Here is a 288,358-nt window from a genome sequence, read left to right on the forward strand (position 1 = left end):
GACCCTGGGTCACTCCCCTCAGCCGAGGCAGAGGAGAGACCCTGGGTCACTCCCCTCAGCCGAGGCAGAGGAGAGAGACCCTGGGTCACTCCCCTCAGCCGAGGCAGAGGAGAGAGACCCTGGGTCACTCCCCTCAGCCGAGGCAGAGGAGAGAGACCCTGGGTCACTCCCCTCAGCCGAGGCAGAGGAGAGAGACCCTGGGTCACTCCCCTCAGCCGAGGCAGAGGAGAGAGACCCTGGGTCACTCCCCTCAGCCGAGGCAGAGGAGAGACCCTGGGTCACTCCCCTCAGCCGAGGCAGAGGAGAGAGACCCTGGGTCACTCCCCTCAGCCGAGGCAGAGGAGAGAGACCCTGGGTCACTCCCCTCAGCCGAGGCAGAGGAGAGAGACCCTGGGTCACTCCCCTCAGCCTAACCCTACAGCAGCATATTTATGTTGTTTACCTACTCCTGACTCCCCCTAGTGGTCTGGAGCTTTTTGGACTTGATAAAACCCAGTGAACCAGATAAAATGGCAGCATACATCATCACCGACTGTGGAAACTTTATACTGGACTTCAATGAATAAAATATGTTGGTGCCCCTCCTGGACACAGGAGCCCAGAGCAGCACTCTGGCTCTTTATCGTAGAAATGGTTGTTTTGGGACAAATTTGACCCGAATAATCCGGGTCTTGAGTTAGACACACATTTGAGTGAATGGAGGAATACAATTTTGAGTTTTCATTAGCTATAATCCAGAGTAAAACATAATTTACCACAAAGCTATTATGGCCACACTAAGACGTTAATAAAAGTAAACTTACAGGATTAAAGTCATGATATTATGGGAATAACGTCATAATATTAACGACTTTGTTCTCATATAATAATCTTGTATTATTTTAACTTTATACTATGATTTTATTCTCCTGCAACTTTACAATCTTATTTAAATTTTTTCCTTTTTTTACTTATTGCTTTAATAGCCACAGTAGGAAATTTATTACTCGGTAGTTAAACTATGTAATATTCACTTTTGAAACTAATTTACTGAGATAAATCAACCTTTTTGTTACTGAGATCTACCTAAATGTGTTTTGGAGTTTTAGAAACTTCTCCATCTTGTTTCCCTTTCCCCCATTCTGGTGGTTGCTCTGTGAAGTAACCAATACCTCCTAGAACCAAAGGTCAAAGGTCCCAGCAGGAGTTAAAAATACTCCGATCAGTCAGCGGCCCCTCTGTGCGTGCGTTTCTGTAACTCTGGGTCTCATTGCATGCGGCCCACAGCTGTGCACGCCTGATCCCAAACATGGTTCATGGGGCTGATGCAACATACCAGACACGCAACAGCAGCCCGACCTTTCACACACTAATCCACTGGTTTCTGTAGAACACGTCCATCGCTCTGTGGAGACACATGTGTGTCCATTTGCGTGAGGGAACATGCTGTGTTGCTGTAATCTGTGCAGCCCTCCCATCATGAATCACAGGCATTTCAGGAATGTTTCAGGACGTTTTATGAACAGGAGACCGACTCCACCGGCGTTTGGTTTATAAACTCTGAGATAAGCTGTAGAATCACTTCACATTTCATCAGTCAGTGTCACCCAGAGCTGTGATAGAGAAGCCATCTGTGTTTGTGTTATAAATATTTTATCTTTAAATGTAGGCCTAAATAATTCTCTATCTACATTTGAACTTTGACACAGAAACATTAAACCGAGATCCATGGGAAGTTGGGTCATCGCTTGTGAAACCAAATCTGGAACATTCTGGTTTCATTTTGTTTTCTGCTTATGTTATGATTTGCATACATTTATAATATTCTGCTGTCAGTTTTTAATCATTTTAATTTATTTCTGCTTATAAATGTTTGCACCAATATGCCAAAGAAAACAAATCTGACACCTTTTTCCTTGTATGGCAATAATTAAGGCGACGTTCACAAAGCATGCCAAGTTTTTGCTGAAATCAGATTGTTTATATACCACTGAATTTTTGTACCCTTTGTGGTCCAATAAAGGATATTTTTCTATTCTATTCAAATTATGAGACTGCAATCAGACTTCTGTGTTATTTTACAAAGTGACCAGGGTACGCAGAAGAACATTGACGTCACAAAGCAGCGCATTGTTTACAAAAGCAATAATGGATGCTGTAATCTATGCATCAAGTTTACTCAACGATGGCAGATGACAATGTTACAAAATTGTAACAAGGTGAAGGAAACTAATAAAAAGCAGCGTTTCGTGGAGCATTGACTCAAAGTGTTGGGATTGTGAAGTGTTTCTCTTCATTCTTAATCATTTTTTCTTAATTTTTTTCAGCCATTGTTTACATCCAATCCGGCTTCTTCTGGTGCAGAATTATGACCAATGTCTCACATTAATCACATAAAAGTTGAATAAAATGTAGCATCATCATTCAGATCTGAAAAATCACATTTTTTAATTTTTTGGGGGGTGAACAGATCAGAATTGGCCGTTCAGACTGCCATAAAACGTGGGATATATGTCACATACGGACCAAAGAATATAACTTTGTCGCATTTGCCTGATGTGAGTGTAGTCGTAGTTGTTTTGAGCTTAAAAACTGATAAACTGATAAATTATGACACAATAAATCACATGAAATTTGAAATACAACCAAACAGAGGCTGAAAACTCAAAGTGGTGACCTGAGAAAACTGAAACTTCCTCCTGTGGAAAGGAGGAAATGAGTCACTCAGTGTTTTAACAGACAGACGTGGTCCATTGTTTACAACGAGCAGTGCATGTTCTGCAGGCACCTGTCCGGATCTAGTAATCCTGGAGTGTGTGTGTGTGTGTATGCGTGTCGCTCTGCACGTCAGATCCAATCTACTAAGCACAACGTTGCCCATTAATAAACAGATCTGAGGTTTAGTTGTTCAGTGCTTTGGAGAAGTATTTGTCGCACCCTTAATGTTTCAGATAATCACATTTTCATTGGGACAAAGATAAGCAGAGTAAATATACAAGATAAGTTTCCAAATGACTTCATAGATCTACTGAAAAACACTATCTGAAAGAACCTGACAGCCTTTAAATAAAAGTCATCATTCGTCTTGTTAAATTAAGAGATAACCGATCAATAGGGCGTGGTGATACGGCTAAAAAACGTATCACAGGATCAAGGTTTCACATCAGTCAATATCAATAATTATTGATTTTTTGTTTTAAATATCTGAAATACTGCCAACTTGAACTGTTTATCCCCAGTTTTCACTGCACGCTGTTTATTTTTTATTTTTAAGCAGTTATGAGGCACTGTAGCAAAACCTTAAACTGCTGCAACCTAGCAACAAGCTGAAGTTACTCGTCAGCTTGTTGCTAGGTGACCACAAGTTACTCAACAGGCCGTTGCTAGGTAACCAAAGAGCGGGTGAATTTTGCTGCATTCCAGTTGTACTCAGAGCTGGGAAATCCCAACTTCCCAAATCAACTGGAATGGCCTCCGAAGTCAAATTTCCCACTGGGAAACTGGGAGCAACTCTGACTGAACCCAGTTAGGACTTTGCGTTTCAATATGGCCGCTCCTCGCATCAACAGCAGTAAAATGAGGTGAAAACATGTTTATTTTACATGACAGACATAAGAGTGCATCTAAAAATCAATGTTACATGTTGCGCCTGCAACTCTAAACTGAACAAATTAAAAGTGGTGTTTGCTTATGGAAAGTATGTGTGTGCAAGAGCTAGGTAAGAGCCATGTTGAAATTCTGACTTCTTAACTAGAGCGCTATTACTTAGGGTCTGACGTCAAACCCAGAACTTTAAAAAACCGATCAGAAACAAACAGCTTTGGGACAGTGGTAAACGCTCCTGGAAGTGGGTGGTGGACTAAAATCACTCCAAGAGCGACTGGACGGCGTATCCAGAACAAAATCTGAAGCTCTCCTGGCTTCAATCATCCCAGATGAGGAAAATGTTCATGACTGCATCCATGAAATGCAGCATTTCAGTAAAACATACTTACAGTAAAACATGGTGGTGGTAGAATGACGGATTTGCTGCAACTTTCCATAATATACTGAACTGTCAATAAAATTGTTTGAAGTATGTAAAACATTTAAATATTCTAATCAAAGTCCTCAATGTTTTCTGTCCAGTCAGAATAAATTTGATTTATTTGGCAAAGGTAAAAGGAGAAAAGGTCTATTTTGGTGCAAATATAATCAAAAACATGTTAGCTTTGCAATAGTTTTTTGTAACAAGTCTGAAACAAGAGAATCCGCTTCAGCTTTCCTAATCAGCCAACATTTTATTTTCCTGGCAAAGTTTCTCTCAACCATTTATTTGAAGTTTCCACATAAAGCCAACCAGATGCCTGGCGATGATGAGCTAAAAAAAAAGGTTAAAGATCCACACGTTTAACTCCGGACAAAAAGAAAATAAACAACAACAAAAAAACCTTTATATAACCATAGACGACTTTACAGCATCCAGGTTTGGTTTAATGATTTTCAGACGCTCTGTTGGCCAGAGGCAGAACCAGGGCAGAAAGTCCAGTCCTGCTGATTCCTCCACATCCCCAGCGGTACCGCAGCCCTGGCAGGAAACAGCTGCTGCAGCTGAGCCCAGGCTCCAAACTCAGCCTGGTAATGCGAGTCGAACATTGTGTCCTGACGCAGCTGGGATAGAAAAAGTGATTCCTGCTCAGACTGGACCCATTTGGAGCGCTGCCTGACGGGGGCAGCAGGTTCGAGGACGTACGTGCGGGACTGCAGCACGCAGCGCTACGTGCTCTGGAACACCGGCAAAGTTTTCCCAACGTGAAAACAAAACCTTCCTCCACCCTGCAAACCAAGACTCTGACACCTTCGTAAAATTCATCACCGAAAATATGACTTAGCTTGTAGGTACAATAAAGAAACAATTAAATAACAGGCGTCTCCCGCCGTATTTTTGTTTTATCAGATTAGATTTAAAACTACAGTCCTGTGCCAATGTCATGAGTCATCATTCTTTTGTTTCAGTTTTGCTTTAAAGAGTTTCAAATCAATTGTTCTTAACGTTTTTACACTAGTTTTCTTTCCAGCATTCAGCATCTATGTATCACAAATCTGGAAGAAACTGCTAGGAAACTGCAAGGCCGCAGAAACACTGAGTTCCAGTACAAAATACTGAAACCTACAGGTGGGAGTTAGTGGTCAGTAAACCCAATGTTTTTGACCATTTTTGCGGAAAATTTGCAATAAACAGTTATAAATTAGCAGGAAAGAACGTGGGATCTGTTGATTTTATGTGAATTTCCACAATCATAAAACTGGATGGACCAATTGGTGTAATTTAGAGTCTGGAGTCTTGAGGGCCACACAAAAAGCTCTGGTGGGCCAGATTTGGACCAGAGCCTTGAGTTTGACATGTGTTCAAGACAAATGAACTAGAGTTTGACTAAAGCAGACCAAACTGTATTTTTACATTGCATTTACACCAATCCTGACGGTCAACAATGGTAAATAATTTTAAAAAAACAACCAATTCAAAATATTCAAAACTGAAAGTGGAGAGATCTCTGGTGTACGGTTGGCCATGTTGGGGTACCCACTCTTCCTGACTTGACTTAGAAATAAGCAACAGAAAACCTTTTCTGACTACAAGTGACTTCACTTTAATTTAAATTTCTAAATTGAGATTTTAAGAAGGATGTTTTGGAACATAATATGCTTCATGAAAGTCACATTTTAGCATGAAACTGTTAACCACTGGGATTCTAATTTCGTAAAACTGAAACTTTCATAAAACTCAAACTCTAATTTCGTAAAACTCTAATCAGAGGATCAAATGATCCTCTGATTTGATACAAACATCTTGTGAAATTCAGATCAGCCTTTGTGTCCCTTTAAGGTAGATTTAGTTCTGGTGATCATCTTTAAACTCAGATATTGACTTGCTAAAGCTACGCTGGTTTAATCTTGTCAATTGAGCGTTCAGTCATGGTGAGTAAAGACGTAGTCCAGTTACGACTTGCCAGAACACAAAGCATGCATGCCTCAGCATTTTCTGTCAGTCGGGACTGACAGAAACCAGTGAGTAAAAATGCCTCAGGGTTGAACTTTCCCCTACTTCTCACACAAACTGGAAAATGTTCCACTGCTTTTCTCGCTCCGCGCCGTTTCCACTCTGCAGAGTCTGATGGATGTTAACGCGAGTGCCTAAGAAAGTCAGATGCATGAAATATAGGCTAAAGGTTAAAGGTCAGTTGGTGATCTCCATAATTTATAATTTAGCAGCCTTGTGTTGGAAGTTAAAACAACGAATTTAGTAATTGATTAATTGTTAAGTAGAGGAAATGACTCAAATGCTAAATGTAGATATTTTAAACATTTTCAACAAAATGTCTTTTAAGATTAAAAAAAATCCTCAAATGTAAAAGTTTGTTTCACCAGGTTAAAATTCTGTAAAACAATATTATTCAGTTAATAATTAAAAACAGAAAAACATAATAAGCCAACTGTAATGATGGCTAAGCCATCTGTTAGGGCTGCTCAGTGGCGCAGTTGGTAGCACTGTTGCCTTGCAGCAAGAAGGTCCTGGGTTCGATTCCCGGCCCGGGGTCTTTCTGCATGGAGTTTGCATGTTCTCCCTGTGCATGCGTGGGTGGGTCCGTGGGTTCTCTCCGGGTACTCCGGCTTCCTCCCACAGTCCAAAAACATGACTGTTAGGGAGAATTTAGATAGACCAATTAACCTAGGTGTGTGTGTGTGTGTGTATGCTTGTTTGTCCTGTATGTCTTTGTGTTGCCCTGCGACAGACTGGCAACCTGTCCAGGGTGTACCCCGCCTCCCGCCCGGAACGTAGCTGGAGATAGGCACCAGCAACCCTCCCGACCCCATTAGGGACAAGGGTGAACAGAAGATGGATGGATGTAATGATGTTATATTTAGCTGCAGATGCTTCGTTTGCTATAAGCTAAATTAATGCTATTTTATTGGATTTAGGGAAGAAATTGCTCATTTTTAATTATTGAATTTAATTATTTCTTTGCATCTTTTAATAGATTTCTAATATTGTATAAACAACTTAAATAAAATTAAATTACTCATTTTTTTAAAATCCCATTAATTGTCAGAATAAACGATACCTAAAATTACCATTGCACCTCAAAACACAAAATCTTGTATTTTTGGTCAATTATCTCCTGGCTAACATGTTAGTTCACTTGAAATAAGACAATAAATTAGCATTTAATTGATTTTTGAGTCAAATATTTCCTAATGCTGATTAAAACGTGCCAGATAATTTCACTTATTGATACAATATTTCAACATGTTATAAGTGGAACTATTACTTTTTGTCATATCAGGGAAAAATTTATTTAAAACTAGCCCTATATCCTGCTGCAAAGTTACTGTTAAGTTAATTTTGTCTTATTTTTGGTCTATAGCAAATATCTTGGTAAGATTTTGTGTTTTTGCAGCCCTGAAACTCACATACTACCTTTTGAAAGAATAAGGAAAACTGTTCTGCATTCATAGAGGCTAAACTATGTAGTGTTACATTTCACTAAGTACTAAGTAATGTATTCACCTGAAAAGCATAAAAATAACCAAAGTTTGGTCTACATCGCAACTGGAAATTCTAATTTCAGGACATTTCATCCCAGCGCTGCGTGTCCCGAGGCCGAAACATCATCAGTGACCCCTCACACCCCCACCATGGACTGTTCTCCCTGCTGCCCTCTGGAAAGAGGTTCCGCAGCATCCGGTGCAGGTCCACCAGGTTCCGAAACAGTTTTTTCCCACTTGCCATCAGACTGCTGAACTCTTAACTGGACTGCACTTAAAATCTGGTCTCCACTTTATACCTTGCACATGTACAGAGCTAAATAACTTCTATTTTACTGTCAGTCCTGCACTTTATATATTCTATATTTATATTTATATTCATATTTTATACTGTATTTTATTTTATTCTGGAGTAACCTCAACATTGGAAGCTCAAAACACTGACTTTATTGTCATTTTGCATGCACAGGGTGTATACAGAACGAAATTTCGTTGCATACGGCTCAGGACAATCTAAGTCTAAGTCTAATGTTTATTTGCATCATAGCCGAGCTCCGCACTATGAATGTTTTTCCCCTCCTCCGTCCTTCCTGCGTCTCCTCCTCCTCCACCGCCTCCAAGCAGCCAATCAGGCGCGCCGCCTGCTCCAGCTCAGAGCTATAAAAACCTCATGAAGCCATGCACCAGCAGACGACTGAAGAGACTCGAGCCCGACGCAAAGAAGCGCTGATTTCAAAACAACCCAAAGACCAGAATCATGAAGATGCCCCAGGTCACCGTCCTCCTCCTGAGCGTCCTGGTCCACGCCGGCGCCGGCTTCCCGTCGGACAGAACCCGCCGGGAGAAGCACGCCTCCTGGGATGACGTTAACGTCGTGGCCCACGGCCTCCTGCAGCTCGGCCAGGGCCTGAAGGAGCATGTGGACAAGACCAAGGCTCAGATGAGAGACGTGAACGGCCGGCTGAGGGCCGTCAACGGCACGCTGGCGGAGCTGGAGAGGAGGCAGGAGCAGCAGGGCGAGGCGCTGATGACCCAGAGCAAGGAGGCGCAGGGGACGTACAGGCTGCTCTCCCAACTGGGAGAGGAGGTGAAGCTGGAGGTCGGCGAGGTGAAGAGGCAGGCGGAGGTCATGACGTCCAGGATGGACCGACTGGAGGAGGTTCTGACGGAGCCGACGAAGGACGGCAACGACAGCGAACACGAGAGAGTTTCATTCATCCAGGTGAGTTGGATTAAAGCTTCAACGCTTTAAAAGTTGATTTTTGTAAAGCAGTTTGAAGCTGAGCGTTTTTTCCCCTCGTCCAGAGGCTGATGGTGGCTCAGAACCGACGAATCGATCAGCTGGTGGAGAAAATCAGGCAGCAACAAGACAAGCTGGAGAAACAGAGTCTGCACCTGCAGGCCCTGCAGAACAAGGTGAGACGCCTGGAAGCAAACCTGCGACTTTGTGACGTCAAACAAACACCGGAATGTTTTTTAATCTTTCACTGATTGTTCTTCTGAAGGTTGCGCATAAGAGAGTGAAATCCCACAGACGACGAGACGAAGAGAGAGCGCTGAAAGGCGAGGCAGAGCTCAACCAAGCAGGTAACTTTTTACAGATTCAGCTCGTTAAAAAAAAAACATTAGTGAAAACTTACTCCTCCTGGAAAAACAAACAAAACAATACAGTAAATCTAACGAGCAGATTTTAATTAAATCACACCAAAAAAAACAAAGTATTACCAAGTATTTTGGTTTAGTTCCTAATGCAAACAAGTTGATACACCTGAAATAAAACCAACTTATAAACAAGCCTTAAATCTTGCTGAAGCGTTATTTATAATTCCACTCATAACAAAATGTCTTGTTATAAGTGAAATAATCTTCCACTTAATCAATATCAAGGAATTATTTGATCTAAACTAGCTCCTATATGCTGCTGCAATGTTGTGATTTATTTTCATTTGAAACAAGATCAAAAATGCTTAAGATTTTGTGTTTTTGCAGTGGAACAGCTATTAATGGATTGTAAAAAGACATAACCAAACAGTTCACCTTTGCACTTTAAGTTATGATGTTTGACTCGCAGTCGTTCAGAAACAGAGCAAAGTTCAGAAGAAAGGGCAGCAACGTTAAACAGAAAAACAAAAACAAGGCTGTTAAATGTGTATTTTAACTCCATTTTGTCCGTAAGTCAAAGTCTGATTCATGTGTTTTGTTTGCAGGGTTGGCCAGAGATTGTCAGGATCTGTTTGCACAGGGACAGACAGTCAGCGGCGTCTACATGATTCAGCCCGACAACTCAAAACCCTTCAACGTTCTCTGTCAAATGACTCCAGGTGAGTTTCTTCACTCCCATTTCTGAGATTTATCAGAAGATATTTTCACAAATTAAAAAAAGGAGGGGAAAAACTGATTTGTTTTCTGGTTTTTTTCTGCAGATGGCGGCTGGACAGTAATCCAGAAACGCCAGGATGGATCTCAGAACTTCAACCAGCTTTGGGAGAGCTACAGGAAAGGATTCGGCGACCTCAACAGTGAGTTTTGGAAAGTTTAATGTAAAGAAAGGTCAGAATTTTCCAAAATTCAAAAATTAAACGTAATTTTAAATTTTTGATCTCCCAGGAGAGTTCTGGCTCGGTTTGGACCACATCCACTCCATTTCCAAGCAAGGCCAGTACGTCCTTCACGTCGAGCTCTCTGACGAGGCCGGGCGGCGCCAGGCGGCTCGCTACCAGTTCCAGGTCGACGGAGAGGAGAGGCAGTTCGCTCTGCACCTTGACCTTGACCCTTCGTCTGGCGTTCAGGAGGGAATCGAGTCCACCGGAGCGTCCGGACTTCCCTTCTCCACAGCTGACAGGGACAACGACCTCGCTGCGGACGCCAACTGCGCCGAGCTGCTCTCAGGTACAAAACCGTCTCAGAATCCAGATTAAAAGTCGCTCCAATAGGCCCAACGATTTAAGCTAAACACGATTGTCCATCTGTGTTTTTCCCCAGGCGGTTGGTGGTTTAGCAGCTGCGGAGAGTCAAATCTCAACGGGAAGTTCCCTCAGCGCCACGGGGGAAGACGGGCCACGTTTCAGGGACGACTGGGCCCGCTCAGCTCCACTCTCCTGAAAATCGCTCCGGTTTCGAAGACGCAATAAGACTAAAGTCACTTCAACCCAGAGAACATCTGGGTCTTTAACTACTGACGGCCTGAAAAGACGCTGACAACACACATTACTAATGTCTGCTGATGCACTGAGCGCCTGGTATTTCTATGCAATGCATACGAGGAAAATGAGTCTGAGCTGAAACGTTCAGTCATGTTGACTGGGACTTTATTCCCCTTTGTGAGGGAACTTTTTATTATACGTTATCTATTTCCTTTAATTACGTTTTGCTTATTTAATACATTGTTTTTTACTCATTTGATTACAGTTTCAAATGCTTTTTTATTTCTATGAATAAAAATGAACATGGAAAATAAAAGCCAGAAGTTATTTTCTGAGTCATTCATGATGTACACAAAAAAAACAACAGGTGATTTAACTTAAATATATTCTGTTAACTGGTCACAAGGGATTTTATTAAGTCTGACAAACTTTAATTTAATTACATGTGACAAATAAACCCATTTCCCCCATTTTCTTTTTTCAGTGCATTTATAAGATGTTCTATAAATAATGCTGGAAAGTTTAAACTCTTTTACTGCAATGTTTTAACGTAAAATAGTTTTTGTTAAATAAGGTGCATTCCAATAGAAACACTAGACTTTTTAATATTTAATCCAAACCAAACAGGCTGAAATTCAGAATAGAACCCAGACAGAAAACAAAAAGAAAACTATGGTTTGGTTTTCTAAAAGGTTTGGCAGCAGAAAACAAAGCAAATGCTTTATTTATGTGTTAACGTTTGTTCAGGTGTTTATTTTTTTTGTAGAGTAAAGACTTTAATGTTAGAAGCCACTGGATTTAATTCAATACAAATTTAATTCCCTATATTTTTACTGCAAAAACACAAAAGTATTTTTTTGTTAATTTCTTCTGTAAACATCTTATTATACCTGAAATAAGACTAAACTTACAAGTAACTTTTCAGCAATTTATAGAAGCTTGTTTTAAGTCAATATTTCCCTCTTACAGATAAAAATACTAGTTTCACTTCCAGATTATTTCACTTATAACGTGTGAAAAATGTTTGAGTGAAATAAAAACTACTAGTTTCAGTGCCAGATTATCTTATCAATATTAAGAAATTGTTTACTTAAAGGTCGTATCTTGCAGAAAAGTTACTAAGTAAATAAAAAAGAAAGTTGCAATCTTAAACAACTCAAAACCTGACCAGGTTGGTTTGATTCAGTGTCAGAAGGGAATAAAAAGTTACATATTTTTTATAGTGTATGTGACTATCTGGGTTCAATTATACTCATATTTATTAAAAGTTCATGTTGAGGTTTTCAAGTCACACAAACGACACTCTGCCTACTGCTCTATGATGGCCTGTTTTTCAGATTTTAAATGACACTGATGTTAAAGGCAGTTATTACAGGGTCCATTACAACATGTGAATATAATATAACGAATACAAAAGCTATTGGGAAGGTGTGAAGATGTGTGCAGTTTAATCTTTTAGCAATGGATACAAACTGAAAGCTTACAAAAACATAAAATAAAGACCACTTTCCAGGATTTGGGGGGAAAGAAAAAAGATTGTTCACTTCAGTTTATTTCTTCAATAACAGAGTACATTTATAACGATTAAGGTCAGCAGATGATAACAAGGCGTTGAGTCTTCTGACTGATTCCCTGATTTATTTTCAATGTGAGCAGGTGCTCCTAAACTCTTGCAAGGCACCTCAGTTGTCTCAAACATCATCGTTCAGGTCAGCGTCTTGGCACAAAGGTAAATATAATGTATTGTGCAAAAAGTCCTCAGCAGCAGGAGAAAGGAAAGCTCTTCAGGAAGTTAAAGCAAGCGATCATGAACAGGTCCCAGGTAACTCCCAACATTTCTAAAAGATTTTTTTAAATAATACTACCTAAGAAAAATGTGGAATTTATATATTTTTTCTGGAATAACTGCATAAAAAACAACCTGTAACAGGCATAAGACACAAATCTCATAGCAAAACACAATAAAGTGTGCAACCGCGGGTGTTGAAATCACACCAGTTTGTATTCAGAGACAGAAAAGTGAGTTTTGATTCACAGAAATGAGTTGCTTAATTAAATGGCACCAAAAACCCCAATAAATCAAAACATTGTTGTAAATGGTCCACATGTATATTTTGTTGCATTGCTAATGAAAGTACATAAGGCAGCATTTTAAACATCAAAATTTACTCCTGTTGCTGGATTTCAACACAAAGAAAATAAAAAGGCTTTGTTTCATGATCTGGGTGAACAGCGACCTCTGCTGGCGCCAGAGATTAACACAACCGTTCACTTTACTGCTGAATTAAACATGAAAGGCAACAAAACATCTGATATCCCAGCAATATTTTGATGCTGAAAATGCTGCTGGGACTTTAAGACTGGTGAACAGCTCTGCAGGTGTGATGAGGTTCGAAGCAGATTGCATTCAGCTGATCATAAAGTCAAGTAAAGTGGAGAAGCAGGTTTGGATAAATGCTGAGCGTGAGAAAAGAGAGGCAGGAAGGAAGGGAAGGTTAGTGCGTGTGGAAAGGCTTATTAGAGGTTCTGCTGCAGGAAGTGCAGCAGACTAATCTCGTAGTGCTCTCCGGACTCCGGACACCTGATGCTGTGGCGTTCGTTGGGATAAATCTGGAGAAACAGGAAAAAAAATACATTAAATGATGCGTTTGATGCACAAGGAGAAAACGAGTATTTCCGAAATATCTGGCAGCCATTTTGGACATTCTAGCTCAACAAGATTGTAATCAATCAATTAATGATCTCAAGTTATTTTGTACCATTTTTGTTTTGTTATTTTTGTTTATTTGAAAAATCTGAATAAAACGTTTTTTTTTTAGTTTTTTTTTTAAATGTGTTCCTTCATCTGACCGTACTGCACAGGCCAAGTTTAACAACCAAAACAAATTCAAGACCAACTCTATCAAAATGAAACGTTAAAATATAAAATGTAAAAGTTAAAATGTGGCCCAGAAATCTTTTTGGACTTCTTAGCGTTCTAAAACAAAATCTGTGCAACGCTAAAAAAGCAACTAAATACTGATAAATAATGAGTCTCTACACAACAAGGACAAAAATCTACTAAATTCAAAACTCAAATTATTCATGTTTGCTACAAATTTACATTGGATATTTTGTTAAAATCAGGCTCCCAACGTCAAACTGGTAAAAAACAAACTGGATAAATAGATGAACAGATGGATGGATGAATGGATGAACAGATGAATGGATGGAAAAATAGATGAACAGATGGATGGATAAACAGATGGATGGATGGATGAATGGATGAACAGATGGATGCAACATTTAGACAACAGGTCAATGAATCCAAATGTATTTCCAGAATCTTTTCCTTTTCCAAAAACATCCAGGCCTGAAGAATCCAATCATCAGATTCCAGATGTTGCAGATGAACTGATCAGTTCAGTTCTGATCTGTCACCTTCCTGGTTAAAAATCTTTTTTCCAGCCAAACATCAGCGCAGGTTTCATCAACGTACCTGAAGGCTGTACGGCTTTCCTGCTCGGATGAGCTGAGACACCAGGAAGTTGGTGTGGAAAAAGTGAACATTCTCGTCTAGAAACCCGTGAAGGATCAGCAGTCGGTTCGGCCTGCGAGACGCACAGAGATACGTGTCGGCCATTTTTATTTATTTACATTCACAGACTTATTAGCAGCAGCGGTTGCCACTTAGTTGAATGCTGGTAATATAAAACAAACATCAGATTCATTTAATTGTCAAGCCAACCTCACGAAAACTTGCAAAATAAAATATTTTCTGTGAAAAGTGAATGAACAGACTAATTGAAATCTAAAAAGAAATCTCTTTATGCATTCAAAATGGCTAAATCTATGTTAGTAAGTTTTGGTCGATTCCTGAAGCGATTAATCTGATTAATTGGGATTAATTGTCTATTAAAATAATCACCAACTAATTTAGTCATTGATTAATCATTAACTGGAGCAAACAGACTCAAACAAGTCTGTTTAACAGAATAAAAACATATTGAAACAATAAATACAGATTATATTTAACATAAAAAGCCTTCCTGGTCTGTAAATATGTTCTACCCAGAAACTAGTGACATAGTTTTAGCTTCACCTCATTCAAAGTCTGTAAAAAAATCTCCTATTAGGTTCCTTTTGCTGTCCAATTATTAGTCAGATAATCAAAAAATAAATCAACAATCAGCCGTATTGATAAGTTTGTAGCTTTTCACATGTTGAGTATTTTTTTTAGCTGCAGACGCATCATTTGCTACAAATAATCAAATGTTCACTTGAGGAATATTATGACATTGCAGGCAATGAAATGTTAATTTTCTTATTTAAAATAGGAACTGAGCTGTTTATTTGGATCTTTTAATGTATTTTCAAAATTTTATAGAAATGTTTAATCAGTTAATGAAAGACCTACAGAATGTGCAACCAATAAACAGTTCATTCAAGATTCATCAGTTTTGAGGGCAAAAATGCTCCCTGGTTGAGGCTTAGGCATCAATATAATCTGTTTTTGTCAGGTAAAAGATGTTTACGAAAGCGTGAATTGTTCTTTTATTCGGAGGTCTCACTCGTTGGGAAGTTTGTCGACATGCAGAGCGACGGAGCACGCTTCATATCCCTTCTGGTTTTTTTCCGGCGTGTCCAGATATCGCTCTGTGTAGCCGGTGTCGTACGCCATCCACAGCGTCACAGGCGCTCCGGCGACGGCGACCTGATCGACACACAAAATGAACCTGAAATTATGTCCGATTGATCCTGGGTCAATTAGAGAAACGCAAGTTACAATGACACATCTGACAGTAGAGGCTAAGCGTTTCTGATTTTCTGCAGTCACCTTAAATATGTCTGGTCGGTGGATGAGGCCCATGAGGGAGAGAAATCCTCCGTACGACCAGCCGTGGATGGCGACGCGGCTCAGGTCCACAAACTTATACTTGTCAGCAATGTAGTGCAAACCCTCCACCTGGTCGTCAATCTCCACCAGACCCTGGATAAAGAAGAACCGATTATCCTCACCATTCTCGTTCAAATCTAATTTTCTACACAGAACACTGGGAACAGATTAACTGGTGTAATTTTTTAAAAACAAATCTCTAAATTTGATGTTAAGTAATGATTTACTAGGGCTGAAACGATTAATCAGATTAATCGTCAACAAAATTAGTGATCAGAATGACCAAAAAAAATGCCATTTGCTGAAAGAATAACACAGTGATTATGCCAAACTGTATAAATATATACATATATATATATACATACAATCTACATTTAACATAAAAAACATTATTTTTCTGTAAATATGTTTTACCCAGAACTCCTCAAGTGGCATAGTTTTAGTTTCACCTGGCTCATATTTTGTAAAAAAATCCCTATTAAGTACCATTTGAAATCCAATTATTGATTGGTTAATAAAAAAAAGTGTACAACACTATATATATTTATCATTTAAGATTTTTAAAAAACATCCTTTGTTTGTAAATATGTTCTTCCCAGAACTCTTTACGCAAGTTATTTTTTGCTTCATCTGGTTCAAATTCTGTAAAACAAACAAAAAAAAAATCCATTTTGGTATTCATTTATTAATTGGCTAATCCAAAAGATAATCCACAGATTAGCCCTACAATGCATAGATTTTAGGTCAAGCAGAAAAGACTAAGATTTTCAAATTTCTTGGTTACAAATTATCAAGTACACAGGAAGTGTTGAAGTTTATGCACTAAAATGTTTTTTTTCTTATTTAAAAAAGGAACAGAATTACTTATTTCCATATTTCAATTTCAATAAAAAGACTTAAATGATTAACTTTATCTGATTAATCGTTAAAATAATCAATTAATCAATTACTAAAATAATCATTAGTTGCGGTTTCTGAAGGCACCATTTTGTCCTTCACAGCTCCTTCAAACTTGAGTCCTCGCTGGCAGGATCCCCGCCCGTCGATGACCAGCACCACGTAACCCAGGCAAGCTAGCGTGCTTAGCCGCAGGTACTTCACTGCTTTATAGGAGTTATTCACCAGCTGCACCTGGAGGGAGAGCAAAGGGTTAATTCTACGACATATTTTAACTTGGCTTTAATCAGCGTCGCTTTACTAAACTGTGCTGCACAAACAGTTGAAAGTCATCTGACAGGAATAATCTAGTATTAATTTGTGGAGAAACCAAGAAAAAAATTAGATCTGATTGGTCTTCTTCACTTTACATGTAGCCTTTTCTTTGTTCTGGCCACATATTAATATTTCAGACTAGCTGTGTACACTACATAGGAGCCCTTCTTTGTTCTGTTGATTGTAATGTTTATTTTAAAGTGGAAGAGATCAAACCTGAGGACCACCGTAGACAAAAACAACAGTGGGATGCTTCCTTCCAGCCACCAGGTTGTTTGGTTTGTACAACATGCCGTAGAGCTTAAAGCCCGACTTCCCAGTGAAGCTAAAGATTTCTGGAGGCGGAGCATCAAAGTGGTACGCTAAAAACAAAACACAGGAAATTAAACTTCTGTCACATAGCAACATCTGCCATGAATATTAACTGTGCATTATGTTTGAGGTGAATTATTAACCATAATTAAATTAGTTTAAGATACAAAGCTGTACCAGAAGACTCCATCATGCTGGCCCAGAACTGAGGTTCTTTGTGCAGCGGGTCGCCGTCCCCGACCAGCTTATAGATGTGAACACAGGGAGCGGTGGTCAAACTGCTGTAATGGCTAATAAACATATCAAAGGTCTGTGTGGAGAAAGAAGGAAAAGGCTAAATTAATCACACATAACATCTCAGATTTATGAAGAAATCAATAATTAGTTCTGGGCGATATTAAAATAAAATCAGATTTTTTCATACACATCTGATTTTAATCATTTTTTCTTGCTTTCTTTTCTTAAAAAAAGATATTGCTAATCTCAAAAAGTGGCTTTTATTTCAATCACCTGCTCTGAGTTGTACAACGGAGCCTGGTTATAGAAGAATTTTTTTAAATTATGAGAATACAGTTATAATATTAGCAGAACAGAGGTACATTTTTACCAGAAGAACGTCTTAAAATTACAAGAAAAATTTTTTATGAGAAAAACGTTTCTAGAATTATAAAAGCATTTCCAGAGATGTGACCAGCTCAGTCCGTGTGATTTTCTTCAAGTAAAACTCAGTCGTTGCTCAATTATTTAAAAATCCTGTGATAATAATTTGATGCTGACATGAATTATTTCCTTATCTGTAAAACGGATACAAATTTATAACTTCACAAAATGCTCAACATTCCCCAGTTAAATCTTTTGCTATTTTTTGTGTTGAAGTTTTCATAAAATTACTACTCAATTTGCCTAACTTTATTCTTGTGATATTATGTCTTTATTCTCATAATTAAAATGAAACTTCCTAGCCTGGCCTTTATATTTCATTATCAAGATTAAAAGATGCAAACAAGATGGCAACCCTAGGAGAGCTGACATCACTCTGAACTATGGAAGCCAAAAGATTCACGATTTTCCAAAAATTTAATTGTCAAAAACCATAAATCTGATTAATAAATAAAATTGATTTATCACCCAGCCCTCTCTATAATTAATCTACACAAAAACCAAACAGAAATATGTTTAACCGTTTAATGAAGCAGAGATCAGAGAACGCTACTTCTGAATTTTCCTTCAAATTAAATATTTAATAACCTAAATTAACAGCTAAAATATTACTTAATTCAAACCCCAAGCAGGAAACATAAACTAGATAACTCAGAGGAGTTTGTGTCAGTCGGTACCTGGCTCACGGAGCAGCTGTGGGAGAATCCGGGTTTGGTGAGTCTGACGATTTCCCCCGGCATCTCGTAGCTCACCACGTACAGGTGATGCTCCAGAGGAGAGTGTTTGGTTCCCTGGAAGTAAACCAGCTTCGTCGCCTCGTCGACCCAAATCTGAGGGCTGCAAGAACGCTGCACCAAAAATCAGACAAGAACATCCAGAATTTATTAGGAAAGAGCTTTGTCCTTTTAATCTAGATTAGATTTCATTATTATTTACATCAATTTACAGATTGGAAAGGTCTCTTTGAGAAGACACTTGCTTATATTTCACAGGCCATTACAGAACAAATGTTTCCACTAGGGATTCTAACAAACAATTAACTTACAGTTAACTGTCAATAAATAGTTTAATAGATTAAATTTCATTCAGTCGATTAATAACGTCCGCTCAGACCTTCAGGCTGTGTTGCAGTTTGGTCGCCATCCAGCAGAGGGCGCCGCTTAAATGTCTTGATGGATAAAATGTTGTTTTTTTTTTCTACTGAACAACCTAATAGGTTCCTGTTTTGTTATTTGTTTGAGAAATATGTCCAAGTTTAATAATAAGAGAAAAAAAAAAAGTTTATTTTGAATTTATTATAGTTTAAATTGCTAAACTGTTATGCACTTTTTTAAGTTTATAAACTTCATGTTCCTTCTTGATGCAAGAGAAAACTCAAGTTTTTAAGAAAACAGCTGCTTATCAGTTAATCAATTTCAGATTAACTCATTAACTGATAACCCAAGTTTGTACAAATAGCTTTACTTATCACAGGGAAATATTGACTTTATTAGCTGTAAAAGCTTGAGATGTTTAACTGGGGTGAAGCTTCACCTTTGCTCCGTGATTGGCCAGCACCTCCCACTCCCCACTGGTCACCGTCACCTCCTCTTTAACTGGACACTTGAAATCACCTGGTGGAAGAAAATGTAATATTTAAACTGAATATTACAACGTAAATGTTTCTTCTTCAACATGTTTCTGTGAGGCGTTACCTTCAGAGTGAGTGTATCCTTTGGCCCAGTCGTATTTGCCCCGCTGTAACACTGAGGTGATCTTATACAAATGGCAGTAGCCCGTTTTAGACTCGTTTACTGTGATGAAGGTGAACTCGTCATTAGACGTTTGGAGGAAAGGATGGAAGATGTCGTGCACCTGCAACAAAAACAAACAGGGATGTTTATGTGGATTTATTCGATTGTTACCATTAAATTCTTCAAATCAACACATTTTAACATCTGACAACCTAAATAAAAACTAAAGGTTGTTTTCAAATGATGTTAGTGTCTGTGACATCACTGTGGATGAATATTCGTCACTCGTTTTAATTCAGACACATTGGAGGGTTTACAGATATGAATAGACTGTTTTTTGATAAACATCTGCTGTATATTCAAAGAACTATTATTTTATTTTTGTTTCATACTTTAAAATAAGGAGAGATGGAGTTTTTTGCAATAAGATAGATGAAAACGTTTTCTTCTAAGGTAAGAGAAAAATGCTGTTTTAAAAAAACTATTTTATTTCCTCCACTTGAAAACGAAGTCAATATTTTTGTTTGGGAGCACAATTTTGTCCAATAAAACTGATTTCTGACTAAAAATGTACAAATTAATCATAAAAAAAGAGAAAAAAGTAGTTAAAAAACATTACTGGCTCTTTTGGGTCATTATTTTGTGAAAATGTACTGCAATTATTTAATCAAACAAACTTACAAAAATTTTAAATCTGAATTTGTTGTTATATCTAATAACAAAACGTATTACTTTTTGTTAAGAACCATTGTATTTCAGGAGCTGCAGAAGAAAATGTATCCATCCACTTCATTATACCCAAAAATGTTTAAAATCTAAAAGCAGACATAAAATTAAGGTTCTTTGAACTAATATTTTTGAATCTATTTTTCCTTTCTTTTTGTCATTAGTTTGGAAACATTCTACCTTTTCAGAATCAGAAATTAGTTTTATTCGGCAGAAAAAGATTTTTAAATTCGATTTCAAGTGTAAGAAATAAAATAAAGTTATATTTCTCACAAAGATGAAGAGAAGAAAATTTATCTGTTCACGCTATTGCAAAAAATGTTGCATCTCTATTTTAAAATCTAAAAACAGAAATAGAACGATGGTTCTTTAGTAGATATTTATCAAAATATATAAAATTCAAAAGATTGTGGCTCTAAACAAGTTTTATTCATCTGGACGTGGAAAGAGGCAAAATGTCTCATTCAAAGGTTGCAGATCTCTGATCTAAGCCTTTTAGTTGTGACAGAAAAGCTAATGTATAATACTCATGGTACTTTAGTCGCTTTGAATTCCTTTAAGCAACGTTTAATTTTCTACAATGCCGCTGTAAGTCAGTCTGAGACAAAACGGTGATGAGGAGCTCACATTGATCCAGATGTCACTGGTTTCTCTGTAGATGATGAAGGGATGGACCGAGTCACCCAGAGCCTCCAGGCTCTCCCGTCTTTTTGCTTCGTCCTGTTGAGCCGGGATGAAAAGCGCCGGAGGAAGCAGGACTAGCTGAAGGTTCTGCTGCCGTCGGTCCATCATGACCGCCCACGCGCTGACAGAAACGGAGAGGAAGAGCCGTGACTCGCAGCAGGAAGCTTAGCTTAAACCGCGTAGCAAACTGAGCTACGGTTGAGTTTTACAGACTTACTATCGGCCGTCTTTTGTCCATCCGGCTCTAGTGATGTACTCGATGTTGGGAAACAGGCAGTTAAACGGAACAGGCAACACTTTCTCCTGCGTGCTGACGATCTGAGAAGAAAACGACGTCACATCAGTTGAAACTTCATCTGGACTTCTAGGTTAAACTTACAATGTAATGAGGACTCACCTTTCCAACACTGTCTGCCCTGATTTCAGCTATCTTCAAAGTGATTTCAGGATTGCTACTGCCTGAAAATTAATGAAACTTGATTACATAACCTGCTAACATTTCTTGGCAGCAGCTTTGTGTTTTAATGGCATATTGCTCTTTGCTGCCTTAAAGCTGCAGTACGTAACTTTTATAAAATACATGTTTTTTTTACATATTTGTTTAGATTTTTGTGTATGAGACAAATGATCTGAAAATATCGACATCCTCCAGATACTCCATGTGCTAACATTGCCATCAAAAACAACCAATCAGAACCAGGAGGAGGGTCTTATCGCTGTCAGTCAAGCTAGTGAACTCGCTGCTAAATATGCTAATGACGGAGAAACAACTCACCATTACAGAAAACCGTTTATACGCCATAATTTGTGGCCATGCTAATTAGCCTGAGCATTCATAGCATGCTGTGCTGACGGGGAGAAGCTGTATCGTAGCGCACATGGGCATGATTGACAGCACTAAGCTCCTCCTCCTTGCTCTGATTGGTTGTTTCTAGCTAGCACTAGGAGAAAACAGAGGTGCTTGATTTTTTTCACAGATTATTTGTCTCATACCAAACTGCCACAACACAGTGACAGTTTCAACAAATATGTAAAAATAAATATAATTTTTAAAAAAGATAAATACTGCAGCTTTAACCCCAGTAGTTTCTATGTTTTGCTTTTTTGGGGGGCGGTGGGGAGGTTTGCGCAGAATGCATGTAGCAACAAAGTAGCGTCCAGCCCACTACCAATAAGTTCACACTTACTCAAGACAGATGCAAAAAAGGCTAGCTAGCTAGCAAGTATTAGCAGCTTGTTACTGGTAGCAATAAAGCCTTGAATGCAGTGAGTGATGATGTCTGCAAACCTCTGACTTATATAAAAGTCCAATAAGAAAAAACCTAAATAGCCACAACAAAATTTAAGATCTGTGATTAATGAATTTAAGACCAACATTTTCTTTAATGAATTTAAGACATTTGAAGGCCTTAATTTTAGATTCATGAATTTAAGGCTTTTTCAGGATGCATGGACGCCTTGTAAAAACAAGAAACAGCATTGATCAAGTACCAAACAGACATCTTGTATTTCTTGTGTGCTTGGTTAATTAGATTCTGACCTGGCGGTCTTTCCTTTGTGTAAATAAAACATGAAAACATGTCTATGAATCTGGTTAATAGACAGGAAAGTTAGTTAATCTGATAAAACAGAGTTATTTTGGCCTAGTACCTGCGCGTGGGTATCTGTAGACGTCGGTTTTCCGCTCCTCCAGAGCCGGAGATGGAACATGGATCATCTCCACCTTCGACTCGTCCACCTCCTCATACACAATCTGCAGAGTTTTACCGCCATCAGGCTCTGAGTCAAAGAAAAATACAAATAGAAATACATTAGGCAATCATTAAAAAGGTAATTTATTTCAGTAATTTGATTAAAAACAGATTGAAAATGATTACACTTAGAGCAGTGAATTTCCAGGTTTTATTTCAGGTTATTTTGAAGATTGTGGCTAAAATTAGAATCTCAGATACGATGTTCATAATTTCTTTGCTTTCTTTCTAAAACAACAAAAAAAATCAAAAGAGAAAATATCTTCAAAAAAAGGCTTTTATTTGAATCATTCTTTTTGTTAGTTGTACAACAGAGTATTTGGGCAAGACTACGAGAATGTTTGTTTAATTATAAAAATATAGTCATAATATTAGCAGAACAACATATTAAAATTAAGAGAAAATATGATTTTCTCTATTTTAAATGAAAGTAAATGAACTTTTCAATGATGCATTTATGATTAACATAGAAAACTGTTCACTGCTAAATACCTGCCAAAAATAAGAAAAATAAATTGAAACTGATTTGTAATTACAGTTCTCAAACGATCAATACATTAAATAAAAATTAAAAAACAAAAACATGATATTTACTTTCGCGTGCGGCTGGAGACCACCAGTAACCAGTGAAGCGATCAAACTCTTCCTGAGTGACAAACGTGGCGACCCCAGCTGATTTAGGATCGTCTTTAGGGTTATTAATACCTGCAACAAAAAAAAGAAACATGAAAAAAACCTTTAAGTAACACATTTAATAAAGAAACAAAATGTAATCTGATCCAGTTCAGACCTTTGTGGCAGAATGTGAGTCTCCTCTCTTCTCCAGTCTCTGTGTTTGTCACCCAAATGTCATTGTTGTTGATAAAACCAACAAAGTTGGGGTCCCCAGGGCAAATTTTGGGGTCCATACGTGTGCCTGAATTCTGGCTCTTGATCTCTATGGGGTTCATCGGAGAAGTCTGGAAAAACACAAGCCAAAAACCTAAACTGTATTTTATTTTTATCAATAATTTACAGCAGATCAGAACTTAAAAATATCTAAAAGCTGCTAGGAGAAATTGGCAAACAATTATGGAGACAATGGAGCAGAAACATACATCACATTTATCCTGATGTCAGTGTGTTCAACATCGCAAATGAAAATTATTTCTACATCACATTTCAAGCTCCATGTCCAAACTGGAAGTTTATTTTTAGCTGTTGAAATAAGAAAAGAAGTAAAAGTAAATTAAAGTATTGATAAAGAGCTGAAAATAAACACACATTACACTTTTTAGACTTTTATTTGTTAAAAAAAACCACACATTTAAAACCACATCTTGTTTTTCTTTCATTTAGCAATTATGCTATTTTGTGTTAGCATATTAAATAAAACCCAAACAAAAAAACTGTGTATTAAAGATCATAGTTATAATATGACCAAATGTGAAAAAGTCTGAAGAGGTCAGAAAAGGTCAGAATATTTTTTTGAAATTTTATGTAACATTTTAGTTTTGTGTTATATTAATATTTAAGTCATTCAGATTAAAGAATTACATCTGTTTTTATTAAAATACATAATATTTGTTAGATCTTTTATAAAAATCTGCTTGTTAACAGAAGTATTTATGTCAAACTATATATTGTACAAATTATTTTACATATCTAAGAGTTAAAAAGTCCAAATGTGAGCGAAGTGCTGAAAATAAAGGCTGAAAACTGCACAGCGTGTTTTCTCTACATGCTGATGAACCGAGGGAGTCCCATCAGTGGGAAAAGCTTCATCTGCAGTGAACAAAGCAGCAGCAGGAGTTTCCCTGCTGGCCGTAACAACCTTTTCATATGACTATGCGCTTGCAGAAGGGAAACCTTCAGGGTACAAAAATAAGCAACGTTCATCTGTACTTTTCCTTTTGATTGGAGGTATTTCCTGCTATTCGTTCCTCTGTCGTTACGAAGGACCCAAGGATTCGTTTATCAAATTAAATCAGTGACTGCTCTCTCAAATAAATCGCTTTTTACATTTTTACCCTGGATAATCATCTGTAAAAACGTATTTTTTTCCCAGTGTCTGAGCTAAATGAACTACAAATGGTTAAAATGCATCCCCGGAACCAGAACCACAAATGGAGAAGCAGCGTTCAGCTTCTACACTATGCACCACAAATCTGGAACAAACCTCCAGAAAACTGCAAAACAGCCAAAACCCTGACTGCCTTTAAATCTAGACTAAAAGCCCACCTGTTTGGAGTTTATTTTTGAAACATAATTAATGAAACATTATTCAATATTTTGATGCGTAACGTCACCACTTGACAAAATGTAATGCATAAAATGTTGACTGTGTGCTATGACTTTATAAAAACACAAAAATACAATAAAAAGCACTTCAAACTGCCTTGTTGCTAAAATGTGCTAGACAAATAAACCTGATTGATTGACTTATTGATAGAAATGACATGAACATGAAGAAGTCTTCATGAATGTTTATGACTGTTTTCATTTATTAATTACACTTTTGATGCAACTTTGCATTAAAATTCTCATTATTTACCATATGACATAAACATTCATGACATATAACCAAATATTTTAGCTTTCCAAACCGTCTCCTGGCAACTGTGATGCAATAAACCCAAAGAAATCCTGTAATTATGCATTTGTCTTTTAACTCACAATGAAAGAGTTGTTAGCGCCGTCCCGACAGTAGTACAGGCTGCTGTTGGCCTGGAACAGGAAAAGCCCGCTGGGCTGGTGGTAGTCATAGGCGGTGATGCCAGATACCCCCAAACGTTTTCTCTCTCGCAGCAGTTCCTCCTCCCGAGAGAAGCCCCCGTGGTGAGGACTGGCCTGGGGTCAGAGGTGACAGCGGGACACAGAGCGTGACAAACCAGGCCGATCAGAAAGTGTTTGCTCAGAGGATTGGAGAAAAAAAAAGAAACGGTGGGACAAGATGAGACGCACAGCAGCTGCTTTCTGTTTGCTCTACTTTAAAATATTTTTCATCTAACCACTTAAACTCCTTCTGTAAAACATCAAAATATATAAAAAGATGCAAATAAATAATTGAATTCCCCTTTTTAAATAAGAAAATAAACATTTTATTCCCTAAAGTGCTATAAAAACATGAATGTTCTTCTAACATCAACATGTTTTTGCTAAAGTTAACGTTAATACAATGTAGAGCTCATCTGTTTGTTTAGTTTTTTATAAACAGATTAATAACTGAATCGCAAACGGTGATAAATAAGAGATTTTTTAAACAGAATTTGAACTAGTTGAAGCTAAAACTAACACTTGAGTTCTGGATAGAACATATCTACAAACAAAGAGGGTTTATTTTTTATCTTAAATGCAAAATGTATAAACTTTTGTACAGTTTTTGCTCCAAAACATTTTTTTGAGTCTGTATACTTCAGTTTACAATTAATCGATTACTAAATTAGTTGACGATTAATTCAATAACTGGTCACAGACCTACCACCACAACTTCTCTTTACCTGAAAATGGTCCAGCATTGGTTTCCATGACAAAACGAGTAGCGCATCTTTGCGGACCTTCTTGGGAATGTCGGAGTAGAGCAAAGCGTTTTCTCGGCTGGCGTAAGGCATTCCTGTCAGGAAGAAACAGGAAGATCTGTGAGATTAACTCCAGATAATGATGATGCCTTTGGTGGGAGAAGTTTCTAAATAAAATCTCATTTCTGTTCAGGTTTGTGAGCCTTTAACACTTAATTAATGATTCATAATAAAGTGGTTTGACAAACAGCAAAAACGTAAACACAATTCGACTGATTGGCTGCTCATTGCTTTGAAACGTTAGACATTAAACGTTAGAATCTCCCGTTTCTTGCAGCAGACCATCTGACCTCTATTAACACAAAATGGAAAAACTGAATTATGCCAACAAAGCAGAAATTGTGTCCCTGTGTGTTCCCCATTTTCTCCAGCTGCACTGGAGCTGGGCAGAGCCTGTGCGGCTCTGCAGACATGAAATGGGTTCAAAAACAGATGCAGGCCGGATCCTCTGACTCACAAGAGAGCAACATGACTGGATCTACACGCACCAAGGACAAAACCCACTAAAGACACCAGAACACTAATTTATTCAGCTTCTAGATTTGTTATGGGCATTTCTTTTAATTGCAGTTTCTGGCATTAACTTAGATTTCTGTTTCAAAGGCAAACACAAAACGCTCAATATTGTATGTTTTGTCAATTAATTTGTTGGTTTCCTTTCCTACTAAGTTCAGTCTATATGACATAATACAAGAAAAAAAATAGTTAGTCTGGGTAGGCTTGTCGCAATAAACAATAATTCAATTAATCGCACGATAAATGAAAATGATCAACCTCATTTTAGTTTATCAGCTTTATCGTTTCTTCCTGCCTTTTTCTCTTTCTACTGTTGACACTGGATGAAAAAGGCCTTCCTCATTTCCTTAATGGAGGAGTGAACTATTCACAGAGAAGATCTGCCCGTCTTCTCTATCTGAATCTATTGATTATTGAAGGGCAATATAGTATACAGACTTCATTATCTGCACTCTCTTGGTTGAAGGTAGTTTTTATTTCCACTTTGGTTTTATGTTGTTTAGTTTTTACTCAAGTATACTTTTTGTTAACAGAGACTGAGAATCCATTTTTATTTATTTTTGGTTGTTTTGTTTATTTTGTTTAACAGCTCCAGTGTTAAGTGTTCTTTTGAAAATAAAGCATATTTATTTTTGGCAGGATGTACTTGCATTATTATCTCATTACATAACATCTGTTTAAAATGGTCTTCAAACAATATTATCGTTTATCGCAATCATTTTTAAGACAATTAATCGCTCAGCAAAATGTGTTGCTGTGACAGGCCATTTTATGTTAACTGTGGCATTTTTTATTATTATTATTTCATTAAAGGTTTTCTGCGTGTCCAAAGTGTGGTCTGGGGGCCATTTGTGGCCCTCGGAACGTGGCCCCTGCATGCAGTTTAAGATTGATTTAAACGGAGCCAATGCAGATGGTATGAGATTTTCAACTACAAATATTTATATCTTAAAATACAATAAATAAATTGTCCCAGAAATGACTGTGGTAAACAATAATATTGTTTGTTGAGACCTTTTTCAACAACTATATTGAAAATGGCCTAATAATGCAAGCGCTTGCTCTCAAAGGCCAATAAACATTAATTTTGTGATGAGGTGTTAACACTCGAGCTGGAAGATATTTAAAATATTAAAAATTAATAAACAAAACAACAAATAAAATGGATTATAATGTCTCTAAACAAACTTTCCCTTCAAAAAAATAATAATAATCTGAATTGAAACAATAAGGCTCATTTTAATTTATTGTGCAGTAAATTGATTTTCTTATTGGGACAAGTTTATAAAAAGTCTTTTTCTTCCATTATTTTTTTATTATTATTTTGGCTTTCATTTTAACGTTGTAGTAATTTGGGCCACAAATCTCTAGTGTCGTTTTATTCTAAAACAGACATAGTCAAACCCAACAACTAATACAGTCAAAAGTTTCCAAAGATATTTCTCATTTTTGTTGCTGAATAAATTGAGTTGATTTCTTAACCAACAAGTTAGGAAATAGTCCAACTTTGAAGCCCTGTTTTGGACCTTTTTAATTAAAATGAATGTTAAAATTGTTGCTGAGCAGGTAAGAAGGAGAGAATTCACAAATTATTTTGCATTTTTAACTGAAAGAAATTAAAATAAACTGTGGCTCCTTGTGCAAACAGTTTGGACAACAAAACAAACTTTGTTTTTTCCAGAAATAAAAACCTGTTTTTGTTGGTTTCTGTTCTTACCGAGGTAGTAGATGCGGTGGGAGTGTGGACTGGCCTCGTCTTTCTGGACGAACTGGAAGTCGTGCGGTGCCTTGTTGATGACCACTCCCGTGTTTTTGCGGCTGCTGTGGATGATCTTCCGCAGGCCGTCCCAGGAGTGTTTCTCCACCTGGAACTGGGTGGGATTCACGTCCTCCATCTCCACCACCTCTGTGCTGTCTGAGAGCTCATCCACTCCCGTCATGCCTGCCAGTGCGTCTCTGATGCTGCCAACACAAGAAGATTTATCTAAATACTGGATACTTCCAGTACCAGACCTTTATGCTTTCAGATCAATTCTCAATACTTCAGTAATTTGAAATAATGTATCTTAACAAGAGGACAGGAGACAGGGATGAAGGGAACTACTTTTTCTTTCGCCTGGTAAACGTGTAAAGCGTCCTGCTGCTGCTCAGTCACTCAGACTCAATGACAGATCATAGAAGTAGTGAATATGGAGATATTTCAGCTTGCATTTCATAGTAGTTCATAATAATTAAACAAGGATTTATTCCAGTAGTAGCATTACTTTACCAATTTCCTATTTTTTTGTTTGAAACAACTTTTTCACATTTTTTAAGACGTTTTGTTGTTAAAAGAACTTAGCTGCTACGTCAATGTACTTCTGAGTTTAAGATGAAGAGGGATGTCTAGTGTTATTTTTATGAAGTCAAGATCTGAAATACAAAATGTTTTTTTTTATTTAGATTTAACAGGAAAATTAAGTGTTTTTGCACAAATTATCAGTATTGGATCAGTATCAGATTAAATTTTACTCAATATAAGATTGGAAAGGAAATCAGTGGTGTCAAACATCACGACTAAATATCTTTTTGAAAAAAGAATAAAACTAGAAACGTAAAAATGGATTGATTTGTGAAGCTAAACTTAAAACTAGAGCTGCAACCAATGAGTATTTGAGTAATCAATTATTCTTTGGATTATTTTTTAAACAAATAAAAAACCTGTCACATTCTGTAGATTTTTCATCAAAGCCTTTTTTATACAATATTGGAAACACATTAAAAGATACTTTATTCCCTTTTTTTAAATAAGAAAATGAACATTTTATTGCTTAAAATGGAACAACAGTATTCCTTTTGTGAGCGCTTGATTATTTGCAGGAAAAAAAAAACTTCAAACATGTAAAACATTTTGACCATTTCTTTGTATTATCAGATTAATAATTAGATTTTAAAAAGTTGCTCATTCTGATTTTTTCAAAGAATTTGAGCCAGGTTAAGTTAAACCTTTTCCACTTGAGGAGTTCTGGGTAAAACATATTTACAAAGAAGGTTTTTTTTTCTTAAATGCAAGTCTTAATATATTTTGTGCAGTTTTCGTGTTGTTTTTTCAGCAAATTGCCTTTTTTAGTAATCTGAATACTCCAGTTAATGATTAATCAATTACTAAATAAGTTTATTCTTATTTCCATAATTGATAATAATCCATTGTTCCAGTCCTACTTAAAACAATTTAAAAAATGAAACTTTTCTGTACATATATTTTTTTAAATAAATGAGAACTGGAACCAGATAAATAAAAACCTCTTACCTTTCCTGGCTGTCTTCTGTTTTGTCGTCGGTTTTCAGCCTCTTTATCTTGTGCATTAACTGTTTAACAACCTTGAGCCAGATCCGACCGCCTGCAAAACGAGGTAATGACATAAAAATTATAGAAATGAAATAAAAAGACTTGTTCTTTTTTTTACCCCTCCAGGGGGTCTTTTGTGGGCTCTAGTGTCCCTTAAATGATAGTAGGCTGACAGGAAACGGGGAAGGAGGAAGACATGTGGCAAATGTCGTCGGGTCCGGGAGTCGAACCCACAACGGCCGCGTCGAGGACTCAAAGCCTCCAAATACGGGTCGCGCTAACCGCTACGCCACCACGGCACGCCCCAAAAAGGCTTGTTCTGAAATAACAAACATTCCTAAACGTTTACAGAAGCAGCCTAAAGGAAAGTTAAATGCGACTTAGATTTGTGACACATTGCCATCGAACCAGAGCCTGATTGTGGGGCGAGGCGATACAGCTTAAAAATAAAATCAGATTTTTTTCATACAAGATCCAATTTTAATATGTTTTTTTTCCCCCAATTTCTTTCCTAAAATGTTCTTCTTTTTAAACTAAATATTTTCAATCTTCTCTTCTGGGAGTTGTGCAACAGACTATTAGGGCCATGCCTTATTTATAGTCATAATATGAGCAACGATGAGGCAATTTTACCACAAAAAAAGTCTTAAAATGACAAGAAAAAAAAATTTTATGAGAAAAACTTCAGCTCGGTTTGTGGTTCTTTCTTCCAAAGTTCTGCTGCTGATAATAATTTGATAACCTGTTGAAATATTTTTTCTTTTCTTATCTGTAAAACAAATACCAAAGTATAACTTTTTTAAATTATTTTTCACGTTAAAGTTTTACTTAATTCTACTGATATTGCAACGTTATTCTGGTAATATTAACACTTTATTCTCGCATTATGTCGACTTAGCTGCACAACTTTATTCTTGGATTACTACAACTCTATTCTTGTAATATTATGACTTTATTCTTGTAATTTAAATAAAAATCTTAGCTTATATTCCATCATAAAGTTGATCTAAATTCAAAGTCCAAATAAACAAAAGCTGTAAAACACACTTGTGGAACAAGATGGCCGTCCTGAGCGCGCTGACATCACTCTGAGAAACCCAAGAAGTGCATTGGTGGGGGAAAAAAAAAATGCTCTAAAAAATTGCCCTTCAAAAACCAAAACTGTGATTACTCAATAAAGTGGATTGATCGCCCAGCCCTACCTGATCACATGCTGAAAACAGTGAGAGTTTTCCCTTAGCTGCTTCCTGGAGGATCAGCTCCTCTTCAGCTGATGGGCGCCAATGTTCTGGTTTCTCACCACGTGTGAATCAGCTGCAGCTGACGTAAGCCCTGACAGCTTTAAGTCTGTGTCACAACGGTGGCAAATATTACACTGTAACTCCATATTGTACTGCAGGATGTCTCCTGCTGCCTGGTTCTGGTCTAAATGACCAGGAAATTCAGCTTCATTTACCAAAATAAATCAGCTTAAATGATTGAATTATTAACACTTTTTAAGTACATCTGAATAGGTTTAGCAAACCAATGGAAAATCTTGTTTATTTAAGTCAAATTAAAACCCATTAAAATATTTGAAAGCATAAGTTTACATAAAATGTATTTAAAAAAAATTCCCCTCACGTACAGATACTCAATTAATACTAACATTTTCCAGTTTTAGTTAGGATTACCAAAATTAATTTTTTTCCCAATAAACAATTAATCAATCCATTAATCACAACAAGTTCAAATGAGCCTGATAATTTCAATTCAGATGATTCAGATTTGAATTTGAAGGGAAATTTTGTTTACAAAAGCCATTTTATTTTTGGTTTCGGTTGTCTGTGGGTTTTATTTACGTTCATTAACAATACCACATTTCTGTATAACTTTTTTTTTAAATTGGTCTGATGTAATATTCTTAAATGCTTCTTTTCCATTATATGCAAGCAGAGAAATCATAATTAATAGAGATAAAGAGTTGAAAACATCAGTCTGTGTGTAATTAATATATTATAATTAACATTATATGTTGCACTCAGTGAATTGAGTTGATGAAATGCATAAACTTTTTAGTATTACGCTAATTTATTTTTTATGGCAGGGCCTCCAGAGCCTAAAGTGGTTCTTAATAACTGGCTAAAAATGATTGAGAACCCATTTTTGAAGATTGATATAATTTTAAAAATGTACATTGATTGAAATTCCAATGTGTGACACTAAAAGTAACAATAATACATTTTATAATCTTTTTTCTTGTCATTTTGTTTACATAATTTTCCATAGAAGGAAATTTATCTATCTTCTTTTTGCAGAAGTTTTATGTTTTTCTTTAATTAATAAACTAAAAACAAAAATAATTTTCAATATCTACCATTTCTCAACAAAAACTCTAAATTTTCTCTATTCAACAGGTCATTTTACATTTGCAGCTGTAGGTTTTAATAAGCAGGACTTATTAAAGTCCTGCTTATTAATACAAAAACGGTTTTTCAGATGCTAAAGGTTACAAACTGACTACACACTCTCGAGTGAATATGAATAATTTTGATTCGTTTTGTTGATGTAAACCAATAGTTTACACAGAACAGAGTGTTAGATTTTAACAGTTTATCTGGAACCACTAAAATCTGAAACTTCCTCAGCTTATCCATTCTCAGTTATGTCATTAAAACAATCTCAGCAGGAACATAAACTCAAGTTTGACACTCCAGTAAAGTGACTCACTGAGTGACAGGAAACATCTGGCTGAAGGTGTCCCGTCACTAAAGCCTGGCAAACAGGAGCGGGTTCTTATAAACCCGCTCCGGATCCTTGAAATTTCGGTTTCGACCCAGTCAGTGTATCATCGGCCGTTGAGTTTTAAGCTAGCTAGCACAACACGCACAGTAAACAGGGTCAAAACAGGTCGAGACGGAGTTAATGTCGTTTACACTTTCTGCCCACAGACCTTCAAAGTTTGTCTCCTCCTCTCGGTTTGAGTGTTGTGGTCCAAGAACCGAATAAGCCGATGAAGTGGGCAACTTTCCCGGAGAGCAGCTAGCCGCTCGGTGCTAATGCGCGAGCAACGCGGAAAGAAACGGCGAGTGGAAATCAGGCTGGAACCTTTACCCCGGATATGTTGGAGCACGGAAATTCAGCAATAAAAAATTACTTAAAACATTTTTGGAAAAAAAAAATTGCGTTAAATACACCTTGAATTTATGATTTATTAGTCTAAATTTAAAAACAATCAGTCTACTTTTAACACAAGAAACCTTTCTTTTTAATTAAAAAAGGAAGCCAACTATAACTGCTGTTGTAGTTAAAGGTAATTTGAATAATTCCCGATATAAATACCCAGCCAACACACACCTGTAGAGGCCAATAGAAGAGTAGCAGCCAGGGCTGGATTCACAAGAATGTGGGCCCCTGGGCTGGAGCCATTTTGGTGCCCTAACCACTGAGCAAAAATGATTTTACTAATGCAAATTAAAGTACATTAATAGGTAGTTTATCAGCAGAATTTATGCATTGAAAGTTCAAAGGGGTAGTATTGTGTAAAATTTGCTTTTGGAGCTTTAGATCACGTTATAATGTTACTCCCTCATCAAAAACATACGTTGAGTGTTGCCTTGATCCTTTGCATGAAGAGTAATTTAATCTCCCATGGGAACCATTCAGCTGCACAAAACGCCTGAGTGGACCTAGCATCACCTTCAGGCACTGCAGTTTCCAAGCTTCCGCCTTCAGGCTCGCCCATTGACCTCCTTCAGACTAGTCAGCAGCAATTAGCAAACATGGTGAACTGTGCATCTTCTGAGCTCATTACAGAAGCTACTTCTCAGTTCAACAATGGTAAAAACATTGTTAAAGAGTTTAAATTTGTTGATATGACTTCCTGAAGGCAGAGTTTAAAAAGAGCAGGAGATTTCAAAGAGACAAAGTTCCAATTTCAAGACATTAAATCAGAAAGTGCAATTTCTTTTAAGTCATATTTGATATACAGCATTTTATAAGAACTGAAGGTAACAAGTTACATGATGATACTGTCCCTTCAACAGTGACACTGGTTTCTGTGAATGTCAACATATTTTTTTGTTTTCCCATACATAAAAGACCCTTTATGTTATTTGTTAATGTTTGCAAGTTAGAAAAAAAAATTATGGTTATTGTCATGTTGTTCATATTTTTAAATAGACCAGCGTTATCCATCTATCCAATAATTCATTGACTTAGTTTTTACATTAAAGTAATTATATTACAAGAGTAGTTGTTCGAGAATAGTCAGAATATTAAGACTTTTCTCCAAATATGTCTTTATATATAGGGTTTTATTTTAATGTTATAGATGTTAGGTTTGTCAACATTTATTTATTCTTTGAATTTATTTTGTTTAGTCAACAAGTTGTTTCTCCAGACATTTAATGGGCTTTTTGCACGTCAGCCTCCGTGTTCGGGGAAAAGCGGCTCGGTCGTTTCCGGTCTATTGAAAATGTCATTTTACACTCGGTGCTTGCGCAAGGTAACAATTAATAATGTACATCGATCCGAAGCCCCAACAAGTAAGCCGGAGAAAGGTTTTAAGACGTACGCCTCGTTATACATTCACAGATACGAAGGTGAGTTTTACCTTCTTTACTTTGTAGCTAACATTAACTTTAGCTTATGCTAGTAGACAATATTCTATCCACTGGACTGATAACTACCAACTTGATTTTTCTGTTTTGTTAGAATAAATACAGTGAACCTCAGTGTGTCATGAAATCAACCTACTGGCCCTGAGATAGACGGAACAGTAATATGCTCGTATCAAGGAGCCCAGTTTCATATTCAACCCATAAGAAAATGAGTATTAACTATTTCTATCTACAAATTACATTTCATAAGCAGAAACTACAGCTAAATCAGCAGTTGTCATTCACAATAACAAATAGTCTTCAACAAACGCATTCAATATTTTTTTTTCCACAGAAACAAAACCAAACATTTATTTTAATCTTAAAACATTTATTTTTGTAATAATTTGTCCTTTTTTTTCCTTTTTGCATAAGTGCAAAAAATGCACCCAAAACAGCCACCTGAGGGAAGTCTACATCTTTAAATAAAAAACAAGCAAAGTGTACATTTATAGTACAAAATTCTCTTTTTTTTTTAAAAAAATTGCACAGTTTGTGTATAATATATATATATTTATATATATTATATATATTCATAATCTCCATTTTAAACAAACTTTAAAGGCTCAGAAAGTAAACAAAAATGTACCAAATGAAAAATAAAAACATTTTTTTCCTAGAATTTAAAGCTGAGAAAAATTTAAACCCTGTTTTTTTCCATTTGCGTCCACCATAAATATACATATTTAAATGCAAGTCTCTTTACATATAAGTCTCTGTGCTAGTGTTTCACCAGACAATCAAAATTATTGCAAAGTAGTTTAGATCTACTATAAAACATGGGTGTAGGGGAAGGTGGGGGATAAAAGTTTCTTTCTGCGCAATATTTCTTAAATTATGCGAGAAAAGAAAAGAAAAATATTTCTTAAACCCTTTAAAATTTTCTGGAATCCCTGTTTTCATAAAAGATTTCTATCTCAAACTGTTATTTCAACATTTCTAACAAACAATCCAGTATTGCGTTGAGCAAGAACACTTGTTTCCCTGACTTTTTTTTTTTTTTTTTTTTTTGTGGTTTCTGAACTTTACACCATGCCACACCGCCATGGGCAGGCGGTCAGCGTCGATAGGGGTGGAAGCCCTGTACGTTGTGGTTCTGCCCCCTGCCGAACGCGCTGGCGGCGGGCTGGGGAGCGGCAGCAGGCTGTGCTGTAGGGGCTCCGTACGAGGCGGCCGTCTGGCTGGGGTCTGCAAAGCTGTGGCCGAAGGCTGTCAGGTCCTGACCGTACCCTAAAAACAGAAAACAGAAAGATAATGAGAACCTGGAGGAGGTTTAGCAAAACTCCTCTAAAACTGCTACGTAAAACAAAACAAAACAAAAAATTAAAGGAAAACTCCACCATTCTCTGACAGCTACACGATTCCTTTTTTAAAGTATTTGTGAATTTGAATTTTGTTGGAAGAAAATATTTTATAGCTACACCACACCTTGCTTTAAAAGGAAAAATTCAAATTTTGCACTTTTTGGTGCTTCTTTTGGGTAATAACTGCTTTTAAAGCTGCATTCAGACCAAGCAGACCAATATGGGCATCAGGGCGCGTTGAAACGTCTTGAGTGAAGCTGATATCCCACCTGCAAAAATTACAGCCAACAGACTGGTTAGTGCTCCGTTTGTGCCATTAAAATGTTCGTTTGTGCTGCTTTAGTTTCAGAGATATTAAAAAGAATTTTTTTAGGTCATCCAGAGGTCACCATCTGAGAAGTGAGCACCATCTTGCTCTAAAACAAACCGAAGTGGGCTACATTTTTAGTGGTTTGTTTGTGCAGGTTTCGTTAATGAGATAATGAAATATCATTTCGGCCGATGACGTAATCATCCCCCCCTTTCTTGCTCCAAAACATACCAAAGTGGGCTACTTTAGTACACTTTGTTTGTGCTGCGCGTTTGAAGTGTTTCAAGCATTCAACACGTGCCCAATGTGACAGACGCTGGAACTTTTGACCCTGGACGCAAAGCGTCAACCAATCAGAGAGACTTCACTACTTGACGTAGTGGCCTGCCGATGGTGTTCTGCTAGGAGATACAGACGCCGATGCGAGTTAGAAGACCGGGCTAGGGTGAGACGAAAATATTGCTGAAAGTGACACTCGGCGCCCAGCTAGGTTGTGAAACTCAAAACACCTCTGAATTGTTTGGTGAATTCAAACACGGCGCAGAGGAGCCCGACGACGACATTCTCCTGCTTCCAGTAAATAAAGGCCAGGGCGCTCTCTCAATATTTCATCCGCCATTGTTCAAAGTAACCGGTAGAGGGGGGAAAAAAGTCAACAAACTACTCCCAATATCACCTGTCGTTTGACGCACGACCAGAGCAAAAAATGTCAAGCGTCTGACTTCAAACTGCACACGGTTTTTAATTGAGACATTCTTGAGCGCGAAACGCGTCAGGTCTGAACGCAGCGTAACTCAACACTGCAAAAACACAAACTCTTAGGCAAAACTAAGCTACAAGGAACTTTTAAGCAAGATATAGAGGCTTGTTTTAAGTACATATTTCCTTAATATTGATGAAAACATACTTAATTCATTGGCAGATTATTTCATGTGTGACATTTTTCCCATTTCATAAGTTATTTGCCAATATAAAGTACTTTTTCATCAATATTAAGGAATTGTGTACTTAAAACAAACTCCTATTTCCTGCTGAAAAGTTACTTTTTAGTTAGTTTGAATTGTATTGAGATATTTTCTCTAGAAACTAGACCAAAATTACTTGGTAAGATTTTGTGTTTTTGCTGTGAAGTGCTTAAAAAAAGTTGTTTATTGGTAATAAAGTTATGTTTCTTGGTGTTTGGAAAAATGAGTTGGTTCAAAAACCTCCATATTAAGTCACATTCAAGGACACTACCCCTTTACCTAGCAGTACATTAAACTATTAAGTTATTAGCTGATTGATTAGTTAGGCTATCTGCTCTGGTTGCCCGCCTGCGTTGAGCTGCTTAACGGACTACAATAGGTAGCTGTAAAACTGCATGTTTTATGACCAGAAATATTTCCAAAGTAACCAATTTTGTTTCTTGTCATAGAGGGGAAGTGTAGAAGCTGTCTTTCAGCCAGCTGATCAACAGTGCACAGCAACAAGAGGGTAAAGGGCTTGGACACAAACTCCACAAAAGTTCCACTGCCTTGCATTTTGTAGCCTCAGAAATGAGGCTTGATCTGTTATTTTCTGATTATCTCAATTCAACATGCAGATGTTTGTAAAGTCTGAGAAGGTAGCAAACTGATAAATGGTGGTTAAAGGTGCATCTAGTTTTTCCACTCACTACCACTGCGGATCGAGCTTTTCACGACATGCAAAATATCATGCGGTACTAAATTTAAGGTTGTAATTTTAGAACCTCGTAAGTTTTGGTAAATAAAACCTCATTAATTGAAAATTGTACAGCTGCAGATCCATTTCAAAACAGGCAGATTTCTGCTGTTTTTACCATTTTCTCACAAATGTTTCTAATGAAAAACATTTTAAAGAACATGAGGAAATACAAAAAGCAGTTTTCAAATGACCATTTCAAAAAAGCTATCCAGACTATCATGGCCATATGAGAACAAGAAACTCCTATAAAATGATGAATCTACTGAATAACAAAATTTTAGTTTCTGTTTTGTAAGCAACACACCCAGCTCTGATGACTACCAGATCTAAAGAATCAAGACACTGAGATCTTTTAACCTACTTCATGTCATCAGGCAGGTTTTATTATCCAAACAATAACATGCCCTGATCTGAAGAAATTCAAGAAAAGATGAGGAATAAAACCGCTTGTGTTTAGAGGTGACTTATTATGTTTCCTTGAACAAGTTAGGTTACATCTATTGACAATACAAATCATGTTAATTTTTTTCTCAGATAAGATTTTACCTGGCGGAGTATTTTGAGCTTCTTTCAGCTGTTTTAAGGCGTCTTGTCACTTTAAACCCAAATAAGCTGCTGCTAGCCCCGCCCCCAACACTCATTTAGTGTAAAATGGCTGCAAACAGGTGCACAATTGTATAATTGTACATCTTTGAAAAGCAGAAGTAGAGCCTCCTGCACAAATAACAAGAATGCAGCAAGTGGTTTCTGGGTGGCAAGTTGACAACAAAACACTCGTCTTTTCTAGCAGCCACTGTTCAGTGCATACAGCGGTAAAACCAGCTGGCCAAATGTGCTGGAGCTCTGCTTCGGTTGCTAGGTTACGAGGTTTGGCTTGACTGAGGTTGCCAGGTTTAGTGGTCAATTACTTTTTCACTGGGCACCATATTGTTCTGGATAGCTTTTAAATAATCTAAAAACAACATTTTGTATTTATTCAGGTTATCTCTGTCTCATATCCAAATAGTCTGGAACATTTTAAATCATGAAAAAAGGCACAAAAAGAGAAGATTTCTGTAAGAGGAAAAAATCTTTTAATAGCACTGGAGGTATGACCAGCATGGTGATTATTTTTTTAAACAAATTATTCCATCTTTGTTGCCTGATTAATCATTCATTTTACCCCCAAAATGGCTTCTATTTATGTAGAGGAAGGGTGTCTAACTCATTTTCATTTTGGGCAAAATCATAATCAAGAATGTCCTCAAAGGCCCGATGTTTGTTATAGCAAAATGTATTGGTAAAACAACACATATAATAAACTGATAAAATATTAATAAATATCTTATTCTGCATTCCATCAGTAATTTTTGAAATCAACTATTGAACATCTTTTCACATTGATGTAATTTGACAGTATACACATAAAAACTGCTTTAATTTGATTGATAAAAAAAACATTCAAGCACATTTTTTTGACTTGAAAGAGTCTCAAGGGCCACATAAATGGTTTTGAGTTTGACGTGTGATGCAGAGTTGTTAATATTTTTATTTTAAAATAACCTAAAAACTAAAAGAAGGTGGATTTTCCCCCAAATTTTTAAAAATTGTAATATTTGAATGAGATATTTGATTTAGAAAGTTTCACCTAAATTAAAGCAATATGGTAATTTTTTTGCTGGTTTGATGTAAAATGTGTGGAGTGTCTTGTATAGTATGCACAACACACGTTCTAATTGATTTAGGAACTGGATGGCACCATTTCCCTGAAAAAACACAAGGGAAACACAGGAACTACTGAGAAAGGAAACTCCCTGAGGAGATGATTCGGACCAATGCCTGAATGTCAACTTTGGTTCCCAAATTGGTGGCCAGATTTTCAGTTTAGATATTATCCTGTCCTGGCAGCATCCAGTTCAAAACAAGAGTGAAGCTATCAAAACATTTCTAAAAAAGATCTAAACAACTGGAGTGGAAAGATGAGGGAGAGAAAAAGAGAGGAAGAAATGCACAAATAGAAGAATACAAGACTTTTTTTTTTTTGAAGAATGATCCCAACAGGACCATCAGAGACAGAAGAATCTGTAAGAAACTCAGATTTACTGGTGTGCTGGTCTCCTTTCAATCTTCTTTCCTTTCTCACCCCTTTAGCTACAATTAGAGACAGTAGATGGGGGGGAAAAAACGATGGGTGAATGGACTGCTGATGCATAGAGACAACTGAACCATGAACAAAATCTCTGACAATTAGATCATCCTTTTAGAAATCAGCAAAGCAATGCAGACAGTCAACAACATAAAAAAGGAGGACATGTTAGTCTTGGTATAGTCAAACCACAGCCACTGCTTTGAGCTGAACTAGCCAATTCGCTGTAAATGTCTTTCAAATCCGGACAGCTGTCAAGTAAATGATAGCTGGGCTTAACTATACAAGAAGGCACGCGGTAATTTGTATGTACATGCAAAAATGTACATGCAAAATACAACACACACAGGGCCAAACAATCAAGCTGCAGCTTTGTAAGAACTGAAGTAGTGAAGAAAATAAATGCTTCTTTTTGTTGGAGAAGGCGATGCTGGCACCTACCTGCACTATATCCTCCCTGCTCATCCTGACCATAACTGTGAGAAGGACGCGTTGGACCGTAGGCAGAGGGGTCCTGAGGGTAGTTACCCAGGCCTATCAGGGAGATGAGGAGACCAGGTTGACTGAACCCAGATTGTGCTGGCTGACTACCTTATTATAGTTCCCTCACTAACTGTGTACATCTATGCTCACTCACTGGCTCCGCGTTTTACTCTGCTCTACCTTTCTGTATCGTCTGCTGGTTAGGAAGGACTGAAAATCATGCCAAAAGTAAGTGCTTGGGGTCTATTTCTCTTACATTAAAGGTAAATGTTTAAGGTTTTTGTTGTGATCAGCCAGTGGGAAATTATCTTTGTGTGGTTTCATTTCAAATTTATCTGCTTTAGCCATTTGAAAAAACTGCAGTTTACAATGCCAATATGTCATGGTGTATTTCTACCACTTGGGGGCAGGCTAACGTACATTCAACAATTAGAAATTTGAGCTTCTTTTTGCCTCAAAAAGAAACATGAATTATACTAAACCAGGCTGTAATTTAGATTTAAAAAAATCTCAAACTGTTCACTGTACAATGTGTTCTTGATAGAGCATAAACATGATTGTTCAGTTGGTTTGAAATGACACATAGAAATCTTTCTGCGATTACGTCTACAGATCAATCTAAACATCTTTAAGAATTAATGTTTGTAGCTAAAATTTTATTCAACAAATTACCTGGATTTCAGTATATTTGAACGTAAATTAAGAGTTAATTTATCTCAGTAATTTAATTTAAAATGAAATTTTATATAGATTTTACATGCAGAGTGAGGTATTTCATGTTTTTAATCTCAAATCTTTTAGGATTATGGCTCAAAGCAAATGAAAACCTAAAATTCAGTTTCTCAGAAAATGTGATTATTATTGCCAAAACAATCATGGGCTGTTACTGTGACTGACAAACAGTCCTTGACGATCTCCACAAAGAAGTTAAGGTGCAAATGGTTGTTGCCAAGAAGGCTCACCATTTACAGAATGCTTGAAAGTATATTAATTGAAAAGGTGAGTGGAAGGAAAAATTGTGGTAAAATGTCCACACAACAGAGGTAACTGCAGGCTTGAGAAGATTGTGAATGAAAGTCCATTCAAGGGTTTGTGTGAGATTCAAACCCGTGAATCAAATCAACTTACAGGTTATTGGGAATATTTATTTCTTCGTGTTAAAGGGGCGACGCACGTAGTGCCATCTAAAAGCTTTTATAAAAAATGATGTACATTCATCAAACAAGTAAGAATTTGACTTTGCAATTTAATGCCTTGAAATTGGGCCTCCGTCTCTTTAAGAAGCTCTTACTCTTTCGCCGCCTCTAGGAAGTCATCACAACAACATTCCTCCATTAAGCCTTTAACAGCTTTCTGCACTGAGAAGTAGCTCTTATAAAAATCAAAATGAAATATAATTTATTTGAAAAATATCACCAAGTAAAGCCCTTTGAGTTCAACTAGTCTAAATTTATCAATTATATTCTAATTTATTAACATTGTGAGAAAAATATCCAGGAATTAGTCTAAATTGACTATTTGGAATCTCTGTAGAGATTAATTTAGATTTTATCTTAATAACAAAAAATATTCTTGGTTATCCTTTTAATTAAAAAAAGGTAAGATGTGGCAATGGGTGAGCATTTGGCCAATATCAACTTCACCAAAAACAAGAAATAAAATATCTGGTCTGTTCCTAAATTTAAGATGAAACTGTTCTTTCATAAACGGTTCCCATGAATGTTTAGTGAGTAAATGTGTGTGAATTTGGAAAAATACTAAAATCAAAGTGAAGAAATCATTCATGGGGTTTTAAACTCTTATTTAAGGATTTTGTTGCTGAAAATATTTAATATGCATCCCCACTGGCTTAATCCTGACTAAACCTTCATCACTTCCCCTGAGTCAAACACAAACTAAACAAAACCCTTACAAATAAATAATGTTAGCTCCAGTGTTAGCTACTCTTTTCTACAAACACTTAAGGATTTAACATCAACAGCACCACATCACACAAAAGGTCTAGTAGTTTCTACCGGTTCCGCAAACATTTAAAGCAAAAAAGGTGAATGGGACGCCCAGCACAAGCAGGAAACACTGAACAAGATGGACACCTGCCATGACTGACAGCGGTCACATGACTGCTTCAAATGTGAACTCAGCAGATTCAAGCAGCTGAAAGCCAAGTCAGAGTGAAAATACCAGCAGACAGAAAACCGAAGCATCTTCTACATGAACGTCTTTTATCCGATCGCCTTCATGTCGCTATGGAAGCCAGGTTTTCACTGCATTTCCATTTATTTTAAAGCTATATGAATGTTAGATTTTCAGGTGATTACAGCTACCGCATTGTCTTTAAAAAATAATCAAGAAGTAGGAATTTTAATTCCCTACATATCTGCATAAATGCTTACTCTAATGTAACTAGTTTACTACTTTAGTAAAGATTAATGTAACTTTCAGATGAACTTGTGAAACTCTACACATCTAGCAAAAATTTTACTTTTAGAGATGCACCAACTGGCCAGAAATTAGATCCTTGTTCATTAGAAGCATCAAAACTAGAATTTCCCCAGTTTTCAGTCTATAAATACATCACAATATGTACTTTGAAGCTCTTTTTAAGATTTTAACGTGACATTTGCTTTGATAAATGCATAAATGAGGATAACCTTGCAATTCATCTATTTTCTCTTTGATTCAAAACTAGTACCTCTAATCCAAAACTTTGCAACTTTTTAATTTTAGGCCAGCAAAATAAAACTTGGTTAGAGCTACAAATGTCATGACATTTTGAAAAAAAGACAACTTGCAATTTCAGATTAATATCTACTCAAGGAAATTTGTTGTCATTTTTAAAGAACTACCATTTTACTTAAAATAAAGATAAACACAAAATTTAGCAATAAGAGGATGTATCTTTTTTTTTCTGTGGGGTGGAAAATGATATAAAAAAATTAAAAAGCACAGATTCCAACTTAATGACAAGATCTAAAAATTTATTACTATAACTTTTAGTCATTTGTGGAAATTCAAGGCAAATATTGGCAGAATAAAATGAAAAGCAGGAAAAAGTTTACATTTGGTTCTTTTCCATTTTTAGCACTTGCTAAAAATTAGCATTGGCTAATTAGTGTTGGTAAATTAGTAACAGTTCTTAGTAAGAGCCATTATGGAAAGAGCAGCAGGTTTCAGTTCTAATTCAGGAATCTGCTCAACATTATTTTTATTTTATGTTACAACGATTAAAATAAACAAACTGGAATCTGGAAAAATCCAAAATCGGTATTGGTCAAGAAAAACCTGATCAGTGCAACTGAAAATATACAACTTTTGGTCTGAATTAATGAATCGGATTAATTGTGATTAATTCATTATTCAAACAATTGTCAAATTAATTTAGTAATCAATTGTTAATTGGAGCATACAGACTCAAAAGGAGGCCATTTGCTGAAACAAAGAGCCGTAATTAAGCCAAAGCTTTTTGAATAGAATATATACATTTTGCATAGAAGACTTTAAAAAATTTCTGTCTGTAAATATTTTCTACCCAGGACTCCTCAACTGGAACAGATTTAGCTTTACCTGGTTCAAATTCTGCAATAAATAAAAAATAAAACTGAAAATTGAGTGTGTGTTAATGCTATGTCGCTAATTTATTGCATTTTAGGTAATAACATTTTCATTTTCTCAATTAATAGAATTGAATAGTTATTTGCATTTTAATACATTTCCAATGTTGTATAAAAAGGCATAAGTGGCTAAATAAAAAAAATCTCTAGAAGGTGCCAATTTTTTTATCCAATTAAATCGTCAAAATAATCGATTAATAGAATAAAAGTTCCAGCCCTAAACTTTGCTAAGAAAGCTAAATTAATCAGAAATTTCTTTTTAAAAAAGGTGTTACTGTCATGCAATTGCTCCTCTAAAACAACCATGCCAAGAGTAAGGGAGGAAGAAGGTGGAAGAGTTAATATAAGAAGTGGTAGTATTGGGATCAAATCACATCCAGCACACAGAGCATGAAGAAGCCCTTAAAAAAACAAAAAAACACATTGCAAGGCAGGATGATCTAATTCAAACCCAACTAAGACCTACCAATCTTTAAAAACCAAAGCACAGCCCAGCTGGGAGAACTGGACAGAAATGATTGCCGAGGATTCCTGGAAACAGCAAAACGTCAGCAGCGTCTCCACAGCAGAGCCAGAGGTGTTCATGTACGCAGTAAGCATGTATGGATGTCCAAGCTAAATGGGACCAAAGAGCAAGCTCCTGCTGCTGTAATGAACTCAGATGTTGCACCAGGTTGGAGTGTATTTGGGAAGATGTGCAGGATTCAAAGGAATGATTAAAAAAACAACAATAAATCAAAAAGGGACAGAAAACGTGCAGGACACTTCCTTCCTTCCTTAAGGCTTTTCTTACCATACTGGCTGTAAGGAAAATCAGGCTGCCCTGTGGGAGCCTTGCTCAAGTCCTGAGTTGGCGTGGTTGCGGGGGCAAAGCCCAGCGTTGCCGTTCCTGGTGTGGTGGGAGGAGGAGGAACCTGCGGAGCGTACTGGTCTGCCTGGGGTGTGCCGAAACTGTAACCTGTTGGAGACGATCAGATAACCGCAGTGAGCCGTCTCCAGAGATCCGTTTGTTTCTCTACCTTAAATGCTCATGTAAACAAACATCTCCAGTTATATAAACCTGGAAGGGAACAAATAATAGACGATTTTATTCTGAAGTTTGATCTTCTGAAGAAAAATCTTCTCAAAATTGTCCTCACTGTGTGAAAAGAAAAGTTTTCAGGATACATCTTAAGAGAATTCACACATTAATAAGTTTTAAATAATTAATTCTCTGGTTTGTTGAAGTTATTTTAAAGATTTGTTGAAGATCATTTACAAAACATTAACATAACTACTATCAAACACACCAACATGAGATGGGTTCGTAAACTTTTCCCAACTCCCAGGTAAGTTTTCAAAACTTTTCTAGCACCAGATGTTAGAGATAAAAACAATAAAATGTACTAAAAAAAACTGTTTCAATTCACCATTACATATAATTTATTACTGTTAAAATGTGTGCTGATAGCAGGGAAAAGGTAAAGTAAAATACAACAAATGTAATGTTTTGAAATGTCTCTCACACACTGCACACCTGACTGGACTCAGAATTAGACACTCTTCAATTTCAATACCGTTAAAGTAAAAAATATAAGCCAACATTTATTTCATTTACAAAAATCAAAAAGCCACTATTAAAAATAATACAAGCAATTCAAATAAATAGTATAGAGGTAAATGATGTTCCTGCTCAGATTAAATGCTTAAATACAATATACAAAGGAAATTAGAAAGAAATATCTAAAAAAAAAAAACAAAACTAAATGTTTTCTGGCATTTAGCAAATAGAAATATTTTTGTGATTATTATTGACGTAAAACAAGAAAAGTTTGGTCTGTTTTATCTTCAAATTGTGAAAGAAAATTGTCTTTTTATTAGGTGTATGAAAGTATCTGGTTTCAACTGTAAAAATTATTTTCTAAATTTAAGTCAAACGTTAGATAATTGCACTTTATTACAAAACTGATTGTTTGAATATCAAGCACTTTCCAAACCTTGAAAACATTGTAATTCAATACTTTTCAAGGATTTCCAGCACAGATACAAACCCCGTACGAGTCAAAAATCCTTTGTGGTTATTCCAGCTGCATTTAGTTCATTTCTGAGTCTGCAAGTCATGCTGTCCTCTGATAAGACGAAGGTTACTCCCTTATAGCAGCTTAAAGCACACCCTCTTTCAGCTCCATGGCTTAACAAGTAATAAAACGTTCTTGTGCAAAATTATTCAAATATAACTTTAAATCTACGAAAACACAAAAAGCAACATTGTATGAAATTAAAGTCGAAAGTGTGGGAAAGTGGGAAAGTTTTATTGAGAAAAACTAAATACATCTCATAAGTCAATAGTTTGTAAAGTAACATTTAGCAGAAAAATGCTGAGTAATGAATTTCTGTGTGACTACCAGCCTCTCACATTGTGAAGGAGTTTTGACTCAGATTGTATGTAAAAAAAAAAAACAACTTATGTTTTTTGAATATTTGTTAAAACTGTCCCCATGTTGTAACAGTTTAATATGTAATAAGATCGATCTCATCCACCTCCTTCCTGAGGTTCTACCGCCTTCTTTAGAAATACACGTCCGACCAAAATCAACCAATCAGAGCCAGGAGGAGGGTCTTAACGCTGTAAATCAATCTCATATACTCGCTGCTCTACGTGCTAATGGTGGAGAAACAACTTAAAGTCACGGGAATACCGTTTATCCACCATCATCGGTGGCCATGCTAAGTAGCTTGAGCATTCACAACAGGCTATGTTAGCTGCAGCATAGCAGAGCGAAAAGGAGAGATGAGCAGCGCCACACGGAGGTGATTGACAACGCTGAAACCCCCCTCCTGACTGATTGTTTCTAGTTAGCTGTGGGAGAAGAAGACAGAGGAGCTTGATTTTTCACAGATTGTCTTAAACCATCAGTTTCAACAAATACGTAAAAACATATTTTTTTTTATAAAAGTTACAAACTGCAGTTTTAAGGTTAGTCTTGGTTAACGACTTAGTAGCTCAGATCACTTTATTATGTACTCACTAGTTTAAACGCTACAACTGAAAGAGGGTAAACTTCTTTTTTTTTATTTAAAATGACACATCCAGTCCATCTGCTGGCTTATCTACTCCAGGAAAACGACTTCAACCACATCAGTTTATACAAAGTTCCTGCATACAATCCCCTTGAAATGATGTTATTGCCATCAGAGTAAGTAATCTTTGTGAATGAAGGACTGACCAAACTGAGGTGCTGTGCTGTAGCCCTGCTGAGGGTAGCCCTGAGGTGCTGCGAAGCTGCCGGCCGGCGTGGTGACCAGGAATGCGTTAAAGGGTGACGGAGGTTGCGTAGGGGTTCCCCGGCCCGCTGAAAGCGAAGGTACATACCCACCTGCTCAAACAAAGAAAGCATCCATCAACTATTGCAATTACTCAATGGAGAAACTTTTTTTAAATCACAAGTGGTCCCAGAACACATCGATTTGACTCGTTTTTATTTCTCATCGTCTTAACAGTGACTCTACCAGACATTGACTGGTTACCAGTATCATAGTATACAATGGTTATCATTTTTGAAACTGTAACTTTTCATGTTTCCATTAATTTCTCATCAAAAAGTGACTGAAATTTTCATTGGCTGGATGGTGGAGAGATTACTACTAAGCTGTCCCTCCCTCACACGTTGCTGCACACTGAAATTCAGCTGGATGATAGAAGCTTACAACATGTTTCCATACCTTAGAGGGAAGAAAAGATGTTTTGAAAATAACTCAGATTAGGAAAGAAAGTCATAATCGTGGTGAAAACTAGAGAAGGGTTAAATTAAATTCTTTTTTTTTAAAGAAAATAAACATTTTGTTACCTAAAATGCAATAATGTACCATTACTTTTTTTTCCTTTAACGTACCATCTGCAGCTAAAAAATACTTCTAGGCTTTTGATCTTTTGATTATTTTTTCAAGTAACCAATTCATATTTTGATAGCAAAAAATGCTTAAGAGATTTTTTTCCCCAGAATTTGACCCAGGTGAAGCAAAAACTGCCACTACAGTAGTAAAACATTTACAAGGAAAAAGGGTTTGGTTTTTTATTTTTAATTTTTTATCTTAAATGCAAAATAAATATATTTTTTTGTTTAGTTCTGACTCAATTCCTGCTCAGAGCACACCAGTTTTCAGCCGATTTACTACAGTTAGCAATTAGTTAAATTAGTTTTAATCACAATTAATTGTTTCAATTGATTGTAAAACTATGTTATCGTTACTCAAGGTAATTATACAACAGCTTTTATTTGTGTTTTAATAACTTAAGTTGTACAGCAGCATCTGAAAGCTGAGTTTTCTGACAGGCCGACACTCCAGTGACCCCCGCAGGTTGACCTGCAGGCTGTGATATGAAGCCAAGCCTGACCAACAGCAGAGTGACGCCAGAAACCATTCAACCCCGCCATCTTTCTCAAGTAGTAAATTATCAGCAACCTCAGCCATTATGAATCAGTGATAACATGCACTGCTAAACGGTCATCAGCAGACTGGGCACAGTGCTTCAGCCCCATTTCTGCCACGTGAGCTTTCCCAGATAAGCACGTGATCACACGGCCACGTCACATCTATCAGTAATTTCACAGCTAGCCAGCATGCAGAGAACTCGAGGAAGGGTCTGTCAGTGGAGGAGCGGGTACCCACCTATAGGCTGGCCGGCAGCGGACACCCACACTCCTTCAGGAAGAGAAAACAGCCACAGTTTAAAAAAAGACCCAGAAAAGATAAAATGTTACAGTTTAAACCAATGAGAACAAGGACTAATTTACATAAACTAGGTTAATGTTTAAAGGTGACCTATTATGCTTTCTGGATGGTAAACACTTGTCTTTTCAAGCAGCCATAGTACAGCGAATACAGTGGTAAAACTAGCTGAGCAAACGTGCTGGAACTCTGCTTGGGTTGCCAGGTAACAGGCAGAGCTCCGCTGATGTTGCTAGGTAACAGCGCAGTGCCCATTTATTGTGACTTATCGAGAGGTTTCTGAAATGGCTCACTTTCCAAAGACCAAAATACTTTAACTTACATCCAAAAAGCTCGTAGGTAAATTTCTTTAAGCTATTAGGTCGTTTTTAGAAGCAATCGAGACCCAAATGGAAGTACAAAAACGTGCAAAATGTAAATTTTGCATAACAGGTTCCCTTTAAAGTTCAAGGTAACAAGAACAAGTGCTAATCTACATAAACTGGGTTAATATTTACACAGAACATGTTCCATATCTACACGGGTTGTTGCTCGTTTCACTCTGGGACTCGTTCCCACTCACCCTGTGGGCCGTAAGCCTGTTGCCAGCCTGGGGCCGGCTGTGCTGTCCAACCATTAGCTGCAGTCAAAATCCCCCTGGGAGCCCACTGACCAGGACCAAGCTGGCCAGGAGCTTTGTTGTCACGAGGTTCTGCCTTCTTTACTTCCACCTGGATGAAGGACAAGAAGGGCACATTTGGCAACACCTGTAAACGGGTCAAATAAATCCTTCACCTGCCCTACCTCTGATGCTTAAGCTTAACGTTTTGGGCCAGTTTAAAATCTTTCACTTTATGTTTATTGGATTAATGTGGGGGAGCTACTTAGATTAAATTTAATGTGTAGCCCCAAGAGCTGCACAGCTATGTGTCTCAGGTACTTGTTACACAATTAAGTAATTCAATGTACTTTTAAAACATTTTGGCTCCACATCTTAAAATGTACCCGAGAAACATAGATTTATGTATTTATTTGTTATCAATTGCCCTATATAAGATAAATACATTCTAATGTAATGTCATAACTTACCTTTCTTCAGCTAATGCTTAAAAAAGGATTTAATTTATCAAATTTATTTGGAGTAAGTTTTGGAGAGTTAATGGATGTAAAGAGAAAGTTGTGTCTTGGTTCTAACAGGATAAACAGTAAACATGCAGATTGTACAAATGAACAGTTTTTTTTTTTTTTGTCAACATAAAACAGAATCTTCATACTGTGTCAAAAAAGATAGTAATTGATCCCAATTGAAAAATTTGCTCCAGTTATGTGTTGCTCTACTAACTACACTAGCAGCTAACCAGAGCGAAGAAGCAGGTTGAGACCAAGCGGAGCCAACCAGAAATAAACTGAAGGGTTGAGTTATTGGGGTCACCTTGCAGGAGGAAAACGAATAGCAAATTCCTCCCCGCTTTAAGGTGTTACCACCTTCCCCAGCTTCCCGTCTTCTTTCTCTGTCGACCTAATTACATGCACATGTTTCCAGCAGTGGCCCTCGCCGCCGCCGGCTGCTACCTGAGCATTTTCTCCCTGTGGGCACCGCAGCTACAAGTGATGGATACCGTGACTACTACGTGGTCCCCAACAGCAGAACTGGGATTTGTTCCACAGTTTGATGTGCTCCAGTTTCTAATTTTGTAACTTATATCTCCCAGGCTCCCTCTAGTCCCGGCGTAAAGTAAAGTCAAGTTCAAGAACAATGGATTAAGTTGAGCTGTGATTCCTGTAGGAAACGAGGGCAAAGTCGAGGCGAGCGGATACCAAAGGTACGCGCACAGGTTGGGCTGAATCATTAACCGACTAAACGGGTTTCAACTCATCTTTGTAATGTAATAATCACCGAAGCTTAATGTCTCATTACTTAGCAACAAAAATCCCGTTCGGGTTTTTACTTGTCCTCCTGGGGAGGTTTTTCAAATTAAAAGCAGCTGTGACCCATTAGGTCAAGTTATTTCAAGGACAAAACAACTAACTTTATTAAATTCCTTTCAACTTTTCATTGATGTCACAATCCTGAGCCTATAAAATTTCTCTCCAATCAGAGTTTCTCCAGGTTTCACCAACTCAAATGTAAGACTTTTTAAGACCATTATGACCAGAATTTAAAACCTGTATCACAACAGAAATGGACTAAAGAAATGGCAACAGAAGTGAGCAAATGGTGAAGACGAACAACGTCCAGCTAACTGCTGATAAACTTGCACTTACACATAATGGTTGTAAAAAAAGCTACTTTGTGTTACACTGGCTAGCTATCTAGCTAACAAGAGTATATTAGCAGCTAGTTACAAGTAGCAGCAATCGCCTTCAGTCACACAACACAGTGCACACAGACAAATTTATGCATAACAGTAAAGTCCCGCAAGAAAAAAGAAAACTACATACAATCAGATTAAATAGTCTAAACATATTTAAGTCCAACTTATTAATTTTCAATTAATTAAAGACATTTTAAGGCCTCAATTTTTGATGTATTAATTTAAATCTTTTTAACGATGCACCCACAATAAAACTCTTCTATTAATTGAAATGACTTATATATTTCCAGATAATATGCGCTACGAGCTGTTGTAGAGGACTATAAATGATAAAAATAGGCTTTAAAACTCTGTAGGTTAGACAATGCATGTTTGTAAACATTCAAGTATGTTTACAAAATGGGAGAAAAAAATTGCAACCAGCAGCATAAACTGGATTTACATAATTTATGTTTGTATTGAATTACTTTCAAACAGTTCCTCAAAAGGGTTTACTACATTAATAATAATTGAGAAAGTCTTCTTTTTTTTTGTTTTTTTACATGTTTAATCCATTTTGTCTCGTAATGCTAAAGAGAACTGTGCATTTATCTTGGAAAGCTTTAATGATCAAATCTGTTAAATATTTGGTTATTCTGCATTGAGAAATAATCTCAGCCAAGCAAATAAACTTTTAGTTTTTAGTTCTGTTAACAGCTACAACAGCATTTTTAAATACAACTTGAATAGGTGCTAGAATATAAAATGGTACAGATGCGGACAAATTCATAATTTATTATATTAGCATAACCTCAATGAAAATTTAAATAGATTGTTTTTAACCAAATCTCTGGTGGAAAACCAGATCACAGTTTTTAAAACCTTATAATAGTGATCCCTGACTTTGTGTTTAACTAATGTATAAACATACAGCGTCTTCTTAAGCGTCTTGGATGCATCACGTGTTTGAGCTGTGATGCAGCCAAATGTTGCAGTACAGGACTCAAGTTACTATATAATACGACTTACTGAAATAAATGAACATTTAATATTGTAATTTATTGAATATGACTCTAAATCTCTACTAACAAACAAACTGAAATTTGGTCAGAAAGAAGCTGTATAATCCAGAACATATGGACAAATAAACACAGAAATGGTTCAGACACAAAATCCGCCTTCTAAGGTCTTCTCTTAAAGACAGTGTCTGGAGATTTCATCAATTTGAATTACTTCTCAACATGGGTTGACTTTTACTGCTGAATTAATGCAATTAAATGTGGAAAACTGAACTTTATTTAAGGTTTTGTCCACGTCTAGTAAATTAAACTGACTTTCACGACACTTCCTTATCTACTATGTCATGCAAAAACAAAGTTTATCAATGCTCCATAATAGCCACTGCTGTTTGTATTAAGGGAGAAAATGAGTTTAACGTTTTAAATTAGACCAAATATAACAAAATTAACACAAATGATTCAAGACCTGCAAGGAAACAGATGTGTTTGGAGCAAATATCATATGTTTTGATTAAGACTTGCCAATTTTGTGGGTGAGTTTTACTCAGCTGAGGCAGCAGCTGGGTGGTGTTTACTACACACACTGAGCCGACACACACTGTGCCAAAAAGGTTATGAAGAGCGTTCGAATGCGACACCACCAACAAAGTGTTGTTTCTGCCTGTATGAGCAGCTTACCTGCCTCTATCTGAAACGCCTTGCAACGAGTGCAGTAAACTCCATCCATCTGGAGAACCCAGCAAGCTAAACAAACACCCAGAAGTGATATGCAAATATCTTTTTTTGCCTGGCGTTTCACACTTTCCTTTTTGCTTTTTCCGACAGCTAACAGACACAGTATGGAGATTCGACTGAGGTCACCGAGTTGAACTTTTTCAAAAAGAAAAAAAATTAATAAATTAAAAAGAAAAACATGTTGACATGTAAGTGACCTGCCAACAAAACATTAGAAAACAGATAAAAGAAAGAATGAAGAATAAAAGAAAACAGAACTGATTAGACCAATCCTTTAGGTGATAAATTGTATTTTAAACTACTTGAATTGGAAATAATTTAGCACTGGAAGCCAGGAAAATATGACAAATATAAGAAATTTTGGTTAAATCTACTTGAAACACTCTAAAGGAGTGGTCAGTTTAAACAAAGCCTTGGGCGACAATTAAATCCACACAGAAGCCAAGATAAATTGTTAAGTGGTGCCAATATTCTTGTTATTTTAGGATGTTAAATTATGCATTTAAGCTGCTGATGAAAATTCTGCTAATCATCATCAGAGCGCATCGCCCAAGCCTCTGTTCGATCTTAAGGGTAAAATAAAACTACAACTACACACTTTTTTGCCCATGATGTCGTGAAAATGCATGTTGACAGCCTGGTCCACTGATTGTTCGGCCTCGAAAGTAATAAATCCAAAACCTAGCCAACGACCAAGAGTGAATCAAGGTAGCAGGGGGTTGTGACAACACAAGATGAAGAACAGTATTGGGCTTCAGCAGATTGAGGATCCGTCAAGGATGAGCAAGAGGCTCCTGGGGTTCGGATGACGTCGCAGACTTGCAGAGCAACACAAATCCAAGACTAAAGCCTGGGGGGATTGAAGGAAACCTTTTTCTTTAGAAATACTTGGTGAAATGAACAATTATGAACAGCTTATATGTTAAACATGAATGATGATGGGTGGGAATTATTACAAAATGAGGTTGGTCAGTAAGGTCAATTTTCCACCTAAATAATAAATTGCAGTATTGTTACATGTTGTTAGTTGGTGCCGTTTCATCCAAACCCCACCTTGATCTGTCCCCTGGTATTTTGCTGTGGAGCACACACTCGCAGCAGCCATTGTTAATGCATCACAAAAACATGGAATAACACAAATTGTAGAATGCCTAAAGCTTTCTCCGAGCTTTCCCAAATTCAGTTTTTGTTTTTTTTTCTTTTTTACTTTTGAGTCTGCCAGGATAAGCCTAAAAAAACCCGGACATTCGCAAAACTGCTTACAAAGGTAACACAAAGATACAGGTTGTAGAGTTTTCTCCTCGCTGATCCGTTTATTTATTTCGCTCAAAGGGTTTCACGGGGAAATACACAAAGTGCACCAAGAAGAATCGAGTTCAAAGTCAAACTTTTTGGGAACACCAACCTCTCAATGAACTACTTCAAAACTTCTCTACAGAGTGTTAACAAGCTGCAGTGATCTACTTTTCAATCGGATTATCTTAGGGTTCTGGCAGAACTGGGTTGAGAGCACATCTCCACTTGGGGACCTAACCTGGATCCAATTAAACGTCCTGCGAGACGATTTCAGAGACCTCTAGTGCAACGCCAGGCGTTCCCCGCCTTATGCTGTACTGCTATTAATAACATCTGTCAATGACCCGTCCCCAACCTAAATTTATAACCACGCTGGCACCATTAAGAAGTTTGAAATCTCTTGGTTGCACTCAAACTGGAATGGCAGAAAATGGTTTTTAAAATGTTGGTTATATATGTACAGTGTTTCATGAGTAAATTTGCTATGTTTTGTATACATTTTTAACTGCTAACATTATTAATGTTGCCCATTTTAGCCATGTTTAATGTTATAATGCTAACTGCTGCCAACTTCTCATTGGGAGATAATGTTTTGCATGCTTTAAGGTTATTTATTACATTTTTATATTATACTATCTACTGTATGAACATAGAAAGGTTACATATGGACCCACAGTCACACTTATTACACCTGGAGGGACTTTTGCGGATCCCCCTGAGGGACACAGGGGATTTTTTTTCCTTTTGTATTCCTTCACAGTGATAAATATAAATTTAAACTTGTACTTATATACACTTCTTAACTCTTTGGTGCAGGAATTCAATGTATTAACTGTGTGTTTGTGTAATATCTTTCGGTATAGATGGGACTCCACATGATAACTGCCTCTTATTAACCATTCAGACAACCAAACCTGTCAGATGGCGACAGTACTCCATGGAAATAACTCCAATAGTCCAAATAGTTTGGATTTTTCTTTCTTTCAAGCTTGCTTTCAGAAAGTTTTCCGTCATGTTTACGTTTTAGAGAAGATGGAAAGCTCATGTTTGACCCGTTTTGCCTCCTGCATTTAGCACACAGGTTTTGTGGCGTGTTTGAATCCAAAAGAAAAAGATGTAAAACATCTGATATCTTACAAATGACATATTTTAAAATACATGGAAACAAGAGGTACAAAAATCTTATATTGTAGCAGTTCATGCATTTAAGATACAAGAACTGACTATAATACATTATAGCGAGGGAATGCAAATGAAAAAAACATATTTCAATATGTTTAAACTTTACACAGGAAGAATGTTTAAAACCCAATTTTGCAGATTAAATAAATCAGTCAAATATCAAACAAGTAAAAAAAAAAATCTAAATTCTTTTCATATACTTAATAAATTCAGATCTGAATACTCTCGACAATGGATTTGCAGATATTATTGCCAATTTACTAACACTTATATAAACTGTTTATTTTATTAATAAATGTATCCCGAAAACAACCACTGATTACAGGTTTTTGATATAACACTAAACGCAGAATTTGATCAGTGCAATTGAAAATGTGGTGCCAGTTTTCTACAGGTAAATAGTACATATGGTTAGAATATATGCAGTAAATATTTCATATGCACCCATCCACCAGAATAACCTGATTGAAAACTCTCAGTAAGTCGGTTCTCTCTCTCACCACTTATCTCAGTCTAAGCCCAGTCTAAAAACTGATGCACCTTATGTAGACCCCATTTCAGAGTAAAAATGAAGTGCTTTTAGAACAGGCCTGTACCTCTGTGTTACCTGTCAATGCACAGTAACCTAAAGGAGAAAAGACAAATCTTATGAAAACAAAGTTAATCACATTCAAACCATTCACAAGGAGAAAGGGGACAGAAGAAAGAAAAATAGAAAGGGCTTACTTACAAAAATACTTAACTTTCTACAAACGGGAAAACATACTATGCCATTTAAGATACAAGTACAAGTTACTTCTAAATCAAGGTAAAGAAAACTTATTCCAATCTTTAAGACATATATAAAGTAGTTTTAGAACCAGAAAACGTTAATACTATTAAAGATTAAATAAATGATTGTTACTGATGCAGAACACCATGTTAAATCCGAATGATAAACTATTCTGGGTTCTTCCCAACAGCGGATGAATGGTGACATAAAAGGCGGAGCGATAATGGAAGCAGAGGGTCAGCGGCCGCCGCATCGCCGCGATGTGAGACGAGCGCAGATGAAACAGCTGTGACTGTTTCAACTCAGCGGGCCGAGCCAGCGGGACGAGTCTGATTCCCAAGGAGAATGCTAAAAGTGTCGACACATGTCAAAGGCTCATCATTTATTTATGACTTAACCGGACAGATGTAAAAGTCAGTTTATTCTGCAGTCGGGAAATAGGTTAGAGAAACTTTTCAATGGGTAAAAAATGTTTAGCTTAATGCTATTGTTCCTGTGGTAACGATCTCGTATTCGCCATATGGATTTTGGGCTTCGAACCGCCGCTCTGAAGGACAAATCCCTCTTTAGATGCTCAAACTGTTCTCAATATGCCAGCTTCACACTGTGATTAAGTACTGTATTTTTTGGAGCATCTATTTTTCCCACAATCTGTCTCCTTATCAGGTAGCAGTTCCTTTTAGCTCCCAGAATGCATTTCATTAATTTCTTCATTAATTGGATGAATCTGTTTTGTTGCATTTTATAAGAGAGACATCTACTATAAAACAAAAGAAGATGATAGTATTTTATGAAGCTATACATCAACATGTATAATTAATGCCACTGTGGACACATATTTGCATTCACACGTCCCATGTGGGATTTTCTAATTTTTCTTTCCTCATAAGAAGAAATGTCTTTATAACAGCACTGAAAAAATAATGCACTCATTTAATTACAAATATTTATTTTAGCTGTGTTTTTAGAGTTTAGTGTAGTCTTTTGTACACGTTATAATATATTTAATAATATACTATTAAATTTAAATGTATGCGTCCTGGTGCTTTCGTTCCTATAAAGCAAAACATTACATAAAACCTTAGACAACAATGCGTTAACATTAACTGAATCCTGTTAAAATACACAAAACATTTGCCCTGATGTCACTGTCACATTAAGTGGAAGGGACATTTTCAAGCAAATGTGACAAAAAAAGTAACTAGAATTTGCAACATTTCTGCAAAATGATTACTGATTCTTTGCAGAAATATGGAGAGCCATTAAAGTTATTATAGTGTCTTGAACAGGTTAGAATAGGTACATCATTCAACGCATACGGTGATTTTCTTTAAGATCTTGGGCTGATTTTAGGAACATTTGAGATTCAATAACTCTCTGAAGAATTTTGAATTAAAATGAGTTACAAAAATGTTTAATTTCCCTTTAGGATCAATAAAGTATTATTGAATTTGAATTGAAATGGAAATATAAAAACCTCCTAAATGTGAATTTTGCATAATAGGTCCCCTTTAAGCAAAAAAAAAAATAAATAAATAAATCCATAAATAAATCGAAATGGAGTTCTACCGCGTGTATTTTAAACATTTTAGTGTCCTAAATTGGGACACTAAAATGTCAGAATCAGGAGCCTATGCAGAACCTTCAACTACAAATAACCTCAAGTCAACAAACAAATGTCATAAGTCATCTTGTTGGAGGTATTTTTAAAGCTACAGCCTCTGTTTTTAGGTTTTATTGTCCTTCAATGTAAGAAATCTAAAATAAATAGCTTCCTTGCTCTGTTTGATCACCGATTTCTTTTCAGAAATCAATCTTGAGGAAAATCACAGGAAAAGACTCATGTTCTCCGCCAAGGTCACAACCCACACACTACAAAGCAAACCCTACAATAGCTACAGTTACTTCAAAACACATGGAGGAAAAAACAATAAAAACACAATGAGTTTAGGTTTTTTCAATCATGAAGTGATATGAGATGGTGAGACAAGTTAGTATTTTTCTATTAAATGGCTTCTAGAAAACTGAGCTTCTTTTATTAATGAAACATTCTGGGTTTATTCCAATCTGGTTTAAGTGCCTTTGTTATTCAGTGTGCGTCCAACATAAAACTCCTGCTGCAGGGTAACATGTTTTAAGTGAAGTAAATGGAAATGAATGGGTTGTGATTTCTCACTTTGGGCCAGAATAGTTTGTCATGGGATTTAAGATGGTGAGGAATAGAGCAGGAGAGAGGGAGGGAGAAAAACGGGATCAGCTTTTACCTCGGGGCCTCTGCTTCTCCGCATCATAGATCATTACCACCTCTGTGACCTTGAATGGGACAAAAGGAAAACAGTGGCTCCATTTAGAAAAATGGACAGGATGCTTTCATATTCAATTTAATAACCCTCACTGTTAACGTTCTTATGCAATGCCATGAAAAAGTGTTTCATTCTACGTTCACACAGCAGGCAAATGCGACCCAAATCTGATTTTTGTTTCTTTTTTTGCCCAAATGCGACCTTTATCAGACTTACCAGTCTGAACGACACAATTCTGATCTTTTCATTGCACAAAACAAATCTGATTTGTCACTTTCATATGCAATACCAAATTGGATACGTATCCAGTTGTTTTCAAGCATCTGCTGTAGGGCTGGGTGATAAATCAATTTTATTGATTAATAAAATTTTATTTTTGAAGAATCTGGATTTATTTTTTTCACTAATGCACTCCGAGTTTCCATAGTTCAGACCGAGTGTTGTCAGCCATCTTGTCTGACAAGCGTGCTTACAGCTTCTAATTATTTCGACTTTGAATTCAGTTCAGCTCACAGAAAGAATGATTGGGGGGAAAAAAAGAGTTTAAGATTTTTAAAAGTGATGGAAAAAAAGATTAAAATCAGAAATCAAATTTAGCATAAAAAGTTTTGGAGATTATATTTTTAAGCCTCATCGCCCAGCTCAACAATCATTTCGCATTTTTTAATCAGGTTTTCATGTCGTGTGAAACGTGTCAAAATTCTGAACCAAAAAAAGCCAAATGGGATAAATCCAGATGTAAACTATGGCTGAAAATTATGATTATGAAGTTATGAAAAAAGTCTGTTCAACTTTTTTCTTGCATCACATCGAAACAGACTTCTCCGCAGATGTTACAGTCAATGTTCCACAAAACACTGCTGCTATTAGTTGTGCTTTATTTTTATTATCTTAATTTGTGTTATGATTTAGAGACGATACCGTTGGCTCACGTTGCTGAATAAACTTTAAAATCAATCCATAAACGGCTCCATCAGTTATTACTTCCATAAACAATGTGTGACGTCTACATTCTTCTTGGGGTCGTAAACTGATATTTTATTGCGATCACATTTAATTAGTAGTATGAACAAACAAGCAAAAAAAGAATCAAAAATCAGAATAAAGTATCAAGATCTGCTGTGTGAATGTAGCTTTATAGATTCAAATAATCAAAAATGATAGACAAAGGTAACCTGAGTAGATTGTTTTACAAAATAATTTCATTTAAAATTGAAAAAATGGTATCCAGAGCAACCAGCCACTATGTGAAACAATAACTGTTCACTTTGTTAAATCAATTTACTGTAATTAATCGTAAATATCAGTTCAACTTTACAAGCAGAGCTGCAGCATCCAGAATCTCCTCAAATAGAACCTTCTCCTGCTAGTTTAAGCTAAAAAAAAAATCAAAAAAATAGATTTAATAACACATGAGAAAACCATTGACATCCATCAGTCTGGAAAAGGTTCCAAAACACTTTCTTGGATCTTATCAATTAATGGATAAATCTGCATCTTTAACACAAATTAGCCTCGTCATCTGATGTGGGCGCCGCACCTCAGCGCACCGGCCACCGACTACAGGCAGCCAGTGTGTTCTGTGATAGAAAAATGAACTGGGGCGTATTTATTAACTGATCTGTGCAGCTGCCCTCTGGGCTCCAAGACTCCAATGAAACAGTGAGAGCCATAAACAACAAATTATAAAGACAAGGAGTACATCTGGCCAGCCTACAAAAACTACTCCAGGAGTGAAGTGGCGATTCATCCGGATCACAAAAGAACCCAGAACCACATCTAAACCACGCTGGTCTTATTTGCTTCAGTGAAATAAGTGATGATGATTCAACAGGAAAGATGCTCAGCAAATAAAATGGCATCTATAGAAGAGATCAGAGGCTAAAAGGGACAAAAACAAAGAATCTTTTGACATTTTCCAGACTTTTGAGAAAATATTTTGTCTATTAATGAGAAAAAAAAAAGTCCCATTACATCTGGTGTAAAGCAGCATTTCAGAAATAGATCGTCATACTGATGGTCAAACACGGTGCCGGTAGTATGAGGATCTGGACAGCTTGGAATAACTAAACTCTGCTGCACACCAAAAAAATCCTGAAGGAAAATGTTCGCCCATCGGTTCGTTACATTAAGCTAAAGCAAATTTTGACAAGCAGTCACTTCATCTCTGGCTAAAAAAAAACACAATGAAAGCTTCTGAGAGTTGGTCTAGTCAAAATCTGCACGTGTATCTAATGGAGAACAGACCACTGACGCTCAATAACCCTTAATTGTGGCTGAATTTAAACATTTCAGCCACACAAAAGATCATCAGTTATTGTAAATCAGCTGTCTGAGACCCCGTCCTAAAACACCTGGATGCATCGCTGATCCAGCATTACTGGCAATCAGCAGGTTTATTTTTTTTAACTAATTATTAAAGCTGCAACAATCTCCTGACGGTATGAGACAGATAATATGTGAAAAACTAAATCAAGTTCCTCCATCTCTTCCCTGTGGTCCTATTGCCATCTGCAGAAATACAACGCTCCTGCTCAAAAACAATCAATCAGAGGCAAGAGCAGGGTCTTAGTGCTGTCAATCAGACTTGTAAACATGCTGCTCACACCCACCTCCACGACAGTGAGTACAGTGGCTCAAGCTCAAGATTGCTGCTGTTCTGCAGCTTTGATAAAGGTGGAGAAATAATTTAAAGTTACGGAAAAATTGGCAATTTCTCAAGTTCGATACAATCCGCTGTGGAGGAGGAGCTGAGAACCTGCAAGTCAAGCTTATTCAACTAAGGTGCATTCACACCAGCCCTGTTTAGTCCGCTTTCATTAAACCCTACCTCATTCGTTCGGATCAAACTCTAATGCGAACCAAAAAATAAAATCAAAGTCTGGTTTGAACTCTGGCGCGGTTTGAATGCATATGTGAATCCCAACCAGATCAGAAAACGCTCCAAAAGCAGGAAGTGGACTACAGCACAGGGCATTCTGGGTAAATACAACCCAAACAAACGTGAGTCTAGCCCTAACTGGAGGAATGGCTCATTGTTTTTTACCAAAAGCAAAAGTGAAATCCTACTAAATCTGACGCCACTCTGTTTTTTGTTTACATTTTTTCAAAGGTTAGTAGCATCAGCGTCTTCTTCAGTAGTTCTTGATGCAGCACCCCTACAGGCGAGGAGGGAAAAAGGTTTTTCAAAGGGTTTGGTCCGTTTGACAGTGCAGTGAGAAAGAGAAGCGCACCAGCTGGCAAACAAATGTTGCAACTTTGGTCCCAAACCGAACAGAGTCTACTGGACTATCAGGTGTGAAAAGACTCCAAGTCTCTGGGTTTTCTCAAAACTTTCTACTTCAGCTTTAGTCATTCATTTGATTCAGGGGTGCTGGAGCAGGAAGTTGCAAACACTCAGTTTTTCACATAGAATCAAGTTAGTTTGGCTGGCTTTTTATTTTTATTTTAATGAACAAAATCATCATTTGAAAACTGTGATTTATATTCACTCAGGTTATCTGTGTCTGAAAAACTTAAATGCAACAGAAAAAACAAAACCAGAGAAAATCTGATGGTGATTTTATTTTACATTAATGTGATTTTAACCAACACTAAATGGGCAGCAGTGATACTTACCACTCCGAATCTATTGAAATAGTCCCTGAGTTCAGGCTCTCCGCAGTTATGGGGAATTCCACCTACAAATATCTTCTTAGATTTATTGCTATCAGCTTTGCTGCCCTTCTGAAATAAAAAAAAGCAAGAGAGTGGATGGATTTGATATCAAAGTGTGTTACAGTATCACTTCAGGAGGAGGAGGAGGTCAGTACGTTATCATCTATTTAGACGGTGCAGAAGAAATTAGGCTCTTCTACTGCCCTGGGGTATAATTCTTAACATGTCAAGTCAATGCAGCTCCAGTCTAGAACACGGCATCTTCCACTTACAATCAACCGCAGAGCTTTTCTCTGCTGCGGCAATCTGGCAATAAAAGCAAGACGCTGCTTAGATAACTTATTTTTTATCCATTTAATCTTGACTTTTTTTAGTAAAAACCAGCTGATTAACTTGGGGGGAGTTAAAAAGCTGACATTCAGTCTTTGTACAGCCAAATATGTCACTTAAAATGATTCCAGCTTTGCTGGTTGACCCAAAAATGATCCAAGTTGGAGGAAAGATTTCTCATTGCCTAAATAAATTCAATGCTGAGAGCTATTTGGGGTTTTTGTTGCATCATAAAATCCAGATTATTTTCAAATCCAACTTAAAATGTTAAAAATATTTCTACAAATTACTAAGGAACCACAGAGACAGGAAAATCATAGATAAGAAATTTAATGTGTGACTGCATGATAGGGCTAGGCAATAAATCAATTAAGTCTCAAATTAAGCAATTAATAAATTATATAAGTTAAAATGAACTAAATGTAAAATTTGTGAAGGGTAATTTTACTTACAGAGACATCATAATCCAATTTATTAATTGTTTTTACTTCAGCTTTATTTATTGTTTTTGGTTGTTGGTTTTATTTTGGATATTTAAAATGTCTTCCAGCTCCAGTGTTAAGTGTTCTGTACAAAGTTAAAGTTTATTCGTCTTTGAGAAGTCAAACTTTCATTAATTAATGAAAATAATAAATATAGCACTTAAAAATGGCCTCAAAACAATATTATTATTTATCGAAACAATTTCTGGAACAATTTATCACCCAGGAAAATGTGTAATCATGAAGAAGCTACAGTTAAGCAAATTGTTTGTTTTTAAATATTTAATTTGAGGAAAATATGGATATTTTCCCCTCCATCATTGAACTCCATCGGTTTCCATCATTCAGAGTGACGTCAGCCCACCCAAAGCCGCCATCTTGTTTAATAACTGTGTTTTATCTGAGAAGTAATCAGATTACTCTTACCCAGCCCTCCTTGGTCCGAGACTTTTCGGGCTGCATTCCTCTGGGTGTGCATGGCTTTGGGTCAATCTGACGGGAGAGGCGGAGGAAATATTTCCACAACATTTTCACAGAGAAGGACAACAGCAGAAAGTCGAATGTAGATTCATGAGCTAAACGCCTAATGATGCATCATATTAACGCGACAACAAACATGACGCCTGATGCAACTAATGATTATTTTAGTTAGAGTATTCTATTGATTATTCTGATAAAACTGGCCCATTCTCCAGATTTTAAGCCTTTTCTTACATTAGAAATACATTTTAGGGCAACTTGGACTCCTTTACCGCCTCAGCAGAACCCCACTAAGAACTGAGTCCATGTATCATGAAAATACTTTTCTGCAGACAAATATCTCTTCTTAAAAAATATCTGTTGATTTTACATGATACTGCAAAAGAGAAAATGTGTTTTTCCATCAACTGAGACTTTAAAGACTTAAACTAACTGATATACTTAAATAAATTAACTTACTCTTAATTTTTTTAAATGTACCTATATAGAGCTCTGAAAAAAAATTAAGAGACCACTTAAAATGGTCAGTTTCTCTGATTTTACTCTTTATGGGTATATGTTTTAGTAAAATGAACATTGTTTTTTTATTCTATAAACTACTCACATGTCTCTGAAATTTAAAGCAAACATTTTGTACTTATTTGCAGAAAGTGAGAAATGGTCAAAATAACAAAAAAGATGCAGTGTTTTCAGACCTCAAATAATGCAAAGAAAACAAGTTTTATTAATTTAGATACAACACTAATGTTTTAACTCAGGAAGAGTTCAGAAATCAATATTTGTTGGAATAACCACAAGGTTTATTCCACCAAATATGGGGTTCAGTTCAATGCAGTGGGCTCTTAGTTTAGTTATAAAATCTATATGTATATAGACGTTATTGTCTATATTTACATAGACAATAAAATCTTATATTTACTCATAACATTTCACTCATAGGACTGCACAGAAAGATCTAGCCAAGCAAACCATCATCAGTCTGCTAAGTTCTCTTTTTCCTCAAATAGTTTCCTATAAATATGAAATATGTTTATGCACAGTTAGCACAAAGCAGAGCAGTTTTACAGCCTAAAATACTCACATTTCTTCCATCAAGGTTATGTGGCTTTGTCTCCAGCACTGTTCGTACACAATTAGGGTCTTTGAACTTAACAAAGCCAAAGCCTCGCGACTGATTTGTGGTTTTGTCCTTCATGATGACACAATCTACTACCTCTCCATACTGCGAGAAGTAGTTTCTCAATGTTTCTAAAAATGCAGAGACAGACATTGCATTGATATTTCATAGCATTGTAGGAAATTACAACCACAGATTCAAGAACAGAATCAAGAAATACAACCAGGATTTAGATTTTTTTGTGCTTTCATTATGATAAATGGAGGATGAATTTATGCTTAGCACTTAAACTTGCTATGAAGATGTAAGTGGGACAAAGAGAAGTGCAAAAGTAAAGCATCCTGAGCTGCTAAACCCTGAAAATCCTCCTGCGACCTTGAATTTATGTTGTATCAGATTACCAGGGATTGGACTATTTACATGAAAACATTAAGTTAGGATAAGACACATACAGAAACTCCCCAAGAGCAAACAAAGCACAGACCTAGTGCCAAGCATGCTACCGAGCACTGCAAACCCAGCACACACCCAGGGAGCCGATTCAACCAAGACGAGCAAGTTTGAACAAGTGAGAAGTCACTTTGGAGAGCTAGCATAATCGGTTTTCTTTTTGCTGAAAAGCCCTGGGGCATCGGCGCAGAAGAAAAGCCACAGAGTTACGCAGAACTGTGGTGCAGATCTAACAGTTAAGACGTCGGTAAATACGGACAAGCTCTTGTGCAAAGTTAAACAACGGCAAATTAGCCATGAGCTGCAGAAGGGCTCCAAGCAAACCTGGTAGTCGACTCCTGTTGGGTCTAAATGCAAGCGGGACGTAAATATAAACCAACTTCTTTTGATTTACAGTTTTCCCTACCAAATATTATGTGAAAGCATCATAAAGATGTGCATTTAAATAAAACTAAACTGTCTCAACAAACAAAAACACTTCCCTTTAAAAAGAAAATCATTAACACTGATTAAATCATATCTCGAAAATACTTTGAATGACTTGAAAGAGAAAGATCAAAGCAGAAACAAATCAGTATTTCCTGTAGCCGTTTGGCCTCTAACGTTATTTTCTTTCTTTACAAATCGATGCAACCATAATTAATAGAGAGAGACTAATCAATTGACACATTTTGCATTTGATCAGCAGATGAAATAATAAAATGTATATTTTTCTTTTGTTTTAAAATGTCAAAACAGACAAAAATGGCAGTGGTTTAAAAATGAGAAATTTTAATAACAGATTATTAATTCCATTTTTCCCCTGAAAAGATTAAGATTAAAAGATACAACAGAACTGAAGACAAAAATGGTTCTTTCGGTTGCAAACCTGTACAATTAATCCAGCAAAAATAAAATTCTCCAACAATTTTAGTAAATAATTGCATCAACCAACTGCATGTACTTTGACTTTTCTTTTTTATAGAGGTATGTAATTTATTGCTTTATGCAAAAATTTAGATTATTCATTCAAAGTCATTTGGATTCAAAACCAATTCTTGTATGAAAAAACCCAGCAGCACATTTTTCTCTTATGAATTAAAATGTACTTAGAATAAAAGTCGGAATTGGTGCCTTAAAGATAAACTGAAATCTGTGTATCTCTACTAATAAGTAAAAAATTAAGTAAGAGTAATAAACATGCCTTGTTTTACTATCAGCTCTGGTTCTGCATAACTGATAGCAAAGAGAAGTAATGAATTTATCATCATGTAATGACTATTATTAAAATTTATTGTTTTAGAAATGCTACAGATTTCAGGCCCAGTTATCAGATGGTTTCTTGTACTTGGTTGTCAGTTCTTCAGATTTTTATTTCACATTTAGTCAAAAAATAATATGCAAAATTTCTGTGGTTTTATAATAGCACTATCATTATTATTAGTATTATTATTATTATAGCAGCACTATTTTATGATGAAGACTGCAATTTCAATAAATGACATCGATAATGGAAAACCTTTTTAGAATATAATTTGCCATCTACTCATGTTAATGACGTAAACCAGGTGGATTTGATTTACCTTTAATATTAGCTCTATATCAACTGATTTGCTACATGATCATTTGATCAATGAGTCCACATTTAACTCTCATGTTTACATCAATGTAAGCAGGATGACTTTTTGTTTCAGAATATAATTAGTCATTTTAAAAGGTTAAAATATTTTACAATAACAATCATGACTTTCTGGCTGATTAAACTAATACAAATCAATTAACAGATTTTATTAAAAGCATTTAAAAAAAGTAGAGCATTTATGAATGTTTCAGGGCAATATCTGCTAAATATATTTATATTCACATTTCTGAATTAGGACTTTATTATTATTTTAATTTCTTTAAAATGAGATCAGCTACCCCAGATTATTAGCTTTCTAAATGTTGTACCCTTTAAATTTAATCCAGTCCTGGAGATAGACTATCCAGCACCAGTTCTGTCCTAGAACAACCTTTTGACCCCGTTCAGGTGATGGGAGACAGAAGGAATAAGTAATATAATGTCACTGCTGGACAATGTGTTGCTGAACTAGAGAGCTCCTGCAGTAACAGACTGCTGCATCCTACGTGCACAAAGGAGCGTTACTGTAGATCCTTCCTCCGATCTGCTGTTCAACTCTGTTACCATTACCGCACCCAACAACCTCCTGTTATTGTCACTTATTGTGAACAGTTTGTTGTTTTTAAGACACACATTTCGTATATTGCTTTTAAAATGATCCTACTCAGTGGCACACAGCTTGGAAGTACCTAATTACAATTACTCAATTACATTTACTTGAATAACTTTTTGGGGGGAAAAAAACAGAATTTTAAGAGTATTTTTACTGTGCTGCACTTTACTTGAGTAATTTTATTATGAATTATTTCTACTCTTCACCAGGCAGACACACGCTGGGAGTTTTTGTTCAAGTTGCACAAGTTTTTATTTATTGAAAGAAACCGATTTAGAAAGATTTTCTTTTGCCTGATTTTGTTATTTTTGTTACTTATTTGAATTACTGTAATTTTCATCCTTAAAATACCAAAATTTCCACTTAACTTTATATTTTGGTCTGTCTGATTATGTAACTTTTAAATATTAAATGATTGATCATTTGATCAGTAACTCAGCACTTGAGTAGACCTTTTATCAAATACTTTTTCACTCTTTCTTGAGTAATTTCTTGGATGGCTACTCTTTACTTTTACTTGAGTAAAAACATGTTCAAGTACTTTTACTTGAGTACAATTTTTGTGTATTCCGCCCACCTCCGTCTCTTAATACACAATTTTTAATAACTGTAGAGTATTTTTATGTTGCATTTCTACTGTTACAGTACAGTAAATTATTCTTAATTCTGTTTTTATATATTTTCACCTTCGTGGTACTTTACAGGCTTTGATTGCCTGTCACTTTACTTCCGTTGCACCCAAAATTTCCCCAGTGTGGGACAATAAAAAGTATTTTTATTCTACTCTAAACACCTGATGTAAATTAATGGCTCTTTTCCAGACCTCTGCAGAGCTAAAAGATGCTGATGAGCCGTTTGATTCAGGTGTGCTGCAGCAGGGATGCATCTAAAAGTTGCAGGATATTAACTGGAGTCCTAGCATGATGCTGGTATCATTTGAAAGTTATTTTAATGTGCTTTGACAAGGAAATGTTTGTTTTGAATAGAGAAGCAGAGCATATGGAATTACAATCAGCTAACAATTTGTGCAATACTTGAATGCAGCATTTCATTGGGTTTTACATACAATGCATTCAAATATTTCTTGCCAGTTGTATATTTGACAAGTTGGATGAGTGAAGAACTTGTGGGTTTATTGACACTGACAGTCAATGCCATATTCAACAAATTAAGAGTATTCAATGACATCTATAGTTTAATTTTTATTTTCCTGACATACCTACTTATGTTATAGCAGCAGAACTTACCTTGTGTCGTACTCCAGTCCAGTCCACCTACAAAAAGTTTCCTAAAAGATGAGACCAAACATAATCACTTGTTATAGTAAAGAGATAAACTGAGAGGAAAAACAGAGCTTCTGTTAAAATGTGTGGATACATTATAAGTTTAAAGAAAAACACACACACACACATACATACACAAGCTGCTGCAACATCAGGATATAAACACACGGTGCAACGCTTAAAATCACCGCGTTTTAATGTTCGCCGTTCGCCTCTTTGCGCTTTAAATACTGCAAGCAGCGGCATCGGCAATAAAGAGGTGTTTTACACGAAACGTCCTGCCACGTAAGTCAGCCCGGGACAGAGCCGTGAAGTTGGGGGAGCTAACTGGAAACCACCAGCATTCAACCATGAGAGCCCGACCACAGCGAAGCGAAGCGCGGTCGCTCGGCTCGCTGCATGCGGAGCCAACCAAACTCCCGGTGCCGACTGAATAACTGTGAAGTTCAGCGTCCGTTTTAACTGTTCAACCAGCTACGCGGTGGAGATAATCGACACAACATATGAGTCGATAGATGTAAAAACCGAGAGCCCGGTGCAGGAGAGGATGCTCCGTTCTCCAACAGTGCCCGCTAAATGTCCTAGCCGCGGCGGAGTCAAGAGCTGACTATCGCCTCGCTGCCGAGCGCTAGCAAAACTAGCTCTGCTGCTTGGAGCTAACTAGAAATAAGTGACAACAGTAAAAACCGATTTGACAAGTAGTTTGTCACTACCGCAGGTGAACCGGGTGTAAATCGCCACAAGCCACAATACAAACAACTCACTCACTAGTTTCACTTTTTAGCCGCGTTTCCTCCGGCTTACTGAAGCTAACCGAGCTTAGCCGCAGCTAGCTGTCAAATGACAGCTTGACAACACAGAGCGCAGGCTGCAAGTTACAAAACAGCAGAAAAATGTTCTTGTGGAAACACAGGGAGGCTCTTTTAGGCATATCTCACCCGACTTCATCTCCGACTAAGTTGTTGTTCATTTCTGAGGCTGTAGCGGTGGACTTTGGGAGCTGTGAGCGGCTTCTTGCTTCAGTGCTGCCCCTCTCAGACTGGAAGCGGAGGAAGGTCACTCCGCTTTTTGGTTCAAACTGTTCTGCGCAATGACGACGCTGCAGGGGGCAACAGCCTTTAAAGGAACATTACACCCAAACACCAGCACTCCACGGCTCATTTGCTTAGAAAGTCAGAACTGTAATCTGGAAATTACGTCATGCTCAGTTTGCACCGCAAACGTCACTGGATTTCATTGGGATTTTATGGGATAAAGCAACATGGAGTTGCAAATAACTGTGAAGTTTAACTCAAAGTCAAATACTGTATTAATCCCAGTGGGAATTGAATGTTGTAATTTTTCTTCTTCAAAGAGTTGTAGATGCTGAAGGATCTCCTGTAGCAGTCTGTATTACAGCAACATCTCAAGAAGCCTCTGACAAAAGACACTATCCGTGTTTCTATTAATAAAGTTGTGCAAATTGAAATCACAAAAATAAAATCGCTTAATGCACGTATGTCAAACTCGAGGCCTGTGGGCCAAATCTGGCCCGCTGTAGCTTTTTGTGTGGCCCTCTAGATTCTAGACTAAACACTAAATGAGCTTTAATATTATGTTATCAATCAAATCAATGCAGTTTTTATCTGTTTACTGATAAGTTATATAAATCCGACCCTCCGGTTTCTTGAGAGTTATTGTGGAAATTTGCATAAAATCAACAAATTCCCACTCTTTTTGTTGCTAATACATAATTGGGAGTTTATTGCAGATTTTTCTCAAAAATTGTCAAAAGGTTTCTTACTTGTACTTAACTGCCTTAACTGATGTCAGATTATAGTCCATGATCTATACAGCGAGTAATAAAAAGTCGCATTTACTGTCATGAATAAACATTGCAAATATTTCCAAATTAGTACCACAAACACTTTGATTTTTTTTTAAATTACAAAAAGAATCATGAAATCCTGGAGGGGCTGAAAAGATGTTCAATAATATTATTTAATTTAAAGAATTCATTGATATATTTAACTTTTTGTGAACAAGTTTTATCAATACATTCTGCCACAAAAGGCCCTTTAAGAGCATTCATGGTCTTGATTTAGCCCAAAACAAAAATGACTTTGACACCCCTGGCTTAATGGAAACACACCTATATTGAAAAAACAAAAGTTTTTTGAGAAAAAACTTTTTTGCACTAGCTTGAGATGGTTTTTCAGCCTTAATGAAGCACTTTTTTCACATCACACAAGTCAGGTGATCAACATACTGGCGAAAAGGACAAAGAAGATGACAGGATGTGGTAGTAGGAGGAGGATGGTTTCTTTTATTAGGCCTATTGGGATAATACTGTTTATTATTCTGATTCTTCTGTCAAATTAATTGGCTTTTTCAAGGCCTTAACATATTCAAAAACTCACCAAAGTTGGCAGATGTGTCCAGCCTGTGTGAAAATTACATATTTTAAGGTCGTAATTTAACAACAGAAACGGCTCCACAGCGCCCCCTGGCAACTTTCAAATTACCCTCCTCATTGACCTTACTTCATTGAGGAGGCATGAAATTTGGTGCCCTTATAGAACTCCCCAAGACACATGGAAAAAGCTCTTGCAGCCATGGTTCACACCAAACAGGAAGTCGGCCATTTTGGATTGAAGGCCCGGTTTTCAGGACGTTTTGGTCGTTTACAGCCTCTGCGTTTGATCAAATTCAACCAACCTCTTGTTGAGTTTTTCAAGAAAAAGGTTTTGCTCTAGGCTAGGATAAGGTGGTTTTTCAGTCGTAACAACACTTTTTTCACATCACACTATTCATGTGATCAACAACTGGATGCTGCTATGTCTCTTTGTCTTCATCTTTACTGTTGCATCACCAACCAGGTTGTTGTTCAGGTGAACACCAAGGTGTTCGCTTCTATACTTCCCATGAGAATAGCGCCTTAATTTTGTTAATTAAGTTAACAAAAATCTGCATTTGCATTCCCCACCTCTTAATCTGTTAACCCAGAATTAAACCCAGTGCAACCTCTGCCTTTCACAATTATTAATCTATTAGTAGTCCACATACAAACCAGATTTTCTAGACCAATTAACCTGAGTTGATTAAAGTGGACTAAACAGAGCTGGTGTGAACGCAAACTCATTCAAATGTTTCAATATTTTTGGTTCCCAAACAAAAATATGTTTTATTCATATTCAGTGTGTCATGTTTTTCATATGACATAACCTCTGCATGTCTTTAAAGGGTATGTAGACCTACACAAACTAGACTGTCACCTTAAAGGAGGGGTGTCAAACTCATTGTCGTTTTTGGTCAAGTCAAGATCATAAATGCTCTTAAAGGGCCGGATAAAAGCTGTTCACCAAATTGTTAAAGTATCAATGAATTCTTTAAATTAAATAATATTATTGAACTTCTTTTCAGTCCCTCCAGGATTTTGTGATTCTATTTATTATTTTTGCAATAAAAATCAAAGTGTTTGTGGTATTAATATGGAAATATTTGCGATTTTTGCACTTATTTATTACGGTAAGTGCTACTTTTTATTACTCGCTGAATAGATCATGGTCTGTAATCTGACATCAATTAAATCTGAAGCAGCTGTTTAGTACAAGTAAGAAAGTTTTTGACAATTTTTGAGAAAAATCAGCAATAAACTTCCTATTATGTTTTAGCTCAGAAAAGTGCTGTTGGGAACCGGGGTTTTTGGTTTTCTTTGTGGAGTTTTTCTCTGTTCGCCTGCTGCTTCATCCTTTATCCACCAGATGGTGTTAGAAGCTGCACACCTGGAGGGGCGTGCCCGCTGACTCAGTCAGCGCACCTGTAACTCATCACCCAATCATCCTGGAACTTAAGAGGAGCAGACTGCCAGTACCTCCTTGCCTGAATGTTTGCCAGTAATGATACTCTGAGCCTTCTGAGTTAGCTCTCTGTGGTTTCCTTAGAAGACTTTCTAGTAATCGGTTCTTGCTGCCTTTCTTTCTCTCTCTCTCTCTCTCTCAAACTCACCATCTTCCTCGCTGCTCTTCAGTGTGCAGATGACCCCGTGTTCCTCCCTCCCTCCCCCAAGGACCAGATCCTTTCACCAACATTTTCATATTGTTCAAATAAACTTTATTTGTCTGATTTCCCGTTCTCCTGGTGTTCTGCATGTGGGTTAAGAAACTGGAACCCATCATGACAAGTGTGAAAATTTGTTGCTTTTGGGTGAATTTCCATGATAATTCTCAAGACACTGAGACACTGATTTAAATAATTTGGCCGTAAACAGATAAAAACTGCATTGAATTGATAACATATTTAACCACATTTAGTGTTTAGGCTAGATTCGAATGGCCACATAGAAAGATGTGGCGGGCCAGATTTGGCCCACGGGCCTCGAGTTTGACACGTGGTTTAAAGCATATTTAATTTAAAAAAAAAAAATCTGGCATTTTTTAAAAACTTTCTACATATTTTAAATGAACTCAACAACCCACACCTCGAGTCAGCTTACCAATAGCTTCAGATTTAAGAAACGTTCCTCCACTTTTTTCCCCCCCATGAATCAAATGCACAAACAAAAATATTTGGAAGATAAAATATTATCTGAAAATATTTTTTCAAAACAATTTTGCATGGATCATCTTTATTACACATTTGTTCCCCTTTTCCCTTTATAACTGTGTCCTTTCAACCAATTATGTATCTTGGATCTAATTAACAACAGAAATAGAAGTACAGGAGTGTCTCTGTGCTGCTGTTATTCCCAAAGCTATCCCAGTCTGCCGGTGGGAATTATAAAAGTCAGAATGAGAACCACCTTCTCACTCAGCAAAGCATGTCCCTGGAAGATGCTCTTGTTTCTCTTTATCTCCTCCATATCATTCATAAAGGACAAATTGAGGACAAACATCAGCATGTCATGATTTATAGCAGCCTCTCCGTTGGGACTGGAGCCAATTTCTTTCAAATCACCTCATGTATGTGAGGGAAGCAGCTTGATCATGTTTCTCAGAGGAAATGGACTCACTTCTGTTTCACTAACAAGGAGAGAAAGAGGAGCAGCAGGGAGAGGTGGACATGAAGCTCATCAATAAAGGCTTTACCGGGTATAATTAGTAAATATTCAAATGTGTTAAATGTATTTTACTTGGAAATGATCAAAACATGTTGAGTATGAATATGATTAATAGGATACATTTTGTCTGATTAGGCCATCTTGACATATATACAGATCTGGGGAAAAAATACCACTTAATTTTTACTTTTTATAGTTATATGTTTGAGCAAAATAAACATTGTTCTATTTATTCTATGAACTACTGACAACCTGTATCATATTCAGAGCAAATATTTTGTATTTATTTGCAGAAAATGAAAAATGGTCAAAATAAGGAAAAAGATGCAGTGCTTCCAGACCTCAAATAATGCAAAGAAAACAGGTTCATTTAGAAACAACAATACTAATATTTTGACTCAGGAAGAGTTCAGGAATCAATATTTGGTGGAATAACCAGGAGGTTTCCAGTGGGATTCAGTCTTAATTTTTTAAGGAGCTGTATGTAAAAAAACAACAACAAAAACCACAAACTACACATAAAAAATTATTTCTATTATTTTTTATAGTTGTTACCCAAATAGCTTCTTACTGCTGTTACCTGCTGCCACCTTAAGGAAAATATAAGATATCCAATTTGTTAACTTGTTTACAGTAAATTTAATGTTTATCAGTTAAAATAATATGTCACACTTAAATACAACACTGCATTTCAGAATCCTAATATTTTTTATTTTAGTTTGGAATCCTGTAATTCTAAAATCAATAGTCATGATAACATTTGTATGATGTAAAATAATTACAAATGACACTAATGATAGTAGTTGCGTTACACACATAGAGTATCTTAGAAATTATGTTGGGGGGCCCAATTGAAAATCTGCTCAGGGCCCCAAAAAGTCTTGGGCCGGCCCTGTTTCTAAGTATTGACATGTAAGGCTGCTGGCAGAAGGATTCATGTTGTTACAACCTCTTCTGATCGTAACATCTGAAACAAATTCAATGTTTCCTAATTAAGTATGTAATATTGTCACATTTCTATTATGATTTTTTTGTTATTAAAGTCAGATTCAACCAGCTGCTCTGTTCAGAAGACTGCCAGGTGAGAAAACAGCTCCCTCTTCCTGTTGCCACCAGATCAGCTGGCCTCGCCGCAGCGAGCTGACCACTGGTTGAAAACTTTTCATTCAGTTTTAATGTTTCGACATCAAAACAGTTACGCTTCATCAAAGACATTAAATTTTGTAAAACGTCCAAAATTTTATGTAAAGGTAGCAGCTTCAAGTCCAAGTAGTAGTTTCTATTTACGTGAGCGCAGTCTGAAACAGATTTCCTTGTTGATATTTGTTTGGAGTCATTGAAGATTTTAAAACCTGCTATTTGTTGAGTCACGAGGGAACATCAATGAGGATTATGGATAATTACAAACTATGAAAAAACAGATTTTGTTTCCAGTTTGATGCAGTTGAAAAGCACATTATAAATAAGATGTTCTTAATCATAAAACAACTATTAAAATAATGTTCATATAGTCAAGGATAGCTGACATTATTTGGTATCTGAAACCTGTAAATGCTAATTCCTCATTAAATATGTTTACAACATGGTTAGTGAATGAACTACTGGAAGTCTCTTTAACAATTAATCAATTACTAAATTAATTGATGATTATTTCAATAAAAAATTGGCACCTCCTGCAGATTTTTTATTTAAGCTTTTTTTTATACAGTACTGAAATAAACTATTTATTTTGAACAAGTAAAATGTTAGACAAGAATATACGATAAACATAAAAAAACAAAAAAAAAACTTGATAAAATTATATTAAAATGCAAATAAACAAATAATTCAATTCCTTTTTCTTAAATAAGGAAATGAACATTCAAAACTGTACCACTTGAAGAGTTCTGGAAAATGTATATCTATATATATATTACAGTTTTGACTTAATTACTGCTTTGACTGTGTTGTTCTTTTAGGAATTGGCTTTTTTTGGAGTTTGTTTACTACAGGTAAGAATTAATCAATTACTAAATTAGTTGCCGATTATTTCAATAACTGATTAATCATAATTAATCTGATTAATCGTTTCGGCCACAGTCTCCGTCCTCTTGCTGATAGGCTGCAGCCCTCCACACGACCCCACCAGGATAAGTGTGTGTAAACGACGGATGGATGAAAACCTGAACATCAAGCCCACTCTTCTCAGAACTATATTTAGAGCCACTTATCTTTTTCACTGCGGATGATGTGAATCACAACATTATGTGGTGAATCACAGCAGACAGACTAACGCTCGGGAACAGATCCGCTGATCATCTTTCCCTCTAATTCCTTTTCTACTCCATTAGATGAAGCTGAGAGAAGGTCCTTGTTGCTCTGCAGGGTCTCATCATCCACCAACCCTCTTGGCTCTTATGAGCCTCTTGATATCCACTGCCTTCAATGACACTTTGCTGCACTGAATCTCACTTGCATGCATTAACTAATGCATTCTGACACGGGAAACAATAAACCACTGCTCTTCTGGTTGGATACAATATTCACACCTCTTGAGCTTTCTTTTGTCATGTTACAACCACAAACTTCAATGTATTTCAGTGGAAATTTATGTGATAGAACAAAGGAGAGTAGGGGATATTTATAAAGGTAGAAGGATAATATACATAGTTTTTATAATATATACAGCTCTGTAAAAACAAAATAAGAGCCCACTGCACTGAACCCCACTGGAAACCTCCTGGTTATTCCACCAAATATTGATTCCTGAACTCTTCCTGAGTTAAAACATTAGTATTGTTGTTTCTAAATCAATATTTACTTGTTTTCTTTGTATTATTTGAGATCTGAAAACACTGCATCTTTTTCATTATTTTAACCATTTCTCATTTTCTGCAAATAAATACTAAATTTTTGCTCTGAATATCAGACATTTTCTCAGTAGTTTGTAGAATAACAGAACAATATTCATTTTACTCAAACATAAAGCTATCAAAAGAAAAATTAAGCGGTAAATCAGAGAAATGGATCATTTTAAGTGGTCTCTTAATTTTTCCAGAGCTATATGTATATATATATTATTTTTACAAATCTGAGTGGACTAGAAAAGTGCTATTTAATAGGACTGAAACAATTAATCAGATTAATTGTGATAAAATATCCATCCATCTCAGAAAAGTGATTCAAACCCAGGACCTTCTTGTTTCCTGCTCTGCAGTTTTAATGTGGGTTTTTTTTTCAGGGTAGATTTAGTTGTCCTCCATGGAGATTTAATTCTTGTCAATGGAACAGCTCAGGCACGTCTACCAGGACAGCAGCTGATTCAAAGGTATTGATATAAGTACTTTGTGAGACCAAAAGTTCAAATTCCAAAGATTAAGTCAGATTGATACTCTTAACAGAAGAGGCTGAAAGCAGCAACGTTTAACATGTTTCCCAGAAGCAGCTGTTTCAGTAAAAACTGCCAAAAGGGGTTTACAAGAGAAAAACCTCTTGATTTATTTCATGTTCAAATCATTGCACTTTTTCTTATTTGAAAACCACAAACCTGTATGTTATTGGTGTTTTCTGTGATAGAACAGTAACTCTCAACCTAGGTCATCAGGACATCAGAGATCCTTGAGGAGATCAATCCAAGTAGGGATTGGCCAGTGGTGTCCAAACGGTGAAAAAATACTTTATATATTCCAAAGAGAAATTAAATGTTGTTGTAACTCTTAATTAAAGATTTGTTGTAGCTGGTGATGGCTGCAGGAAGGAAAGATTACAACTAATTTGAAGAAGCCGTTGACTGAAGACATTCTGTTTTTCTATCTATATTTGTGGCCCCCAACCCAAACGTTATTTCAAGAATGGCACAAATGTGGCCCTCCAGTACAGGCACCTGATGCAAATGGACACAATTTGTAATTTTCTACAATAGGTTTTTTTTTGTCTTCTTAAAATGGGAGGTTAGCAACATCAATTTATTTTCAAGAAAAAATGACTTTATGATCTATGCTAGAAAAATTCAACAATATGGACACTGCAAACCTGTGACACCCTTATGTTTAGAATCTACAATTATCTAAAGATCCCCTTTTTTATAGAAATCTGACTCCGTTGTTTGATTCATTAAATGTTGCTGAATAAGTAAAAACATTAAAATTAGTTTGTGTTGTAATTGAAAACAGAAAAAACAGTAGCCTGCGAGTACTTTAAAAGTTTTCAAATTTGGTTCACAAGAGCCACCAAACTGGTACATATAACAATAATAATAATCCGTTATTTCCCACTGAGTGAGCCATCTTATCTTCAGAGGATCTTGGACTCTCTTAAATCTCTGAAAGTGTATTTGCGCTTTTTGACCCCCAGTCACACGATTGCGGTGTCAGCAGTTGTGAGCTCAATATAAACCACCGCCTCCTCCACTTTCACCCCCTTCTGTGTCAGAGAAACCCCTCCAGCAGAGCCCGCCAACCGCAACGACAGCAAACCAAAATGACCTCCGCTCCTCAGCCCATATTCACCAAGGGAGAGGACTGCAAGCCCTCCTGGCACGACGCTAACGCCGGGTACAATGAGGCCGACACACACCTAGAGATCATGGGCAAGCCGGTCATGGAACGCTGGGAAACCCCGTACATGCACTCGCTGGCGACCGTTGCAGCTTCTAAAGGTAACAGCGGCCGGGGAAGGAATGTGTATTATCGGGCATCGCGTTCTGCCGCGCAGCTTGTCCGATATTGAACTCACACTGCACGAACTTGTCATTTAAAGAGAAAGCAACACAGAATATTCTAAAAGAATGTGGTTTAAAATCACACTTTTTTTTTCTTGTGTACACTTAAAAGCCGTTCAAATGTCAGACAGAAAAGTGCTGTCAGCTCAGCTGAAAATATAAACGTGCTAATTTTTTGTTAGAACTCTAATGTGTAAGAGGACTATAAAACTACAAAAAGTAGATTTAAAGAATGGAAGTACATGCAAAAACAAATTTTTTGTGTTAGAATATATATAAAAAGTTTATCATTTATATGTGTAAATCTGTAAACTTATTTTCTATTAACCAAAAGAAGTTTACAGTTGCTTTGATTCTGTAATGGTGAAACACATGTTAGTGTGAGAAGCATGGTGCTCTGTGTTGGTGAGTACTGCAGCAGCTGTTACTTCACTACTGGGAAAAGGCCAAGAAATCTGCAGGGGGCAGAGAGCATTTCTACTCACATACTTTCATCTTTGAAAGCCAGACTGATCCAGATGTTTCAAAGAATGCAAAAAAGTTTAAAATTCAAGTTTAACTTGCACAGTGTAAATTATATATTCAGTTTATTTCTTAGATTGATGTGCAAATGCATGTAAAATATCTACATTGTAAAGTTTTTTTTATTATTTGGAAGCAAATTCTGTACCTCATCAGAACAAATTTTCTGGAGGTTGCAAAAATATAAGCAAATATAAATATTTCAGATGAAAGCAATTTAAAGATTTTTCAATCATTAAATAAGAGTTAAGCATTAAGTTTCATAACTATTCCTCGACATTTCTGTGTAACCACTTCCTCTCAATGCCCTACAGAGTAATAAATCACACATAAAGTAGAATACTGACAATTTTGCTGGGTTTTGTAAATGTTGTACTAGCAGGGAACAGATGAAAAGTTTGGTTCTGTTTGTCTGACAGGTGGTCGGGTTCTGGAGATCGGTTTCGGCATGGCCATCGCTGCCACGAAGGTGGAGTCCTTCCCCATCGAGGAGCACTGGATCATCGAGTGCAACGATGGAGTATTTGCCCGTCTGGAGAACTGGGCCAAGTCTCAGCCTCACAAGGTCATTAAGCTCAGTCAGTTCAGTGATAACTGAGAATGGAAAGTTGGTAAAATAAGGTGCTAGTGAGCCTCTTTTTTTCCCTCCTGCAGGTCGTCCCTCTGAAGGGTCTCTGGGAAAACGTTGTTCCAACCCTGCCAGACAATCACTTTGATGGTGAGACATTTCCTGACGCAACTAGTCATAAATATATAAATTACTGGGAATAGGAACGCTGGAGCAGAGCTAGGCTCCATGGACGTTTTTATCTGTGACCTGTGACATCATGAACTAAAATGAAAGCATGCCTTTAGAGAAGAAATGATAAAAATGAAAGAATAAATAAATAAATTGGACTGCATGATGCATGCTGCCACCTCTGCCTTTTCTTTCAGGTATTCTCTATGACACATATCCTCTCTCAGAGGAAACATGGCACACTCACCAGTTTGATTTCATTAAGGTAAGTGACTGAAAGAAGCTAAATTTCTAAGCTGAACCTGCAGCTGAAGCTCTCCAGCCACTTTGTTGGTTCTATTTAAAGCTAATGGTAAAAATAACAATAATTCCCATAATTATTTTATTTTTTAAATACAGCAGCAGAGGTTTGTTTTACATTTTAGTTCATTTTTTGCACAAAATCATTCTTAGTTTATGAGATATCAGTCTGCTCAGTTCAGCCTATATTGAGCTCCTTTGAAAAGCATTAGTAGAGCTTCCTGCACAACCATCAAGAATGCAGCAAGTGGTTTCTGGATACGAAATCAACAACTAAACACATGTCTTTTCCAGTAGCCATAGGTGATGGGCTGGAGTTGCTAGGTAACAGCGCAGCCCCCGTCGATTGTAACTCAACAATTGGAATATTTTTGAAATGGCTTGTTTTTCAGACACCAAAAAATATTAACATATTGCCCAAAAACAAGTTTGGCCGGTTTATAGAAGCAGTCGAGACCTAAATGAACGTATAAAAACATGCAAAATGTGACTTTTGCATAATGTGTCTTCTTAAGGTCTCTTCAGTTTTATATAATTTCAGTTTAGTCAAATACATTTACAAACAGCTTCTATCTTAGCTGTGTTTATTATGTTATTATTGAGCTGAAGGATGAATTGTAGTCGGAGCCCAATGAGACCCCAGACCATCTTATTCTTTTCTTTTTTTGTCTATGAAGGGAAAATTAACCGTGTGGTTTCTTTACCTGCAGGGTCACGCTCACAGGATGCTCAAACCTGGAGGCGTCCTCACCTACTGCAACCTGACCTCCTGGGGTGAACTGCTCAAGGAAAAATACGACAACATTGAGAAAATGTTCCAGGTTTGCCACCTTGATGATCTAATCAAAATCAAATCCTCCATGTTTGGACTCTGATTGTCGTCCGCTTCTCTACAACAATTCCCCTGAATTACCTCCCATGATGCAGCTACGCAACCGAAACATAAAAGCAGTTTTTATAAGACAATTTGGTCGTATAAATTCACTACATACTTTAGCAGGACCCTCATATTAAGCCAACTCCAACTCCAGGGCTACGATTCTGCAGCTTTTAGATGGTCAGAGCTGCAACTGATGAGTATTTTAGAAATCGATTATTCTGATAGTTAATTGAATAAAACATTTGGCACATTCTGCCGATTTTTAATTTGACTAGTTTAGCCTTTTTATACAATATTAGGAACACATGAAAATACAAATCAACAAATCAGTTCCATTTAAATAAGAAAATAAAAATTTTACTGCCTAAAATGCAATAAAAGCTTTTCTTTAGTGTATTCTTGATCATTTGTGAAAAAAATATTTTTAACATCAACATTTGAAAAGTCCAGCCTTTTATTTTTGAAATATCAATCCAGTGTGGGGCTAGTCTGTTTATTTCTTTTTTTTTTTTGGATTAACCGATTAATAATTGATTTGTAAAATGTGCTTAATATGAGTTTTATTTTTCATTTTTACAGAATTTGAAACAGCTGACATTAAAACAATGTCACTTGAAGAGTTCTAGGTTAAACATATTTACATACAAAGAAGGGTTTCTCTATCTTAGTACAAAATGCATGTATTTGTAAAGTTTTGATTTAATTACTGCACTGTTCTTTCAGCAAATGGCTTTTTCTTAGTCTGTATGCTCAAGTTAGGATTGATTCTAGATTAGTTGACGATTATTTCTACACTCAATTCATCATGATCAATCCGATTAATTGTTCCAGTCTTAAACTTGACGCTGAAGAGGTGATGCGATAATTTGACTCAGCTGCGTTGGAGCAGACATGCATCTAAAAAAGTTGGGGACGTAGCTTTGGGAAGCTGTAGTTGGGAGATCTCTGCTTTTAAAACATGCAAATCATAATTATCATTAGTGATAATGATCATCTTTGTTTTACGAGGGACAATGCACAGCTCAAACATAAATGTCACCATTTGAGTTTCTGCACCAGATTATCGCAGAAGCTAATTTGTATCTGGATTCCTTTGGACATGCTGATGCTTCCAATGCAACAACTATTATCACAAGTGGAAACATCACTGAGTTCACCTGAGTTACCTGCTGCTGTCATGTCAAGGTTTCTGCCGATAAACCGGATTGGACCGCACGCCAACCTCCTCTCTCTGTCTCTGTTAATGATTTTCAGGAAACCCAGGTGCCCCATCTGCTCGAGGCCGGCTTCAAGAAGGAGAAGATTAGCACCACCACCATGGACATTGAACCACCCACTGAATGCAAATACTACTCCTTCAAGAAGATGATCACTCCCACTATTGTGAAAGAATAAAGGACGAAGACGCTGCTGCTGCAGCCTTTTTATATTCAGATGTGCCTTTTGTCTCCTGCCAATCACGCATTTCACTGTACAACGTTTTAATAAAACAAACTCCATCATGACTGCATTTAATCTTTTTTTGTATTTGTTTAGGGTTACAACTAATGATTACTTTAGTAATCGATTATTCTATTGGTTATTTTTGACGATTAATCAATCAATCAGATAAAAAAAGAATACATTTTTCATTTGACCACTTTTATAAAATCAAAAATTCATAAAGGGGAATAAAGGGTGGATGTGCTGAACTTGTAGAGAAGGGCTGCAATTATCGATTATTTTAATTATCAATCTATCAGCTGGATTTAAAAAATGCCACTTTGCAGATTTTATACTTAAGCCTTTTTAAACAATATTAGAAATAAAGTAAAAGATGCAAATAAACAATTCAATTTCTATTTTAAATAAGAAAATATGCATTTTATTGCCTTAAATTCAAAAACAGCATTCTTTTAATGTATGTATGATCGTTTGTAGCAAAGGATGCATTTGAAAAAATACATCTAGCACAGCCATTTCTATTTAATTTAATATCAATACAGTGTAGGGCTGATCTGTTGGGTTTTTTTTAAAATATATATATTTATTAGTTTTTCAGAATATAACATACATAAATCATACATGAGAGTATGAAGCATATGTATATACATATACACATATTCGTGGAGACTTACATACACATGCATGTATGCAACAAAATCCTGTATGAAAGCAGTATACTCTTATCAATCCAGTCATAAAAATAAAGACGTACAATAACCAAAAAAAAAAGAAAGAAAGAAAGAAAAATTTATAATAACAAGTCACCTGTTGGGTTTTTTTTTTAAGTAAATGATTAATAATTGGGAACGGTGCTTAATTTTTTTAATAGAATTTTAACAAGGTGAAGTTGTTTTTGTCACTTTAGGAGTTCTATAGAGAAAATATTACAAATATTTATTTTCTTAAATGCAAAATATATTTTTTATATAGTTTTGGTTTAATTAATGATTGATTACTAAATTAGCTGACGTTCACTTCAATTAATCACGATCAATTATTTCAGCCCTATATTTGTCACAGCTGATGTTATTAGATTTTCTTCTGTCAGAAAATTCTTGAACTGGTTTTAATTTCCTGTTTATTAGAAATACCTCCAACATCAGACTCACCTGTTTCCAGGTCTTACATCACCCAGCACGCCTCCTGTCATGAATGCACCCACTCCAAGTCTAAGCTGTGAAATGATTACTGACGGAATGGGACAAAAACATGCTTTGTTGCAGTTATAGTGCAAGATGTTCCCCCGTCTGCAGTACTCGTGTTATTTATGTTGTGTTGTGTTTGTTATTTATAAACCTGAAAACAACAATGCTGGCTCAGTAAAAACCTTCCCAGGGTGGAGATTTCAAATGTGGTTTTAAACGCAAACAAGAGTTTGAACGGGACGTTTCTGAAATAAAAATCTTAAATATATAAATGAGGTACTATCTATAAATCTGCACACCTATGTCGGTGAATATTTTTGAAGATAAAAGCCAGATAAATTAGGAAATATTTTTGCATAAATACCTACGTAAATATGAATGGTGATGTAAAGGGTTAAAATAAAAATAACTATGAAAAATGCCCATCAAGACTGCAGAAAATGTAGATTTATCCTGAAGTGATTCTTCTGACCTTCCACAATGGCTCTTACCAACGTCAGCTGAAAACGATTCTTGTTTTTAAAATAGGTTTAGACCTGCAGCTAAGGATTGTTTTAGTAGTCGATTATTATTCTGACGATTAATGGAGAAATAGGATTTTAAAAAAGGCTCTTCGCCTGCCACATAAAATCCTAACAAAACACATTGAAGTTGGCTGCAGCATGAAAAAGAAATGTACGCGTACGAATAGTTTTGCATTTAAATACCGTCACTTAAACTGTCTGTAACAACCGAGTATAGGACGGATGTCTGAATTTATGGTTGGAGGTAAGTCTAAGGTGAGATTAAAGAGTGAACACGTAGGAACAAGTAACCACCTGGCGAGGAGCCATTAATCATTAGACGGATGGATGATGCAACAGCAGACTGCTCTCTGGTGGGAAACCACAGCTGCTGGCGGCTCACAGATCTGAATCAGGACTGCGTGTTCATTTAAAGTAATATATAACAGGACAAGGGAGGGAACTGTAGAGAATATGTCTGAATTCAGTTCAATTCGGCTGATTCAGTGATGATGCACTAAAACTGCATTCAGTAACAAAATGCGGTTCTGTTAAAACCATAAAGAGTATATTGTCTGATATGTTCGCAGCTGAAGAACCAGAGCAGCCAGGAGCAATAACACAAAGTGAATGCATGACTCATAAACTCTCCCAACAACAAATGTAAGTGAATATTTGTTAGGTTGAAGTGCGTGTTGCATAAATAAATCTTCTACTTTTACAATGATCAAGCATGCAGTGAAGCATCTATGGCTGAAGATGCTAGATTCTAGAAAATGATTTTCATCGTTAACTTTTCTTTTATGGAAGTTAAAAAGTGCAAGACTCTAAAACATAATCAGGGTTTTTACATGTGTTACTGACTCAACTCATGTAAGACTTTCTAAGAACTTTAAAGACCATTATGAGTGGAATTTAACTGGGTAAATTTGCACTTACCCATGATAGTTTGAGAAATGCCAGCTAGCTAGCATGGTATATTAGCAGTAAGTCACAGGATACAATGACGATATGTGCCTGTGACTCAAACTTTTGCCTGACATAAAAGTCCCATGAGAGAAAAATACATTCAGTATATTAGATTAAACAGACCAAGACCAAAACCGCCCCCGTTGAGAAAGACTATTTTAAGGCATTAATATGATGTGGGTAATTCAACAATTGTGTCAGTGATGAATTAAACAAAGTTAAAACCAGATAAGTCAAAGTGCAAAAATACATCTATTTTAAAATTCCTGTTTTAGGTCAGTTTTCTGTCAGGAGGAATGGGTCAAAATTCTAGCAGAAACCATCAAATTTATGCAGTGCAACACAACTTTGAATAATTTTCATATATATAATTATCTACTTATGTATTTAATTAATGCATTAAGATATTTGCAAGCAATTTTTTTTTATTACTTATAATTTATTTTATTGTGACAAAGAAATACCTAATTCAATTGTTCATTATTTTGTGTCAAACAAAAATTAGCCGTTGCAAAAATGACAAAAGCAACAATCCTTGATTTTTGTGAATCAAAATTTATTGGAGATAACATTTACTATATTGTGGTGCATCACTTGTTTTGTTTACAACCATGTGTAGAGTCATAAATGCTGCTTAAACTGATTTGTCTTTAAATTGTGTTTTAAAACAGTAACACTGATTTAAAGACCCAGAAACCTAAACAGAGCAGAAGCTGGTGAGTCTCATGAAAAGCAGCTTTGCATAAATTACAATATTTCATTTACTGAAGTTTCTGCTGCTCTATGTGGAAGAGGAGCAATGCCCCAAATGAAACCAGAAATACAACATTTACACACAGATTTACAGATATACTACACGCTCACTTCCTGTACCAGATACTTATCTTCTTCTCTCGTTTGATTTTCTTTTGCAGCTGTAAAGTGCCGTACAGGAGAGCTTCTGCTGTGGGAGGACAACCTGGGAACGAGAAGAAGCCATTAAAGGTGACCTATAATGCTTACTGGAACAGGTTTTGAGCAATACAAAACATTTTCATTACATTTTCTGCACAAAATTATTCTTGGATAGGAAGTAAACAACAAAACACTTGTCTTTTCCAACAGCCATTGTACAGCGAATTCAGCGGTAAAACCAGCTGATCAAACAGATCTGGAGCTCGGCTTGGGTTGCTAGGTGACGGGTGGAGCTCTGCTGGGGTTGCTAAGTAACGGCCTGGGTTTCGCTGGGGACATTCGTGAGAAATGGCTCATTTTCCTAACACCAAAAAATATGAACTTATAACCAAACAATTGCTGGGTGGACTTTGAATAAATACTTAGATACAGCTTTCTGAATGTAAGTATTTATTTAGTATTTTTTTTAGATGGAGATGCTAAAAAATGATCAAACGTACACTAAAGGAATGCTATATTATTGCACTTTAGCCAGTAAAATGATTAATTTCTTATTTTCATTTGTATTCTTGATATTATATGAAAAGGTTTAAGATGTTAAAAGAAAAATATTGCAGTTTGTTCATTTTTCCTCCAAATTGCTTGATTATTGACCAGAATAATGGATAGAATAATAGATTACTAAAATAACTGTTAGCTGCAGACCTAGTTTAACGTGAAGATTCAAGGATTAATTTTTAAGAATTAAATTATGCATATCATTAAATTAGAATTTAAATAAAACTTTATTTCAGCCCAAAATGTGAGACTCACTGCACAGAGCAATACATGCATGATTTTTTGTTTATTTTGACTCACAGCTTCTATAAACCCTAAATTCTGTTTCACAGAAAATGTAATTAGATTTAAACTATGCAAAAATCACCTTTATATGTCACTGAACATAAATCTTAAGCCTACCTGGAACATAAATGTCCACCGGTACGATCCGGTCACAGCCTCGCACCACAGCGTAGGAGTAGTGGTAGTAACCTCCTCCGTTAGCACAACTACAGGAACGAAATCAGAAAAATGTTAAACATTTTTAGTCTGTCTAGAGACAACAGATATGCAAAAACCAAAGAGTGAATCACACAGATGGGTTTGAAGTTTAACTTCAGCTTTAACCCTGATATGATGGCCAATACTGCCACCATGTGATAAATAATTCTGAATGCAACATCTTTAACATTTTCTAAAGAAAACAATTTATTGCCTATTACTTTACTTTAATAGGTAATAAATTGAGCATTTTGGGTCCTAATAGCTTTTTTAGCTGTGATTTTCTCATCCTGCTTTGAACCATGACGTCCTGAAGTGAATAAATAAGATTTACAATTTATACAATATGGGCCTAAATACAGTTCAGAGTTGTCAGTTCAAGCATGTAAGACCATATGAAATCTGTTTAATTTTTTACCAAATTACGTTTTAAAAATCTTTAAATTCCAATTAAGGATGTTGAAAACCAAAGCAAACTGACAGGATTATAGGGAATGTTATTGTTTTTATTATTTTCACCACTGTCCGTAAATTCAAAACTATGATTAAATGCAGTTACTGTGTGCAGGTTAGTGATAAAATTCACACTTCTTTAAGTAAGTGGCGTCCTGAAGAAGCCTGCTTCAAATGGGAATGTTTTTCAAGAGAAGGATTTGTGTTTGCGGTGCTTTGACTACCTAAACAAAAGGTAATAAATAAAATTATTTAATCATAATTTTTGTCATTGTCAAAATAGTACCACAAAAACATTGTGATAAAATTCAAAGCCCATGTCGTCCACCCTTAGAGTGGATCAAAATATCCCGACTGCGACTCTTCTGATTCAACAACATGAAGGAATAACTCACCTTCCCATGGAAATTACGTATCTGGGCTCAGGCATCTGGTCGTACACCTGTTGGATGGAAGGAGTCTTTTAGCTGTAGTTACACAAGTCTGAGTCAGAATTAATCTGTATATTCAGCTGGAGAGAAGCTCCACGCCGCTCTGCCAATCCATCAACAGGCTGCTCCTAATCCAGCCCGCTTTAACACAGCTATACTGTTCCCATCGCTGTGATTCGGTCTGACTGATGCTACTGTCGGTGTTTACAGGCTGAAAACAAAACTACGCTTTTCTATTAGACCTCTAAAAGAAGAGGTCACATAATCTCAGATGAGGATTATTACTGATCTGGATTTCATGCGTCAATCTGTCAATGTTTGGCCAATTCTTAAAATGCTATTTAAAGGTGACCTAATCTGCCTCCGTGAGGTTTGTTTATGGGATAAACAAAACATGTTCATGACATTTTTTCACACAAACTCACTCTTAGATAATTTGATTATAGTCTGGTTAGTATATTGAGCTCCTTTCAGAACGATCTGTTTTAGGGCTCCTTGTCACTTTAAATCCAATTGGCTGCTGCTGGCCACGCCCCCAGCTCAACACTCGCACATGAAAATGGCTGCAAACAGATGCACAATTATACAACTATACACATTATACATCTTTGAGAAGCAGAACAACCAACAAGTTGGAAAGTCTAATTTTAGGCTGTTTTCACTCCTGATAGTCCAGTAGACGTTGTTCAGTTGGTGACCAAAATTGCAACATTTGTTACATTTTCAGCTTGTGTGGTTCGCTTTCACACTGCAATATGTCAAACAATCCAAACTCTTTGTCAAATCTGTTCCTCTCATTGCCTGTGGTAAGTCAACAACAAAACATCTGTCTTTTCCAGCAGCCATTGTACAGTGCATGCAACGGCAAAACCATTTAAATGTTTTGCATGATTTTAGAAGCAGTTGAGACACAAATGGAAGTAAAAAAGACATGCAAAAAGTTAATTTTGAATAACAGGTCTCTTTTAAATGGATTTATGATCCATTTAGTTTGAATAGAAAGTCTGCTTTGTTTGGGGACTAAAAATGTGAACTCTGGTCCGTCTAAAATCTCTGTCTCGGTTCAGTTGAAGGGAAGTCTGGATATATGAACACCAAGCGGACCAGAGTCTGCCCCAAAAGCAGGAAGTGGGCTATAATGCAGGGGATTCTGGGTAAATACAACCTAAACAAACGCGAGAGTCTAACGCCAGCGGGAGGAATGGCTCGTGGTCTTTTACCAAAGACAAGAGTGAAATCCTACAACTGCTAAAATCTGACTCAACTCCATTTTTATTGCATATTGTAAAGAAGGAAGTTGCCCTCAGTGTCTTATTCAGGTTTTTGTTTCGTTTTTTCAGTGGCTCTTGCTGCAGCGCCCCAAAGGGGTGAGGAGGGGAATAGGTTTTTTGAAGCGTTTGGATCATTTGATACAGTGCAGTGTGAAAATGTAGCAAATGTTGCAATTTTGGTCCCGAATCGAACCATGTCTCCTGGATTATCAGGAGTAAAAACAACCTAAAATTCAACATTTATTTATGAGACTTTCCATCCTCTCACCTTCCGCAGAGCCGGAGCCATCTTATTCGTCAGAGTTCCCGCCACAATCATGACATCAGCCTGTCGAGGACTCGCTCTGAACACGACTCCGAAGCGGTCCATGTCGTAACGAGGGGCCGCCATGTGCATCATCTCCACAGCGCAGCACGCCAAGCCAAAGGTCATGGGCCACAGAGAGCTCTGATGGGAGAAATGAAGCACAGAATAAAGCAATATTAATTTAATCAACATCTTGATGAAACAAAATGCAAAAAGTAAGTGAAACCTGATGTTACTGTAGATATTACAGGTTTGTTTTTATTTTAAGAGTGGATTTGTAAGGTTGCCATGTTTGTAAGTTGTGGTTGCAATTAGTGTGTAGACACGATAAAAGAACTCTAAAAGAACATATAAGGGGCTTTTTGTCCCAACACCTGAATAAGTGGCTGAAGTTTCCACCGATGGCTGATAGATGATGAATGATGAATATAACCTCATTATATTTATTGTTATATAACACAGATTACGAAGAGTTTATAGGTGTACATTGGTAAGAAGTTGGTATTTATTCTGATGCTGTATGTCTGGTTGCTATTTACAATTGTCATTATTTCTATTATTATCCGTAGATTTTCTTGTTATCAGTTTGTAGCCATTTTATCTATGTTATATAATTTATTTGTTAGCTCATTAGCACAGTGTATTGAACAGCAACATGAATATTATAACATGGTCTTAATTACAATTCTTTGATAATTATTGAGTTGGTAAGTAATATATTTCATTCAGTTGAGAAAAGGGGTTGGATTAAATAAGTGTTTACTTCTTCCTACTCCTTTTCAAACAGAAAAGTATGCTTATTATTTTTGTTCTTGGTTATTTATGGACATATTTTTTCTGTCCTACTGATAGCTTGTTTTCTTGTTTTTAAAACCTGTTTGAAATAAATATATTAAATCATCTAACTGTTTAAATCCATCACTGCCATAATTTTTAAACACTTATTGCATAAACAAGCTTCTTCAAGTGTGATTTTCATTTCATTTCATATTTAATGGAAATACAGCAATAGTGAAATTGTGTTTTCTTATTTAATTAGCAAAATATAGACAAAGATCTGCAAACATTTGTAACGGAGACAGACTAGAAAATGTATCATTTTGGGAAGTAAATATAAACATGCAGTGTGTCTATGTATTTTGCCAATATAGTGGATGTCAGGGATGCAACAATCAACACTGTAAATCTAATCCAAATCAGCGTTTTCTCAGATACTGACTCTGCGGGCCCAGTTGACCAGATCGTCGAGCTTCGCCACCACATAGTCCACCTTGCTGCTGGCCGCTGCTGCTGGCTTGGCTGCAGCCACAGCTGTGCTTTTCTCTCTGACTGGCACAACACTGCAAACACAGAGACAGAGGAGCCATTTAACATGTGCCTCATGGTGACCCGGTGTGTGTTATGTCAGTCCCCTGGTTAAGCTCACCTTGTGCTGGTGCTATTATCACCTTTAGCGCTGCTGTGGAGACATTTCTGCTGAATAGCAAAAACTGAAATTGGCCTAATGGAAAAGGAGAAAGAAATTACTTGAGCATATAAATGAGAAATAGAAGGACACTATCGCTATAAGGGAGCATGTGAGAAGGACAGATGGAAGGACTTATTTCTTCTGAGTCTCTAAACTTCGTGATGCATTCGAGCTTAACTAGGCGATTCCTCTGGAAGGCAGACAAGCTGAACACTGCAGCTGTCAGCAGAAAACAGCAAATGTTTCTGTATTTGCTTTTCACCATGGATCATTTTCTATGACTGAAGACCATCTGACTCCACTCCCAAAAATACAAAGTCGTTTCCTAAAACAAGCTCTTATGTTGCAAGGCATAAAACAGCAGGAGGGACAGAGTCAGCCAACAGGTAGCAAGATTACAGGGTTTTTACCTGGTTGAAAAAGAGCCAAACAGAGCCAGGCGAGGTGCTGCAAAATAAAGGCATTTTGTTAACAAAAAATAAATAAAAACTCCACAAATTCATATCCTAATGTTGTTATACAATATAATATATAATAAAAAGTGTAATCTGGAGCTGACAACTGTAAACCAAGGTTGCTTGTGACATCTCTTACATTAATCAAATGTGAATATATTCTTAATGTCTCTTAAATAACACTTTAAGTCAGTTTACTGTCAAGTAGTAGTAATAATAATTATCATAATGATGTAATTCATAATAAAATAAATTGGTCACAAATGAGCAATATGTTTTACAGTAAGGTGAAATGAAAACTTAAATTGTTTTTTTTTTTGTACTATCCAAATGGGGCAGTTAATTTGAGGTGCTTCCTGGCATAATTAATTTAATTTCTACATATCAGGATGAATAAAGATTTTTATTCAGTTAGTTTATTTACAATATGGAAAAATAAATAAAAATACAAACTTAATATTTTAATTTGTCTACTCCCTTTTGTCTGAGGAATTGATCAAATCTATACAACTAATTCAAAGGTATTCAAAATTACAAATAAAGTCTGAGAGTATTTTTACATCTTATTGAACAACATCGGAGATCATTCTTAATGTTCAGTAATGAAGCGTTTCAATACTCAGGATAAGAAACTAATTATAATAGTAAGAAAGTAATAAATGCGTCCAGTTTTAAATATTACTTTACACATTAACGTGTTGTCGTACCTTCATAAAGTAACACTCTTCTGTTTGTTTGTTCAATAGTTTTGAGGACTGGTGTGAAATTATAGGTGGGGTGAAACAAATTAAACGTGAAAATGTAAAACTCTCGCACTGCATTTCAGGATTAGGATATGAAAACCAATCACAGCTGATAACTTTACATAAACTAATGATGCAAAACTATGTAACTGAGTTATTTGATTGTCTTATATCCATGCCGATATGTTCACCATATCTGGCTGATTTTATTAAAGCTTTCAATTGCTATTACTTGCAATTTGTATTACAATTGCAGACGAAACATGTAAACTGGAAGCGTTTTCCCGATAAGTTTGGTTCCAACAATATAAGCAAAACGAGTGAAAAATCTTTATTTACGCCATATTTACACAAACCAACTACAAAATTTAAAATTAATGCATCAAAAATCACGTTAGCGTATTTAAAACAGTCACATCGTGTAAAATTATAGCTGTAATGTTGGGTTTTCAGCTGGGACTCATCATGTAACTCTGTCCCAGCTAACCCTGATTAGCCGCTTGGCTAAAGCAGACGGAGCAAGGTCAGTGTACCACGTCTCTAAAAGTTACAAATACAACCTCCTGCATTGTCACAAACCCAGATACTGCACATTTCTGAACTTAATTTTAAATATCAAAGGCAACATTGATCCAGTGACGTCAATAATGTTGAAAATAAACGTGAAAGGGTTTAATCAAAACATTACCTACCCACCAGCGCCGCCATCTTTGATGGTCTGGTTACATCCAGGGTCTCTTCCGGTGCATGTGTGACTTAAACCGGTAGATGGCGCTGCTGCCTCACAATACGTGAATAATGATTCAGAAAAATACTTATAAAAAAAGCACCACATCCAAAGGCAGGATAAAAAAGTCTGGTCAGCTTTTATTTAGTGAAAAAATTGAGGCTTAGGTTCAGAGATTTGAGGATGTAAAAGTACGATTTATGCAGGAATTAAATTAAAGTCAGTTCATTCTGGGGGAAAATGAAAATGTGCACAAGGTAAACTTAAACATGCATCTTTCCTTCTAGAAGCACTCCAGCTTATTGTAGGGGATCCTTAGTTCAGGGAATACATTATATACATAATTTATAAGAATCATTTAAGACAACATAGGTGTTTAACAATGAACTCCTTTAAATACAGAAAAAATAAGAAATTATTAAGGCATAAAACAGTTATCAGAATAAGAACAACCTTCCAACTTTAAATTGAATGAAATGCCAAGAAATAAAGTAAGCACTAATGGAGCACTAATGTGAATGTATTCAATGTGCCAGACCTGTCTGAAATTTTTCTATACAAAGTTTTATACAATTTGTACAAAACTCAGCAGTGGATTTTATGTGTTTAACAGTATTTTACCCTGTGGTTAGGGTTTGGTTTTGAGTAACCCAGATATTTACAGGTGAGCTGCTTACTGGTTCTACTGGTTCAGTTGCTTTCAGGTGTTGTCACAATACAGAAAAATTCATCCTCACATTTACAAACCTTTCATGTGTGCTGTGTAAATCTTTGAAGTATTGATGGTACCGCTGTGACAAAATTCAAACTTTAAGCTGAATTTAGTTTTTGTTCCATGTTTTCTGCAGATTGATCAGCAGAATGAAAGAGTAGCTTTGTGTTGAAGAAAGAGATAAACACAAATGTACAACGTGAAGGATGGATGGATGGATGGATGGACAGATGGATGGATGGATGGACAGGTGGATGGATGGATGGATGGACAGATGGATGGATGGATGGATGGACAGGTGGATGGATGGATGGATGGACAGATGGATGGATGGATGGACAGGTGGATGGATGGATGGATGGACAGATGGATGGACAGGTGGATGGATGGATGGACAGATGGAAGATTGGATGGATGGATGGACAGATGGATGGATGGATGGATGGATGGATGGATGGATGAATGGATGGATGGACAGATGGAAGAATGGATGGATGGATGGACAGATGGATGGATGGATGGATGGATGGATGGACAGATGGAAGAATGGATGGATGGATGGATGATGGATAGATGGATAGATGGAAGGATAGATGGATGGACGGATGGATGGATGGATGGATGGATGGATGGATAGATGAATGGATGGATGGATGGATGAATGGATGGATAGATGAATGGATGGATGGATGGAAGAATGGATGGATGGACAGATATGTGGATGGAAGAATGGATGGATGGACAGATGGATGAATGGATGAATGAATGGATGGATGGACAGATGGATGGATGAATGGATGGATGGATGGATTTTAGATTTAAAACATCCGTCTGTCAGATCTGATCCAGTTGAAGAAAGCAACATTCTTCTTTTGCCTTTTTACATCTTAAGATAATTTTTATCATAACTTTAAAACATTTAGAGTTAATTTCTACAACCAGCCTGACTGCAAATAGATTTTATCATCTGATCTTGAAAAAACTTACAGTTTTAAACTTAATGAGCATCTTCAGTGTCTAACCTCTAATTACTGCCCTCTGAAGATCTCATTAATCTCCAGTTGACTGAGAAACCAAACTGAGTGAATCTTATTCTCTTCTGGTCTCTGGTCTCATTTGGGAGCCACAAACCCAAGACGTTCATCAGAAGAGAGGATGCCAGCAGGGTGGAGACACACGGAGAGCAACATGTTATCACATAATGACAGTCCCTGCACTTCACCAGGAATAACCGCTCAGTCCAAGGAAAAAAAAGCACCAGGTCTATTTTTTTTTTTTCTTACAAATGGTTTTTATTCCGACTCTGTCCTGTACAAACCCTCTGTAAAGTCAAACTAGTAAAATCTGACAACTGCAGCTGCGTTGCGGTGAAACAAATCCAGCTGCGTACAGGGCAGAGCTTCTACTTAAATATAGGCATTGGAACAGCTTAAAAAGACAACCGTTTTATGTGTACAGCATTGTTCAAAGGCAACCTCGGCCACAGCCAGGCAGAGCGCTTGCATTTCAGATAATAAAGCACAAAACCACATGAAAAAGGGCTGCACACAGGAGGAGCAACAAGTAAAAGCCGTCACATAGTTGGAGATTACAGCGGCGGCGGGTGTAGCTCTGCTGAGCAGCAGACCACAGGAATGGCCTATTTCTGGGAGGATGGCCTCCGCTCGGAGAAGAAAGCGCAGCTCTCCCTCTCACTGAGCGTCCAGGATGTCTGTGGGCAGGACGTCTGGTTTGCCGCTCGGGCTCTGCGATGTCTACCCCGACCAAGAGGACGGGGTGACCTGATTATACAGGGCGTCCTGAGGGCCAAAAAGGGGCTGTTTGAGATTGAGATTGTACATGAGGAACAGATTGAGAGCGACCACGGCGAGGAGCGGGAAGGAGGTCAGACCAGAACCGAAGCCTCTCCAGGAGCCGCACGTGTTCAGGCTGAACCAGAAAACAAGCCTGAGGAGGACGAGAAAACAACCCCAAACAGGAAATCAGAGGACGTACAGATATTTATGATAAACACTCAGCGTCTCGCTTGTCAGTCACGTTTACAAGATTAAGAATTTCCAACAACAAACCTGCATTACTCAAACATACACATATCTAAGCTTTGACTTTTACTAGTAAGATATAAGCCAAATTGCACTGAAATCTAAGGATTTAAGCCTGATCAATATCATCTCATTTTGTCTTTAGCAGCTTTTCATCAGTGCTAGGAAACAATGCTAAGATCCATCAACGGATCAGGATCAGGATCACTTAACAAAATAAAATAAATAAAGAGAAGAACAGAATTTCAACTTTAAGGTCAGAGTTACGACTTTAAACTCAGAAAAAACTCCTCTTCAAATATGGGCTTTTGTAAACCTGGATTATAGCCACAGTCTCAGATTTGGTAGGTCGAATTGAGTTTTAAGACAGCCTGGTTAAATAAACTAAAGTCAGAATTCTGAAATTAAAATTTTTATTATTTTTTATTTTTCGGTGGCCTTAGTTGTCTTCCTATAAGTTTAATGAACTTCTCCGATTCTGGAGTGAATTTGGGTCAAACCTCCACTCAGAGTGCCAGAAGCTCGTTGATGTGCAGCTCTCTGTGGGACTTTTGACCCGGTAGAAGCCAGGCTGTATGAACACGTTTGAGCCTTTGGACGTTTTCGTGTTTGGTGACGACTCCTTCAGGTCAAAGGTCACCATTAAGTCCTTCGACCCACTCTAACCCTCACCTGCCAATGATGAACATGACCACCAGAATGGGCACCAGCTTCAGCTGCTCCTGCGGCAGCAGGGCTGCCATCACGACCAGGTTGAGCACGTAGAGCAGTAGCTGCTCCAGGGACGATGAGACAAACAGCTGCTGCACAGCGTGTCTTCGACCAGTCGGCTCCTGCAGACGCAGGGACCCGGAGCACAACTGGCACACCGCACCAACCAGCATGGCTGCAAGGCAGAGAGGAACAATAAGTCAGAATTCATCTTGAATCTGGGCCATCTTTCCACAAACAGCGCCGAAGTCACTGCAAACTGGTCTGACAGCAACTTAGTGCTTTCACATTTTTCCCTCATTTGAATGCAGCTACTGCTGGCAGGAAGGCCAACATGCAAATACTCCCCACTCTGTCATCTGCTTGAAATCTGGGTCAGAGGTAACTCCTCTGGGATGGATTTGGTCGGGTTGGTTCAGCCACCTGCTCTCTCGGTCTGAACCAGAAACCACTGAGACCATTAAACTTTTCACTTTTCTCACTTTTACAAAATCAGGTGCGATGACATTTCTGGATTTGGTGGAAGTCAAAACAGCTACCCAAAAATATTCAAGAATATTTAGCAGAAAGAGGAGGAGGACAAAATTTAAGAAATAAAAACGTGTACATCGACTTTGTGGAAAAGCATGAATATATTCAACAAAAAGGTACAAAAATATTTAGAAATAATTGTATGAAAGATGAAGGATATACATAAACAGTAAAATAAAACGGGACATTGTTACGATAAAAGTAAAATTATGTTTTCTATATAAGATACTGATATAATATATACTGCTACATGTATTTTGATATAGAGAAATAATATTAAAGGGTTATAATTTTAAAAAAGTGGAAGTATGGGAGCTAAAATGACAAAACATTGTTTTTTAAATATTTTATGCATATGTAGCCTGGTTTTGTTTCTTATTGATTTGTTTGAAATAAAGACAGCATAGATAGAACTTTTCCCCACTTTAAAACCTTAGACTTGTATTTTTCAGTGTGGCTTCTTTAAACTGTCAGTCAGAGGCTTCTTCACAGTGGTTGTAATACTGACTGCTGCAGGAGATCCTTCCTGCCAGCAACTCTCTGAGATACAACAACATCTAGTTTCCCTCTGGGATTAATAAAGTACTTTTGAACTGAACCGATTTTATTTAGGCCTTATGTGATAAACCAACGTAAATATGTTTTAAATGTTTTTTAAATAGTAAAAATCTGAAAAGTGTGGCAGCATAAGTCTTCATATTCCGGAGTTAATATTTTAGAGAACCACTTTTTGCTGCAACTGTACATATTTATTTGGGTATTTCTCAGTAAGTTTGGAAGGAGAGAGTTCCTAAAAACAGTTTCCATATTCATTTGGATCTTTGACTTGCATGATGCTGCCAGCGCCAGTTCAACTTTGGTCTGATTTGACTAGGACTGAAACAATACATTGGATAAATTGTGCTTATTCAACTAAGTTAGTAATCGATTAATAGTTAACTGGATAGCACAGACTAAAAGAAATGTCATTTTGCTGAAATAACAGCATATTCGGAGAAATAATTAAGTCAAAAATGTAAAAAAAATAAAAATAAATTATATTTCAATTGCATCTTATATCCCACACCAGACTCCATTTGAGCCATTTCCCTTTCTCTTTCTGGGATCCCTCCACCATCTTTGTTTCTGTATCAACTGGCTCTGCTTTAGGATGACCAGCAGTGCCCTCTTCTGGATGGCAGCCAAACTACAACACTGAAAGAAGATCTAACCAGTGGAACTAAATGTAATCTATTAAATGTAAGTCAATAAATTTTTTGCATTCCTATTGTGTGCTTATGTTCTCTTACAAACCTATGAGGCTTTATAATGTCTAAAAAATAAACTTAAATGAAGTTTTGGTGGCAATATTACAAAAAGTGAAAAAGTTTAAGGTTTGAACATATTTGCTTAAAGACCTGGGGAAATGTCTGGGTTACCAGAAGGGGTGCACCAATTTATCGGCTAGTTGATTTCCTTAATTTTGGGAGATCGGTAATCGGCCAATACTGACACGTGAAGCCGATCTTATCCACCGATTTTATCTACCTCAGCAAAGGTCTAAAAATCAGTACCTCTCCTCTTTTGCTCACTCGTGAGAACATTTGTAGATAACAGTAGTCATCCCACTGCTGCCAACTCAGTGACTTTCTTGCTGTATTTAGTAACATTTCAGACAAAAAAAAAAAATTGGTATCGGCCAAAGTCGGAATTGTCAGGTCAGGCTTTTTAAAGATTGGTAATCGTCCAGAAAACTGCAGTTGGTGCACCCCAAGTTAAAAGGTCATTAAAATACATAGAAAAACGAAAACATTCCCAGATGAGGCAGCCAGACGAACCCCATCCTGTTCGTCTGGCTGCCTTTACGTCTGATCTTTATGTTTAATTTGTGTTTGTGACCGTGCAGGTGTCTGAGTCGTACCGAGCACCATGGGGAGCGCTGCCACCGCGCAGCAGCAGAAGGTGAAGATGATGCGGCAGCTTACGTCCAGGCAGTCGGGGGGCCTTATCGGGACATAGAAATAGAGTGCATAGAGCATCCCGGCTGCACACAGAAGCGAGGCCAGGACGGAGAGGATGGCGGGGAGACGGCCGCTCTGGCTGCATTTACACCGGCAGCAGCACCTCCCCTGATCCGACGCCTCCCCTGCGGCCCCATCAGTCTCGCTGAGCCCCTCTGTGCTCCACACAGCCAGCTCCACGCTCTCCCGCGGCGGTCCTATCAGGGGTCGGCCCTCGTCCGCCGGGCTCTCCACACTGGTGGATTCTGGGCTCCATCTCGGCGTGTTTGTGCCGTTGGGAATGTCGCCCTGAGAGGCCGGCGGAGGGGGGTTCATGCAGTTTTCCGTGGCGGTGTCCAAACTTCGCGAAGTGATGATGGGGCTGGAAAGAGTTTGATCCGGCTCCTTCTGTTGCTCTGTCTGATTTGCTCCGCTGTGTGGAGTGGGGGTGGCGCTGGGCTGCTGGTGGCACCGAGCAGAGCCTGTCAGGATCAAAACACATTTTAGTACACAATCCAAATCTCAAAGGAGACAATCAGAGGCGTTGGAGCATCGAGTGTTACCTAAAAGATATGCTGTTAAAACGGACATATACTTTTCTGGTTTCTGACAAGAATAATTTGAGGGAAATTGTTGGATAGCCATTAAATTGAATTATGACTAAGGCTAAAATTTGTAAATCAGATTGATTGTGATAAATCAATCAACTAATCAAAATGGTTCGGTATCACAGAAGTTAAACATGATTTTATATACAGATCTGGAAAAGATTAAGAGACCACTTAAAATGATCATTTTCTCTGATTTTACTTTGTAGTATAGGTATATGTTTGAGTAAAATGAACATTGTTCTTTTATTCTATCAACTACTGACATGTCTCTGAAACTCCAAGCAAAAATGTAATATTTACTGAGAAATGGTCAAAATAACAAAAAAGATGCAGTGCTTTCAAACCTCAAATAATGCAAAGAAAACAAGTTCATATTCATTCAGAAACAATAACATCAATGTTTTAACTCAGGAAAAGTTCAGAAATCAATATTTTGGTGGAATAACCAGGTGGATTTCAATGGGGTTCAGTGCAGTGGGCTCTTAGCTTTTTCCAGACCTGTATGTATATTTCTAAATAGCTTTATACATTTTCTTTTCTATCATTATTTTTCTTCTTTTGGGTGGATTGCCAATCATTTGGCAGAGCACGTGGGTGGGCCAGTGCCCCCTCGACCCTCACTTTAGCTCCGCCCCTGTAAATAGTACATAAGCATTCACCAAAAACAACCAAAATAATGTACCTATTTAGCTAAAAGTTAAACATTTAGCTCCACTTGCAACATCTAAAACGATGAAAAGAATAGACCGAGGTGTTGTAATAAGGGCAAAGACATTTGATCAAAACCACAGTGAATAGTGTTAACCCCCGAGCAGAATAATGATGTAACCCCCGTAGAATGTGTTGTTTATATGCTGTTGCTTAGCCTCAAATCTATTTTAACTCCCTTTGGTTCCAGCTTCTCTTTTACTTTTTCTCCATTTAAGACAGAGATTCAGCGACTCACTCCTCGACTGCGCCGCCGCTGCTGCTGACGGCGGCTCCAGAGAGCGCTGGGAGCCGGAGGCCGAATGGGAGGCCGAGCGGAGCTCCTCCACAGACGACTCCGGGCTGTCCGACACCGGTGCCAGGGAGATCTGGGTGTCCAGGTCCAGGAAGGGCGAGAAGGAGAGCCGGGCGGGGTCGATGTCCTGCAGCTGGTTGATGATGTCACTGATGGACTCCTTCACGGTGTCGAGCTCCTTCACGTTCTGCCTGTCAGTGGCCTGAAGCCCCGAGGTGCTCATAGTCACGCAGGCTGAGAGTAGCGAGCTGAGGTCCAGACGAAAACCAGGACAGCGTCAAACCTGGAGCATGGAGGACAGACATTAAAGTCTGTAGTTTGAAGGTCATCTATTATGGTTCTTTGAACAGGTTAGGATAGATCTATGGGCTATACAGAACGTGTTCATTTTTTTTGCACAAAATTATTCTTAGGCTGCGTTCACACTGCAGCCTGACGTGACCCAATTCCGATGTTTTGTCAAATTGGATTTTTTTTGGCGTTCCAAATATATGCAACTTCTATGTGTTCTCCAGTATGTATGGAAGCCCGTTTCCGCCACTCTGTTAAAAAATATATATATATATTATCTCATTATAACCTGATAGAATCTGATTATGAGATAGTATCTCATTATTTTGAGATACTATCTCATTATTTTGAGATATTATCTCATTATAATGAGATAATTTATTTTTATTTTTTGTAACAGAGTGGCGGAAAAGGGCTTCCATAAGTACGAACTGCAAACGACGTGAAAGTGTCCCGCATGCGCAGTAGAGAGCGTGCTCAGTGTTTTGCCAACCGTCATATAAAAGAAGATGGATGCTAACGATGGGGCACAGCTTGCGATTTTAAAGTTGTTGTCCGACCGGAGCCAGCACAGTAACAACTTAATCTTCATTACAGTCCGCCATGATTGTTGTTTTTCTTTCCACTCGCGCGTATCAGGGCGCAGAATAGTGACGTTTTGTCGAGTATCAATGACGTTCCGGTCGATGAATCTGAATGCGACCTGACCGTTCAGATTCAAGTCACATTTGAATCGGATACGTATTCGGTCAAGCGATCATGGTCGCATTGGAAAAGAATCCGGTTTCTTCGGCCGCAGTGTGAACGTAGCCTTAAATAATGAGATTTTTATGATAAAGTATTAAGGCCATACGAAAAGAAAATTAAGTTCAATAAGTCATAAAATTTCAAGAATAAAGTTGAAATAATAGGAGAATAAAGTTGCAACATTTGCTTGGGTTGCTAGGTAACGCACAGTGCCTGTTGAAAGTGACAACAATTGAGAGGATTTTTGAAACGATGTTTTCCAGATACCAGTAAGCATGACCCTATTACCAGAAAACAGATGGATGTGTTTCAGAAGCAGCTGAGAACCAAATTGAAGTATAAAAACAGGCAAAATACAAATTTAGCTTTACTAATTGTTAGCTTCCTACTGTTTCTTTAGGCAAGTGACTGATGGAAAGCTGCCACAAAACAGGAACTCTTATTTAAAAAGAAACAGAGTACGTATTAGATCCAGGGCAAAACAACATCTTTCCAGTTTTTGTATTAATTTGGGGGTTTTGTCTGAATTTTGTTCATTTTAATTTGTTAGGAAGATAATTTTATTTAATACGCCAATGTTAAATTGGTTGTCTGTTTCTTTTGTGAAAGTATTTAATTTTTTTTCATATGAAAACAGCTGGGTTGTAACACTTGCATCGCCTCTTCTGTGTGCTTTTCTACTGTTTGAGTCTCTGTCCTCTGTTATTACTGAGTGGCACCAACTGTTTATTTTGAAGAGCATTCGCTGGCAGTAAAGCATGCACTCGGATATGGCTAAAGATCTTAAAATGCATGCAATCCCTCATATTTTCAGTGTTATCTGCAGCCTAGAAGGATAAAAATGGTTTATTGTTGGACAAAGTGTTTAATTTGGTTCTGTAGGAGATTTTTTTTTAAGACTTCTGTATCTATAAGGCGTTGACGGATGTAGAACTGAAACAATTAATCGGATTAATCATGATGCATTGAATAAATGCTTGTCAACTAATTTAGTAATCGATTAATCGTTAGTTAACGATTAATCAGTTATACTTTGGTGAGTATACAGATTCAAAAAGGCAATTTGCAAATAGAAAACACTCAGATGAAAGATGAGAAACTTTAGTCTGTAAATCTGTTCTACACAGAAATCTTCCAATGGCAAAGTTTTAGCTTCACCTGCCTCAAATTTTTATATATAAAAATCCTGTTAAGCATCTTTTGATGTCCAATTATTAATTGATTAGCCTAAAAAACAGATCAACTCTACACTATTGATGTTAAATCAGACAGAAAGGGTTTCACATGTTGAAGCTTTAAGGATTTTTTTTAGCTGCAGATGCATCTTTTGCTACAAATGATCAAATGTTTACTAAAGTAATGCTAAGTTGTTGCATTTTAGGCAATAAAATGTTTGTTTTTATGTTTTCAAAAGGAACTATTTGCATCTTAAATGTATTCCTAGTATTGCCTAAAAAGACTTTAAGGGTTAAATGAAAAATAAGCAGGATGTGGAAAGAAAAACAACCCTCAATTAATCGATTGTATAATTACTAAAATAATTATTAGTTGCAGCCATAGATAGACTGATGAAATGTCCAACTATGTGAGACAGGAATCAGAGAAGTACGATAAATAACTAAATAACTTTCATGCTGTCAGCCTGATTTACCAACAGAAGGAGTCACTGATCTGAAACAGAATCATGTCATGTTAAACCAGGACGATAATTAAAGCAGACTCATTTCCTCAAGTCCTAATTAAATGTTTTGGGGATGAAATGGGTTTGGATCCCGGTACCGAAGCGCTGCTACTCGCCCAGTGATTGCAGCCTGTTTGTCTGCAGCTAATTTCAGGGCTTGCAGAGCAACGCCGCGCCTTCCCTCTCTTTTGCAAATTGCATGTTTTATGGAAAACAAATTTGACTGAGAACCAGTCTGTCTGTCTGAGCCCACAACAAACAGAGCTGAGATCAGTTCGGACCTGCAGCCAGTTCATACGGGTCAAACTGTCCGAATCAGAACCAAAATAAAGGGGAATGGATCATAACTCTGTACAATTCAAATCTAAATGTTTCAGATCACCAAGCTAATTTTAAAATCAAAGTTAATAAACACAAAATGCAGCTTTTAGATGATTTTCAGTTAAAAACAATTCTCAACTAATCAATAAACAATAAATTATTTCATCACTTTAAGGAATATTTTCACACTTTCCCCACTTTTTTGGCAGAATTGATTTAAATCAGCAATATTAATGGTTTTGGAGCATGATTGCCTGATTAAAGTTATACCTCAGCATCTTAAGATTTAAGTCTGTGCTTTGATTAGGCCACTCCTAAACTTTTATTTAATGCTTTTAAAGCCATTCAGAGTCACAAACTGATGGCTGGGTATTAATCTAGAGGATTTTCTCTTGCCGGGCAGAATTAATAAGTCCTGAAGCAGCAAAGCAACACCAGAGCATCACACTGCCACCGCCATGTTTGACTGTTGGTATAAAATACTTTTTAATAATATTCTGTTAATTTTGCCCAGATGCAATGGAACAAATTTAAAACTGATAGATTTGTGGATTTTTCCACTTCTGTTCTGTAATTTCCTTACTGTTGTTTTGAGGTTTTTGCAGTCAACTTCATGTCGTCACTGTGCAAAAAAATAAAATAAAAATGAAAATGGAGCTCCAACTCAAAGAAAAAAATAATTGAAATTGAATCAAGTTTGTCAAATTTACTTTATTTACAATTGTTTAACATGACAATTTAAACTTCATTTACCTGGATAAACTTAATGTAAATACTTGAAACACATCAACTAATGTTTTACATTGAATCACCTGTTTTCTTTTTTCAGTGTAGAAAAGTTCTATCCAATTGATTTTTATGTGCTTTTTTCTGTTAGTAAATCATCATTTGAAAGCTGGTTTTAATTTACTTTTGACGTTAATATTTGTTGGTTGATGCTCAAACTTTTAAATGTGAGAAAATAAGAAACATATCAGAGGGAAAAATACATTTTTCTCTGCACTGCATTCAGGGAAACACTGAACTACAATGAAAAATGAACTTATAATACATTAAATATTAGCAAAAAAGGGACAAAAACGAAATTAATACATATTGGTGAAAAAATATTATTCAATAACATAAAAAAAGCATTTGTAACCATGTTATTTCAACTGTTAAATGCACAATGTGCAAATTAAAAAAATGGTGGTGCTGTGCTGCCAAATTTAGCCTGGGGATAAATTAGGTTCATGTCAGTAAAATAAAATAAAAGAAGTTAAATGTTAAAACTTTCTTTTTAGTCCACTTTTAAAAAAAATTAAAATCCAAAGAATAGTCCAAGTTTATGATGGATTCAACTGAAAGCACAATAGCTCCATTAAGGCGCCTTTTGTGGGTCTGGAACCGCTTGAGCCATTTCAATCACATCTGCAGATTGCGTTTAGAGCTTTTTCTCCTGCACTTTTTTTTTTTTTTTGGCGCACATCCAACTGCGGCGCTGGAGTCAGCACGCAAACTTCTCCGTGAACGACCATTTTCTAAACAAATGAGGACCTTAGCATGTATAGATCACAATTAGGAGGCCTGTAGGTCGGAGGGGAGCAAATCAGCGCGATTTCTTGGAGATGGCGCATGACGGGGTAAAAAGAAAAAAAAAAAAAAACCACTTTGTCCCTCACTGCTGAGCTGAGCAACTCTTAAAGTAGATTTAAAAACAAAAAATGACCCAATCGTTGCGCAAACTGCAGGTATGCAGGGATTTTCACATTTATCATTAAATACATCAAATGAAGCGCATGCAGTCGTGCGTAAAATGTAAAGTCATTCAGAAATCCGTCACATACAGGAGCTGATTGTTTACATTGTAACCGCAAGCCGCAGTTTAAGCTCCAAAATGAACGCGTTTGTCTGAACAGAAAAGGTTTTAAAACGAACTTACTTGAGTCGGAGATTGCAGTGTGTGGATTTACTCCGCCGTCCTTCCCTCCCCCTCGGTTTGCTTTTTGTCTTCCAGGATCCTGAACTTCTGAATCAAATTTCAGGACGGACAAAATACTAGGTTTTTCCTCCGCCCACACACGGTTTTCCTTTTTTTCCCTTTCCTCCCTTCTTCCCGGGTACCATGTCAAAGACCATATGGAGCAAATAAAGCCGGAGAGGATCCACAGCAGGAGGAGGAGGAGGCGGCACTTACTCTCAGTTTATCTTCAAATTCAACATTAGCAATCACAGCCATCACACAAACAAGTTTGTCCAAACAGGACGGTAAATATTTACTCTCAAACTAAACTCCAGCTTCCATCTAATATTCATACTCGGGATGAGTGTTTGTCCCGAGGAGGAACTTTATTAACGCAAATATCTCAGCTTCCCTGCGCGCTTTTCAGACCTTTTAAAGATACAATTCAGCGAGGATTTTATTAATCCCTAATAAATTCACACAAAGTGAAAACACAGCTGCGTAGCGCAGTTTTGGATTTTAAAGTCATAATTTATGGAAATGTGAGGTTCTAAAAAACCCACAGAGGGTAAAAAACAAAACAAAAAAACCCAGGATTCTCATTTGTGTTGATGACATCACAAGAGGCCAAGCACATCAGTAAAAATGGCAGAAAAGCTAGTTTGGACAGATTTCATCGTAAATTTTAAATAATTAAGTTGCAAGGCGGGATGTCGCGCATGTTTGAGGCTTAGAGCTCGACTCTGGACGCCATGATGAATGCTGCTGAGGATGATGAAGCTGAAGGAAACAGCAATGAAAGATCCAGGAAGTATGATCAAACTGCTTTAAAAAATAATAAAAAAATCATTTAAAAACTACTTTTCTAAAACAAAAAGAAAACTCTGTCACATCCACTAAAACTGGAAAAGGAATGTTGAGAACTGGAGCAGAAATGACAACTTGGCAGGTTTTTTTGCTACAATTTACCACCATGGTTAAAACAAACTAATTCAGCTCTTAAGCCCCTGGGTAAGGTGCCGGTTTGCCAAGTCTCCAAGCTACCACTCAGACATTTATCTGAGTAAGGTAGTGGAGTAAGGTAGTCTAGTGGAAAACAGGATCTGCATGTTGTTCATGGCAAATTCAAAGGCAAAAATTGCATTTAGGTTTTTTCCTTTTAAATCAAAATACACTGAAAAACGTTTTATTCCCTGTTTGCCTGAAAACCGATTTACGATCCATTTCTACTGAAAACAACAAGATAGAAAATAAAAATATTAATTTCTGATAAAAGGAAACCAGTTAAAGTTAAAACTGTACCCAACCTTCCCATAAATACCATTTCCATTTTCTCAATAAAAGTTATCAATCTGATCGCTCAGGGAAGGCCACGCCCACTTCCTGAATTATTTGCATCAGAACCACACCTGACATTACCACAACAACCAGTCAAGTTAAATATTGAAACAATGAGCTAAGGCAACACAGCAACGCTCCATTAGTTCTTTATTGTTGGAGTAAATGTATATAATTTAACAACAAAAAAAGCCTCTAAAATATACAGATAACAGCTGTTGATTAGCAATATGATCAGTAAATAGAAAGTTAGAAATATTAACAAAATAATTCAAGTTTTGTTCGGGAAATATTTACACGTGTTAGCAGTTTGCTGCTTGAGGAACCAGTTCTGGAAAGAAGCCGGGTTCAGGTGACGATCGGTCAGCAGCGTCTGAAATGTGCCGTCCTTTAAGGAGAACCGGCCCGGTTCCCGACACGGACATACCGCCTTCCGGTCAGGCGGTCCAATCTGGAATCTGCAATTCAACCTAAACATGAGCTACAACAGTCAGCTGGTGAGGCGGGGAGGGTCTGTCAGTCCTCGGACAGCAACCTGTGGAAGTGGTCCTTCCTCTTCTTCAGAACCTCCTGAAAATCCTCCTGGAGAAACAAAAAGAATCTGACCTGTAGCCACGGCAAGAAAGGCAGATGTTCAGTTCATAACAGCTGGGAGGGTGAAGAGGTTAATAATTTCATCAAAAAGAAAAAGAAATATACCCATAAGCCTTTTCTTGAAGAGTTTAAGTCGCTTTCACACTAGCTCTGTTCAGTCCGCTTTAATCAAACTCTGAAAGAAGGTCTGGTTTGTATGGGGGAGATGTGAACGTGTAATCCAACTCTGATGTGGACCAAAACAGCGAACGCTGGTCCACCTAAAAACCTTAAGTCTCAGTTTGAGTGAATATATGGATGACAGAAAGCGGACTATAGCGCAGAGGATTCTGGGTAAATACAACCAAAACAAATGTGAGTCTAAACGCCAGCGGGAAAAATGGCTCATTGTTAAACCCTGCAACCGCTAAAATCTGATGCTAATCCATTTTTGTTTACATTTAGTGAAGAAAGGAAGTTCTGCTCAGTGTCTTATTCAGAGGTTTTTGTGTTGTTTCCTTCAGTAGTTCTTGGTGCAGCGCCACCACTGGTGAGGAGAGGAACAGGTTTTTCATTTAGCTGAACCTCACCAGCTGAAAATGTAACGAATGTTTGAGCCCCAATCCAACCGAGTTTACTGAACTGTCAAGGGTGAAAACTCTTTTAAGCACACTTTCATTTCCTCCACTGTTTCTAGGTTGGAAATGACGTTACATAATTGTTCTGTTAACTCTGGCCAGGAGTTTGGAAAAGAACAAAAACAAACCAGTTTTTAAACTCTATCACAGATAAACAACAGCCTCAGTCTGCAGCAGCTAGGGTTATTCTTTTCTTTCAGCAGCATTTTACAAACACCAGAAAACAGATCCAAGCAGCGGCAGATGTTACAGTAATTTAAAAAAATGAAATTAACTCCAGGAGAGTTTCTATTGCTTGTACCAGGTGTATAACTTTAACTGCAGTGATATGGATGCCATAAGGCAGGGGTGTCCAAACTTTTTGCAAAGAGGGCCAGATTTGATCAAGTGAAGATGCCCGGGGGCCAATAGTTTGTTCGGACATTTTTTGATTTTTTTTTTTTACCCCTCCAGGGGGTATTTTGTAGGCTCTAGTGTCCCTTATGTGACAGCAGGCTGACAGGAAACAGGGAAGGAGAGGGGGGAAGACATGCGGCAAATGTCATCGGGTCCGGGAATCGAACCTGCGACGGCCGCGTCGAGGACTCAAGGCCTCCAAATACGGGTCGCCCTACGCCACCACGGCACGCCCTGGACATTTTTTAACTACAAACGTTTCATGCAAATACACAATTTTCATTATCACAATTATCTTTATTTTTCAAATGACAAAAAAAAATATATATATAAGCCACTCAGGCAAATGAGAACAACTCTAAAAACCCAAATTCTGCCTTTCTTTCATATCTGGAGAGTCAGATAACATTGAACGAACTGTATGAAATACCTTAAATTTACATGAGTTTAAAAATATCTTTGCCTCAAGAACATTTTAAACAGGAGTTATAAGTAATGCAAAGTTGTCTGTTATTAAATCTTAAAACAAGTGAATTTTGCTCGTCATTTACAATATCTACAGGTTCATAACCAAATCTTACTCAAGAGTTTAATAAAAATAAGTGCCATAAGTCCAGGTGCATAAATGTTCGATTGGCTCTTCACTGCTGATAGTGACAGACGTTGCCGTTCAAAATACTCAGTTTCATGTCCTCAACTCTCAGTGCCACACTGTTACTGCCAGGCAAACATTTTTCTCAAATTCTTGCTTCTTCTCAGGGCAAAATGTTCTCCACCATTTTCATAACACAGTCTTTGATAAATGTACCTTCAGTAGAAGGTTTGCCATGTTTAACAATAACATCGTAGCTTGCTTTGGTGGTATTTTCTTTTGACTCACAGGCCCGCGTGAAGAATCGCTGTTGTGATGCCAGTGCAGCTTGGCGTTGCTTCACTTTTTCAGCACGGTCACTTCCTGTTAGCTTGTTGTATGTGTTAGCATGTTTAGTCTGATAGTGTCCTTTTACGTTGAAATCCTTAAACAAGGCAACCGTCTCACAAATTAGACAAGCACAATTGCCTTGATTTTCAGAAAAGAAGTATTGTAATTCCCATCTCTCTTGAAAGCGGCGGCCCTCACTGTAAACTTTCCTCGTTTTCTTTGCAGTGGCCATGGCAGAAATGAGTGGAGAGCGGTTCGCTGCATGGAGGCAGAGACTGATAGTATTAAAGTGGTGCTGCCACCATTTGGTGAAAGGAGGAATTACAGTTTCAAGTTTTATGATTTATTTATTCTGTTTCACAGTGCAGGCGGGCCATAAATAATACATTATAAAACCAAAGCTGCGGGCCGTATGAAATCTGACCGCGGGCCGTGATTGGCCCCCGGGCCGGACTTTGGACATGCCTGCCATAAGGTAACTATGGACCATCAATGCAGACCACTCACATTCCGTCAACATTTTTTTTTTTTTTTTTTTTACCAACTGCTTTTCTTCTTGGAGGCGCTAAAAATGATGACGAATGAGTGGTCAGCACTGATTAAAAAAATTTAAATTACTGTAACATCTGTAACATTGTATTTTACTTATCGTCTGTGGGTTACATTATTTTAGCCTTCAATGATAATGTGGCTTATTAAAAATCTAGTGAGTGTATTTTGTCCTTTTTTCAGTGTAAAAGGAGGATAAATAAAAGCATCTGCCAATACAGCAGTCAGAAAACTTGTCATAATTGTTTCTCTTGATATTTTGACTATTAGTCTTGATGATGATCTATAAGAGTTTTAGTTTGGAAGGCCTAACAGCCATCCCCCTAATCTTTAATTCCTTCCATATTTTCTTTATCAGATTCAAGTCAGGATACAGCTGCACCTCTCTAAAAGTTTAAAATTAATTCCAGACATAAATAGATAAAATAGTTTATGTGCCATAAACAAGCCATTAAGAATAGATTTATACACACAAATTATTAATTTTAGACTAGACATACAAACTTAACTACTTAGCCTGCAATGCCTTAATGTGTCCACATGAGGGCAGCAGAACTTTCTGTGCTGAAACTCTTTAATGAGCAACAATATTTTTCCTTTAAGTGTAACGTCTAGAGGAATAAAAGCCCAGGATTCTAACTTTAACACATATTTTTGTAATATTAGATGATTAAAAATGAACTACAGGAGCTGTTAAATGTTTTATGGTTATTTTCGCCTGTGGCAGAGCGTGTTTCTTTGGGATAAATCTAGGGAAAGAAAAGCATCTAGAAGCAGACTTACCGCTGGAGCCAGTCTCTCCATGTAGGAGACGAGTTTCTGCAGCTCTTTGTCTTCTGGTCCTCCAGACCAGCTCTTAATAGGTATCGTGTTCATCAGCTGGAGAAAGGAAAAAATTATGAGAAACAAAGAAAACACTAAACTAGTGAGGAACAAGTAAACCTACAGAGGGTTAAAATATCTTATTTTAATTGTAAAGGAGGACATAGAGGAAAATTTGTTCAGAGACTTAAAAATGAGATCTTATTGTGATATCCACTGGCACTCTTTGGTGTAGATGTTGTTGCAGAGGGACGAATCACAGTTATGAGTAATAGTGGAGTTTAAAACAAAACCAGATGACAAAATGTGGCTTCATCCTCACTGATGTGTCAATATTTAATAAGCAGGTTGCTGCTTTTTAAAAAAAACATTATGTTTACAGCCCAATCAGGCTGTGTTACAGCGAGAAAGAGCAAGACATCAGCGGCTAACAAGAAGGCTGAACATCTTGCAGCAAAGTTGCTCTTTTATTTGCTTTTGAGGTTTCAACACTGAGCCGTTATCGAACATGTTGAATGTGGAAATGTTGGCAGCTTTTCGGAAATCTAAGAGTTATAGTGAGCAGGAGTGTTTTAAACAACTTTAATTAGTTCTTAAAGAGAAATGGAATTGCAAAAACCAAAGCTCAAGAGTGTGTCTTTATCAAAAAATAAAACAAATCTTGCTGCACATTATGAGAGAAACCCCCCCCCCCCAACATTTTATTGCAATGCTAAAGAGTGCGATAATAAGTTACCCCAGATTTTTCTGACTCTTAATTTATCCCAATTTCACTGCAGTCATGTTTATCTGCTAAGTTATTAAAAATAAAGTACTTCTAGATTTTTACTCCCACTGATGACTAACCAGACATCTATTTGTTTACATATTGTAAAAAGAGTTATACTTCTTTAGATATTATCTGCATGCATGGCATTAACACACGGTAACCTCCCAAACATCCAGACAATCCTTTGCAGTTGAAATATTAAGTTCATCCATATTGTGCAGTCCTACTCTCTGATAATTAAATACATTTTTTAAGCTATACAGCTTTCTGTGTAGTAAAGTTTCTCACGTGGTATGGGTAGGTGTGCGGTGCGTTATCCAGAACGACGGTTTTCGTCAAGTCTCTCCCGAGGATGCTGAGATCCTTGATGTAGTGACCGAGGACGCAGGCGCAGTCGTCCTGATACAGGCGGTGTCTGAAAAAAATAAAAAAATCAGAAGCAGCTCAATGGCAACTTGTAACAAAGCAGAGAAAAACAAATAAAATATCAGCAGCAGCTCTGAAGGCGACGTACCGGAAGAGTTTCTTCTGAGGGTCGAGGATCTCCAGGATCTTCTCAGCGTATTCCTTCTTTGCACAGGTGTAAACAAAAAGCTGGAAATCACAGGAAGCTGCGGTTAGGAGTTTGTAACTGATTTACAAAGAGAAACAGAAACTGTGAGTCTCTCAAACCTCGTAGATTTTTGCCATGGCTTGAAGAAACTCTCTCACATGTGGACGCAGGATCATGTACACCTGTTGAAAGGAACAAACACTTCTTTATTAAAAAATCATGAAAAATGACTGGTGTTGCATGAATTGCATATTGCCTTATGCGAAGCTTTTACTTTAAACTTTCTAGTAGCTCTGAATCATTCCCAGGATTTCTCTGTGGCATCTTAATGTTTGGGTTACACAAGCATAAGGGAATTCTGGAAATGTTTGGGAGTGCTGCATTGGTGGTGTAAGGCATTATTATCAAGAAAAGGCAAAGAAATCTTAATTTTGTTGTTTCCAGTACAGTTTTATGCCAATACAGACTTCTGTAATTTTTTTCCTACAAGCCGATTCGATTTTAATCAACCAGAAAACATAAAACATACAAAACTAAAAAAAAAAAATGTTCCAGGTTCTCTGATAGAATTATTTGTTCTGAATCCACCCAAAATTTAATGAATGACAGCAATATTAACCCAATTTCTGCCTCAAAGCATGTCCACAACTGATGCCTTTTAAAAATAAACTGACATTACAAAATTGTAAAATATTTGTAGACAATAAATGTTGGGAGTTTTAGTTTTTCACAATTAATGAACAGCTGGAGAGTGTGAAAATTATACAATTATGATTTTAATCTCGGAGCTTCTTGCTTTAGTTTGTGCAACAACAGACCTGAATGTTATTACAAGATTTAAAAAATGCAACTTTTCTAGAAAATGTTTGTTTACTAAACAGCAAATTTCAGATTCACTAACTCGGCATGTTCCATAAAACCGTCCGTTGTGAGCCACATGTAGGATTTTATTTATATTTTCCTGCTGTTGGTTAGATTCAGCTCACCTGAATCTAACCAACAGGCTAACAGGAAGCTAAAACAGAACCTGGAGCCGAGATGAGAAACTCATCGAGCCATTTGTTGGAGCATCAACTAAAGAAGAAGGTGGCAGAGATTATTTACCTGGTATTGATGATCCTGGAATGTGGTATAGAAAGTATAATCTGCTTCTTCGATCACATTCAGGGAGCTGAACATGAGCGTCTCCTCCTATTCGGGGAAACAAAAACGTGAATCGGTCTTCTTTTAAATCCAGCTGCTGCCATAACACAAATGGTTAGGACTAAAAATAAAAAAATGTCATTGATATTCATGTTTGTTGTCAAGTCTCTACCAATATTTTGCTCTTTTCCCAGAACCCCCTAACCTTTAATGCAGCTAGCGAACCAAACCAAATGACACTGAATGGATATCGTGCTGGCAGCAGAGTTATGTTTAAATCAGGTTGATTTCTTTGGTTTGGTTTTTCACCTCCGGTTTGCTCCATCGCACTAAAACGTCTCGATCAATGATCCGACTCGCTGATCCAGCAGCTGCTTCAGCGGTTCACAAGTTTAGGGGAGTTAATAATTAGGGAGCCGAGCTGCAGCCTCCCTTCTCTTTAAAGTCGGGGATAATTAGCTGCAGACGGGATAATGAACAGCTGCTTTAGCTCAGATAGTTTCTACACGCAGCATAAAACTCACATCTAAATAAACATTTACTGTTTATATGATGAACAAATAAAATCCTTCTCAGTCTTTGGGACTAGGAATTAATTAAACAATTAATCAGATTAATTGTGATGAAATGATTATTAAAATAATCGGCAACTAAGTTAGTAATTGATTATTTGTTAACTGGAGTTACAGACTCATTTGCTGAAAGAACAACCCAGTACCAGAGCCAAAACTGTACAAAAAATATGTACATTTTGATTTTAAGATGAAAACATTTGTAAATGTGTTCAACCCAAAACCTCTCAACTGAGTTTTAGCTTCACCTGGCTCAAATTCTCTAAAAATTAATCTGTCATTAGGCACCTTTTGTTGTCCATAAAGCGCAGATCTATTCACAGTTTGATGTTAAAGTATTTCTTATCTTCAGATGGATTTTTTCTACAATTCTGATCAAAACGACACTAATGGAGTTCTAAGCTGTTGCATTATGGGCAATGAAATGTTTATTTTCTTGTTTAATAAAGGAATTAAATTGCTTATTTGCATTTTTGATGAAGCCAATTAATTAAAAAGATTAGCCAATTAATCATCACAATAAAGTGATAGGATAACCAGTTGCTAAATTATTTGTTAGTTTCAGCTCTACATCATACTAGGATTGTTTTCCAGTTCCAGTATTTATCCCAGTTTGGTTCTGGGATGAACATTAGTGCATCAGAATTGCGGTATGACTGAGCGTACCAAGTCGACCACCAGCGTGGCCTCCGGAGTGCTCCGGGTCTTTGGCGGGATATCTCGGAGACACGGTCGGGAATGCTGAGACTGGGACGGGATGTTCTTGATAAAGGTAAATCTGAGAACACGATAATAAAAATACAACACATAAAAACAGGAGAACATATTTACATTAATGAGGGGACTGGAAATCTAGCTTTTGTTAAAATGAGATGTTTCCTCTTCCAGAGGTAAAAACAAAAAAAAAAAACAGAGAGGAGGAAGAAGAACATACGGATCAAAGACGTCGTCATCCTCATCTCCAGCCAGCAGGTCGATGGAACCGTAACCAAACACTCCTTGTTCTGGGCTCAGCAAAACACTGTTGGCAGTTTCAGGACATTTCATATCTGAGCAGAAAAACAAAGAAAAACAGCCTGAGACGACCCGGCAGGAGCAGCGATTCACTACAGCAGGACTGGCAGAGGAAGCTCAAAAGGTATGATGAATTTTTTCTTTTCTTTTTATTAAATTTTATACTCTCCCAATCATTTATTTATCTTTAATGTCAGATTTAGAAAGCTGAGCTAAGATGTTAAGTTTACTGACGATTACACACAGAGACCGCTGTTTACATCGGAGAGTTCCAACTGGGCTTGTTGCCAATCCAAGATATTACGGATGGTTTAAAAATTGTAAATATAGTGTAATCACACTATTTGTCTTTAAAATATGCAAAGATGAAGAAAAGTGAATAAATCCTAAAAACAGTGGAAGGCTAAGAGCTCATCCAAAAAAAGACTTTGACTAATTTAGAACAAATCCAACTGAAACGTTAAAAATAAAAAAACCTTCACAACGGACTGGCAGGACTTTTTTTTTTTTTTTTTTTTTTTACACATTTCTCACCGTAACATGTTTCTCACTATACAAATGATGAAGTAATTATTCACACAAACTGCTCAGACATAGACATTTCATTTAAAACTGTGATAAATATAGTTTTCTGTTTTAGCCAACGCAGGTGGTTTTCTGACTAGCTGTTAGCATTCAGCCTTCACATTGACTGAAAGCCCTTCTCCAAAACCCGCTGACACGACGCCGTCTGCTGAAGGTGAGGAACTGCTGCTGATTACCAGAAAAACTCTTAATGATGCAATCACCAACACACGGCGGTCTGAACTATTTGCTCATTGTTGCTCGGTCTACATTCCTGTTAACTCAATAAATCAATGTTCCTCGACTGCTGTTCATCTTGTCTGATCGCATGGCGTCACCATGCAGTGGAAAAAGTTAAAAACTGAATCCAAAAGATTTGCTGAAAGCAGCAGAGACCATGAGGCTGATGGAAATGACAGGAGCGAAACTAAAGGAGTCTCTGACCCTCTTCACTGTTTCAGGTCAGAAGCTGAGACACCTACTCTCCTTGCTGGGAGTGAGGAACCGCACGATGGGCGGATAGATGTTTCTGGCCGTGGAGTTACGAGGAGACGCCACGTCGATCTCCGACAGAATGCGCTCATGGTGCAGTATGGGCTTGAGTGGAGTCTTGAAAGCCAAATCTGGAAGACAAGAAAAGGATCGGTTAGGAAAGAGGATTTGTAGATTAAGGAAAATAAAAAACTTAACGAGTGTAACCTGCTGATGGAGATAAAACACCCGATTCTCTGTCCTCAACAGCGATGGCCCTTGGCCGCTTCCTCGCCCGGCCACGAGGCAGCGGCCGCCTCTTCACCGTAGGAACCTCATCTTCTGGTTGGTGAGCCACAGACTCCTCCTCAACCTAGTCACAGGTGAAATAAATAAAAGCAGTTATGAAAATTAGTCTCATTCAATCACGAGATCAAACAATTTAGTCTGTGGTGGCAAAGTTTGGTAGATGTGAGAAATTCAGAAAATCTGATTTTATTTTCACAGATAAAACCACCTTGATGATCCACTGTCAGGGTTTTCCCCATTGTATTATAAGCCTGGTGGGCCTCCAGGCTTTACTTGTGCCCCCACCAGGCTAAGCATTGCTCATTTATTTAAAATGTTTGCATTTTTTAATACTTTATAGTTAGTTATCAGGTGTTAATCTTCCAATCTTTCAATGATACATAATTATCAAGTCATATTTTAAAATTTCCAGTCAACTTTAAAAAATGTTTTAACTCAAAAACATGGCAGGCCGCTGGATGAACGACTGGCCTATAGCCCACTATCTACATCATTATTTAATATTATGCTTTTAGTTTATGAACTTCTAATTCTTTGTATTTAATTTTTCTTTACAGTTCTAGTTTGAGCGTTATAATCTTCCCCTGGAAAATAGAGCTGTAATGGTTGTTTTATTTATTATGATGCACGAGTCAACTTTTCTTTTTTTCTTAAGTATTGAAATTGGCATCATGACATTGTGATTATACCTTTTGTATAATTTGCTTCCTTGTGAATGCAGAAAGTAAAAAGTATTTACATACCAGTGTAGTAAATTTTGCTGGGAGAAGGTTTTTTAAAAAAAAATCTTTTCAAAATGAATTTTGTATCTTCATGCATATCTACAGATTAATTTCGATTATAAACAGCGCTGTTATGATTAATCTATGAGCTTTAGCTGTCCAAATTATTACTAGAGACAAGAATGAGCCTTTATCAAACCAATATTGATTCCATGATTTGTTTTAAGACCAAATGTCCTGAACACAGAGCCTCAAACACTAATGTTTAGTTGATGAAACCAACACTTTCTTAATAGCACCACAGCAACTTCTACTCCACATAATGAACAACAATAGCTAATGACAATAGGCATTTTTTTCAAATGTGCTCATAAAAAGCACATTTAATGAAACCTGAGCATTAAAACATCAGTTGGTGGAACAGAAACGTCTCATTTGGGTTTTTAATGAGCAACATCAGATACTAAACGCTGAGGCCTGATCCGCCATTTCTGCTCTCAACCATCAAACCAGAGTAAACTCCTGGCAGCGGCTCAACCCTCATTTGTGTTCGCAGCGTGAAACACGTGTGTTCTGGTGACCTACTTTCTCTGGACTGACTCTTGCATGCGACCGACTCTGCGTTAATCCAACACAGACTCAGCGCATCCGTCCTCTAAAAGCCATCATTATTTCAACATTTTTACGACAGGAAGAGCTAGTTTTGTTAGTAAGGCACAGTTTCAGCATCAAACTAACTCAAAGTGCTTCACATGACTGGAAGGAATATAAAGGAAACGGGCAAAAAAAACCTCTACATTGCAGTGATAAAGTAAGAGAAAATGATGAGGCTGAAAAACAGATGACACTTAATGATGTTCCAGTTGTTATTAATCAAATGGAAAGCTAAACAAAAGGGGTTTATACTCAAACCCACAACATCAACACATTGATACAATTGCTTTGTAGAAGCAATGTGCTTTGTAGAAGTCTGTGTTTTGTTTATTAAAACATTTAAAAAATAAAATCTCTATTACTACTAGTATTGATCTTAATTTGTCCCTTTTCTTTGTCTTAAAGAAAGCCATAAGGACTAGTTAGGGGTTTGAACCAGCAACCACCAGTTACAAATAAATCCATCTCCTGAGCCACTGCCACCACAGCTTTAGTGTTATTTTTAATATCAATTTATTTATCTATAATCACCAGATTAAAGTCTGACCAAGTTGCTACAGTTCTAGAAACACAAACAGCACTCCTATGTAAAAGTGCCACCAAATAGGTTGCTCAGTATTTGACCTCTGACCCCTCAATGATTACTTCTAAACACATTTAGGAGCTTCACTCTGTGGTTGAATAAAATACACATACCATTTACTCCTCATTGTGCAGAAAAGAGTATTCAAACTGCCTCTGTGCAGTTATACACAATACATTTATTGGCATAAATCTAAATCATCATTGTGACATTAGATGTTGACGCAACGAAGAAAGGAACAAACAAATAAAGAGTTTTGACTAAAAGAAAGGCAAGAAACTGGAAGATTTTACTGCATTTTGCAATTGTCACAGCATGGAGAAAATTGATATTTTGTCTAATATAAACTAAAACCATAAAGTTAAATATGATTTTTAGATAAAAACACAGTTACGGCAAGCATGTGTGTTAAATAGATGGCTACCTGAGCAGATAGATTGGCTTACTAACTACCTAATGTCAGATTGTTATGCATGTATAAAAAAACAGTCAGAATATAATTTAATTTAGGTCAGAAGCACTTGGGGGGGGAAAAAAAAAGCTAATTTCACAAGAAATTTCTGAATCTTGCTTTTGATTTAGTACTGGTAAGAGGTTTGCAAGGCCTTTAAAAAAAAAGAAGATATATAGTAAAAAATAAAAAAAATAAAAAAATCTAGCTTTCGTCCAAGAATTATTCTGATCCATACACATTGTCCTTCCGACGTGACCAACTAATCGTAGAAAGCAGAAAGCAATTAAAAAACATCGAAATGGTTTGACAATTTTAGTTTTTACACACAATATTTTTTATGCTGTACTGTGGTTAGTTGTGTGAAACTTCCGCCCTGATAGTTTCATTTTGAGCTAAACGGTATCTGAAGAACAGATGTTTGTCAATCGGAAGCCAACCTCAGCATTACTCTGAAACAGCGCCTCCTACCGGAGCTCTGAAAATGCCAGCGTTCTATCCACAGTAAAAGCTGATTAAATTACCTTCGTGGATAATTATTTACTACAAAACCTTTAAAAATCTGATCGGTGACCCAATATCTCTACTTCTGATTGACTGCCATTAGGGGCGATTGGTCGTCATTCGTTTAGGCCACCTACCGTTCAGATGCTGTTTAAACACCAGATGCTAACAGTAGTTAGCATCAGCACCGTCTGCTGTGTTGAAACTAGCAAAACATCAGAACATTTGAGCGATAACTGGATATTTCACCTGAAAACTGTTCACTGTTGCCACAAATATGCTCAGTGTTACTAAAATGAAACAACCGTTTTTACATCGATGAGCTACCTTGTTTGGTAAGGGGCTTTCCGTCTCCGTCGTCAAAAGGCGCGTTTGTCTCGACCGTTGACGTGTCCTCCTCGGCGTCTCCGAAGCAGCGGTAATCGTCCTTTGAGACCTAAGTCTCATTTTTCCTTTTCATGCAAGACTCCTAAAGCATCTAAACTGAAACTCTTCCGCTGCACTGTGTTGCCTTCGGGCAAGCGTTTTAGTTCTCCTCCTCCCCGCCCACAACTGGACGTTTACTCGGTCTGAACACGCCCCGCTCATCCCCGCGTCTTCTCGAATCAAAGAGGAGGAGCGAGTTTAAAACTGCAGCGGTGCCTTCGATTCTCTGTTCTGGACGGCGCTTGAGGGCGGTGCTTAAACAATAGAACTAACCACTGTGAAATAAATCACGTGTTCTCTGTTTACGTGTGCCGCCAGCGTGGACTGGACTGCACTTATTCTACAATGAATATTTTATCGAGTATATGGTCAGAAATCTATTCTTTAAAATTATTTTATTTCGAGGTTGTTTTTATAGACTCCTTACAATTTCTGATAAAACTTCAGACACAATTTTTCTTATCTAAACCTTTACTGTATTGTAGTATTTTGTAATAACATAAATATTAGAATATTAGACATAAATATTCAGCCATTCTGAAAATTTTTCAATTTTGACCAGTTCTGTCTTGTATCTTCATTCATTGTTCTGCTTTATTATCAGGCATGTCATTTTTAAGGAAAAAAATCTAAACATACGGAACTTTAAGGAAGCATTAAATCGTTTAAAACTATTTTTAAAATGATTTTCCATAGAACACAATAGGCAACTTAAAAAAAACTATATTACACACATGGTGTTTGGCTTTGTGATTAATCTCTTTGCCATTTTACAATTTTTATATTAATAAAAGAGGTTAAGTATGCTTGTGTTTCAGTGAAAATGTTGACAAATAATCTTAGAAAAACATAACACATTTCTGTTTAAAATAGTTATTTAATACTGTAATTATGTAAAATACCACCTTAGGTATGTTTACACTCAGTAAAGGAGATAAAACAGCTGAACTCTTGACCCTCATCAGCGAGGGGGATCAGATGGCTCAGCGTTGCTGCAGGAGGAATTTTATTGGTTTGGGAAGCATCGCTGCAAATCAATGCCAAGTTCAGCTTCATGCCATTTTGAAATATTTCCGTTATAATGGGATTGGTCTCTTCTGGTGTGATGAAAAATGGGAATCGGATGTATTTCAGTCATAATAAGGAAATGTTGACACACTCTACAAGGGAACATATTTTTGAAGAATATTGCGCCACTGCGCCACTGTGCAGCCCGCAGTTCAAAGTCCTTTACATGAATTAGAAGGAAATACAAACAAAACCGAAAGAAAGACAACAAGGTAATAGAACTACACATTGGTTCCCCATGTTTAATAAGAACAAGAATAAGTTGAATTTATAAGCTGGTATCTGTAAAAGCTGCTAGCAAATTCACATTAACACTTATTCTGTGGGTTTCTCTGGATTCTTCTTCTGATAAAACTAGATGTTGGTTCTCCATGTTTGGTAAGATTAATAAAAGCACCTAAAAATATAATTTATTTTCCTGTAAACTGACAGGCTGGATAATTCAATTCAATTAAAAAAATAAAATTTTGACCCCAAAGGGACATTTAATGTGGATGATGATGTTGTAGGGAAGAAGGATATTAAAACCGTGTTCGCTGCCATTTTTCTTCCAATCTGCTACTTTGTGTTGGTTTATCATAGAAAATCCCTCAATACATTGAAATTTTAATTAAAAAAGTAAAAAGGTTAAAAAATGCAATTACTTTTGCAACTGTGCAGAAGTTTGTCGTTGACATAAAAACTAAGAATCAAACTTCTGCTGGAAATCAGGACAATAAGTAAATAACACCCACAACTTTGTAACATTTAAGAATTGTGATATTTTATTAATTTCAGATTCAAATAAAAGTATTCACACAAACACATATTGACTAAATAGGCAAGAATTGCTCTCCACCCTTTCAGAAAAATAGTGAAAAAAAAACAACAACAACAAAATAAAACAGTTACACCCCCTGCAGCCACTCCACTGTTGCCGTGGCTACCGGGAAACGTCCCATTCATCAAAAGATGGTAATCATTTATAGAAAAACAAAAAAGGAGGGGCAAAAAGTGTCTGTGTGTGTGTGTGTGGAGGGGGACTGGGGGGGTAAATAGCACACATCATGAGAGCAGACAGGAAGATCCACAAACGGACTCGCCATACTAACAGTGGTACAGGAAGTGGTACCTGTTGTGGTACTCGTAGTAGTTCGCTGTTCATCTGGAGGTTTCCTGTTGTTGGAGCTCAATTAGACCGAACAGCAGAAGAGTTACGAACGTGTAACAGTAAAAAAAAATAAAAGAAAAAAGGAAGGAAGGGGGACGCATACGGAGGCGTCCAAATGAGCCTGGGAGTAAAGGGTGAGAAGACACCGGAGTTGAGGATTACCAGCAGCTCAGGTTTAATCTGATGTGTTGGAGGTAATTTCATACCCTGATGTTCGTCCTCGCGCTCTCCTCCCACTGATCAATAACATGAGTCCAAACAGGGTGAAAATAAAATGCATCAAACTGGAGGTAGAGGTAGATTTTCCTGAGAAGTTGTAAGACACAACAGACACGCCTTGTTTCCGAACTGAAGATACTCAAAGACACCCGAAGATCACTCACTCTTTTACTCACTCACGCACACTCTTCTCTACAATAATCACATTATTATCAACATAATCATCGCTGGATTCATAAAACTGCTCTAGAAGTAATCTCTGTGTGCCTCGGTTTCTAAAAGCATGCCAAAAAAAGAACAAAGAAACAGCAAACAAACAATATAAACATGATATAATCCATAGCCCTAAGTAAGCCATCTATTAGAAATAATCTACTTAACAAATCTTAGAAATACAGATTAATTCATATAATTGTCACAGCAGAAGGCATCTTGTTGTTTTTCATTCTCTCATGATGGTTTTCCCTGCCCACAGTCCAACCTGATGGAGGTCAAATCAGTGATAGAGTCCAGTCAAAAAGCCCTGAACCCACCTCAACCCGTAAAATGTTCCAACTCGGCGGCAACGAGTGGGAACAGGACGCCATTTCCAAACAAGATGCTGAGGATCTATAGTTTGATTTATTTTTTAAAAATCTACAGCTTTGGTTGGATGAAAAGCAGCTCTATTTCACCAACATCTGTGCGCAAGAGACCAGGATGTTAGATTTAACAAAGTGGATCTGCTGAGACGGACGTTCCAGTTTGTGCAACAGCATCAAAAAAAGCAGAATTAAGCAGCGACACCAACAAACTACCAGAGCGTAACTTGAGACGACGAAGTAAAGATGGCAGAGCCACCTGAAAGCTTCCCGAGTGGAAAATAAAAAACAGAAAAAAACAGTTTTGTTTTGTGTGCTACTCATTTAAAACCAACGTGCTTATTTATTTATTTTTGCTACAATTTGGCTCCAGTTTGATCACAGCTACACTAAAACAGGACGCCTGGTTCCTGTGAAAATACCCAGACAGAGCTGGAAGAAGAGCGACTGCCTGTGTAAGAGTTTGAGATTTTTCTGTGGTAGTGTGCGTCATAATGCTCCTTCACACATTTCTACATAAACACACTTGAAACACTTGGAAGATATGAGGATATGGTCAGAGCTCGTGTCGTTGAGGTAAATGCGACATGTTCATTTAGAAAGCTGATTGTGCATTGTAATAAAACCTTCCACTCGGGGGCGCTCTTGCCACAAAGGCTTTAAGGCTTGAAAGTAAATTTCCTGCTCTCCTTGCATGACTAAAAATGGTTATTGATTAAAGGAGAGAGTCACATTTAAGCAGATATCTGATTGTCTGCGGTTATTACAATCTCTTTAATGGTCTTTGTGAAGCAAGAAAAAACATTTTGATGAGGTTTTTTCTGCTTGAACGACAGGAATCGTCGATGAGAAGCCGAGTTCCTTGAATCAGGGCTCGGCTTGTGGTTGAAGGGATGTACGAGAGCTTTTTTGAGGTTTTTTCCTTTAGAGGTATACAGTGTTGCCTTAGAATTGTCTCCTGATTGTCGCAACCACGCAATAAAAACAGAGTAAAAACAGAATAAAAACGCCAACCCTCCCTGAAGATACTGCCATGCGCCGAAAGAGAAAGGAGCTGCAGAGCCTCCACTGTTCAAATGCAAATATCCCTCAGAAGCAGTCAATAGATATGCAATAAACATGGATTGACTGGCTGGGGGGGCAGCTGCTTTACCGCTGCCCTGGGAGCTGAAAGGTCAAAGGGTGAAATCTAAAAAGGCAATGTTGATCCTTTAGATCCAGATTGATTGAATTTAGTTTTCCTTCCCCCCTCGCAAACATTCAGCCGAAGCCTTGGTTCTTTTTTTCTTTTTTTTTTTTTGATTGTCAGCAACATGGGATCTGCAAAAAAAACAACCTTTGCTTTCTGTGAGAATTCAGACGGATGCATCTTATTTATTTATCACAGCAGAAACGGTTAAGAGGACAAAATATCCCCATCGATTTTCCCCGCATGGTTTTTGGTGTTAAACTAAAATAAATGCTTTTTACACGGAACTAAAAAGACAAGTTAAAAGTATTTTTCATTAAAAAGCTACTTTTTGATCATTATTTTGAACGCCTTGGTTGAGATTTTATTTTGTATTTTTTCTGCAATCATAGTTATTTTTCTAAAATGTTTACGCCAGCTTTAATGAATGGGTCGTTGGATGTTTGGAGATTCAAATCAAATTAGGAAACGTGATCAATAGAAGACGAATAGTTTCTGTTTGACCTGAGGCTCCTTTTTAAAAAGATAATTTAATTTGTCAGAGCCTTAAAAATACAAAAAGAGTCCATTTGCAACAACCTTCTCTGCTGGAAAGCCTAATTTGTGCCATCTTTTAAAAAACGGGTCACTCCAGATCATCAAACCCAGAACAATTTCTATAAAATAAATAACAGTGGAGCATTTTTTTTTACTATTTAATTTTTTTAAGTTGATAAGGGTGTAAAGGAACAGATGATTATTTAGTAATCCATATTTTTCTGGTTCCTTTGGGTTTAAATGTGTGTCTGAACTATTTTTAAAAATGTCAAACTGGCAGCTAATTATCTAAAAATCCCCATATATACAATTAATAATTAATACATTTGAAAGCAGAACTGCAGAAAAAAGGGGCAAGTTGGAGTCACAAAATCGCCATAAGTGACACCAAAAGGGCCTGAGTCTTTGACAATTCATTAAAATTTTACATATATTTGATTAAATACTACTTTTAATAAACTTTAGACATTTTACCAGAGGAATAGCAGAGTTAAAGACAAATAGTAAGTGTATTATATAAGGGAACATTTCCTTTAAATAACATATATTATCATATTTTAAAGCCAAACACCCTAAAAATCTTAAAAGTATAAAACTTGAGTGACTATTGCCCTTTCTATCTGATTTTAAAGAGGATATATAAAATAAACTAACTGTAGAAAGACTCTTACAGTGAGTCCTCAGATATTAATGTGCTGAAAGCTACATTACTATAGAGTATACCACTCTGTTATGTGGAGAAAAGTGAGGCTTGCATGGCCTGTGAATGTAAAGCATTTTGGTGTCTGAGCTCCTTGGAGGAATGGCAGTGCAGGGTAACAATGCAGGTCAGAATTGGAGTAGAAAATCAAACGTTATGTTGTCAAACTTTTGTTTTTTTTTTCGTTTTGGTGACTTGCAGGCAGACATGGCTCTACATTCAAAGCAACCAGACAACGTTTTTCCAAACTTCCTCCACCTCACTGGATAAATCTCTGTTTCAATATTAATTTTATGAACCCAAACACAAACTGTAAGTTTTGCCATACCTGTTTTGTATTTGGTGGACGTTGGGTTTTCCAATAATGAAGTCATATTTTGTGATGCATTCCTGACTGCTCTGTGTTTGCTTTTTTCATGTTCTCAACTTTGGACCCATTCTGAACGACTGGGTCGAAACGTTTTGAAAATTATGCTAAATGCTCTTGAGGATTGTCTAAACTGATTGAATAGAAGGTTTCGATCGTCAAATGTTAAACTGAAAAAGAACTGACTTAAGTTTAAACATTTTGTTTAAATCAGGCTACTTTAAATACAATAAAAATGTAAAATTTCAATTCTTTTTCACTTAAATTTCTTATGAAAGGGGTTCTTTATTTAGTGTGTAGAGTAGAGTGCTTTTGAAAAGTGACCAGTGTTTGTTTAGCAGCTGGTGGTGATTTCCCACAGAGAAGCGAGTACAGGAATCAAAGCCCTGACAGCCATCTGGTGATATTTGACTGAACAGTAAAAAGTGATTAGGCGGAGGAGCTGCTCACTCTCTGGTCACCTCACGCTGCGTTAAGGCCTCAGAACAGAACCAGCGCACAAAGCCTGATTTAGGGCTGAGTAACGATCTCCAACAGCCGACAGCCCAGAGAGGAAACGCAGGTTCAAGTTCAAAAAGCTAATCGATTGAACTATTTCAAGATGCAGAGACACTGCTAGCTGCTACGGCGTGCCTCTTCTGTCATAAAACCGACCGGGTTCGCGCCGATGATAAGACACAAGCAAACACGTAGAAAGGTCCAGATTGAACCGCAGCGGCTGCACAGTTTGAGGATCACAAAACATTCACTGCTGTAACGTCGATGGAGAAGGCGACATCCATGTCACAGCGCAGGATAAGAAGCACTTGGATCAGAAGAAGCGCAAAGACATGAAGAAAACAAGGCTGAACGGAAAAAATGAAAAATAGAAGCATCTGTAATCAAGATTACGAAGAGCTGAAGATGCCTGTCGGGTTTCTCCTGAGGCCCACATGATTGTCCGTGTGAGTTTCAAAGAAAGCAAAAGGATTGAGTGGACTCTCAGATCAGAAAATTGCTTCATTTCTGATTGAAGGGGCTGAAGCATGACACAGACCTGAAGAGGCAAGAGGGTAAAATGTCGAAAGCATTGCTCTGTCCAGTGTAATAGAAGACAGCTAAAAATCACACAAAGCAAAGAGACACCTGAGAAAAATCATAACGCGATATTTTAGCTAACGACGAACCTTAAACTGAGCGCCGTTCTGCTCCAGAGAGCCGTTCTGGAAGCGTGGCGAACACGCGTCTGAGACTGGCCACGTGAAAACATACAGGACGAGCCGCGGCCGCCTCTGGAAGAACGAGCGCACAGACAGACAAACAGCAACGTGCAGAAAGCATGCCACATGGAGTCTGGATAAGAGCGATAATACAGCAACAGTCCTGCGGGTAAGCAGAAGATCCCTGCTGGTTCTTCTGCTTCACTTAAGACTGCCATCAGGACCAAACCTGCACTTGTTCTCCCACAGGGCTGCCACGTTTATAAGGTTATCTGGTTTTACAACAACATTAGGTCACAGCCACACAATGTTTTATGCCCTGAAGAGAAAAAAAAAAACATACCTTTTAAAGCTTTTCTGATTAAAAATAGAGGATTTTCATACTTCTTTTTTCATAGAATTCTTAATATATAGATTACTTTTCCTGCAGTGAGAGGATTGTTAAAGGTTTAAACAATAAAACACAACAAAGAGAATAACAATAATGATAATAATGACAATGAAAAGTTAAAATAATAAAAAAATCTCTCCTCTTTAAGATATAATATCATTGTCAGTCAGTAGCTGTGTTTGTGTGTGTAAACAATGCGTTAGCCTACCTAGTTATTATCTTCTCTGTTGTTCTCCAATAATCTGTACATTTATGCAGAAATAAATAATTCACAGGTTGTGCACAAGTTTTAGCATATACTGGCTCTCAGTTGGGATTATTTCTTTTCAAAATCCTTTTGGCGATGAAGAACAAAAGAGGTGAGTTTGTGAGAGAAAACCTGAGATAGTGTACTTCAAGTGAGCAGAGTTTCAGTTTGTCTTTCTGTACTGATGATGGTTCTTCTCTTCTTTTCTTTTTGGCATAGATGATGTAGAAAATTAGGTTGCTTTTTGGCTTTTCTTAGCGTGGTAATAATAAAAAAAAAAATGGGGGGAAATTTGTTAAGACAGCTGGTTGCTGGAGGCTGAGGTAGGTGTGTTTTGCTGCTGCTGCTGCTGTGGAGCAATACGACTGCTGACAGACTTGTTGGAGAGGGATGACACAGACGCACCGGACGAAGCTGACCCTGCTGCTGCCTGAGCGAAAAGGACACCTAGACAGGAAATTGGGCAAAAGGAAAACCAGCAATCACTGTTAAAATCCACAGCACATCAATTTAAATCCAATCTCAAGACTTATGAGTGAAGAAAATAGTAATATTTCACTAAAAACAGGAAACCAGGGGCTTAATTTGCACCTTATAAACTTTATGTTTTTAAAGATATAAATCCATAAAATCACTCTAGATGTCTTTGATGGAGGCAATTGGTTACCAACATGCACTGAAAAGATAGGTAAAAAAGATTATTTATTCATAGAGCATTATTTTAACTCAACAATTTCCTGTCATAAAAGATTTAATTGTAAATGTTTCCTTTGGACATAGATTGACACTGTAGCACCATCCTCTGCAAGATAAGCGATTAGTTCAGGTCATTCTGATGTCATGATGTTAAATAAAATTAGTCAAAGTCGATATGTTTGCAAAAGGCCAGACCTCTGAGTGGAGGAGCATAAATGTTCAAATAGAAATATGTTTTTGGTTTTGAAAAATAGAGACTAAATGGGCAGTAAGAGGAAAAAAAAGAGAAAGCTGTTAAAGAAAAACTAAAAAATATAAAAAATGTCCTTTTACTTTTCACCATAAGTAACTCCTTCTGTAGTGAACCTGAGACAATTTCTAATATATTTAGAGAATACTAAGAGACAGGATGAAGGAAATAATTAGTGGTCATTGTTTACTAAAATTTAAGGATTGTTTAAAATCATATTGGGACTCTGTGTTAAGAGACTTAAATCACAAATTCAGATCAGTTAATCTCAATATTTTCAAGCAAACGTCAGCCTTCTTTGTTACTAATATTATATTAGCAGCTTTGATAGTTTTCTACATTTCTGAGGCACATAAATTAATGATGATTTTACTTTGTAGTATTATATTTCCAGAGATATGCAGTCTTTAGTTAATTAGTTATTTATAAAACATACAAAACTAACTAAGGCACCTGGCCTTAAACAAACATATATAGACATTTTTATAAAATGTGGTTGTCTTAACAGCGATTTGGTAAAATATTTCTAATGTGATAAATAAAAGCAGCAAACAAAGCTTTGAGTTGCTTGATCTCATTTTAAAGGTTTTAAAGGTTTAGATTAGCTCTTTGTTTAATCAGGTGGGAGTGTTTGCTTGATGGTACACATTTGCATCAAGAGTACTAGACCTTAACTTCATGCAAAGAAAAAAGGAGTGGTCACCTGACGTCTTGTCTGTAAAGTGGAGTACAGGAAGAAAAGGATGCATTCTGTTTCTAAATAATGAAAGAACTATTCTGTCTGATTTTTGAAGAAATAAAGTTTCTCCATTAATTGAACATGTGATTAAACAAAACAAAATAAACAGTTTTTTGAGAGATCCTCAGGTTTAGGGGATGTTAACAATTTAAAAATTTTCCTTAAAAGAGATTTAAGTTTGTTTGTTGTTTTCACAACCAACAACTTTTGTGTTATTAATCTAAAGCTACATTAGCAGAGGTTGCCAAAAATAAATGTGTTTTATACCAATGAGATCTGGAAAAGTTTACTATTTTGATGCCGTTCTCGAAATCAAAATCTGATTGAGTCTCTAAAGATTTTAACATCTATCAATTTGAATATCTTGAAGGTAAAGGCTTGCAAAGAGAAGACAACATATACATTGTCTCCCAATATCAAATTATGAGGGGGGGTAATGACAAAGGAAGGAAGTGACGCGCTGTACTTCCTGTATGGCATCACAGAGGTACTCACCAGTGTATACCACTCCATTGAGCTCCACTGACATGCTGATGCTGTTTGTGCCGTTTGTGGTGAGGTTCAGAGCCGACTCTTGCCTGCCATCTGCCAGGAAGACAATAGGTTATTTTTTTATAATAATCTTTTGTCCAAACAGTGTTAAAAATCTCACCCAAAAGACACAGATAGAGTGGAGTGCACAAGTATTTATCTTCGCAAACAAACACATTTTGTGCGATCTGTTTTTAAATCATCTCTATAAGAACATTTCTGTGAAGTTTTATCGCTTACTGAGAAACAGTTTGCGTGTTCCATCAGATAGTCAGAAACCGAGACGAACCTTTGCTATAAGATCAAAGATGCCGCTTGCACATAACAATCCCCACAAAGAAACACACACATGTAAGGCATGTCTGCATGCGTGCTGCTCCTATAAGCTAAACAGGTCAACATATAGGCCTGCTGCTAGCGCTTTCCTTACTGCTGCGGTTTGTGGTGACAAGAATGTATTGAGATGGCAACTGAAGCACAGAGGGAAGACGGGTGAAATCTAGAAATCATACACAATGAAAGAGAGGAAAAAATGATAAAGGTGTGCTGCAGTAAAAACAAAAAGGTAACCTGATGTGTATCTATATCTATGTTTGACATAAAACGCTTTCCAAGATGACCGTTTAAGTCAATAAGGTCATTTTAACTAGGGCTGCAACTAATGATAATCTATCAATTATTCTGACAATTATGTAATATGTAATTACATATTGCAGAGATTTTTCTTTCTTTCTTTCTTTTACAATATTGTCTTAACGGTGACCTATTATGCTTCCGTCTGCAGGTTAGGATAGTCTATGGGTGATACAAAACATGTTCATTACATTTCTTTGAACAAAATGATCCAGATAATCAGATTTTCTGCTCAGTTCTGTCTGTTTAGAATTTACAGAATGATCTGTTTTAGGGCGCCTTGTAACTTTAAAGCCAAATTAACTGCTGCTGGCCACGCCGCCCAACTCAACGTTTATATTCACACATGAAAATGGCTGCAAACATATGTGCAATTATACAGCCATACATCTTAGAAAAGCATTAGTAGAGCCTCCTGCACAATCAACAAGAAGGCAACAAGTGGTTTCTGGATGGTAAGTCAACAACAAAACACTCGTCTTTTCCAGCAGACATTGCACAGAGCATACAACAATAAAACCACCGGACCAAACAAGCTGGAGCTCGGTTGGGGTTGCTAGATAACGGGTTGGACTTGGGTGGGGTTGCTAGGTAACGGCACAGAGCCCGTTGAATGTGACCCAACCCTTCAGGAGGTTTTTGAAACGGATCATTTTAAAAACACTATAATATTGCCAGAAAACTCCTGGGTCTATTTTTATGCACATGGGCTGTTTTCAGAAGCAGTTGAGATTCAAATTGAAGTACAAAAACATGCAAAATGTTAATCTTGTAAAATGCTTTTTGTGCCTACATTTAACTCAAAATGTAAGCAATCAGAATATTATCAACAAAAATGTTTATACATATGGTTTAATAAACTGTAATAGTGTGTTTGTTATGTGTTTGTATATACATCAGACTTTCCAGAAACTGATAAAAACAAATATTTCTCCCATTATTATTCTGTTATTTAGTAAATTATTTTGGTAGCATATATTCACATAGTTAAAAATAAAACATTTCTGCTTGTGAGGAAACGCTGCAGAAGGTCTGCTTGCTGCGTTCGGCACCTTGATTGTTGATGCGGATGTTCATGGGTATCTGAGCCGTCATGGCCAGCAGGTTGTGCTGCAGAGCTCTCTGCAGCAGCCGGTGGTGCTCCTCCGCAGGCAGAGCCATCTTCTTCTCCGGAGGCTCACCCGCCTCCAGTTTGTCCCTCAGCTGCTCCAGAGCCGCCACCTGAGCCGCCATGGCCGCCTGGGCCGCCGCCGCCGCCTGTACGGCGGCCACCGAGTGGCCGGGCATGGGACCCACCGGCAGAAGAGGAATCCCGACCCCTGGCAGCGGCTGGCCTCCCTCCTCTTCTGGTCCGACACAGAGAAAATCGGCGTCAGATAAAATCAAATACATTGAAATCCGTCTTTCTCAAACTGTGAGTCCGCAGGCTCCCCCTAGTGGTTCACAAGGTACTGCATGTAAATGACCGTTTATGTGCCGTGACGTCAGCTCAAAGTGTGACGCTACAGCTAGCTTACCAAACGATCGTGGCTAAAAACAACAGTGAATAAGTGGATTAAAAACGGGTCACTGAAAAAGAACTATAGATACCGATGGAAAGGAAACAAAGCCAGGTTTACTTATATGATCGGAGGAAGTCAAGTCATACCTGCAGAGTTTTGATGTGCCGCTCACGAGCGATTCGATTCTTTTGAACGCCGCTATGCCGTGAACGAGTCTCAGTTAGTGAGAACTGTTCTTTGTTTTTTTTTCTTATACGACTCTGCTCGCAGGTCAACAGCTATTATTGTTTTTATTTTTAAAACAATACAAATAATTATATAATCTGATTTAGTATATTAATAATGTCTTGTGATAGGATTCTACAGTCATTGTTGGGTAGTAGGAAGGTACATTTACTTGAGAAACTTGGGGGGGAAAAAATACTTTTAGGAATATTTTTACTAAGCTGTACTTTTTACTTGAGTAATTTTATTACAAAGTATTACTACTTTTACTTGAGTAAAATTTCTCTATACTCTACCTATTGAGAGTCACTTCACCGAATGAAGAATATAATAGAATAGAAGTACTTTATTCATCCCAGCAGGGATATTACTTCGCAGTTACAGCATAGAGACAAGACAAGAGACAAGACACAATAACAATGTCCGGGTGTTGAGTCTGGAGTCTGGCTGTGGCAGAGCTGATGACGTCACAGGTCACCGCTGCATCAGCTGATGGGGGAATGTAAACAGCGATCAAAATGGCGGATGTAAACTCCCTCAAATAACACGGCCGCATTACCACAGTCAGAAGTTCAATGTCCGGGCTACAAATCTGTTCCTTCACGTTAACATGACCGGGATTACACCACCTCTCACTCACATAAAGTGCAATCCCGCCGCCCCTCTTCTTCCGACTCTTGGAATAGTCCCTGACCCCCTCACACCAAGAAAAATCCAGGGATCTCCACGCTGTATTCCGGAATATGCGAGTGCAGCCAGGTTTCCGTGAAGCAGAGATACTGCACTCCCAGTACTCCTTCTGGGTCCTAACCAGCGCCGTGAGTTTATCTGTCCTATTTCCCAAAGACCTCACGTTCCCCACAATAATCGCCGGTATCGCTGGCCTGCGCCGTCTCCTCTTCTACCTCCGTTTAGCTCCAGACCCGCAGCCCCGTCGTCTCCTCCGTAACTCCTCCGGGACCACAGGCCTGTCTCCAGGCAGAGGCCCACACAGCGCAATCAGCCGTTCACGCCAGCAAACAATGCCGCTACTCCGCTCGGCGAGGTTCTCCGCAACCAAGAGTATAAAAAGTAGCAGAAGAACACGGAGAACATCGACAGAACCACATCCAGCCATTGTAGAAAGCCCAACTGATGATCCATGGGTTCTTCAAGCACGGATCCTTAATCGGTTACAGACACAGACAAACACACACGACGGGAGCTGCGTATGCAGGCAGCCAGCTGCGCCGGCGCCATCTTGACATCCTCCTACAGAACAAGATCATTTTAACCAAAAATTCACCAGACGCAGACACACCCACACACGCCGTATTTGCTAAAGTTATATTTAAAGGAAAAAAATGATTTTGAAAGATTTTTCTATTTTCTGATTTTGCTATTTTGTACTTTTGTTATTTATGTAAATTATTTCATTTCAGTCTCTAAAATACCAAAATTTCTACATAGCTTTATATTTCGGTCCATCTGATGGTGTAATTTTTAAATATTTTATGACTGATATTTGGATTAGTTACTCAGCACTTTAGTAGTTGTTTTTTTTACCAAATACATTTATATTTTTACTTGAGTAAAATGATAGGACAGTGCTACATTTTGTGGGTACTCAAATCTCTGTCTACATTCTGCTGATGGAATAAGATGAAATATAACAACATTTTATGTATTTTATGTCTCACACACACCTTATACAACTGACTGGTCTGAAAATAAAACACTATTTTAACAAAAAAATCCCCCAACTTCAATAACATTAATGTATAAAATAAAGGCCAATCTGTACTTCAGTTAAACAAAATAATAAGCCACTGAGTGATTAGGAAAAACACATTTACTACACTGAAACAATCCAAACAAATCATGTTACAATAAATGACCTTCCTGCTCAAATTTAATATATAAAGTTAGAAAAAAATCTCTAAAATGTTTTGAAGTTTTCTAGCATTTAGGAAATAGAGATAATTTTGTTGATTTTAAATTACCTAAAACAAAAAAAGTTTAGTCTGATTTGACTTCAGTCAGTGAGAAAAGAAAGTCTTTTTATTAGGTAAAAATGCTTTCCAAATTTAGATTTTTAATCAAACGTTGAATTGTACTTTCTTACAAAAATCAAACACTTTCAAGGATTTTAATCTTGGAAACCTTGAAAACACTTAATTGAAATTCCAGCATTTGCAAGGATTTCAAGCACCCATATAAACCCTGTAAAGACGAATGTAAGTCATTTAAGTTTTACTTCCTATAACCAACAGTTCCTACCTTTCTTAATCTTCTGCATGGGCGTGAGCGAGGCGCCGTTGGTTCCCACCGTCAAGCCCACGTTCGGCGTAGAGACTTTTGGCGAGGACAGCATGGTTGGCGTCCCGTTGGGGGAGTAGGTGAAGAGCGAGCTGCCGAAGCTCTGCCGTCGTCCTTCCCGCCGATTGCTGTCGATGGCTGCCTGAAGCTCGTTGGGGTTGCTCAGACCTCTCTTATCACATTCATATGGGTACAGGTACTTCATGTATCTGGAATTAATGGATGTAAATGATTCTTTTATGAACATTAAGTGATGCATTACTTCAAAATTCAATGTACTTTTTGGGGGATTTTATGTCAAAGAGCAACACAAAATAGTAGAATGAAGCTCTGGTTGTTGATTTTAAAAATATATATTTTCCGTTGTAAAAGTTAAAAATGAGGAGTTTCAATGCTTTTAGGACATCTTTACCAGATCTAAGAAGGTCCAAATGTTAAAAATGCAGAATAAACGTCCATATTTTGTTAATTCAACGAGTATTGATCTCAGCAACTAATTCCAGGAGCTTGTACAATTAATTTGTTTATTATATTTTTCACTCTAAATTCACTATTTATTTCTTTGAATTACCTTATAACTATGCCTGTCCTGATAACAAATTTGGTAGACGACAAATTGTCTCAGAAATTATTGAGATAAACGATAATATTGTTGTTTTGATACAATTTTCAACTAATAAAATGATAATGGCATAACAATGCAAGTTTGTCCTCTGAAAAACTAATAAACTTTATTGTACTGAACAATCCAATAAGTATAAAAAAAAAATCATCCAAAAACAAAAAATAAGATGAAAATAAAAACTGAAACCATCAATAAAATGGATAAAGTCTAAACTGAAACTTCACATAAATCATCAGAATGTAAATTAATGAGGTAATTTTTTATTTATCTTATGATTAATTGACAGACTGCTTATTGCAACATGCAGAATAAATATAAATGTATAATTTAGGAGATTTTTCTGGAGCTCTATAAAACCAAACTTCATCAGATTCAGAAAATGACTTGAATTGATTTTAATATCAAAGAAGCGCTTTACTCATTAGAAATAAAGCTTTTTATTATTTTAAGAAAAAGAAATAAAATCTGGAAATTTAAACATTCTTTCATGAAAATGGAAAAAATAAATCAAAGACTTTTCCACACTGTTCAAAGCAGTGCATTGGTGGACTCAGGGCAGCAAATATAATAGAACACCTCATCTTTCTGACTTTTATTTATAAATTAAAATGAAAAAACATGCATTATTTCCCTTCCAATTCAGCATTATGCTCCAGTTTGTGTTGTTCTATCACATAAAATCCCAATAAAGCACATTAAAGTTTCAGGTTGAACTAAAATCAAGATCAAGAGGTATAAAAACCGTAAATACAACACAAGCCTCCTTCCTGTGAGAGCAGATCAGGATGAGATCTGATCTGATCTTATGCTAGCTGGGAGCGAGGAGCTCCAACAACCAGAACCAACTACAGGAAATTACTTCAACACACAGGAGTTAATTTGAAAAACAAAGCGGCTGTTGACATTTGATCTCTGCCATCTCCAACGCTGTGAAGCACCGAACAGAGCAGGGATTAAGGGATTAAAGCTGTGACAGTTAAGGCACTGTTTAGTCACGAAGAAAAGCTGACTTAGCTGCGTCTGTCATCACTGGAAGGGTGAATCCAAATATGCCAAACACAACAACAGCACAGGCGGGTAGCTGAGAGGAAACAGAAACGTGCACTGACTGTGTGCGGAGGGTGAAGGCTGCACTGGTGATTGAGGTAGGCAGGTTAAGTCCCTTGGTAATCTCCCTCCACAGTTTCTTGTTGATGACCTCCACCAAGCCGCCTTTCTCTGTCACCAGCTTGTAGAGCATGTAGAGGTCCAGGACCTGCTTGGCCATTATGGGAATACGGTTCACAGGGGTTCCTGGTTCACACATACACAGGAGAAACATGAACAGGTTAAAAGATTGCACAGCCAATTAATGTTGTGTACCATCATGTGAATTATATTCGAGTTGTACGTTGGAGATGCTTGCAGTTTGCTTCAACACCTCGGGAAAAAAGTAGAGCTGAAATAATTAATCACGATTATTTGTTTATTAAAATAATCGTCAACTAAATTAGTAATCGATTAATCGCTTACTGGAGTGTAGAGACTCAAAAAATCTCTTTATTTAAAGAACATTCTCAGTAATTAAGCAAAAACTGTGCAAATAATATGTACATTTTGGATTTGTGATATCTGTAAATGTGTTCAAAAATCCCTCAAGTAGCATAGTTCTGTAAAAAAAAATTCTGTAAAAAAAAGAAAAAAGAAGCTAATTATGTAAAATAAAGCAACTTTTTTTATTTGCATAAATTATTAATTGGATAATCCAAAAAAGAGACATTAGGATCAGCTCTACATGTATTGATGTTAAATCAAGCAGAAAGTGTTGAGCTTTCTCACATGTTGATGTTATAAAAGTTCTTTTAGCTAAAGATTTTGCTCCTCGATCTTTGCAAAAAATTATCAAACGTACACAAAAACAGAGAACATTTAAATAAAAGTCTTTACCTTAGTCTCTCAAATTCTGTTGTTAGTTTATAAATCACTGAACATCTTAGCACTAAAATACATTAAATATCTATTATTGTTGTTGTGTCAACCTTCCAGTCCTCTCAGGTCTTCTGGTTCTGGTCTGGTCTGAATCTCCAGAATTAAACACGGAGAAGCAGGATTCAGCTTCTATGCACCGTAAATCTGGAACAAATTTCCATAAAACTACAAAACAGCTGAAACGCTGCCTTTAAATCCAACCTAAAATCTAATTTTTTTTAGCTCTTCCTTTAATTAATAGTAACTGGAACCTCATTTGTTTGAGTCTGGATTAAATTTTTCCACAGCATTGTGATGTTTTGTGTTGACTTTTCATCATGTAAAGTACTTTGAATTGCCTTGTTGCTGAAATATGCTACGTGTCAGGAATGGAGTTTTTGAGGTAAAGGATGAACCAGAAGGTACACGGCGACGTGGCATCTTGCTTTTATTTTTCTTTAGTCAGCAACACGAACATGTCCACACTCAGAGAGCCACTGGCATGATTTAAACACAGACAAGAATCCCACGCCACACAAGGACGCAACTCAAACTTAAATACTATGGGGAACAGGTGAGGGGAATAACTAATTAGCGGACATGGGTGACACACAAGGCCTAAATTAACAGGGAGCACTGGAGACTACTTGGTTCAAAATAAACTCTGACATCTGAAAGGAAAACACGAAAACAAAAGAAAAGCCCCACAACACACTGACATCATGACACTATGCAGACAAACGAGTCACCTGTGTTTGTTTATATTATCTCAAGTCATAACAAGAACTAAAAACAAAATTATTTAATAAAAAAAGGATATTTTACTATAAAACAGTCATCTTTGCACACAATTTAACTGGAATATCAGAAGTAATGCCTCAGTTATCAGAGTGGCCTGCAGATGGCGCTCACAGATTCCAAGAGTGGACTTGGCAGACCCACCCACTGACTGTGGGTGACACTGTAAAAGGCTTGTTCTGGTTGTTCAGTTGTGACCACATGTCTGTTGTCTCCCATGTCAGGCCCCGATGTGATAACATGCCCTCAGCCCACCTGTGACTCCAGCAGCGCCTCTGCAGAGAAATGTCAAACGGCTGCAGCTTTTAGATGCTCACAAACGATGAACGAACTGTCCAAACAGGGGGAACTGAAGTGCAAAGTGTTGGAGAAGTGTTCAGGCCTGGATAAAAACGCTAATTAATTTCCAGGCTTTTATACGGTTACAAGCTGCAATGTGACCGTGAAGCAATCATCTCTGAAATGAATGAAGGCCTCACCCAGCCCAGTGAAAGCAGAGAATACGGGGGAGGGTGATCGTCGTCCTCTCTATAAAATAATTAGAAGTTGCCTGTGGCACCGGCCAGTAATAAAGCGGGGAGATTTGATGCAGAAATGTAATGGTTGTAATGGATACGCAGAGCGCAGGGCTTTCAGCAGACACACGGAAACTCACCTCGTTTCTGCATGAAACTGAAGAGGTCGTCGAGAAACTCTTTTCTTTTTGGGTCCCCGTCGAGTTCGTAGAGCTGTGGAAACAGAAAGGAGAGAAAAATGAAGGGAAAAGTTAGATTTTGTTATGTTAGATATCATAAAACATTCAATTATAGATGGCAGTTCTTTCCCCAAGAGCATCAGGAGCATAACTTTATGACAGTCAGATACTATTCCTGTTAGAGGAACTATTAATATTAAAAGTATGAAACATTTTAGCATGTTTTGCCATTTTTCAAAGAAATTAAACTGTTGTGGAAATGTTCTTTTACAAAGGGTGAGGAAAACTGTTTCAAGAACCAGAGAAAGAATATATTCTTAATCAGTATTTATTCGAAGTGGAAATGTTTGTCATCATTTTTCCAAGAAAATAAGTTATATAGAAACAAAAACACAAATTAAAGCCACAACCACTAAAACATATGGAAGATGGCACTTTACTGACTCCGTCTGATGGCCTGCTACTAACGTTAACTCTCGATCAGAGGTGTACAAACTTTTTGTGGTGCAAAATTGTCAGCTCAATAATACTCGCTGGCCAAAAAATATAATATAAAAATTAAATTAAATGTTGCATTGCATGAAGTATTTAAATTAAACAAATAAAGAAATCAGATTTTCTTTTGTAGGAATGGGATTGTAAATCCAAAACTTCAAAAATAAAAAACTATTAAAACAGGATCTAGGTCAGTCTTCATTTGAAAACATTTCTTGTTTTTAGCCAAGTTTTAATACATCAAATAAATGCACCAAGGTGTACTTTAGAGTATAAGTCAAAGGTTTCTAGTTAAGAAAACCAGGAAGCTTGGAAAAGACATTTTGGTAAGTCAGTTTTAATTTAGAAGTCATAGTTTTGTCCTAATTTATTCTTTAATTGTTATTATTGGGACAAACAAATTAAGTCCAAAGGCAGCAAACGCTGTCAGTCACAATCTCATGTGGTGCTGCTCATCCTTCCTCCCCTTGCTCTGTTCTATGCTACAGCTAGCATAGCCTGTTATGAATGCTCTGTCTAGCTAGCATAGCTACCAATGATGGCAGATAAACGATTTTCCTGTAATGATATGTTGTTTCTCCACCATTAGCACATTTAGCAGTGAGTGAATGAGGTTGATTGACAGCACTAAGACCCTCCTCTTGGTTCTGATTGGTTGTTTTGGCCGGAACGTTGCATTACTTTAGCCAGTAATAGTAGTTCAGGGAGGAGGTGGAGAAGATTGATCTTTTCACTGATGATCTGTCTCATAACAAACTATCACGACATGGTGCCAGCTTTAACAAATATGGAGAAAACATATTTTTTATTAAAGTTATGTACTGCAGCTTGAATAAAATGCAACTACATAGCATTTTTTAAGAAGTCTGGATTGCTTTATGTATATTTTGCACGTTGCTTATGACTGTTGCTTGTGAGGAGAGACATTTCAGTAAGCTAAAACTAATAGAAAAAATTAGAGCAACCTACTTGCATACTGTATGTGGACTGTTTGATGTAAAATGCATGAGCAGTAAATATTGTGCTAGTGCCAGTATTGGACCAAAGAAAGCAAGTGACGCTTTTTATGGATCAAATAGACTAAAAATATTGTAACAGCAGCTGCGCTGGGGGCGTGGGGGGCAATTAAATTTTTTCTCAGAGCCCAAGATTCCTGGCAGCGCCCCTGCCCATCAGCAACTTCTTTTACGCTTTTTAAAAATGTTTTTCAACTTTAATTATGAAAGTAAACGCATATTGTGAGGTTAAAAACACAAAAATAAAGATAGGTCAAGAAGAAAATGAATAAAATAAAACGTGGAAGATGAGGGGGGCGTCCGAGATGGAAAATGAAGAAACGCAGCGGACCAGTGTGGCTTGATGAAATCCTGATGTGGGTCCAGCTGCTGGCAGGGCCCCGGGCTCCGGAAAGTTCAGCGAAAGTGAGCAGTAAAAGTGAGGCGCCCACACTGGGGGTAGTACAGTGGGCCCATTGAGCCTGTGGTTGTTGTTTTTTTCCGCTCGCATTGATAGTGAAATAACTTCTTAAAGCTTTTTCTATTTATGCCACATGCACACACTCAATGCAAACATTTAGGTTCTGTGAAAGCGTGACTCTCTTCACACTGCAGCAAAGGTTTACAGCGACGAGTCTGCGCTGAATATTTAGTACAACAAGATCACACGAGTGTCTGAGCAAGGTCACGGAGTTTCATAATGTTGTAGTGGAAGTAACCGGCTGTGAAACACAATGTGCTACTGAGCACTGCCGAACAAAACCACAGAAAATAAAAGCCGAGCGTATTATTACTAGACAGGCATCAGCACAGCCCACAGCCTGCAGCAAAGCCTCATGATGCAGTTTCCAACCAAGAGCATTTGATATCACTTCAGGAAATCACTCACCTCAGCTCGGGGCCGACACAAACAGGCAAAAAGGACAGAAGCTTTCTGTTGTGCATGACAGTACAATAGCTCTAGAATGATTTTAATTGAATAAAAATAAGAACTAAGCATTCATAAAATAGATTATATTGGATGGAGACCTGGAAAATTCAGATTTCTCAACTTTTTCAGTTCATTTAAAGGTAAATAATTTAAAAACTGTGTGTTGGAATGATGAATAGCGATGCACCGATCCATGTTACGATACCGATACAGACATCTGAGCTTTAATATTGAAAAACATTTCTATTTTTAAAGGCAAACATAAAAGTACTGAGTTATAAATTCATTTTTAACTCTTAGCATCATAAGCTTGGTCAAACATGAAAAAACAAAACAACTTTAAATTGTTCTGTCACTGCGATTAGGATTATACTAGGCAACAAAAAATAAATAGCAAAGAAAGGGAGACAAAAACAATAAGCTGACATGTAAAATAAACTGCAATAAATCTTCATACAGATTTATTGCAGTGTGACTTCATTCAGAAAGAAATCACATTTTCTGAATGGTTCAGAAAGTGTGATTAGGACTCGTAAATATAATGTAAATAAATAATAAACCATAAAGTAGTTTCTCAGAGCTCAAAGCGTAGAATTAGGTAAAATAGATCTGCTCTGATGGATCGGCACATTGCCACTGATGCCGGATCTAGATTTTTATTTTTTTTCAGATATCAGATTAGTGCATCTCTAGTGACGAAACGCAAAGAAATCTCATTAAGCTCAGAATTATATCCAATTATTTAATTTCCCCCATGCAACAATAGTTACAATTCTCTGTGCAAATGTAATTAGTGGGGGAAAAGAAACGATCATTTTCTTGAAAGGCCGTCTCGGAGAAAATGAAAACGAAACGATTGTGATACGATGGCGACAGCGGTGGTTTGTCACCACTGAGCTCGTCCCGTAAAGTCACGTTCAGCCCTCATTAGTGACGCCAGGCTGGTGTAGGATCTTATGAGCCAGTGGTCAAGACTGAGAGGAGTGGGGGCTGTGAGGCCGAGGCGGGCTGAGGTGGATGCTGCGGTGGGGGGATGAAGCCTGCTGAGGGGGGTTTAATTACAGGATGCATGCATTCCATGAAGTGCCGCACCATAAATCTTAGAAATTACCCCTTTACCCAGTTCCCATCCCCCTCATGTTACTTTATTTGCTCCTTGTCCCTTTTTTAGTCTCTTTCTCTCGCTCTTAATCACACCAAAAAATATTTGCCTTGTGGTGTTGCTGCAGGCCACTCCCTCTAATCCACGGGATGTAGTGACAAGAGGATAAGTAATACAAACAGCTATAATATCCCAGAGACCATAATGCCTAAAAACAATCCAGTTATTGTTAACAGTAAAAGGTCCGATTCCCATGTGACGATTGTCGTTCGCAGCTATTTGGGAAGAACATAAGAAGCGTATAGCTGAACTGCAGCGGGTTGATTAGCGTCACCGTTTCCTCGTCCACTCAACAAGGCTGCTTCATTTTGTAAAGTGTGAACCGTGTTGACACCATTCTTACTCAAGCATATCCGGTTTCAGGTCTCATTCAGGGTTAACAGGCTCGGGCACAGCACCCTCCTTCATCTGAATGCCTCCAGTTGCTTCCTCCACATTTGGCTTACTGACATTTTTCCAACATTTCAAATTGAAAGTGCGTCTCGGAGTTGAGACACTTTACCTACACTGCAAAAACACAAAATCCTACCAAGAATATTTGGTCTAGTTTCTAGAGGAAATATCTTAATATACTTGAAATGACAAAACTAACTTACAAGTAGATTTTCAGCAAAAGATAGGAGCTTGTCTTAAGTCAATAATTTCTTAACATTTCTGAAAAAGTACTAGTCCTACTGGCAGATTACTTCATTTATAATAACGTATTTCTGCAACTAGTATCTTTAATCAATAATAAGGAGTTATCAACTTAAAATAAACTTCTATATATTGGTGAAAAGTTAATTGTTAGTTAGTTTTCTCTTATTTCAAGTTGTATTAAGATATTTGCACTAGAAACTATACCAAAAACCCTTGGGAAAATTTTGTGTTTTTGCAGTAGAAGTTTTAAATTGGTGTTATTTTTATGAGAAAAAATAGGAGTTGTTGAGGAAAAACAGTAATTATTATGACCCAATCTGGGTTGCTATTGTGTTGTTGAGGTTAGCAGCATCACGTAATTGTCTAAAAATATTATAATTACAAGATGGGATGAGGTATGCATATCGTATGATGGTAGGAATATACTCCATTTTTTGCAGAAGGACCAAATAAATGAACAACTCAGTTCGGCAGAAACATCACATTTGAGCAAAGAAAGAAAATGTTGGCTCGTCTAGTGAAGATGAGGAAATAAATTATCTTTTAAAGCGCCATCATTTTTATAGCGGGATCATTTTTATAGCGTGGAAGAGTTAAAACTTTAATTATGGGCCAATGATTCAGCGGCGGAGAATGCTCTTAAATAATATATAATTTATTTTAATCGAGTGTGGAGCCAAATCTAACAAAGGATGTTTTTAAAATGTTGCTATCAGCTTCAAATGAGTGATTTTGCTTCATTGTGCTATAAATACGACATGAAACAGACAGCTATTTATTTTATTCTTTTGCCACCAAACTGAATGACGGCCCAGGTTTTTCTTGCTGCCACACAGAGAGGAAGACGTTAAATTAAAATTTTAAAAATCCCCATAAATCACTGCTGGAGAACTGAAAACCAGCATGTCTGGGTGTAATACCAGAAGAAAACCTTTAAAGCCTTTATTCCAGGGAAGAATTACAAATATAGAGGCTGCACAGTGGTGCAGTTGCCTTGCAGCAAGAAGGTTCTGGGTTTGAATCCCAGCCTAGTTCTTTCTGCATGAAGTTTGCATGTTACTTTGACGTCCGCCCACAGCACAAAAACATGAGCTTTAGGATATTTGGTGAATTTTTCTTAGGCATAATTGTGTATTAGCATGATTGCAGAGTTGTGTAGTCAATAATTACATTACATGAGCAACTTTTTGAAAAAAATGTACTTTTTATTACTATGCTGCACGTTTTACTTTAGCTTGAGTAATTTTATTTTGAAGTATCGACATTTTTACTTCACTGAATGAAGAACAAACATGTTTGAGCCAAAAACACACCAGGCAGACACACACCTGCAGTTTGTTAACATTGCATATATCAAAATAAATTGATTTAAAAAATGGTTTCTGTTGTCTGATTTCATTCCATAATTGTGCTATTTATTTAAGTTGTTCTAATTTTGATCTTTAAATACCAAAATTTGCACATAACTTTATATTTTGGTCTGTCTGATGATGTAATTTTTAAATATTAAATGACTGATGTTTTGATCAGTTGCTCAGTAATTGACTTTTTGACATACTTTTTTACTCTTACTTGAGTGACTTTTTGAGTAATTTTTACCTTCACTGGAGTAAAAATAGGTTGAATTTATCCACGTCTTTCCACTTTCAGAGCAGTCTGAATGACATGATTCAGATTTCTTTCCCCCCACCAAAAATTTGCAACTTTCTTCCATATGTGGTACTAATTTGGAAATGTATCCAACAGTTTTCAAAGCATCTGCAGTGGTCAGTTTGCTGGAGTTTGCAAACTTCCACTAGGACTTAACTTAAGAACACAATAAATATGTTGCAAGTTCAGCAGCGGATTTGTGATGCCATGTGATTATTTCTCCTCTAAATACTCCAGGAACCTGTTTTAGATGCAAGACCAATCTGGAAATTGGTCATCACTGGGTCTTTAAACAAGATAAAGACTCTAAAAGTGACAGAAATCATCCTTTAGAAAGCTGTCATCACCGTCCCCTGATGTAACACCTACTGGGAGCCAATAACTGTTCTACTGGTAATTTTATAAAATAAAGAAACACTTCTTTTTTTTAACATTTCCGCAGAGTAATAACTGAATTTATGGGACGTGTTGTTTTAATCAGATCAAGATAATCTAAATGACTCGGGCCGCCCATATTAATGCCTGTAAAAATAACCTCCAGAGGCACCGGACTCACTCACAATACAAATCTATCATGGGAGAGGGAGACTGAGTTCATATTCTTAAAATAAGTCAAAGCAGAACTATGAAGGGATGCAAGGCTGCGCTCAGTGACAGGTATGAGGAAGTATTATTATTAGAAAATATAAATCAAGCAGTCTTTTTAAATGTAATAAAGAGAGGAGTGGCCGACAGCTGCACAAGTCCTATTAGAGGTGACATATAATGGTTCCTTGAACAGGTTGGGATAGATCTATGGGCGATTAAAAACATGTTTATCACAAATGTTTGGACCATGATCTGTTTTAGGGCATCTTGACACTTTAAATGCAAATAAGTCACTTACAAATTTTACTGTAAGCCACTGTTGGCCACCCCTCATCCCCCAAATCAGAGTTTACACTCGCATGTGAAAATAGCTGCAAACAGATGCGGAATTATACAACTGCACATCTTTGAAAAGTATTAGTGGAGCCTCCTGCATAACTAACAACAATGCAGCAAGTGATTTCTGGATCGTAAGTCAACAACAAAACACTTGTCTTTTCCAGCTGCCATTGTACAGCACATACTGGGGTAAATCAAGCTAGGTACTTACATAGCCTTGGGTTACTAGGTAAATGTGTAGTGCTCGTTGAATATGACTTAACAATCGGGAAGTCTTTGAAAGGGCTTATTTTTCAGACACCAAAAACATATTAATATATTTCTAGAAAACAGCTGGAGCTTGGGACGTTTTTAGAAGCAGTGAAGACCCAAATGGCAGTAAAAATAACATGCAAAATGTTAATTTTGTATCCTACATCTTTGAAAAACAGAAGCGGAGCCTCCTGCACAGTCGACAAGAATGCAGCCAGTGGTTTCTGGATGGTAAGTCAACAATGAAACACTTGTATTTTCCAGCAGCCATTGTACAGCGTAAAACCAGCCAACCAAATGTGCTGGAGCTCAACTTGAGTTGCTAGGTAACCGACTGAGTTAGGCGTAAGCTGGGATTGCTACATAACAACACAGTGCCCATCAAATGTGACTGAACAACCTGGAGGTTTTTGAAACGGCTCGTTTTCCAGACACCAAAATATGTTAACTTATTTCCAAACAAAACAAAGAATTGGGTGTTTTTAAGACCTACATAAAAGTATAAAAATGTGAATTTTGCTAGACAGGTTCCCTTTAAAAGCCGTTGAGAAGCTTCAGATTTTGAGATTGTTGTGGAGTGAACTAGATGAACCCGACGTGACACTGACAGAAGCGGCCAGTCGGGATTCTGTCAAACTGGCAGGGCTGCTATCACGATCACACCACACCCCTTGTTGTGTAGCATTGTTAGCTTCCCACATACACAGCATACATCTGTCTATCTGTATCTGCTTTCCTTTTTCACTCCTTGCTGTGTCTCTATTTGTCCTCCGTCTCCTATCAGCTTCGCTCTCTTTGTCTCCGGCCCTTTCTCAGTCCCAGGTATATAATCCCTGTGTACATTACAACCCCACCAGTACCACCACCGTTAACGCCCGCCAACAAGACTTTTATCAGACGGACGCGGGTGTGGCTGCTGTAGGTTTTCCATGTCTCTGTAGTATGTGAGCTGAGACGGGGGGATTTAAGCTCTACTTGTCAGATAAACAATAAGAAACTAGATAAATGACAAGAAACTGGGCCGACTGGTAACGCAGGGTCCACACACCTTGATCAGAATGAAAAGAATAAAGAAAACAGCTCTGTGCTTTCAACCTTTACTTCACAAAAACAAAGATAAAGACTCTAAATCATATGATCTTGTGAGACGTTAAATAGATCAACTCAAAATTACCACCAACAGCAGATATGTGTTATGATGACAGAGCAAAGTTAATCCAGCCAGACTTCAGATTTCACAACTTCTGATAAATAATCATTTGGTGTCTGTTGTCTGATAGTTTGGGAGCGTATGTAGGTCAGCGACTGAACGTCTGCAGATAAATTATAAACAGGCCTTATTCTGCAAACAATCAGTAACCAAAGAGCAGCCTTTACGGCCTCAAAGGCAGCAGCAGTAGGTAACAAAATGTATGTGTGTGTGCGTGAGTGAGGGAGTTTGGGGGAGGGTCAGTCAGCCCATTAATGCAAATGGCTGTCAGTGGTGCTGGCGGTAGTGTCATGTAGCACACAATGGAGCCTCTGCAACTGAAAACCAAAGCCGAGAGAAGACCCCGGTGTCACCTACATGCTCCCTCACACCTGGCTCACAGAAAGGCCCACATCCACAGTCATAAGTCTGTTTAGGTTTCTTATTGTTCATTTACAAGTCTGACCTACATTCTGCTGCTTTTAAAAGGGAATAAATCTTTGTACTTTTCCAGCAGCTAAAAAGGTTTAGAGTTGTACCAGTAGTGCTAATAATTATCAAACTGGAAAAGCAATTAAAGGCGGAGTTATTAAGAAGTCGGCCTAATGTGGAGCTATGCTCACTCTACTGAAAAAAAATATAGGAGATACATCAGAAGACTGAATTTCAAACAGCTTTAAGTATGTATTTACAATAAACTATAAGTATCCTGAATGATTCTTCTTAATCTTATAATGTGTTATATTGATTGTGTATGTTTTTCCACCTGGACGCAGATATTTATCTCCAACAGGTTGGTTCCTGTTGCCACAAGCTTCCAAAATTCAATTTAGCATAGTTTAAATATCATTTTACTGATATGTAGTATCAGTAAAATGATACTAAATCATCATTTTAGTATCATTTTACAGTCTAGTTTAGTTTTTAGATTAAAAACTAAGCTATTTTTAGTTTTTAATCTTGTCCTCATGAGGATGTTGTTTTTTATGGTTTTTAATAGCACCATTTTGAATTATGTTATATTTATACTTATTTAGTGTTGATGTAAAGTTTCCTATCTGGTGAGAAAGCTGACTCCTTTCACTGTAACCATAGCTGCCTAATGGTATAAATAAAGTTAATTAAATGATATTAAAGTGAATGTCCTTCTGTAGACTGTTTTCTGTGATATTATTATTCTTTTGTTTTCATCTATGGTCTCTATTTTGTATTTGTTTATGTTTTACTTTTATTTTAAATTTGTAATGTGCATTTTTAGTTGCTTATTTGAATGTGTGGAACCCAAGAAGAATAGATGCAGGAAACTGCAACAAATGAAACAATGAACACTGCAAAAATTGCAAATATTATCAAGTATTTTTGTCTGGTTTTTAGAATAAATATCTTGAAATAAGAGAAAACTAACTTATAACTAACTTTTCAGCAAGTTATAAGATCTTATTTTAAGTCAGTAATTATTAAATATAGATTACAAGTACTAGGTTAATTCACTTATAACATTTGAAAAATCTGCCAGTGTAACTAGTACCTTTTAATCTACATTAAAAAATTAATTACACAAAGCAAGCTCCTGTATCTTACAAGTATACTAAGATGTTTGCACTAGAAACTAGATGAAATTTTTTGGTAAGATTTGGTGTTTTTGCAGCGAAAGAAAGTTGAACGGCATTTTATTTTTAGCTTGTTGTATTGACCTGCTGCAGAAAAACAACAGAAGCAGCAGTATCTGATTCAGTAATGGCACGGAGATAACCCCTGTGTGTGGTTTTACCGTCCACCATTTGTGCGCTCGTCCTCTACCTTAAAGGAAACGTTTAAAACGCAGCGATCAGATCATCTTTCACCCAATGCACTGAGAGCAGTTTCAAAACATCCTATTAATCCACGTCCTTCAGGTGATTCTCTCTTAGGGAAGAGCTCAGTATGAACTTGTTTTCTTCATTCGGCCCCGCCTGAGTGGAATGGAAAAAATGCTGCTGCCTGTCGCCATAGGTTGTGTTTAGGCGTGACTAAATCAGATTAAGTCAGCTAAGCGGTCAGGTTAAAAGGAAAAAGAATAAAAAATAAAAGTAAATGATAATGATAGATGGGTGTGTCTCATTGAGCAGATAACTCTGACAGTGGAGAAATGAGAGCAGAGGGGTGAGGTGAACACATGATCAGCCGTATTCAAACGCTGCATTGTTCCAGGCTGGAGCCCCTTTGCAACTGTCATTAATGTACTGAGCAAACACAACTGGTCAGACAGGATCACTTCACCATAATAATCTTTTTTTTTTTTTTTAACAGGATTGTGTGGAAATGTTTATGACCCAAAGCAACATGCTGTGTGCTTCTCCATACAGTAAATAGACAGGTGCGTCACATAAAATAAATGTAAATGAATGAGGAACACATTAAGTTAGTTGTTTTTACAAAATGTCCTTTAGTTTTTTTTTAATGCTCAAGTTTGCTACCGCCATTTCTGCCCAACGGGGAAAGATTACTTTAAAGCATTTACAGTGACAAATATTTTCATATTCATATGAACCAGTTTGACTTTTTTCTGCTATTTGTGAAAAGAAGCAACTATTGGCAGTAGTGTGATATTATGCACCATCTAATAAACTTTTTATTCAAAGTAATACTTAATTCAAAGGCATTCAATATATAAAAATACTGGTATTGACCCTTTGCAACTACGTCACCATGGTTACTAATCATTCAAGGCGGCTTGGTCAGGAGTGAGGGACCAGAGTACCAAACAGAGCGACTGAAATTGTTTTCCCCAAGTTGTTTTTGCCAGTTTATTCATGGTTTCTACTTGTTCAAGTCGAGCTAATTTATCTGTGAACGTAACACACCTGGTCGGGGCTCATAGAAGGCGACATTTACAGACGCTAGAAACAGTTAGCTTACAAACCGACCCGTACCTGCTCCATCCTGATGTGTTGATCTAATTACCAACTTTGCCTGAATTCACACCACATGATTTATATCACTATGTCATAAACAGCAATTCCCTTTACACCGGAGCAGCCTTAAAAACGTACAGAAGATGAAATGCTAATTTTTGGTGAGATAAAGCGATATTTGATATCTTTTTAATCACAGTTACTTACAAAGAATATGAATGTTAATCTTCTTACCTTGTAAAAAGTGTTAATCCAATTACACTGAGGGCTGACAGTCATTATGATCCATCGCTGGATATACTCGTCCAGCGAGTGTAACTCGTTAAAAGTTACACATTAAAATGACACGTTTGGTTTTCACCCTTGTCTGTTTGTGCAGCCCGTCCCGCAGCATCCTGTGACCATTTTAAAAGTGAAATCAGCTAAATAAAAATGTTATTAGTCTGTCTGAGTAAATATTGAACCAGTCTTCTTTCTGGAAGTTATTTAAGGTAAGAGAGTAAATATAATTTACAAGCTTTACATGCTGTAGAGAAGAGTAAAGTAAATAGATGCATTTTAGAGGAATGAACTGAGATATAATCTCAAATTATGTGCATTTTTGTACAGCTTTTAAAGAGCCTTCGAATGAAAATGTATAAAAATGTTCATATGATGTACAAATATACATATATGTTTAATGTAAATGTGTATGTAAGTATATGGACAGTAGATATGTTTCCCTTTTTGTAGATTGCTTAGTCTCTTGGCTTCAATCTATTCCTTTTTTGGTAAAATACTGGTTTGAAAAATAAAGTACTTCAACAAATGTACAGCATTTCCTATGCTGGAAATTAAAATTTTTATTTTGATCCAACCTCATGGATTAATAAGAGACTATAAAGTTTATTGTTTGCTCTGAAAACACATGCATTTCTCGAGGCCTTCCTCTTTTCCTCCATTTTCTTCATTGTTCAGGACTTTTGCATGCAGCACATTTTTCAATCAATGACCTGCTAGTTAAACAAAATAAGCAGAACTGCGACTGAACAGTCCGCCTGTGCATTTATGGTGGTTTCTTTGTTTTTTAGGCAGCAGAGTTTAAAGATAAATGGGAACAAGTATAACAGCACATATAAATAAATGTTTCTCAACCAACTGGCTCCTTGGATACTTTACTTCAAATAGGAATAAATCTGAACGCAAAAAATGTCTGAGCCATGCGGCAAGTATGGATAAGAGATATTTCAAATGTTATGAGTCTAAAATGTTTATAAAATGTCGGCTAACAGGTTTAAGAAGGTTTGAAAAGCCCTGAGAAAATTGATACTTCTTTTAGAGAAAAAAAATTTAACATTTGATATAAATGTTTAAAGGTTTCTCGGTAAATTAGAATTTATTTCAACAGATCACGTCAAATTAGTATTTTACAGCAATTATAATACGGGAAATTAACTTCCACAGAACAATTTTAATAACACATGAGACCGAATTAAAAGAAATGTTGCACATTTCACAGTTTCCGAGCAGATGATCACTAACGCCCTTCACAAGAAGGTCAAGCCACAAAATGTCGTAGTTAAAGCAGCTACTGTGTGTTGTGTTCAAAAATATTAATGGAAAGTTGAATAATTGATTATTTTATTCTGCTGATTAATTGATTAATTGGATTTAAAAATTGGGAAAATTCTGCAGATTTTTATTTTACCACTTAGGGCTTTTTTAAATCCAATATTATAAACACATTAAAAGATGCAAATAAATTATTCAGTTCCTTTTTCAAATATGAAAATAAACATTTTATTGCTTAAAATGCAAGAGTGCGGTTCATTTATTCTATGCTTGATTGTTTATAGCAAAGGAAGCATCAAACTTCTGACATCAACATGTGAAAAGTTCAGTTCTTTCTGCTCAGCTTATCAATATCAATCAATTTTTTGATTAACCAATTAATAATTTAATGCCAAAAGTGCTTAATAGATTTTTTTAAACAAACATTTAAGCTAAAGCTGCCACTTAAGGATTTCTGAGTAGCACACATTTACGGAAAATAGTTTTTTTTAAAATCTTAAACATAAATTGCATGTATTTTTTGCACAGTTTAGGTTTAATTACTGCTCTAAGTGTGTTGTTTTTCAGCAAATGGATGTTTTTGAGTCTGTATGTTTCAGTTAATGATTAATTAATTACTAAATTACTTGGCATTTATTTCAATGATTAACTAATATAAATAATTGCAAAAATAACATTCGTGTGTTTTGGTTGGTTGATGTCTGATGAGGATGGATCGCCTTCATACTGTGGCCATAACAAAAAGCTGAAATCCACAATAATTAACGGAAAAAATGAATATCTCTATCTGTGTAATCTTTTTATAAAATATGTGAGTTTTACTTTTAGCACAAAATTACTTAAATAAACAAACTTTTAAGCTAATTTATTGCAATATAGCTGGGAAAAGTACCTAAAAAAACAATGTAATCTTTCTGAAATGGCTTCCATAAACCACCACTTTTAATGAATCTGTCTTCATCTTCTTCAAACCCGTTACCTGGGTCCCATCCCCCTCAAACAGAAACACAATTAACAGGAAAACCAGAGCTGGCACACTTCTGGGGCTCTGAATATTGCTTTATCGACCAGGCAGGACCGAAGACATCATAATCACGAGTGACCGCCTGACCCCGTGAATTAAACTACATCGACAGGAAGGAGAGCCAGCAGCTTTGTCAACACAAGCAGACGCCGCTTGCGACTGACTTTAACTGATGCCGCGTTATCAGCGACCAACACGTTTGCCCACAAAAATGGCAGAAAAGATAAGCAACTAGGAAGAGAAGAGCAAGAATGGAACTGTTATAGCGCTTGAATAAAACCGCAGGTTGGAATGTGCCAATGATGGCACAACACCAAACCAAACCAACAGATTCAGAAATAGCTCTGGGCAAACATTTCCTCCAGGTTGATAACAAACAGGGTGCCGTGTTTTGCCATTGAATTTCACAGCTTCTCTTTCACTTTCAATAGAGCGAAATGTAAACGGTAAAAATGCGTTATTTGGAAAAAAAAAAGACACAAACTTAAGTGAAATAGGTGTGAAAACACCTCTTTCTTTGCAAAGTGTGATGTTGTAGGTCGCGCCTCAGTTTTTTCTAACTGAGCCCAAAGATTTCCAGGCTGGGATTTCAGAGTTGCGTTCCTCCGTAGTGGCGGTGGTTATTTTCAGAGACAAGACTGTGTGAACTGTGTGTTTAGCAACATTTCACCACATTTTAGTCAGGCTGTTTGGCTAAAACTAAAAACCAAAACGCGAAATTTCTTCAAGAGGACTTGTATGTAAGGAAATAAATCAATAAGAATATACAGGATGGGCCATAAGTTTTTATACATAGGAGATTGTAAAATGTTTATTTCTGTTATATTTCAGATACCCAAGAAGATGCGTTTGACAAAAGAGCAAAGAATTTAAATTATACTGATGGCTGGATCGGAAAGCAGTTGCATGGTTGCATGAAACTTTAACAGAAAACATGGAACGAGCGTCACACACACGACACTGTGGCAAAACTTATTTACAAGTTTCAGAAAACTGGAAATGTTGCAGATCAACCAGGAAGACGTGCAGCGATTACAGAGTCCCACAAAAACAAAAACGGTTGTCCAATATAAAACGTTTATTTTTCTATGTATGGAAACTTGTGGACCAACCTGAATATAGAGACAGAAAGGTGATCAGTATCAGTAGAAATTCACCCAATAATTTTACTGATATTCACAACAGCACAGCATTCTGGGGGATGTAGGCTCTAGCCTCTCTCATACTCAGCTAAACATACAGCTACGGAAAAATTAAGAGGCCAAACGATCAGTTTCTCTGATTTTACTCTTTATAGGTATATGTTTGAGTAAAATAAACATTGTTCTTTTGTTCTATGAACTACTGACAACATGTCTCTGAAATTCCAAGCAAAAATTTAGTTTTTATTTGCTGGAAATGAGAAATGGTCAAAATAAGGAAAAAGTTGCAGTGCTTTCAGACCTCAAATAATGCAAAGAAAACAAGTTCATATTCATTTAGAAACAACAATACAAATGTTTTAACTCTGGAAGAGTTCAGAAATCAATATTTGGTGGAATAACCAGGAGGTTTTCAGTGAGGTTTAGTGCAGTGGGCTCTTAGTTTTTACCAGAGCTGTATATGTGTACAATAATCTGAGCTCAGTGATGCATAAAAAGTGCCTCATTATTGTGCATTCAGTGCAAATAACACACAGCTTCCTTATTTCATGTTTTTATTTTGAATATAAGTTTGAATACAAAAGCGGTGGGTTAATATATGCCACTGCCATGTACAAAATGCAGAACTAAAATTGTAAGATTTTTGCTCAACGGATGTGTGAGTTAAATAGATTATTTTATGCCTTCTTTTAACAATTTGTTACATGTTGGATTCATGTTAATGTGTATCTAAAGACAACTTTTGAATTACAAAAAAATGACAAATTAATCAGAAACTTTACGAGTCCCTTGCAGTAAATGTGCGACCATCTTTGCGCTCGTGACCTCCATGTTGAAGACCTCTTCTTTAAAACATGCTTAATTTTTTCCTCGATTAATAAATTCAATTTCAATTCAAATTTATGTAAACAATGTTACATGCTAAAAACATTGTTTTGTACATATGTTTTCTAGAAACTTTGTCTTTGTTTGGACCTTTATTAAAACACAGGAAAATTTAAATGAAAGATTCCTGTCACACACAGAAACAAACATACGCTGAATTTCTGCGACTATAAAGAGAAACATAAAACATATTACAGAAAGCTAATTCTCCACAACAAAGCATGCCGGTGTACATCATTCGTTATTATTCTGGGAATTAGAAGCCATTTCTATTTCTGATGGTAAACAGTTCCAGATATAAAGCTTTCTGAATGAGAAAGAACATTCATTAAATTATGTTTTGTATTTGCAGGTTTGCAGTCTCCATTAACTTCATCTACTTTTACTTGCTTTTAAAAATCAAAATGTACTTTTCTAAACATTTCAGTACCAGTCATGTTAATAAATGTGGAGGAGAAAATCACATGACTCTGAACCAGAACAGGCGCCTCTAAATGATTATATAAAGTCCATTCATTGGACAGGAGGAATCAGGAAAAGCAGCAAGTTTTCCCAGAACCCTAAATGTCTGATGTATGTTTCTAACCGCGCTGCTAATGAGAAGGATCACAATGATGGATGCCCAAACTGAGCGAGGCGAGGCTCAGCAGAAGGAGGGGAAGTGGGCGTAGCACCAATTTAAGATCACAGAGCGACGTGTGATACCACACACAGCAACAGTCACTCTGTGATAGATAGGGGCTAAAATGGAAGTGCTTTATATAAAAGACGTTGATGTTACGAGCCTGTTCTTCCCCTAAAATGACTGAAAGATTTTGATCCAGATAATAATCTAATGAGACTGAGCTAAGCTGAAAGTATTTATTCAGCGCCACCGCAGATGATGTGATAACTTTGTCTGAATGCAGACAGATGGAGGCAAAGATAAAGCAGATGAAGTTTCACAAGTTGTTTTAAACGGCATTTGGATGCAAACAATGATAGGAGAAAGTTTTAGTGTTGAGGGATGATGGACGGAGAGGCCAGCGGGTCTACTGGTGACCTTAAAAACATATCTGGCCCACCCAGCACCGCTCAGGGCAGATAGCCGCCTGTGGGCCCCAGCAGAGAGGGAACTGCAGGGCCTCCAGACTACATGCAGACAGAAATCTGACCTACAGCAACCTCTGGGTTTTTCTTTTCCACATGGCAGAGGAATCCATCTTCCTGTTTAAACATTTATGCATCTGACTTTTAGCGGAGTTCGAAACGTACACAGTGCGTCCGTGTTTGTAAGCAAGCCTGATCCTGTTTGTACAATGGCGCAGGAACTTCCACTGTGTTTATATGTTCCTTAAGCATGGTGGATCTTATTCACATGCATTTGTGTCCCTGCAGGTAATTCATGGGGTGCATTCACTGTTTCCTCCATTTTAACTGAATTCTGGTTCATCTGACATGCGCAATCAAACTCTGGCCTGAAAACCTAAGAATCGGTTCAATCGAAATGAACTCTGTTGTGTTTTGATTGGAGATCGCTCCAAAAAGGAACTATAACGTAGGGCATTCTGAGTAAATAGTAAAATACAACCAAACATAAATGTGTGATTCTATCCCTAGTGGGAGAAGTGACTTGTGGTCTTTTTACTGACGACAAAAGTGAAACCGCTAAATCGCTAAAATCTGACGCCACTCTATTTTTGTTTACATTTGAAGTTCAGCTCTGTGTTTTTTTTTTGGAGGTTTCTGTGTCGTTTCCTTCAGTAGTTCTTGGTGCAGCACCACCACAGGCAAGGAGGGGAACACATTTTTCAAAGGATTTGGTTCAGTCTCACCAGCTCGGTTTTCTCACCAGCTCGGTTTAGTCCTCTTTAATCAAACTTTATAGTTTGTTTTCCTGGAAAGTCTGGTTTGTTTGGGGAGGTGTGAACTCCGGTCTGCCTAAAAACCTCGGTCTTGGTTCGATTAAAGTGAATTCTGGCGCGGTTTGAATGAACTTGTGAATGCCACGCAGACTGGAGACTGATCAAAAAGCAGGAAGTGGATTGTAGTGCAAAGGATTGTGGGTAAATACAACCAAAATGAGCGTTTGATTCTAGCGCTAGGGGGAGAAATGGCTCATGGTCTTTTACCGACGACAACTGCTAAAATCGAACGCCACTCTATTTTTGTTGACATTTCATGAAGATGGAAGCTGCACTCAGAGTCTTCTTCAGAGGTTTTTGGTGCTGTAATGATAGCGCCACCACAGGCGAGGAGGGAAAAAGGCTTTTCAAAGTGTTTGGTTTGTTTGACACAGTGCACCAGCTGAAAATGTACAAAATATTGCAATTCTGGTCCAAAATCAAACCAGGTCTATCGCACTATCAGGTGGAAAACACCTTGGACAACATGTTTAATTAGATCTGGAAAACAGGTTTTATTAAGGCAACCTTCAAACTGCGGTGGATTATCTTCAGGGAGACGCGTCTATTATCAGTTCTTACTGGTGAGATATCAGGAAAGACTATTTGTATCCGAGCCATTAGCAAAGTCCAACAGCCCGACTTCCTGCTGCGTCCACACAATCATAAAAGGTTTGTTATTATCATAGAGACAAGACAGAGGAGCAAGAGTGATGTCACCGGGGGCAAATGTGACAATTATTGATCAAGGCACTAACCAAAGCTTTTACGATACAAAAAGGTGCCCTGCTTCGAGGCGACCTATTGACTCCTCGGACTATTACAGACGCATTTCAAAACACGTATATCTATTTTTCAGCTGCTCTTCACACTTGGACAAAGAGCAACTCAGACCTTGAAAATGTGTCGCCGAATCCCTTTATCAATCTTTGACCTATTTCTTAATTGATTCCTTCAAGAAAGAAAGCTTTCAACGCTTGCTACCTTTTCAGGGGAATATGAATGTAAAAGCACAAAAAGAACAGCTTTTGTTCACATAAATGGTTACCACTGGGTCTTTGTGAGAGGGGATGTGACTTTGGGGTTTGTTTATCGATAACTTGAACTGTCTCTTTCTCGTCTGTGTCTGAGTAACACACAAAGGATTCATTTAGAAATTTAAAACACGGTAAAAAAGAGAGATGAAGAAAGAAATCAAATATTTGCTGCAGAGAGACAGAAAATCTACACATTCTGTTTAAAGTGACAGACTGTTATAAATGATTTAAAAAAAATTTTACACCCTTAAATAAAACAGTTCAACATGTTGTTTTGCTACAGAGAGGTAGCCTCAACAAGCGAGATAGTCACAGTTTGTTGGTTAGAAAGTCGGCTTTGTGGGTGGACGGACTGATACAGAGATTGTGCAACCAGAACCACTATATTTAAAGAAATAATAATTACAGAAAATATGCAACATCAACTGCATTGATAAAACCAGAAACCATAATACAGTGGAGTACCACCTAGCCGCGGTTCAGTAGAAAGTAACTGATTTATTTGTTTATCTCTTAGAAAGTGTGTGTAAAAAAATTCAAAAGTAAATGAGCTCGGGAAGTTGAAATACAGAGGGACAATTAGCCTGGCAAAAACTAGCTCCCTGCTCAACACTTTTCTTCCTATTGAGAAACAATAGGTAGCTGGAAGTGTGGACTCTGTTGACGTTTTAAATTTTACCAAATTTAATTCGACGATATGAAGATTATCGTAAACAACCGCAGCACTACAAAGAAAGAAGAGCTGAGCCAAACAAGATGGCTGTTAATTTAATATTTGGAAGTGTGGCTAACACTGACTGAACAGCTTTGTTGCTAAAACTACAGATTTAAATTCTACTGGAGAAATCAAGCTCAATGGGAGAAATGGGGCGATGAGAATTGAGCGGGATTGTAATGTCCAGGGGAACGCGCAAAGCAACTTGACACGCTATTGGTTAGTGTTAGCAAAGCCGCCAATCCAGAAGCGCCATTTTTAGTTGTTGGTTTTGTTCTGCACGTGTCAAAATAATGTATTATTCAGTAGCGTAAAAATATAGAACATAAAATATAGAAGAATGTAGATAATTTTGTTCCAAAGAACGAATGCAGCTCACTAAAAACTTGAGAAAGTTTGTGTTGTGATGACATAAAGGGCAGAGTACACTGAAAACGAAAATATGGGAAATAGAACTAGATATTTTGTCAAGATAAAATCATGAACAGTTTTAAATATCAATACGTTTTGACCCCAATCATGAGGTGTGTGTGAGGGAAGTTATTTTTCAGTGTCAAATATAGTCTAATCTCATTTCACAATGAGATTGTTCTATAATTGGGCTGAATCTGACCAAAAGAAATCTTTGGCGTCACTCGTAGAGGGATGTGGACGAGAGACGTCCTCACAATCTGATAACTTCTTATCGTTTCCTGAAGCTTTAAGCATAAGAGGAAGCCTGAGAAAAAGCCTCGCCGCTCAACAGAGAGAGAAAGAAAGAGACAGGATGAAGGCACTAACTCCGGCCTTTGCACAATCTTTGTTTACATTCCTTCCCCAGCCCCCCTCTCCTGGTCCATATTGAGTTCCTGCCAATTTCCAGAATCCCCATGGCTGTACAGTTTCTGACATCAGCCCCATGCAGCATGCTCGGGCTTGGACACGTTTCAAATGCTCTGCGGTGCTTCACAGTTAAAATGAGCGTTTACTACACGCTCTACTTGGCTGCGAGTCAAAGCGCTGTGCCAAGTGAGGGACTTTTTCCTGTTGCCTCAGTCACACCTCGTGTTTTCCCTCTGTGCTGCTCCTTTCCCTTTAAAACAGGAAGACTTTCAGAGGTCCTTCCATGCTAACTCGCTCCGTTTTTTTAACAGGACCTATAAAACCATGCCCTGTCTTTTAATTAAACTCAAGTTTCTCCAGAAATCTAATGAAAAAGCCCCTCACTGCTGAATAATGCAGACTGATATGAGCCACCAGGGGCTCCAGATGATGCGCTTTATAAACGGCTTTGGAGTTAAGGAGAAAAATCAAAGAGATATTTGGAACAGAAAAAATGCTGGATAAAAAAAATATAACTAAAACAGCATAACTAAATGTTTTGGTTGGTTTAATAATAAGATGTTCTCATGTTTTACTTATTTTTTACTACTTTCCATAGCAAATCTGACAACATTAACATTTGGGGAGAAACTTATGATTACTAAAACAATAGATTATATATTTATCTCTCTAAATTGTAATCCTGACTAATTCAAACCCAGGACACTGAAGTTATTAAGAAGTTAACTTAAAACCTTGAAGTAGAGATAAAAGATATGACACTAAGGGAGATAAATGCACATTAGTTATAATCGCAAACAAGAAAAATGTACAAAAAAGTGTTTGATACGATATAATGTAGATTAGAGATAGAAAATGTCTTTTTTTGATTTCACACATTAGATCAAACTTAGTTCAGCCGTTTTACAAACGGCACCGTCTCTGGGTTTCAGGATGCATTGATATCGTTTTTATTTTTGGGTTTTATTGGTTCTGGTCCGTTGAACACAAACTAAAATCATATAAAATCGTATAAACTAGTGAAATATCAGTTTCTCATTATCATCTTACAATCTTTAACATTGCAATGTTTCTTTGTCATTTTATTTTAATATTTGGTTTTATTTTTTATCCTTTTATTCTTTTATATTTTATCATATTAGCAGAATTGGTACAGATTTAATCACAAATAGGACATTTCACTCAGTTACTGGTGGATTTGTTGACATTGTGATGATTTTATTCTTGCAGGTAGAATTTTATGTCTACATATATTTATTTTTATTACTATTATTTTATTTTATTGCAAACTTTGTAAAAAGATGCAAAAATGTCATTTTAAGACCAAAAAGGTCTTAAAATTCCTTTTTAAAAAGTGTATGTGCTTCAACAGTTAGATCAATTGTAAATACATTACAAAACATTTTCAAACTTAAAAGACTAACTAAATTGCAAAATTATAAATAACTAAGTAAAAATAATGAAATATAAGTGTTTACTAATAGCCCATTTTTGACAATAATAATAAAACCAAAACAACATTATAATTTTTTTAAATATCTATTTAATTTATAATGAATTTATTTTCTTTATTCTCTGTTTTTTTTAGTTATCTAAAATATAAACACCTACTTAAGAAATAATTGGTGGTGTTAGTTTTATTTTTGATTTTTGTTTTGTCATTTATTGGTTTGTGCTTATTCTCCAAACTACTGTCTCAAGTATGACTTGAATGTCTACATATATGTTGGTCATTGTTGTGTTAAATAATCATAATTTAAAAAAATAAAATAAATTTGATTATTTTTTCAGCCAGCTGACAAGCAGTGGGCGTTAATTTGTGGAAAAGAGGCAATATTGTGCTAATTTATCCCAATAAAAGACATTTTTGCAGCATGCTAACAAAGCACTGCGTACTCTCAGGATATTTAAGTCTCTTTTTGGGTTGTAATAACGTTATAAAATGAAAATTGCTCCTAAAAGACCAAAGAAAACCCAGCAAAACAAAAAGAACTCATAAACACGGATCAAAAGGCTCCCCTGCAGTGGATTATAAACTCAACATGCACTTATCAGACAGCTGTATCAGCGGAAACCTGATGGGCAATCCCAGTAAGTGTCGCTCCCAATTGGCTCTTATTCCTGCTGCACTTCCTGTAGTCCCTAACAGCCCCCTCCCCCGGCTCCCTGTGTGTGTGTGTGTGTGGGTGGGTGTGGGTGGGTGGGTCGGAGCAATTTAATGTTTAATGCCAACCCCCTCCCTCCATTTCAACTGATCATGGTGAGCACCATGAATTTTTAAAGACATCCCTACTTTACTGTCCATCTGGGCTCCATCTGTCCAGCTGCTGGTGTTTAAAGCAGACAGAGACGTGGAGACTTCAAAGGCTCCGCGTGGCCCCTGGATGGCTTCTGGCCTGAAGAAGATATTGTTTATACAGGGGAGGAGGGCGAGGTATTTAGCCATGGAGACAGCGGGATTGTCAAACCTGCACATCTAGCAACGTTCAGAGTGTTTAGAGGCGAAATTAATTGAGCATTTGAAGTGTTGATGTTGGTAAAGTTAAAGTGAAAAGCCTACTGATATTAGGTTTTGATTATTCTTTCTACAATTTAAATTAGAGATGCAACAATAGACTTTTTTCACTTTCAGTACCGATACAAATATCGGAGGTTTAGTATCGATCCAATACAGAAAAATACTGCTGAATCGACTTAAAAATGCTCCTGTTGTTAAAACACAGATATAATTACAAATCTATTTGGTAGCTTTGCACCAGTACAGCACAATTAAATACACCAAGAAACCTGGTCAAACCTGTAAAAACAACTTTAATTTGTTCAGTCAGTGTAAAGTAAATAATAAAGAAACTGAAGCTGCAACAAACCTTCTATCAAATGATGTAAAATAAAAAATAAAGCATGAGATCGCTCAGAGTACAAAACATGTAGATATTAATATCATCCCCAGCATCTCTAATTTAAAGAGGCAGCGGGCAAAATATGCATCAATCATGTCAACGCTTTCCCATTAAAATATTTTTATTGGAATAAAACTGTCACAGCAAAATCTTACCAAGAACTTTAGGTCTAGCTTAAAGTGCAAATGTCTTGTGCACATGAAGTAAGACAAAACTAAATTACAAATAACGTTTCAGTAAAATGGTTTTACAACAAATTATTTCAACTATTCACTTATTTTTGTTTGTCTTTATTTGGATGTGTGAGAATTACTTGGACGTTAACTCTAAAAACTTTCTAAAACTTACTTTCTACTTTCTAAATCTTAGAAAGTATCAGTTTTTTTTTAAATATTCTCCTCCTGTGGTTTTGTTTAAGGTTAAAAACAGAAAGACGAGATTAAATCCGACCATTTTGCTGTCTTCAATTAGGACTAAACCGACCAATAATACTTTCCTCTTCAGATTACCTTTTGATTTCTTAGATTTAAACTGTTTTCATGCTATTTTTCCCTCACATTTTCAATTCTTACAACAAATTACTTTAATTATTCACTTATTTTTGTCCGTCTTAATTTGTATGTGTGAGAGTTATTTGGACAGTGTGATTTTTATGCCAGGAAAAATTTGAAATCTACTTACTGAGACAAATTTGGTATCTAGTTTACAAATGTACAAAGTATCTGTTTGTTTGTTTTTAATAGTTTCCCTCTGTGGTTTTGTTTGTTAAGGTTATGACAGAAGAGGTTAAATTTTACCATTTTGATACAGCAAACAAACTAAAACCAAGAAAATTTTGTTTTTGGGAAACTTTTTAAAGCCTTAATAGGCTTCATATTGGTGACAGAGTGAGAACAAAATGAATGCAAGAATAATTAAAATTATTAATGAAGTTTATAAAGTTGCCTTGTTTGCTTTGTGCAAATCTAATATGCACGGAAATTTCTATAGATATCGCAGAGCCAGATATCTACAGAGAATTCAAATACCAAGAAGGGCTATAAGTGGTATCAAGCTCGTATCACTGAAATAAACGCCACCAGACACTCAAATCAGTTTCATTTACAAATTAATCCAACAGCGTGGCATAATTTGATATCTGTATAAAGCTCTGGCCTTTATTTAATTCTCTCTGCTCCCTGCGCTGGGCAGATATGACGGCGCTGGCAAAGGGCCTTGAATATTTTTGATTAATTCACTTAAAGCCACAGCGTAATCAGACTTGGAGCAGCCGGCACCTCTTGGCTTAATTTAGTCTGACATTTCAGCGGAGAGGTGAGGAAGGTGTCTGGATGATCCTCCAGGAATGCAAGTTGGGATTTGCCAATATGTCTTTGCAGCACACTGCCTGGAGGCGAAACGTCAACTACAAATTTGTTGGGATTGGTTGCACTTTTTTTTCCCCCCCCTGCAGCGCACCGAGCATGTAGGAAAAAAAAGAAAGACATTTTTTAACAACTTGTAAATTAAGAACATCGTATATTATTTGGGTTTTACTTCGTCTCACTCAATCTGCAGGACCATTCAGACTTTATCTGCTCTTCGTAAGTCATAAGCGATCTGCACATGTCAGCTTACAGTTTGGAGAAGTCATGACTGCTCAGGACTGATAGAGGCATGCAAAGGTTTTGCTGAGGATCTGAGGTAGTGGCCACATTATCACCCTCCATCAAGCACATTCCTGCAGCCTCCACCCACCTGCTCAAAATAAACTGTACCGGCTTAACCCTTTCCTCCCCAGACATTCGGAAAACTACTTAGCAACATGTTTACGTTGCAAATTGTTAGTAAAAAACATTAAAATGTTTTGCTTTGTGGCCATAAAATGAGAGCAGAAAAAGCCACTCTGTTAATAAATAATAAAAAAAGCTTACTTGTGACTAAAACACGTCAACAGATTAAGTTTCAAACAATGCGAGTAGCTTTTTGTTGACTTGCACCTTCAGGCGACGGTGAGATAATGAAATCCGATCAGACGAAGAAACTGACCCGTGAATGTGAGCGAGGGAGTTATGGCACTTTTGGTTCATGTTAACATTTCTCAGATTTGAACAGAAACCCAAAAGTCTTATAAATACCTGCAAACATGATGGACTGGCTTTGACATTTGGGTTTTCACAAAACGAAAGAGTAATAAAATCTCAGTAGCAAACAAAATATGTTTGAAAACTTTACCTATACGTTTCTGAACAAACCAAACCTCTAATATGATTCTATTAAACATCTTTTAGAGCAAATGAAAGAAAATGACTAGGAATACTACAAAAAAATGTATTTTGTAACTTTTTAAAGGTTTTTTTTAATGATTAGCTCAATTACTTTAGTTCTCTTTTGCTCTTTTTATAAGGTTTTGTTATGATAAGGACAGTTATTTTCTATTAGTTTTGGAAATTGTTCAGTTGGAAGAATAACTGCTCTTTTTTTACTTTCAAAACAATTGTTAAAGAGCAGGACCAAAGGCAAATGAAGTAGATTAGCAGTGGAACATCATCTCGCTGCCTGGATTTTGAGCATGTCCTGATGCTGAGACAGCAACTTCAGTCAGAGGCGTTTTCAGATTAAGTGCAAGATTGACTACTACTGGAGAGCCTTCCTGCCCACAGCATTATTGTCACAAAATGAAGCCTAGTTTATCAATTTTCAATTAGGGATCGGTTGTAGATTTAAACTTTGTGCTAACCAACAAAAAAGAATCCCAGGTTTTCAAAAAATATTGTAAAATGAACAGAAAAAAGGATTTAACAACAAATCTCAAGATTGTAAAATCCAAGACTGGAATAATCCAGTGTTGCTACATGCTCTGTGATGACACTAATAAACCAAACTGATTTGATGTTTCTCCCAAAAAAGTATGACTTTGCATTCAGAAATGTGACCTGGAACTGTGTTACGCAAACAGAGACAGACATAAACACTGTGAAGCAACACTGTCAAGTTTTACAGGCACAGACCAGGAGACTCATGTTTTTAAGCTACCAGGGTGCATTGTTAAGTACAGTTTGGGGAAAAATAGCTGATGAAAAGCTAACGTTTGTGTTTCTATCAAAGCATAGCGCAGTTTAACAGTTCAGACATCAACTTTTCACGTTTTGTCTCGTTAGAACCACAAACTTCTGTTTTTTTATTTATTGGAATTTCATGCGAAAGACGAGCGTAGGCATAATTTTTTGACTTGCAAAACCAGCTTTAAAAATGAACAGAAAGTGTTGCGTGTGTTTGTGTTGAATCTCTCTACTCTGATCTCATCTGAGCAAAATTAAATTAAGCACAAACATTTAGGATTTACTTACAAAATAAAGTACAAGCTAGGGCTGCAACTAACAATTAATTTAGTAACTGATTATTCAAATGATTAATAGACTGATTGAATAAAAAAATGGCACATTCTGCTGATTTTAATTTAACCAGTAAAGCCTTTTTTTAGCAATATTTGAAATAAATTAAAAGATGCACATAAACAAATAGTTCATTTTTTTAAAAATCAGAAAATGATGTTGACGTTAATCCACATAATGATGGAGCATTTTTCAATGCTTAATCCAACTTTAGAAAGAGAGAACCTACCAAAATATGGACATCCACCAAAAATGACCAAGCAAATGATTATTTAAAAGAAGCAGACTAACACCTCAGATGGGAGAACCTGCTCATAGGAATACTATTGGACATCTATTCCAAAAGAACTGCCCTTTATTTATGGGGGACTTTTTGGAGACCACACATTTTCAGTTTGAAAGCAGGACTTCAAGTCTTTCTTCTCAAAACTTGTAAAGCTTGTATGCCAAACTTCTGGTCTCTTTCAAATATTCACTGTGATTTCTCAAACCTTTGTCCTCATGCTCAAAACTTGTCCCCGTTCGGATCAAATCTCTGCTTGCAAATCTCTCTGCTCGCTTGCGAATCATTTTCTGCTAGTGCTTGGAACAAAAATGTAACGTTGCCTGGCAACCTCTGAGCCAATAGAATGAAAGTGTTATACTGGGTGCGTTTGTTTCCTTCTAGTGGGTGTGCCTGTGTAGCTACTGTTGATTGTAGCAACCTGCACCACCCACTGGATGTTTTTCTCTCCAGCAGATACAGTGAAGCATAAAATCTCAGGAAAAAGGCTGTAACCTGAAGAAATTAGATAAAGTTTACTTTCCAAAGCACTCTAAGCTGGACATGTTTGGACTAAAACACTCGTTTGTGAAGGTAAAGGATTACCAGAGCGAAAGGTTGAGCAGTCGACTAACTTCTGAATAACGGGTAAAACTCCTGAGCCACAAAGACACAAAAATGCACTTATTATTATTAATGATAAAAGTAACGCTGCCCAGTCATCACTTTTCCACGTCTGCATCAATCATATGAAAACTGAAGGCAGAACCTTTTTAGATGATAGCTGTTATATAATTACTTTTATTGCATTGTTTTTCTGGGACAGACCCGTGTGTTCGCTGCTTCACACATAACAGCAGCTACAAATTTTCTGCTTCATCACTTTTGATATTTCACAACAACCAAGACCAGGCAGAGCCGTGAGATATAAAAATAATAATAAAAAAACCTGCAAGACGATGGTTTATAGATCTACCAATAAAAGGCAATGAAGAAACCACAAATGTAAGGATGAGAAGAAACAGAAGAAGCAAAATAAATATGCAATCTAGGCTATGCAAAGCAAGACAGTTTGAATTATCAGGAGGCAGCTATTATAACTGGCTATAACTGCAATTACAGCTTATTGCTATAATCATCCCAAGGCCAAAAATAGCAATGTCTTTCTAAAATACTGGATTGTTTTTCTTTCATTATCCATTTTCTCTACATCTATGGTAAGATAAATACAATGCAGGCTTTAATAATCTATAGATTAACAAACAACCAACATGATTAAGTGCATTAAACGCAAATCTAATCCACAGCCGAGTGACGCATGACGATAAAATTGCCCAGTATGTTGTACCTGCCACATGAAATCTGAGAATGCCCTGTCAGGGCACTCACACAGGGAGGGGTGGGTTATTTTCAGAAGCAGAGTATAGGTTTTAGAGGAGTTATATTCCACAGCCTGTAATTACAAAAAAAAAATAGGCCTTAAATTACAGAATCTATAGTTAGGGCTTGATAATGAAGGCTGCGTGCAACGTGGCCGAGATAATCCGCCTGCGACACGCGTGTCAGCGATGAAAAGAGTTGAGAAACGTCGCAGACAAGACCGGCCCGTTTCTCACACTGATGAGCGTGTTTTATGGTTGGAAATATTGCATCAGGCCATGATTGTGTTTGCATTGCAGTGGTGGCTTCCATTATGTAATAAGCTGCTGCGTAAAATGGTGGTTCAGTCCGTGCCACACAAAAACACACACACACACACACATATATATATATATACAGCTCTGGAAAAAATTAATAGACCAGTTAAAATGGTCAGTTTCTCTGATTTTACTTTTTATAGGTATATGTTTGAGTAAACTGAACATTGTTCTTTTATTCTATGAAACTCTGAGCAAAATCTTAGTATTTAATTCCAGTAAATGAGAAATGGTGAAAACAATGAAAAAGATGCAGTGCTTTCAGACCTCAAATAACGCAAAGAAAACAAGTTCATATTCATTTAGAAATAACAATAGTACTGTTTTAACTCAGGAAGAGTTCAGTAGTTCATAGAATGAAAACACAATGTTCATTCATATCTATAAAAAAGTAAAATCAGAGACACTAATAATTTTAAGTGGTTTCCTAATTTGTTCCAGAGCTGTATATGCATTCAGATATATTGACCCTTTCCACGTGACGTCACGCTCTCCAGAGCTCCGCCCACTCCGCCATGACGGACATCAAAACAACCAATGTTTTGACGTCCGTCTAAAAACAGACATCTGGTTGCCTAATATCACTATTACTTTGTTGATTTCAGTTTAAAAATGGTCACAGGGTGCGGTGAGGTCAGCTGCACAAACAGATAAGGATGAAAACCCAACGTGTCATTTTCCTGTGTAACTTTTAACGAGGAAAGATGCGGCAGCGATGGACAGCAGCGGCCTGATGTCATAATGACCGTCAGCCCTCGATGTAACCGCGGATTAGCTGCGAACACTTTTTACAAGGTAAGAAGATTAACGTTCATATACTTAATAAGTAAGTATGATTAGAAAGATATCAACATTCGCTTTATGGAGAAGGTACGTGTGTAACGTTAGTAACCATGGAGACAATGCCGCGCCGTCATGTAGCCTAGCATGTAAGGAAAAAACCAGTTAGCATCTCGTTTTTTGTACGTTTTTAATATTGTTTCTGTGTAAGGGGAAACGATGTTTATGACATAATGATATAAATCATGTGGTGTGAATTCAGGCAAAGTCGCTAATTAGATCAACACGTCAGGAGGGAGGAGGTTCGGGTCGGTTTGTAAGCTAACTGTTTCTAGCGTCTGTAAATACCTCCGTCTATGAGCCCCGACCAGGTGTGTTACGTTCACAGACAAATTAGCTCGACTTGAACAAGTAACAAGTTTTTCCCAAGTTGGCAAAAACAACTTGGGAAAACAATTTCCGTCGCTCTGTTCAATATTCCCGTCCCGTCCATCATGGCGCCTTGAATGATTAAGTTGCAAAGTGTCAATATAAACTGGGTCAATATACATACATAGGTATCTATGTATGTATACAGGCGATGAAAAACTGGCTTCAGCTCGGAAGTGGAGGCATGTTCACTAGATCTGTTTAATAAACTATAACCAAGGACACTAAAAAGTACATCTATAACTTCAATGATTGCTTTACACTGCAAAGGTCAGCCTCCTGATAAGACTTTATGCAATTTCCAGAGGAAAAGAAAATTGATTCCGTTCCAGTTTATATCATATTTACAAACAGTGGGAAGTTTTTTTTTTTGTATCTGAACTGTGGTTAGATTTCTGTTTTAACTGACAGCATGCAGCCTCCGAACTGTTGACAGACTTCGGTCTTCCCATGTAAACAGCCCGTCTTGTTTCAGTCAGGCCTCCCTCATAATATCCAGCAGCCCACTGGCATGTTTACAGTAAACTCCTGCACGCTAAAGCTGTTAAAATGCTCCCTGACCAACCCTCCCCCACTCCACTCTGGCCTGAATCTGCTCAACTCAGTCAGGAATAACGACCAGACTCCACTCCTGCTGCAACTCAGTAGAAATGTATCTTTTTTAACGCTTATTCAATTGATATTATTCTTTTTTTTCGGTTTGGTTTTGAAGCGAATACAGTTTCGTTAAATCAAAAATGAAAACATTTATAAAGTTTTGAGGGGAATAATCGTTTTAGTCAGTATAAGGTTAGTTAATGCTACATCTAAACCTGGATTTAGTGTCACATTGAAAGACAGAGGCAATTTATCGTTTTTTATTCTTATTCAATCTGTTTTATTCTTTTTTCAGTTTGTTTTTGAAGCAAATACTGTTTCAGCAATTAAGGAAAATGAAAATATTTATTAAATTTTCAGGGGAATACTAGTGTTAGTCAGTATTGGGTTAGTTAAAGCTACATCGAAGCCTGGAGTAAATATGTTGAAAAAGTAATTTGTTTAGAGCAGGACCTTTAATGCAGGGTCAGGTGGTAACCAGGGTTAGTTTAGTTTTGGGTTAGTTTTATTTCGTTTTGACGGTGTGTTTGTATAATCCAGTTAGTTTGAATAAATTGTTAGAGTGCATTTGCTAGTGTTTATTAGTTAAATATTGATTAGATTTTGTTTTGTTTCATTAGTCATAGTAGTAGTTTTAGTTTTTTGATCAATAAATTTTGATTATGTATTCTGAGTCATGAATATGATACAAAAGAAACCCTTTTCAAAAAATGTTCTCAATTATTTTTGAACAACCAACTGATTTTATTTTTGTTTTATCCCAGGTTTTGTCGTCACCATTTTGACAATTAAAGGCAGGAGTTGTACAAAGTGCCGTTAATTATCAACAGCTGACGTAAACTGCTTGAGAAAAATCAATATTAGTTCAAAACACTAATAAATAATTTCAGTATGTTTTAGTTCGTTATATAAACGCACAATATAGTTTGAGTTTGTTATAATTTTCCACCATTAATTACTGTCTTTATTTATCTCAGTTAAGGAAAAATCTTTCTCAGTTTCAGATTTTGCTAGTTTCAGTTTGCTGTAATAACCTTGGTGATGACATGTGCTTTTTAGCTGTTGATTTCCCAGCCTGTTCAGATTACATCATGTGCAGCTGAAAGAGTCCCAGAAGGTTCAACGCAAGGAGAACGGAGGCATATCTGCACATCCCTGGTGACTAAATAAAGGCTTTCACCTTCACTCTGATCAAAAATTAACACAAAAATACTCCAAGATGGCGTCAAACGTCCTAATTCAACCGCCAGTCTACACCTGAACGAAACCGGTCTCTCCATCCATGGCTTTACTGATCATTTAAATAACAACTGCAGGTTTATCTCAGTGAGAAACCTGAAACCAACCGAATGCATTGAATGGGCTGGAAAAGTGTTGTGTTGCAACGGTCTGTTAAGAGCAGACAAGACGAGACAGACGGGAGGCAAAGCGATGGATCGAGGTGGCATCCAGACCAGGGAGAAACACGTAATCTCCACCAACGAGAGAGGAAAAGAATAATCCTTCATTTGTTCCTCGCCAGAGAAACTTCTGACTGTCTGAATTTTGTTAATTATAAGAATTTATTTATTTTGAACATGATAGCAGTTTAAAATAACACAATTAATAATAATTTTTGTGTTTGTTTCAACTAATCTTGTTGCAATAAACAATAAATCAATTAATCGTGTGATAAATTAAAATCAATTTTCTCTTTTTACCAAAGACTGAATGATTAAACTCTTCAGTCTGCTTTGGTCTCAACTAGCCCGTTTTTTAAAGGACAATTTTGTTTGAAGAAACTTTATAATTCATTTTATTTGTTTTTTTGGTTGGTTTGTGTATTTATTTTGAATATTTCTTCCAGTTTTAGCTTTAAATGTTTGTTAAAAATTAAAGTTTAGTCATCTTTGACTGGGTGTACTTGGATTATTATGTTATGACCTTTATATTGTAAATGGTGTCAAAAGAACAACATTATTGTTTATTGCAATACTTTCTGGGACAATTTATCGTCCAGCAAAATAATAAATGTTGCTGGATGATTGCTAATTGCTAATTTCAGCAATTATCTTTTGGGATAGTTGGAGCTCATGTAATGTTCAAATAAGATAAATATAACTTTAATTAAAATGTCCTTTTGCATATAGATTTGTGTGCTTGATATTCAAACAACAGATGAGTTAAAACTCAATCTCTATAAACGACAACAAAAAGCTTTTGTTGGTGGAGGTAGCGTGTTTCTTCCCTCTGGTATCGTGAGACTTAAAGATTTATCTGTAAAAAACAGAAGAAGCAGTCTCACCTGTCTGAACTGCTCCTCGTAGGTCCATTCTCCGTGGTCCTGCACGCCCAGGTGGCTGTGTGGAGCGTGGGGAGGCATGATGGCGACGCGGGGCTCCTGCTCCACGCTGGGCCGGACCTTCGGCAGCTGGGAGTGAGGGTGGAGATGGCGGTGGGGCAGCACCAGGATGCCCTTCCCAGGAGCCACGGCGTCGTGGCCGGTCGGCAGCCCTTCCTCTGCCAGGTCGTCGTCAAAGTCTTCGTCCATGTCGCTTTCAAAGTCTCCCTCGTCCCATTTCCGTTTGCTGGCGTGTGAGGAACAAAAAGATAGACTCAGATTTTGCAAAAGCTAATTTGTTTTTTAGGAGCCGGGCGAAATGGGTTAAAAATAAGATCTCAGAAATTTCCAGGTTTTTTTTCAGTTGAACAGAAAATATTTTTAAAATGTAACTTTTATCTCAATCACCCGTTTGTCAGTTGTACAACGGAGTGTTGTGACCAGGCTACAAGAATTTTTGTTTAATTGATATGAGCATATTATTATCAGAATAAATTCAAAAATACTTTATTAATCCCAAAGGGAAGTTAAATTTTCTTGTAATTCATTAATTTAGATTCTTCAAAGAGTTATTGAAGACGGTGATGAATAAGAATAAGAACAACAGAAATAAGAATGATGGATAAGAATGCAATTTAATAATGAGATTTATTTATGTTTTTTCCCAAATAAAAAAGCTTAGTTATTAGGATCTGACCTGAGCAGCTTGGTTTGTTTGCTTCTTTTCTTCTAAATAGAAACATTTATTGCTCAATCCTGTTATATTTGTGTGAAATATGTTTAGGTATGTATTAAATATTAAGTACCATCTGTAAAATGAAGAAACTCAACATGGGAAACCCTGTTGAAAAACAATCCAGATTTTCTAATCGATGGACTTACATCTGTTCCTCCTCGTCGGAGCCCATCATGTCCTTGTAATGCTCCTCCCCTTCGTCGTTGTCGTCGTCTCGCTCCTCCTCGCCGCCGCTGCTGCGCTTCGACATGGGGCTGTCCGACACCCTCTGCAGCCCGGCGGCGGCGGCTCGCATGGCCGCCAGCGCCGCTATCTGCGCCTGCTCGCCCTCGGGGGCGGCGCTCTCCATGGGGTCGTTGCCGGCGCGGACCTGGGCGTGCTGGGCGATGGCCTGCTGCTGTAGCTGCTGCTCCATCAGAAGCTTGGCCCTCTGCTGCCTGTGCAGGTTCTCCATGACGGCCTGCAGCTTCATCTCCGGGGAAAGCGGCACTCTGTTCAGCGGCCTTCCTCCCCCCCTCTGAACGAGCAACAACTTCGCTTCCAGTCAAGCGACGAGCGTCACACCTCTGTCCCAGAATAAAGGGCGACTACGAAGCGTACGGGTGTCAAAGCACCTTTAAGACGTCGGGGATGAACAGGAAGGAGGTCTGAGACATGCAGTCGGAGGTCTCTGAAGCCTCTCGCTTGTTTCAAAGCCGGGGGCAGAGCTGAGCTGTCGAGGCACAAGCAGTGGCAGTGGAGGTGGGGGTACAAAGCTCCGCAGACAAACTCGGTTACCTGAGGGGCAGAAAAAAGGGCAAAGTGTCAAAATGTTCCTCCACTACTTTCTGTTTAAGTCAGCAGCATGAGCAGCGGGGAAAGACGCATGATGATATCTTCCTTTCAGAAACAAAACCTCTTTCTCTGTCCTCCAGATTACAGGTGAACGGGTTTTGTGTTTTTATTGATTTAGGAGGCCATTATTGGAATAATTGTCAACTCATTTAGTATGTTAATCGATTAATTGCTAACTGGACTACACTCCAGTTAGCAACTCTGAGCAGTAATTCAGCCAAAACTACACAAAAAAGATATGCATTTTGCATTTAAGATACAAAGATTTAGCTTCAAATTCTGGTTAAGAAAATCTCATATTAAGCAGCTTTTACTACCCAATTATGAACTCATTAATCAAAAAATAAACGGCTGAGCTTTTCACACGTTGATGTTATTATTTTTAGCTGCAGACGCATCCTTTGCTACAAATAATCAAACATACTCTAAAGGACTGCTGTGTTATGCAATTTTAGGCAGTAAAATGTCTATTTTCTTATTTTAAATGGAATGAAATTATTAGTTCATTTGCATTTTTAACTGTTTCTAATATTTTATTTAAAAAAAAGGCTTAAGCGGTTAAATGAAAAATCTGCAGAATGAGATTTTCTTTCATCAGAATAAACAATATAATAATCGATTACTAACATAATCATTAGTTGCAATCATAATGGAGAAATGGAGGACTTTTATTGCGCTTGCTCCTTGTTTTGCAACCAACACATCGTATAAACCATTACAGGGAGATAAAGTTAATGGGTGACACTGCACGGTAAAAGTCCAGCACATTTCCAAGCTGCTTGATTAATCATTTTTAAAGCTCCAACCTGCAGCAGCCAAGAAAGTATTGTGTCTCAATTAACTGAAATCACAAGTTAAGACAATGTGACTGAGGAGAAAACGCTTAATTTCACACACAAAACCCAAGTTTCAAAGCAAAGTCCCTGTGACGCATACGCAGAGGCCCAGAGATAACATCTGTCATGCAACGTGTGCAGGATTACTCACACCAGAAACTGAACCGGCGAGTCGCTCACAGAGGGCCGAACGATTAAAAAAAAAAAAGAACGAGAGGAAATGAAATCACAGGAAGAAGTGTCGTTTTTCTCACCTGGTTGGACTGAATTTTTAGATAAGCTTCCAGTCAACGCAGACACAAAACTACAACCATGTCTGGGCAATATTGCCCAGACATGGTCTTTGAGGAAATAAGTTTCCTCAAAGACCTGCAGGTGAAGCCCACTCATTTTTAACTGCCGTGTTTCCCCCTCACCCCTGTTTTCGCCTGTGAGTGACACACAGTGGGGAGTTTTTCTGCAACATGTGTAGGTGGCAACAGTTCGCCAGCACACCTGCTTCAGAAAAGGTCCAGGTATGCAAAACAGCCTCTGTTCCAATCTTCTAGGAATATTCTTTTTAAAAAATCCCTATTGCTAAGCGCTTACAGCACAACCAGGCTGCGGCTAGATCAGTCGGGTACAGATAAGGGCTGCACTCAAAAGTCAACAGCACACGGGGAAATTAGATTTGAGCACAGGTGCTGGACGTGCAGGAGTACCAGTCATGACTGGAGCTGGCGGTGACTGTGCGGCACCGCTCGTTCAGCCGTGCTGACTAATAAAGGTAGACGCAGACTTTCGCAGGCAGCGATTTTATACTGAGAGCGATCAGGATTTTCACCGTTTTTCTGAGCTCACCCTGGATTTGAGAGGATATTATAAAGGTATTGTTTAGTTTGTGTTGTTATTACAAGCAGCTCTGAAGTCGATGCTTAAAATTTGTACCTAGAATCAAAAGTATTTGTATGTTTCCACATCAGAACCACAAACTTTAAGGTATTTTTCTAGATGTGATCGGTCAAATAAATGTAAAGTGAAACAGATTTTACAAATTAATATCTTAAAAGTGTGGCCTTAGAGGACATTAGTGCAATAGATTCAATTCTACTGGGGACCAAAATTGCAACATTTGTTACATTTTCATCTGGCGTGGTTCGCTTTCACACTGCACTGTCAATCAAACTGAAAGACATGTTCCCCTCCTCACCTGTGGGGGCGCTGGACCAAAAACCACTGAAGGAGACGCTGAACGCAGCTTCATTCTCCACAGAATGTAAACAAAACTGTCAGATTTTAGCAGTTGTAAGATTTCTCTTTTGTTGTTGGCAAAAGACAAGCCATTTCTCCCTCTAGCGCTAAATTGCAAGTTTGTTTAGGTTGAATTTACCCAGAATGCCCTGCGCTATTGTTCACTACCTGCTTTTGGAGCTGTTTCCGGTCCAGTTGGTGTTCATATATGCATTCAAAATGAAACAAGAGTTTCATTCGGTTCGGTTCACTTAAACCGAACCGAGACCGAGTCAGAGTTCGAGTCCACACTCAGACGTCCCAAAACGAACTGGACTTTCCAGGCAAATGAACTGGAGTTTAATTAAAGCGGATTAAGTAGAGCTGGTGTGAATGCACCCTTTATTGTGCAGTCTAAAGAAACCCATTTATAGGGAAATGACAACATTTATAGAAAGTCATAAGAAGTCCCATTTACATGATGCTAAAAACCTTGCCTTCTGGTCAGATGAGAACTGAACTGGGATTTTTGGGGTTTTTGGTGTAAAATTAACACCAAGAGAGAGAAACACCTTTATGGTTTGAGGGATGCTCATCTTCAGCAGTGGTTGACAAGACTGGGATGGAGCTGCACATCCTAAAAGTAAGATCTTAAGATGTTAGCATACTTAGGCTTAGGCCAAGTTAGCCTACTTAGTGCATGTCATTACCGCTGAAACAATTAATCGTGACGAATCAAGTATTGAAAGTATCATCAACTAATTTACCAATCGATTAATCGTTAACTGGAATATACAGGCTCAAAAAAACTAACATTTACTAAAAAAACAACATACTCAGAGCAGTAATTAAGCCAAAACTGTAAAAAAAACTATAACACTTTTTCTATTTAAGCATATAAAAATAATTTATCTATAAATATGATATGCTGAGAACGTATTTATTTATTTACTTAGGTTAAGCTTCACCTGCTTCAAATTCTATAAAAGAAAATCTTACGTTAAGCACCATTTGCTGTCCAGTTATAAGCTGGTTAATCCAAATAAATCACCAGATCAGCCCTACGCCTTATTGATGTTAAATCGAGCAGAAAGCGCTGAGCTTTTCACATGTTTATGTTAGAAGTTTCTCTTTTTTGTTTGTTTTTTGCTGCAGATGATCAGACGTACGCTAAAAGAATCCTATGTTATTGCATTTTAGGCAATAAAATGTTCGTTTATTTTAAAAAATGAATTACATTTATTCACTTCTAACATTGTATAAAAAGGTTTAAGTGGTTAAATAAAAAATCTGCAGTACTTGCCAATTCTTTTTAAATCAAATAAATAATCAGAATAATCGTTATTACTAAAATAATTAGTGAATTAGCTGCAGTCCTACATTTCACACGTTTCAATTTATTTGTAAAAAATGTTGGCATTTATCTATCTTATTTAGGCGTCTCTTTGACTTATTAGAGTCCAGTTAATGTGACAAAATGTGGCTTCTTGTCTTCGATGTTTTTGTCCCCTTTTGAGAGCTGATGCTTGCACTTCTTACAGCTGACCACATTCATGACAGGCCTTGCATAAAACATACTTGGGAGTCAGCACAGCGTCAAGGTAATACCAGTCTTCAAAGTACCACCACATTAAACCGTGCTGAGCTTACCTAAAAAGTGACCACCGCAGCACTCTTCGCACACAATAAACCCCGTCATTACAATGAGGGTATTATTTTGTCTCATGAGGGGAAGGGGGGTGATTTTCTTCCCCAAGTAGTGCGCAGCTTTTACTGGAGATACTCAGAAAATCTTCGCAACTAGACGTAGACGTCAAAGAGGAGGATAAACAGCCTCCAATTCAAGTTCTTGCCTTCTTCTAGCGACGTTATGCATCCATTCACAGGAAAATCATCTATTTTCCATATCTAATGTTTACATAGTTGTGGATACATAATGAAAGGCAACACCTCACAGACATCCTGGTGTTGTTCTCTGACAGGACGCCACTGTGATGCGGGCGTTTTTCTTTTAATAAAGACACTTGCGTGTGCCAAATGGAAAATAACTGATAGTGCAACATTAAACCAGCCTGACCTAACTGGAAGATCAACTTATATATTTACACAGTATCTGTGATCTTGTGTTTCGTAAGGAATTTAGCATATCACAGACCGCACTGGCACACCACATTATTGAATGCTTCTTCTTTCTTTATGCTGAAAATTTTTACAGAAGTCAAGCCACTTTGGGTACAGCAGCTCAAAAGAAAATGTATCAAATATTGCAAAACATATAAATCTAAATAAGTTAAACTGCTGGGATTCTTGGTAGCTCAATGAGTAAGAAGCGGTCTGCATACCTGGAGCTCACCCTTATCCTGATATCCCGGGGTCTGCTCTGCTCCTCCTTAAAAGCAGACACTGATAACGACTACTAAACCCTTCAGATGTTGCATTAAGACATGTGTTACAGACGCCTGTCTGGCCCAGTTGAGCAACAAACAATAGCTGCTAAAAGCAGACAAAAAAAAAAACCTCAAGGCGCCCAACGGTATAGCCATATATGTTTGAGGAATCTTGCGCAAGGAAAGAAGAGCTGTGAAACTTGTACGTTTCCTCAGAGGGTGAAGGAAGTGACAACCGACAGAGAAAACGCCGTGAGCCAGCCGACAGATACTCAATTTTGATTCACTGGATTCTTTCACGGGCGGCGGAGGCACAAGCGGACATCAGCAGCTGTCAGGACGAAGAATAGCGCCAGTGTAAGCGGGATTAAAGCATCTTACCTAACTGGATCTGGTTTGACTCAAAACAACTGCACTGCTCTCTGCAGCTGCAAAGCCAAACGAAGACACCCAATGATTACTCCTAACTATGCAGAAAACAAAAAAAGGGAGAGAATCATGCAGAAACATCTCTATATACATTACACATCACTCATATTTTGAATTAGTCAGTCTCAAGCGATTTGTCACGCAATCCATGTTTGTGCCAAAAGTAGTGCCGCCCGCCACTTAAGCCCTCGCTCCCCCTCCATGTTTCATGAATGTGATTTCAAAGACAGAAGTGATTACAACAAAGCTGTTGTGTTGAGCCTTCTCCGGTACAGGAGGAAGCAGAAGTGGTCTCTTTGTTTCATGCCACTGCTCATCATAAGCATCATGATTTCCTACATGCAAGATGGTGCAAATTCCATTGCGCCACCACACACGTTCTGCAAGCTTCCTGAATTTATGCTCAGATGTTTTCTGAAATGTATATTTGTGATGTGACTGACCGGAAAGCTGCTGCTGTCATCATCGTTTTTAATTCACACTAATCCAACAAGTGATGTTCTGACTGACTGACACCATTGGATGATAAACTGTGAGGCAGTTTTATTAAAAAAAAGAAAAGCTAAAGACATTCAGACTCGACTTAAACATAATTGGCTTCTTCCTCTTTGCTCTAGCGATGTGGTAGCGTGAGAAGCCTAATGCGAGTTTCCTACATATAAACTTGATGAACATTGCTTGCGGAAAACTTCGTCTCTGTCAACAAGAACAAAGGTGTTTAAATTGCACATGTTGCCCACAACATTTTCTGATGCCTTAAATACAATGCCATCTTTTCTTTGTTTTAAGATTCATTCAGCACCATGTTTCAAATAAACATGGTTTAAACTTGTTTATTCTTTTACTATAAAAACCAGGTGATGATTAGCAACAGGATTTAGGGAGTTAATGGCAGATAAGAGAACCTATCAAACTTTTACACGATTTTTTATTTGCCAGCTAAATGGATGAAAGTTTCCGTTCTTCTTGCACATTTAAACCCATGTTTTAAACCCGATAAGGCTTTTAATACCTAGTGCACAGCAGAAACGTGGGGTTATACATTGTGAGGCCTTCTTTGATCTCAGAAAATAATGAGAGGATATGAAGATAAAAGACAACTTCCTCCATGGTTTTGTTTCCACTTTGTGAAGGCATTCTAGCCATAGAAATGTGGGAAACGCTATCTCTGTTAAAAGCTCTCAGCTGGACAAGTTTGCCTCCAAATGCAGATGTAATTTTTCTTTGACCAAAGGAACAAGGAACAAATTGAGCTCCTTTTCTGTTTGCTGACATATGGCTGTTTTTTTATAGCCAACCATCTGCTTTAGTGACTGTGAGGAGCACCCTCCGTGCAAAACAACACAGCAGCAAAAAAAGAAAACCCAGTTTGAAAGAGACAGAGAGAGAGAGAGAGCCCCCGTCAGATGGCTGCATCAGATCAACACAAACACTTTCTTTCCTGTCTCATGTGCAAACCTTAACCTGCCGCTTACATTTCAAAAGAAAGAAAAATTTAAAACAAGGAATTGATGAGCTTCTCGCAATATAACAAAACTTAAATAGAGCTTCATATTATTAGAGGATAAGATAATAATATGGCATATTTAAAAAAAAATTGTTTAAACCTGCAGCATGTACATTTATAAAAAAATATTTTTTTTACATATTTGCTGAAATTGTCACTATATCATGACAGTTTGGGATAAGACTGATAATCTTTAAAAAAACAAAAAAAACAAGCTCCTCTTCCTTCTGGTGTTAACTAGAAACAACCAATCAGAGGCAGAGGGCGGGTCTTAGTGCTGCCAATCATGCTCACCACTTATTCTTCCTTCTCCACCTCGTTTTGAATGCTAAGGCTGGTTAGCATGACCACAGACGACGGTGAATAAATGGTTTTCCTGTAATTGTGAATTAACATGGCGGACACAAGGTTGATTGACAGCACTAAGACCCTCCTCCTCGCTCTGATTGGTTGTTTTTGATGCAGTGCATTTCTACAAACGGTGATAGTAGCACAGGGAAGAGATCGATTTTTTCACAGATTATCTGTCTCATGTTATACTGTCACAACTTTTAACAAATATTTAAAAGAACATGTTTTATAAAAGTTACATACTGCAGCTTTAAAGCAGAAATTAATTCCCACACCGCTGCAAAACGACAACATGCTGCAAGTTACATTAAAAATAATATTTCTTATCAATAATATTTATTATATTATTTAATTTTGATATGGTGGCTCTTTGATCAGCCTAATGTTCTGCTCAAACTTTTCACCTATCCAAGGTAATATTGCTGTACAGTGTTTTAAAAAAAAGCATACAAATGCAAAATCATGTAATGAGAACAATATATTATAGAATAATTTTAATAATAAAATTGTAATAATTTTGTAAATAGCCCACAATTTTTCCTAATTTCCCTGATTCCCTGACACTAAAATATGCTGTTTATTGGCCCCCAGTCAGTGAGACTCCATCCAGATGCAGTTTTCTAATTAAATCATCACATCAAAATTGAATTTTTCCATTTTGAGCCACATTTTGTTGCTTACATTTTCATCTCCAACAGCCTACCTGCACTCAGAGGTTTTCATGACCTCTCCTTAAGTTAGAGACCTTCCAGTTTGCCCTGATTACCGATCAGTGCACAAGCTCCCTACCTGTCATCGATTCAAGAAGTTCACGTCGCGTCTTGTTTTTAAGCAACACAAAAAGAGGAGCAATAACAGCAGTGTGTATTAATTAGACCTCAGGGCTCATTTAAGGGCCTCATTAAGAGGCTAACGGGAAAACACCTGTCGGAGAAGGTGGCAGGAGGAGGAACTGGCAAAGGAACATCGGCAGTTGGCCGAATCAAGGATAAAGTAGAAACGACAAGAGCTAATGGGTTAATCCTCTTTTTTTCTAAACCCACATTTGAGAAGTGGAAGATTGCGAGGTCTGAGCAAACAGGGCAGAGTGATAAGAACGAGAGCTAAGGGTCTAATTCCAATGAGATAAAGAGACACACACCGCCATACACACATATAGCTGCATATAAGAGCAGCTGCATGCAAAGAGCGTGGACGTCATAATCCTTGGTGTCCTGATCTTTCCACATTCTTTGTTACTCTAAGCAATACAAAACCGAAAACGCTAAGGAGAAAGTCATGCATTGCTGCCACTGGCTTTACTGTTTTCATTGCAGCTATTATTTAGCGACTCAGCTGAAGGAGGATAAAAAAAGCAGCTTCATGTTTTTTCATGCACTAAGAGAAGAACCCGTCTCGTTGCCTGGTCGAGCCGTGCGGTCTGAGAGAAGCTGGGTGAGGTCTGGGTGAGACCTGAAACTATGCATTAAAATGAAACGTCTGTTCTGGTTGACTGAAAATCACAGAGTCTGATTCTTACAGTGGTAATCCAGTGTTCAGCTTCATCTCGGGCGCCTCGGCTGTTCATGTAAATCAATGTGGGTGACACTGTAACGCTTTCCCCTGGATTTCAGCAGGTTCATTATGAGTTTCTGTGGGCAGTACTTGATCCGTCATTCTTTAAAATAAGTTGTTGTAATAATGATTTTACTACCCCTAAGCAAAAACTGACTTGTAATTATTTGCACCAACGTAGATCTGGGTGATTAAGATAATTTCTATCATTCAGTGAAGTACAGCAGACTTTTCATGGACACTTGAAACCAAATATTTACATGCAATAAATTAAAAAAAAGATACTGTTTCTGTTGCATAGTCTGAGGCCTAGTCCGTACCTGGAAAACAAAATTTTAATGCGTTTAGGCATCTAATCCACACAAAAACTCTAATTATTTATAAAGAATGCAACCAAAGTGGAGATTGGATGGGCAAAATTATTTCTACTTACCAGAAACCTGGATATTTTTTGCTTATTTTAATTGTACGCAGTTCTTTAAATGTCCTGTGAGTAAATATATTTCTCCATTTATCCATAACAACTGGAACTTTTGATATCTAGCAAGTTATTTTTGCAATTTACCGTTTAGTAAAAGAGACACCTCTCATATTAATTTCACTCCCTGCTGTGGCGGGGGTGAAAGTACCGTAATAACCCGATATTAACTTTCAGAAACCGTTGGAATTTTTCCGATAGCGCAACGTGTGGCGGAATTACGGTACTGCAAATTTGGCTGGATTGTCGCCGATCCGTTCTGTCTGGAAGAGTTAAAAAGCTTCTTGCAGTAGTTTGTTGGAGCTTTGGCCCATTTCTCCAGAGAGAGCTGGTGGAACTGAATCGGGTTTCACCTTTTTCAGCTTTTCTCACAACATTTCTATGACCCTGTGGGCTTCCTCCTCATTGAGTGGCCTCTCAGTTGATGTTCAGGATAAATTTCACTGTGATCTGCCATTCTCTTACCAAATCCATCCAGGGTCTTTGCATTTGTTCTTGTCGTTGCACCAGAAGATGTTCTCTCTTTCAGAAACATGTTCTGAATTACCATATCCAAATGCTTGCCAGAAACCCCGAATATGCTTCCTTTTTTAAAATAACCGTTGATGATGAACAAAAGAAAAATATGGAAGAGAACATTTTGTGTTTTGAAACGACTGGTACCCCTTTATACTGGTACCAGGCCAGTGTTATCAACAAACGCATCTTCTCCTTCTGGAACTGAAATATTCAATGCCTACATTTAGCTTGTTGTTTCTATCAGATCTATTAATCCTTCCAGGTTTTAAAACGTCTGTTATTTGGGTTATTTTGTAGTAGTTTTTACATTTTACTTGTGTTTTCTCATTTTAATGTTACGTGATTGTTATTGTTTCACTCTAAGGAATGGTTTACTGTTTATCTCTGTAAAACACTATTTACACTGATCTCAAAGAACATTTTCTAAATAAAGTTTAAATAACTGGTTGACTAAAGGGGCGGTATAATGGAAAATTATACTTTTTTGAGCTTTACGTTATATTATGATGTCGTTCCCTCATTGAAAGCAAACCTTCAGTGTTTTAACTCATTGTAACGAGTTTCAACAACATCTAGTTTCCCTTTGGGTTTAATAAAGTATTTTTGAATTTGAAAATTCAAGCATGTGTAAGAAAATCCTTGAAACTGAGTAAAGCTCTCCAAAGAACGATGGCAAACGGCATCATGGAGAAGCGTTGTGATGACTTACTGAAGGTGGAGGTCCTTAAAGAGACAGAGGCTAATTTTAAGGTGTGATGCAAAGACACATTTCTTATTATTTTTAATATATGCAGCATTTTCATAACTGTACATAACATAATTACTTGTTTGTTCTGTAAAATGAAACTATTTGCCTGTAAAATATAAAATACTGACTTTTAATTCACTAAATCAATTATTTTTCAGCTTTTTTAAAGGAACAGTGGTTTAATTGTAGCAGCTGGAAGAAACTCAGGAGAAAATGACATAGATTCTCCATAAGACTTATTTCTTTATATTTTTATTTTTATCTTAGAAAGGAAAATCTGGCTGAAGAACATAAGAGCACAAAAATGTTTATTTACCATCAAACAACTGAAGGGGAGCTTTAAACTAACAAATATTTCTAGTTTGAAATCATTTGTTTTGTTTTTATTTGCTACTTTTATGTCACACAGACAGAAAAAATTGATTCAGATGATTTGTTATAAAACTTCAGAGTGTGAGGAAGGAAAATAATCATCTTCCTTTACAAACACTAAAGATAGTTACTTATAAAAAATGAATGAATTGTTATAAACATGTACACTTTTTGCTTTAATTTGTAGGTTTAACCCATTAACATCCAGAGTGACAAGAATTATGAGCAAAGGAAGATTTTTGTGATCAATTCCTGCGTTTGGTATAAAAAACGTTCCAAAGATCATAGAAGCAAATCATTGCTCAGTGGTGCTGGTCTGGATTATGAATCCCTCTCTCACATTCCTTGCAGTATTACCAAGTAAGGCAGTAACACAGGCTCCATTGAGCCCCACTGCACCAACAACAAGATCATTGAGGAAGTGTCGCACAGGCTGGTCACGCATTTTCCACTGACCTCCTCCAGCCAGGCGAGGCAATACAGCAAACCAAATCTGATTAGCTCCAGCCATGCTATAAATTAAGAAGGCATATAACAAAAATAATCCAGCGATCCGCTTCTCAGCAGCCATATATATAGCAGCCGACTCACACCGGCTGAGCAACAGGGGCCAAAGTGATTTGTGCTGCCGCTGCTGACCACATTAATGGGCTGAATGCTCTAACTCTGCAGCGGTAATTACACAGAGTGCCAGATATAAGAATTTTATTCTTGTATTTCACTTGGAAAAATAAGATGGATCCTCTAATCCACATGTGTCAAACTCAAGGCCTCGGGGCCAAATCTGGCCCGCCCTTTCTGTGTGGCCCTCAAGACTCCAGATCCTAAATTTCACCAATCAGCCCATCCTGTTTTCTGTGAATGATTCAGATTCCCACATTTGTTCCGGCTAATGTACAACTGTAAGCTTTTTGCAAATTTTACTCAAAAATTATCAAAAATATTGGGATTACTGACCACTAATTCCCACCTGTAGGTGGCAGTATTTTGTACTTTTACTACACTGCTGCTTCGGCCATATTTGATGTCAAGTTATTAGTTCGTCTGTGATCGACAATTAACAAAGTCACAATTAACGTCATACATAAACGCAAATCTTGCAAAATTCCTTGAAACAATTTCAATATTTGTGATTTTAACTGCAAAAACAAATCACAAAATCAATCTCAAAATCCTGAAGGAACTGAACAAAGTGAAAAGACGTTGAATTTAAAGAAGGACTTATAAAACGCAGAGACGGGTATTTATCAGTATTTTAACAGTTTGTTAATGGGGTTTACCAGCACATTCTGGCACGACTGGCCCTTTAAGAACATTCACAATCTTGATTTAGCCCAAAAGGAAAATGAGCTTGACACCCCTGTCTAATCCAATTCAGAGAAATTAACTCTGAGTAAGATGTTAGCAAGTCTGAGCCCATAAGTGTCCACAATTAAAAGTTTGTGGATCTAGGCACAACTGGACACCTATTGACGAAGAAAAGCTGATCAACAGAAAGCTAGTTTGTCTTCTGTACATGAAAGCGCTTCTTCTTCTACCCACAGGATCAGCCATTGTCTGGATGTTCATATAGAAACAAAAAATCTCTGCTGATTCAGCTGAAAGGAGAACAATTATGTAGGCCAGCTCACTGGTGGATATTGACCTTGCCATGTTACAAATTCACACAGAGGCTTGACATGGAGAGACGAGCATTATGGGAGCAAACATAAATCTCATGTGACGACAGCTCACAGCCCATTCTTAGAGAGACCAATGCGAGTCACCAGTGCAAACCGCTGCTGTCATTATGCTGAGGTTCGGCTCAGCTCGGTGTGAGCAAGCGAAGATTCACTCTTGCTGATGTCGAATTGTTGTCCTGCCTTCCATCTTTGATTAGAAAGATATGAAAAATGATTTGCCTCCTTAACTAGGGCTGGACAATAAATCAATAACAATGTTTAGGATTGTATTCGAAACCTAATCAATTACAAATTTATTGATGGAACTTGACTTAATGTTGGGTTTTGATTGCTGATTCTATGTTGCATTGTGTTTCTGTGTTTGTAATGATGTAAAGTACTTTGAAGTGCCTTGCTGCTGAAATGTGCTATACAAATAAAATTTGATTGGTTGATTGATTGATTGAACAATGGATATTGTGATAGACAGGTGATCAATGTCAACAGAAAATACATCTGACAGAATATTCAATAATTTCTCTCAACTCTGATCCAGAACCGCACAGCATTCTGGGGGATGTAGGCAGAAGGCTTTAGCTGCTCAAAGTCTCATGGCTAACTGCAGCTAATTTACACAAGTGCTATAATAAATACTTCTACGGAGGGTATCTTTGTTTCTTTTTTCTTTTTATATGTCGTTGTAGAGAATAACAAGAAATAGACAAAAACGGTTTAACCATGTTTGCAAGACTGCTTCTGAAAAAAAAAACAAGTAAATGAATAGCCTCTGTACAATAATCAAACATGAGGAAAGACAGAATAATACATTTGTGGTTCACATGAACACATGCTGTATAATCTTGTTCAGTCTGATAACATCTTTAGTTAATCTCATAAAAGATGTGATTACTATCAAAATAAAGGTATTATTTGAGTTCACCACAGGGCACGTTTACAGTAGCTACTAGCTAACAGTCTGATGAGTCCAATGCACAATTTTCTACTTATAATCTTTGAACAAAATTTTGACAATTATTATTAATTCAGAAAATGATAACATATCTTGGAAAATAGATCCTCTTATAACAAATAGTATTTCACTTAATATAGATAAATATGTTACACTTTGTTGATGTTTAAAATATAAATCCATATTGAGTTTCCGGAACAGATCAAGGAGTGACTTTCACTCACTCACTCTTTGGTTACCTAGCAACTCACCCACTCTTTGGTTACCTAGCAACTCACTCACTCTTTGGTTGCCTAGCAACTCACTCACTCTTTGGTTGCCTAGCAACTCACCCACTCTTTGGTTACCTAGCAACTCACCCACTCTTTGGTTACCTAGCAACTCACTCACTCTTTGGTTGCCTAGCAACTCACTCACTCTTTGGTTACCTAGCAACTCACCCATTCTTTGATTACCTAGCAACAACCCATTGAGTAACCGATCCAGTAGTAGTTCAAGGTTTCACCACCATGTCTCATAATTGCTTAAAAATAAAAAAAACACGTGGATAAAACAGTACATGTTACGTCGCCAGTTTGACAGTATTTCAAATTTTTAAAAGAAAAAAAACGATTGAATAATTATCAATATCGACTAAAACTTCTGTATGGTGTTACGTTTTTCAGCCATATCGTCCAGCTCTACTCCTAATACATATTTCTCTTGTTTTAGTCAAACGCGTTTGAGGTCGTGAAGATAAAAATAATATCAGACAAAGATGACCAGACTAAAGTTTCAAAATGTTAAATTTGTAAAGAAAAAAAAAAGATACCAAAGCGGTTTGATGTAATGCAGGAAATGCCTCTCAGCTGAAGGCAACCTTGACAGCAGTAACCACTCTCCAGTGGTCTCAATTACTGGCAATGAGTCATTTACATCTTGTTGGGGGATTTTTGACCCGATCTTCTCAAAGAACAGTTTTAATTCAGCCAAATTAGAGGTTTTTCTTAAGCATGAATGGTCTGTTTCACCTTCAGGCTACAGAATTTTATGTGCATTTAAGTAGGAATGCACCAACCCAATATTAATATCTGTATCAGTTCCAACATTGACAAAAAACCCCTCTACATTTGGTTTTACATGTTTTACCAAGCTTATGAAGCCATTGGTGTATTGAACTGTGGCGTAGAGTTACCTAATAAATTAGTAATTCGGTGAGATTTAAGACGTTTTCCTGTATCGGATCAGAATCAGCCGCTACTAAATCTCAGATATCTGTATTGGTGCATCCCTACATTTAAGTTCTGACTTTGACTAGGTCACATGTTGGGTGTACATGGAGCTGTGCTTCGCTGCATAACTCAAGTGTGCTCGAGTTGGTTGGCTTTCCATCTCTTCTAGCAAGTCGTCCACAACCTGAAGCAGCAAAGCAACCGCAGACCATCCCATAACCATATCAAACTGTAATTTTACCACTTTTTCTTGCATTTCCAATTTGTGTAGTAATTCTCACAGATGTTTGCCCTGGAAATGTCCCTGTAGGGGTTACCAGACTGACAGATGTCAGTGACTTTAACCCACAACAAACATTCATCCACGAGCCTCCCGTTGCGGATCTACATCATATAAGTTGATCCGCTGTGATCAGGCGCTGTGTGTCCTTACACAGCATATTCTGTGATTAGGGAACCCCAGGGGTTTACAACTCACAGCAATCAAGTATAAGACAAGCTGAGCTCATGTTGCGATCCTCATTCTGGCTGTTCAAATCCATGCATTGCTTTAAATACAAGCAGATCATCGTCCTCAACATGTTGGTGTCTGATCAGACATTGCTGAGCAACATATTTCTCAGATCAGACGGATTCTGCAAATCATGTGGTGCGTCTGCTCACATGAACTCTTGCTGCTTCTGAAACCGTCTCCTCTTTGTAGCTTATCACCACGTAATCCAGCGTCATACCTTACAGTTCACAGCGGTTTCGGGTTTGTGATTACCTGATTCAGATTAGATTTTTGCTCCCCCCACACCCCTTCAGCCTACTTCATGTTGTCACACAGGTTCTATTTAAAAGAAAAAGATAATTTGTAAAGTACTTGTTGCATTTAATGAGGTTGTCTTTCTACGATATTTAGATGTATTTGAGAAATTTAAAAGCAAGAAGAAAGCAAAAATAATAATATCTGTCTGTTTTTCAATCTCAATTTCAAAATTGAAAGACAGAAAAGAATCAAGAAAATCATAAATAACCAAATTATTGAAACCTGATTGCATTCGTTTTGAACATTAAGTACATTCCCTGTTCAATTCTTATTTCCTGTTTAAACAAGAAACCTTTCTAAAAATAAATCATGATCTTAATGTAAATAATGACCATATCGTAATATGGATATTAATAAATTAATTACATGTTAAATTAAAATGGTGTGAGTGTGTGTGTGAATGGTTGTTTGTCCTGTATGTCTCTGTGTTGCCCTGCGACAGACTGGCGACCTGTCCAGGGTGTACCCCGCCTCTCGCCTGGAACGTAGCTGGAGATAGGCACCAGCAACCCTCCTGACACCAATAGGGACAAGGGTGAACAGAAGATGGATGGATGGATGGATAAATTAAAATGAGCCTGATTATTGGTTTTCTGATGATTAATATTTTTTGAAGAGTAATTATGTTTACAGAAACCTTGTAATCCATTTTATTAAGAGTTTGGTTGTGTGCAGTTTTCATTTAATTAAGTAATTAATTTTTTTAATTTGGCTTTTGTGTTTTATTTTGTATCTTTAAAGTATCTTCCAGTTCCAGTGTGGAGTGTTTTGTACAAAATTGAAGTTTATTTGTCTTTGTGGGGGTTAATTTATATAATTATGTAACTATAATTATATTAGTTGAAAATAGTCTCAGAGAGACAATGCAGAGTTATAAAAGTTTGTTTTTTGATAAAACTCTAACTACTTAATTGCGCTATTCAATGCTGCATCTATGCTTAATGTGGTGGTGTGAGATTTTAAGGTGAATTTCAGTAATAAAAGTTAATTTGTGGTGAAAAACGACGACTCTGGACGCAGGACTTGCATGTTGCGTCTTGCAGCGTCCGATGCGCTGCTGCTGACACTCCAGACTGTCGGTATGAAGATGATTCATCCCGTGAGGGAGAGGTGGAGTAGGGGGTTTGAACATTTGGCTGAATGCCATAAAAACTGGATCAACTTGTTAGTTTATACGGCTTTGCAATTGCGTCATTGCATTGTGATCTTCAACAATCATGTTGTTTTTGTCTTTACAGATAAGATGAACGAGTGGAAATCGTAAATAAAAGAGCTGTACGTGTCATACTTGGAGACATCCTGGATAAAGGTTGCCACTGAAGGGCAAAATGCGGGTTAAAGTTTTATGTGCAGGCACATCTATAAAAAAAATCTTTATCTGCTGACGGGGGAAATGGATCTGATTAAATTAGCTTTGACTACCGGAGGACGGCTGTCACTGCCTCCTGGCACAAATATGAGACACAAATGTTCCACGTTTGACGGACATGTCAGCATGCTGCAGCTGTGTGCTGGTATCCGGGCAGACTGCCGCTGCACCCAGGGGCAACCGCCGACCGCGTATGGAAAGCCCACACCGTGGTAGTCTGGTTCAGGAACTGCAGGGCATCCCGAAACTTCTGCAACCTTCCTCCCACCTGCGTCACAGTCAGCCTTGATGGGATTCCCCCTCGAACAAAACAGCTTAAGGTTTCCTCGCGCTTATTTCTGAATGAATAGCAGAAATCCAGCAGTATGTGTCATACAGTAAAGAAGTAGGTTTTGGCACAAGAACAACTGAAAGGCAGCCAAACCGCTTGGCCTTGACTTTCTCTATTAGCAGGACAGCTTGGGTGCTAAAAGAATGCACACATTGAATGCAGCACAATGCAAGCTGATATCTGCAGGTGGGTTGGTATTGAAATATTGTAATCCTACCACACCCAGAGGCTTTGGAAAGCAACTTAAACAGTGACAACCTAAAAGAAAACAACCTCTATAACCCCGTAAAGGATTATTCTGTAGTTTGATCATAAGAAAACAAACAGACCTGCCTATCTTGTCTCTGCATGTTTACCTGCCATTAATTCATAGCCACTAACCAGTTTAGTGGCAAACTGCCACTGACTGCAGCTCACTCAGCCGTGGTGCCCGGAGGCAAACTCAGCGCTCTATTTGCATGCTACACTTTTTGCTTCCAAACGTTTCAGCCTGCGTCTGCTGTGACAGGAAGCCGGGTGGATTTCACCCCATAAAACAACGTTTTATTGTGCAAACAGAGACCTGAATTTAACAAACATCAACACATACTTAAGACACCAGGAAGAGCTTTGACTTGTTTTGATAGGCAGGACTATTACACAATATCTCTCTGAGAAAAGGAATTAGATTTGACATCTTCCAAGAAAAGACTTGGCCAAAAGAGACAACAACACAATATCGACAAGAAAAATGAGAGGACGAATCACCATAAACCAAAGATGTAAGAAAACAGATGTGGTCAAGCAGCACCTCATGTGTCACAGAGTAACTAAAAAAAGCCCAGAAAAGAAACAGCACCAAATGAAGATCACATTCTGGGCTGCAACGGTTAAGGTAATTAGTGATGTATGAATGTTTTTTCCTGTGACAACACACAAGAAAGTCAACACTGCTCAGTAAAGTAAGTCTTTTATCTTATTTGCAAAATCTATTCCTCTTCCTCTTTTTTTTCCTGACCAATAAAATAATACCATGGATTAAAAGAAAACACAAAACGCTTGATAAAGTTTTAAAAACACCAGTTGCTAAACTATGAGCTGGTTGGAAAAACAACAACAACAAAAAAATAGTCCGAGGTGCATAATTTACTTTGAAATCTTTGTGTTAATACTGTTACAGCACACCTGTGGTTTTATTATGCCATGGACATAACTTATGGGCCCATGCCTAGTTTCATGTTATCACGCTATTTACACAAAGTTTCTACTGCTGCTAAAGTTACTGATTGTTCATCACAATTATCATGGTTTCCAAAAGCTTTACATTATGTTTTCATACAATGACTTAAACAAAAATACAAAACAACCACTCACTAAATTTAGTTTACCATATAGTTTCCAGGAACACATCGAACAGAATACTATGTTTTTTTGTCGAGTATCACAGTGAAATAAGCTTTTTTATTAGTCAGACTATCTGCTTTGGTAGCCAAGCTTCCACCAGCTGCTTAATAAACACGTCGCTCGTAACACGCCAACAGCAGTTTTAAAACAAATTAAATTTTATAAGAGTAATCTGTTTTTCCAAGCAGCTGAATTAGCCTTTTACAGGAATGAGACCAAAAGCACTGTAGCCTTTACACAGCGAAGTAGTTGTGCTAAGCAACAAGTGGGGGAGGGACAGAGCAGTGTTACTCAGAGAAAACATTAACTAGACATACAGCTATAAAGCGTTGGATGTATATTATAAGCATTAATTAGCGAAGTGCAGTAGCTAAAATCTCCAAATACTTGAGACTCCCTCTAAAACACTTAAAACTACCTATTCTAATAGTTTAAACACCAAATATAACTTGGTGTGGATTAAAACGTACAGTGGAAACCGTATTAGCACTACAACAGAATCTAATATCTACGGTCTTCCTTCTCTTCGCTCTTAATGTAGGTATTTCTGCCTTTTCTTTTGAATCTTTGTGTTTCGTTCTGTGAAAATAATCTGCAAATAGGCAGATTTTCTGCTAATAATTTGGAGATGCATTCCTCAAATCAGTCATCAAACAGCTGAATCCGTAAATACTGAACCACCACGAATAGATGTTGGTCTCCTGTAGAACAGATTGGGGAAAATAAAGACACTTTCAGCATAGAACCCATTAGTAGTTTTGATACCATAACTTTTTAAAATCTTCCCTCTGCAATGGACATCAATAAATGCATTTTTATAATAATTTAAAATTGGCTGGTTCTTGTCTTCGTCTAGGCATAAAATTATTTTTAAAACCTAGACTTTTTCCTTCTGAAGGTGCTCATTCGTTAAACTGATCCCAACCACCTTTTAACCGTTTTGGAGGGGTTGTCATATACCACTAACATTTTCTGAAGACTCCTTAATTTGCATATATTTCCTATTAAATATTGTTTAACCTTTTCTTCCTGGAGTAAGACATCTTTCCAGCCAGTACTGACATTGTAAACTATAACAGTGATGAAAATGTGAGATTTCTTTCAGACTCCAACACTCTACACCCCACAGCGCTTTTGATTATTATTAACCTCCAAAATCCTGCAATGTGTGCAGTCACAAGGCCTGGTTTATTCATCAGGTCAAGGTCTGCTCCTATTTCAACACTTTGAGTTGAAAGGAAGAAAAGTCTCCATAAAACTACAACCTAGGCAAAAGTTGTTCAAATAAAGAGTAGCATACAGGTCTTTAAGTTTAGTAACAAGCCGTGCATACAATAGCGAAAGGAGGCCTTTTAATAGCTGAACCTGATCACCTCTCATACGTTTCTAATCCACACAGGGCCAATCACAACGGAAATGCCCCTGGATACCCCACCCCCACCTGCTTGCTGCAGCAGCATTTCTCTCCACTGGAAACACTGGTGCGAAGGGGCAGTACCGGTCAGAGGAAGGATACCATATGCCAGATTGGACCAAAGAGATTAGCCAGGCATTTTTTTGCTAAGGTGATTGGCCCACAGTGGGGTGGCGGGTGTGATAAGGGCAAAGAAATCTCTCCCGAGACTGTTCCACGTTCTGCAATTCAGCAGCTGACACTTTCTTTTATCTACCAACAACAAGCCACAGACTGGAAGACTACTTCTGTTGCAAAATAAGAAATAAAACGTCTCTTTCTTCATCCCTTTTCTTGTTTTAAACTTCCACACTTACCTCCAGTCCGTGGCAATATTTCTACTCAAGGAACCTTTTTTATAACTTTTTACTAGTGATGTCACAGTAACGCAGTTAATGAAGAACTTCAGTAATATGAAATTCTCAAATAGGGCTATTATTTGACCAAACTTTTTAACAGGACTGAGGTAAAACCAGTTGATGTCATTCTTTAGACCAAACCAGAAAATCTCCACTGAAAGCAGCTGTAATTCCTTTCTGAATGTGCTGAATGCTGAAGGTCATTAAGACAAAGAACTAAACATGCCTTTAAAACAAAACCTGCTTCCTGTGGCTGCACTCTCCCACCCCCAGCCTCTTGGTGAGAAACTTTAACACTGGCCACAAACCAAATGCCAGAACGCCAGCCAGGTTTGGATGTGGCTGTGAGGTTTGACAGCTTTGTGTAACCGAGCCAATTCTCCAGTGAAAAGAAGAAGAAAAAAAATACAGTAGAAGGACCTCTTGAACTTATTTTTATTTTTTTTTGGGAATGAGAAGTCTGCTGACCTAGTTTATGTTGGCTGACGCCACACAGGGGAATACTCAGTTATTATACACAGCGGATATTTCCACTACTACACTGTTGTGGCTCAGAGGGAAGAGTCTGTCATTCCCAAATGTTTTGATTTCTCAGCAATACAAATGTACTGCTGACAATTTAAACAGTTTAGTGGTTGTTACAACCAAAACTTTTAGAAATTTGCAATTTGACTTTCATTTTTATCTGAACTCTCATTTATCTTGCCTGTATCACTCCATCAACTGTTACCCCAAACATAAGCTATCTTTAGCCTTCATCCTTTAAAGGCACTCTTAGTTTCTAGCAATGACCCTCAGTATGATATTTACTCGATAGCCAGGGCCGGCTATGTTTACATATACGGCGATGGGTGCAGTCATACATGCTGGCTTTTATAGCCAGATGAAAAAGCTTGCAACATCTAACACCTGGAATGTAATATCATTTCTATCATGGTATATTTCACTTTTATAGCTGGCCTCTCACCGGGTTTCAGAGGTGCATCCTAGTCAAACCATCCACTAACAGTATACATGGTCTGAACTGCTAACAGTATTTACTGTTTCAACCACTTAGTTGGGTTTGGAAAGTTATAACACCAGTTATATAAATCCGAAGACAGATCAAATGTTGATGACAAATTGCTCTGACAGATAATCTAAAATAGTTTCACCCCTTTGCCACTTAATGCTTCGATAGTTCAGAGTTTCACAGCAACCATATGTCTAGCCACACCCATCAAGAGTTATGTTAAGCACTCGCTTTGACAACCAACAATTTAAAGGAATTTTGTGCAAACTACTCCCTGAATATGTTAGAAAATGTGGTTTTGTGACTCCATTGAAAAGTATGCACTTGCAGGAGATCCCTTAGGATTTATACCATAAATAAGTAAAAATAACTGGGAATTAGAACCAAAATAAAAGGGCTAGGTGTAGGTACCAAAGGTGGGTATAAAGAAGTGAAGGTGGAAATTATTCCAGGGCCTATTATAACCACAACTGTGGGGAACTGAACCAGCAGTCAAGCAACTCCCAAATCATAATATAATGAATATGGTAAATAACATTAAGCTGAGAGTTTCTTTGTTCTCTATTTAAATCGCCGGTTCCCCCATTAATAACAGGCGTATTGATCTCAGGGAGTCAGTAGTGGCCATTTTCTTTCATTCATTTTTTAATGCCATTTAAACAACTGACTATGCTGTTGTTTAAATCTTGCTTTTTAAACACACACACACACATGCTTTTGGAACTATGTAAAAGTTATTTTGATACTCTTTCAGATTTGTTTGTTTATTATGGCAAACACTTGTTGGCCCACCTCCATACTTCAAATGTGACCCTCAGTATGAGATTTTAGGTAGGCATGACTCTATTTATATGCATGGTGGTGGGTGCAGTCATACACTGACTTCTTTATGTCAGTGAAAGGGCAGTTGAACGTGCTTATGGTCTGCAATCCTGAAGCGGATGTTTAATGGCGTTCAGAAATTGAACCTTCCTTCTGGAGCGGATGCGTCACCCCATCAGGAAAACAAAAATTATAGTGAATAATTCAAATAGAATAACTCTAATAAGCAGCTTTGGTGTCTACTGTTGGTCAGAAATGCATACTTGTTTATTTGTTGTTGAACTGCTGTGAAAAAGACAGCCTGATATTGTAAACAATCACGTAATATTCACTAAATTAGGTGGCAAACAAAACGGTCAGTTTTCCAACATTAGTTACCGTCCGGAGTTGAAAACAGAACTTCAAAACATCAGCCTAAATAGTATCAATAATTTTTTTTTTGTTGTTGCCTATAATTTCAATATAAGCAAATACATCAAAACTTTGTATATAATAATCATACATCATATACTTTTTTGAAAATTTATGATAAAAAAAAAATAGTGCCCGTCCACTCAGCGTAGGTTAACGTCTATACGTTCGATGACTCATAGCACTCAAATCCATCCGCCGCATTCGCTATAGGTTATTGATCAGTCATTTGATAATGCATCGATTTTATTAAACAAGAAAAATAATGGCGCTCTTTAATTGATTACTCAAACAAAGTAGATAAGTTGAAAAAAGAGAATAAATTAGAAGATGTAACCATAACACAGTCTGCACGGGAATAAATAAAGCAGAAGGAATACAAATGCAACCTTACCACATCGGCTTCCGTTCGATTTTCTCACTGTTTGGAAGCGGAAGAAACATTCCAGTTTTCCCCCGTCTGTCTTGATTCGTGGTCTCCTCTTCAGATCAGAGGAAGTGGACAATAAAAAATAAAAAAAGAAGGCACCAAACTCGGTGTAAAATGAGAGGTGGTTCGTGTGTGTGTGTGTGTGTGTGTGTGTGTGTGTGTGTGTGTATCGGCTAGAAATCAAGTGGTTTCATGTGACTGGCTGCATGATATCCACGCATTCGGCTCTGAATCGTGTTTTCAGAGTTTCGGAGTCTGGCTCTGACTGAGACAGAGCATGAGAGAGAGGCGTGGAGACACTCTCCCAGCCTGCACAGTCACATCATTGGTTGACAAACAGCAATCAGATGCAAATTCCTAACCTCTGAATCAGCAGGGGCCGCCCCCCCCCGGTGTACCCCCACCCCCTGCAGCGTAGTATGACGGTAAAAGCGAGGGTGTGAACCGTGAAACGGGCCCGGAGAGAGCTGGAGCTGTATGATGCACAAACACACTGTACGTCTTACCTGCTGGATTTCACACATGCATGTCAATGCTTAAATCAAAATGAAACTAAAAAAATGTCATAAGATATATATATATATATATATATATATATATATATATATATATATATATATATAATATAAGTTGCATGCTCTTTGGTGGCTTTATTATAATGCTGCAAACCAAAGAGAGGAACATTTGTGGTCATAATTTTACACTTAATAAATGCATGCATGTCAAATAAATTTGAGGTTTTCATAACAAACCCAATTCTATTTAAGTGCGTTTCTATTATGTATGAAATTGAAAATAAATGACATGTTTGTTTTTATTTAACAACTTAAAAAAGCAGAGATATTTCAGAAACCACAACTGGGTGGAAAAATTGACTAGTTTTTAAGCACAAAACATATATTTTTTATTAATTTTTCATTCCATTTCATGTTTTTATTAATTAATTTTTTTAATTAATTTTCATTAATTATAAGGGATGCACCCACATGAAAATTTGGGCCGAAAGCAATATCCAATTTTAATATTGCTGTTTTGGCTAATAACCGATAAAACCATGTCGTATATTTCTCTGCCATCTTGAAAACTTTGGAAAACAAACGACCAGAAACAAAAGCAAAACGATTAAATAACATTTTTATTGTTAACATCTGCCTGGTTTTATTTATCTGACCAAAACAAATATAAAAAAAGACTAATATCGACCACTAACAATGTTATCGCAGATATCATGACACAATATGATACATGTGTCACACAATGTACAGGTAAAACTCACAACAAAAAGGTGCCACAGCACAATGCTGCCATCACCGTGCTTTACAGCTGGTATGATGTCCTTAGGTTTCAAAGTTTCACTTTTACTCCTCTAAACATAATTCCTGTCATTCTGTCTAAATCTCTCAATCCATCTCTTCTGACATTAAACATATCACTTAGAGGCATTAATTTTGACAACACAAGCAGCTGGAAATTTCAAATGACTAAAAATCACAACCTTAATTCTATATATAGAATATAGAACCTTAATTCTATGTATAGAATTAAGGTTGTGATTTTTAGAAGGTCAATTCATAATTGATTTGTGTTTTAGATGAAGAATTTTTGTATTCCAATTTGTGCAAAACAACCCCTCAGCAAGGAGTTTCCAAAACCTTTTCACATGTAATTTTGTACATTTTCACATGTGATTCTTGTCATTGTGGTCAAACAGATAAACTTCCTATCTCACCAAATGGTCAAGCTGTTTGCTTATCTCACATTTTTAGTTGTGCAAGATGCTGCCATCACTATAATTGGCAGTTGGTGCAATGTCAGTTTCAAAGCCTTCTATGCGTTTCCCAAATATAAATCTGGTCACTGTGGCCAAACAGATAAACTTCTTATGTCCCCCAATGGTCAGGTTTTTCTTCCTGTATTTATCTGTTTTGGTATCTTAAATTTTGCAAGGAAGAAAGACCAATCATAGTGCCGCCACTATGATTGGCAGATTGGCACTTGGCACGATGTTCTTTGGTTTTCAAAGCCTGTTCTGACTCCTCCAAACATAATTCTTGCCATCGCGGCCAAACTGATAAACGAACGGTTAAACTTTTCTTCAAAATGTGTTTATCTGTTTTGGTATCTTCGAACTTTGGTTGTGAAAGAAGGTGTTGACTATGGAGCAGGCATCGTCTTCTTCATTGGGCGTTTAAAATAAGTTCTGACTGGGGACAGGTCTTCCATTTTACGACAGGCATGGTGGTTTTCTGAACATCTCAGCCAATTTCCTTACGTCTGTGTGTCGATTCTCTGCCGCTTCCCAGGTAGCATCAGAGATGTGGACACATATTAGGCTTCCTGATTGCCTTCCTAATCAATGACTGCAATGTGGTTGAAAATCGATAATTCTTAAAAGCTGAATCTGCCCCAGAAACCAACTATTTTAATAAAGGACTCAACCGATTCTGCCAAGAAAGAGTGGTCAAAATAACTGACCAGAGTTAAAATTTTAACTTGTTGCCATTGGGGGATATGTAAACTGAGTCTTTATTTGAATGAATGAATGAATTTGAAATCAATTCTTGTCTTTAAAAGTCACCGTTGTTGTATTTGTGCCACTATCCCATCCTGGAAAAAAAGAGTCATAAATCCTTAAAATTGTGTGATAAATATGACATTAATGGCCATCATGACTGCAGATAAATATAGAATAGAAGAAGCAGAAACAGGGTTTCAGCATAAACATGTGAGAACTTTAAAGCAGTTCAAAACTCACTTCCCAAAAAGTATTTCTAGCTCATCAAGGATTCAGAAATAAACGGACGCAAAGTTAAAAATAATTAGCATGAAGACAAATATTCTGCTGTCATTTGAGAGACAAAAGTTTTGGTTGGTGGCACAAAATTCCCACATGAAATATCTGATCATTTCTTATCTGTTATATTACAGACTCAGCTGTTAAGTAATTTACATTTTTTCCTACATATTGTCACCCAGAAACTCTTTTGATTTAATTTTGAATAGAAAATAAATCCGATTTCATTCACTTTCTTTACAAAAAAAATAAAAAGAACCAAAAAGCTGCAGTTTTAAAGTAAAGTTAGGAATCTCCTTCAAGGCGAAGGTTTAATATTTGCAATTTCAAGTTAGTTATGGTGCATTTATATATAATTTTTTAGCTTGGATGTGCACAGTTTTTTGTTTTTTTTTTACCATTTGTGTAAAGTTCATTTGCAAAACAATACACAGTTTAAATGCATTTGATATTTCACCGGTCAGATTCGTTTAGTTCATCTCGGTCGTTCAGGGTTTTGTTCTAATTCACAGATCTTCACATCTGTCATTTTGCGACTACGAGGGCGTTGTGGGGAACTCACCTAAGCTCTCGCTTTATCTGACCTTTTGGTTTCAGAAGCGGCGCTCTGAATGGATGAGTCAGAGCGAGATCGATCTATCATTAACACTAAGCAGAAGATTGTTTGATATTGATCGACTGCTGTCAATTTCTGCCGGTATTTGACACAGACAAAGACGACTCAGAAATAGGAGGGAAATTGCAAGCAGTGATGTTTGTGATTTTTTGTTTTGTTTTATAAATTAAGCTTTTTACTGAAAATGGATTGAATATAGGTGTTTAATTCATATTGAATGAATTTGAACAATATTATAGATGTTAAGTTTGCTAAAATGTGTTTAGTCTTTCTTCAGATGCATTTGGTTTAGTCAAAAAGTGATTTCTCCTGGTATATAACAAGTTGCGCTGCTTTTGAAGGTTGGCGTTTGCCGCAGCAACCAGTAACTGACAGGCCGCCGTCCGCCATTTTCTGTTGCCGTTTGTAACTGTGGGGCAGAAACTGCTGGACTGATGTGACCACCAACTTGATTTTCTCTCTTGTTAGAATAAATACAGGGAACCCGAATGTGTCTGGATCCGAGACGAACAAAGAAAGGTTGCAAATGCAAAAGGTTTTGTTTTATTCCCCCCTTAATTAAACTCAATTCTAGTATTTTAGTGCAAGATAGCAAGACAGTGGCAGCCTTTATGAATGTGCTGGTGAAATGAGGATCCAAGCAAAGCTCTTCTACTTTCCCAACAAATTATTTTATTCAATAATAAAAAAATTAATCCAGGGCTGTGAGTGCTGACTCTTGTGTTTGCCCCCCGCAGCTGTCGACTCAAATGAAGAGCTGAAGATTGGATTGGTTTTCAAGCAGAAAACCAATCCATGGGATGAAACGGGATCCATGTTCGCTTCCCAGCTCTCAGTGACAGATGAAATTAAAAATCAAATGGGGCTCTATGGTGATGACAACCGCAATTTCACACTTGATACCAAAATAATTAAAGATGACGGATGCTTTTCAGCTCAAAGCCAAGGGTGTGGCCGTGGCTGAAAAGTGACACACGCACGATGACACGGCTATTAAAATGAGCCCAGGTGGCAACATAAAACACACAAGGCATGACCTTTCATTTTTAGCAGTTGCACAACTCAGCAGAATCAAGTTTATCTGCTTACATTAGGTGCATACTGATAAAAAGCTTCCTCTAATAAGTCATAAACACAAGGATGGATTGTATTATAACTGCTTCTGTTGTTTTTAATCCACAGATAGCGATATTTGTTACACATGAAGAAAATAATCCACTTATTTCTAAATTCTGCTTTTATTAAAGTTGCTGTTAATCTCACAAAATGAGCCAATCACACAAAACACTATAAATTTTGAAAAAAGGAAACAAATTTCTGCCGTTTATGTCCTGTTTTTGTCAGGTCATGTCATCACTCCGCAGTCATAAGCATGTTTGTTTGGAGAGCCACCTTGCTGCGTCAGCAAAACAGTTTGTTATTGGTGTTTTGGTATCATCATTTTTGCCCTTTTGTTATTATTACTGTTTTTATGAAGTTGCTGATCTTCCAAAGTCTCTAGTGGGAAACAAAAGCTGCTACCTGCACACTAATTTAAAGAATACACTGACGCCATCTAGCGGGGATGTTGGAGAATACATTTTATAAAAACTTAAGTTTAGTTGTTTATATTTTGGATACTCAGCCACTGTTCCTGGGTCTGCTGGCGGAGCGGATGTGTTTTATTGTTGAAATTCAACACAAACAAAAAGTTTTTGCATTAGCATACAAAAGAAGATGTTCACTTCAACTGCAACTTTTAACTTTGATAGAAAAACCTTTTAAGAACAAAATGCCACTCGTTTGTTTACTATATATGACAAAACATATAAATTTAAAAAAGAACATATTTAATATAACAATTTTTAACTTTTAATTTACATTTAAGGCTTTTTAAGTCCATTTACGCTTACAAAATACACTTCTTTGTCTCCTTCCGACGTCACTTGCATTATGCAACTAGTATTTGCAATTATTTTACATCAACTATAATATTTAACTGTGTTCAATGATTTTGCTCTTTAAGGACGGTGAAAAATTATATTCATGTAAACTGATGTCACTATATATATATATTTGTTTTTATCTAGTTAGTATAAATATATCATCTCTGATAAAAGATTTTCTGTGATATTAGAACGATGCCCCAACATTCCCACTAGATGGCGCCAGTAAGCTAAGTTGTCAGAGAAATATCAAATAAAGTTAAAGCTATAAAGTTAACATCCGTAGCTCCTTCAAGTAAAATAAACCAACTTATTATATGTAGCGTGCTTAGAATCGTTACATCTAATTTATTGTTTTATACTTTATTATTTTTAAAAGTTTTTCTGCTTAATTTACAGCACCCTGTCCTGGATGACATCATCAATTGTTAGCTAGCTGTGCTAATTCTACTCAAATCTAAGTTTGACCGTATATGGAAGAAATATCTCATTAAAATCAGACTTTTATTTTTAAAACATTAAATTTATCATTGACTTTATATCCTGTGCAGTTATGTATTGTGTTTGTATGTATTATTTAAGACATTAGGCCTTTTTAGTATTTCAGAATTGATTTATTCTCCCCAACATTTAAAAATATTTACCAAACATAAGCGGACAAGACTGTGCATTGCAGCACCTCTGTACAGTTTGTACCATGACACCATAAATAAAAATCTATAAACATAGTTTACATACAAATGCTATTTCGAGACCCATTAAAGACAACAAAAATAATCAGTATACAACTTTTACAAAGAGATATCCCCTTATTACTCTATCCTTTACAGCCCAGTGAAAAAAGCTTTACAGAGCGCCAAAAAATGCTTTTACAGTTTCCATGTAGGTTTATATACATAAAGAAAATAACAATACAGTTTTTTTTTTTTACATCTCAGCAACCTGCAATAAAGGCCTTCATTCTGTGATGCACCAACACAAAATGTTAAAAACATGAAGAAAATAAACTAATCAGCATTTTGCCATTGTACTCAGAATCATTTCTTTCAAATGAATCCAATACCTTCTTCACATCCAAACATTTTGGATGTAATTAAACATTTACAATTTGATAACCGATGAACACTCTTAGGTTTTGTTGAGTTTGGTCAGACTAATTGCCACATTTTGACATTTTTAAACTGTTATATAATATTATTTTATGAAACTTCCGTTCTAGTTCTCTCTGGACATAATTAACCACATCTTAATACCTAGATTATGTGTTCTGTATGGTCAAACTGATTTATTACTGATCCTGAAAAAGGTGAAATTGTTGCAAAGACAGAATGCTGGAGGTACTTTGAGGCACCAGTGTTGAGGAGCAAAAAGTAAATTTTCAATAAGGACGAAATCTGGCATATCAAAAAAATGTAGAACACTGAAGTACTACAGAATATTTAATTATTTGCTGGTTCTATTCTTTGAAGTCATAAGTGCTAATTTGGTCAAATTATGACTCGATTCAGACATGATTCTTGATGCTCTGAAAGTCTATACTTTAATTTTAAACAATTAAGATTTAGTAAATTGAACAAAACATCGGCTCAAATGTGAAACATCAACAGAGATGTCATTACAGATATTATTTTTTTGCCTGGCGTTTCTGTACTACTGGCCAATCATATAGTTTTTCTAAACAGCTTGTAAGAACTACATTACCCATGAATCCTTACTGAATGCTTCTTTCCACTTCAGTCTGTTAAATGTTATTCATTTAACTGACTGAAGAATAAATGAAAACAAATATCTGAGGAAACACAGAAAAATCAGCAAAAATATAAAATAAAAAAAATGTCTGTACCTCAGAGTTTTATGAAACATCAGCTTTCCTGACACTACAGTCCTTAAGAATGATCAATATTAAAGGTGAATGTCAATAAATTAAAATATAAAACAAAAAATTATTTCATTTTAATAAAAAAGCTAAATTCATGGAAAGATTCATTACACGCAGAATCATTTTGGTTAATTTAGTAGATTTTGGTTTTCCACCAAAACCCAAAATTCAATGTTTTATAAAATTAGACCAATTAAAAACTCAATTCAGAAATGTTTTATAACAGTTTAATTTATTAAGATCCACCTGTACAGATTAATTTAAAGAGCAAAAGTTAATTTTTTATGGATGGCGAGTCATTTGGGTGACTAATATCTGCACAGAGTTCAATAAACAACTCTGGACAAAAATCACATTTTGTTGCTTTAAAATGTGCAAAATCGATGCTGACTACAGTAGAAAAAATTAAGTAACATAAAACATCCTAAAGCAGCTTTAGTTCAGGATTTAAAGAAAAATAAATCCGACTGCGGTGTTAACAAATTCCAATAACCTATAAAACGAAAAATGTGGTAATACTTTAAATTATTTTCTGTATCCATAACCGTTAAAATTTAGTTTCCATTCTTTATGTTTGCTAAACCAAAAGGCACATCACAGAGCCTTTCTAGAAACTGGTGATCTACGTTTTACAACGACACATCTGGACAACAAGTTGTGACATCTTTGCTCAACAGGGGGACAGAACAGATGTGTGAGAGGTCACTGACCTTTGGCCTCACTCTCCACTTAAAGCTGTAAACGCGCTGCGTTCTCAAGCATCCCTTTATGATCGATCAGCAGAGTTTTGTTCTTTATTTCAAATGTAGCTCAAACTATTCTGGTTGTGGGAATATTTAAAAGCATCAACATTTGCCCAGAAACAGTGAAAAACAAACAGAACACCTTATTTTTATTATTATTATTATTATTAGGTATTTTTCTTCATCAGGCACTTGTATGAATGACGCTGGAGGCATAAATCAAATGGAGTTAACTTCTCGTACCTTCAGCCTTTCAGAAACTCAAGTTTGTTAAAGATACGCTTTACTCTAAATGCTCCACATTATTTAGAAAATATTTTTGGACCATACTTTAGTATTTTCCTAAAGGCAGGTTTATAAAGAACTAATTCAGAGCATAAAATATCCCACAAAAATGATCAGAAACTAAAACGTCTTTTTCTAAACAACAAATCAACTGAAATTCAACACACCTGGCTTCTTTTTTGACCTGAACAGATAATCATCTTAGCCAGGAATTAGGGGACAGAAGAGAAAAGCATCATCTGTTGAAAACAAGATTTAAATCCAGGAAACTAAAACCCATATTTAGACCAAAAACACCTTAAATGTTCATGTGAAACCAAACTGCTCCAGTCTCCAACTGGACTGTACATGGCTCATTTTAACAACGTGAACGTAGCTTAGCTTAAATCATAATGAGAACTGACACTAAAGTATAATCTGCCTCCATTTTTTAAGATATATTCACTGAAGACAGTTTGTTTCTCCTCATAAAACAAATGCCTCAGGAAGAAAAACAACAACCCTAAAGATAAAAATCCAAGTTGGTTACCGATGCAACACGACAGATTTTGGGTGTTGGCTGAAAGTTTACAGATTAGAGATGGAACGATCAATCTGTCAGGGATTAGCTATGTCTATTTTCCTTCATCAGCTCCGAGAAAATGAATCAAAACTAAGAACTCCCAACAGTATATATATTATGCACTTTTTTGAGTTTAGTAGAAATCAGATGAAATGTCTCCAATGTTTGAAGTTGGAGACTTCAGATAATTCCCAACAGATTATTCTATCTGTTGGGAATAATCTTTTTTTTTTTTTTAGAGATTTTAGAGACTGATTGCTGCATCTCTCTTTCTAATGACAAACAGCGGCTACTTGTGGAAGACAAACTAGACGTTTTCAAACTGCGGCACGTTGTTGTGTCTGAATATTGTGGCTCAATCTCTCGTCAAAATGTCTGAAGCTGCTGATTTTGTTTCCCCGACAGTCATCAGCATCTTAATAAATAAAAACGAGCAGCAAGGCTGTAAAAAAAACATGCCGTCTAAACATGGAGGGACGCGGGAGAGGAAACTTTTCTGGCATGTCACAATCGGCTCGTCTCTTTTGTTTTCTTTTTTTTTTTTTTATCCGCGACAAAGAGCACTTGCCTTCAGTCTCAGTCTGGAGCAGGAGAGAGAACCTGCTTCTGTGAGGCCCGAGCGTCTCGAGTTACACCACGAACTGGTGGTTGCTGCTGTGGTTTGCCGTGTAGGCCTGCCGGCTGTACTGGAAATGGTCGGTCAGAACGTTGTTCCAGTTCTGCTGCTGTTCGGAGCCGTAGAAAGGCCCCGACCCGTTCGCCTGCGTCTTCTCCAGCATCGGGTTGTCAAAGGACAGGAGGTCCTGCGTGCTGGTGGGCAGCTTCTTCTTCTGCTTGTTGGCGTCGTACTTAGCCTGACGAGGAAGGAAAAATGGGAAAGTTTAAATAAAATCATTTCTTATAAAGCCAGTCTGTGCTAAACTGAAACTAAATAACCTGGGAGAATCATGGAAGAATAAATAACATCAAAGCAGGGCTGGGCGATGCGGTTTAAAAATTACATTTCTGATTTTTTCAAAACAGATCCGATTTTAGTCGTTTCACAGAAGAAATTGCAATTTTTTTCCACCCTTACTTGGACATTAAGCATTACATGACTAATAAGCAATTGATAATAAATTAATTTCCATTCTGATTAATATTTTTTGAAGGAAAATTCTTTTTACAGAGACATCATAATCTATTTTTTATGGTTATGGTTGTGTGTGGGTTTTTTCTGCTTTATTTATTGTTTTTTGTTGCCTTTTATGTTGGTTATTTAAAATATCTTACAGTTCCAGTAACATTTTTATTTCAGTCATCCCTGTGATTTGTACAGTGGTGTATCAGGCCATTCTATGATAAATTCTGTTTAATTATGAGAATATGGTCATAACATTATCAGAATAAAGAAGCCACTTTACCAGAAAAAATGTCTTAAAATTGAGAGAAAGAAGTTGTTTTAATGAGAAAAAAAAGCTACTAAAGTTATCAGGATCTGACATGAGAACCTGAGTTTGTGTTTGTTCTTTGAAACAGAGTTGGTCGTTTATTCAATCGTTTCAAAATCCTGCTACTGATGATAATTTGATGCTGATGTGTTGAAAGATGAAGCATTTCATTATCTTCAAACTGAGACCAAAGCATAACTTCACATGATGCTCAACCTTTTAATTTGTTGGTTTTTTCATGTTGTAGTTCTCATAAAACTACTACTTCATTCTCCTAATAGATTGACTTTGTGTTTGTAACAATACATAAATAAAAAAGTCATAGTCTGGCTCTAATATTCAAAGCCCAAATAAACAGAAGCTTTAAAAGATGGTGGTGAAACAAGATGGCGGCTCTGGGCGCACTGACATCTGAACTACGAAAACACAAGGAGTTCATTGATGGGAAAAAAATGTTATCTTCAAAGGACAAAATTCAATTTAAGATCAATTTATTGCCCAACCCTACTGAGAAGTATTGAGTGTTAGGATGAAATCTTTAAATCGTTCCCCTTAATAGGAGTTTAATCTTTGCATTTGAAAGTTATTCCTCTAAATTTTGAAGTCTTCTTAAACATTACAAAATGTCCCCACCACTATTATGAGCTTTAGCATCTCAGAAACTAAAGAAATACTCTAAATGTAGACTCTCTAAGGAAGCTAAATGTCCGCTAAACAGGGCGGATGTGTAAAACGTTAAATATTACATTGATTATACATGATGTAGAGGTAGGTTATTGATAATATTGTTATTGAGTATGACTGAATGAGATGCACTTGTACGATTCTACTGTGGGAAAGACTCACCTTGTTATAGAGGAAGACTCCGAGAATGGCCGTCATCATACCCAGCACGTTGGTGAGCGTGACCGGGTTGCGCAACATTAGCAAAGATATACTGATGACCATGATCCTCTTGGTGGCGTTGGCGACGGCGTAGCTGAGAGGGCTGACGAGGTTCAGAATACTGAAAGCGATGACGTTCTGGGCAAAATTACAGAAGCCGCTGATGAGGAGGAGGAAGAAGGTGCCGGTCCATCCCGAAATATCCGACTGAAAGGGAGGCAGAGACTCAGGCACACTCTGTTTTAGGTTCATTTTATGATTAACTCCAAAAAATAAAAACAATAAAAAAATTCTAGCATTGTTACTCACCAGATCCCCATTCACAAGAAACACAGAGAAATCCACCAGAACCCAGGTGGGAACCATGAAGAACATGGCGTTGAAGCCCAGGACATTCAGGAGCCTCAGGTGATGCACACCTGTGTCACGCAGCACCTTCAACAGAGAGGAGGAAAAGAAAAAAAACTCTTTAAAAAGAATAAAAAATTAATAAAACCCAAAACTGCTTTAGTAAACAGCATGTGGCTGTGATGTTGCATCTGAAATCCTCCATATTTTACAGTGAAAAAGCACAAAACCTTACCAAATATTTTGTCTAGCTATTACTACACACTTGGAAAAACAAAACTAACTTACAAATAACTTTTCAGCAAGACAAAGGAGTTTGTTTTAGGTCAGTAATTCATTAATATTGGTAAAAAACAAGTGCAGGTTCCACAAGCAAATTATTTCACTTATAACAGGATAATCTCCCATGTTATATGAGAAAAAATCCACCAGTGCAACCGTTTCTTTTTCATTATTATTAAGGATTTACTGACCTAAACCAATCTCCTGTGTTTTGCTGAAAAGTAACTTTTACGTAAGTTTTATTTCAAGTGATTGAAGATGTTTGCATAAGAAAATAGACAAAAAGAAAAATTAAATAAAATTGTGTTTTTAATTCAAAAATACTTTAACCCTTCATTAATCCCAAAAGGACATTAAATTACATTTGCAATTACAAACAGGACTAGTTGAAATGCTCATATCATCCCATTAAATTAACTTTTAAATGAGAATAAAACTCTCACATTTCAACTGTGAACTAATGAAAGCAACCAAATGTCAAAATATTACCAAAAAGAGTTTAAAAACGGATTCTTTCTGTTTCAGCTGAACCTGAGTGTTGATTTAATCTTCATGCTGAATGTGAAGAAGCCTGACCTTTTTGGAGAAGATGTTCTGCAGAGAGAAGCAGAGCGTGGCAGCGAGAGCGCTGATTAATCCTGAAACGTCAAAGGAAAGCTCGGTGATGGTGGCCAGCAGAACGCCACCGATGATCGGGATGAGCGACACATAGACCTGCAAAACCAAATCGGGTCGAAGGAAAGAGTTAAGATCTAAACATAAAACAACAACAACCACTTCCTGTGCTAACCCATGTTTCATTTCCTCCTGCAGGTGTTCAGGATTTCTCAGTTACTCCAATAATTGATGCTTGAACAAAATGGTTCTGATAATAATTCTGATTTCTTTGATGTTTGTTTTTTTTTACAACTGAACAGTTTAATTTCTAATGATTTATGCCACAGTTAAATGAACATCTGAATATTGTGAATTATAGGCTTGTCATGATAAATTTTGCTAAACGATGAATTGTTCCAACTATTATTGCAATAAACAATAATATTGTTGTTTTAAGACCATTTTCAAGTAATGTACTGTTAACAGCATAATAATGCAAATTTGCCCTCTCAAAGACCAAAATAAAGTTCTTTACAAAACTTCTTATTTTTATAAAGAATATTTCACACTGGAATTGTAATACATTTAAAATATCCAACATAAAACGCAACCAAAAACAATAAACAGGAAAAAACCCACACAACCATAAACAAAATTTTCCTTCAAAAAATATTAATCAGAATGGAAATTAATTTATTTCCATTCCAAATTATTATCAATCATTATTGATAATAATTGCTTATTATCAATAAGCAATTGTAATGTAATGCTTAATGTCCAAGTAAGGGTGGAAAAACCCAATAAAATATTTCTTAGAACCAAACAAAGATTTCTAATAATATTACACTAATTTAAATTTTCAAAATACATCTAACAAAAACAGTAAATGCAATGAATCAGTTCAAATTAAACATTTTGGAAAATCTTTTTCAAATCCTTCGGAGAATCTTTTTTCTGACCAGAAGTTTAATTAATATTGTTTGCTGTATTGATCAAATTTATGGAAAACATCTTACCAGATTTCCGATTATCGTCTTTCTAACATTTCACAACAACTTCATGCATAATCTCAGTGGGTTGGACTTTAAAGATTAGGATATGTGCAAGGCCATTAAAATTTTCATTCAAGACAAAAACAACATCAGTTAGCTTTTTTAATTTGTTCACAACATATTTTGTTTATTTTATTACACACCAACTCTTTTCGCAGAACATGTGGGACAAATGATTGCTGCCAAATAAAAAAGGGAAAAAAATACTGAATAAGATTAAAAATGTTTTATTTAAAATGTGAATGGAAAAAGAAATAAAATGACTAAATCCTAAATACGTACAGATACTTCATCATCAGGTCTTGTTTTTCAAGATAATTTAGACTGAATACTAAAATTAATTAATTAAAGACTGTTTATTACCTTCAAGAAACAGTAACTTAATCAAAACAACTGCATCTCCACTGAAACGAGCCAGAAAATGAAGAGGCATTTTTATACATCAACTGTAATCGGGAAATTAATTTCTTTTAAACAATTTTTCATAATCCATGCTATGCTTGTGATGAATGTTAAGAGAACAAGAAGCACAGAAACCCAAACTAATTTTTCCATCCACCAGGGACGACACCTCACCGGTGGAAACCATCATTACAGACACCAGATCATTTGCATAGTCCTGAGAATGGCTCATGAGAGACGAGCGTTGTTTTTTATGAGATGCACCTGTCACTAAACTCAGCCTGAAACTGAGAAAACACAGATTTAATAAAAAAGAAAAGCTAAGTAACGCAGTGTTATTTATTGACTGCCAAACAGTCAGTAACAGTGTCTTTATGTAGTTGTAAAGTCTAGTTTGATGAAGGCAGACAGTTGTGTCTTATTTGATGCTATCAACAAATTCACAGATTAATTTTGTTAACATTTGGCACAAAAAGAGAAAAAGGTTAAAATCTGAATGTTTACTGCTGACAGAGATTCTTTCACATGAACAGAAATGTAAAGAAAGGTAAACTCCTTTCCCCTGTTGGTGAAAACACTTTGTCTCAGCGCTGAACTGCAAAGTAAACATAACACCCTGATGTCAGACACATAAATCTATTTCCTGTTTAACACGCAGAAATGTTCTTTCATCAGAATGGGAAACTGAGGAGCATCTCAGAGCTGACAAATATCAGCTTCATTTCAACTGCAGAACTAGAAGTCAGAGGAAAATGGTCGACTTAGTTAAAAACTGTGTAAAGATGCTTTGTGTTTAAAGTATAAGTAAAGAAATACAACAGCAATGCAAAAACACAAAATCTTACCAAGTATTTACGGTCTAGTTTGTACTGCAAATATGTCAGTACACTTGAAATAAGACAAAACTAACTCATAAGTACCTTTTCAGCAAGATACAGGCGCTTGTTTTTAGAAAACAATTTATTAATATTGGTGAAAACGTATTAGTTCCTCTGGCAGATTATTTCACTTATAACACATGAAAAATGTGTTGGTAAAAGTGAAATAATCTGCCAGAGAAACTAATATTTTTTCATTAACACTGAGGAATAATGGACTTAAAACAAGATGCTATATCTTGCTATAAAGTTAATTGAGAGTTAATTTTGTCTTATGTCAAGAGTACCAAAATATTTACAATAAAAATAAGTAACATTTTGTGTTTCTGCAGTGAAAAACGAAGTTTATTTGAGGTTAGGAGTAAAACAGGATTATTTGTTTTTAAATATATTTGATGCTCACGCAATTTGACTGCAGAAAGAGCCGGCTGGCCTTTAAACAGTCACTGGTTGTCATGGTTACCCACTGTTTTACCATTAGCCAGCATGCTATCACAGTACAGAGAACCAGGAAATGACTCAAACACATATCTTTAAGGCTTTTTGCAGTGCCATGTGAGAAAAATCAGTAAACAAAGATATGATCTAAAGCACTACACACCAAAGGAATGAAAGAACGGCTGGAAATGATGAGAAATAAGAGCCTGATTTTAGTCAGCAGTGTGGAAACGTTCCAGTTTCAAGTGATCTGGAACTGGAACTACAAAACAGTTTCACAGAGATCACTCATTTCCCATCTGGATTGTGAGTAAAATACTGATTACATTTGAATATTTTGAAAATCTGAGTGCTTTAGTTTTATGTGTACATTGGAGGGAAAAGTTATTATACCACTGGTCTTTTGCTTTTAGATCTTAGGGATTTTTTTTTTTACAAGCATTTTGTTTAAAAAAATTTCAGCAGAAAACATTCACCTCATATAGAAAGATTTAAAGTTTTTTCTCAGTCAAAAGTCAGTGAATTATGTGTTAGCCTTTTCTATAATAAATAAAAACACAAGATGGGGCACACAGGATGGGAAAAACAAGCTTTTATAAGCTTATTTTCTTTGTGGACTTCTTTATGGACTATCTACCTTTAGTAGTTCCAGCATAAAAAATTAATAAATCAAAGCTAATAAATCTCTTAACTCCATACAGGCCGTAGAGAGTTAGGGGTCTTCTGTATGTTATGTTATTTTCACTCTGTGGTCTGTTTTAACCACCAGTTTGGATGCTGCAACAAGTTGTGGTCACTGAACAATTTTATTATTATTTTTTTCTAAAAAGGGAACGATCGGGTGTGTGCTGTGGTGGCGTAGGGATTAGCGCAACCCACGTTTGGAGGCCTTGAGTCCTCGACGCGGCCGTCGAGGGTTCGATTCCCGGACCCGGCGATATTTGCCGCATGTCTTCCCTCCTCTTCTTCCCCCTTTCCTGTCAGCCTACTTTCATATAAGGGATGCTAGAGCCCACAAAAGACCCCCTTGAGGGGTTAAAAAAAAAAAAAGGTTACGATCTACTTGACAAAAAACAGAAAAATCCCTCCAGGTTTAAATGCAGTGTGGTGCAAGAGTCCAAATATCACATTGATTTAACATCGGCTTTCCTCGTCTACAAAGATTTATTCACATCTACAACAGTTCTAATGATATTTACGATGATATCCTGAAGTGTGTTGGTAAAGCTGAACTACTGGTTCATTTAGCACAAATTCTTCACAGTCTTTACTTTCTTTAGAGAATCAACCTACATAAAGCCTCCTAAATGTCAGATATAGAATGCAGGAGCTGATGTGGATGACCCCTGACCTCCTGGAGAATGCCAGCGACAGAAGATTCGGCAGGCGGCTGTAACATGAGATGCAACAGAGGCACAGCAGGCTCGCTGTGCCACATCACCGCTGCCGAGTCGCAGCCTGAAACAGAGCAGAACTTGTGCTGCGTCTTATGCTGTGGACCTACTCACCTTTGTAGTTTGCTTCTCTCTCATTATAATTCTCGACAGCAGCACCACCCATATCGGCATTGTGGCTTTGACTGTGAAAGAGACAAAGGAGGGAAAATGGGACGGTGTCAGTTTTAAAAACAATAAGAACTGTGGTTCTGCAGCAAGGAGAGAATGAACCGATTACGTCTGAGCTGTAAAAAGTTAATGGCAGGTCAGAGCTGGGTGCACACCTCTGTCAAATAACACACGTCGTTCACTAAGTCACGCCTTGACAGCGGTGCGTCATGTTCACACCGACTGAGAAGAATAAATAAATCCTAAACAATGAAGAACAACCAGATTCACTGCATAGTTATTATAATAGGAATTAGGACTATATATATTAAAATAATACTAGTCAAATATTGAAAATAAGGTGCAGACAAGATATCAGGGGCTAATTTGTGATCTGCAGGTAGTGTATTGATCATTAAAAAATTATTTTTATAATAAGAATTTGGATTTATTGTCGCAAAAAATACAGTTAATGTAAAAAAACCCAGAGTAAATTGATATTTTTACTATTTCCTCTACAGTTTTCTCCATTAGAGCAAAAGTATATCAATAAATTCAAAAATATGATTAAATAAAGCCTCTATGTTCAGCTTAGTAATATAAAACATTTCTTAAAGTAGCTAATGTTTGTGGCGCTATGAATGCTTTGCCATGCAGTTACCGTAAAAAAGTAATAAACAGTTCTTTATCATAATTTTTATTGTTATCATAATTGAACTATAAAATATTGTGATGAAATTATAAGTCCGTATCGTCATAAGATCTCATATGATAAGAATCGATCAGCTGAAACAGGGATCACAAAACAGTCAGTGGAATAGAGATGCACTAATTAATCAGCCAGAAATAAAAATTACGATAGTTAAATCTCTAATGGAAAGACACTGTAACATAAAATCTTCAGAAATAATACACAACTACCTGAAATCAAATATAGAATTTTAACATTGTTATGTTTACCTCCATAATAAATCAACATACTTAAATAGATGAATGTCATAATAAACAATTGTTAATTGCACAGGACATTTCTCAGAAGATAGAAATAGATGGAGAAAAAATGACAACACAAGCGGAGATGGAAATAAATGGACTCTGAACTGTATGAATGGATTGAAAAAAGAAGATAGTCTACAGTTAATAAAAATATTTTGAAGGTTGTATCTTCAAAAATAAGAAAACGACTCTCAATAACAAATACATGCACAACTATGTCATTATTGCTACTGCTTCATAAATGCTTTGATAACCTTGGAAACTATCTGTGGTTTTTCTGCCTAAAGATGTAGCTTAAAACAGATTATCTGATAAATTATTTGTTGCACTGACAGACTTAAATTGTGTACTTTTCATGTTAAATAATTTGTATTAGGGTGACAGGAAAAAAGGCTGTCACACATTTGTCACAGTATGAGTGTGGAATATGGCTCCATGTTAAATAATAAAGTTACCATTCTATGCAATAAAATCTCTATCAATCGGACCGACTCCATAACCTCATCCCATTTACAGATGCTCCTCAATAAATTAGAATATCATCAAAAAGGTTAAATTAATACATATTAGACATTTCTCAAATTTTATTCTATCAATAGTTACTAAGAAAATCTCAAAAGGCAATTAAGAAACGGTGTTTAATACGGAAATGTTAAGGCCATGAGATCCTTCCTGCCCACATCATTATCAACCACAAAGACTCTTTGAAGATACTTGGATGATATGAGTTACAATAACATTTAATTTCCCTTTGGAACAATTAAAATTATTTTGAAATTAAACTGAACAAGAAGCAATATCAGAGGCCCAAAGTCTTTATTCAGACTAAAGTAAAATTTGCATTTTATTTTGAAAAGTAAGGGTCCAGGGTCTGAAGAAAAAATAGAGGCGCACATTTTGATGGCTAACTTAAAAACTTAAACAATAAAGTATTGAAAGACATACTTTTCATCACACTAGCATTTCTGTACTAAAAATTATTTTTATTGGTGTGATGTAATTTTTTAGCCTTTGTTAGCTGTGAACTGTAGAAATTTGCAGAAACAGACACTTGATACATATTAATCTATGTGTAATAGATCTACAACATGCAGGGTTTCCCCCCAGTGTACTATAAGCCTGGTGGGCCACCAGGCTTTACTTGTGCCCCCACCAGGCTAAGTACTGCTTTTTTTTGTCTTTTTAAAATGTTAACATTTTTTAAGACTTTATAGTTGGTGTTCAGGTATTAGTCTTCCAATAACACATAATTATCAAGTGATATTTTCAAATTTCCTGTCAACTTTAAATATTTTTCAACTCTAAAAGATGACGGGCTGCTGAAAAAATGACTGCTGAGCGCCCCAAACACAGGGCTTAGCAAGTTTCTTGGGGGACACCGTGAACATGTATGAGATTCTGGATTTGAATTGGATGGACACATATATGATAGTATTAAAGATGTAAAATGCTATAGAGTAATTGGAATACTGAGATACTTACTGATGGTAAGTATTTTACACTTATCATCACTTGCTGCTTGCTGGTTATCAAGTTGGCCAGCTTGTTAACAAAAATATGCAAATATTGCTCCAGGGGTTGATGGACTACAGTATATCTGACTGCAGAGGCAATTAACATTTAACAAAATAAAAATAGTACTAATTTAATCAGAGGTGGGCAATGTACTCAAAAAATATACTCATGTAAGAGTAACACTGCTTCAATATATATTTTTACTAAAGTCAAAAGTGGCCATCCAAAAAGAATAAAGTATTTGGTAAAACAAAAAACTACTAAAGTATTGATCAAAACATCTTAAAGTTTATAAATGATTTCAGATGCACAAACATATACAGTTATGTGCAAATTCTGGTATTTGAAAGACTAAATAGAAAAAATTACGGCAACATAATTACAAATCAGCAAAATTCAGGCAGAGAAAACTATTTTTCTAATCTTTTATTTTCAATATCAAACTTACAACACTAACGCACTAGGTAAATATACCTTTCACAGACAATATATAATGTTTACGGTGTCTTTTTGATCTACAAATGGCTCTATGGATAGAAAATAACAGAACAAAGTTTGTGTTTAAACAAGAAATCTTATAAACTGTAGGTTTGTGCCTACAGTTTTCTGTTTCTTTTTTGGTCAACAACCAAAAAATCATGTTTGTTTTTTTGTTAAAACATGGTTGTTCTTACTTTAGTGAATTACTCAAGAGTAAAACTTAATATACAGAAGCAAAAGTAAAAAGTGCGGTGTAGTAAAGCTACTCCTAAAAGAAATATTTTCTCCAAGAAAGTTACTTAAGTAAAAGTAACTAGTTTATACCCACCTCTGGATTTAATGTGTCATTTTACCAGTGAATCGGGTTATTTTCAGGATCACTACTGTAACATATGCACCCAGTTGCCCTGAGTTTAAAACTGAAGAAGCACACTACTCCTCCCCCTTGACGTATTTCAGCTTTAATTCAGTTGGCTAGCAAGCTAACAGCTGGTGTTTTACGCAAAATTACTGTAAAAAAATACAAAAGTACAGCCAAAGGCTGCATTTTAAAAATAATTAGTGAAATAAAAGCTTTTCTGTTTGGGATCTACGTGACGCTGCGGTCTGCCAGACTCTTTAAATGCCCTTGTCGGCAGTTGGCCAGCCGTTAGCCGCAAAGCTAGCATCAGCTGACGGTAGAGACACATCATCAAGTTGCCCCGGATAACAGGTTCCAGCTGGTCGGATTTAACATTTTATACTCACCTGTGTGTGCGTACGAAACGGGCACCTTCCATATGCTGAAGTGAGCCGAAACGGACGCGAAGTATTTTCCGAAAGCCAAAGGGAGGATGTACCACCGGTAGTACCTGCTAGGCAGTTCAGTTTTGGGGACTCCCCATGCTCTCAGCAGCGGCGGGAGGAAGACGACAACAGAGATGATGTGGAACAGAGAGACCGTGACGGGATACGGGAATCCGTTGAGGATTATCTTGTTAATAATGTTGCCCCCGGAGCTCACCGTGTACCAAAACACACATAGGACAACTATCCGAATCCCTTCCCCGACCGGGGTCCGCGCTACCGCAGCCATCTTTCTGCGCGGAGTGACGAGTCACCACCGGTGCGTTTAGTCGTACCGGGGCGCAGTAAGCTCCGTCAGACCGTGAATGAATGAAGCGTTCTCCTTCCGGTCACAGATTTCAAAATAAAAGAAACTATAAGCGCATTTCAAGAATGTACTACACAGCTTCATTGCCCATGCAAAAAAAAAAAAAAAAAATTTATTATATTTTTGAGTCTCTTTTTCTTGTAAAACACTCAAACTTGTCATGGTTTTTGGAAGGCTTTTTGCCCACATGCACTCTCGGGAGGCAAAATGAAAAGTGAAAAAAGTTTTTTTGAATAAATAAACAGTTATGAATAAATGGGTCTTCTGTTGGCTGTTTTTTTTTTTTTTGACTGGAGACTTGGGGAAGACAGGAACACTGGAAGCAGAGTAATTAGAGAGGTGAGTCACAATAGTGCTGGTGAAAACAATCTGGTTCTTACTGGTGATGAAGATGATGGTCTACCAGGGGAAGGGGAAGAAATTGGAAGAGATCCAGCCTTGGGCTTGAGTGGGGCTTGGTCCAGATGAGTGAGATGAATACTTGTGGAAGCTGCTGGATGGTGGTGAGGTTGGAGGGCGGACAGGTAACGCAGGTGCTTGAAGAAGAGGAGCTAGTAGGACGTCAGTCATGGAGGTAGGAACCAGGAAAAGGTCAGATGATCGTGAGACTCGTGAGAGATACCCAAAGGACACTGAAAGTGGAGCTCAGGTCTTGCCATGAGAACCTTGGAATGAGATCAGAGGGGTAAGCACAAAAACAATCTACGAAGAACTAGAGAAAACACAGATAAGGCAAACTGTGTGGCTAGAGTACCATTACAGGTGAACATTCAGGCGTCGAAGGACTCTAAAAGCCAGGAAAATGACAGATTGTCTGCAGCGTGTGTGATAATAGCAGATCCGGCCTTTGGTGACAGCAGCTCCAAGGCTCCATCTGGTGGAGAACCTGAACACGTGGAAGGAGATGGAAACCCCACACAAAACACAAAACCCCCACTCACAACAGAACTCACTTTATTTATAACACAACTCAGTAGATAGTTACGGTCCTACTTATAATAAAAAAGAAATTGAAAGCAAGTAAAACATGATTAATAAAGGACAAATGCTTTGTGTTGTATCAAACATTTTCCATTTTAAAAAATGTTGTAATTTATTTGTGAAAACGTACATCTGTTGCCTGGAAATTTGTAATTCGCTTGAACTGTATTCAGGTGGTCAAAAATGCCATGAACGCTCTTCATTAATGCTGTACAGTTGCAAATGAAACAGTCCTAAACACAACAGCATGAGATTAATTTTGGACAAATTAAGTATTAAAGTATTTGTGTGTCGTTAATGATTTCGGAAAATGTCTTATAAATTCTCATAATACGGTTATCAAATGCCAACAAGAAAACAGGATATTTTACAAAATGAAAATACAAAATAAAAGCTGAATGTAACATCCAGCACAAATAAGGTATAATTTTCCTAAAATTTTCCCAACATGTCACATTTTGTAGACTTGAACATTTAATTTACTTCCAAGCTGAACCAAGTTTCAGTCCAGGCAGACGTAGGGCAAAATGTTCAGTCTGCTCTCATCTCCATGTGGATCTAGAGAGATGCACTCCGTCCAGTCGTACCAGTTCCCCTTGGTGTCGTAACACCCGTTAACTCCGGACCAACGCCGCCTCTGTAATCGGTTCAGGTCTTCACTGCTGATTTCTCTGCTAACTCCAGGTAACTCTTTGACATAATGGTCTGATACCAGTATGGACGTTTCTGTGGTATTCCTCTTCTGGTGATCTGCTCTTTTGCAAACCTCCGACATGAAAAGGTTGGCTCCAGGTGTGTGTGCACCAGACGACGACAGGATGTTGCTCTGCTGGGTGAGGTACGACTGGATTATTTCGCTCCTTGACAGTTCTTTCCAGTCCGTCTGCTGGAATGGAATGGGAGGAATGGGTTGATTCGACTTCAGCTGGAGTTCAGAGACTTCCTGCTCTTCCGAAGACTCCTTAGGGCAGGTGCGTTTAATTTGTCCTGTTGATGGATCAAATGTGATCCTTCTGTCTTTTAACCTCACTGGTTTGCTTTTGTCTTCTGTAATTGGATCATTCAGGTTCACCACATAATCTTTAGCCCTGTATTTTTCTCTTTTCTTGTTCACAGCATCATTAATAATAGTCTCATCATCCAAACCTGAAGTCCTGCTTTGAAACTCCAAATTTGCAGACCCTGAGTGGTTTGTGTGAACATTAAGTGACTGAGCAGATTCCTCCACCTTCACACCTGGATTTTCACTACTTTGTGGTTTTTTTATTACAGCTTCTTGCTTTAGACTCTCAGGATGTTGCAACTGACAACCGGGGCTTCTAGTTTGATGTTTATCCCATCTAACCTGCTGTTGCATAAGCGTGTTAGCAGGGTTGCTATACACAGAGGCACTTGGATGAGGTTTGACAGCGTGAATAGGAACTTTATTTGACTTACTATTGTCCAGATATTTAGATGCATCCCTGTCTGATGGTTGGTGTGCATTAGTATTTGCAGGAATTTTAAAACTCCCACCAAGTCCATTAGATGGCTGCTGTTTTATATCATCATGAGCGACTTTGGGTTTCTTTGTTTGACCCTCTTTCTTGTCACATCTACGTTTCCTGTTGCTTATCGGTTCAGGATTTGGAGAGCAGTTGTTGAAGTCACTTCTGGCCTTTAACTCTGAGCCTGTTTTGCTCAAAGCTGGAGGAGAGGAGCAGGGGTGAATGCTGCCTTTGGAAGACCAAGATGCACCAGTGAGTTCTTTGGACACCGAGCCACCCTGACCTGGGTCGATTAGCTTCTGCCAGGTCCGAAGGAGCTTCTTGGCTCTTTTTGCAAGATCCTCGTTCTGAGTTTTTTTCCGGATGTCATTAATCAGCTTCCCAAGGCGCGTCTCCTACAACCAAAACATCGCAGATGTAATTTGACTTCCAAAAGAGTTGTTTTAATCAGATTTTTGGGATTTTAACATACCTCCAGTATTTCTTTGGTGATAGAGTATTTCTCCAAACTGGAAATCACTTCCACAACCACCACCATGTTGCGTATCTGCTCAGAAGACAAAGGTTTACAATGTAATAAAGGAGTTTCTAATGAAATTGTGAGCCATCAGTTTCAAAAACCTGAAAATGATGGATCATTTGAACCAGAATAATCAAAACAATCAGAAATAAACTCTTTATATACCGTGTATACATCATTTTACAAATTTTTGAACTGAAAAAACAAAAGAAGTTTCTGATTGTATACTAATTTATTGACATTCACCAACAGGTCAATGGACTACGGAGGGAAAACAGGGGTCATTAGGACAAGCATTCATTTGCATAGAGTCTCAAATGTACACCTGCATTTCATGAAAATATGTACCGATACTGGTTTCAGGCTCAATGTGACTAGCAAAGACAAGAACATGCAAATATTATCTTACTAGCAGAGAGAAGCATAAAGATTTAAATAAAACCCTAAACATTGTGTTAGAAAGGAGGTTTATTTATCAGAAAGGTGTAAAATATTATTACCGATAACAAACATAGTGATTTAAGGTAACCTCAACCTGGAAATTAAGAGCAAAGCATCAAAAAAGAATAATGCAGCACATGTAAAATTACCAATGATATCATTGTTGTTTAATTATTAATATTAGAGTTAGACTGGTGGAAAGCACAAGTAAAAACAGCAGGAAGTCCCCATGTTATGTAATTATAACAGCATCATATACACTTAGTGTTCCTGCACATAATCACTTTTTATAAATACAGGTATTTTTAACAAATATAAATCTTGAATTATTATGTATTGCTTTTGTTGTTTGGTTTTGGTTGAATGAATGATCACTTGCATTTCATATCATCATTTTGAAATCAACAAATTATGAACATGACGGTGCATATTTTTTGAACCATCTCCTTTTCTTTTCTTGCAGAGGCTGCAAAATGTAAAAACATTTTAATGCAAATAAATCTAAATAATAAAACAGAAACAACAGGGATATTAAGACAATAATGATCAGGATTTGGATGAATTTAGGGTGGTCAGAGCAACAGCAGCTCTTACAAGTAGAAAATCTTTTCTTAGTGTTTGTTCTTGTATTTATTGCCCTGAAATGTCATTACAAAATAAAACACACACAACATTGATTTAGGACATTATCTCTTGTCAACCTAATAAGATCTGAAAATAATTAAACATTATATGGACCAAATTTTTCTTTAAATTTATTTTTTTTTTTTTTGGAAACGCAACTGGAATGAGTCGACTGAGTCAATTTGTTTTTATTGTTATTTTTGCTTCAAAAACATTAAAAATAGACTGGACGACACATAGAAATGGACGGGGAGCATATTGCTGAAGAAAACAACGCAATTAAAACAGAAATGCAACACTTCATAAAGCTCCACATTCATTAAATGGAGTAACTTTTGACACAGTGGGTCTCAGAGCCTATAATTTACCCCGTCCCCATTCTGTTTCCTGTGCTGTAAAACTTTAAAAAACTCACGTTGCTCTGGCCGTCGATGGCCTTCAGCAGCCGGTCTCTCATCACCCGCGGAGTGGCCGTGGCCGCCGTCATCGCCCGGTGGACACCAGAATCCCTCTCGACAAAACAAAGCGTTTGGAAAACCCAAAGATATTCGTGGACCAGATGTAAGATATTTTTTGAAAGCGGACATAACGTCTAATGACGCGGCTGTGTTTGTGTTCACTCCCCGCCGTCACCTGCTTGGTAAATCCGCTACAGGAGTCATTCGGGGATCTTCAGCTGTCCGCCTCCGCCTCCCCGGTCCTCTGAACTGGCTTTTGGTGAGGTACGTGCGAACAGCATGACGGGAACTATTTACGTAACCACCGCTGGATGGCTTGGGTAAACCACACTTGTCGTTCACGAGACAAGAATGGAGTCCGACGTCATACTGGTGAGAGACGCCATCGGTGCGTATGTCAGTCATTCCGCCATATTGTGAGTGGCTTGTTCAACTCTGATACTCTGAATGACAAGAAGAACGAAAGTTAGCATTCAACTGAATAGTTTTAGTTTTCTCAGTAATATATGTTTATTTTAATACTAGTTTTGGTAATCACAGGCAAATTTAATATTTTCTGCAGTTGGTATAGCTGTAGTAGTAGTAATAATAGTAATAATAATAATAATAATAATAATAATAATAATAATAATAATAATAGAGTATTATTATTATTGCCTCCCCTGATCGCACGTCACTGCTGTAGTGTTACTGTTTGTATTATTAATACCACCTGTGATTATTTAATGTTTGTATTTTTCTAATAGTTTTCATGATTTTAAATATTATCATTATTAATAAATATTATCATTTTAAGTTACATAGGCTCAATCCAAAAGTCAACTAAATGCTTTTCTCCAATCAACTTGCAAACCCACTTGAACCAATCATTTGCTCATTTTCGTGCCTGTGATTTGGTCCAGAGTGTTAAAATAGACCATATATAGTTGATCCTCCTCTAACTGGTTGCAGAAATCTAGCCTTACACAAATCGAAGATCGTTTGCTCTGGTCTGTCTGAAGTAGTTCCTGTTTCAAAGTCCAGCTGGATGTTGGTGCATTCAGGTGCCGAGGCTGTCATATGCGTGCAGCAAAAGCTAAAATGTTCTGCAGAAACTAAATCAAATTAGAGTGTATTTATTTATCACAGTGTGCCCGTGGCACTGTGTAATCGGACATGCAGCAGCCTGTGGAGTCTCTCGTCCGACTGCTAGAGACATACAGAGGAAGAGATAAAGTTGTGAGTCTTCATTAAACCTCGTTTTTATCCAAAGGCTGTGAAAACACCGAGTCGGATACATCTGCAGGGAATAATTTAGTTATTTATTTTGTTGTGAGTGATTTAATGCATTTTACCCCAGTAATTTTAGCATAAACTGTGACTTTGAATCAGTGTGTATGACGGATTGAATTGACCATGCGTTTTTATGGGATTTTGATTTGCATAGCGCCTTATGGTAGCGTTTGTTTCTTTCAATATAAAATTTATGAAACTTTGACAAAAGCTGCAGGTGTGTGTCTGTGTCTGGTGAATTTTTGGTTGAAACAAACTTGCTCTTCATTTAGTGAAGTTACACCCAGTCAGTAGAGTATTAAGAAATTGTAGAAAGAGTAAGAGTATCAGTAGTTCATAAATAAAATTACTAAATTAAAAGTTAAAAAAAAAAAAGTAATAGTAATTTTTTTCCAAAAGGTTACTCAAGTAAACTACTACCCAGCTATGGTGTTGTAAAATTCTATTAATATTTTTCTACTTGGTGTTATTTTTTATAAATATAATCAGAATTTTGTGACTTTCATCCATTAATTATTTTTTTAACCTTTTGCCTGCAGATCAGGACGTTCTGTTATGGCTCTCAGCTGGTCGGAGGAGCTCTTACCCGGAAAGCAGCAGCAGCAGATGTGTCATCTCAGCGACTTGGGAAAAGTTTACTTCTGTTTTCTGCTCAGCTCAGCCACTGCAGGACGGTGCTGAGGCTGTTTGATGATCTCTCCATGCTGGCGTACTCCCACAGCTATGGACTTGGTGCTTCGGTGATTCATAACAAATGTTGCTTACATGTCCGCACAAGTCCCGTCTTTCCTGTTGATACTGACCAGATTCTTGTTTCAGGAGGAGGATGCAGGCGTCCGCTGGATATCAGTGCTTACGAACGTGGCTGACCAGCTGTACTATCCGTGTGAACATATTGCTTGGGCCGCAGACGCAGAGCTGATCAAAGTGAGGTCTGATAAGTGGTGGCTATTCAGCACAGTGCTGTGGGGAACCTCGTTGTTGCTGGGGATCCTCAGGTGAGACATCTGCACTCAGATATCGGGACACATCAGCTGAGTTATCTGCATCTGTTCTTCCATCCACTGACTATACTGGTGGTGTCCAAACCTTTTGCCCAGGGGGCTGAAAATTTCAAGTTGAAACTACTTCAAAACTACCACAAAATATGTTTAATTTTTATTATTGCAAAAAAGATATATATTTTTTATATTTATATGTTTAGCAACAAACTAAGCATATGTTACTTTAATAAAATTAGCTAAATGAACTGATTTCTGTAGAAAAAAAATTTGTAGTTTGTTGTAGATTTTATACTAACAAATAGTGTGTTGGTGGCTCAGTAGGTAGAGTTGGTATCGGGCAAATCGAAGGTTGTAGGTTTGAATCCAACCTGTTGGTGTGTATTTTAACCCAAAGTTTTGTATTGGTATATAATTACTAGGGGTTCACCGATTGCAATTTTCTGGCCGATCAACGATTACCGATCTATTCAAAATCCTGACCTGCCGATTCCGATTTTGGCCGATACCATTTTTTTTTGTCTAAAATGTTGCCAAATGTTGGAAGAAAATTGGTGAGTTGCCAACAGTGAGATGACTATTGTTAACTGCAACATATAGACCTGATCTGGTGGGCCGGTCTGCTAGTCAAACCTCTCTCACAGCAGAGCAGAAGAAGATAGAAGTTGAGTTAAATGCCTTTGCTGTGATAGATAAAATTGGTGGTTAAGATCGGCTTCACATGTAAAAATCGGCCGATCACTGATTTTCCAAAATTAGGGAAATCGGTACCGATAAATCGGTGCATCCCTAATAATTGCTCGTGAGATAGGTGAGTTTGGCGCTACTGTAAAGTGCTTTGGGTGGTCAAAATGACTGGAAAAGTGCTATAAGTTCAGCCAGTTACCATTTTAAACTAAAAAAGAGACTTTCAGGTTTGACCGGTTTAAAAAAAAAAGCAAAAGTTAACCCTAAATATTTTTGGATCATTCTTTTCCTGATGTTTTTTTGTATGTCTTTTCAGCAACAGGAACAGGACGTGGCTCCCTCTTGCTTTATTTTTTTAGGAAAAGTAATCTGAAACTTTTTTAAAGTAGCTTTTTATTTTGGAGTAAGTTCCAGGAAGGGTTTATGTTTTAAGTCTGTAACCTATAAGTATTGCTGAGTTTCTGGAAAATAACTTGTAACTATGCATTGCAGAAAACCTGATAAAAATTATATTTCATAAGAAACTCAGTCATGAAAGCATGAGCTAAATAACGAAAGTTGTTGAAGTACAAAAATATTGTGAAAAGACTCAAATGAGAGTTTTAGTGCAAATCTTTATTTCTCCAGATCGTTTCGAGTTCTGCTGTTGCTCAGGAAGAAGCTGAAGAAACACCAGAGAGGCGAAGGAGGCAGCAGGTGTTTATTTAGCATATACAATTTTTTTATTTCAATGACATTTGCTTTATTATGCTTCCAGTCAGTCTATTTAAATGCTTAAATAGACTGACTATTTAAATAGTCAGTCTGTTTGTCATCCTGTCTTATTTATGTTTTCTTCCAAACTAACAGGGTAAGACATCACTCTGTATTAGAAATATACTATTCTCCGATGCTCAGTAAATCTGCTCTCTCCTGCAGACGGTCTGACTTCCACAGGCAGATACAAGCGGAGATGCTGTCCATCCTCAGCAGCATGGCGGACCTCAGTAATGCTGTTCACTGGATGCCGCCAGGCTTCCTGTGGGCAGGACGATTCCCCAGCTGGCTGGTGGGCTTGCTGGGCACCACCTCCTCTCTAATTGGTTTGATTCAGATCAATACCAGCAGCAGTGAGCTGTCAGACAGTACAGTGTTGTCTTCACAATCAGTAGGAGATGCTAATTAACTGGATTATGAACAGCTTTTTGATTTGATCAGATCATCTGTTTAGGTTAATTTCTACCTATAACTACAGTCTTACTACTTTCTGTAGGTGAATACAGAAAGTGTTAGCTACCTGAAATGTTTTTGAAATTATGAGATTAGTTTACATTTTAAATATATTTTGAAATTTTGTTTCTCTTCTGTACTTTAATTTATGTAGATCAAAGCATGATGTGTTTCCTTTTGGAGACCTTCATGTTATCTGGCTGATTCTGTGTATTTGTTGATTTTAGATTCTTCGTAGGTTGCTGGTAAAATTGGAAACCTGTGTTTCCCAATAATTTGATTAATGACAACTTATGATTTAACAAGGAGGTTTTTTTTTGAAAACCACAATCTATATTTGGTCAGTTGTTTCAAATATTAAAATTTATGAGGAAAAAGAGGAAAACGGAAAGAAATATGTAAGGGAGCGTTATTTCTGACAGCTCTGTTTTAATAATGCTTCAGACATTTACAAACCGCAAACAATGTGGAGCAGATGAATGGTTTTATTTAGATGAATGTATATTAAGCAAAATGAACTGATGTGGACAACATTTCAGATCTTTGAGTTGTCTTTATAAGTTCAGTTAATTGCAAAAATAGATGTTTTGCATGGAAAAACGAGTAAAGAACATGACAGGTAAATATGTAATGTTATTTTGACTTAATGACAAAATTTAATACATGTTTATTAATAAATTATTTTTTAAAAATTAAAACAAAAATCACTTGTTCTGTTTTGTTTCATTATGTGTGTGTTTTGGGGATTACTAACCGAAGAAGACTGATACAGAAAAAAACAGAAAATGTTTTTTCCAATATTGGAAGCAGGAAGATACTTATATTCAAAGAATTACTGAGTATGCGGTAAATGTTTTTCACACCAACATGAAAGGGTAACTATATACGCAACATTATATTCACCAACTAACTGCGAATTATACCAAAAGTAAAAAACAAAATAAAATAGGTCTTGACTTTCTTAATCGAAATATCGACATTTGATTAATCGGGGCTTGGACGCAGAGCGGTTGACGTATGTCACTGTTGCATTTGATGCGGCTCGTAAGTAAAGTTTCAATCTGAGGAACTATTGCTCACATGAAATATTATGCTTCATATCTATTCTCTAATGCTAGTTAAATGCAACTTAATAAAAAACTCGTTGGCCTTCTGTATAAATTTAACTACGTACGTATATAAAATGGGTAACGAGACAGAATTTGTAAGGATTATTTGGGAAGCTGGGGAACTTGAACGCCGCAGCAGCATAGTCCTGGCCAATAAATAAAAGCAGTCACTCGACAGCAGCAGTAGCTTTTAAAGTTAGTCCGTTTTACTCGGAAAAAACAGTACAACAGTGAAGCATTCCGTTAAATTGCTACTTATGTCAGAATTACTGATGTCAATAGTATGACGGAAAAAGTATGCACAGAAGTTGTGGAGAGGGTTCAAATTCCTAAACACGTCGACTCATCGGTCGTGGCAGCGACAGTTGTGTCTATCTGGACACAAAGGAGGCGAGAAAGATTTTGGACATCCGGTGAGAACTATTTTTATAGCCGTTATGGTGTTTTATGTGTTCATTGTTTTAGCTTTCATTACAGCAGCTGTCTACTAAGGTAAATACTGTAAAGTGGAGCAGTTAGCATCTAGCTAGTAATAATGCTACTTCAGTTAAACTGGTTGTAGACTTAAAAGGAGTTCTACTTTTATTAGTTTTAAATAAAATTGTTAAAATTGTTTTCCCCTTACTTATATGAAGAATTATGTATTTCCCCAGAAGCACAGTGTTTATTTGAAGCCTTCTTGTTGTGCTTTTACAGTGAAACTCATCTCATTTTACTGTTTATTTCATTAACTATATCTGTATAGCAGTTATTAGTTACGCAATCGATAATTATTATTATTTTGTGTCACAAACGATATACTGGTGCATCTTAATAAATGATAAAATGTAAAATACTTTATTGCAGTAATTCAATAAAAAAGTTACTCATTTTCAACTCAGTTAAAAAATACTTTAATTATTCTAAAAGGAAATTAAATGTCATCTAAGTATCTTCAAAGAGTTGTGGAGGTGATGCTGTGCAGGTAGGAAATCTGGTAGCAGTCAGTGTTCCAACAAATCAGAGGAGGCTTCTTAATGAAGATAGTTGCTCTTGACAGTCATGACATGCTTACATGTGAACAACAGATAGGTCACCAGTCTTCAGACTAATTGGAGTTATGTGATATAACATTTCTTTGAGCAGCTGAAATTTGTGGTTGCAGTTACTGTAAGTCACATGCGTCAAACTCAAGGCCCTGGCGCGCTAGACTCCTGATGGCTACATAAAAAGAACCTTAAAAAAAATTGTGTTTAAATATTTTTTCGTCAATCAAATTAAGACAGAGACAGCTTTTCTTAATATTTTAATAGGTTAATTGGTTTTATAAACACATTCTGCCACTACTGGCCCTTTGACGACATTCATAATCTGCTGGAAGTCACAACCTTAATAAAAATAGATGCTTGAAATATATCACTCTGTGTTTATAAGTTTCCAGTTTTTAATTGAATTACTGAAATAAAAGTACTTTTCTTTCATAGTCTCATTTATTGATAACCACCTATAACGGCTTTAGTGTTTTTCTTTATAGGAATCCTTCCAGGAGATTCTGCCGCATTGTGATTGCAGTACGGATTCTGCTCGGTAATGCCATCTTATCCTTGACACAAAATGGACTCCGACTGTGTCCCGGATCGTCAGTCTGCATCTACGCTTGCAGATGGCCCGCTGTCTGACTTTGACCCTGTTATTGGTGCCTCAGTGGAGGGAATCAGTGTGCTTCCAGTGCCAGAGGCAGAAGACCTTGATACCTACAGTCTAATTGTTCCTCCTCCTCTGGACTGGAGGTCCGACTCCTCCAGCGAAGCCGGTTCTGCTCATGATCTGGAAGACTCCGGCCTGCCTCCCTCTGCTGACCTCCTGGATCTGAGCAGCCTGGGAGAGTCAGGATCCCCTCCTCTGATCGGGGAAGACTCGTCGACTCCGGTCCAGTCATACCAGCAGGTGCTTCTGGGAAATGCATCAGAGTTAGGCCAGACTATAGAAGTTCAAGTTGAAAATGCAAATGTTCCAGCTGCAGAGGAAACGACTCACGAGATGTTCGTAGTTTCTGAGGAGGCAGCCAACGAAGAAGAGGCGGAGGTTTCAAACAGGAGATCAGGTGATGAGGATCACAGCCGTATTCACGCCTTGCTCACCCAGCTTCAGTTGAGGGACACAGAGCGCCAAGACTATCACTACTCCAGCCTGGCTGAACAGGAAGCGTGCGGTCACTCCATGGTAACTCAGAGCACTGAAACCACAGGGCTGCTTTTCTCCGAAAGCCACCAGCGAGACCTGCTGGGACTGCTGCAGTGCACGAAGATCGGTCCTACGGCCCATCCATCCCACCTGCCTCTCTTTGGCGACGTCGACGCCGTGCTCTCCGTTTCCTACAGCAAGGAGGATCCTCGCAGATGCTGGAGGCAGAGCGCAAACGGTCAGCGATGCAGGGAAGACTCCGTCGCTTCGCTCCCGGATGACGAGTACCCCGAACCCGTCTGGATGAAGCTCGGGGAGGAGCCGCCAGAGGATGAGGCTGGTGCCGACGGGGAACAGGTCGGTGTGAAAATGACTAAAACATAACCAAGACATTAACTTGACTTGGATGTTCATTTCTGAGGTGGAGTAGCAATAATCTCAAGTCAAATTGATGTTTCGCCATCCAATATTGTCAAAATCCCAAACTTCTTTGCGAAACATGTTTCTATCTAATTATCAACTCAATTTCAATCAATATTTTTATGTCTTAACAACAGACAAATTAGTATAATTTACTCAATTTTAATTTTTAAAATTCTTTCCATCGGTTTTGGCTTCACAGTTTGTTTTTTAATTTGATCTTCTCACAAACGTGTGACGTAAATTTATTAATCGAGTCTTCAATTTGCTTTTCAAAGAGCGCTGATGACCACCCGTCCTATAAAGATGGTGAGTTAGTTTTCCTTTGTTTCCCTTTTAATGAGATCTTTATGACCTCTTAGGCTGAGTTTTTGTTATTTTCTGATATGATGTGTTGCTGTTTCAGTGCCTGGTCCTTGTGACCCTGAAGACCTACTGGACGGCGTTATCTTTGGAGCCAAGTATTTGGGCTCCACTCAGCTCAAATCGGACAGGAACCCCTCCACAAACGCTCGCATGACCCAGGCTCAGGAGGCCGTTGACAGGATTAAGGTGAATAATAAAAACATATTAGATTCAGAAGGACAGCACTGCAGTTTGGCCTGTAGAAATGAATGGGTTTCCAGTAGTGACCAGTCCAGTTCTGATGCTGCTGGATTTGACTGCGGTATGTTTGCTTGTAGGCTCCAGAGGGAGAGTCCCAGCCAATGACCGAAGTGGATCTGTTCATCTCCACGAAACGAATCAAAGTGCTTACAGCTGACACACAGGTGCTGAAAGTTTATCATAGCAAGTCTTTATGTTTTCCGTTCTGTGTTTCCATCTCTCTAGAAAGGTGCAGCAAAGTGAATTTAAAGATCACAGAGAAGCTAAAAAGGGCTCGTTTCCGGTGAGAGTTGGACTCCGCCAGGGCTGCCCTTTGTCACCGATTCTGTTCATCACTTTCATGGACAGAATTTCTAGGCGCAGCCAAGGTGTTGAGGGGATCCGATTTGGTGGCCTTGGGATCTCATCTCTGCTTTTCGCAGACGATGTGGTCCTTTTGGCTTCATCAGATCGTGATCTGCAGCTCTCGCTGGATCGGTTCGCAGCCGAGTGTGAAGCGTCCGGGATGGGGATCAGTGCCTCCAAATCCGAGGCCATGGTCTTGAGCCGGAAAAGGGTAGAGTGCCTTCTCCGGGTCAGGGGGGGTGTCCTGCCCCAAGTGGAGGAGTTTAAGTATCTCGGGATCTTGTTCACGAATGGGGGAAGAAGGGAGCGGGAGATCGACAGGCGGATTGGCGCAGCGTCTGCTGTCAAGCGGGCGCTGTACCGGTCCGTCGTGGTGAAGAGAGAGCTGAGCCAAAAAGCGAAGCTCTCGATTTACCGGTCGATCTACGTTCCCACCCTCATCTATGGTCATGAGCTTTGGGTCATGACCGAAAGAACGAGATCGCGGATACAAGCGGCCGAAATGGGTTTTCTCCGTAGGGTGGCTGGGCTCTCCCTTAGAGATAGGGTGAGAAGCTCAGTCATCCGGGAGGGACTCAGAGTAGAGCCGCTGCTCCTTCACATCGAGAGGAGCCAGTTGAGGTGGCTTGAGCATCTGGTCAGGATGCCTCCTGGACGCCTCCCTGGTGAGGTGTTCCGGGCACGTCCCACCGGGAGGAGGCCCCGGGGAAGACCCAGGACACGCTGGACCCAGGACATCTCTCGGCTGGCCTGGGAACGCCTCGGGATTCCCCCGGAGGAGCTAGAAGAAGTGGCTGGGGAGAGGGAAGTCTGGGCCTCCCTTCTGAAGCTGCTACCCCCGCGACCCGACCTCGGATAAGCGGAAGAAGATGGATGGATGGATGGATGGATGGAGAAGCTAATTTATTGAACTAATTCAATTGAAAAACTGAAGCTTATCTTCTATATGTTTATTACTGAGAGTGATATATTTCAAGTGTTTCTTATTGTCTATTATGATGATTATTTCTTACAGGCAAACTGAATCGTAAGCGTATGGGGAATTTTTCTGCCATAATTTGAGAGCACACATATTCAGTCTGAAAGCAGGACTTCATATCTTTTGTTCTCAAAACTTCTGCTCTCTTTCAAATATTCACTGTTCTTTCTCAAACCTTTCTCTATGTGCTCAAAACTCGTCTCTTTCTGCTCACACGAGAAACAAAACAAGTACAGTCGCCTGGCAACCTTTCAGCCAATAGAACTTAAGTGTTATACTGGGTGCGTTTGTTTCCTTTTAGTGGGTGTGCCTGGATAGATTATATAGATTAAATAAAATAGATGATCTAAGATAGATAGATATCATGTTGTGACTAAGTTCTAGCACGGCTGGTTCTGTGGATCCATTTTTTTTGGTTGGGTGGACAAACTCCTACCTTATATCAGAAGGCTGTTAGCGACCAGTAGCACACTTCTAGCTTTGCATATGTCTGGAGCAGAAAACTGTGGTCGTTGTTTCTCCCTACATCCAGTAGGGGCGCAGGTTGCTACAATCAACGGTAGCCACAGAGGCATACCCACTAGAAGGAAACAAACGCACCCAGTAGAACACTTTCATTCTATTGGCTCAGAGGTTGCTGTGCAACGGTACTTTTTTGTTTCAAGCAAGCAGAAAATGATTTGCAAGCGAGCAGAGAGATTTGCTCCCAGCAGGGACAAGTCTGGTTTCTCCGAGCAAGGACAAAAGTTTGAGAAATGACAGTGAATATTTGAAAGAGAGCAGAAGTTTTGAGGACAGGTATTAAAAGTTTTGAGAACAAAAGATATGAAGTCCTTCTTTCAGACTGAAAATGTGCTCTTGACTTATGGCAGAAAAATTGCCCCATATAAGTGAAGTCGTCAGAATTTTAAGTTTACAGGATGAGACTTGTTGAAATAATTTAATAATGTCAAGCTTCCTCCCAGGAAGCCATGATGGATCACTCTCTGCAGACGATTTCCTACATAGCAGACATTGGTGACATTGTCGTCCTAATGGCACGAAGGAAACATAAAGGGCAGGACGCGGACGCTGCTTCCTCTTCATCGCCGCCTCAAAAGAAGTGCCTAATGATTTGCCATGTCTTCTCCTCGGAGGATGTGAGTCTGTGTAATCGTTTAAAAGTTTACATGACTATTGTTTTGAAGCTTGGAATCCAGCAGTTGTGACAATAAGTTGCTGTAAGATTTGAGCAGCACAGGGTAAACAGGCGGTCAGAACGATATAATGTTCCAGCGTCTCCTTCTCTGCACAGTGAAGCTGTAAAAGTCTCAAATGTTCTGTTTTTTTCAGCTTTAGTCTGGCCTGGTTTCAGCCAGCGGGTTCCCCTGAGAGTCAAATGCTCTGGCACTTGTCCCATTTTTCCATAAATGGCAACATTTCATTTATTTGAGCAATTAAATAGCTGTAGGAAATTTAAGACTCCAGGAAAACAATTTCTGACATTTGTTTCCCCTTCTTCTTATACCTGCAGCATCTCTAATGATAGTAAATCCTCTCAAAGTAAAGAACCTATTTTCAGTTCTAAGGTGGAAAAAATATTTTCTCTATTGTATTTTTTTATATAAAAGTGAAATGTATTTTTATTATTTTTACTTTTCTAATTTAACTTCTGCTTTAGAGCTGAAACAATTAATCATGATTAATCGATTGTTGAAATAATCACCAACTAATTTAGTAATTGATTAATCATTTTTAAAAAAAATCCAATTGCTGGAAGAACAGCATATTCAGAGCAATTATTAAGCCAAAAATATACAATTTAGATTAATAAAAAAAACAATTGCCTATAAATGTGTTCTACCCAGCACTTCTCAAGTGGCATAGTTTTAACTTTATTAGGTTAAAATGTTCTAAAAAATAATCTCTTTTTAAACATCTTTTGCTGTTCAATTATTAATCTGTTAATCAAAAAATAATCAGCAGATTAGGAGTACACTGTGCTGATGTTAAGTCAATAGGAAAAGGCTAAACTTTTCACATGTTGAAGTATTTTTTTAGCTGCAGATTCATCCTTTGCTTCAAATGATCAGGTATTCACTGAAGGATGGCCATCTTTTTATTTTAGGCAATAAAACGTTTTCTTTCTTATTTAAAAATTACATTTTTCAGACATATTTCTAATATTATGTAAAATTAAGAGGTTAAATTAGAAATCTGTAGAATGTGACCATTTATTTAACCTGAATAATCGATTACTAAATTGATAATTAGTTGCAGCCCCAGTCTGCTTGCATGCATAAATATTGAACCTTGTTAGCCTCGTCCCGCTGGTCTCTCCTTACAGGCTCACGTCATCGCTCAGGCGATTGGACAGGCGTTTGGAGTGGCTTACCAGCAGTTTCTTCAGGCTAACGGCATCAAGGCCAGCGATCTGAAACTGGGCGAATACAGTAACTACCTGGAGAGTCAGGAGCTTTATAATGGAGATTTGGCCCACTTCTCGGACTCTCAGAACCTTCGAGATGTAAGCGAATGATTGAAATTTCATCATCTGGTGTTTTACTCAAAACCCATTCAATGAGTAGACTGTTATTAAGAATTATCGAGACTAATACACACAGACTGATGTTTTCAGGCTTTTATTTCTGTTAAAGGAGCAGTAGTATGTATTTTCCAGGTACGTAGAGCCATTTTATATCACAATCAAGTAACTGTGTTATTTTCAATAGTTATAAATGTTATATACCGTATTTTTGAGATTATAAGCTGCTACTTTTTTCCCATGCTTTGAACCATGCGGCTTATAGCCCGGTGCGGCTTTTCTGTGGATTTTTCTTCAACCGCCAGGGGGCTCTATGGCAGGAAGTGAATCATTGGAAGTCAAAATTTGAAATCAAAGAAGAAAGCGCTGATTTTCATTTAGAACAAGCACATGCTAGCAGCAGGCACGACGGAGAAATGTTTTCAAACTCATATCCCCTCATCATGGAAACCACACAAAGATGTTCATATGATGCAGCTTTTAAGTTGAAGATGATGATGAATACTTTATTAATCCCCAAGGGGAAATTCAAGATCTGGCAGTATAGATCGATAACCGCTGTACGTAAGCTTGGCGTGAATGAATCCATGGTTCGGCGTTGGAGACAGAGGGCTACATCCTTAATAAATTGTGGAAAACAAGCGCGGCGGAGATACCAGCGGCATATACTGTAACCCGGTGCGGATTATATATGTACGTTTCCAGTTTTTCTTTTAAACTTTATTATATTGTGGTGCGCTCTATAGTCCGGAAAATACGATATATCAAACATGATGTATACAATTTGACTTTGCGATTTGAAGTCTTGAAATTGGGCTCTGTCTCTTTAAGAAGCTCCTGCTCTTTCCAACACAACTCCGCTCCATCCAAACAGATGAAAGCAGCTATGGAGCAAATACTTTTGGTTGTTTATGAAATCTGTGTGTGTTTGTGGTTCAGATTGGGATTACTAAGGCTGCCGGGGAAATCCTGGGTCTGGCCGTGGTGGAGTCGGGTTGGGGGTCCATCCTGCCCACCGTGGTGGTGGCCAACCTCCTCCATGGTGGTCCAGCTGAACACTGCGGGGAACTCAGCATCGGTGACCGCATCATGTCCGTCAACGGCACCAGCCTGGTGGGTCTGCCCATCATCACTTGCCAGAACATCCTCCGGGTAAGAAGAGAAAAAGGCCTCAAGCTTGTTATGATACTAAAACTAATAATTTGGCTTTATTATGTAACATTGAGTGAGAAACAAACATATTTCTGGCTTTCTTTATATCTGTCATTGTCTCCGTTGTGCTCTAGATGGCACTGTGACGCAATATTCTTCATTTGATAATTGGTTTAATTGTGTCTGCGTATGTAAAACATTAATATGGCTAAAATCAGTTTGAAGTGTAATATCTTTTGGTTAATGTAGTCAAAGTGTTGTTAATTTGTGCTTTGCATGCTAACAATATGTAGAGTCTGTGATATGGAGTTTCTTTGTTTCTGCTTACACCTTTAACAATTGGAGGCCAAGGTAATGAAGATGTTTAAGTACTTTGCCAACTCTACTAATAACAATTTTCTGGATATTTGATTACAAAACATCTATTAAGTTGGGATTTAGTGTCTGTATCTTCCACAGAGCAGTGCTGTGTTTGTTTTGTAATTGGACAGTGTGGTAAAAGGTTTTTTTTCTTAAATTATCTGTAGTCTTAAAATCTGTTACCCTGGAAGTTGTAGAGTCAACTCAGTTATTTTTGTAATAAATGGAGTCTTAAATTACAATTTGTGCTTGTTACCTTCACTTAATCCAAATACTAGGAGTTTGGCATTTAAATCAGACCCGATCTTAGAACCACAAGTTTAATTTAAAATCCCAATAAGAAAAAGTTCAGAGGTTAAAAAAAAATTAGTAAAATGTACATTTATTTAAAAATATTGTGCAGTAAAGAATGTTTTCTAAGCACAGATCAATGTGCAAAGTTGTAATTTTTCCCAAACGTAGATTATTTCGTATTGCTGCTGCAAAGGTCATGTAAGATAGAAACTTAGCACCTTGGATTAGATTGAACAGATAGTTATAAATACTGTAACATGACAAACCAGGAGTATTATTAGTGATTTTGTGCAGCATTCACCCATAGAACAAGATTTTTACTGACAAAATAAAATATTCTTCAAATGGAAAAAGTAGATGCAAATATTTTTAAAAATGTTATTAACTTTTCATTTAAAACAAAATGTAAATGGAATCCCAAAAATGTACTTACTTTTACTCTAAAGCAGACGTATTCATTAAACGTGGTTTTGAAGAAACAGAAAGCATATTTGAAGAAAGAGTGACTCACATCCACTTCTTCTTCTTCTTGATTTTCTTTTTCTAGATTCATTGAATAAATCAACCAACTAGAAAATTTGGAAACTATATGACTGTACTTTAATGAGATATTTAAGAAAAACTCATATTTAACAATTCAGTTAGATTACTCTTTCATTGTATTAAAATAGTATTTTTTTTGTTTAATTGTAGGTAAAATTAAGAGATTACAACAAATTCACTTTTGCATTATTGATAATAAAAATATTTTTTCATGGAGTTTTTTCATGGCAAAACGGTTTGGACATCTCCAGTAATCTGTAATACATTGAATGTTATCAGTATAGACTGTGATGGGATCATTTTGTTTCAGCGAGTCCAAAGCTTGGAAACTCTTCTATTGGTCATCCTAAAAACATGCTGCTCAAATTAAAGATAACGGTGACTAACCAAATAATATCTGTTACCAGATGTTTCCGCTCATCCAAGGAAAATATGTTCAGACTCTGTGTAGTTTAATTATCTTTTTTTTTTTTATCACATAGCTTCTCACAACAAACAAAAGTCTTTAAATTTAGCGGTTAATAAAGATTTTTATTTGTATGTTACAAAACCATCAGGGTTTTCCTTTTTTAAAATACATTTTCAACATATAACATATAAAAGCTAAACACTAATTTAAACTAGGGCTGCACAATATATCGGCAATATATCGTCATGTCAATTTAACCATGTGCAATAACAATATCTGTTATATAGTGTTTGGAGTGAATAATTATTGGCTAATGTATTACAAACATAATGAACTTAACATTTTTCATGGTGATGTGATATTTAGCCAGTTGAACAGAGTTTTGTTTCAGTACATTTTCACACTGGGCACTAATGATGTTCTTCAAAATGCTAAAGGTCACAGGATGATGGAAGGACAGATGACAAAGAAAGGAAAGTAGAACATGGGCACCTTATATCATCATCAAATATCAGGGTTTCCCCTGGAAAACTTGCTAAGTCTGGTGGTAGAGGCGCTGGGACAGTCATCCAGCATTCCTGGTTAAAAAATGTTGAAAGTTGACAGGAAATTGGAAAATATGACTAGGTAATTGTAAATGTATTATTGGAAGACATTAACAAAACTCATACACCAACTATGAAGTCTTAGGCAAACATAAAAAAAAAATTTAAATGAAGAATGTTTAGCCTGGTGGGTCGCAAGTAAAACCTCGTGGACCGCCAGGCTTATAATACACTGCAATATTTACCAAAATTATCGTTGCCTTAAGATTTTCTAATTTTATGCATCCCTAATTTAAAACTATACTCTTTGCAACTTCCAAATATTTTAAATGTATGATTTGTTATGTTTATTTATTTATTTATTTTTACAAAATTTTTGCTTTGGTTGTTTTTACATACGTGTTTTATTTTTCATTTTTCTGTATTTTATTATATTTTTTTGCTTTTGTGAAGATTATTGAGCACTTAGATGAGATTTAACAAGTTTTCTTTTTCATTTTCATTTGTTTATTTCTCAATCAGGACCTTAAAAACCAAAAGTATGTAAAGCTCAGCATCGTCCACTGTCCTCCAGTCACCATGGCGATTATAAAGAGACCAGATCCCAAGTTCCAGCTTGGCTTCAGCGTTGAGGATGGCATCGTATGTAAATCCTGATGACTGTCCAAGCAGTAGGCAGTTGGGAACGAATAAAGCATTTACTGATTCCTTTCTTTGTATGAAAATCTGAAGTTTTCTCTAATTTTTCCAGATCTGCAGTCTGATGAGAGGCGGTATTGCAGAAAGAGGAGGAATCCGCGTTGGACACCGCATCATTGAAATCAACGGGCAGAGTGTTGTTGCAACTCCCCATGACAAAATCATCCAGATCCTGACAAATGCGATTGGAGAGGTCGGTAATTATCGAAACGCTCACATAAGCAGCTATAAAAGTCTGAATTAATAGATGTTGATCTGGTAGATATTGTGAAAATTTGATGAATTTTCTCGTTCGTTCACAGATTCACTTGAAGACAATGCCTGCCTCAACGTATCGACTCCTAACAGGACAAGAGCAGCCAGTGTTTCTTTAAACATTGTTCCTGCTTTGCATTGATGTAGTCGCTGCACAGTGCCCAAGCTTCTTAAGCTTCTGCCAAACTCAGAAAATATTATGCAATTTGTAGCGCACAACTGTTGACACAGTGATGCCATCATACCACAAACTAGTCATCTTAAATATTTTAATGTGAGAGCATTATTTAAAATGTAAGATCTAGAGACCTGATTGGTTTTTATTTATTAGATTTTTTAGAAAGGGTAAGCAGTCTTTTTAAAATTAAAGTGTTCACCTCGTCACATTGGAGTCTTCCAGCCTTACATGCTTTCAGAGTGAGTCTGTTTAACATACTTGAAGTGACCTCACTGCATCAGGATAAGAGGTCTGAGTGTTTCAAAGTGACTTCCTATTCATCTTGTTTTTATGCATATCAACACAAACCTTAAAGAACGTTCTGGTTCTTCATGCGGTGTCTTACTGGCCTGGTAGAGATATGCTTAATTTAAGATTACTGCCTTATTTCATAGAGATATGAATATATTTGTATGTTTTTATGCTGATATGGATGCTCAATAAAATGTTCAGTAATATATCTTCATGTAATGTATTGAGAGCCTGTTAATGCATGAACAAATAAAGAGTTGGAAACATTTTTAATGTCCTTTGAGCTTGATGCACTCATGCTAAAAAAGTAGGTCATTTGTTTTTGCACAATTTATTTATTTTTTTTAGAAACTCAATTTAGAGGTCAGGCACTGACGTGGGGCAAGATGGCCTTGTCTGCAGTCTTTGCTCTGATTATAATGGGCCATTCTTTGAATATAGTTTTGGTGGAACTGTGTTCCGTAGCAGTAAGAGATCATTTCAATGGAGCTAAGAGGAAGAATCCAGCTTCTTAAAGGCAACCACAATCTCATTTGTAAAAGTTCAGTCAGAAAAGTACCATTATGGCAGCTACTAACCCAAAATAGTCCATTGAATTACCAGAGAGGCAGAGAACGCTGGCAACACAAACCCATGCCACTAAGCTCTGTACACCCTGTACCTGAGTTAATCTAAAAGCCAGTTGTCACTGGAAGTCCAATTAAAAAAAAAAATCTTTCCGCAGCCTGAATTTATTTTGAAATTAGTTTATTTTTGTAATTTTTATTAGATTAGTGTTTCATAAAATATCAGAATTTGCACATAACCTTGTCATTTTGTCTGTCTGATGACATAATTTATTGTGAAAATGTCAGATGTTTCTCAGTATTTAAGTAGCCTTTTTGCCAAATACTTTTGTGCTCTTACTTGAATAATTTCTTAGGTTTTATTTTTACTTGAGTTAAAATATGTTGAAGTAGTGCTGCTCTTACTTGAGTATATTTATGCACAACCGGAAACTATAAATTGTTTTTAATTGCTTGTTTTTATTCGGTGTCCGTATCCTACAAATAAAATGAATTACTAGCATTATTATAAACTGTGATTACCTAACAGATTCATAATGAAGCTACTTGGTGGGACTGATTGGCTGATGAACTTTTCTTTAGTCACGAAAACACAGGCATTCACCAATCAGATTCTGAACCGGCTTCCACTACCGCACCCCGGAACAAACTTTGTCCAATCAGCTTTGCCGGTGGGCGGAACTAAGTAGCTTCCACTTGCTGACAGAAACATTAGGGAGTCAATGTCAAGCTACCCGGTGAGGCTGTCGGTATGTTTGACACCGTCGCAGGAGTTATGAATTGATCACATATTTTCAGAAAGGCAACTTTGACTTCAGATTTACACCTTGGAGGACAATTCGTGACGTTTTGACTTTTTAAACCGCTTTAGTAATGAGACCGTAAACCCTAAAATAGCATCACTATGAGATGCTAAGAAGAGGAAGCTAGCGTTACCCAATCAGGAATTTAGTGTTTTGCTTCCGCGTTTCCAATTTACCAAGGTAATTATTTTATTATCTACTTACCATTTTGCAGTTTAACCTGGTAAATGATTTAATTGCAGAATAAATAGCGTTTATAGTTCAGGTTTATTTTACATTTGGATTGGTTTATTGAGAATGACAATATCTCTATGTTGTCATGGGGATTGCTTGATCCATTATTATTACTATTATTAATAGTAGGGTGAAAGTGAGCGTCCTCAGGTGAGAAAGTTAAGCTGTTTGGATCAAGAGGATTTCAGGATCAAGCAGGGGATTGTCAGTGCCGAGCAGATCTCAGCGGGCATGAAACGCAACCTTTACTCTCCCAGCACACACAGTCAAAAAGTACATACCAAATCGTGCAACAGAGAAAACAATGCAGAAAATTATTTTAAAAAGCAAAAACAATAAATTTAGCAAAATTCATAATGCAACTGGATAGAATTGGCCATTATTTTCCCACAGTGGGGGAATTCTGATGTAACAAGTTAAAGTGGGGACATGCATATTCACACAAAAGTAAAAAATATATAAAAACTTGAATAGGAGACTGTACAGTAAGGGCAAATTTACCAAATAAGAGATATTTGGTATAAAATGCGCAGCTGATTAGAGTAACTTAAAGAAAGAAAATGTACAAGATGCGCATTTATATGTATATATAAGCTCTGGAAAGAAATTAGAGACCTCTGCAAAAATATACTCTTTATAGGTATATTTTTGAGTAAAATGAACATTGTTCTTTTATTCTATGAACTACATGTCTCTGAAATTTCAGGCAAACATTTAGTATTTATTTGCAGAAAATGAGAAATGGTCAAAATAATAAAAAAGACACAGTGCTTTCAGAGCTCAAACAATGCAAAGAAAACAAGTTCATATTCATTTAGAAACAACAACACTATTGTTTTAACTCAGGAAGAGTTCAGGAATCAGTATTTGGTGAAATAAGCAGGAGGTTTTCAATGGGGTTCAGTGCAGGGGACTCTTCAGTTTTTCCAGCACTGTGTATGAACAGATTATTTACAAGAAAAACTGTACAAATAATGGCTGGAATGTTGTTTGAAATGCGAAATCTGCAAATATCAACAGGAATGTGAACACTTGCTGAGTTTGTTGGTTTGTTGTTTGTAGAGGGTAAATGCCGGGCGGAAGGATCTGTGATAGCAGTCCTTTGTGCACCAAGGATGCAGGAAGGAACTTAGTCACTTGGACCTCTGGGTCAAATCTTGTTGAGTTTGACCCATTTTGTAATCAGTCATGGTTTTTTTGTTTGTTTTTTTGCAGGAGAACGTTATGGCACGGTAACAGCTGGAAGCAATGGGGTTTTTCAGGCAGCTCTACCTCCTCCTCTGGAAAAATGTCACATACCGCAGGAGGAATAAGGTTATTACATTTTTATACTTTAATATTAAAGCGTGTTGATTTTGCAGGTAAGTTTTTAAATCGGGATACATTTTAAAGTAATTATTTAAAACCATCACTCTAAAGCAGGGGTGTCAAACTCATCTTCGTTTTGGGCCAAATCAGAATCATGAATCTTCTTAAAGGGCCGGTTGTGCTGAATGTATTGATGAAACCTGTTCACAAACTGTTAAAATATCAATGAATTCTGAAAATTAAATATTACTGTTGAACATCTTTTCAGTCCCTCCAGGGTTTTGTGATTCCTTTTGTGATTTTTTGCAATAAAAATCTTTAAAAAGTTTTTGTGGTACTAATTTGGAAATATTTGCGATATTTGTACTTAATTTTGACGGTAAATGTAACTTTTTATTACTAGCTCTATAGATCAAGAACTATAATCTGACATTAATTAAGGTTAAGGCAGCTGTTTAGTACAAGTAAGAAAGATTTTGAGACGTTTTGAGAAAAATCTGTGATAAACTTCCAGTTATTAGAGCAAAATAGTGCAAGAATTTGTTGAGAAACTGGGGGTACTGATTGATATAATTTGGCAGTAAACAGATAAAAATGGCATTGATTTGATTGATAACATAATATTTAAGCTCACTTAGTGTTTAATCAAGAATCTAGATGGCCACATAAAAAGCTATGGCGGGCCGGATTTGGCCCCTGGGCCTTGAGTTTGACACGTGCTTTAAAGCGTATACAAAAATATATTAATTTGGGGTATGTCCTCCAGCATTAATTTTAGTCAGTTTTGATTTCACTTTATTAACAATAAATAACAAAATGTGCATACATTTACTGGTCATATGTTTAGTTACAGCTGAACCTACAGAATTGAGTTAATTTTTTAAGAAAGTTTGTTTTTTTAACTCCATTCTAAAAAAAATCGAAAATAAAAAAATCACTTATTTACTGATCGCAGTAGTTTAAGTTCAGAACGCACTGATACTGATACTGATTGGTTCCTTCTAGTTGCTAGTTCTTGTAAATATCTGATAATTTATCAATTTTATATGTTTGTTGAATTGATAATCGTTCCCAAATTCCCCGCAGATCCAGCTGTTGATCGAGCTCCTCTGGCCTCTCTTCCTCTTTGTCATCCTCATCTCTGTTCGTCATTCACACCCTCCTTACAAACAAGGCCAATGTAAGTGATTCGTTGTTGTACAGGTGTTTACTCTCTCACTCTCAAAGGTTTGAAAAATGGCCTTCTGCCAACAAGCTAATCAAGATTAACTCACTCAGAGTGGTGCTTGTGCCATGCACCCGTCTGCTTTCCAATCCTGCAGAGTTAATGACCTTCTGTGACAAGTTTTCTCAGAAGAATTAGGTTGCTCACATGAGGAGTTTCACATGAGAACAATGAACAAGACATCTCTTTATAAATTCATTTAGGCAAATGTCAAATTATGACTCTTGCAACTGTTCAGTTTGTTAGAGGATTTAATTTTGCCTTAGTGGAAGAGGACAGTCAGTGTTGAAGAAAAGCACTAAGAAGTTCTTTTTACAGTTTTCTGTAAGCTCTGCAGGGGCATGCAACAAACTTCTGGTCAGGTGAGACTAATACTGAACTTTTTGGTATATGCACAATTAGTAGGATAAATAATAAAGGGAAACTCTGGAAGAAAACCTGTTCGAAGTTGCAAAAGACCAGAGAAAAATCCAGCCAGAGTTACAGTAGTTCAGGTCAAAGCATATCCATGTGTTAGCACGTCCCAGTTTTCCCAGTCCAGTTTTTTTTATCCAGTATTGAAAAAATAGCCAACATTTTAGTTCCTAAATATGCGAAACTAGTGAAGACAAATCCCCAAAGACTTCCTTAAAGCAAATTTTTAGATTTTCTTTTGCATCTTTTTCCTTTCTCTACATGCTACAATTTGTTTTCTGTGTCATATAAAATCAATGTAAAAATAATTGTTTGTGGTTGTAACATTGCAAAATGTTTTTATTTTTGTTATTGTCTTTTCATAACTTCATAAATATGAGATAACATTTTTGTTTTTCACGTGACGCAATCTTGATATGAGTTAATATTTTTACTCCGTTTTGTATTTCACCACAGTCTTTCAATATATTTTGCTAATCTGTGCGTCCTAAGCGTTTGTTTCTTTTTAAATTTCTTGCAGGCCACTTCCCAAACAAAGCATTGCCGTCGGTAGGCACCGTTCCCTGGATTCAAAGCATCGTCTGCAACATCAACAACCCCTGCTTCCACCGCCCGACGCCGGGGGAAACGCCGGGCCAAGTGGGAAACTTCGACAACTCCATGTAGGTAGAGCAGAGAATTTCAGAGTTATTATTTGGCATAGAAGAGTTTTGTTTTTTAATCTCTTAAAATGTTTTCGAGTTAAATATAGCTTATTGTTATCTAGTTTTGTTTTTGTGATTTGAAAGTTTTGAAACAGACAGCAAGTTGTTCTAGATCGTAACATAAACAGAGACGACAAAGAAGTTCTAATCTTTGATAAGAGATTATAAAACACAAAACATGGTTTGAAGTAGGAAATCATGGCACTTTGTGTCCATTGCTGCTTTATTTTAGCTTCTTAAATGACTCAGAAGCAATGATGCAGTTAACTGGAGTATTGTCTTGTTCTTAGTCCTGTGAATTAAAATGTCACAGGACTTAAATGTCACTTATTTTGCAGAAATAGACAGGTGGAGTATTTACTTTTGTTGTATAAAAATGAGGATATTACGTAACAGAACATTGGTTACTTTTTTTTACCATTTCTTCCATCCCTTCCTCTAAGTATTTAAAGAGAAACTTCTTGTGAAAATTGTTGTGAGTCAGTGAAGAAAATATCTTTATTTCTTTTAACTGCACCTGGTTGCATCTGAGAAATATTGATGCTTGCAGCTTAAAATAAAGCAAGTGTCTGTCAAAGTTAAGTTTTCTTTCCTTGTTGTTCTCCTGCAGACTGTCTCGTCTTTTTGTGGATGCTCAGACGGTTTTGTCCTACAGTGGAAATCGGAGCTTCTCTAATTTTCAGGACCTGATGGAAAGTGTCCGGCTCCTGGGAGAAAGATTTGGATCGCTGCCAAGTACGTGTGACATTTTATATACTTGAAAGCAAGACACAAAACTAGTCACCTTTTCCAACCCCCCCCCAAAAACAGTTGTCTGGCATTGTTTGCTTAAATATATTTGATTCATTGAAACAGTGAAGTAGCCCTTTAATTTAGCTACAAGCTACACACCAATTTTAGCTTCTTTAGCTTCCTTATATTTCACCCTGTTTTCTGATTAAAAACTCCAGATTGTAAGGGTTGCACAGATACTCCTATCTCATCCAAGAATCAGCAGCTTCACTTTGTGATTGGTGTAAACTGGTGATGAATGAAAAGCAGATTGTTTTACGTCTGCTTTCATGAAAGAACCTCAGTGTATAATGTTTGGCTTCTCCCGGTTGTGGTCAGATTAAGTTACCTTAGTTTTCCTGTGAAACAAAATGAGCTGAATGAAAGCAGGTTTTGCTCTTTTGTTCGACAGTAATTCAATTCCTTAAACTTGTCTGAATGGGGTTTTTTTTCTAGAGGAGCTGAAATTATTTATTTGAACCACAAACATGACTTTTAAAAACCCTTAAAGTAACTACAGATTTATTGCTGTAATTCATGTAATGGTATCTTGGATAAATAGCTCAACTGAAAGGAAAATAGTGTAATTTATTCAGTCTAGAGCTGATGCTCCTCATGAATTTTGAATGACTAGTTGGGGTGAAGCTTTCACTGCTTCTGTGTGAGGAACAATAGCCGCTATTTCTCCCAAACTGACATAGTTTCTTTCTTTTCAGTCTGTATTGAACCCGATTATTCCCACTAAATGAAAACCCGCTTTGAGATTCCTATTTGGTACACGCTGCATTCCCTAAAGCCGAATTATTTACACCTTGATTGTCTGCCAGTGAGTGTAAAACATAACAAGAATGTTAGTTTGTGTGTTAACCTTCCTGCAGAAAGCTTGAGTTTATCCTGATCTTGTTACTAATCCCAATGTGTTTTTTATTTCTGGTGAATTTCGGTTCTGATGATTTGTGTTGCCTGTAGGTCTCCCTGTTAAAGAATACCTGAGGCCCAATGAGACGTTCTCCAGTTTTCTTCTGACCAACGGAAACCTGTCGTCTTCAGCTGTGGACCAGCTGATGGACGCTCGCCTTAATTTTCAGGTTTAACTCTTATTTACCAAAATCTACACGTACACATTGAGGGAAACTCTATAAACCTTGTCATTTGGATTTGTTTTGAGAAAATGCAAATGTTTTTGCTCTATTGTTAACTGCTGAAATTATTCTTGCATGCCTGACTTGGTTGAATAAAACATATTATGAATTAAAAGAGTAAAGATTCATAAAAAGAGATTTCTAGACCAAGATTTTCACATGCCAGGTGTCAATTAACCCTTTATGACATAAGTTTCAAATCTCCGCCTGGATATTTTTGCTTTTTTTAATTGTGCGCAGTTCTTTAAATGTCCTTTGAGTAAATATATTTGCCCATTTATCCATAACAACTGGAACCTTCAATATCTAGCAAGTTAATTCTATTAAAAGAATGAACTTTTAATAGAATTATTAAAAGTTAATTCAGATTAATGTCACTCCACGCTGCAGCGGGAATGAAATTACTGTAATAACTCAGTATCAGCTGATAAGAGGAACGTCTCCCCTTTCAGAAACCGTTGGAATTTTTCAGATAGCGCAAAGTGTGGCGGAGTTCAGCAAGTTTTGCTGAATCGGCGCCGATCCGTTCGGTCTGTAAGGGTTAAAATGAATGATAGAAACTAGATTCACTCAGGACTGAAAATTTGAGTCACCAAAAACGTTCTGTTGGGATTCCAGTTGTGTAGGTAATGGTTTTAAGTAGTTATTTAAATTTCAAGTGTTTTTGAATAGTGGCATTATACAATAAAAACATGTTTTATCACAGTTGTTTTTAAATTTGCCTGTTCCTAAAACACACTAAGGTCATGGTTCTCGAACTGTGATACTGGAACCATTGGTGCTGCCTCTGATAATAGATAAGAATACGTTTGGTACAATTATTTAATAGTGAAATAAAATCTAATAATCCCATTGATTATTATTGTGATTTGCTAATAACAGGAACGTTATCACAGGAATCAGTGTAGGTGTTTATTTAGATCAAGAAATGATGATTGAAATAATAAAGGAAATTTTTTTTTAATAATTTGTTTATCATTTGTAAGAAAAGATGGTATGAAAAAATGTTGTATGTTTAAGCCATATCTGCATTAGTAACCCACATTTTAGAGCATATTGAGTCAGGTGCAGACATTTTCTCCACATCCTCATAGCTCAACATTTTAAAATCAACTCAGCCAACTAAAGGTTTCTCCTTTCCAGGCTTTGCTGACTGGAGTCCAGATGCCACTGAAGGTCTTGGTGTGCAATGCAACCCTGCTGGGAGAGCTGCTGTCTGTGGACGGAGGAGCAGCCAACATGGCGGCTCTTCAGAACGAGCTTTGTGAGCTTCCTGCTGGTGTCCTGCGTGACGCTGAGCGCCTTTTCCTCTCTCAGCTTGATGTGACCAAGTTCCTTACAGTAAGTGAGATATAAAGTGGTTGCAGAGCTGTGGAAGACAAAATGCAGTTTTTAAATTAGGATTTTTTTATTTATTGAGGAAAAATTGGTCCAGACCAACATGGCCCTGTGTAAAAAACTAACTCCCCTCTAAAGCTAGTGACTGGTCATGCTGCTTATGGCTCTAATACCTCCAACAAGTGTTAGCAATTACCTTCATTTAGTGTTTTATTACTGTGGAGGAATGTTGGCGCTCTGTGAAATCATTTAATTGACCTCATTCCCAGGATCAACCCCATGTGTAAAGTCGCGCCGCAGCATCTCAATCGGATTAAAGTTCAGACTTCCACTCAAATCCTAAATGTGTTTTTCTAGGTTTGCAGGTGGGCTTTAGATTTTTATCCTGCTTTAGAGTTTAATCTTAAAGCTGCAGTATGTAACTTTTATAAAAAAAAAAACTACTGCCATTTGAAGAAATGCACGACTCCCAGTCAAAAACAGTCACTCAGAGCTACAAGGAGCATTTTAGTGCTAATCAATCTCATGTATGCGCTGCTCATTGTGCTAATGGCGGAGAAACAACTTACCATTACAGGAAAACTGTTTATCCGCCATCATTGGTCTCCATGCTAACTAGCCAGAGCATTCCTGGTAGGCTCTGTTGTTGTAAACTAGCTTTAGTGTAGCAGAGAGCAAGGGAAAAGATGTGATAAATGAGTACACGAGCTTGATTGACAGCACTAAGACCCTCCTCCTGGCTCTGATTGGTTGTTTCTAATTAGCACAGGTTTTTAAAAATTTTTTAATGAAAGTTACATACTGCAGCTTTAAAGAGTCAAATTTATATTTAAAATTTTGACTTTTTGAGGTGATCTTTCTCTCCTTGGATTTGTTTGATGATCTGAGTGAAATAGTGTAATAAAAACAACTATGTGTTGAGTGATCTGAAAGAAGAGACATAAAAGTGGAAATATAAAATATATATTTTTGTCTGTTAGCTCATCTTCCAAAACTTAATTAAAACTTTTTAAATGTTTGACAGAGAGACCGTCTAATTGGCAGCGCCAATGAGCTCAGGATTGTCAGCCAGGCCATCAGCTCGGTTTCCCAGGAGCTCGCTGTCCTCATAGATGATGTGAGAACCTTTTTCTTTTGGTGTATCAATAATTTGTTCATATTTATCACTGCTTTCTTAAATTGATGTTTCCTTGCTCTCTACGTCTTCTTTTCCCCTTCTGCCTTTCATTATTCCTTCCCTCAGTTGTCCTCCCTTTCCAGTTTTGCAGAAATGAACGCAGCTCTTAGTCTTCTGTCTCCTGAAAACCGCACAGCTCTGCCCAGAGAAAGCTTTGGAGCTTTTTCAAGGATCATGTGCGGCCATCCCAAAAGTGGCGGTGAACGCATCCCGTCGCTCAACTGGTATGAAGACAACAATATCAAGTCGTTGTTGGGCAGAAACGGCACGGAGGACGTGGTCCTGGACACCGACAACAACACAAGTAAGAGGCTTTTCTGATCAGGGTTTTCAGTGGATTTATTTTTAAATGGAGACCTTCCAAGCTATTTATTTTGTTGCTGATGATTTTGGTTCGTGAGGTGAAAATCACAAATGTATACACCTTCTTACCCTCCGGGTTTCTTTTTGTTTGAAACTTTTTGCCACCTAACAGGCTTTTTTAAAATTTTAAACCACAAAATGGTTTTAGGTGTTCCAGCAATTGTTAGTGATGTTATTTATTTGTTTAAATCAACTTAAGAAGCATATAAAAACCATTACATTTTGTAGTATTATTTTATACAGGTTTAGATGTCAAATGTTTGTTAGTTTTGATAATTATTTACCACAGCTAATGACAAAAATCCAAATTTAATTTCCCACAAAGCAAAACATTATGGGTGAATTAAAAAAAAAAGTGATGGTACAGTGAAAAAAAATTACTAAATAAATGCAAGATATGGAAACAAATAGGAAAAAAATAATAAAATGACACGTGACAGTGAATTTAAAAAAATTATGTAAATACAGAATAATTAGAAAAATAAAAAATAAATTCATATGTAAAATTAAATAATATCGATAATGTTAAATTAATACAGCTGAAAATCAAATATAAAGTTCTGTTAAAATATATAATCAAATAAGTTGTGAAAGTTCCTACATTTTATCTTTTGGATGCAATATTTGGCACATTAATTACTTTATCAAGCCGTTTATGATTTCTGTATTTATTGCTAATTTTGGCAGGCTCAGTCCTCCATACCTCAGTGATTAAACAAGATATTGGTAGCTTAAGCAGTGTGGGTAGGTTTCCGGTCCCGCTGTAAAATGAAATAATGGAATCTGAGCTAGTTTTGGACTTGACAAAACACAGGAAAGCCACACTAGCAGATGACGAGATGAAATCATCACTGGCTGTGGAAATGGAGCCTCTTCACTCTTCCTCCAGACTCTGGCTTCTTGACTTCTGGATGAAATGCAAAAGTTACTTTTCATCTGAAAAGAGGACTTTGCACCATTGGGAAAAGTCTAACCTTTTTTTGGTCTCCCTGGTTCAGAAATGACTTAATGTGACCGCTGTATCTCATGTACTGGATGTTTCTTTGTGTGTTGGGTCTTGAAATATGGAGTCCAGCTGCAGTTCATGTGTATGAATATCACTCAAAGATTTGATTATCACTTTTGTGTGCATACTTTGTATGTATCACATTTTTTCCTTCCACTCAACCTTCTATTAATATGCTCCCGAACTCTGTGAACAGCCAATTTCTTTAACAATGACCTACAGTTCCTTACATTTCTAGTAACTGACTGCTGAACTGTCAGGTCAGAAGTTTCCCCATGTTTATGTAGGTCATAACTTTTCTAAAAATCTTTTTTTATTTGTAATTTTTATTTATTTTGAAATGGGAGATTTCAGTTTTCATTAGATGTAAGCAATAAAAGTCACAATGACCTAAATTTTAAATGGGTGTTGAATATATAGAAAAGTTTCACTTTTCAGTAATATTATTGAAATGTATTCATTTTTTGATTACAAACCAAATCTATTTTAGTTTTAATTGAAATTTGTTAGACTTCTTGCACTCATTATGTGACGTTTTTTAAATTTATTTTCCAGCTAATAATCTTGTTCTGGTAGTGCCATTTTGCTTGGTAAAAGTTTCTACTGTTTTCTTTACTTCTTTAGCTCCTTTTTGCAAAAGTTTGATTCAAACACTGGAATCAAATCCTCTTTCTCGCATCGTATGGCGAGGAATTAAACCTCTGTTCATCGGAAAATTGCTGTACACACCGGACACTCCTGTAGTTCGACAAGTCATGAAAGAGGTACCAAACCCTTGCTTATCTGTTGCACAAGTAGTTATTGTTGTTAAGGAAAATAATGCTTTCATTCATCTTTAATCTAACTTTCTGTAGGTGAACAAAACATTTGAAGACCTCCAGATTCTTCAGGATCTGAATGATGCCTGGATGGAGGTGGGACCAGAAATCAAGAACTACATGGAGACCAGTGTGGAGATTCAGCTGCTGAAGGTCGGATTTGTCCTCTGTTGATCTGCAACATGAGGGTTTAGAGTGTAACAACACATTTTATGCTGGAAAGTCTTTTTTTAAAACCATCTTCTTTTGTGTTTGCAACAGGAATTGCTGAGGCGTCCAGAAATTGCGGTCTTGGTGAACATGCGTTTGGAAAACACAACATGGACGGCGTCACGGATCGTTCGTTTCCTGTCCACGCCGTCACCGGACACGCCGAGGAAACCTGGAGCACCGCCGACCTGGCTGGACGTCTACAACAACATTGGAAACACCGTCGGCACACTTTCACAAGTCTCCAAGGTTTTCCACATTTACCGTTGTTGATCTAGACAGTACAAAAGTTTTGAATCACATGTGATATCATCTCAAAAAACAGACATTTTGTGGACTTTCTGAAGTACTTGGGTTTCACTCATTTTCATACTCTGCAGTAGCATGTACTTAGAATATGAAAGTTAACAAATGGAGAACAAAAGAAAGTAAACGCCATTTGAAGATCAGGGATCTAAAGAGGCAGTGTTATGTTAAATTTACAGTTTTGAACTGTAAGTCATGTTATAATGATATTCTCTCATCAAAAACTTACCTGGAGTGTAAACTTGATTCTTTCCAAATGCATGTTTGAGAAATCCTTTAATCTCCATAGCAACCAATCAGCCGTGCAAAATGACTGGGTGGACCTAGCCCCACCTTCAAGGCGAGGCTGCAGTTTCCAAGCTTCTGTACTCCTGCTGCACAGAGCATCCCATCCCTCCAACTCCTCCATTCAGCTCCTCCAGACTAGTCAGCAGCAATTAGCAAACACCTGGTGGAACTGCACATATGTGCTTCTTCTCAGTGCAACGCTGGTAAAAACGTTGCTAAAGAGTTAATGGAGGAGCCATGTGATGGCTTCCTGAAGGCAGAGCTTCAGAAAGAGCAAGAGTTTTTAAAGAGACAGAGGCCCAGTTTCAAGACTTACAGATTTATTTTAAGTCATGTTTGATAATTATAGCATTTTTATAACAACTGAAGGTAACACAGTTACTTGATTGTGTTATAAAATGACGCAATGTGTCTGGAAAAAGTAGCTTTCGGGTTGAGGTCCAGCTAAGAAAATATCTGGAAAAGCTGACAAGAACAGGTGAATTTTACCTTAAATGACTCAGTTATAAATTTACTGTTTTATTTTTGTTCTAGGTATATTTCCATTTGAACAGGGCTCTATAGTCTTTTTTTATATCTACTTAAATAATCTAATGAACCCATACACAGATTTCGAACGAGATGAATATTGCTGCTTTTTAAAAACATTAAGAATATGTTTGTTTGTTTTTGTAAGACTTTGCAAAAGAAACTTACAAAACAGTAAAAAAGAAAATTATAATATTTAAACAATGCAATAATTGTTTAAATATTATAAATTGATCAAATGTATATTTTATAAAAGTAATATTTATAAAATATTGATAACATTTTATATGAACTATTTTTTTCTTTAAAAATATATTATAATATACTATATTCAATATTTTATATATATATATTAGTATATTATATATATATGTATATATATATATAATATAATAAAAAAGCAGTTATAAAATGGTTGTAATATAAAATGTTGTCAATATTTTATAAATGTTACATTTATGAAATATAAATTTGATCAATTTATAATATTTAAACAATTATTGCATTGTTTAAATATTATAATAATAATAATAATAATAATAATAATAATAATAATTGTTTTTTTGTAAGTTTCTTTTAATAATAATATCTTTGCTGTTTCCTGTGCGTTTTCTTCTCAGTGTTTCAGTTTGGACAAGCTGGAGGGGCTGGACTCGGAGGGTCAGCTGATTGGCAGAGCTCTGGAGCTGCTGGAGGACAGGCAGTTTTGGGCAGGTGTGGTTTTTCTGCTGCCCAACGCGTCCTCATCGCAGCTCCCGCCCCACGTCACCTACAAGATTCGAATGGATATCGATGATGTGACCAAGACCAATAAGATTAAAGACAGGTGCTGAGGATTCTTCTTACATTTAAGCCTTTTATGCTTCTGTGTTGGGATGTTATTTTTTTTTCTGTTGTAATAATAAGGAATTACAATTATATGTTAAAATACAATACTTGTAAAGAAAACACAGAGCCATGGAAACCCTGTAGAACATTTTGTAGTCGGTTAAAAACAATAAATTCTTCAGGTTTTTATTTGCTTCAAGCATCAGAGCAGTTTTTACTCAGCATTATGGTTTGTTTGAAGAAAAAGAAAAATCTGATTTGTTTTTTAAAAGTTTTTTTTTTTTTCTTTTTTTTTGCCCAGGTTTTGGGATCCGGGTCCAGCTGCCGACCCGTTCGACGACATGCGCTACATTTGGGGAGGTTTTGTCTACATACAAGACCTGGTGGAGAGAGCTGTGAATTATGTCCTAACTGGAGTTAAACAGACCACTGGCATCTACATCCAACAGATGCCATATCCCTGTTATGTGGACGATGTGTGAGTAAAGCTGTTAAGTGCTGACGCATTTACCAGGGTCCCAAAAATGTAATAAAAATATAGAAGTCATTAAAAATGCCTCCTTATGTGATCTTAGACATTAAGTATTAACTTGCATGTAGTTTTGTAGCAGGAATAACTGCATTTAAAAATTCTTATTCAGCTTCCTTCGAGTGCTGAACCGCTCCCTACCTCTCTTCATGACTCTGGCTTGGATCTACTCAGTGGCCATGATCATTAAAGGTGTGGTGTATGAGAAGGAGGCCCGGCTGAAGGAAACCATGAGGATTATGGGTCTCAGCACAGGAACGCTGTGGCTCAGCTGGTTCATCAGCAGCGTCGTCCCGTTCTTGATTTCTGCTGTGCTGCTCATTGGTCTCCTTAAGGTTTGGCAACATTTTTGTTCCCATTAGGATGTTGCTGTACGATGACTGCTAAAACTCTTCTCTCTCCTTTTGTAGTGGGGGGATATTTTGCCTTACAGCGACCCCACTGTCGTCTTTTTTTTCCTCATGGCGTTTGCCACCGCCACCATCATGCAGTGTTTCCTCATCAGCACCTTTTTCTCCAAAGCCAACCTGGCTGCTGCCTGTGGAGGGCTCATCTACTTCAGCCTCTACCTGCCCTATGTGCTGTGTGTGGCCTGGAGAGATCACCTCACGTCCACACACAGGGTCTTAGCTGTGAGTTTGCTTCTAAAGTTCAATATTTACTTTTTTTGTTTCATTTGATTACTTAAATTTGCTTGATTTTGAACAAATTCTGCCCTTATTGAACTTAAACTATGATTCTTATTGAACTAAGTCACAAACTTAATGTGTTTTACTGAGATTTTATGAGATCAACATTCACAAAGTATTTTATGATTGTGAAATTGAAGAAAAAGGAGTGGACGGAAATCTCCTGCATAGGGTTAAAACGATTAAGCGTGATTATTTAAGTGAACGTCAACTGCAGTATACAGATTCAATAAAAGATAATTTGCTGAAAGAACAACACATTCACACACTCAGAGCAGTAATTAGGCCAAAACTGTGGAGAGAAATATACAATTTTGCATTTAAGATAAAAAAAACAACTTATTTTCTTGTAAATATGCTCTACCGAGAAATCCTCAAGTGACAGTTTTAACTTTGCCTGGTTCAAATTCTGCAAAAAAAAAAAAAACAACAGCAAAAAACATAACAGCTCCTTTTGCTCTCTGATTAGTAATCAGTTAATCCGAAAAATAATCAACTGATCAGTCCTACACTGTATTGATACGATGAGCAGAAAGGACTGAGCTTTCCACATGTTGATAAAAGTATTTTTTAGGTGCAGAAGCATGCTTTGCTACAAAGGTGAAGTGTTCACCAAAGGAATGCTATGTTGGTGCATTTTTGGCAATAAAATAAAATGTTTATTTTCTTCAAAAATGATTTCTTTTGTTTTTATGCATCTTCTTATATTATGCATTTCTAATATTGCATAGAAAGGCTTAAGTGATTAATTGTAAAATCTACAGAATGTACCAAATGTTTTATTCGGTTATTCATAATAAGCCATTAGTTGCAGTCCTTCCTGTGTTAAAATCAGCTTATTCTAACCCATGAATATCACGTTAAATTCTAATAGAATATTCTGATGTTTGTGTATTTAACGTAACAAAACGTTAAGGTCAAATGCCTATGAATACTTTATTAACAGCACGTGTTTTCTGGTTTCTGTCAGAGCTTCCTGTCTCCTGTGGCCTTTGGTTTTGGCTGTGAGTATTTCTCTCAGTATGAGGAGCAAGGCGTGGGGATCCAGTGGTTCAACCTGCGGGCCAGCCCTGTGGAAGGAGACACGTACAGCTTCACCACCTCCATATCTATGCTTTACGTGGACGCCTTCATCTACGCTATTGCAGCCTGGTACATTGAAGCAGTGTTTCCTGGTAGGACACATTTATGTATTTTTAGTAGATGTTTTGCGTATTATTAATATTTTTGAGCTGTGATCAGGAGCCACACTTTTAACACCCCAGCATTAAGGAGATCAGTACTGTTTGTGTCATAGTTAAGAATATTGTTGCAATAATTTAAAAAAATATACCCAGTATTATCCTTTTGGTGTGAAGACACATGTGTGTGAATGTATTCTCAGGTCAGTATGGCATCCCCAGGCCTTGGTACTTCATCTTTCAGCTCAACTACTGGGGTGGGATTCCTTTAGAAGCAGGCATGCCGATCCCTCCAGCTCCCACCGACCAGGATGAAGGTACAAGAAGCGGCTGCACTTCTGAAAGGAAAGTGAAATTTAAAATGTCAAGAGAAACACAACTGTAGGCAAAAAAAATTGCTCTTCAGCTCTGTGATTTATAAAACTGCACTGGCGGTTTTCTAAGCTTAAGGCCATTAAGTAAATTGTGGTAACAAGCGGAGAGTGTTAGCCGGTTAAACATCAAGGACTGGGAAAACTAGATGGCTAAATTTTATTTGAGTTTTCATCTTAGTTTATTTTTTTTCTCCTGTGAACATGCAACTTTTTTCCACCTTTATTTGTTCTTAGTCTAGTTTTTAATGATCTTGAAAATCCTGAAAAGTCTGAAAATTGATATGGGAGGAAAAGAAACGTACAAAAACGATTTTCTACGGCATTATCAAAAATGTAAATTTCTGTAACTTAAGACAATTTAATTGATTTATGTTTACAACTCAAGTTTTTACCAAGCATTAATCAGTTTGGATATCAGGTTAGTGACTGTACCGATGATTAAATAAATAAACACTTGATTAAAAACTTAAAGGTTTGTTTTAACAGCTTTGTTTGCCTCTAAACCTCTTTAGATCAAGGTTTTAAAGTGACAAAGACCCTAAAAACAGCTCATTCTGAAAGGAACTGAAACTAAAATCTCATTATCTAAGAATGATTTTGTGCAAACAATGAACATAGATTTATTCAAGGAATCATAAAATTAAATTAGCTGGAACCCTGAGGATGTCTAAATCTATCTTTAGATCACATTGAAGCAGAACCCAACAATATGAATCTTGGCGTGAACATCAGAAATTTGGTAAAAATCTACAAGAAAGGAGGGAAGATTGCTGTCAACCATCTAAATCTGAAGTTTTTCGAGGGACAGATCACCTCCTTCCTCGGCCACAACGGAGCCGGCAAAACCACCACCATGTGAGGCTGAAACTTATTTCTTAACTTCTGTGAAATTTCCCCCAGAATTACCTGAAAGTAGTGGATGGATGATCAGAGCAAGCCTTTATTTTAGACTTGTTATGTCTAACAGCAGAGATTATGATTTAATTTAATGTGGAAACATTCTGGACATTTACTCTGTTTATCAGATCCGTCCTAACTGGGCTGTTCCCTCCCACCTCTGGGACCGTGTACGTGAAAGGCATGGACATCCGCTACGACCTGGACATCATCCGTAAGACGCTGGGAGTTTGTCCACAGCACAATGTCCTCTTTGACATGTAAGGATAAAAATTTGGATAAAGATTAAAATTTGTGGATTGGGGGATATTTAATGACATTAACAACAATAATGCCTCAGTGTTGATTTCTTGTTATTCTTTAAACTCCTCTGTGTGCGGACAAGCCTGGCGTCTGTGTGTATGAACATCAGCAGAGTTTGACGGCACTCATTGGTCGACTCCGCCGTCTACTTTCAAAACAATCATGGTGGATAAATCATCTGCTTCAGAAAGGCATTAGGCAGGTTTTCTATGCTTTTAAAGTCTAAAAACGTAAGGGAGTGCATAAAGTTAGGTGATAATTAATAGCAGACTTGGATATTGTGGAAGGTTTATTGGTGCAGCAAAAACACCATGTAAATTAGCCTGTCGCTAATTAATTAATCATAAATATTTTTTTAAGAGCTGTTTTAGTTACTGAGATTTGCTAATTTGTTTTATTTATGGTTTCAGTTGTGTGTGTGTGTGCTTTTTAAATTATCTCTCTTTAGAAGTTGTTTTTAATATTTTTTAAATGAATTTATTTTTTCTTCCAGTTTAGAGTGTTCTTTACAAAATTAAAGTTCACTGATCTTTGAGACGGTGAACTTGCGTTATTATGCCATTATCAATATATTACTTAAAAATTTGGGTCGCTCCTTCTTTATCACAATCATTTCTGAGAATTTATTGTTCAGCAAATTTGTTAAAAAACTAATTACATGTAACATCAGATGCTACATGTGAAACATCTGATGCTAAGATGTCAGTATAAATAGTTACTGAGTTAGTTTTTGTCCTAAATGCACTCAAATAAGTCTTTCTACCACATTTTTCTCAAACTAAATGTCAATTTAAATGTTTTTAAGTTGCTTCTAAAGAGATTAATGCAGAACTGGTGTATAATGTTCAGATCACATTTACTTATATAAATAGTGTCGATATCATCTAAACCAGGAATCTGCAACCTTTTCAGTCCAAAAAACTTTGTTTCTCAGGCTATATAAAACTCACTTAAAGCCACAAACGGTTCTTATAGTTTCCTGTTTTTTTAAATACCTAAAGTGTGGGTTTGTTTTTTGTTTCTTGTGACATGCAATAACTGTCAAATTCAGGTGTACAAAATACTTTGAAATGCTCATTTCATTCTGTATTTTAGCTTTTAAGCTTTTTTGTCAGATTTGTAAAATGTATTGAACTATTTCTAAAACTTGACCTTATTCATGGGTTGTAAAAAAAAAAGTTTGATAGGAAATCTTCAACTGAAACTTCCAAGTAGAAATGAATTTAATTTCAGTTTAGTTTTTTTTTCTCCCTCTGTCACTCAGACTCACAGTGGAGGAGCATGTGTGGTTTTATGGCTGTCTGAAGGGTTTGCCTGAAGAAAAGGTGATGGCTGAAATGAGCGCTTTGTTGGAGGACGTCGGCCTCCTGCACAAGCGTCATGATCAGACCAAAAACCTCTCTGGTAAGGTCACCAATTTCAACTCCAGAATCTAAAAATGAATCAAGTCTGCTCTTATAGAAGTTAAATTTGTTTGCTTTTCTTTTTAAAAGAGGGAATTCTGCTTCTTCTGTGTCTCTCAGGTGGAATGCAGAGGAAGCTTTCTGTCGCGATCGCTTTTGTTGGCGGCTCCAAAGTGGTCGTCCTGGATGAGCCCACAGCTGGCGTCGACCCGTACTCCCGCAGAGGGATCTGGGATCTGCTGCTCAAATATCGTGAAGGTACCAGTGACTGTCACCAGTAATGAGAGGCGAGATTAGATGAAGACGCATTTTAACAGCTGAAGTACACCTGGGCAATAAATCGATTAAATCCTGTCATTGAACTGTTTGGTTTGGAAGATTCTCATAATTAATCATTTTTATTATTATTATTGTTTTTTATTGGGTTTCCATTGTTCAGAATGATGTCAACATGACCAGAGCTGCCATCTTGTTTGACAAATGTGTCTTGCAGCTTTTATTTATTTGAATTCAGGTCAACTCTACGACAGAACATTAGACACTCTACAGTTTTAATTACAAGGATACAGATTTATTATTGCCTTCTTGTTGAAGTAATATATGAGAATAAAGTTGTAATATTAAGAGAATAAATTAGTAATTCTACTTCTACAGAAAAATATCAAAAAAGTTTAATTTCAAATGAAGAATGTTGGGAATACTTAATCTTTTAACACATCAGCATCCAATTATAATCAGAAGCAGGATTTTGAAATTATTGTCCAAACGACTGAGTCCATTTGGAAGATGAGTGAGTCAGATACTGATAACTCTACTAGCTTTGTGTTTTTATTAAAACATTTTTTTCTCATAATTTTCCACTGGTGATATTGCAACTTTATTCTACTGATATCATAACTATATTCTCATAATTAAACAAAAATAGTCTGGCCATAAAACTTGCAGGTGGGGGATTGAAATACAAGCCACTTTTTGAAAATATCTGTCTCTTTTTCTTTTCTTCAGAAAAGAGAACAAGAAAAATAAAAACTTATTGAAATTGTAAATCGGATCCGTTATGAAAGAAATTGGAGATTTTATTTTTCACTCATCTTGCCCAGCCCTAAGCTGAAACCTGAGCAAATAAGCTGTAAAACACAAGTTAGTACAGCAACTTCACTCTTAACTAAACATGAATAAACTGATTAAAATGGCATGAACAAGACACACGGATGTGAACATTAGTCATATTTGTTTGTGTTTCGAACCATCAGATCGAACCATCATTCTGTCCACTCACTACATGGATGAGGCGGAGCTGCTTGGTGACCGGATCGCCATCATCTCCAAGGGGAAACTCTGCTGCTGCGGATCGCCGCTCTTTCTCAAATCCAAGCTGGGATCTGGTTACTACCTGACCGTGGTGAAGAGGGAGGAGCTAAGCACCAGCACTCCCAGTTATTCCAGTATCTGCACCAGTGCCAGCACCAGCACCAACAAGCTACCTCCTTTAGTAAAGGTTTGCTTGTAATCTGAAATTGGTTCTGTGGGCTTGTTTTTAAGGGTAGATTCTAACTCGGCTTCATGTTTCAGGACAGTGAGTCGTCACTCAGTGAAGACACCGGACTGGGAAGTGAGGACACCAGTTCCTGTGAGTATTCAAGGATGTCTGCACATCCTTAAAAAGGCTTAAATTTGTGTGTCTGAAATAAGGTATTAAAATATCTTAAATTCATTGAAAGATCCTAAGTTGGCCTTAAATACATTGATCCCAAGTCTTAAATTTGATCATGGGAGGACTATTTAATGTATTTTTTTCTTCTTGAGGGACTTTTCTGTCAGGCAAAAGTTTGAATTACACACAAACATTTTCATTGTGTTCTGTGACTCAAGGCTACACTGCAAAAACACAAAATCTTACCAAGTATTTTCTTTTCTTTTTTACCAAATACCTTAGGTCTTGAAGTCTGAACCACCCAAGCTTGAAATAAGAAAAAACTAACTTGCAAGTTACTTTTCAATGAGATACAGTAGCTTGTTTTAAGTAAAAATTCAGTAAAATTTTATTTAAAGGGGTGTGCATAAGACTGACATGAGTCTGTCATAAACATGATATCTGTCATGAACATGAAGAAGTCTTCATAAATGATTACGATTGTTGTCCTGAAGTGTCATTTGGTAAATTATGACACTTCTAATGCAAAGTTCCTTTAAAACTTGTGATAAAAGTCAGTTAAAGGTGCCAACTTTGCATTAAAAGTGTCATTATTTAGGGAATGACACTCCATGACAACAGTCATAATCATTCATGAAGACTTCTTTATGTTCATGACAGATGTTATGTCATGTTTATAACAGCCTTGCACACCCCTTCAAAAAAAGTGTTACCAAAAATTCCTTCATATTAATAAAGTTCTAGTTCCACTGGCAGATTATTTTCCATATAACAGGATATTTTTCCTATAAGTGAAATAATCTGCCAGTGGACATAGCTCTTTTTCATCAATATGAAGGAATTATTTATCTATATCTTACTTGTCTCATTTCAAGCTTAACAACCCATTTACACTAGAAACTAGACTAAAAATGATTGATAAGATATTGTGTTTTTACAGTGTACCAGGAGCTAGCTGCTAATATAACATAGCTAGCTAGATTATTTTTTTTTTGCCTCCATCATGGGTAAGTGCAGACGACATTTGTTTTTGCTGCTGTCTGTCTTCTGCTGGGACATATTTGAGGCTACGTGCAAGACGGCTTTTAATCTAGGCTCTATGGAGGTTAAGGCACATACAGAGTGAAAAACACAAATCCTGGTTCACAGTTTTTGCTATGCAGTATGGAGTGAAAATAGTGTCAAAAAGATTTGTGTGTGCGTAAAATGATTTGTGCGTGCGTAACAGGATTTGTGCATGCGTAAAAAGATTTGTGCGTGCGTAACAGGATTTGTGCGTGTGTAAAACGATTTGTGCGTGCGTAAAAAGATTTGTGCGTGTGTAAAAAGATTTGTGCGTGTGTAAAAAGATTTGTGCGTGCGTAACAGGATTTGTGCGTGCGTAAAAAGATTTGTGCGTGTGTAAAAAGATTTGTGCGTGTGTAAAAAGATTTGTGCGTGCGTAACAGGATTTGTGCGTGCGTAAAAAGATTTGTGCGTGTGTAAAAAGATTTGTGCGTGTGTAAAAAGATTTGTGCGTGCGTAACAGGATTTGTGCGTGCGTAAAAAGATTTGTGCGTGCGTAACAGGATTTGTAAACCTTAAAAATAAAATACATGTTGAAAAAGTACACACAAATCACCTGGTACGCACACACAAAACTGCAGTTACACACAAATCCGGTTACGAGTGCACAACTATTTTTGAGACTCATTTCACGCCTCGGTGGAAGCTCCAAGATTTGTGTGTAGATGGTGCGTTTACATGCTAGTAAAAGCTGGGACATCTGAGTTTTCTTCGGAACTGTTTCTTTTTTCCACAGTTCAATACATATTTCTCTCTTTACTTGTCTCGTGGCTTAGACATATTTTTGTGAGAGAAAAATACATATGTCATTACACCCACGTCTACTTTTTAATACTATAAGATTGTTTATATATGAATCCACATTTGGGACCTATTCAACTGTAATTACTTGGGTAAAAAATTCAACCACTAGGTGGCGGAAGTTTATTCCGCTCTGACTGGGAAAAGCCTTCATTCAAACTGAGAGAAGAAACAAGAGAATGGCGGGTCAGCCGAGTGATCATGTTCGTGGTTTACCGTCCGAAGTTAGTGGATGTTAAAATTTGCACGTTTTCCTGACCGTTGTAATGCGTATTTGTTAGATTATTTCAGATTACGTTTTACGTTTCAAGTAGTTCGACCCAAAGTTCTCGCCCTTCTATAGCAATAGCTCATGTCTACGTTAGCTAAGCTACTATTAGTCCTCGATTAGCATCGGTCCAGTTTAAAACAGTATCTTCCTGGCCCATTACAGCCATGTCTACGTTTATCACCATGCTCAGCTAGTTTTATGATGCCGACAATAATGTAGGCTTAGGTGACGTCTTTTATTATTTGAAGGATTCATCCCAGTTCTCCTCACTAATTGTAGTTTTTGATTTAAATGTGTTTTTAGTTCTGCTACAGACTTATGTTTCGTCTATCACCTGTATATTTTATATCTTACTGTAATCACTTAAGATTTACTCTTCTCTACATTTCTTCCTGGAATATGATGGTCATTGCTTTCGTACCAGAAATAAAGACGTAGAACATCTCTTAACAAATGTACAAATGTATTCTATGCCATACATATACATCTGCACCGTTTTTTATATTAGATTCATGCAGATCATCAATATTTCAAATTTTGAAAATATAACCTCATCCAACACTGAAGCCTTTGTAAGCAGCTGAATATAAGTGTAGTAACTCGGCTGAATCTTTAAAATATTAATATTTCTGTTACTTCATTATGAGCAAACCACATTTCTCATTACTTCCATGTGATGACTTACATTTTTGGACAGATAATATGTTAAGTTGTGCTTCACATTAACTAAATTGTAATTGTAGCCATCTAGTGAAATTATATTTCTATTGTCCCCAAAAAGTGCTAATAATGTATGTGTTTTCCACATTTCAGTCAGTGTTCAATTTTTCACTTTATAAATTGCATAGTTGAAAAAGGACATATACAAATTAAATATGGAATATTTTATTAATTATCTGCCAGATAATTAATAAAATATAATTATAATAAATTATAATAAAAGACGTCACCTAAGCCTACATTATTGTCGGCATCATAAAACTAGCTGAGCATGGTGATAAACGTAGACATGGCTGTAATGGGCCAGGAAGATACTGTTTTAAACTGGACCGATGCTAATCGAGGACTAATAGTAGCTTAGCTAACGTAGACATGAGCTATTGCTATAGAAGGGCGAGAACTTTGGGTCGAACTACTTGAAACGTAAAACGTAATCTGAAATAATCTAACAAATACGCATTACAACGGTCAGGAAAACGTGCAAATTTTAACATCCACTAACTTCGGACGGTAAACCACGAACATGATCACTCGGCTGACCCGCCATTCTCTTGTTTCTTCTCTCAGTTTGAATGAAGGCTTTTCCCAGTCAGAGCGGAATAAACTTCCGCCACCTAGTGGTTGAATTTTTTACCCAAGTAATTACAGTTGAATAGGTCCCAAATGTGGATTCATATATAAACAATCTTATAGTATTAAAAAGTAGACGTGGGTGTAATGACATATGTATTTTTCTCTCACAAAAATATGTCTAAGCCACGAGACAAGTAAAGAGAGAAATATGTATTGAACTGTGGAAAAAAGAAACAGTTCCGAAGAAAACTCAGATGTCCCAGCTTTTACTAGCATGTAAACGCACCATCTACACACAAATCTTGGAGCTTCCACCGAGGCGTGAAATGAGTCTCAAAAATAGTTGTGCACTCGTAACCGGATTTGTGTGTAACTGCAGTTTTGTGTGTGCGTACCAGGTGATTTGTGTGTACTTTTTCAACATGTATTTTATTTTTAAGGTTTACAAATCCTGTTACGCACGCACAAATCTTTTTACGCACGCACAAATCCTGTTACGCACGCACAAATCTTTTTACGCACACACAAATCCTGTTACGCACGCACAAATCTTTTTACGCACGCACAAATCTTTTTACGCACGCACAAATCGTTTTACGCACGCACAAATCTTTTTACGCACGCACAAATCCTGTTACGCACGCACAAATCTTTTTACGCACGCACAAATCCTGTTACGCACGCACAAATCTTTTTACACACGCACAAATCCTGTTACGCACGCACAAATCGTTTTACGCACGCACAAATCCTGTTACGCACGCACAAATCTTTTTACGCACGCACAAATCCTGTTACGCACGCACAAATCTTTTTACGCACGCACAAATCCTGTTACGCACGCACAAATCTTTTTACGCACGCACAAATCCTGTTACGCACGCACAAATCTTTTTACACACGCACAAATCTTTTTACGCACGCACAAATCGTTTTACGCACGCACAAATCTTTTTACGCACGCACAAATCCTGTTACGCACGCACAAATCTTTTTACACACGCACAAATCCTGTTACGCACGCACAAATCTTTTTACACACGCACAAATCCTGTTACGCACGCACAAATCTTTTTACGCATGCACAAATCCTGTTACGCACGCACAAATCATTTTACGCACACACAAATCTTTTTGACACTATTTTCACTCCATAATGCAGCAAGTTCCCCAATCATCGCTTATATTTATAGTTTTTCCTTCTGAAATTTTATTCAAGGAGGTATAAAAAAAGTCTTGGATTTGATTTTCTGAAATCTGCAGCTACCCAGTAGTAACCGGCCCACTGACGTCCAGAGTGACCCAGAATTGTTGTTAATTTTTTATTTATCTGAGAACCAGTTTATTGTCAGACTCACCATCTTTCTGGCAGACATGGCAGCTTTGCTGGCACTGGTCCAGCAGCATATTCCTGGCGCAAGGTTAGTGGAGGAGTCTAGAAGAGAAGCCGTGATCAACCTGCCGCAAGCAGCCGCCAAGGACGGCAGTCTGGGTATCTTCCTCTCCAAACTGGACCAGAGGCTTCCAGAGCTGGGCATCAGCAGCTACGGCCTGTCAGATAGTACACTGGAGGAGGTGGGTTATGTCACACAAAACGACCGGTTACTATGAAACTCAGGATACGTTCACAACCAAACTCAGATATTTTTGTCCGTATGTGACCGGTATCTGACTTTTTTATGGCAGTCTGAGCGACCCAAATCCTTTTTTTTTCATCCAAGCAAAATCCAATTTGAGCCACTTAATATTTAACGGACTATCACTGCTAGTTGTTATTTATTATTATTATTTTTACTTTATTTATTTACTTAATTTTATTGTGTTTTGTTGTGTGCTGTGCTGGGACAAACAAAATTCCACCCCTTTTGGGGATCAATAAAGTATTATTATCTTATTATCTTATTATTTGTGGTACTAAATTGCTTATGCATCAGATTATTCTCGAAGCGTCTGCAGTCTGAGCTGTCATGTCGCATTTAATCCGACTTCTATGTCATTGACATGAGACATGCATTGTAATTTTCTAATTCTACAAGTGGCATTTTTTTAAAATTCACCTAAGGAATGTTATGTTGCTGCACTTTAGGCATTAAAATGTTAATTTTTAGCTTTTTTAAAAAAGGAATTTAATTACTTATGTCCAATTCTTAATGTATTTCTAATACTTCATGGAAAAGGCTTAAGTAATCTGCAAAATGTGTCAATATGTTTCATCTGATTAAATATCAGAATAATTGATACATTAACTGATTACTAAAATAATTGTTAGTTGCAGCCCTAGATTATTTATTGATGATTCAGCTTAAACTGCTTTCAAAAGTGTTTAACAAAGAGGAAACTGACTTTAAATGCAACCAATAAAGCTGCCATGATGCAGCAACGAAACACAGCAGGAGGAGAAGCAGTGTTGCATCATAACGCAGCACTGCAGCTTGTGTGTCTATGAAGAGTCGCTCTCTGACTACACTTGATTTGTGTGTGTGTGTGTGTGTGAGCAAGCACAACAAAGTCTTATCACGAAAGCTGGATATTTATGGAGCGGCTGTGGTCTTAAAGAGCTTAGTAGGTTTACTCTGAATGAGTTAGGCACAAGCTCCATGGCTTTCTGCTACATCTCGTTGCTTGTACTTGTGACAGTGCAATGGCAATAAAGTTGAATTCTATTCTATTCTATTCTATTTCTGCTGTGTGGGGTTTAGCGCCACCTGGTGTCATACAGCTGTCTTACATTATTTCTCTGGTGTTAAAAATATGTCAATTGTGATTTATGTCAGAAGTGCTTTAATCTTGGGCCTGTAACTGGAGACTACACTGCACTAGGTCTAACTTTGAGTGCAAATATTTTATTACACTTGAGAAAAAGTTACTTATAAAGTTAATTTTCTCTTATTTCAAGATACAGAATCTTGTTTTAAGTAAATATTCCTTAATGTAGATGATAAAGTACTTGTTCCAGTCGCAAATGATTTCACTTATGACATGGGGAAATGTCTTATTCAGGCCCGGCGTCATGGGTGGGCATTGGGGGGCATTGCAGCTTCCAGTTGCTGTTTCAGCAACTGGAAGCTGTTGTTGTTTTTACCTTAGAGTTTCCAACTTTCTGTTATTCCTATGTCAATTTGATACAGTAGGAGCTTCCGTACTTCCCATATATGTGTCCTCTGTAACTGTTTCCAGCAGTTAAAACTGTTTAATTTGTTAACACTTCGTAACCTGTTTTTTCGAGCTGCCTTTAAACGCAACATGAGCGGTAAGACGCTCGCGCTGGGTTTACACCTGTGCAGAGACCTGCTGCTGCTGTGCAGAGCTGTGCAGGTGTGTGTTAGAATCATAGCAGCAAACCAACAAAACGCAAAGAACGTTGCACAGTTTTTCCCCCAAACTAACTGACGTAAGTTGAGTAATGCTGGTGGATGCAGGTAATGTTAGTTAAAAGATGACTAGCTAATAACAATACAGCACCTTAAGCTTGTTAACAAGTAGCCTGTAGACTACTGATGTTGTCTACGTTCAGCTACGTAGATTCATTTTGCCCCCCCAAAATAAGTCGATGTCTCCCCGTTAAACTCGTCTGGAGCTGAGGCTGGTCTTATTAGTAGTGAAATAATCTAATTTTAAACCAATATTAAGGATTGTTTACTTAAAACAAGCTCCCATATCTTTCTAAAATGTTAATTGTCACTTAGTCTTCTTATTTCACCTGCATTAAGACATTTTCACTAGAAACTAGACCAAAAATATGTCATAAGATTTAGCTTTTTTTTTTTTTGCAGTGTATTATACCACCATTACTTCCATTTTTACACAATCATTGTGCTGATTTTCAGATCTTTCTTCGAGTGGCAGAGGAAACTGAAGTGGATTCTGATCCAGCATCGGAGCAGCCAGCAGAAGAGTCCAGTGGCCCGCAGCCATCAGAGCAAAAAGCTGAGGAACCAGAACCAGGTGGGAACTCCATCACTCACAGCCACTTCTGTCCAGGTTTATACTGTGACGATCGAACTGGTCTTCTGTTTGACTGAAAGTTGGACTGTTTGTTTCCAAAAATGCTGCCAGGAAGGAAAAGACTTCGTAAGAAAGGTACTTACAGTTTACCACTTTTAGACAATCCTAAAAGGAAGAAAAGGGTTTGTTTTATAAACTTAGATTCCCTGCCTGTTCAACAAAAATGTACTTTTGTTGATCTTGCATCATTAAGTTGTTGCAATTTTAAAGGAATTTTGATTAAACATTTATTTGGGTCGACTGCGGTAGGAGTTCGCCCTGCAATCCATGGGTTGCCGGTTCGATTCTCGACCAACCCGTCTTGCCGATGGCGTGACATGCCAGCCTAGTTCCTGTCAGATTATTATCCTGTAACTTGCTATCATCAGTGTATAGATGTGTGTGTGTGAATGGAAATGACTTTTAAGGCATCTTTGAGGACTTAACTAAAAAATCCATGAAGTAGTTGAATTGATCAGTTTGAAGAATGTCAGTCTGATCTTGGTTTGCTGTCTGAGCTCCAGGTTAAGGTACTATATGTCTTCCTTTAGGTAAAACTCAGCTGTGAAATTTATATAATGTCAAATGTTGGTTTTTATGGCGGTGAAAGTTGCTGCAATGTCGTACAAGAGATAAATGAGAAGTGTTTTAGCGTCCAAGAAGAGATATTGCAGTTCTGGTCCAAGATATTCTAATTAAGCATGTCAGAATTAATCATTTAATTACATGATAAATTTAAATGAGCCCATTAATAATACATTATTTATGGATTCAGTTGTGTATGGTTTTATTTATTGTTTTTGGTTGTGTTTTATTTTAGATATTTAAAATATCTTCCAGTGACAGTGAAGTGTTTTATACAAACTTGAAGTTTATTGGTCTTAGAAAGAGCTAACTTGGATTATTATGTCACCATTAGTATATTACTTGAAAATGGTCCGAAAACAAAAATATGATGATTTATCGCAGTAATTTCTGGGAAAATTTGTTATCATGACAAGCCAAGTTCTAAGTTTGTAAACAAATCCATCATGTTTCTGCTCACTCCTTTATCCTCCATATTTATCAGTGAACTTTTACACCTTGTTTTTTCTTGCAGAACCAAAGGAGACGGACCCACTAAGTGAAGATGGGCGAGGCGGGACGCCCCTGACTGGCTGGTGGCTGACATGGCAGCAGCTCCGAGCGCTCTTCGTCAAACGCTGGCTGTATGCTCGACGGAGCCGCCGGGGGCTCTTCGCTCAGGTTAGACAGGAATTGAATTATTTATTTTAATGTGTTTTTAATATTGTATAAAAAGGCTTGAATGAAAACCCTGCAGAAAGTGATTCAATTAATCACCAGAATGATCAAGTACTACAATGATTGTCCCTAAACTAGAAAGTTTTAAAGTTATAGTTCCTTATGGAGGATTTCAAAGCTTGCACAGGCGAAGCCGGGTCAACCGGATGAAGAAAATGGATGTTAACAACTAAATCTGTAAACGAGGCCATTTAAAGTCTGTCACAGAAATGGATTTGAGGTCAGGGTTAGCATACAATGTTTGTTAACGGCTTGCTTGTTGACAGAAGTACTAACCTGCTTTATTCAGACATGTTTGATTTAATTTTCAGATTGTTCTGCCGGCTGTGTTTGTGCTGATCGCTCTGCTCTTCAGCCTCATCGTTCCTCCGTTCGGAAAGTACCCTGCCCTGGAGCTGCAGCCCTGGATGTACGGGGATCAGTACACCTTCTTCAGGTAAGACCGAACGTTCCTCAGTCATCCAGGTAAATCAGTCAGTAGCTAGCGCCTTCACCCACCTCCCAATTTAATAATTACAGCAACGACGATCCTGGCAACCCAGCCATGGAGAACCTGCTGGAGGCTCTGCTGGACCAGCCAGGTTTTGGCACCAAGTGCATGCAGAGAGAAGAGCAGGACGACAACAAAACGTAAGATGGTTTCTCTAAACATAGCAAACACCGAACGTGTTGGAGCTCCACAAGGGTTGCTAGGTAAAAGGGCAGGGCTCTGATAGGGTTGCTAGGTAACGGTGCAGTGACTTAACAATCTGAAGGCTTTTGAAAATGCTTATTTTGTGTTATTTAGAGGGACTCGACATGTCTCACTGTGAACAAGTTGCTTTAATATTGCCAGTAAGTCATGTCCGACATTTGGGACATTTTCTCTCATTAAAGAGAGGAAATGGTCATTAAATACAGGTGGATCTCACTCACTGATGTCAATTTATTTTAACTGTTTCACACACGCTGTGTGAAACAGTTATTGTACGCTGACAACATTAAAACAGCAAGGTACTAAATGTGGGTAACCAGTGAGCGTTTAAAGGCACTCAACCTAAGTATCTGCAAACAAATAATCCCTCTATTAGATCCCGTTTTCAATTTTTAAGAAGATGCAGCTGACACTGGATGTCTACAGGTATTCTTGAATCCAAATGTTCTCCCCGCTGCAGGAATCTTCAGTGTGAACCTGAGAGGGGGGGTAAATTCATGCGGCCCCAGATGTCGTTCTCCACCTGGCAGATGCTGAGCCAAGGCAACTGGACCAGAGACAGACCTTCCCCAGAATGCCAGTGCAGCACGGAGGACACCCGCCGGATGCTTCCAGATTGCCCGGACGGCGCTGGTGGGGTTCCTCCTCCACAGGTTGGTCAGCTGGCTCCCTGATTGGGTTTTACTCTCCACTAAGAAATCAGGGTAGAGTCACATAAACACTGACCTTTCTGCTTCACAATGAAACTTACTGCGTCTTATTTCAGTACTATCTAGTTCTGTTTTTTAATAACTTGTTTTAATTTCAGATGAAGAGAGCCACTGGGGATATTCTCCAGAATCTGACGAGGTATAACATCACAGATTACCTAGTGAAGACCTACCCGCAAATCCTCAAGAAAAGGTACTTTTTACGTTTGAGCTTTCATGCTGTTTAATGTGTATGAACAGTTTACAGAAAGCAGATAAATCTGAGGATATTTGTTTAATTTGCTTAGTTATTGTCATCTGATCATAATAAAAATCTAAAGTTCACTTCAAGACTGCAGACTACTTTATCACTTGTTTTGGCAATGATTTTCTTCTTATAAATATTTATATTTTACAATCTTTCCATAATTTATTATTTTATTTTTCTATCATTACATGAAGTCTGAATACTAATAGAGCTTAACTTTGTTTCCCCTCAGCCTAAAAACCAAGAAGTGGGTAAACGAGTTCAGGTGAGAAGCCAAAGCTTTCTTTTTTAAAAACATCTAAAAATACCAATTTTACTCTCTTGTTTTAAGAAGATTTTTAAGGTTCAATTGTAGTAGGAAATATCTGCTACTTTTACATATACCTTAATTAACTTTAAAAAAATCTTTACCTTTTCAGGGAATTAAAAATAATGATCAGGAAACATTTAAAATTCATGTTTACTAAAGATTATACCAAGACTAAGTATGGAATATTTTAATTAAGAAGAGAGTCTAGTGCAACTACAGATGTCCTTCATATAAAACCACAAAAAACTGGAGAAATATTATTGTGTAAAGTCATAAAGAGTTCATTTAGACTAAACAATTAAATGAATTTGACCAGCTGAAATCAAACTACAAGGCTTGGTTAGAGCAATAATTTTCTGTTCCAGATATGGAGGCTTCTCTCTCGGAGGCACCAGCACCCAGAATATCTCTCAGGTCCAGCATCTTCAAGACTCCATCATGGCAATCAGGACGCGATACCAAGTAGAACAGGTGCACAACATATATATATATATATATATATATACATATATATATATATATATATATATGTATATATATATATATATATATATTTTCTTTTATATTTACTTTCTTTTTCTTTTAACTTGTTTTTGCATTTTTAGAAATATTGAACGTTTAAACCCCCACCAACAAAAGTTACAGAGCAACTAGTTGATCAAGAGCAATTAAATGATTATTATTTTTTAAAAAGAGTAAAACCCAATGTGAGTATGTTCACAATAAAAAAGAGATAATTACATTGATTGTACATTTTAGCGCCAAGTTTAGGTTCCATTTCTTCCTATATTTTTGTATTTATCAGCAGCAAGTCTTAATAAAAAGTCTCTCCATTACATACGTTTCCTTAATTCCTTCTGGTCCAAAGATGATGATGGTTCCACATCGAGCCTCTTGTGAGTTATAGATTTCTTTGTGCCCGCTAGTAATATTAATAGAAGATATTTACTTGACTATTTCAGTCTTTGGGGTAAATTAAAACTATAAAACCAAAGGTTAAATTTAAGTCCATTTTAGTATTGATTTCCATTATCACCTCCGACCAGTAGGGTGTGATCTCTCCCAAAAACATGGAAATGTCCTGCAGACACATTCCCACTGTCCTTTATAGTGTTATTACATTGATTACTCTTAAATATTCTGCTTATTTTTAACCTCTTTTATATCTCATACCTAAATGTCTTTGTGTTGACCACAGAACAGTTCACTGGATCAGCTGCTGAAGAAGCTGCCGGGGTTTTTGGGAGAAATGCACACCGTAAATAACGTCAAGGTGAACCGTTTCTCTCAAGGTCGTCTCTCACATCGTTTCCTACTTAAAAAAATCATTCTTTTTTTAGGAGTTTTAATTGAATTTTCCATCTCAGGTGTGGTACAACAACAAGGGCTGGCACGCCATGGTGTCGTTTGTGAATGTGATGAACAACGGGCTGCTGAGAGCCAGTCTGCCGCCCGGACCGGAGCGGAGGAGACACGGCATCACCGTTTACAATCACCCGCTCAACCTCACCAAGGAGCAACTTACTGAAATAGCAATGTCAGTTAATATCAGCGTGAAGTCTGTCTATGCTAAACAGAACTTACCTTATTGATTCCCAAGGGAAAATTGCTTATTTGTTGACAAGCTACTCCATCCACAGCTTTAAATATTAATAGTACAATATAAGAGATAAAGTTTATAATATACGTATATATATATATACCTAAGAGTGATGTAAGTCACTGAATATGACTGAATATAAATAAATAAATAAAAATACCTATGTCTGGTAAGCTAACTAACTCCACTGGAGTAGTTATATGAGAAAATGCTAAAAAAAAAAAAAAAAAAAAAAAGGATTTTTAATTGTACAAAAATATAAATGTTGGGAGGGATAAAAAGTTTTGGTAACACTTTATTTGAAGGGGTGTTCATATGCCTGACATGACACTGTCATAAACATGAAGGAGTCTTCAAAAATGTTTGTCATGGAGTGTCTTTTGGTAAATAATGACACTTTTAAAACATACTTGCATTAAAAGTCCACTAAAAGTGTCAACTTTGCATAAAAAGTGTCATTATTTACCAAATGACAGCAGTCAAACATATTTATAAGAACTGCTTCATGTTTATGACAGTGTCATGTCAGTCTTATGCACACCACTTCAAAGAAAGTGCTACCAAAGCTTTCATAGAAACAAAACTAAATGTGAATTTAAGTTTTCATTTTTTCTCCAGCTTACATTTTTTTTCCTTCTTCCTGTTTCAGGATGACGACCTCAGTGGACGTTCTGGTTTCCATCTGTGTAATTTTCGCCATGTCCTTTGTGCCGGCCAGTTTTATTCTCTTCCTGATTGAGGAGCGAGTGAGCAAAGCCAAACATTTGCAGTTTGTCAGCGGAGTCAAACCAATCCTCTACTGGCTGGCCAACTTCGCCTGGGACATGGTGAGTGTGCAGTCAGCCTCTGTTTCTGAAAATGTGCAACAACTTCAAGGGAACCACAGTTGTTTCTAAAATGTTGTTACATTTCTTTATGAAAGAGATTCAGAGTTTCATTGTGTTCAAATATAATATTAAGAATAAAGTGACTAATAAACACTTTATCAGCATCAACATCGTATTATGATGCATTCTTTTTTCCAGGATGCTGTTATGACATTGTAAACAAGTTCAGTTAAGAATTAAAAGCACAACTTTTAATAATTTTATTTATTAAATTCAAACTTGTATACAAATTCTTGCTTTTTAAAATAATCCTTTCACACGTCTCCAAGACCAACCCGCCTGATTAAAATCCTAAAATTACAGACATTTGTGCTGAATGACGTGTTTGACTTTTAACCAACCGTTTAAAGCATTCAACACTGTTTCTGTCCATAAAGCATTCAAAGACGTACATAAAAACAGTGTTGTCTTTGCTGTTTGAAGTGATCAGACTTTGATTTTTCAGCTTTTTTCTTACAGTTCTTTATTAACATTTAAATTATGCTTACATGTGTAGATATTAAAATGACAAAGACTCAGCTTAAATAAAGTGTTTGTCCCTTTTTTCCCCTATTTTTTCCTCCCTTTTCTCAGTTGAACTATTCTGTCCCGGCCATGATGGTTGTGCTGATCTTCATCAGTTTTCAGCAGCAGTCCTACGTCTCTGACACCAACCTGCCGGCTCTGATCCTCCTGCTGCTCTTCTACGGGTACGTCAAGTTATTGCAAGGAAACAAAGAAAGTTTGTTGTTCAGTTTTAACAGTTCTGTATGTTTTATGATCTGTCTAAATCCAGTGTTTATTTCTCTGTGATAGGTGGTCTATCACTCCTCTGATGTACCCAGCATCCTTTGTTTTCTCCGTTCCAAGCACGGCTTATGTTGTTCTGACTTCCATCAACCTCTTTATCGGCATCAACGGGAGCATCGCCACCTTCGTCCTGGAGTTGTTTGTAGATAAGGTGCAAAAACACAAATACACTGAGATGCATTTGGAAAAAAGTAAATACTGGATAAACATGTAGAGTAAAATAATTTGAAGGAAATAAAGGTTTTAAGTTATAGAAGTTATACCTTTATTTTCTCTGATTTTCTTTGTACATTAAAAGCATTAATTGTAACTTTTTCTAATTTATGTGTGGATTTTGTCCTTGCAGCATCTGAACGAGGTCAACAAGATCTTAAAGAAAGTGTTTTTGATTTTCCCACATTTCTGCCTGGGTCGAGGTCTCATCGACATGGCTAAAAACCAAGCCCTGGCTGATGCTTTCCAGAGACTGGGTACGAGTTCTTTACCCACGGATTTGCTCTCTATCTATATCAGGAAACACATCTGACATGTCTGCTTTTAATGTTTTCTATACCGATGGCTTTGGTATAAATAGTAATTGTCAGGACTAATTCTACCATCACACCTGGACTTTTGTTTCTGGGTTTGAGTTTGTATTTTCTTTGGGTTCCCTAAGAAAGAGTTAATGTAGCTGAAACTAAAATATCAGTTTAACGATGTGCAAAATAATGCCTGTTGGCCTTATTTGTTATTTATATTTTGCCCCTTAAATTTGTTTTTATTTTAGTCACAGGAGAAATTATCTATTTTAATTTATTTTCTTTTGTCTGTTATTCTGACAGGGCAGATTTTTCAAAACCATTAAATAAAAACCGAATAGATGAAATCCACTTTTCACAGTATTGTTAAAGCGTTGCTACTATTATTTAACTAATTAACTCACTAACTAGTTTAGTAATACAGTGGAAAGTGTTGCTCACACTGCAGAGCTAGTTGGCTAGCTAGTTAGCTAACTTAAAACCTTAATGTGACTCAGCTAGTTAGCTAGCTGGTTAGTTAGCTAACTAACTACACTGTTTCCCCCGGTGTATTATAAGCCTGGCAGGCCACCAGGCTTTAATTGTGGCCCCACCAGGCTAATCATTGCTTATTTATTTAAGTCTTTTTTTAAGACTTTATATTCTGTGTTCAGATATAAAATTTACAATCTTGCAATAACACAGAATTATCAAGTCATATTTTCAAATTTCCTGTCAACTTTAAACATTTTTTAACTCAAAAACACGACGGGTCGTGTGTTTTTGACACACGGCCAAAAACACACGTGTGTGTGTGTGTGTGTGCCCAACCAGTTGGGCACTGGTTGGATGCCGGTGATTCCCCTGGTGCCCAACCACCAGGCTTAACAAGTTTTCTGGGGAAACCATGAACTCTCTAGCTGAGAAAGCAGCGGCTCTATTTTTAGCCTCCTATTATAATTATAGGGACAGTTTAAGTAAACAAAATGTTTTTTGTTTACATAAGTCAGGATCTTCCTCCTCTGTGTCAACCTGCAGGAAGCAAACCGACTCTTGACCCTTTTCGGTGGGACTTTGTTGGGAAGAATCTGTTTGCGATGGCAGCTGAAGGTGTCATCTTCTTCATCTTCACCATACTCCTGCAGTATAAGTTTTTCATTCACTTCAGGTAAACCCTGCTCTGCCATCCCCTGCTTGGCTTTAAGTTTTATCTTGAACATATTTCATTTAGTTTCTGTATTCCTTGATGTTTCGCTGTAAAGACGGTTATCGTTTCATTATTGTTTGTTTAGGCCGTGGTGGAACGATCCTCAGCTTCCTCCTCTTGGTCCAGAGGATGAAGATGTAGCGAGAGAACGTGAACGAGTGAAAAGTGGCAAAGCTCATTCTGATATCCTCACCATGATTGATCTAAGCAAGGTACAAAACGCTTAAACAATTTTTTTTTAGCAACCTAAAATATGATTTCAGGGGAGTTTATCAGAAATATGACCAACCAACAGCGAGTGTAGGAAGTTAAATTTGTGCATTTATGTAAAATCCTTATTTAATTTCTTTGTAACATAAACAAATGCATTTTAAGATATTAACAGAAATGTTTACTATACTTTGAAAATTGACTAGAAATTAGCAGATAGCACTGTGGATATACCATTAGGTATTCTGAATCCTCATTTATTAAATAGTGCTCCCCATGACTGGAGTATAATAATATAACTTTATTTTATTTTGTCGTTCAGGTTTATAAAGCTGGAAAAAAGCCAGCTGTGGATCGACTTTGCCTCGGGATTCCCCGCAGTGAGGTGAGAAACTTACAAAATGATTTACACCGCTTGAGCTTTCCCTCACTTTTGAAGTTTGTGTCTTTAAGTGTCTATCTTTTATTTAAAAATGAAAATAAATAACTGAGATTAAAAATCTATTTTCTAAGAGTGGCCTGGCAAAAACAGCAGCATAAGACAGAACAAATACAAAACTAGAGGCAGACGATTCACAACCAGGAGACATCATGTAATTAAACATTAGGGAAGATGCAGAAGCTGATCTGTCCTTTAAAACTGACCTGGATTGAAACAAAGAAAGAAATTATAACTTTAAATAATTCTGTGGATTATTTCAGGTGGCAGAAAATTTAAAAGCCTTTTAACCCGGTTCAGTTCTGACCTTTGGAGCCATCAGAATGATGTCCTGAGAGCGCAGCCGATAACAGCTAAAGGTTCAAGACCAGGGGTGTCCAAAGTGTGGCCCGGGGGCCATTTGTGGCCCTTGGAGTGTCCGGGCCAAACTATTTATTTATAAATCTGGGTAAAACTTTTACCAACATAATTTTCTTACAAAACAAAAACAATGAAGTACAACACAAAGTTTTTGTCTTTTTATAGCCAAGCTTTCAAAAACCACATCTGACTTTGCTGCACCCAAATCAGCTTTTACTTAATTTATTAAACTTGGCAGAATGTAACGAGTGTTTTTATAGAAAGTGACTCAAAGCAACCGAATAAGTTTGTACAATCAAACCCAAAAGAATCTAAAAATTTGTTGGCTTGATTTTAATACGGCAAATGTGCAACATCATTAAACTTTTTGGATCTACAGTGAATGACAGCAAACAACGAAATCAGACAACTTTAATAGCTTGATTTTGGTTTAATCTTTTTTTTTTTTTTTTCTGACCTGTCGATTTTGGCAACCTAACAAAAAGTTTGGACACCCCTGTTCTAGACGAAAGTAAATCTGTTGGAAGATGCCCACAAATGCATTTATAGGTAAAAACCGGACCGGTAAGAGAGTCTGCAATCAAAGGCAGACAGACAATTAATAAGTTGTTAAATCCTACTTATTGTAGATGCATTTGAAAAGCTCGTTATTGGGTTAAAGCTGCATAGCAGCGTGAATATGAAATGTGAGCAGGTTGTTTAATAATATTCCTGAACCATAAAATTGTTGTCACTGATTCCAGCTGATTTACTGGACTTATCTGCGATAAATGTTGTGTTTTCTGAGGCTCTTTTAACTCAAATCGTGTGTTCTTCACGTTTCTAATTGTTTTATTTCTCAGTGTTTCGGCCTGCTTGGTGTGAACGGAGCAGGGAAGACGTCCACGTTTCGCATGCTGACTGGAGATACACCGATCACACATGGAGAGGCTTTCCTCAACCAGCACAGGTGCAGAACCTCTCCCCGTCTGGGAAGCCTTCACCATCAAAGGAACATTTATTTGTTAAGTCGCTGTTTGTCCGTTTCTCAGTGTGCAGATGGAGATGGAGCGCGTCCACCAGCTGATGGGTTACTGTCCACAGTTTGATGCCATCAGTGACCTGCTGACGGGTCGGGAGCATCTGGAGCTCTACGCTCGGCTCAGGGGGGTGCCAGAGGATTCTGTTAGCAAAGTAACCAAACCAGAAAAAAAAACCAAACATGTTTTTTCCTTCATCTTTCTAGCTTTTCAAAGTTTCAATCAAATGATTCAGTTTACCTTAAAGTTCAGGTTGAAAAGTTTGTAGTTTTCTGTTTCTGAAGTTTCCTCTCTGGCCTGTAGGTGGCGCAGTGGGGGGTGAAGAAGCTGGGGTTGACCCAGTACGCAGAGCAGGAGGCTGGAGGATACAGCGGAGGCAACAAGAGGAAACTTTCCACGGCAATCTCCCTGATCGGAGCGCCTCCTGTTATATTCCTGGTACAGAATCAAAGCAGACGCAGGAGAGGCTCTGCTTTAATTTAATTAATTAATTAATTTTTTTATTACATTTCTCTCTCTACTGATAGGATGAGCCCACAACTGGGATGGACCCAAAGGCCAAAAGATTTTTGTGGAACTGCATCCTGAGTGTCACGAAAGAAGGCAGAGCTGTTGTCCTCACTTCTCACAGGTACAACACCCAAAATGGAGTCAGACTGTTGGAGAATAAGTTCATTTTTCCTCTATATTCATAGAAATAAATGTTTATAGTCTTTGTGGTCTTATTTTTATTATAATTTTTTCCGGGGTGATATAGAAGTTACAGTAAAGAGCAGAGCATGAAGGCCTCCTGTTGTTGCACACATACCAGGAATCATAATGAAAGCAGTTTGTCACCATATTGATCTCAGTTATGGCAGATTTTGCCGACTTACATTTAAATACTTAGTGATTTCTATTTATATATTATGTTCAATACTTAAATTGACAATTTGTACTTGCATTAATTAGCATCTGCTCGGCAACACAAACACATATAATCTTTTTTTATATATCTTAGAATAAAGTATGGGTAATAAAACACTTGATAATGTGTTTATTGACCTCAAAAAACACTTTTTTTCCCCTTTTTTTGTTGTATTTTTTTACAAATAAATGTGTATTTATAATGATATGAATGTCAAAGGTCGTTTCTTTGCCTGTCATTAGCATGGAGGAGTGCGAGGCTCTTTGCACCAGGATGGCCATCATGGTGAACGGCAGATTTCAGTGTCTGGGATCCGTGCAGCACCTGAAGAACCGGTAGCCACACACAACACAACAATTCTTTTCTCCAATATTTTTGTCCTTTCAGTCTTTGTAGTGAAAGGTTGTATTTATATAAGCAAAAAAGAAAAATAATGCAAATTGCACAAAAATAACATTTGGAGATGAAGAAGAAAGAGTAAACTGTGAGCATTGGTTCAGGTTTTATGTTGCAAAATGCTGAAAAGTTCCCTCTGTTTGAATTTTGAAATACCAGAATTTGCACAAAACTTTATATTTTTATCCGTTTGATTACTTTTTAAAATATTAGTACTTGTGAAACCTTTTTACCAAATACCTTTTTCACTCTTGAGTAATGTCTTACTTTTACTTTGGTTAAATTTTGAAGCAGTGCTACTTTTACATGAATACAGTTTTGCTTTACTGTGCAGAGTAAAGTTAAATCTCTGTTTTGATTTAATTTGGAAAAAACTGGAACCAATCAAAACCTTCACAGCCCTGCTTTGAAAACTTATATTTGATAAGCAGCAATATTTAAATTAGATGCTGCTGATTAGATAAAATAAGATTTTGTTTTTGGCTAAATGTTTCATAAACTTATTGGATAAAAAAGTTCTGTCACAAGTCATGATTTTATTGATCAGAATATTATTCAGGTTTGTGGGTGAATGAGTGACTTTGTTTTGGTGATTTTTGGGTTTAAAATGATCAATGATTTTCAGAGTTTTGTTTCAAATATCCACTGACTTAATTACGCAGAACTCTGTCCCCATTAAAGCTAAATCTTTTAAATCCGACTGGTGAATTTCAACAGATTTAGTGACTGGATGTATCTGTGATTTTAAGGAATGCAGCAGCAAACCTTCTCACATATCTTTGTTTTGTGTTAAAGAAAGATACAATACATGGAGGAAAACATTTAAACTTGATCTTCTTCCATCCTGTGCCCAGATTCGGAGACGGATACACCATCATTCTCCGTCTGGCGGACACCAAACCGGACGCCGAGTCCTGTCCCATCGACGCCTACATGAGGACATCGTTTCCCGTCATCGAGCTGAAGGAGAGACACCAGAGCATCCTGCAGTACCAGCTGCCATCGCACGCCTGCTGCCTGGCCCGCGTCTTTGACGTTCTGGCCAACAACTACGAGGAGCTCGGCGTCGTGGACTTCTCCGTCTCGCAGACCACCCTGGATCAGGTGAGGATGAGGATGCAGCAGAAATGAAGGCCTTCGTTACTCTGAAAACAGAAATTTTGTCACTAAAGGTTGGAGAGCGCTGCTGTAGCGAATGATGAGCAACATGCAGTCCATAAATCAACCAATATCAACGAATGTTTGGTAAAATTAACTTAATCTGAAGCAGGAATCCAACATTTCCATGGAGTTTTGAACAACTGCATTCTTAGATGAAGAGGGAAGATTTTAACTTTTAGATTAATTAAACAAAACGTTGAGCAAGATTACATCTAGTTTTAGTGGCTACTGGCTATTGAGTCTCTTTGGAGAAGAAAATGTTGAACTTTAAAGGTTGGGGCAAGCTGCACTGCTTAGAATGCCTAATAGTGCGTTTACACCAAACGCATTGCGCGCATTAAAAATGCGTCCGATGCTTCAAGTTCGACATGTGTGCACTTTGCAGTCACACGTGTGACATTTTGCTCTAGACCTGCGTCAGACGGGCCAGAATCTCTCTAGGCAGCCGCTGGGAGGCTTAAATGTAACCTCAAACTCTTCCATCGTCTCCTGCATCTTTTGTATAAATAAGTTTACTTAATGTTTATTTAACATAACACAACATTTTTGCTGGACGGATTTGGATAGCTCAAATGCGGAAATATATTTTCAAATAGTAAAAATCATAACTTATTCAGCATTCCAACTTCCTCGCTGATACTGCAAGGTCTTTTCTATTCCTGTTTCTGGAGGCACAACTTGAGATAGATGATGGGACGAGAGAAAACAGCGACAATTAGTTTATCCTCCATAGAGAACGCATCAGAAAATGCATCACTACGCCACAGAGCGGAGTCTCTCTGGTTGATGCTCCGCATCGAACGGCAAAAGTTCAGATTTTCCAACTCCAGCATTGGACGTTCGAAACGATTCAAATCGTGCCTGATGCGCAAAACACGCCGTGACGCGGCCTTGACCCTCCCTTGACACGCCTCCACATAGACTTTGATGCTCAAAACGCATTTGTTGTGTACTCATCATTAGGCTACGTTCACACAACAGGCAAATGCGTCTCAAATCTGCTTTTTTTGCTCATGTCCAACCCATATCCAACTTTTTCACGGGAGTCTGAACGACCCAATTCTGATCTTTTCACGCAATAAAAAAGGCCCGTTGCTGACGATTTGAGAAACTCTCATATGAGGAACTAATTCAGATACTGTAATTTCTGATTGCTTTCAAAGCATTTCCACTCTGAACGGTCATGTTGCATTTTATCTCACTTTATGTCATTGAGGTGAGACATTTGTCATAATTCAAATAAAGCCAGACGGTAAATCAAGACGTAAACAAAAGCTGAAAAATCTAATCATGAACTTGTGAAAGAAATCTGTCAGTGAAGGCATCACATCACAATCTGACTGCACATCCAAACAAACCTCTCTACAGAATCTGTAGTCAATGCTCCACAAAACACTGGTGCTATTAGTTGTGCTTTCTTTTGTTTTTAGCTTCCATCGTCTTGTTAGGATCTTGTGATGATGCTGTCGGCTCCCGTTGCTGATGCATAAATTGCAGCATCAGTTATTACTTCCTTAAACAATGGACTGTTTAAGTGTGATATCAACTTTCTTCTTCTGCGAATGCAGGTTGCTTGTTGGACGTAAATCGTTCACATAGAAGTCTCATTGAGGTCGCATTTAACTAGTTGCATGAATAACCAAGAGAAAAAAAACAAAATCAGATTTCAGAATTGAGCATCACAACCTGCTGTGTGAATGTAACCTTAGACTCATTCATTTGTTTCCCTGCTTCATTTTTGCAGGTGTTTGTCAACTTTGCGAAGGAGCAGACTGATGACGATTGCCTCACTGACGTGATGATCGGTAACGGCGCGGCGCAGTTAAACCTTCCCGCCAGAATAAATCCCCCCGCCGTCAAACCCCAACAACCCCCAACGCCACCTCAGCTGAGGAAATCCCCACAGCTTCCTGCGAAATCACCCGACAGCAACCCGAAGGAAACCAAGCCGAAAAAGGCCAAAGCCAGAAAGGTCAGTTCAAACGGAGAGATGAGCGGCGGCATGCCCATGAGCAGATCACCTCAGGGAGAGGAAGTCGGTCCAGAGGCGGGCAGCAGCAAACCTCACAGGTCGAAACACAGAGAGGAGAGCTCCAGCAAAGATCCGGCTGCGCTCTTCATAGTCGGCAGCAACTCACAGGAAAGCTCGCTGTGATGAGGCGCAAGACAAAGTGGACCAAAGACAGACAGAATAATAATTACTTCCTGTTTATTCACCTGAAAGCTGCAGAGTTCACACATGACACGAACTCTCCGGAGTCAGAAGTGAACGATGTTCTTCCTTTAACGGCTGCGGTGCCTTGTTCACCTTGTTACGTATTTGTAGCTTTATACGCGTTTTAAAAAAGACCTGAAAGTAACTGTTTGGTCTGTTCTGCTTGTCCTGAAGGAATACTGCGAAAATTTCTCAAGTTTCCGTCAGTTCGTCTTTTATTTATGTAATTTTTTTCCAGAAAGCACTTTATGCAAGATGCTGCAAAGAATCAAACAGTAGCAGATTAAATGTGACTTATTATGGGGATTTTATAGATGTGAGTGACATGGATCTTACCTCTTTAATGTTTTATAATTACATTTTTGTCATCTATATCTTTTTTTAAATGTATTTATTTATTTATATAGTCATAAGGTTTGCAGTTACTGTCAAGTAGAGGTTATTCACATTTTCTTTTTATTATTTAAGTTATTTTTCCATCTTTCTCTATGCTACACTTTTATGAGTGTTTTAGTCTAAAAAGGCTCCAGTTATACAAACGTTTCTTTTATGATTTAAATAAATGATAATATGCCAAAGTGTCCAAATCCAATGAACGATAAAATCCTGATCAGTAAAATACTTTTGAAGGAGAGCAGCTCAGTTCCCTGCCGAATGGCTGAAGCACTGTGATGCACTGTTGCATTTTAAAAATACTGTTACTGTAATATTTGAGACAAAATAAGCTGTCAGAGCTGATTTCTTCTGCTCTTTTTGCAGTTTTCCCTCCTGTTTTATCCTTTACTGCTGCATGTTAAATCAAATAAAGCTGAATGTGTAATTTCACAGTGAAGGCTGGCACCACTGAATGTAAACTTCTACTTGAAGGAAATATTTATCTGCTGTAAGATGCAAATCATATCCTGATATCATGATGTGGAAAAAGACTAAAGTCTGTTCCGAATGTTTTCTGCTGGAAGAAAATAAAAGTATTTGATTTGTTGACAACTTTCCTGTATTTCTTTGCTTTATCTAAGAACAAATTAAATTGTTTTCTGATGTTTTTCAAGAAATCTTACAGATCACGAATGTTGATTTTTGGCATATATCTGATATAATTTCAGTACTTTCACATATTGTAAATTTTACAATATTTCAGAACCCTGTTTCATTCCGCTGAATCATTTCTTCCTCTTTAGTTTAAATGAGGACAGGAAGATGAACAGAAAGTCAGCAGCTTTCCTTGTGGTTGTTTTACATAGTAACATGGCAGAAATATTTGTTCAGAGTAGCGGAAACATTAATTTCCTCTATTTCAGTTTTTTCCTTTTAAATCTGTACGGTGGGATAAACAGCGCCCCCTTCTGCTCGAGCACCGTCCTGCCTTTGCTCTGTCAGCCTCACTGGCTAGCTGCTAGCACCCGCTCTCACTGCTTTAATTTTTTAATTTTCTATATTCTGTCCCCTTTCTTTGTAAATATACTACGGCCCTGGTCATCCTCTTTCGATATACTTGAATAAAATGGTCGTTTTGACAAATGACGAAGAACAGGATTACATGTAAGTACTAACTTCCTTCTTACATTAGCTAGTTTGCATTAGCCGAAACTATAGTGCTTGTTAAATTACAATAAAATATGTTTCAAGTGTCTTTCTCGTCTTTAAACGCATTTGAACTGACCGAATATCAAGTAAATACCTAAAGCTTTCTGTAGCCTGTGTTTTAGTGCAGATTTAAAGGTTTTAAAACGATTTATTGAACTATCCTTGTTAGCCTTTTGCAGCTAACAATCTAGCTAACTTGTTTACGTCCGTTTGTCGTAGAAAACCATCATAATTAACATTATTGCATCTAAATCTAACAAGTGCATGATCTATGTGCATTTACGAATTGTTCAAGCAAATTTCACATCACGGAAGATAATAAAAACGTGCAAAAGGAGTAAAATACTGTTGTAACTATTAAAAAGCTGGTTTATACGTCTTTTAATGTTAAGTGAATGATTCAGATGAACCTCATTTTACAAGGTAGAGATTACACAACAAGTATAATGATACTAATAACATGCAGGGCTGGGGTAAAAATGGCATCTTGCAGAAAGAAAGCTCAGCAGAGGCGTGGGAGGATCCCCACTCAAACCCACTGACCTACATCTGATTCTGCTGCTGGAAGCAGAGGATTTAAATTTCACTGCCCTGATCCACTTTAGCCTGCTGGGGTCTGCAAACGGCGGCTCCTGAGACCTTCCAATGTAGTTCTCCAGTAGCTCACTAATATTTTTAAATAAAGTTTTAATAATAACATTAAAAAGCATGTTTTGCATTTGCTAAATCATGCCGTTTTCTTCTCATTAGGTTAGAAAATATGTGCTTTTTCCTGTATGTATTAACGTCCCATCGAAGGAAAACATATCCATCTTTTCTTAAAGGTCTTACGCTTTTATTTTAAAATCTAGATAATATAGAAATAAAATGTGGGGTCTTGAAACATTGCAACACATTCCTTACAATAGATATTAATCAAAACGAGAAGTTGTCTTTTTTTTTTAATTACATTTGACCTTCACTGAGGGTAAAAATGGTTCTTTGGACTGCTAGGATAGATTACTGCAAAGCATTAGAAAGCATTAAATCAAAAAATATTAATAATACTACTTGCTATATTATTTTTACAGCCACTGGAGTGAACTGAATGTTGTTCCTTTCCACATATCTTTCCATGTTAAAATATTCTCCTGGCAGATTTCTTTTGTTTTTTTCTTTGCAGATGTTAAATGGGGATTTGTCTATTATTAAACAAAAAGTAGATTTATTATTGCAAACTACTGTAGGTGCGTGCGTTATTGCTAAGTATTGAGGAACTTCCTGGTTTGTGAGCATCTGAAATCCTTAAATGGTTTTGTTTTCTTTTTCAGTGACTTTGTTTCTAATGTGTTATCAAATTTTTTCAAATTATGTGTTGTGATTATGTGTTGGTTTTTGACTTAATTTGATTTTTTTTAAAAATTCTCTTCATGTCATTTCTTAATTCTACATGTCTGACAGTAATTAACCGTGAGTTGATTAATAGAGAGATTGAAGCCAGAAAACATTATTTAGCTAATTCAGTTGAATGAAAATACATTTGAATCGCACTTTATCTATTAGGATCACATTGCTACATAAATGCAATTTATAACTTTAAAAAAATGCATTTATCACTTCTTTTTAAACATACATACATGAATGACAATGTAATTGTGTTTAGCTTCTTTGAATTCTCCAGTTTTTTATTGGCTTTGTTTTTGTTTTTGTTATTTTTTTTTGTGTGGAAATGCGACCGTCAAATGTTTGTGCAGCTTAAAGAAACTCAAGAGATGTTTCTGGTTTTCAGCCTGATAGAGGAGCGCAAATGCGTCTCGCTGCCCTGCTCGCCTGCTAAGCGAGTTTCTCCAGCCAAAAGGAAGCAGTATTACATCAATCAAGCCGTCCGCAACTCTGAACTCACTCCGCGCGCCAAAGGCAAAAAGAGCCAACGCCGACAGGAGAACAGTAAGGCTCACTGAATGTATGATCCGGTCATTTCTTTAGGTTAGATAAACATTGAAAGAGACACTTTTAGAGTTGGTACTACATAGATGTAGAGGTGCAGAAAATACATGTATATATTTTGAATCATTAATATTTTTTTATTTAAGAAAAAGCCAGGCAGCTAAGCTAAGTGAATACTGATCATTTAAGTTGCACATTTACGTTTTGGCTTGTAAAATCGATAATCTACTTTCTTGGCTGCAGCTCGTTATCTTGCCAATCTCCTGGAGAAGGACGAATGCTCCAAAGACGACCTGGAGGTTTGCAGCAACCCGGCCCTCCCGTCCATCTTTACTGAGGCCTGTACCAATGGAAACTACATAGAGGTACAGTTTAGAAACTTTATACTTAAGGTAGCAAACAACGCCTAATATTGGGAGATTTATTTTGGAGACTTTATATCTAATTGTTTGATTTAAATGTCTTAAAATTGAGAAGAAGCTCTTTTAAAATGTTTCATTTTGCACATATTTGTTGTCAGATTGGTTCAGAGTTGAGTAGTAACTAGTTACATTTACTTGAGTAACTTTTACTACGCCGTACTTTTATTTGAGTACTTTTATTTTGAAGTATTTCTACTCTTTGAGTAAAATTTCTGGATTCTCCATCCACCTCAGCTTACCTGAGTGAAGTTGCACCATTCACTTTCTTCAAATCAGACAAAAATGGTGTCAAATGTTTGTGCAGCTAAAATTTTCGTTTGTTCCGCTATCATTTTAAAGATATTAGGAAAAGTTTCCAGAGGTCATGAAAGGTCAACCAGCCCCTCTACCTTCTTCAAATCAGACAAAATTGGTGTTAATCAACTCAACTATGTTTGTGCAGCAAAAATATTTTGTTTGTGCTGCTTTGGCTTTGATATTAATGAAATTTTAAAGGTGATTTTGTAAAAGTGGGGGGGCTGGTTGAACTTTTGACCTTTATACTTTCATTAATATCTTCAAAGTCAAAGCAACAAAAACGTAGTCGAGTTGATTAACACCAGTTTTGTCTGATTTGAAGAAGGTACGGGGGGCTGGTTTACTTTTCATGACCTCTGGAAACATTTGTTAAAATGTTTAAAATGGTAGCGGCACAAACGAACATTTTTGCTGCACAAACCAGCACCACCAGGTCTTCATCGTGGAGTGAACTGAATCTGCTGTTCATGTGATTTCCTTAAAAAGATTCCCTTCTTATTTACCATCGTAGTTTTAAATCGTTTTGTGTTTCGGTAGCCGTGGAATGACTTCATGAATTGCTCCGGTGAGGAACAGGAGCGGCTGCTTTCTCTCCTGGAGCAGGAGGGAACCAATAGGAAAAATGCCAATCAACTTCTCAAAGACCACAGGAATGGTGAGTCTTTCCGTTTGGTTTTGTTTATTTTGGAGCGTTTTGTTTTCGTGCGTGCGGCTGTTCGGCTGACTGACTCTCCTCTCTGCAGTATTTCCTGCCTTTTCTGCTCAGGAGTGCTTCCACAGAATCGATCGGCGGCTTCGAACGACTCTGAAACGGAAGCAAATACCCATGGTGGGGGTCGCCTCGTTGTCGCATTTCCTGCGCTCAGAAGTTTATCGTTATTGTTAACAGTTTCTTTAGTTAAAATTTGAATTGCTTCTACATTAGGATACATTTTATTTGTTCCTGTTTTGTTGCAATGATTTTATTTTCTTTCTATTTGTTTAATCTGTCACTTTTCACATTATTCTGTTAGACGGATGGTGAAACATGAGTTTAGAGAAGGGATGCATAGAAAAGTTGCAGTAGCTCTCTAGGTCTGGACTTGAGTGTCCTTAATTTAATGTTAATTTTAATTTTAGGGTTTTACATCTTTTTGTTTGTTTTTGTTCACTTTATGACTTGGACAGCCTTATTAAGCAGAACACACAATTCAATCCCTTTTTTTTGGAGTACTTGAAGTCCTTGAAAGTGCTTGAATTTCAGTTAGGTGTTTTCAAGTTTTGACAAGTGCTTGATTTCTTTATAAAGTCCTTGAAATGCTTGATTTTCAAGCACTTCCTGATATTTTTGTAATAAAGCATGAAAATCCCACATTTGTAAAACACCATTTACAGTTGAAACCAGAGATTTTTATACACCTAATAAAAACACAAACATATCTTTTTTTCCTCACTGTTTGAAGTTAAATAAGACAAAACTTTTCTTGTTTTAGTTCAGGTAGAATTACTAAAGTTATTTATATTTGATAAATGACAGAACATTTGTATGTTGTTTTTGAATATTTGTTATTCCTATTTGCTCAATGATGTATTAATGTAAACGTTGGTCTAAGCAACACTATTGCAACTTATGGGATTCAACCTTTGCATGTTTGAGGGTCTCCGCCACTTTAAGAACAAGATTTTCTGATATTTCAGTGTTGGTAGGAGAAAGGTATGATGTCGGAAAACGAGAGTAAATAAAATCAAATCTTTTGCTTCTTTTTCTCCAGGGAAAGCTGGAAGTGATCGAGGAAGACCTTCTCAGCTTCTTCAGCGCTGAACCTCACTCAGTTTACACAACCATCCTCAGTAGCAGGTAGAAATCCTCTTTCTGTTGTCACAATATCTGCAGGTCTTCTGGATTCAGATGCTTAGTGTGAAGACTGGAAAGGTAAGTCTTTAATGGTTAGTATAGTATAATTTCTAATTAGGTAAAATAATTATTTTATTAGGAGGCACTACTGTTCAGTGCAGGCACTTCCTGATTCTAAAAAAATTATTAAAATTCAGCAAAAGCAGGCAAATTGTTAATTTGAGAAAGGACTGAGCTTCATTCAGCTGTTGAAAAACTGCAGTTATCTGCTCTCATTTGTGAGTTTTCTTTTACTTTAAATAAATTTTGACAGGTCTTAGTGTGAAGCTGCCACTGATCTTATGATCTACTTCGACTTAAATTTCCAAATATATGCTGGCATCATGCAGGAACTTCAACACAGCTTTTCCAATCAATAGCGAATTAGATCCATCAGGGAAAAAAACAATTTAAAAGAAAATATTTGTGATTTTAAAGTATCAGAGCCCGACAACGGCAGCTTATTCGCCACTTTTGGGACATTAAATAATTCAGTTAAAATGTGTACCTTAACTTTATTTGTGTACTTCGTTTATATTAGATGGAAAAATTGGTTAAAAAAAAAACAAATGTCAGTAATTAACGAGACTTAAGTTGAATATATTTCTGCTGAGTAAAGAAAGGGGAATTTTTCAAAAAAATCTCCATATTTTTTTGTCATCCTAATGAAGCACAATACTGTCAGAAAGGTTAAAATACTTGAGATTATAAAATAGGTGATGAAAAACTTTACTAGTTGGTTTGAATTTGTTGTAAATTATAATGTTTTTGTGTGTGTGAGCCAGTTTTGAGAGGCTGCTTCTTCATGCCATCTGCCAGTACATGGACCTCGTCTCTGCAAGTGAGTGGACACTATATTATGCACAATTTTTATTTTTATTTGCAACAAACAAACAAATCTAAAACTGTTTTTTTTAAGCTTTTCTCTTTGATTAGAAGTTTGATTTGTTTCGGTCACATTTGGATAATGAAACTGTTTTGTGCCAACAGGCATCGACTACAACGGCTCACGTCAGACTGAAGTGATGAACAAACAAGACGAGTTTCTTCCTCCTGGACTTTTACTGTCTGCCTACCTGGAGAAGATGAGCTGAGACCTCCTCTTCCTCTGTAATGTAAATGTAAATAGGACGTGGGGTGAATTTTCCATTAATTCTATCCACAAAGAAACTTCAACAAACATTTAACTAAACCTTCAACTTGCTTATCCTTCCAAAACTTTAGATCATTTCACCCGTTTCTCACTCGTTGCTGGTTTGGAGCAAAAGCACTCAAAACATTTTTTTAAATGTCAGTCTCGAATAACGATGTTTTTGCAACGACTAATGATTACAAAATGTTTGTAATCTCCGTTTTGATTAATGCCGCCACTTGAGGACGTTTCTAAAGTAGGATTTAGTCAAACGCTGAAACTGAAAAACGCTTTTTGTCGCGCACGTCTGACTGGAAACATGGAATCATAAAACGATAACAGTGAGCTCCTGTTCTACTCCAAGTGCCGATTTATAAAGTTTTATTCTTTTACATTAGAGAAGAATAAATATGGACAAAGTCATACTTTTACTCTAAGCTATAAAGCTTAATTAATTGCAGTAACAAAAGTTATTTTTGTTCTCATTGGCCTGTATTACTTTGACAAAAGTTTTGATTATAAAAAATATAGTAAAACCTTTTCCAATTTCAATGTGACGTTTATCCTGTTCAACAAAAAAATAATGTAGTTGCATAAATTTGTGCACAACCTTAACCTAATACTTTGATAAATAATGTATTGACTTAGTTTATGGTTGTTTATTAATACTAATCTAACAGCCTCCCTCTTTTTGGCTTTGATTTGACTCTTGACTTAAAATTTTATCAAAGTGATACTATTGTGATAACAAAATAAATTTCTTTAGGAAATTAGCCACATAAATGTCCTGAAGCAGATTTGATCATGTTTAATTATATTTAGTGACGCTTTCATCAATAAACAATGGAACAAACAATGAAGAAAATAGTAAATGAAACAGCAAATCTGATAATACAGCCAGTTTTTAAAAACTGTTTTAATTTATTG

At 37.1% G+C, this 288,358-nt stretch overlaps 14 protein-coding genes across 27 annotated transcripts in view; 6 read left to right on the plus strand and 8 right to left on the minus strand.

The window, feature by feature from the left end:
- The first annotated feature begins 8,180 nt into the window (after positions 1-8,180).
- On the plus strand, positions 8,181-11,010 carry LOC114151512 (angiopoietin-related protein 4-like). Its single transcript, XM_028028772.1, has 7 exons — positions 8,181-8,728; positions 8,812-8,922; positions 9,012-9,093; positions 9,714-9,827; positions 9,930-10,025; positions 10,114-10,395; positions 10,489-11,010. The coding sequence occupies exons 1-7, from the start codon at positions 8,264-8,266 to the stop codon at positions 10,635-10,637; spliced, it is 1,299 nt and encodes a 432-aa protein (XP_027884573.1). The 5' UTR covers positions 8,181-8,263; the 3' UTR covers positions 10,638-11,010.
- Positions 11,011-12,080: 1,070 nt separating this feature from the next.
- Positions 12,081-33,080, minus strand: LOC114151118 (dipeptidyl peptidase 9-like). 3 transcript variants are annotated; one of them, XM_028028109.1, is made up of 22 exons: positions 32,937-33,077; positions 32,714-32,853; positions 29,966-30,056; positions 28,394-28,638; positions 26,083-26,195; positions 25,259-25,432; positions 23,394-23,562; positions 23,198-23,308; positions 22,503-22,631; positions 21,250-21,311; positions 21,070-21,170; positions 20,796-20,973; positions 19,404-19,563; positions 19,243-19,322; positions 18,387-18,557; positions 17,227-17,359; positions 16,954-17,099; positions 16,510-16,656; positions 15,466-15,618; positions 15,200-15,342; positions 14,128-14,239; positions 12,081-13,259 (listed from the first exon to the last, which is right to left on the minus strand). In XM_028028109.1, exons 3-22 carry the CDS (start codon positions 30,019-30,021, stop codon positions 13,167-13,169), a joined length of 2,676 nt encoding a protein of 891 aa, XP_027883910.1. In that variant the 5' UTR covers positions 30,022-30,056; positions 32,714-32,853; positions 32,937-33,077; the 3' UTR covers positions 12,081-13,166. The 3 variants fall into 3 exon arrangements, with proteins under 3 accessions (XP_027883910.1, XP_027883909.1, XP_027883908.1); XM_028028108.1 differs by having other exon boundaries at positions 32,714-32,857; XM_028028107.1 differs by lacking the exon at positions 32,714-32,853 and having other exon boundaries at positions 32,937-33,080.
- Positions 33,081-35,605: 2,525 nt separating this feature from the next.
- On the minus strand, positions 35,606-69,650 carry dazap1 (DAZ associated protein 1). 4 transcript variants are annotated; one of them, XM_028027568.1, is made up of 14 exons: positions 69,422-69,645; positions 68,448-68,488; positions 64,502-64,668; positions 63,367-63,432; positions 62,090-62,197; positions 58,433-58,481; positions 53,517-53,599; positions 49,454-49,601; positions 48,832-48,864; positions 47,388-47,537; positions 44,975-45,139; positions 40,529-40,621; positions 40,045-40,092; positions 35,606-35,874 (listed from the first exon to the last, which is right to left on the minus strand). In XM_028027568.1, the coding sequence occupies exons 1-14, from the start codon at positions 69,451-69,453 to the stop codon at positions 35,702-35,704; spliced, it is 1,356 nt and encodes a 451-aa protein (XP_027883369.1). In that variant the 5' UTR covers positions 69,454-69,645; the 3' UTR covers positions 35,606-35,701. The 4 variants fall into 4 exon arrangements, with proteins under 4 accessions (XP_027883369.1, XP_027883366.1, XP_027883368.1 ...); XM_028027565.1 differs by lacking the exon at positions 40,045-40,092 and having other exon boundaries at positions 69,422-69,644; XM_028027566.1 differs by lacking the exons at positions 35,606-35,874; positions 53,517-53,599 and adding an exon at positions 55,993-56,021 and having other exon boundaries at positions 39,185-40,092; positions 69,422-69,650.
- An 8,195-nt stretch (positions 69,651-77,845) lies between these two features.
- On the plus strand, positions 77,846-82,171 carry gamt (guanidinoacetate N-methyltransferase). The gene is made up of 6 exons (XM_028026678.1): positions 77,846-78,157; positions 79,162-79,307; positions 79,397-79,460; positions 79,679-79,746; positions 80,492-80,602; positions 81,916-82,171. The coding sequence occupies exons 1-6, from the start codon at positions 77,980-77,982 to the stop codon at positions 82,054-82,056; spliced, it is 708 nt and encodes a 235-aa protein (XP_027882479.1). The 5' UTR covers positions 77,846-77,979; the 3' UTR covers positions 82,057-82,171.
- A 3,127-nt stretch (positions 82,172-85,298) lies between these two features.
- On the minus strand, positions 85,299-92,595 carry ndufs7 (NADH:ubiquinone oxidoreductase core subunit S7). The gene is made up of 8 exons (XM_028028771.1): positions 92,519-92,595; positions 91,039-91,075; positions 90,587-90,661; positions 90,380-90,500; positions 89,122-89,301; positions 87,547-87,593; positions 86,618-86,706; positions 85,299-85,721 (listed from the first exon to the last, which is right to left on the minus strand). The coding sequence occupies exons 1-8, from the start codon at positions 92,532-92,534 to the stop codon at positions 85,624-85,626; spliced, it is 663 nt and encodes a 220-aa protein (XP_027884572.1). The 5' UTR covers positions 92,535-92,595; the 3' UTR covers positions 85,299-85,623.
- Positions 92,596-94,531: 1,936 nt separating this feature from the next.
- LOC114151215 (transmembrane protein 79-like) lies at positions 94,532-106,462 on the minus strand. Its single transcript, XM_028028295.1, has 5 exons — positions 105,104-106,462; positions 100,086-100,425; positions 98,450-99,010; positions 95,980-96,193; positions 94,532-95,212 (listed from the first exon to the last, which is right to left on the minus strand). Exons 2-5 carry the CDS (start codon positions 100,363-100,365, stop codon positions 95,020-95,022), a joined length of 1,248 nt encoding a protein of 415 aa, XP_027884096.1. The 5' UTR covers positions 100,366-100,425; positions 105,104-106,462; the 3' UTR covers positions 94,532-95,019.
- Positions 106,463-106,595: 133 nt separating this feature from the next.
- On the minus strand, positions 106,596-119,259 carry ctdspl3 (CTD (carboxy-terminal domain, RNA polymerase II, polypeptide A) small phosphatase like 3). 2 transcript variants are annotated; one of them, XM_028028297.1, is made up of 11 exons: positions 118,999-119,259; positions 115,698-115,821; positions 115,460-115,600; positions 114,334-114,448; positions 114,066-114,177; positions 112,789-112,875; positions 111,804-111,866; positions 111,646-111,725; positions 111,420-111,546; positions 110,324-110,419; positions 106,596-107,044 (listed from the first exon to the last, which is right to left on the minus strand). In XM_028028297.1, exons 1-11 carry the CDS (start codon positions 119,116-119,118, stop codon positions 106,979-106,981), a joined length of 1,131 nt encoding a protein of 376 aa, XP_027884098.1. In that variant the 5' UTR covers positions 119,119-119,259; the 3' UTR covers positions 106,596-106,978. The 2 variants fall into 2 exon arrangements, with proteins under 2 accessions (XP_027884098.1, XP_027884097.1); XM_028028296.1 differs by having other exon boundaries at positions 115,677-115,821.
- A 1,647-nt stretch (positions 119,260-120,906) lies between these two features.
- arid3a (AT-rich interactive domain 3A) lies at positions 120,907-194,726 on the minus strand. 2 transcript variants are annotated; one of them, XM_028028030.1, is made up of 9 exons: positions 194,383-194,726; positions 171,118-171,748; positions 170,200-170,482; positions 137,645-137,717; positions 135,354-135,537; positions 133,581-133,828; positions 130,647-130,940; positions 128,926-129,015; positions 120,907-127,192 (listed from the first exon to the last, which is right to left on the minus strand). In XM_028028030.1, the coding sequence occupies exons 2-9, from the start codon at positions 171,441-171,443 to the stop codon at positions 127,041-127,043; spliced, it is 1,650 nt and encodes a 549-aa protein (XP_027883831.1). In that variant the 5' UTR covers positions 171,444-171,748; positions 194,383-194,726; the 3' UTR covers positions 120,907-127,040. The 2 variants fall into 2 exon arrangements, with proteins under 2 accessions (XP_027883831.1, XP_027883832.1); XM_028028031.1 differs by having other exon boundaries at positions 130,647-130,937; positions 194,383-194,725.
- A 5,619-nt stretch (positions 194,727-200,345) lies between these two features.
- On the minus strand, positions 200,346-215,219 carry slc35e1 (solute carrier family 35 member E1). The gene is made up of 6 exons (XM_028027248.1): positions 214,817-215,219; positions 211,043-211,113; positions 206,744-206,881; positions 205,847-205,972; positions 205,499-205,744; positions 200,346-204,076 (listed from the first exon to the last, which is right to left on the minus strand). Exons 1-6 carry the CDS (start codon positions 215,142-215,144, stop codon positions 203,852-203,854), a joined length of 1,134 nt encoding a protein of 377 aa, XP_027883049.1. The 5' UTR covers positions 215,145-215,219; the 3' UTR covers positions 200,346-203,851.
- Positions 215,220-215,430: 211 nt separating this feature from the next.
- On the minus strand, positions 215,431-219,823 carry LOC114150665 (mediator of RNA polymerase II transcription subunit 26). 4 transcript variants are annotated; one of them, XR_003596805.1, is made up of 5 exons: positions 219,691-219,823; positions 218,163-218,237; positions 215,977-218,085; positions 215,626-215,887; positions 215,431-215,538 (listed from the first exon to the last, which is right to left on the minus strand). XR_003596805.1 is itself a non-coding variant. In XM_028027247.1 (3 exons), exons 1-3 carry the CDS (start codon positions 219,760-219,762, stop codon positions 216,706-216,708), a joined length of 1,527 nt encoding a protein of 508 aa, XP_027883048.1. In that variant the 5' UTR covers positions 219,763-219,823; the 3' UTR covers positions 215,431-216,705. The 4 variants fall into 4 exon arrangements, 1 of the variants encoding a protein (XP_027883048.1); XR_003596804.1 differs by having other exon boundaries at positions 215,603-215,887; XR_003596803.1 differs by having other exon boundaries at positions 215,431-215,887.
- Positions 219,824-219,870: 47 nt separating this feature from the next.
- On the plus strand, positions 219,871-224,428 carry pex11g (peroxisomal biogenesis factor 11 gamma). The gene is given in 7 exon segments (XM_028027249.1): positions 219,871-219,898; positions 219,901-219,960; positions 219,963-219,997; positions 221,545-221,745; positions 221,825-222,003; positions 223,321-223,389; positions 223,612-224,428. Coding segments are annotated over 7 exon segments (819 nt in total). The 3' UTR covers positions 223,859-224,428.
- Positions 224,429-224,954: 526 nt separating this feature from the next.
- LOC114150664 (amyloid-beta A4 precursor protein-binding family A member 3) lies at positions 224,955-237,043 on the plus strand. Its single transcript, XM_028027246.1, has 11 exons — positions 224,955-225,424; positions 226,525-227,531; positions 227,873-227,903; positions 228,001-228,146; positions 228,278-228,364; positions 230,490-230,663; positions 231,851-232,030; positions 232,988-233,200; positions 235,874-235,993; positions 236,103-236,243; positions 236,353-237,043. Exons 2-11 carry the CDS (start codon positions 226,605-226,607, stop codon positions 236,422-236,424), a joined length of 2,091 nt encoding a protein of 696 aa, XP_027883047.1. The 5' UTR covers positions 224,955-225,424; positions 226,525-226,604; the 3' UTR covers positions 236,425-237,043.
- A 1,007-nt stretch (positions 237,044-238,050) lies between these two features.
- abca7 (ATP-binding cassette, sub-family A (ABC1), member 7) lies at positions 238,051-281,184 on the plus strand. 4 transcript variants are annotated; one of them, XM_028028549.1, is made up of 50 exons: positions 238,051-238,089; positions 239,593-239,691; positions 240,772-240,865; positions 241,845-241,986; positions 242,639-242,763; positions 243,769-243,887; positions 245,085-245,282; positions 246,304-246,396; positions 246,523-246,760; positions 248,450-248,589; positions 248,680-248,796; positions 248,905-249,102; positions 250,596-250,801; positions 251,105-251,281; positions 251,445-251,667; positions 251,743-251,964; positions 252,992-253,196; positions 253,406-253,519; positions 254,260-254,431; positions 254,602-254,733; positions 256,041-256,180; positions 256,300-256,437; positions 257,433-257,677; positions 257,752-257,809; positions 262,636-262,838; positions 265,091-265,208; positions 265,320-265,343; positions 266,347-266,492; positions 266,861-266,985; positions 267,069-267,179; positions 267,704-267,896; positions 268,052-268,146; positions 268,433-268,465; positions 268,876-268,981; positions 269,709-269,783; positions 269,878-270,047; positions 270,760-270,937; positions 271,571-271,686; positions 271,793-271,937; positions 272,133-272,256; positions 273,322-273,451; positions 273,576-273,702; positions 274,023-274,085; positions 275,342-275,448; positions 275,531-275,672; positions 275,822-275,956; positions 276,046-276,149; positions 276,668-276,760; positions 277,676-277,925; positions 279,727-281,184. In XM_028028549.1, the coding sequence occupies exons 2-50, from the start codon at positions 239,626-239,628 to the stop codon at positions 280,135-280,137; spliced, it is 7,086 nt and encodes a 2,361-aa protein (XP_027884350.1). In that variant the 5' UTR covers positions 238,051-238,089; positions 239,593-239,625; the 3' UTR covers positions 280,138-281,184. The 4 variants fall into 4 exon arrangements, with proteins under 4 accessions (XP_027884350.1, XP_027884349.1, XP_027884351.1 ...); XM_028028548.1 differs by having other exon boundaries at positions 238,054-238,323; XM_028028550.1 differs by having other exon boundaries at positions 238,054-238,323; positions 257,433-257,671.
- Positions 281,185-281,537: 353 nt separating this feature from the next.
- Positions 281,538-288,358, plus strand: part of r3hdm4 (R3H domain containing 4) — an 8,822-nt gene continuing 2,001 nt past the window's right edge. The window contains exons 1-8 of the mRNA XM_028028206.1: positions 281,538-281,736; positions 283,550-283,707; positions 283,951-284,072; positions 284,964-285,081; positions 285,170-285,255; positions 286,178-286,263; positions 287,085-287,140; positions 287,290-288,358. The exon at positions 287,290-288,358 is cut by the window's right edge and continues 2,001 nt beyond it. Of these exons, the coding sequence (XP_027884007.1) occupies positions 281,699-281,736; positions 283,550-283,707; positions 283,951-284,072; positions 284,964-285,081; positions 285,170-285,255; positions 286,178-286,263; positions 287,085-287,140; positions 287,290-287,393 (768 nt within the window). The 5' untranslated portion in view covers positions 281,538-281,698 and the 3' untranslated portion in view covers positions 287,394-288,358. The remainder of the gene's footprint in view (positions 281,737-283,549; positions 283,708-283,950; positions 284,073-284,963; positions 285,082-285,169; positions 285,256-286,177; positions 286,264-287,084; positions 287,141-287,289) is intronic.

Source organism: Xiphophorus couchianus, chromosome 9 (genome assembly GCF_001444195.1).
Source record: "Xiphophorus couchianus chromosome 9, X_couchianus-1.0, whole genome shotgun sequence".
In the NCBI taxonomy this organism is placed as follows: domain Eukaryota; kingdom Metazoa; phylum Chordata; class Actinopteri; order Cyprinodontiformes; family Poeciliidae; genus Xiphophorus; species Xiphophorus couchianus.

Excerpts from the sequence above, each read along its gene's own strand:
- LOC114151215 (XM_028028295.1), bottom strand. The coding sequence starts at position 100,365 with ATGAGCACCTCGGGGCTTCAGGCCACTGACAGGCAGAACGTGAAGGAG. Across the intron at positions 99,011-100,085 it reads AGCGGCGGCGCAGTCGAGGA|GCTCTGCTCGGTGCCACCAG; the intron begins GTGAGTCGCTGA and ends TGATCCTGACAG. Across the intron at positions 96,194-98,449 it reads AGCGCTCCCCATGGTGCTCG|CCATGCTGGTTGGTGCGGTG; the intron begins GTACGACTCAGA and ends TCTGCCTTGCAG.
- LOC114150664 (XM_028027246.1), top strand. The coding sequence starts at position 226,605 with ATGGACTCCGACTGTGTCCCGGATCGTCAGTCTGCATCTACGCTTGCA. Across the intron at positions 230,664-231,850 it reads ATGTCTTCTCCTCGGAGGAT|GCTCACGTCATCGCTCAGGC; the intron begins GTGAGTCTGTGT and ends CTCTCCTTACAG. Across the intron at positions 236,244-236,352 it reads TGACAAATGCGATTGGAGAG|ATTCACTTGAAGACAATGCC; the intron begins GTCGGTAATTAT and ends GTTCGTTCACAG.
- dazap1 (XM_028027568.1), bottom strand. The coding sequence starts at position 69,453 with ATGAACAACAACTTAGTCGGAGATGAAGTCGG. Across the intron at positions 63,433-64,501 it reads ATAACCTTGATGGAAGAAAT|ATTGACCCAAAGCCATGCAC; the intron begins GTGAGTATTTTA and ends CTCTCCCGTCAG. Across the intron at positions 45,140-47,387 it reads CAGCACAGCACCTCAGTTTG|GTTACAGTTTCGGCACACCC; the intron begins GTCAGTCCTTCA and ends CGTCTCCAACAG.
- LOC114151512 (XM_028028772.1), top strand. The coding sequence starts at position 8,264 with ATGAAGATGCCCCAGGTCACCGTCCTCCTCCTGAGCGTCCTGGTCCAC. Across the intron at positions 8,923-9,011 it reads TGCAGGCCCTGCAGAACAAG|GTTGCGCATAAGAGAGTGAA; the intron begins GTGAGACGCCTG and ends GTTCTTCTGAAG. Across the intron at positions 10,396-10,488 it reads CTGCGCCGAGCTGCTCTCAG|GCGGTTGGTGGTTTAGCAGC; the intron begins GTACAAAACCGT and ends GTTTTTCCCCAG.
- arid3a (XM_028028030.1), bottom strand. The coding sequence starts at position 171,443 with ATGAAGCTGCAGGCCGTCATGGAGAACCTGCACAGGCAGCAGAGGGCC. Across the intron at positions 135,538-137,644 it reads CAGTTTCATGCAGAAACGAG|GAACCCCTGTGAACCGTATT; the intron begins GTGAGTTTCCGT and ends TGTGTGAACCAG. Across the intron at positions 130,941-133,580 it reads CATGCAGAAGATTAAGAAAG|AAGAGGAGGGAGGCCAGCCG; the intron begins GTAGGAACTGTT and ends GTGTCGGACCAG.
- ctdspl3 (XM_028028296.1), bottom strand. The coding sequence starts at position 119,118 with ATGAGACTTAGGTCTCAAAGGACGATTACCGCTGCTTCGGAGACGCCG. Across the intron at positions 114,178-114,333 it reads GATGACGACGTCTTTGATCC|ATTTACCTTTATCAAGAACA; the intron begins GTATGTTCTTCT and ends TCGTGTTCTCAG. Across the intron at positions 111,547-111,645 it reads CCTCAGAAGAAACTCTTCCG|ACACCGCCTGTATCAGGACG; the intron begins GTACGTCGCCTT and ends TATTTTTTTCAG.
- gamt (XM_028026678.1), top strand. The coding sequence starts at position 77,980 with ATGACCTCCGCTCCTCAGCCCATATTCACCAAGGGAGAGGACTGCAAG. Across the intron at positions 79,308-79,396 it reads CCAAGTCTCAGCCTCACAAG|GTCGTCCCTCTGAAGGGTCT; the intron begins GTCATTAAGCTC and ends TCCCTCCTGCAG. Across the intron at positions 80,603-81,915 it reads ACATTGAGAAAATGTTCCAG|GAAACCCAGGTGCCCCATCT; the intron begins GTTTGCCACCTT and ends AATGATTTTCAG.
- abca7 (XM_028028549.1), top strand. The coding sequence starts at position 239,626 with ATGGGGTTTTTCAGGCAGCTCTACCTCCTCCTCTGGAAAAATGTCACA. Across the intron at positions 254,432-254,601 it reads GCCGGCAAAACCACCACCAT|ATCCGTCCTAACTGGGCTGT; the intron begins GTGAGGCTGAAA and ends TCTGTTTATCAG. Across the intron at positions 273,452-273,575 it reads AAGTTTTTCATTCACTTCAG|GCCGTGGTGGAACGATCCTC; the intron begins GTAAACCCTGCT and ends TTGTTTGTTTAG.
- ndufs7 (XM_028028771.1), bottom strand. Across the intron at positions 90,501-90,586 it reads GATAATAGCACCAGCACAAG|TGTTGTGCCAGTCAGAGAGA; the intron begins GTGAGCTTAACC and ends CTGTGTTTGCAG. Across the intron at positions 85,722-86,617 it reads GGTGGACATTTATGTTCCAG|GTTGTCCTCCCACAGCAGAA; the intron begins GTAGGCTTAAGA and ends TCTCGTTCCCAG.
- LOC114151118 (XM_028028107.1), bottom strand. The coding sequence starts at position 30,021 with ATGCACAAGATAAAGAGGCTGAAAACCGACGACAAAACAGAAGACAGC. Across the intron at positions 26,196-28,393 it reads CCACCGCATCTACTACCTCG|GAATGCCTTACGCCAGCCGA; the intron begins GTAAGAACAGAA and ends TCTTCCTGACAG. Across the intron at positions 22,632-23,197 it reads GTCTCCAGCCGCACGCGAAA|AGCCTGATGGCGGTAAAACT; the intron begins GTAAATATCATG and ends TCTTTGACTCAG.
- slc35e1 (XM_028027248.1), bottom strand. The coding sequence starts at position 215,144 with ATGGCTGCGGTAGCGCGGACCCCGGTCGGGGAAGGGATTCGGATAGTT. Across the intron at positions 211,114-214,816 it reads CGTTTCGTACGCACACACAG|TCAAAGCCACAATGCCGATA; the intron begins GTGAGTATAAAA and ends TCTCTTTCACAG. Across the intron at positions 206,882-211,042 it reads GAGAGAAGCAAACTACAAAG|GTCTATGTGTCGCTCATCCC; the intron begins GTGAGTAGGTCC and ends TTGGTTTTGCAG.
- LOC114150665 (XM_028027247.1), bottom strand. The coding sequence starts at position 219,762 with ATGACGGCGGCCACGGCCACTCCGCGGGTGATGAGAGACCGGCTGCTG. Across the intron at positions 218,238-219,690 it reads CCATCGACGGCCAGAGCAAC|ATACGCAACATGGTGGTGGT; the intron begins GTGAGTTTTTTA and ends TCTTCTGAGCAG. Across the intron at positions 218,086-218,162 it reads TCACCAAAGAAATACTGGAG|GAGACGCGCCTTGGGAAGCT; the intron begins GTATGTTAAAAT and ends TTTTGGTTGTAG.